The sequence below is a fragment of the Plectropomus leopardus genome, chromosome 14 (assembly GCF_026936395.1).
Source record: "Plectropomus leopardus strain MGB_pleo_1.0 chromosome 14, ASM2693639v1, whole genome shotgun sequence".
Classification (NCBI taxonomy): Eukaryota; Metazoa; Chordata; class Actinopteri; order Perciformes; family Serranidae; genus Plectropomus; species Plectropomus leopardus.
In genome coordinates, this window is record NC_142189.1 from 15,935,282 (window position 1) to 16,186,679 (window position 251,398).

Genomic DNA, 251,398 nt, shown 5'->3' on the forward strand with positions numbered 1-251,398 from the left:
CCCAATGATACAATAATAATAATAATAATAATAATAATAATGACAACCTCTAAAACTAAAAAGTCACCTTCCCATTGATCCTCTGGCATCTAGAGAAGAGCAATAAAGATAGAAAAAGATGTATGATTATTTATGTTGACTCTCACCTCTGCCATGACTGTGAGAACGCTGATGACATGACTCAGCACAGATCATGTCTTCTTGGCACCAGGAACAGATGTGAACATTATGTGCGTGAGCAGGAAACTTCACTCCAAGAATAGCCGACTGGTATGTTGAGTCTCCTCCAGTAACTGCGAACCAACCAGAAAGAAAGAAAAATGTGGAGTTTGGCATATGCAAGTGTGACAAAGCTTGAGGGGGGATTTCATAACCTTACAAGACACAATGAGCGGAAGTGGCATGGATGGATCAAGCTGTTGCATGTTTACAAGAAAAAAGCAACCTCTTCTAACCTGCATGTTGTGGTTTGATTAGAAGGATAAGTTCAGCACACAGAAATGAACCACAAGTCAGAGTTCACTTCAGCATTGTAAAAATTGGGTTTTAAACAGCTTAAAAGTTTGGAATTATAAATCATATTCACCATTATAATTCAACAACAAACTTCCTCACTTACTACAACTATCATCCATCTGTCTGTTTTTCCTAAAATATACTACAGCTTCATATTGAGGGTAGGTCATTTGTTTCCATCCACTTAGAATGCGGTGTGTTTTACGATGATAAAAGTATAGTGTTTTTTTTTAAAAATGGAGTCTGGTGTGTTTGGTGATAGAGATTTTGGAGCTATTACTGGTCAAAAAGAAAGAAAGAAAGATATTGCTCTTTAACAAAAAGGTTTTCTTCTGTCTGTAAGGATCCTTTCCATAATGTTGTTAGACATTTATAAAAACAATCTGAGCCTGTCAGTGGGAAAAACAAGAACTTTTAAAGGATTTATTGACGCTACAAGCATGCCCCAAGGGGTTAGATTGCAGCCTGTTTTGCGACTGCCAGCTGCAGCCCCCTCATTTAGTATTGGACCATTAAAAGAAAAAATTAGTCACTTGGACACAAAAGTATGGGATGGTAGGGTCCAGGCTAAAAAATACAAAAGTTACTCTTTAATAGTCTGACTGTCTTTTCGGTTAGATGGTGTGACACTTTAGTCCAGACTGTAATTTCTCAACAACTTTTAGATAAATTGTGATGAAATGTTGAACAGACATTCATGATTCCTAGAGGACAAATCCTAATGACTTCAGTGATTCTCTCACTCTTTCCTCTTTTTGCCACTATCGGGTCAAAATGTTCACATGTCCTGTACTTTGGTTTATGATTAAATACCTTCAAATTGTCCTTCCTATTAGCCTTTAATGTTAGAATGCTAAAATATTAAACTAATACGTTAGTATTTGTAACACTTGTAATCCATAAAATTGCATGCATTTTTAGACTGTGCAACTTAAAGTCATTAAGTTCATCCAGCAACAACTTTGCTAGAGATCTCTCTGATCTTCCAAAGATAGAAATTAGATGCAGTAACATTTTTTTACCTATGCAACACATCAAAGTGTGAAATTATTACAAATGCAGTGACGTACTTGAACAATCAGCCATTTACAACTCCATGGAGGCAATCTGCAAACAGCTTGTGAAGCACAGATACTGCAGAGCATTATTCACACAGAGACATTTCAGCACATCCTAAAATACACATCCTCATCAACACATGTAAATCCAAGTGTGACCCTGATAAAGTCAAGTTTTAATGCACACATAGATGCTGTGTTGTACTTTTGTATTTGTACGGTGTTACTTGTGTACATTACTACATTATTGTTATCAGCATAATCAACTTCATCTTCTACATAAATTAGAAACAAAAACATGTTTCAGATGAATAAATCTATAAGACAGGCCTATATTCCACTGATGAAAAGTCCAGTTGTTAGTCTAGTCTGGTTGGCGTGGCATTTCAGTGACAATAATACATTAGACCAGACGTGCAGGTTTTTACAAGTTGAATCCTCATATTCCCTGTATGAGAAAGTGAATTGATGTCTAAAAAATGCATGAAAACGACCAGAGCAGGTTAGAAAAACAAAACTCAAAGCTATTTCTGGAAAGTTTGACCACAGTCCTCCAAACGGAAACGTCTGCTTGGATGGAATGTACCTTTTGATATAAACTGCTAAACAATTCAAATATATATTTTATAGGCTGCCTCATCTGGTGGCAGGTAAACAAGAGGAAATGCCTCAAGGTAAGAACAAATGGAAGAGCTGGTGTCTTTAAAAATACATAGACAGTATTAGATTCTGTTAAACAGAAGAGCTCTAATATTGTTTATAAACAGGAATAATTGTTAGAAAGAAAAAAGAAAGGAAGAAAGAAAGAAAGAAAAAGAAATTCTTAAAAATCAGCAACTGTGAGCCATTAAATTGCACAAGTTCACAATGTCTTACTTAAACCTCTCATTTGGAATAATTAACCCCTATGGCTCCGATCCTCTGTCCTATCCTCCTCCTTTGCTCCGTCTTCCTCTCTCATCTTTTCACGCCCTCCCTCTACTGCCACAGTCCAGCAGCTGAGAAAGGAAATTATTATGTTCTCTATCTGTCTCGTTCCCTCTTTCACACTTACTGTAGCTCCCCTGGCTTCCTGGCACAACTGTCATGCATTTGGCTTTTTCTGCTGACATGATTCACAGTAACCACACACACCACATGGGCATACATGCACAAATGCAACACTGACTCATATTCTGGTTGTCTGACTCTCTGACTAATTCGGGGGATTGTCTTGTGCACCCTCCTGGTGGTGAGTTATCGTGTGAAAGCGTACAACTTCAGATTGTTTGTGGTTTCAAATGAGCTACAGTTTATTCTTTACAGCATCCTTACTACACCAAGACAGCTCAAAAGGTACCCTGCACACCTCCATTAGAGCCATTTGCTTATGAAGACTGTGTGACAGGGTTACTCTGCAACATGTTTTCAGTCGCTTTCTTGTGCCTTTAGCATGTAATACCAACACTGAAGACACTCTTAGGTGTCTCTATGGGACTCACATTTTATGTCTGTATGTGACACATAGCTGTCTCCTGGGTGAAACTTGTTGCAATAAGTGGGTAAAGTTGACAAATGGTTAGGTTAGGATAATTTAAAAAATAAATGTTTTAGGTTAAAATATGATGGATGGAAGTTGTGTAACGTTGAGTTCAAACAGCATTGACTTTTGGCTTCACACGGCGGGGCACACACAGCAGTCTCTCGAAGGTCTGTTTGTCTGACCAAACTACCACCCCTCCTGCCCAATATGCACGGCTCTTTTCGCCCTGAGTGTCAAAAATTGCTGTGGATGGGTTGACATTGGAGTTAGTTGAAAGCCCAGTGCAGTTTATTGAGGCGCAAAGGGTGCCTCCAGGGTTGGTATCACACACTAAGGACGGTAAAAAGTGCCAATATTTGACAATCTGGGAATACAAATGGGCAGGAAGTGAGTACTTGACCTTGAACTGGGACTGTCCAACTGTAACACATTTTTGTAAATTCAAGTTCTACCTGTCTGAGATTATTCTATGAGATTATGAAATTAGTCAGAGATTCACATTTTTTTGACTCTTACTCCTTCTTTGGCAGTGATACCCAAAGTCTGTCACCTGTAAACTTGGGGTCTCTACAGCTTAAGGCAAGTTAGATTTAAGAGTAAGAGTAATTTTATGATAACCAAAATTGAAGGAGAAAAAAAAAAACATGAACTGACACAAATTTCTCAGGGATAGGGACAATGTTACCCATATGTTTCGCATTAAGCATGACCATTTTGGCCAAGTTAAAAAAAAGATGATCTACCTTAAATGCTATGGCAAAAAAATCTTATATACTGATCTGTGTGCGTTACTGCATGACACATTCAGTAAATTATTTAAAAAATAGATATTATCTTTTTTTATTTTAGATTTTACAATGCAACATATTTTAACATAAATTAAATAAATTAACATAATAACATACATTCTATGTCCTATGTCTTGGCATTTTTAGGACTTTTGATAAATTTATTGAAGACACTTTAATGCCAATCAATGCCTTATTTGCTTTATTTTAAAGCCTAATTTAATGCCTTTTAAGACTTTTAAAGGATTTGCGGGAACCCCCGAACTGTTGACACCTTCTATACTAACTAAGCACAGGATAAACAACCTATAGCTTTACCTCCATAACAGATTTACCATTGAAATATATAAACACGCCATCACCCAGACAGTAATTACCAGTCATACATCTCTGCCTTTCATTCATTCTGCAGCACTTTGTCTGATGCATGGCTCTTTAATGCAAAATGCATCATCAGCCCCTGAATACGCGTCATTCAGATAATGGTTTTTGATGATGCTGTAAGTTGTACAATGCTTGTTTATCATCTGTGCCTAAAAAACAGAAGTGTCAAAATAACTCATTTACAGTTTTTTTTTGTAACCTGATAAAACGATAATTAGCCTGTAAATGAAAAAAGCTCAAGCGGTTATTCTTAACACTTTAACAGTGAAATTTTCAGAGGATGTAGCTGCGTTTTTGGGGTAGGGAATCCCTCCTGATCTAGCATAAACTAAGCTCGATGTGTAGACTCACTCACTCCTTGGGACTGTGTTGGTGTTTGCATTCCTGTCAGAGTGAGGAGGCTGCAGTCTGGCGCCTGCTTCCTTCGTCCTGCAATATAACTTCAAGGACATCACATCACAGGGGAGCCTGGAGGGAGGCAGCGTGATGTATCACTACAGCGGGCATCACACCTATCCCATCTGAGGCCGGTGAGATGCCTCATATTTCACTGCAAAAGCTTAAGTGTCATAATGTTGTTTATTTCCTAAAGAATGGCTTATCTATGTGTTAATATAGATGACAGTGTCACTGCTTTCTTGGCTGACTCGAGTGTACTGTCTCAGGAAAGTGAATTTCAACAGGTATACCTCCCAGGATATTTATCATTTAAATAATTGTTTGACATTTTGGAAGATAGGATAGCTGATTCATTTTCTTGCAGAGAAATAACTAAGAGAGATGATTTATATCACTCTTATTGTTTGCCAGATACTAGACAGCAGGTTAGCTTGGCTTTTAAGTTTCTGTAGGCTTTGAAAGGAGAAAAGAAATGCAAAATATGACTGACAGAAAATGTTAAGTTCTAGGAGTTAAAGTAAGGTTACGGAAGCGTAGAACAGCCAGGTCAGAAATAATCAGTATCAGGTGAAAACATGAAATGTGTCTAGTTATAACAATTTGTTTTTCATTTTATAACACAATGTTTTCACGCTTTAAGAAACTTTTCTTGTTATAGGCTAACAATTTACATATTTGTCTTGTTATAATGTGAAATGTGTCATGTAATATTGTGATTCTGTATCAAGCAATAATGTGAAACTTTTCACGCTGTAAGAAGATAAATAAGTAGGCTATATTGATATAACAAGAAAAGTTTCTTTTTATACCATAAAAATTTCTTGTTATAACAAGAAAAACATATTGTTAAAAAATGAAAATATCTTGTAAAAATATGAAAATTATCTTGTTACAACAAGAAGCCTAGCAATAGTATGTATGTAAGTAAGTATTAAAAAAGATTTGTTTTTTTTTTACCTCAGAGTTTGTTTTCTGCCATAATCCAAAAACCAGTGGAAAAACCCCACAGGCTTTTTTGACGAGGAACCAGGGCAAAGTTATCTTCTGGAGTGGCCTACAGAAAAACATCATCCCCGGTTAGCTAAAGGCAGCACAATTGCTGCCAGCGAGCCTAGCTCTGGCCAAAGGAAACAAAATCCACCTACCATCACGGTAAAGCTGATTTAATAACGCTTGTTCGATTTGTACAAACATTGCAGAGTAAAAACAACAATTTGCAGCATTTCGGGAGTTTATGTTGGCTACCGACTATTTCCTGGACTAGGAGCGGGAATATCCTGGAGTCTCAGATTTCTGCCCAGCAACAGGTCCCTCCAGGAAAACAGTCCGACACCTAACACTATGAAAGGTACACTTTTCGTTTTTGTATTAATGTCCTTTTTAAATTCACGTTATTATCGTCATTATTAAACATTGAGTAGTGAGCTGTACAGCTGATGGAAGGTGATTTAGTTAATGTTAGTTTTGGACAGAGTCAGCAACTAGCTACCAGTTTCTCCTTGTTTACCTTACCTGGTAGCCTCGCGTTTGTTAGCTTGTTAGCTAACAGTCGAAAATGCTCAGTCTCAAACAGTGAGTATTTCCCGTCGTTTTGTATTATTCCTTTAACTATTCCGTTTTATTGTGCCTGTAACAACTTTTTTCTACTCTTAATAGTATTTGTTTAAACCCTTGTTATCCAAACCATTACTTTCTATCCGGAAAATCCTCTCAGTCCATGTCCATTAACTCTTCGAAACCTGAGCAAATTGGCTTGGTTCCTTTTGAAAGCATTGGGGAAAAGGCAATGAGCAACTCAACAAGAAATGTTCCACAGATGGCAAGAAATTAGTAACGTGACAAGATTTTTTTTGAGACAGTGGGATTATTAGAAAATGATCCAAGAAAGAAAATTTCTGCAAAACTATAAGTAATAAGTACATATTTAAAGTTGTGTTACAGATAAAATAGGATAAAATGAATACATATATGTTTAGGTCGTTTTCTTGTTTGTTTTTGTTTGTTATTTATTTATTTGTTTGTCCTGTTTTCAGGTATTTTTCTTTTAACCTTTTTACTAATTTTCTTATCATTTATGGGCCATGGTTTGTACAGTTGCTTGTTGCCTCTCCCTGATGTTTTTGAAAGAAATCGAACCAATTTGTTCAGGTTTCAAAGGGTTAAACTTTACAAGGAAAATCTATAAAATAAGTGGATTTGTCTTGGAAATACGAAAGACATTACATAGCCTGATGTAATCACACCGTTAAACATCTTTTTTACTTAACAGTGATTCAATTTGACCATATGGGTGTTTTTCTCTGAGTGTGTATTCTATCTAAAATTTGGCAGGATAGAGTCGTTGTGTCATATTTCTCCTCCTTCCTCATCCTTCCCTCCCTTGGTTGCTTACAGCTCTCCGCCCATCAGAGAGTATTGGCAGTGTGTGGTGCACGGCGCGCAGCGTGGACTTGGAGATGTCTTGGAAGCATTACGCACGACAACACGATAAATGCGAAACCGTCTTTTAGAAGGACAGGACACTTTCAGTCTGAACTGGACTCAATTCCAACTTTTGGTTTGGCAAGCACCTCTTTCGCAGCCTCCTCAAGACGCTTTTCTCATTTTCTCCTGACGGCGGATGAAACTCAAATCTCCCCTTTCGCAGCAGCAGCAGCGAGTCTGGAGGACTTCCCCTCCTCTAGTCCTCGGGTCACGGTGACTATAGAGAAATGGAAATGATGTAAATAGCTTGGAGGGGGGACACAAACTCTGCAGAGCAACAGTTTTTTTTAGATATCTCAAAAAAGAGAGGATGATACCACCGGCCAACATGATTCAGGACGAAAGTGGGGGCAAAGAGGACGAACGGGACCAGGATGAGACACCCAAATCCCCAACGGCGAACGCCAGCCAGCAGGAAACCAAGGTAGGACTGTCCTGTTATTATTTATTATTTACTTTCCCCCAGATAGACGCATTTACTGTGGGACCCGCTCTGTGCATCACTCCAACTCTTATTAATAGAGCAGGGCGAACAAACTTCTGTCAACACGACAATAAAATCGACTCAAGGGGGACCAGCTCCCAAAAAAGAACAACATGCATGCAGCTATGTCACTTTTTATCACCGACTCACAGCATTTTAAAACAGCTTCAGCTTCCGAAAATGAATAAATTTAAGGGGGATACCATACCAATGACAGGGGAGGACTTCAAAAATGTCATCAGCTGTATTTATAGGAGAGAAAACACGTTTAAAGTGCCGGAAAGAGTCACCAGACTCATTCTTATTACAACAACGTGTAGGGATACCATTATATTAACATCATAATAAGAAAACAACCTTTTGATACAAAAGAGATCAGTTAAAACTCACTTTTGAGCAACATGCTCACTCTCTGTATGACTTACTGTTACAAAAATAGAAATGAATTGTTTTTTTTTCTTAAACCTAGAACTAATAGGGACTTTTGGTATTTAAATTTATTGTTGATAGATTAGTGTTGATGTGAGGCAATTTAAAGATCTCAGTCAGCATCATAACAGTTTCACAGTGTGATGTAGAGGTAAAAAGCGTGATGAGGTGTTAATATTATGTGTATAAAATAATAAATAAGTGCCATATGGGTTTGTACTTTCCACTTGTGGCTGATGTAGGAAAGTAGGCTGTGTGATAGAGATACAGCACTGCCTCAGGCATTTTGCCATCTATGTGGGTCACATGTTGCCCAGACTACTACAATTAGCAGTAGAATATTGGACTAGTCATCATGCAAGTGGATGGCTGCATCAGCTCTCTGCTCCTGTCCCCAAAGCGCTTGCACAACACAGATGACACTCATACTTTCTCTTTATTATCTTCTAAATGACGGTTTGTGCACTTCAGAAAAACACTTCAAGCTTTTTCTGGAATCATAGAGATGTCCTCGTTGTATTGTGTCTTTTACAGCTTGTGCATGTGAGCTCTTACTTTGGCACATCTGGTCAGTGGATATTTCAAAAGAGTCCTGGCTGACATTTCACATAAAGCCGCTGCCAAACAACTATACTCCCGTCCAATATCTCATGTTATTAGTTGCAGGACACCTCAGAAAGACAAAAAAGTGATTAAGGAAACTGTTTAATCATCCTAACAGACAGTACAAGTAGCTCCACAGTAGGCTGAACAAGTTTTCTACCATTAAGTGAAGCTGTGTTTGTGTTTTTATTCTTCCTTTAAGAATACTGTGAGGCCTGAACATCAGAAGCGCAAGGTGAGCCTCCACTCTTGTGTAAACTGTAGCGTATTGCCGATTTTAGTCCATCATAACATAACAGCATACCTGCATGTATATGGAGGTAAAAGTTGTTTTGCGTTACAACTTTTACTGCTTTCAAAGATAGATTACTTAGTAACGTCAGTACCACGTAAGGTTTCATCCACAATCACCCATATTTCTAGAGGGCACCCTGAGCTGCATCTGTAAAAGTTTTTATTTACAATGATTTGATATTGTTATAATAACTGTTGTTGCTTTTTTTTGCATTACCCCTTCCAGCCCCCATTAACCTCCCCTTCTTCCTGCTCCTCGTTGCATGCACACATCCTCTCACTTTGCTGATTTTTAGAGATTTTTTTTTAATGTACAAAACCACCTAACGGGAGAGATGTGCAGTGTCCTTTACCATTACAGCCTTTGTAAATAAGATAATACATGCAGAATGTCCAGAAAAACATATTATTTAAAATATTGCTTATCTAATTTAGTTATTTAAGTGAATTGAGTTAACTGTTTTACCATTGTTTTTTGGTTTTGGGTGTGTAAAAGCCATGCAATCTTAAAAACTAGAAGAGATTGCAGTAGGATAAATGTGTTCTGTATGTTCATGTCTCTGGTGCATTCCTGTGTGTGGGCAGTAATGGTAGAGAGAGGGTCCAAATTGATTGTTTCCAGAGTGACCCGTAGAACTGATTGATCTTCACCATACCAAAGCTGCAATGATAAGCTCTCGAAACAATTTGTTCAGGACCCAGCACTGTCAGCAGCTGAAAATGTATGTATGTATGTTTATTCACAAAATGTTATTGTAGTTTAAGTCTGGGATATCATACAAGTATTTCAGCTCAGACTTAGTTGATGTACACTGGAACAAACTTTGAAGAGGATGAATCGACCTTTCTCCACCCAGCTGAAAAACAGTAAATCCCCACAGGTGTATACCGGTATACAGTTAATACATTTAAGCCTTCACTGTGTGCTGGGATTTAATGAATCATTAGGGATCCCTCCCTAACCATCCATCACTTAAAACATAATCTATTTCTTCAATCAGAGACCTGCAGCAGCACACTTGCAAAAAAAACCCAGAGTCTTAAATCACATTACAGTAGCTTAGAAATTCTTTATTGCCTGTTTGAGCCCAGAATTAAGTGGGTTTCACAGAAGAGGAAGTACATACTGAGAGGTTAAATGAGGAGTTGTCAGTGTGGAGTGTTATGAATGGCGTTACTGTAAAAGAGGAGCCTAAGGAGATTGATAGAGGCTGCAGCCAGAAGTGACGGCACAGCGTGTGAGAAATAGTGTTGATGCGATGCATTGCTCTAACCAGGAAATCGCATTACCCTCCAGGTAGGGAACCTCGAAGGTTTTCCACTGAGCAGTGATAACTTGCCCCTCGCAGTGGTCTTTTATCGACCATCGGACACTGAGACATTTCCCTGAAGGTTTTAGAGACTAAGTTTGTAATTTATTTAGGTTATTACAGGAATTGATTTACTTTACTCCGTTGCTCTCAAATTTCCCTTATCATTTTCTCTCCTCATTTATTCTCTCATGCAGTCTCTCTTTCTCTCCCCCTTGCTCCATTTTTCTTCAACTTTTTCTCTCTCTTTTTCAGCTGCAGAAACTCAAACGCTCCTTGTCCTTCAAGACCAAGAGCATCCGCAGCAAGAGCGCAGACAACTTCTTCCGAACCAGCAGCGACAACAAGACGGAGCTGCTGTCAGACGTGAGCAGCAGCACGGGCCATCTCTGCAACATAGGGATGGCCCCACCGCACACTACCAACATCCCCATCCCTCCGGTCCCTCCTGCCATCCCCTGTGCTCCTCCTCCTACATCGCGCTCCCAGTCACGCAACCCACTGCAAGTCGACTCAGCAGGACACTGTTTCATGGAGCACATCTTTAAGAAGCCCACGTTCTGTGACGTCTGCAACCACATGATCGTAGGTATGGTTACACTGCCTTCCTTCTTTACAAGTGTGTTCAGAATATCAAAAAAAGTACAGTGACAAGATCATCTAATGAACTTTGCAATTACAGCATTGAGAATAACCTTTTCATAATGAGCTTCATCAGATAACCTGATGAAGCTACAAGTAAAACCTTTCGGTCAAAATAAGCGAGTAATGAATATGCAATAAATGCACATATGGTATGAACACAGCAGGATGTAAGAGGTTATAGTCTCCTAAAGCACCTACCTCTGTGAAATACCCTGTTTCACCCAGTAAGAAAAAAAAAAAACACCAGTCAAGTGTATCGAAACACACTCCAACAGTGAAGCACCTGACACTGAGCCTCCAACTCGACCTGCTGACATGTGCCCAAAGTATCTCTGTCCTCCTTTTTTCCCACACTGAGCCAGGTTCCTCCATCTGTCTGCAGCAGTGTCAGATAGCCAACAACAGCGCCAGCTCTTCTACCTGTTCTCCCCTCGCCAGATGATGCGGATTCTCTGACTGCTCCCCTCCTTTTTAACCATCAGTACTGAGGGACCACTGAGTCTTTATATCTCAGGGCCTCTGCCGCATGATAATGACAAGGGCTGCTCGTACCATCTGCCCCACAAGCCCCTGATATCACGTTTGGTAGCGGATAAAAGACCAGTGGCTATGTCTGCAGGTTCAAAAACATGCTTGTAGTATTTATGCACTATACTGTAAACTGGAGTTACACCAATACTTTATCAGTTTGCCAGCATTCTTTGATTTTTTTTTTATTATTGAGAGAATTTAGTTTTCTCTTCTGTGCAGTTGTCTGAGCTTCAGATTTCTCTCTTTAACCTTACAAAAGCAAAATCACCCATTCCCTTAAAATGGCTTTAAATGAATGAATGACAACTTTAGTAAAACTAAAATTCAGACCACCAGGAAATACAAGTGTACATGTGTACAACCCTTGTTGTTAACACTGGTCTGTTTTATGTGGTGTGGCCAGTGAGGCGCATCCAGAGGCTGTAGCCTCGAATGGGTCTCTGGTGGTCTGTTGATAATGAAAGTATGATGTCAGGAATGCCTGGCCCTGTGATAGGTGCAGAGCCCAATGGTTCACTCATGACAAAAGATGCTGCCCTCTTGTTCATTTGTCCTGTTTTAATGAGAGCACAGTGTGGTCAGCAGCAGAGGGAGTGGAGGGTAGTTTTCTCTGTTTGCGTTTGTGTGCGTGCTCGTGTGTGTGCGTGTGTGTGTGTGTGTGTGCGTGTGTGCACTTAGTGAGCTGCGATGGTGCTGACAAAGTCTGACTCTGTGTCCCAAAGTCAAAGAGCAGCCTATTTGTTAGAAATTGCAACAAGTGTATGGAGTTGAAACAGTGCAGTGATTGTTTACAAGTGTTTCATAACAATGATGAGGATGGGTAAGGCTCTGTGAAGGGAAAAATACTTGTAATTGAATGAAAATTAGTGCACAGCAAATTATATATACTAATTTCTATGTAAACAAAACCACAGTGTTAGTTCTCTCTCAAGTGCAATTAAGTGTTTTAAGAACAGATTTTCATTTGTGCATTTGTCAGTCTTATCCTAATACGCAGATTAATACCAATATGCTAATATTTCAAAAGGCATAAACATTAAACACCCACCTTTGTCCTAAAGGAGGATCCTTTATTATATACAAGCCTGTACAAATTAGACATGTCATCCATAATAGAAATGGCTGAATTATATTATAGTGCTCACTGACTCATTCATAATAGGTTTACCAGATGAGGGTAGAGCAAAACTAGATTAGTAAATATTTAATAGAGCAATAAATATATTATCCCTTTTCTGTAGGCGTTAATTTTTGTTTTAAAACCTCCTGTATATAAGAGACATGCTCTGTGTTCAGTTGAACAATTATAATTCAATATAAGGGAAATAAAAACAGTCAATATATTTTAAGTGACATCACAAAATACAAACATGAAAGTCAACACTTTGCTTATTTCTTATTTATTTTTGTCTTTAAATTAATCAAACAGTGTTTTGTCTTACTAATGACAATAATCTTATTATGCCTGACAGGGAAAACATTCATACCCAGGAATGATTGCACATTTATTTTAACAGTCAGCAAATAAGAACACTTTATCTTCTTGACTGATTTGTCACAAAAGACATATAAGAGGAAATTTGTTTTAGGATTAAAAAAAAAAACACTTTAAACTCTCATGGTTGAATTAAAAAAAGATTGTGCTGTGTTTGCATCCACTAGAGCTGTACAAATAAGACAAATGGAAGCCATGTAATTCTCAAAGCACCTGCAAAGAAGTGTTGTGTCTGTGCTCCTGTGCTATTTGCACGTATTTAAATTAGGTAATATGCATACATTTTGTGCAAAGTGGCCCCTTCTTATGCAAATAAGCCCCATTGCCAAAACAGTCCAATTCACAAAGATCAACTCTGGTGGAGTTATTAATGTCTTCAGACAGTTGGTGGTAACGAAAGCACAGTAATATACTGGGATATTAAAACCCAAACACTGTGTCTCTCTGCTGTGTTTTTAGGAATGCCTCTGCACCTCATCAGTAAGGACCTGTAGCTCGCAATCTGAAAATGTCAGTTTTCTTTGCCTCTGTGCCATTGTTCTGCATATTGTGTCCTTACAGCAAAGGCAACATTTGTACTTTGCCACAAGGATGATATTAGATGCAAAAACATGGCAAATTGCACTTGGCTGCAACTTCATGGGTGTGTTTACACTGTAATGTCTTGAGTGTTTTTTTGAGACAGGGCAGATAGTGTTTGTAAGTGATGTGCAACTCATAGTGCCATCAGTGGCTGCAGTTCTTTCAGGCTGACAGAAGAAAAGTAAAGCTGTTCAGCACACAAGTGTTTTCACTTATATTGCCTGAGATCTTTACTTTTGGTTACTTTGGTCTACTGTGTGAGCGAATTTTGACATCTCCCTCACTCGCCTGTTTGTTGCACCTGTAGGTGCGGGACCTCCAAACTGTTATTACTGTTATTAGTTAACAGAGTTAAGCACAGCTGCGCCCATCTTTGGCCTGACCAGAAGTCTCATCAGTCAGTAACTAAAAACACTTGTGTGGATGGGCAGGGACTTTATGAAGAAATTAAGAGCATTGCGACTTAACTAAGAAGTACTCAGTGTGCACATTTTCCTATATTTATTCCAAGGATACTCTCACTCCTGTTGTGTTTCAGCCATGTTTTTTTTTCTTATTCATTACACAAGCTATGTGCAGTGTGCTGCTTTGACCATAAAAGCAGGTGTCCTTGTTGTGAGACTCACAGTGAATTAGTTTCACTGGAACATAAAAATTCCCTGATCGAATCCAGGCTGATGCTGAGATATTGATTGCAGGTCCTCACAGCAAATGGCTTATTAAATAAACGTCTAGATGAGTGAATGGGAGGGTTATTTGTGGCTGACAGAGGGTGAAATATAATTTACAGAGTATATAGGAAAAAAATAAAATATTCACTTCTTAGTTTGTGAACTTCTGTAACAAATTCCACACAAAGAGCTTGAAGAATTGTGTGTGTGTGTGTGGTACACTTCTTTAATAGTACATACTGTATGACACATGCAGATGGCAAATGCAGGAATGTAATCTACTATCACAAAATATCACTGTCACTCAATAATCACTGATATCCTGCATTAAATTTTAAGGGTTAAACAGTAATTTGCTCGCAAGGTCTCCTAAATGTCTCAAATCAACGCATCTAAATATTAGATTAAATTATAAGACAAGTTGATATTCAGCATGAATGACAGAGTAATCTGACTTGATTTACACCGACTAATCTGTGTTATAAAACCCCAGAGATGTATGTGACAGGCTTGCTTGGCCACAGAGAGAAATTAATCTGGGGGTCAGAGGTCAGTTAGTAGACAGATATGGCTGTTATGCTAACTGAGACTTTACTGCTCCTCCCTCCGTATACACACACTCTCAGTGTTTTTTTCTTTTCCGTGTTGTGAGGACCTTGTACTACACTACATTGATTCATTTTAGTGTTACAGCTGACAGCTGAAGTTGTCTGCCATGTTTTGGAAATGTCTGTTACACCAGGGCAGCATGAAAAAGTGCATTAAAGAATGTCAAACTTTATGGGTGCCAGCAGAGTAAATGTCAGCGCATGAAAAGAAACTGACATGATAGCAGCAAGGCTTTAGTGATGGTAATCCTGGTCTGTCTTATAGATGGATTGCCATACATTTTTTTTACTTTTACTGTCCCCAGAATGAAGCCTAAAATGGCAATCCCCTGACATTTTATGTAGCGCTATCACATCTCAAAATTGTATTTTGACCAGTTATTTGAGAGTCATTTCCATCAGCCTAAATTGTAATTTGTATTTATTTCTAAGTACTGCATGATATCAGACTAAGGCTGCCTGACTAAGGGAGTGCTAAAAAAAGACAACTGACAGGAGCCGTGCAGCAAAAAGTTAAAACACGATCAACTTCTGGTGAAACACACTATTTACCCATGGAGGTATGATATTTGTAAATCTTTTTTTTACATATATATAAATCTGTGATGCCAACACAATATAACGTCTATGAGCCAAGCGGGAACTCGTGGGCGGGGCCAGCAGGAGAAACACCACTGTGTGTATTCAGTGGGCCGCATACTGCAGAAATGAAGCTAAAAACTTTTTTGATGCAACTCAAAAGGACTGAATAGGCGCCCTCCTGGTATGCAGTATCTGGATATTTTTATGCATCTAAGGTGTGCAGTTATTAGAGGGATTGAAATCAAATCCTGCACATTTGATTGGACTGCTAAAAAGTCTGAATAAAGAGTCTGCTGCTGAGTGCACTGCTGGCTTCACATGCGCCTCCTTGACTGTTAGATCAGGAGGGTGAGAGAGATGAATATAACAGACCTCAGCCACATTGTTTTGGAAAAGAAAACAGAGGTTAGTCCCACTGATATCCAAACACACATCTCATCCTGTCTTTCTCCATATTGCTCTGTTAGCTCACGATGGGTGACATGTGGTTTAAATGACCAGTGTGGATAACTAGTTGTGACCCAAAGTCTCATTTGATTTTTTTTTTTACATATATTTTTATATGTTTATATGTATTTAAATGTCCATTAACATAGGGACACAAGATTCAAACTGGTAAAAATTATTTTTTCTTTTCATTGGGACCTTAAAGCCAACATAAACACACTTAACGAAATGAGAAGGGGGGACTGGCCTTCGATGGGTGGTCTCCACCCACCTCTCCCTGACAAATGTGCCATGTAGGTGACACTTCCACACTGCTTAACAAACCTGTAGCCACAATGCCTGATTTGGTGTGAATGCAGCCTAAGATTGTGAACATGAAACATTATATCTGCAAAACATCAGCTTTTTGTGAAAATGTTAGCGTGCATTTCAGCCTGTTTTTAGTCTAATTTCTAAAAAACAGTTAATGTACTTAAAAGGCAGCTATACTCCACCTAAAGCAATCCATTCAGCATTCTAGGCCCTTTTCCTTAATTCTTCAAATGGAGAATAAGTTTTTTATTGGTAAAAAAAAAAAAAAATCAGATGGCTGTGGGAGAAACTAATTTACGTCTGCAAATAAACCAAACAATGCTGATCAGGTCAATGTTTTTGAGGAGCTTAAGAAGGAGAGGAGGTGGAGGAGTTATTGTCACGATGAAGGTTATTTGCACAGGAAATCAGGAGGCGTGAAGTGAGAACGGTGGCTTAATATGGATCAATGTGAGGCTATTGTAAGGAGAGTGTGCAGCGTGAGAGAGATGCTGTCGAGAGGAAGAGTGGGAAATTGAGGCAGTGAGACTGTGGGAACAAAAATCAGAGGCAAGATGAAGAAGGTATGGAAAATCTGGCAGGAGTTCTGTACTTTACTGTTGAGCAAATGAAGAATGGACTTTAAACGCAGAGTAGCCAAGAAACTGCAAATGCCAGAGAGAGCAGCACTGTCACTCACTTTCCCCACAGCTGTAATGCCTTAAGGCTCTGGACTCTGAGCCTTGGGGGAAAAAACACCTAAACACACGCTAATGTCATTACTCAGCCATTGCTGAAGGAAGATGACATGGACAGTTTCTTGTATGTTTCTTTCCTTCTTGGCTGTTTTGAGGCGTCTCATTATTCATCCATGTTGGAATGAATCAGCTAAAACAAGCCAGTCAAGAGCTTTTGCTTTCTGCCCCTGAGCATTTAGAGATGGACAAAAACTCGAGTCAGGGTGTCTTAAAAATGCTGTAGAGACAATGTTTGCTGACCTGAAGGAGAATTAAACAACATCATCAGTTGACCTGATTTAGAGTAGCCTAAAAATTTGTGCAGGTTGCTGCTGTTGTCGTTGTAGCAATCTTTGGCTGACCAATGAGGCCGGGATCACATTTCACCCAGTTTCCATCTCAGGTTAACTAACTCCGCCAACTCTGTGGCAATGACGCTCAGCCAAACAACACAAAAGCTTTAAATGGGAAATGCAGATCCAGTTTTCCACCCATTACTGCTGCCCAGTTCCAGATATCTGTGACACCAGTTTACGTTACAGCACATAAGGAGCAAGTAGGGTTTTTTTTCCACTTGTTGGCTCAGTAAACGACACATGAGGGGCTTTGTCCCTTAAGTATCTTGTGTTTGCTGTCATGTTTGAGGATCATGTGTTCTGCTTGGTTTCATATTTACAGTTCAGTGTTTCCTCTGCTCACTGAGCCTCTTCACCCCTGCTCATCAAAATGATTACGCTGCATTTTTGAGGATAATCTGAACTGAAATGCTGGCAGTATTTACTTGCCACAATGCACAAAATACCACACACAACTTAATGTGAATTAAGTTGTCTACTCTCAGTGATGAAACTTATCGTCATCCTGCGCTCCCAACGCCCACAGATGTAGATCGATGAATCCTTTGTATGTTCATATTTTCACACACACAAACACAGAGTGTAGGCCAGAGCAGAGCACATGCTCATTGATTAATCAATAAAGAGCTGAAGGTGCATAGCTGCCAGACTACAACTAATAACACCACTCGGACTTGGTAACACAGTCCTCTCTTGTTAATGTGGAATGACTGTCAAATGATACACCGCTGCTGGCTGCAAGTGGTGTTTTTTGTCATGCAAAGTGTGTTGTGCATAATGGTTTCGAGATATTTTCTCTTCTTTGAAACCTCTCATTCCTTTTCTCATTGGTGAGGATGCATCATTTGACAGATTCTCCACACAAAAACAATTTCACATTTATTTGTCACATGAAATCACACAACTCCAGTGAAATGCAATCCTGTCAGCTCCTCTACCTTGTGCTTTGTAATCTAGTCCCTTTTTGCCTCTTCTTACATAGAAGGCTGCTGCTTTATAATTGTCCATGTTTCCAGACTGGATGCTGTGCACGTGTTAATGGTGTCCTGTATGGTGCTGGCAGCCCATGGCTTCTGGTTGTGAAATGATCTAACCATATTTTTAAGTATAGTTGCTTCTGTTGTTTTACAAACTAAATCCACCACAAACACAATTAATGACTTCATGTCATCAGTAATGTGAAGGTGGGGTCCTGGAACATGCTCCAGACTCTGGCTTCATCTTTCGTGTCATTGGGGGTATGTGTCATAGTCATTGACCTCAACAAGATGGCTGCATGGTCACTCCTTTTGAACTCAGGCAGCAACTCCACTCTGCACCAAACTCTGAACATTTAACAGTGATCCAGAGTGTTAATGCCCCTTGTAGAAAATGGTCATGCAGAATAAGGAATTGATAAGTCCTTTATAATAAGTAATATAGAACTGATATATTACTAATATGCATGCTCTAATAAGCAACTAGTTAATGGTGAATATGTCTCTCTTAATATATAGTGTTACCATTGGTCTCATATCGCATGCTTCCATAGTCCAGCAATAGCTTGTTCTAAGCTTAACTTCTAAGTCAAAGCCAGCCAGTCAGCTCAGTCAGTCAAACTTGTAATATTTGAACGCTATTTATTAATATTTGGTGTTCAAGCTTTGGCCATGTCACTCCCTCCAAGCATACAGGGTCTCAGCAGAGCAAGGATTGGAAAGGGATGATAACTTCCTCCCTGGGGAACTTGGTCTCAAACCCTTAGGAAATGTATGTACATTTTTTTTTACAGCTGACAGTTTTCAACATTTTTTTCTGCCTCAGGCAGGAATATTGCCTGTGATACCTCAGTGTCTAGACAGTAATATTAATATGTGTGAACATTAAGAAGCCTAAACTTTTAAATAGGTGAGCTTCTATTTGCATGTTAAAACTACTGAAATTGAGCTCATTAAGTCTGTAAAATGACCGTTGAGGGTTGGATACCCCCTGCAGTATTACCCACTTAATGCATGCATGCATACTTTCCTGTTTATTTCCTTCAGTCTCACAAACACACACAATGACAGAGCCAAAACTCAGTGATCCTCATTAAAGACTGCATTGATACAATCTGTTGTTGTTGCCATGTGAGCTTCATTTTCTGCCAGCACCCTTCTCTTTATAATCTCCCATCTCCACCCTGAACAAGACTATCTTTCTCATTTTTGTTCCTCATCTATCTCTCTGCTCATGTTCATTTGTTACTCATCCACACACCTCTATGCACAAATGCACACATGCTGAATCTTCGCTGTTGCAATGTTGCATAACTTGGGTTCACAAATAAGTCAGATTAATCTTCATTTATTCCAGCAACTGTGAGTCACATATTAACAAGTGAGGGTGAGCCACACACAGACAGCAGTTTGAAATGGCTTCACATGGTGGACAAGGGACTGGCTCAGTTACAGTCAGTTTGGTTAAAATGGTTTTGCAGAAGTGCAAGTCATGGTTAACATTTGCCAAATTTTGTCCTTGTTAAAATGTTCCACATGTCACTTCACAGGTTTTCCCCAGTGCATGCTGGGAATGACTCCAGAAACTCTAGGCTAGGAATAAGTGTGTAAAGACAATGAATAAACAGAAGACGGCATTCTGAATAATTTTTTCCGTTTCCTCTGCCTTTTCATTTGTAATTTGCTGTTCATTTAGGAACAGCCTTCCAGTCCAGTTCCTGACATGACAGATCTGAATTTGTTGCCTCTTTTCTGTGTGTGTATCAGGTACAACAGCCAAGCATGTGGTGTTCCTGGCGGGAAACACGGCAAAGCACGGCCTCCGCTGCAAAGCCTGCAAAATGAGCCTCCACCACAAGTGTGAGAACGGAGTGGGACAGCAACGCTGCATGGGCAAACTGGTAAGATGCATGACACACAATAGTATGTAAGATATGATGTAGACAGTACATTTGTCTCTTTGCTGTCAATAGTTTAGGAGATTCTGAGCTTATAATTACTGATGTCATTATGATAGAAATCAAATAGACATATTAGAATTGGCTGTCTGACCAATTCCCACCAGAATGTGCTTATTCAGAAATCACACTTAATGTGTGAGTGTGTGCTGGTACATCTGTGACCACCATCTATCCTCGTCATCGTCCCCATCATCGTTATATCATCACTCTGTCTGTCTGTGTGTTAGATAATAGTAATGCATCTCAGTATTTACAAAAATGCTGACCTCCTCATCACCTCCGTTAAGTTCTGTCATTCAGCTGTCAGCATGAACCATTAAATCAGGATCAATACAGTCACCCTGAAGCAGCTTCATAACCACTATTGAAGATGTCACACGTAACACTGTTATGATGTGTTTGGCATTTAGCAGTCTCTTTTTTGATATTTAAGTTGAGTCTTGTGAAAAAGGGGGTGTTAAATAATATTTGGAATAATTATCACATAATTTATTATTTCCAGCTTTTATATCTGGCAGAGGCAATGAGACTATGAAATGAGATTGTGAAAACTTTTCAGTGTCACAAAAATGAGAAAGTTGGCAATACTGATCAGTGATAATTATACTAAATAAATAATACTTTGGCTAAAATAAGCTGCTGTTGATACCTAATTTAGCTGCTTTACGACAGCCATTAACAAATATTTAACCATTAAAAGTTAAGAAAATATTTCACCTCTGTACATTTATTAACTCTTTACAAAACCTCACTAGAAAACCTCTGTCATGTTAAAAGACGCAGATTTTCATGGTGTGGGAAATGTTGGAAAGAAAAGGTTTATGTAACAATATGAAAGATCACAGAGATTACAGTCCTGGTTGATTTGACAGTATCCGTAGTTACTGTTGTAATAATTGCAGTTTGATTGTCACAGAGTTCTGGCAGCAGGGAAACAAACTGCTGTCGCTTTTATAAGAAGTCAGGCAATCTTTCAGCAGCAGTTTGTGTTGCAGGGTGGATAGTTGATCTGTGAGTCTGGTCAGAGACGATCAAATCAGATCAGATCAGATCGATGGATCAGAGGAGAAGCTGCTGCAGAGACGAGTGAATGCAAACTATTAGACCCAGCGCAATTAATGATTGACTTTCATTTTTAATGTGCCTGGCATTCTGCTGCTCTCTTTTTGCGTGTACTCTGCGCTCCAAGAGTATGGTGCAATTTATAATTGAACTGTAAATATATTTTCTGTATATTTTTTTCAACAGTATACATATTTTCTAGTAGTGCTCCTAATGAAAAGTCCAGCTCAAAAAAATTAAAATCAATACATGGCGACAGATGTTTTGATTGTGGTGGGCCGACACAAATAAATGAATGTGTGGGAAACTCTGAGACATTTACTTAAATGAAATGCTTTGAAGTGACATAATTTGCTTTTCTAACATGCAATTCTATATAATTGTCCAAAGTCTATGAAATGCATCTGCAAATTCTTCTATCAGCAAATATATCCAGAAGATGCTTTACTTTAACCAATTCCTGCCTCTCTGTTAATGAGCTCTACATGGGAGCCATGGTAGCAGCAAAAAGGTGACCTTGAGCTTATAGGTCAATTTCAAATGTGCTTATGTGTTGATGTAAAAAACTAAAGCAAAACTGTCTAATTGGGTAGAATTTATTAAATAATTGTTCATGTCAATAAGTCAGCTTATAAGAGTTATTACCTCATAAATCAGAGGTAATGACCTTGTACTGTAATAATCTCCTAATTTATATTGAATAGACTGAGAGATAAAGCCTTGTTACTGTCATTGTGTGTCTTCTCCCTCCCAGCAACACACTTTCTGGTGGCCTGTTCTCATTTTTGGGTGATGATAATAGAGATTGTGAGCTATTATGTGATTCACAATCATCATCGCCCCTCGTCATCTGTGAACCTGCGTTATAACGAGACCATTTGGTTCTGGAGTTGGTCCACTGAGGGGGGACTGAATGTTTTTACTGGGGAGGGTTCAGTTACACCAGTGCCAAGAATCGTTCAGCGCTTTTACTTCCATAGCAGTCCAGCAAACTGGCAGTCAGGACTGAACTGGGACTTTTTAGTCATTCGCACACATCCCACACTAAAGAGAGAGGGACTGTAACACTGTCAGGTCATTTTATGTGTGATTTCCTACCTTTTCTTACTTTATTCCCCACAGTATTTGGCTACACCTTGCTTGAGAAGTTTTGGCTGGAGTTAATTAGGAAATTTGGAATACGTTGAGTTTGTGTTAATCAGCAAGAATAAAGTGCATAAATGTCATATGGAAATGATATGGAAGAGACAGTGTAGGCAGTCGTTCTCCTTTCCCGTTGTGACATCTTTCCATTAGATGCCTGAGGGATGAGGCCTGAAGATATGATCAGCTCTCAGGAGTGGAAAATGAGGTTGAGAGGTCAAGCATAAAAAGGGAAGTTTCCCCAGTGGAATACAGCTCTAAATTTGACTTATTCTAAACTTGGACACTTCTAGCCATGCTTGTTTCTCTTGGCTTGAGAACCCTTTAGCAGAAAAATTAAGTTACCTCATGCTCTGTATCTTTATAAACCATGAAACCAATGTATCATCATTTCATCATTAGGTTTCTGTACTTACTGAAACAGCGACAATGAATTCATAACAAATGTAGATTTTAAAAAATTGTGGTATTTAACACACAGGCCTTTGTGGTTCAGCTGTTTGGTTATATAACATTACTTCACCTTCAGATTTGGCAACAGTCAGCTAAAAATGTTAGATTTTTTAGTGACTGTAAAGCAGTGACATTCAACTTACAGGGCCAAATCTGGCTCCCAATAGTGTGCCAGGTGTCTAATTCACAGTTAAAATAAAGTGAGTCATACAGGGAATTGCTTTTGTACTATTAGTATACTTAAGGTGCCAGAGTGCATAAAACAGCATCAAAATAGAGCTTGTTTCTCAAAAAAAGTGCCAGTGGAGGATCCCCTGTACCCCCTGACAAAGGTCCTTATGTCCTAAAACCCTAGAAACATCATAAAATCCTTAAAACATCCCTAAAATCCTATACCCCTTTCCCACCAAAATTAGCATGTGGATGCAGGTTTTTCAAACACTTGCTAAGTTTAGGACTGCATTCCCACTGTGTGTGAACACACTGCTGGAGCACACAAGTCTGCTTTTCTGTCAGCTTTTGTGTGTGTGGTAGAGTTGTTTTGTTGGTGTGTCCATGCGACGACACAGACAGGTAGGAGAACGGGTAAACAGTAGACTCCAGAAGGAACAGATGTCTTTGAAAACTTGTTTGTGGTTTCTTCTCCTACTATATCTCTTCTTTATTCAGTCTCTGTCAAACTCGGTGCAGATGTATTTTGATCAGTGTTTTAGCACTGCTTAGGAGGACACGGACGGTAATTAGTGGTGGCATGTCATTGCATCTTACCAGTTAAGGAGCTAAAATTTCCGCAGTTACCTGGGTGTTGTATTCTCATCAATGCGGACTGGAGCCAGAGGTGATAAAAACCTGTGTCTACTGCAGATTCATATGACCCAGATGTGAATGATGATAATACCCATTCCACTTGCATTAAAAAACAGTTGTTAGCCGGTGGTAACAGGTTTTTGTGCAGTGGCAATGAGGCTCTACAAATGCCCTAAACTCCTAGAAAAATCCTAAGATCCTAGAAATGTCCTAAAATCCAACAAATGTCCTAAAATTCTAGAAATGTCCTAAAATCCTAGAAACATGTATTGGGCTGCTACGACTGGCCCCGGCCTCCTGCCATTTTGCAAAAGTGGCCCCCAAGCAAAGAAATTTTCCGTGCTGTAAAGGAATAATTTAGCCTTCAATAAAGTTTTGTTAATCACCCATAGTCTAACACACATTAGACCTAATGCAGCATTTTATTAAATTTCTCTTATATTTTCCTCCAATTTTCTGTTAGGTAGCCAATTGTTTGTTATTAGCATATGTAATGCCCCTAAACACCATTTAAAGGCAGGTGTTGTTTACTGTGCAAATACTTTGGATCTTGACTAAGGATTGGAGATATCATAAAAAAGTCTGTAAGAAGAACTTCTGCAGTAGTAAAATCAATGTACTGTTAAATAAAACTTAAAGTAAACTTGATTTTCGGCGTCAGTACTTTGTGTTACATGACAATCAAAAACTCAGTAATAAAAAATAATTCTGATGCTGTAAATGCCGTGTCAGCAGAAGGATGCACAGTAATTGAAATTAATAGAAAATGGTTTTGACATAAAATTAAAAGAAATAAAAAAGGCAATGCCTTAGCCAAGCGCTCCATGATGACAACTGGAGGAGGACGACAGGAGTAGGTGGCAGTCTCATAAGTAGCTGAGACTTAAGAATTCAAGAAATAATTGGCAGCCTGCATTTGAGAGCCGTATGTAAGCCAGGGGTGTCCAACCTTTTTTGAATGGAGGCCAGATTATATAATGTGAATACACTTGGGGGCCAACTGCTTCTCGCATTAAATAGGTTATTTTAAAAAAATCACAAAAAACAAGACAAACAGCTGTTTCATCTTTTAGTAAAATGTACTCAACTATCCTCTGCACCTGAAAGCAGTGGTCCTTACTGTCCACTTTCCTATCCTTTGCTGTGGCCATGTAACTATTCCATTTACTTTTTCACTTTTTTACTTTTTACTGTTTATAAAAACACCTTAGTTCCAGCCCGATGCACGTGTACAAGTTGTATTATAGCATTGCCATTGTGAGGTGAAGGGGAAAAAATGCAAAGCGATCATGCTTAATCAGCCAGTATTGTGTGGCGGCTCATAATATATTTTGAAATTTAAGCTGAAGGCCATTTAAAATTGTTGCGAGGGCCACGAATGCCCCCCAGGCCAGACTTTGGACATACCTGAAGTAAGCAATTCAGAAGCTGAACGCACACAATATCATCCAAGGGTCTTTATGCCTCCACACCAGCGATAGCCGTGGCTGGAGTCAGTATGCCGTCAGGTTGTCCATCTGTCTGTATGTCTGTCCTTAAATCAGTCTATACGTATATCCATACGTCTGTATGTATGTCTGTACATTCATATTTCCATCCCATTCTTGTTAATGCCATGTCTCATTAACTCGTTAAGGGAATTTATTAAAATTAGGCACAAACGTCCACTTTGACTTCATGATGAACTGTTTAGAGGGTCCTCAAATTCAAATTCAATTCAATCATGAAGAGGACAGCTCCTCAATGAAATTATTTAATCATGCACATATGTTTCAGGAAGACGTGCTTGGTTGTAACATTGTTCTCCGCTGTCTGAAACATCTGTGCATGAATAAATACTTCAGTTGAAGTTCTGTCCTCATCTTGTCTTTTGTTCAATAGGAATATGCATACTGTGAATTACAGCACATCAGAAAGACTTTCTCCTCAGATTTCCCAAAAATCTAATGTAACAATCACTGCTGTCACAACATCAGCAGAGTGAATGAAGTCACTGACAGCAACATTGAGTGGTGTCTTTTGTTTGTAGCCAATAGGCTCACAACAAGTGTTCCTCTTTTAACCTTTTCCTTAATGAGTTTGAACCTGAAAGGCTGACATCTCAGTTCTAGAGATGGGTCTGAAGAGCTAAAGGGTTACTTATTTTAGCTTTCTCATCATGACAAGTGTCAAATGAAGAATTAATCACGACTGATTAGCGTTGCAGATTTCACCACCTGCCACTTGAATACATGAAATGTAAACAAACAGGGAAAAAGGCAGTCATCCAACACCGATCCTCACATCCTATAAAGAACCGAAAGGGATGAATGTTTATTTAGGACTACTTCAGAAATGAAAACGAGAGAAAGAAATGGTGAAAATCTGGAAATGTATACATCAATCATTCATCATCAGCCAAGTGTGCTGCAGTTTACTTAGTGGCCGAGGAGAATTTCAATCTTCTGTCCTTCATCTTTACTTAAGAAAGATCTAAAATTGATGGGGAGGTATCGATTGGATAGGACACAGGTGGGTAATGGATATATAAATGATAAATGTTTGAGCACCTTGGGAGATTGGAGGAGGACATGACAGGCAAATGAATTAAGACTCGGACTCCAAGACTATTTTTTTGCAGTCAGGTGCATGGCAGTGGACCTCCTGACATATTTTCTACTCCTGCATGTTTAACTCTGTATGTAACAAATCAGTTATTCATTAATGATGATCATGCAGAATTTAAAAGGGTAGTCTGTAATACTGTTATGCCTCCGTCTGTGACAGCTGATGCTGAAGTCCCATTCTTGCAAACACAGTATCTCAGGAACACCTTCAGGGAATTTCTTCAAAATTGGCATAAACGTTTACTTGGGCTCAAGGATAAACTGATTAGACTTTGGTGGACAAAGGTAACAGTCACCTCACGTCCATCCCATTTTCTTGGACACAGTATCTCAGGATTGCCTTGAGGGAATTTCTTTAACTTTGGCATAAACATCCACTTTGACTCAGGGATGAACATTTATATCTTAATTCATACTTACGTGTAAAATGTCATGCAGAGCTCCGGCTGGGTTGTAGACATGGTTTTCTGGAATCACAGAAAACCACAGAGACCATGCATCTCCTGAAAAATGGGACTTTGCATCAAGCACCGCAGAAGCTTGAATGGACATCAGGAAGTCAGATTTCCTGTCAGGCTTCACATCTTTTACAATAACAAAAACAACAAGCATGGACCAATTTGAAGAAAGTGTAGCTGAGCTGAAAAGCTTGAGTGTGATGTCAGAGAGTGTACCCAAAAATGTAAGCTTCTGAGAGGCAAATTTGTAAAATTGGGGACAAAAAGTTAGCAAAAAGGAGCATGAATGCAGGGGAGAGAAGATAATCACCATTTATTTATGCTGTCCTGGCTTCTCCCTTTCACCAAGAATATAGGGAGACCAAGTGTACCACAGTACTATATACAGTATGCACTTGGCGTGCGTGGAAGGTGCTGACACCAGCCTGCCCAGAGCGCACCAAGCTGCAGAAGAATGAATTAGACTTAATGACTTTGTGTCAGTGGTCAGAGTTGAAGGTCACTGTGACCTCAAAATCTTTTATTGTTTTTGTCCAAGTCTTCACCACATAAGAGTCTGGACAAACATGGATATAAACTGCAACTTGACTGGTTGGTGAAGGCGGTAATTGTAGTTTTGTTTGGATAGTAACGTGCTGAAAGTTATTTAAACTGAGTGGAACAAATGTTGCGCCTCAGCTGCGGGGTAGTGCAGTACTGGGTCTGATGACTTTTTGTAAACAACAACAGCCGCCTCAGCATCTGTGTTCCATTCCACCCTCATTCTGTCTCTGTTAACTCCGGAGCTATGCACCAGTCTCATCATTGTTTTTCTTGCTGACGTCTTTTTGGGGCTATTAGTCAGTGTGTATTTCATTAAATTTTGTGCCATTACCAGATTCTGTAGGTAACAATAATTGTAGCCAACTACAGTGGCTGAGTATATAAAGTTTACAATCCTAAGTTGTTTTATAGCAATTTGCAGAAACAGTTTTTAAAGTAGTAATATCTTTTAGTCACTCAATTAGTGACACTATAAAAACTAAAAGATATTTTTATACACAGTAAATATTTGTTCATCCTACAGTCTGCTCCATCTTAAAGTGGCATATTCCTAACTGGCCTTAAATTGCCAAATAAAATGTCAATTCAATTACAAAATGTGCTCACAAACTGAACAGTGCAAATGTAAAGAAATTATTATTTCAGTTACCTATTACTAACGGGCAACAGGTTTGTGATACATTCATTAAAATGCTTGTTTATTTCCTTGTATTTTATAAGTAGTTACAGAATGTGTTGTTGCGTATTTCCTATTATTTATTGTTTTTTGTACATAGCCTGTTGTCTTTTTTATCTGATATGCTTATGGACTTTTCTCTGTGTCTTTAAAGTCATCATTTTCCTAATTATAATCATTATAAATTTATATGGATTCTAAATCATGAGTTCATCATTAAAAAATAACGTAATAATAAAAAAATAATACAACTCTTTTTTTTCCCTTTTCTAGCATCAAATTGATTTTTTTAATTTCAGCCATATTAATCAGCAGTTAATGAGGATTAATGGCTAAGTTACTTTTCTGACTTCCAGCACAAATTATTTATTTGTTTTTCATTCGTACAGATCATTCAACCCTAAAAATGACGCCTGTGCACATTTGTACACAGCACAATATTGCACACTAGACTGTTTGACTGCCATTGTGTAATTTATTTTTAAATTTATGCATGATTATGTTTTATGTATTTATCGGACACTGTTTAGTCTTCTCAGTCTGCAGCGTGAAATATAGGTGTTGTGATTCATCCATACAGTGATGTCCGACATCCAGTGTGGCAGAACTTTGTCTCTGTCAGTTGCGTTCAGAAACGTCTGACTGAACAGAGTTATGTGCAGTATTTCAGTGTCAGGCTGCTGTTCTGCCTGTGGTGCTGCATATTGATTTGTCTCTAATGTGTGTGTTGCTTCTCTTTCTTTTCCCCTCTCTGTCTTTTAGCCAAAAGGCTTTCGGCGGTATTACAGTTCTCCATTACTGATCCAGGAACAGTATGGCTGCATCAAAGAAGTCATGCCCATCGGTGAGCAGCTTAAATCTCCCTGATAATTCCATTTCTGTGTGCGATGGCATGCTCTAAAGCGAAAATTTCACTCCACTCTTCCAGAACTACTTTTCCACTTGAGCTTTTTTATAAGATTACCTGGTTTTAAAGTACTCAAGGGTATCCTAAAAGCTTAACATTTGTTTGCCATCAGCTTTTATCGTGTCTTCATTCTTTTCTAAAGCCTGTGGAAACAAGGTGGACCCTGTGTATGAGGCCTTGAGGTTTGGGACGTCGCTGGCACAAAAGGCCAAGAGGGCCAGTGGGTCTGAGTCTCCACACAGAAACTCGGTAAGAAAAGGATCATTTCTCAACTCAAATTCCAGTCACTAAAACCTTATTTTCTATCTCAAGTCCTCTCTTCCTTATGCTATAATGTACATACAGGTTATCACAGTTCAATCCATGTATTATACTTGTTATATTTTATCCCACTGCAACAGACGCACTGTAGCTGATGGTCTAAATAGATACTGCCACTGCAGGGCTGTAAACACTACCAATAAAGGCAGTCTGGTCCAGGCAGTCATGAAGGGAGATGTCCATGCAAACGCTCATGTTACAGCTCTGAAGATGGACTCGACCGATTGTACTGTACACTCTCCAGCCTCCTCTCCATCGCTGTGTGTAATGCGCAAGGAAATCTGTTTTTCATAGCTTATCATCTATTATTACCTATTTTAATGTAAGCTAAACAGTTTATGCAGTCTGGATATGTGCCTCCGTATGATGACATCTGAAAGCTGTTGGATTTGGGCCTTCCTGCCCTGTCCTGTGCAGCTGTTAATGAATGGGCGTGTGTGTCGGTGGAGACTCACAGAGACAATGTGATCTCAACAGGGGTTATGATAATAGTTTCCAAATGCAGACTTACAAACAGCATGTTTGCTACACTACGGTTCTCTTTAGAATAGCTGGTTAGGCTGTGAAAGAGAAAGAATGTATCTATCCATCTTTCTATCTATCTATCTATCTATCTGTTCTTACTCAGAGATCATGCTGCAGGGCTGCACGCTTTATTCCTTTGTTGCATTTTTCACAGAACCACACAACAGTTTACCTCTCCAGTGTGTGATAATAGACTGCATACCGGCGTGGCAGAGTCAAAAGACGCGTGACGGCCGTGACATGTAACACAATAGCGTCGACTTCGAGTGTGACATGTGCAAGTGCAACATACACATCAGCACCGGTTTCTAAATAATAACATGGCACAACATGGCAGTAACAGTCATTTTCTAAAGTTATCCCTGTATGCCTCAAGTAACTCTTGCCTATATAGTGTTCTGATGTTTCTATGTGTGTAATTGCGTATGTGTGTAAGTTTGTGTTTTTGAATTCTGTAAGATTTAGATTTTAGACTGATTTGCACAAAACAAAACAACAGACATACAACAACAAAAGATAAAGACAGATGTCATGTGATCGAGAAAAGCAAACAAACATGCTAACAAAGTCAGCGAGCAAACATAAAGAAAACAAAGTAAAACAATTAAAAAATATATACATATTCTGCCTCTCTATCTCTACCTCTCTCTGTCTATCTCCCTCTCTGCTATCTCTCTATCTCCACCTCCATCCCTCTATCCCTCTAACTTTATCTACTTCTCTCTAACTTTACCTATCTTTTATCTCTCTCATGTGTTTTGTCTCTTCTCGTTGACCTCTGCAGACCAGTGACTTGGACAAGGTTCCAGAGGAAGTGGTGGCTCACAGCAGTAGGCAGGAGCTGTCGAGAAAACACAGCGATGACGGTGAGTATCCGTTGCGGTACACTGTGTGCATCTGGATTACAGCCATGTAGTGACAAAGGGAAAAACACACAGTTATTGCTCTCGCCACAAGGGAAGGTTGCAACATCGAATTCTCCTCCTGTGAACCATCAAATTAGGTTTTTTCACTGTTTTCCACTAAAGTGAACTTGTTCTTCTTGCTGTTTTCTCACTCTGTCCCTGCTATAGAATGTCCTATAGACCCAAACAAACATTTGGACCTCGCTTTTTTTATCTGTATTGTGTGTAGCTCTTGATTTAGTGGTGGATGGGTTATTTCAGCTGCACAATAGTGAAGGGCAAAGCACTGACCCTTTACAATCTGAAGTATTCACTCTGAGCAGTGAAGGCAAAACTACAGGGAAATTGGTGGCTACCACTAAGGTAGTCCCTGGTATTGAAAAATGCTATTTGGAGCGTGGCTACGATGCTGCCGAGCAATTTCCTTCAGAGAATACAATCTGACCCAACAGAGGAAGAAAGTAATATGTTATTAGCCTGGGCCACATGTCAGCCATGACAATGCTCTAGTTTATTGATAGTGCCTGGGTTAATGGAAAAAAGACTGTGCTCAATGAAAAACTATCTTCAAATAAAAGGTTTAGACTTTTATCTTCTTTATAATAATGACTGATGATATAATTAAATTCTTTTTTTGTTTTATTTTTTTCTTTTGCAGTTTTCACAGTCATTGAAAATGGAACAGAGCATTACCTCCAGGCAGAGAGAAAAGCTGACGATTTGCAGGTAATCAACAAATACATTTGTTTTTTGTTTATTTTGGTTTTTTTTTTACATAAAACATATGTCATAATTACAAGTGCGAATGAGTACACTACAGATGAGCACTATGGTTTTTCCTGCAAACACCATTCTACAGATGTCAAAAAATCTGATAGAAATGAATTTCAGAGGAAATAAGAAAGATTCAGAGTTTCTTTCTGCTCTATTGCAATATTTAGGACATTATTAATTCCTATTTTAATATTTTTTTTATTGGTTAACAAGTACTGTAACAAGCAGATACAGTAAGGCTGGCGTTGTCATGTTATGTTCTTAACATAAGGTTACATACTAAATGTAAAGTTACATAGGTTATGTTTAGAAAAAGAAAAATGGTGGCAATTTACCTTAAAATAACTCAGTGTTTACCTCGTTTCACATGCTCCTGAACAGTGGTCTCCCATCCACCAGTCCCAAAATGATTCTTTACGCAGACTTTCGCTCTTTATACTTCTTCCATCAGCATATTGGTGATGTGATCCCAGCCTCTCTGATTACCACAGCCTAATTCTAGTAAACACCCTCTTCATAAGTTGGCTTCTTAACAAAAATCTAATTCCAGTAAATCTTTAACAGCATGGATACACAGTAATTGACAGTTGTTAGATAAAAATGTCCTTTTGTCTGTTTTTAGGTTTTTCAGTTGTTAAATCAAACAAAGGTCACACTATTAATTTGCTCCATAAAACTACATACGAGCCTTCAATTTATGTCAAATACAAACATCAACAAATCATGAGCAAAAAAATTTAACAGAGAAAGACAATTTTCTCCAACTCAGCAATAAGGATTGCCTGATTGCCCGGGGCAAGAAGAATGCCAGGTTGGGCTAGTAAATCTAGCAACTAAAAAAGAATTAAACACATTATTTCATCTGGAGCTGATGACAGAAGCAGCTCAGCAGTGAACTATCTCGCTTCCTTATCATCTTTTTTTTTTAATTGCACAGAGTTTATAAGCTGAAGTGTAATCCACTATTTAATTTTCATGGAAAAAGAAGTTTAGTTGGGTAGCGTTAGAGGATGTGGTTGAAACCCCAACTATGTATTGTGCAGTTTGCTGCAGTTTTAGAGCAAAGCAGATAAAAAGCAGGTTTTTCGTGTTAATTATGGTAATCTTTGTAAACACTAACAAATAAAAAAATGGCTTTAGGCAAGTTTATTTCTCACCCACTTGCCCAACAAAACTTTGAGGTTATATAAGAAGGAAAAGCAAACTGAATGCATTCAATGTGCTATTTTAGAGGAATATGGCAAACTTCAACTGTCCTGTCAGAAACTTTTTAGTTTTACTTTCCTTGGTGATTGTTATTCTGCAGCTCAGTTACAGTAACGTGTATTACTAGTGCAGTCTGAAGACCTCTGAGAACAGACTTTGTCCACTGACCAGCGCCTGAACTCTTCGTGGTTGCTCTGAAAACTGATACTCGGCCAGTCTGTTCTGGGCCCATTAAGCATGCTGCACTTTGCCCCTCGCCTCCATCGTCACTGCTGAATTTCCCAGGACTCTGAGGGAAAACTTTTCTTCCTGCTGTAACATATCATACCCAAGCTAACACGACCACTGGCCTGCACTGATAGAGAGAGGCCTTGACCTTACGTAATGTTTGGATCTGCAGCTCTGGGGTCCGTGCTTCTGTTTTTTATTCTCTACAGTACAGATGCAGTGCTGATGGTGCCAAATTCATGCTCGTGAGGGAAAAAGATTAAACCTCTGTGAATATCTTGGCACCTCCTGCAGAGTATGATGAATATTTCATTGGGAGATTTCAGAACTGCTCCATTCCTTTCTATCTTCCATGATGGGATTTGTGGGAGACGTGCTCTCGGTATCAATGTTCTTTGTACATATTTTCTATGTGCAGCCATCTTTCCTGTTTACTTTTATAGTTTAACATGTTTATCTCCATTGTCAACAGTGGAAAAAGACCACAGATACTTGGACAAACACAAAAATGAACAAATAACCATACAAGGAGAAAAATACAGACACACACACACACACCTATCCACTGCAATACAATCTAGCAGTCCAGCCGGTCATTTCGGGGAAGAGACTTGAAGTGCATTGTGCTGTGTTATCAGGCTGGACCGAGCACAGCTGGCAGGGGGCTGTTTGTCTGTCAGCCGACAGGTCCATTAGCTCAGGCTGGCGGACAGACAGATGGAGGCTCTGCAGGGTAATGAGCAGAGAAAAACGCTTCGAAAAATCTGGTTCTTTTTCGCCAGAGAAGAAGCCTCCAATTCGAGATGAGAGGCTCACACGCACAAACGGAGCATCACACTCACAAGTTCCCCATCTGTTCACACTCTCCAGGTTTAGTGTTAAACTACCCGAAATCAATTGACAGTAAAATAGTCTGGCTCATGCTGTGATCTCTTTTTGGGTGGATTCTCCGTTTGGGAAGTTTGACTTTGGTATAGGTGGTGCTCTTTTTGTATCCATTCATTAGACGCAGCTTCTGTTATTTCAATGTAACTTATGCTGCTTTTGTTGTTGCAGGAAGTTTAAAGTGTGTTACCTTCTTCAATAGCCAAACAAGTGTTATTGGAATAAAGATTTTTGCTATGCATTAGCTCCTAAAGCTGCACGTGTCGTGAGTAGTTAGTGTACATTATAAGGTTGTTAAAATTGGTTTCATGGATCAGTTGAAAGACTGAACTTTGGATAAATAATTAGTGGAGGCTCTCATAGGTCCTTCTTACCCCTTGAAAGCACAAAATGGTTTAGTCCAGCCCTGCACTAGGATGTCTCCAAGCACACTGTCATGTCTTTACCCAAGAAAGGAAATCAGATTTCCAAAATAGAAAAGAAAGACAGAAAAGCCAACTGGATTTTTTAAAAAAAATTATTGGCAAGGGGCCCACAGAGACTGCTTATGCATAGGGCCCAGTGCAGGTTGTCAATAAAAAAGAGAAAGAGAAAAAATTATCCAGTTTCTGCCCAGGACTTTTTTTTCTCCCTTTTGCTGCAATATCGAAAAGTATCATTTGTTTTTATACTAATATTGTACTGAAGTTTAAAATGTCATGATGATAGATGGAACATTTAACTGCTTTTTTAGCAAGACATTTTCTTCTCCGGAGTTGGTGGACCAAAAAGGTGCTGGTGTGAAAGAGTGACTTGCAATGGCCTGTTGGCCAGACACATGACTCCAAATTAAAGCTAATATTCCTCTGTGTTTGCTAGACATGTAAATAGGACACTGTTGACTAACAGGTTCACAATAAAAAGTTTATAAGGTGATAATATGTCACGGTTGTGTTCTCAGGTTGTTTTACTCCGCTATGTGGTCAGGAATGCACATCTCCCCTCCATTTCCTTTTTTTCTCTAATTTTTCCTTCACTACAGTATCCTTCACTTCAAATACTGCCTTCTTTTCCGATAACTCAGTTACAGAACAGGCTCTTATCTCGACCTGCTCGACCTCTCATTCAGTGTTTCAGGCTCCCAAAGCATCAAGAGTCTCTCAAGGCCAGTGAGCAGCTCTTAGTTAACTGTAACGGATTGCCACCACTTAATGTTGTTTTCACCCAGAGGCCACAGAGGCAGTTTGCCTTGTGGCTGCAGCTAACTCAACTCATCAATCAGCAACATTGCTCGTTCATGTGGATGACGCTCGGGGAGCCACAAAGAACAAAAACACTTCTTTTCATTAACTATACAGCGCCACAAAGATGGCAAATTCTCCTGCTGTTTTTTAAAAACAGTCTTGAGAGCGCCTAAAAAAAGTTATCTATTAGGACAAGTTATCATTTGGAGGGATTTCAGGGACACAATAGGCATCATTCAGACTCAAGGTATTGGTGATGAAACAAGAAAACGCCCACCAGCATTCTGAGCAGGTGTGAAGAGCGTCAGAATGGCGGCCCATCTCCCTGCTAATTGTGCTAACACTTCTCCAACAACTTCCTCTCCACCCACAGCCCTGTCCTGTTTAAACTTCCTGAACGTTCATGAAAACCCGATCCCGCTTCTCCCACTCATGTTGACGGTGGATTAAAAGGAACAGATTGCAGGACAACTTAAGCAGCTCCCCGGTCTATCAGTGTTCTGTAAACATGGGCTTCTCCTGCCTATGTGGATGCCAAAAGACTATTTCAAGATACGAGTGCGATAAAAGTGACAATAGAGAATATGGTGTTGTATTATGTTTGTGTGGCTATGAGCTTTGTTTAACTTGTTTTTTACTGAGATTTCTTGAAAACCAAATCTGTGTGTTTATGTGTTTCTGTGTGTGTCTGTTGTCTAGTTGGAGCAGAGCCAGCTACAGAAAGACGTCCTCAAGCTCAACACCTATGTGGCCTTGTTCAGCTTCACGCCCCAAGATAGCCATGACCTGGAGATGAAGTTAGTGTATACATACACAGGTCACTCTAATCAAGAAATCCCGCTCTAACACTCACCGTCATTACTAAGGCTACATCCACACTAATGCGTTTCAACTGCAATTGTTTGAACATTGCTTTAACTCCAAGCAAAGTCTGGAGAATCAGGTTAGGCAATTATTTTGATAATAGAATCATAGTTTTAGTAGTTTTTAAGCAAAAAAGCCAAACATTTGCTGGTTTTTGTGCTTCTTAAATGTGAACATTTGATGCTTTTCTTTGACATATATGATAATAACCACAATATCTTTCAATATTTGGACTGATGGTAGGATAAAACACACCATTTGAAGATGTCAGCTTGGGCCCTCTGGAATTACACAGGATGTTTCACTATTTTCTGTCATTTAATTGACAGAACTTTTAATTGAGAAAATAATGGTCAGATTAATCAGTGATGAAGATAACACATACTGGCATGTGAGTGTGCAAAAAACAAAACAAAATAAAAACAGCAAGATGCAATCAGACTGTACTTTATGTTGTATACAGTCATATAATGCAAGACCCAATCACGAACACACAAGGCACATGTGCATAAGGTATTTAATTAACGTTGGGAAATAAGACGACATGCTGCTGAAGAACTGTCTTCATATCTCCTTGCCTGTATTCGTCTGTTTTTGAGTGCCAGGAAAGTCTGTTAATTAGTGTTTCTTTCTTTTATCTTATATAATCACTGTATTCAGAGCACCAGAAGTCAAAATATACAATAATACATTTACAAAAGGAACTAATTAGCTTCCTCTTTGTAGGTAATGGTCCTCAAAGATTTATTTCTCTAGGCTGGTCTCATTAATAATACCTGTGTGGGTGTCATGATGGTCTATTAATATCAGTCAGTCTCATGTCATCTTGAATTATCCCGAGAGAAACGCACAGTCTTTGGAAAATCCATTTAGTCCATTTATAGCTCCCATGAGGCAACACTGTACCAGTGGCCAAGATGGGATATATTATTTTTGAATGCTGGTAAAAACATATTTTGTCTTGGTTAAAAGGATGAGATGTTCAGTTTGTACTGGCCAATATGTAAAACACCAGGAATCACTTGTAGCTTTTCAGAACAAACAAATGAAAGAAAGCTCTTCATGAAAAAAACAAAACAGTCTTCACTAGCCTCCCAGTTGCAATTACGGGTCAGGCTTATTGGGAATTTCTTACAGCAGTGACGCCTCCTACTTTTTAAAATAACTACAGAAATGTCAACAGACAATGGCTTCAACCCCACCATCACTGGAGGTTACATCTGAATAACGTAAACACTAGCATCATACTAATTTACTTTACTAAACAACTTAAGTAATAGTCTTGAAGTTTTTTATTTAAATAAATGTATGTTCGAGTCATTATCTATCCCCTAATGACAATATGGGCCATTGATGAAAGCGGTTTTATTTGCAGTATTATGAACTGAGTGTCTGTGTCAACAAGCTGCACAATAAGAGATGCATTTTTCATCACCCCGCCAATGTATCCTCATACAACATTTCGTATGATATTCTGTGAATTAGCACCCTATGAATGACATTACTTACTTCACCAGGGTTCCCACGGATCCTTAATAAGTCTTACAAGGCATTAAATTCATTTATCTAAAAAAAAAATGGTTTAATTAGCATTAACATGCCTTAAATCAATCTTTCGACACTGCATTTTAAAATCTCAAAATAATTGTTAATATCTATTCTTTTAATAATTTAATTTACTGAATGCCTCAAGAAGATAGTTTTAATTATTATTTTTGTTAACATTTTAAGTAGATCGACTGTTTTTTTAAACTGACCAAAAAGGTCATACATTTGGACAAAATTGTCCCTAATCCTGAATAATTTTTTTTTTTCAGTTCATGTTTTTTTCCCACAGTTTTGGTCAAAAAATATATATTCATTGTGGTATAAAAAACGTCTTAAAAATTCTTAAATCTGACTTGCCTCAAGCATGGTTTAGGTTAAGATTTAAGAAAAGTACCATGGATTATCCCGTTTATATAAAAGGAACTATACATAGTTTATTATCTAGTTTAGTGTCTGGTTTCACTTGTTAACTAATCACTACAAATACAACACTGCAAAAGAAGCTAATTTAGGCTATTGAGTAAATTTTGTATGACTACAATGCTAGCGGTGGGGCTAACCATGTAGCATACACAAACATGACTCCATAATGTGCATTAATAATGTTACTCTCAACTGCTGGATGTGCAAATAAGCAAATTTTCCAACAATATTGTCATAAAAACTTAAAATGTTATGATTTGTGAGTGTTTATAAGGTGTTTCTATTGCCACCAACACTATGGCAAAAAAGCAATTATCATCTCTAAATGTTTGTGTGTTTGTATATATGTGTATGTGTGTGTGTATATATATATATAATATATATATATATATATATATATATATAAAATTGTTAATGCAAGTTTAAAGTCAACATAGCTGAATATGTCTAGTCTATCTTATTATCTCCAATATCTTGTAAAACTCAGGCTACAGATTTATCCCTTTCGTTAACCATGATTGATAGGGCATCATCTGCGACATCATTTGAATGAAATAGGCCCTCAGGAAGAGAGTGTTCATCATGAGCAGTCCTTCAGCATAAGTACCCATTTGCTCCTGGTTCTCACAGAAATCCTGTGAGGTTTTTAAAGATATGAGAGTGCACTTGTTCTCTCCCTCTTTTCCAACACACACACACACACACACACACACACATTTATGGATACTTCATCTCTCTTTGGTTGAGAAAAACTTCAATCGTCAGGCGTAATTTAAAATTCATCAACTTCTTCTCTCGGACTCTACCGATACCTGCCATACGGTACAAAGTTCACCAAGCTTTGTTTCAGATTAATGCTCTTACGTAAGCCCATATCAATGTTTTTCTCCTCGGGGTTTGGCTGCAGACAGTAATCAATACATCAAACGCAAACACATAAATCACAAACGGGAAAAATGGAATCTTTAATGAAAAGGTTCAATTTTCATTTTAAGTGAGAAAATCAGGTTTTTGATTAGTTTCAGTTGCCGCTACATGCTCTGATTACATGATTACCTTTGACTATGTGGTGATTGTAATGGTGATGAGTTCCGAACTTTTCGACGACAGAATCAAAAAGGCCCACTGTTCTCTTTTGTTATAAACCAGGCAATAATTTCACTCAACTTGTTTTCTCGCTTTCATGGCTCATGTTTTCATAATGAACTTGATGGTAAGACGATGTACTCATATGGTACATTTCCTGTATTTGTTTAAACAGCATGTATACACTTCATTTTCATCACTTAGAAGTTTTTACAACGTCGGATGCTGTGCTGTTTGTCACCTACAATAAAGAATGTTTTCTGAGTCATGGTGAGCATTACCAAGCAAAGGACAGCCGGTGTTGTAACTGAACCACAAGAGGAAGAAAAAGGGGGAAATTACGTAAACCAACATTTGGCTCAACTGTGCTGGTCCTTTTGATTTTTATTGGTCAGATTTAGCCAACGGCTTTGAACAGATGCTAGTAATTATGGTCGATGCGGCAATGGGGTAAAATGATTCATGCGTTTCCTGGACAAAGAACAATTTCTCAGAACAAACAGCATTAAGGAAAAAACACAAACACCTTCTCATCTGCTTGACGTTACAGCGTGCGTAGGCTGTCTAGCAGAGCCTCTTAAAGAGATCGAGGTGAGAGATAAAGCTCTTCTCATGGTCATCAGTGCTGACAGAAACTTTTAGGTGTTGCATGATTCACCAAGTTCTCAGTGATAGCAGTTGTAGATCTACCTCAAAATCTGCAGTAGCTTAGCTTAGTGAGGCAACAATCCTTTATTTTCTAGCTAATGACTGTTGATTTTGTTAGCTAAAATAACAACTATCTGTCGTTAGTAGATTTTTAGCAGCCATAGCCAGCTGATCAGTGCTAACTGTAAGTTGGCTGAAAACTCCATCTCCAGATCATTCTTTAATCATTCCAGCTGACTCATTTTAAAATGAGAACAATGTCAAGTATCCCATTTGGTGAAAATTAGGTTTTTAACCTTGTTAACATGTCAATGTGGTTTTGTTTATATGCTTCAGTGTGTACTGTGAGCAAAGTAAACAGTCAGTGCACTAGCTGAGCATTTTCTCCCTGTAAAAGCAGTGTTAAAAACACACAATCAGACAATCAGGGATTGTTACAACACAAACCTAGAAGTAAAAATGCCACCCTGTGAAAAATACTCCTGCACTGAAGATGTAACTTAAGTAAAAGTCAGTAAGTATTATCAGGGAATGTTAAAAAGTAAAGTATTAAAAGTACTCAGTGCAGAAAAATCTTTGAAAAACACCCAAAAACTCAAAATCATAGAAAAAAAGACAAAAAATTGTCCAAAACACTCATAAAAAATAGAATAAAACACCACCTAAAACACAAAATAATTATATAAAAAAGATATAGAGAGACTTTTTTCAAAATATTTGGCAATTAATTTTCTATAAATTGACTGACTGATTAAACTAACTGTTGCAGGTGTACTTGTGCAAACTGTTTGGTAATTTATAACAGAACATCATATTTTATGAACTCATCTTCTGTTTTTTTTAATGCAAAAATCTTAATTTGCAAAGTAGCTAAAGCTGTCAGATAAATGTAGTGACGTACAAAGGAGCTCCTGAGCAGCTCGTTCCGCAGCCAGGTGCAGTGCACCTCGTTAGGTGATGCAGCACACCTGAGCAGAGCTGCATGAGAGCAAAGGGACAACATCACAGAACATATACAGCTGTAACATAGACATAATATGTATTTTGCTTAATTTCAAATTTGTTTGTAGACATTTGCCTCTAAATGTCACAGCACACCTTTACTCCTGCTTTGTATAGTGGCTCAAAATTGACATGTATTTATACAACCATACAGATACGAAGATAAAAATGTTACCATTCTGAGTAATTTCTTCTTTGTTTTGCTCTATATTGCAGCGCGGGAGACAGAATCTTATTGGCTGACGACTCCAATGATGACTGGTGGAAGGTAGGTACGAAATGAAAATATTACATCTAAGCAGTGTTATGGCTCATCTAAAACCTCTTTACTGTTTTTAATTATAATAAGCCTCCCAAGATGCAAAACTCTTAATGTTTGTCAGTTTGTTGTCCAGTTTAGATACAATGTGTGTTTTTCACAAAGCCTCAGAAAAAGCCCACCTAAGAAATGGATTGATAAATTACTGGAAGTCCAGCTGTAAATTATAGGAGCGAGGCAACGGGCCGCTGCAGGACACAACTGCATGACAGATAAATTAGGGAGACAAAAGGGCCAAAACGTGACTGTACAGAGGCAGCTGGCTGCCACCAGACCATGAAGAAAGTCATCACACATTTTAACTCTGTTGCTGTTCTCTACAGGCTGTAGACAAACAAAGACATCTGGCCTGTTCGGTTTTTGAACAATGGATATTTTACCTGATTTAACACCTGTATAGAACATATAGTTACACTAAAGTGAAGACATACGTAGTATATCTTCTTTATTTCTATGTGCCAGGAATATAGAAGTCATACCTAAGTGTGATCGAAAATAAAACTGTATACAGGTTTTATGTGCTTAGAGCAGCAGAACCTCTGTTGTTTTTTCAAGGATTTTATCTAATCACTAGGGTTGTAATCCTCTTATGTACTGTGCAGCTCCTCCATGTGTCAGCTGTTTTCATTGTTTTTCAGGGGGTAATTGAGGACAGGATCGGTTTCTTCCCAGCAGCTTATGCTCATGAGGTGCGGTCTGAGGACCAAGTGTTTAGATGTAACAGGACGTTTATCGGCTGCAAGGAACAAGGCCAGATCACCCTGAAGGAGGGACAGGTACTGTATAAACCTTATGAGGAAGACGATGGTGATTATAGCCAGACAACTGATATTTATGTGAAAAGAATTCACTGAAAATGCGGCTGGACAGGATGTTCCCCTTAATATCCTTAATGATCCGGCCCTGTTATTATGGGTCTTCTGCGTCAGTGTGTGCGTCTGCAATGACTGTTTCTTCTGTTTCTTTTTATGCCTCCGTGCCAGCAATAGCCATTGCTGGAGGCATTATGTTTTGGATTGTAGGTTCATTCGTCGGCACGCACATTTGTCCATCCTATTCACATTAACGAGACAACACATCAGATACACCTTGAGGGAATTTTTTCGAATTTAGCAAAAATGTCCATTTGGATTTAGCGACAAAGATTTTGGTGGTCAAAGGTTGAGGTCACTGTGGCCTCATCTGTCTCATTCCTGTGAACGGTATATCTCAAGAAGGTCTTGCAGGAATTTCCGCAAATTTGGCACAAACATCCAACCGGACAGAAAAATTAATTAATTACAATTTGGTGGTTTAAGGTGAAATATCAAGGTCACTGTGACCACACAAAACATTTTTACGGCCATAACTCAGAAATTCATTGGCTTATTATGACAAAATTTCACACAAATGTCTCATAGGATAAAATAATAAAGTGATGACATTTTATATTAAAAAGGTCAAAGATTAACTTCTCTATGACATCATGATAACTGCATGAGTAACTAACTGCCTTTAGGGACTTTTTCTAATGACACCTCTGGCTGTGTCGAGTCAAACCATGCTGCGTTGATTTGCTTTTCATTAGTAGTTTAAACGCGCCAAGTTGTGCTGAGTCATGCCTGAGATGGAACAAAGTGTGCCCGACCCCCTCCAACACATCACATCAAAGAGCTTTGTCATCATTATTCAGTGGCGACTTTTAACGAAGACTTTCATCATTGTGTATGGAAAATGCTATTGGTGTCTGCAGCAGATTTTTGTTATCGTTGTTACTACCACAAGAGAGGTATGTTGTTTATCAGCGACTTTTTGGAAATAAAAAAACTTTCACCAGACAGTAACAAAACGATTGTTGCTTTTTAGCCACAAGGACAAAACTCATGAAGGATTTATTTAGACCAAAGCACTCACAGAGTTGATTACATGAATGTCCTCATCCTCATGGCTCGGAAAAGCAATGACCTTTATCGTGGACATTAAAACTTCCACATTACACCTGTGTCTAATTCATGATCATACCCTAGCCATTAGAGCACATCAGATTCACATTACCCAGCAGCTCTTTAGCCATCTTATTACGCTCCTGCAGCTCCCACAACGCCTCTTACCTCCAGCGACTCGCCCCTCTGCATGCACTTATTCACTGAAAAGCTCGACTGGAGTTGTCTGATAGAGGATGCCTCTGAGGAGTTACCATTGGATTAGCATTTTGGCATAATGGCTTACTTAGATCAGGCCCCCTACTTTTCCCACAATTCTTCCCGGGGCATGTTAGGACACAGAGGAGACTAAAGTAAGCAACCCCCAGTGGAGATGAAACCACCAAAAACAAGATGAGACCATGACCCCTTGCCTTTCTTTTCCACACACAAACCCAGGGGAAGATTTTGGAGAGTACTTAGAGCGAGCATGCAAATACGGTGTGTTCTGGTTCATCATGAGAGTCACTGAGAGAAATTAGGAGCTGGGAAGAAATAAATAAACGTGTGAACACAGTTTTTGCTCATCAGTTTTGGATCTCAGCACAGATCTCACAATCATGGCATATTATTAACAGGCGTAATTGAAACAACAGTATCACACCATGGTCATCACCTTTGAATGTAATGATAATAATAAACAGCAATGCACGATAATATCGGCACGTTATCGGTATTGGCTGATGTTGATGTTGATGATGCTTGATGTTATTACTATTATAATTATTATTATTATTATTAGTGACAAAGTGAACATTTACAAAACATCAGTCCTAAGCTGAAGTATTTTTCTATTTTGTACAATGAGTGAATATAACATACATTTAAAATCATTGTACTGTCTCCATCTGCTCTCACGATAAGATTATGCATAATATGATGTTAATTTCACTACAGACAAGACTTGATGATCACTAAAATTATGTGGGGAAAACAGTGGATTTATGTATCGGTATCAGTTATCGGCCAAATGAGTTGTAATATATCGGCATATTGACATATCGCACATCTGCAGAAAATTCAATATCGTGCGTCCCTAGTATTAAATAAAGCAATTAAGACTCCAGCTGGGCCATACAGTGTACAGATTTTGTGATATGAGACTTTCTAAATAAATCAAACTATGTTTGTATAGCTCCTCTGAGAACTTATCGTGTGACTTATAGGCAGGGGATGATATGAGAACTTAATGTCACGATTATAAGATACAATCAGATAAGACTTTATTAATCCCACACTAGGGAAAATCACACATAACAGCAGAGAGTCAGAAAGAGAGAACATTTTTTAAAAATAATGATTTGAGTACAAAACAAGGATAAAAATATTACAAAATACAATTTAGATTAAATAAAAATTAAGTAATATAAAATATAACATTTATAGACATTATTTACACCTTTTACTTATTCAGATCCTGTATGCTCATGATTGATAGTTGCACAGGATAGGCCAAAAGAATTGAGATTCACAATATTATCCTGATAATCATCAAAATATGCTTAGTAACGTTTCCTTTTTTTCCCTCTCAGATCTGTGTAAGCAGCGAGGGCGAACGCAGCGGCTTCATCAGAGTGGCGAGTGGAAAGAAGAGAGGCTTCGTGCCCTGTGACGTTCTGGAAATCATCTGAGGCAAAAACTCAGAGAGATGAAGAGACAGAAAGAGAGAGGGAGGAAGGATCAGCCGCCTGGAGGTCAGAGGGGGAGGAAACTGAACCTGCAAAATGGCTGCAAGAAACCAGTTAAGGAGTTTGCCTGAAAAGAAATGTGGAGTTTGGACGTAACGGTGATGCTGGATGAGGACTTCACTTTGTCGCAGGTCAGAGTCTCTGTACCTTCTTCACTCTCCTCACACCACAGACACACATGCTGGGACAACAGACGGTTTGTTGTTTGCAGGGAGACAGGAGATCGCTGTTTCACTGGATTTGATTTAATTTATAGAGCCGATATGTGTGTTTTTTTCCCTCTTTAGTTTTATTCTGCTTCGAGCTGTTTATTTTTTGAAAGTGGAACTGCCGTCCGGCTGTTTAAGCCAAAGAAAAAGGAAACAAACACTACAATGATTATTTTTCAAGGTTGCAACACACACAGTACAATTGCATTCCTCTTACAAGTAGTTTAGCGTCTCATGTTTTTGCATTAGGTTTCAAGCTGAAGTTGAGCTTTTCATGCAAAGTAGTTTTCAATAGAATCCAAAATGTCCTTGTTGTCAGATGGAAAAACTGAGTCAAAATAAACAACATATACAATGAAATGAGAAAACTCTGTATTTGAAGCTTCAAATCTCCCTTAAAATCTATCAAATGAAATATCAATAACTTCCTCCGTACAGTTAGGTTTCTGTGACACAACTTAAAAAGGTTTCCATGCATCTCAAGTGGGAAACAGTACATCAGATGCAACATAGAGATGTGTGGGAGTATTTTCAGTGGAGTTTGACACAATCAAAGACTTCAGATATTCTCAATTGTCTTTCAAAATATCGCCCTCAAATTCCCCAGATTTATAATGTCTAACTGCAATCCAGAATTTTACTTATGATGACAGTGATATACATTTTTTATCTTATTTAGAATCAGAAACGATTAAAATCGGTGTTTCTGATCCTGTTTTTACCTGGTATTAACATGTGCTTTGGCGACCAAGCCAAAGCGTTAGTCCCTGCGTCACATGCGCTAGGTCAACAGCCCCACGGCACAGTTATCATGTCCTTGTTAGCTGCTTGCTAGTCCTGTTAGCAGTTGTGTCAGTAGAGGACATACTGCTGTCTTACTCGTCTTACTCTTACTCCTCCTCTCTGCCCCCTTTCATGTCATTCTCAAGCTGTCCTAAAATAAAGGCAAAAAGCCAAAAAGATGAAAAAAATGGGCATGTTAGAGAGCATTGGCATGATATCACCAAAACAACCACCAAGTCCTTTATTGATGACGTAGTAGGACGCATTAGCTTTTACCCGACAAAAGACATGTGGTCAAATGCGTTCCAGACTACCTCGGAGAGGGGTTTGAGTGGTCAGATAACAATGTGTCTCGGTGGCTGTTTACACTTGTATTTAGCGCTGCCCACTTGTGATCTGATCACCCAAGATGCATGTTGATAACAGGTGTAAACAGTCTCTTGGTGAACACTAAACTTGGGAATGGAAACGAGATCTGGATTGTCTGACCCATCAGAATCGTATGTCTCTGAGCTCAGTAATTCCTTTTATCAATGCCAGTTGTTTTTATGTGTTTGCAAAACAATGACATCAAACTCTTGCATCTGCGCTGCTAGAAACAAGAATGAGACATGGAGGAGAGAAAAAAACATTCTGTGGCTTTATCTCTTTACCTTGATAAGAAAGGTGATAACAATGCTGCTTGTAATGTCTGTAAAATAAAATTTAAATTAATTTCAAGTAAGAAACATCAGTGATATGCTGAAACATCTTTCTCATCAACATGAGCTTAAATTCTGCCATATATCTGACACTCTATGCATGACCACTGCTTCCCTAACTAGCAGCACGTCCATTACCGAGTTGTCTGTGTTACAACATTAGTGCCACGCAGGCAGGTTTAGCAGACAAAGAAAACCTCTATGAGAACGATTGCTGATTAGATATTCAAACATCGATAAGGAATCAGTAAGGGAATCCATAAAGAATCAGACTGTCAAGTTGAATTGGTATCAGCCATTGCTAAATGTACCAGATTTAACATTTTTGCATTTTCTCCATGCTGCAGAATCTATCATATGTATCTGTTTTTTTTGTTGTTGATTGATTAATGGATTTAATTTTCTCTCTATAAATCGTTTTCATCAAAAATTTCACAGCTTTATTGCTACAATAGAATCATTAATGATTTAATCATCGTTATCTGCTGTGAGTCCTCTGTGAACATATGAAGGCACCTTTTAGACATCAAAACATGTATAAAAATAATACATTTCTAGTTTCTGTCTTGACTTTAAATGTGATCACTCTCGTGTGGTTTTCCTCTTTTCTCACCACAGACAGTCTTGAACAGCATTTCTCGTTCAGATTCTAGTGAAGTACGTTTACGGAGAGCTGTTTCATCATAGTAGATATAGTATATCTCTTCAAGGTTGTTCTGAACTGAAACTAGGTTTAACTGAATGTCCAAAAACCCTTCATTGTACATACTGTACATAAAAATTAAAATTTCTTCTTTATCACAACACAAAGTGTATTATGCTAATTCTGTGGTGTCACATCTTTTTTTCTGTAACACAGATATTACAATTATTTCTGTAAAAGAATATGCATTATATTTCATGTATCTCATCCTAAATGTTACTGATTCTTTTGTCAGTCAGAATGTTTCTTAAATTTCTCTCACGGTTCTCTGTCCTCACTCACATTAATTCACCATCAATAATAGGCTCATCATTCGCTCAAGTGGGCCCTACAAAAAATGATGCATCATGCAATTATGCATATTATGATGTGATTTAGTTGCCAGTGAAAACAACTGGATTGTGACTCAGTAATTCAGAGTGCGTAAAGAACCAAATACATTTTCCCAGCTCAAAGTCACAGTGATACACAGTGATGCTTTTATTGAGATTTATATTTCACAGTTGCTTTGTCTCAGTCCCAAACTCTTTGTGTTAAATGTTATACTTCAGACGCAAAGCCAAATCACACTAATCATGGAAAATCTAAATGAATTTGCCAATTAAAGAAGTGCAGCTTGCAAAAGTTTCAAGACAGTTTTTACTTAAATGAATCTTCAATCATACAGCCATTGGTACATGACTGTGCAAGGCATTATGAATCTACTAAAGCCAATCCTGATGCAAAAAAAGACTCACAAATGAAGGCTGCATTCGTCCAAAACATAAACCATGAAGAACTTTCTTTTAATGCTATTCGGCTTCAGTCTATTGGGCATTACTTTGCAAATTAAAGAATATTGTAAACCATAACAAGAATCCCTTAAAATGCGCTCATGCAATAAAAACCTTATTTAAAGTTCTAAAACAGTTCACTCCAAACCATCTTAAAATGTAGCTCTATTTGAGATTGACAACTCATTCCTAACTTTTATACCAACATGGATAAAATTCCCTAAAAGTTTTTTACTTTTTACTTTGTATAAATAATTCAGGTTGGAAACAAAACAAAACAGTGACTGTTGTTTCGGGGACACTTTCTCCTCCATCTCACAGTTCAGTAAGCCTTAGTGATTTTCCCCCATTTGATCTACAGGACCATCTGACCACACAATCTGCACACTCTGCAGTCCACCATGAGACAGTCTGCTTCACTGCAGACTTCAGAAGCTTCAACAGCTTCATTAGGCAGCTGCTCACATATTTAAATTGTCTCTGGAGACACAGCCGAACTGGAGAGGTTGAGGCAATCACACACATTTTACTATTTCAGTGTCTGCCCATTTTCTTGTGTGTGGTGTCTGTAGATGACACACACAACAGGGCCCACACTGCAGGACACCAGCCAGTCTCATATACCTGACACTAGCGCCACCTTTCAGCTCAATGGAGTAACAGCAGCATCAAGTTTCTGACAGAGAAGGAGCAACGGAGTTTAAAAATTACACTCTCACTCTTTCACCTCATGAGCTGAAGTTTAAGGTAAGTCAAAATTTCAGTTTGGCTGCAGATAGGAGAATTAAGTCAGTCGTGTGTAAATGACATCAGAGGTGTTCATGCACACTGGACGTACACGATTGGCACACTTATGTGTTGGTCTACCATTCACATTTCAGTTCTTGTCCCAATAGTGGGACGAGAGTAGAAATTACTTCTCTGTGTGAAAGATCAACTATTAGCTGCTCTAATTCATATTTTTTAAAGGAACAGTTCACAAAATGACTGCCTTTAATGTGGAAGGGATTGCTCATATTGAACCCACTTTATGATTAACACCACATATCACGGGCCTCACGGCTTTAGAACGACCTGCATGAGGAGATAAAGCTGGCCAAATCTGTGACTTCTTTTAAACCACTTCCTAAAACCCGTTATTATAGACTTACTTTTATGTGATGTCATCTTTTATTTGATTTTGTCTCGTTTCTTTTATTTCCTTTTATCTGTGGTTTTATTGCTTTTGTTGTTTTTGGTCTATTTGTTTGTACTATTTTATACTGACATTTTGCATCTTCCATTATTTGTCCTCTTGTTTTAATTTGATCCTAACGCTGCCCTAGTTTGGTCTTGCTTGTCTTCAGTAGGCCTGTTTGGCTTTCTGTTGTTGTATTGTCCTCTATGTATCCCATTTCTGCTTTTACCTTGTTTGTCAAAGCACTTTGTAAACTGTGTTTTAAAAGGTACTATATAAATAAAGTTGTATTAATCCATCATCATTTTCATCACCCAGACAACACCACCCTCCTACTGCAGGCGTCAAAGTCTGCTGTGTCCTGATGCCCTCAGGCTTTTTCGGAAAGAGTGGACTAATTTCTATCTGGAAACAAACTATAGAATAATTTAAATTGGCTATGTTATTCTGTCCTTGTTTTCACTCTGTTGGATCATTGATACGTTTTTGTTTTCTGTGTGTTTGGGCTTCAGTTTTTTCCCCCTCCTTTGCTCCTGTACTCCTCTCTCTCATTTGTCCATCTACACACCTGCGCTGCATCGGCCTCGTTAGTCCTTCCCTGCCTCAGTTTCTCCCAGCCAATCAGCTCGCTGCCTGCCTAATCACTTTACTCCCCTCACCTGAGCTTCTCTGCTCTTTTCTCCACCTGCACTTCATCCCCTCATTAGACTAGTCTGTATTTAAGCCCTGGTTTTCTCTTCAGTCTTTGTTTGATCCTTTGATTTTGTTACTTTGGATGTTGTTGTGAAAATTGTTGCTGTGTATTTTGAGATTTTTGTGACATAGTAGAGTTTAAAAAAGCTGCGTAGAACCCCAAAATGCCAGTAAATAACCCATTACGTCCTTAAAGATACTGACTGACTGAACACCAGACTGAATCAGAATGTTTTCCTCAATCAATCACTCAATATAAGAGCAATTTTCACTTCCCTCTCCAGCAAACATAAAACTAAGTCTTAAACATTTAATGTAATTTGATTTGAAGGCTAAAATTGCAAAGCTGGTGGACAAAGATTGCAGTCAAAAGCAAAATGAATTTGTGAGAACCTGCAAGGGATTCAGTAGAGAGAACAAAGACAGGGTGGAGCTGTAGATGATGGCACCCTGCTGAAAAAACCCAGCTAAAAACCAGCTTATGTCGGCAGCTGTTTTTGGTTGATGTTAGCTGGTTTTAGCTGGACGAAGATGGTCTTACTTAGATGGACAGTTGTTGGTAGTGTTTGATGGTTTGACATGCTGGAGTGAGCTGCCTGTCACACTGTGCATATTTATCTTTATGTATAACACATGACAGAAGACTTAACTGATTTATGTCCTTTGCTTTTCATTCTTTCCCCTCATGGCACTGATATTTCTCCACTTTCAAGGACTTTCATTTGATTTCAGTTTTATAAGATCTTCAATGGATAATCCAGCCAGAGTGACCCTCACAAGCTGGTATGACCAGCTAAACCATCAAAAATTATGCAAAAACATCCCTTAAGCTGGTCAGAAAAGTTGGTCATCCAGCTCAATCATCTTAAACTGATCAAACTGTGGCTTATCCAAAGTCTGTGTATGAAAAAGTGAAAAAATAACAAACTTCAGATAGCGTATCTGACAGGTTGAGTCTGTTAGATTTTTCAATTTCTTTCCAATTTACAATGTAACCTGTACCTGTGCGATAAAGTATTTTTTAAGTTGTTTATACGTCATTTCTTTGCATACCCTGATGTAATAACTTTCTGAGACACATTTTTGTTTCAGCTGTTGTTAAGTCGTGGAAGTTTATGCTGGATCAAACTGCTGAGGAGGACAATTTATCCATCTACTTTAAACATGATGCGAGGGAGAGAGAGCAGATCACTGCACAGAGGAGGCGAGAAACTGTGACTCAAACCCATGAGGTGAAGTCTCTCAAAGGTCAGACTACACTGTTTGATGTGAATGCTAAAATTGATCCTTTTTTACTCTGTATTTCCTTTACATACATGTTGAGAGGAGCAGAGGCCCACTTGACGTCCTGCTTGATTCATGTCTTCCTGGCAAGGTGACAAACGCAGCTGTTAAGCAGATTTTATTTTTAAACATGACACAACATTGGTATCTTGAGGTCTACTTACAAGATTTCCTCTGAAGAATAAGACTGGGAAATGTATCTGAAAGCTCTGAGGGGAAATGTGGTAAATGGACCTACAGTTAATCACCTCCATCATTCTCATTATAAAAGTGGCTGGTCCCTCTCTTTGGTAAGAGCCTCATCTGTGTATAATTTTGTCTTTAGTGCTGGTAGGCTGATGAGGCTATTTAATTAATCATTTTTTTATATTATTTTCATTATTTTGTTTTAATACATTAGAAAAATTAACATATCAAACACACAAACAAATGGTACTGTCCAGCTTAAAAGGACTTTGAAAATCAATACAAGTTTACATTTGTCCACTTCTCTCCCTCACAGATTTCAAGCGTCAGAGCGCTTTTATCAAAATAGTCATCACCAATATATCCTATACAAAGGCTCTTTAGTAGGTTAATGTTAGCATGCTAAACATTAGCTCACATCGGTGTGGTTACAACCTCACATGGCTGAACGCTCACAGACAAATACATGGCACAAATACATCAACAATGTTGTTAAAAACTGCAAATACTTGCTCATCAAGTGTATTAAATTAATAATTAATAATGATATACTTTTGTTTTTGCTCCCATTTTTCCTGAGTTAAAGTGGAAGGTCTAAGGTTTCTTCTAGGCAAACAGAGGGTTTAGTTCTCTCCATTTTTGTATAAAAATTTCAATTCATATTATTGAGAACTCTGCCAATAATCCACTCAAAAGGTATGGCACATCAAGATGCTGATTAAACAGCATCATTACTACACAGATGTGCCATGGGATGGTCACTCGAAAATCTCCACCAGAGCTGTTATTCGTGAACTGAATGTTTATTTCACATTGTTATAATAAAATTGCACAGGTTTCAAATCCACTTTGGTTTGTGTATGTGTGGTTTACTGGCCGCAGTGCTGGTTGTACCCGTTTTGCAATACTTCCAGCTGTTCTAATATTCTCAAACCACATGCAACCACATCAGCTCAGGAACTTCACATCCGGCGTCCTCACTTGCAAAATCGACTGAGACCAGCCACTGCGATGAGCTTCCCTGAAGCGTTTTCTGACAGTTTGTGCAGAAAGACAACGCTAAAAGTGAAGGCACTGGAAGTGAAGTTACTGGGTTGGTGTAGTTTCACCTTGTTTGTGGTTCTAAAGATGCCCAAATTCTTTGAAATGGTCTTTTATTTTGACCATCCCATGGCATACCTGTGTGGTCCCTGTCTTGGTATGCTGATTAAATCATGCTGTTTAATCAACATGTTGATATATTACACCTGTCAGGTGGATGGAATAAGTCCTTAGTGACATGGATTTTAACAAATTTGAAGAAAAAAAAAGAGAGAAATAAGTCTTATATGTGAATAGAACGTTTTAGAGTTTTGACTAAAACCTGTGAAAAATGGGAGCAAAAACAATAGTTTTGCATTTATATTTTTTGTGCTGTGTAAACGTCATCATTTTATGTATTGAACCAGTTAGTTTAAAGCTAATTTTCATCTGCAGTCCAGGTTACAACTTTCAATAAATGAAGAAAAAGAAAACACCAAAATACTAAATCATTTCACTTTTTAAGCCCCTTTTTTTCAAACTCAGTATGGCCCTCCACTTTTAAAATTTTGAAATAAAGATTTTGAACTACACACTGATGACAGATTAGATTGTGGTGGTTTTTGCAGCATTTTGATATTCAGATAGTGAAACTTTGTGGTGTAACACTATGACTTCAACCCAATGTTTCCTTTAATACGAGTGTGCATATTAACTGGAAAGATGTTTCTCGATGAGTTCGTGGTGTGAAAAAGTTTTTTTTGATGTTCCTCTGCGCAAAACCGCAGGTGGTTAGAGTTTTTGTCTGCAGGGGCTTGCAGGAGTGTTGTGCAGCCCCTCACCACTGTATAAAAGGTGTGTTATCACCAGACACACACACTCAAGAGATCACCGCTCTCTGACAGCAATGGAAACGTCTTCAGTCCTCCTTGTGTGCATGCTGGTGACATGTTCAGGTGTGCTGATGTTTTTCAATTATTTATTGTGATATTTATCAGATGAACTGTTCTTCATCATGTGTTGTTCTGCGTCCTCACAGTCTGGACAGTCCACGGGAGAAGCTTCGAGGTCAGTATCGATGATCTGGAGCAGATGGAAGTGGAAATCTCCGTGATCCCTGACAAGGAAATCTCTGTGAAGGCCAACGAGGAGATCTCTGTGCAGGCTGGAAAGGTAACATGGCTGCTTTAAACAGTCTGATAATCCAACATTCATCTTCAAATGTCAGATTATTAGATTACAATGTATCAAATAATCAGCTAAACTTTACTTGTCTGTTTGTGGCTCTATTTGAAAGTCATGTGACCACTGTTACTACCTGGATAGTAAGTTTACATACATTGGTCAACACAAACTAACAATATCATCAAATGTTAGACATAATTTCATCATGTTTAGATCGAATTGTGCCGTGGATAATACGTTATAATACCACGGACGTAGTCGGTTGGAATTAGTGTGGCATTAGAAAACAGGGGTAAATGATCAGAATTACTCTGTTTTAAATGATTTCAGTCATGTGCTGAATCAGTGAAGCTGCATTCAAAACGTTGCCGTGCAGACACAGGTCAGGCTCATCTAATAGTATGAAAATGTTGCTAAGCAGGCCTTTATTTCCCTGCAAGCATTTTGGATGCAGCACAAGAAGGGCAACTTTAACAGGCTGGGTTTGGAATATTTCTTGTCTTGCAATGTTCTTATTTAACATATTTTATGACGTTAAGTTTTAATTCTGGGGCTCATCTCTTTGATCAGTGTTAAAAGTATGTGTCACTTTTATCTGCAGCTGCCAGGTGTGTGCTGGGCATGCAAGTGGGCTTTAAACAAGGTGAAGAAAGTCGTCGGGGCAAACGCCACGGTCGAGGTAAAACAAAAATATCTAAGACTGACAGACTGTGGGTGCATTGTGTGAAGAAGCACTGATGATCATTTGTCCTCTTACAGAAACTGACATCAAAGTTGAACTCTGTCTGCAACCAAATTGGCCTCTTAAAAGCTCTGTGCCGCAAGTTTGTGAAGACGCACCTCGCAGAGTTAATCGAGGAGCTCACCACCACTGATGACGTGAGGACCATCTGTGTCAACACCGGAGCCTGCAAGTGAGTTAACAGTCTGACATTTTATCATTTAAGAGATAATATAACCAGAAATAGTAAATATTCACAAATTTCCTCAACAGTATTCGTTATTCAGTGGAAGCAAATTAGAGACAAGTATTTGATTTTAAATAATACTGAATAGCTTTGAAATATTCCTCTTTCAAAACCATGTGTCTTAATTAATTTGCTCTCATTTCACTTCTTTGAAATTTAGATATGACATTTGTTAATGTGCAATTTCAAAAAGCTGATTTTGAGTATATTTTTATTCAACCTTCACAAATTCAGATTGAAAAAAATTCAAGTTGAAAATTTTCAAAGAAATTAGTACAAAGTGTCAATCGAGCCTAAAGGTTTGTGCTGGGCTGATGACTGGTACGTTTTCTTTGATCGCATGACTGACTCATTGGGCTCTGATAGACCAGAAGTCTGTTTCATTGTATTCAGGCTTGGTTTTCTTTTCAAATAATTTGCCTTTATGTCACTGTGACACATGCAATATTGCAGTGCATGTAGGCTGGATCTCCACTCTATGATTTCAAGAAATGCATCATAATGTTTAAAATGAATTTTAATTATTTCAATTTCCCCCCTTTTTGTCTGATGTGCTCTCTTTAGGCCAAAGGAGTTGTTGGACCTGCTGAATTATCCAAGCCATGAGGATCCACACATTAAAATTAATGAATATGCTTGAAATCTGATACACTGATAATAAAACATGAACCTCGTGTTCTTGGCAGTGACTGACCGGCTACACACTCAGTCAGTTTTATGATAAAGGATCTTATGCAGCTTCTTTCTGTCACTTCATATACTTTTTGTATAACTTTGTCTTTTACCTTTGTTGACTTTGCAATGCCTGTAATTTCATTTTCTATTTCTCTGTTTGCGCACAAATTATATGAATAAATGGCTTAATTTCAAATGTTATGAATCTTGAATCTATGAATTTTATTAGCAAACTGTTTAAAGAGAGGTATTTGCACATCCAACTACGCAGGTCTGTTGAGAAAGATCACTTGTATGGGATCTTCTTTTCAAGACCTATTTAATAAGCAAATCAAATAATGATAAAAACTGTGGTAAACTTAAATTGCATCTTGTTACATCCACTTTGTGCATGTATCTTTTAAGTATAGACATAAGGCAAGGAAACAAAGCAAATGCTGCCCACTAACTTTCCTCAAACAGGATGTTGTTGGGTGTTAGTACTGTTCTCACCAAAGACAAAACTGTTAGTTTCATGTGAGAACTTGTGTGCATACATGTCAGGATGGTTCACTGCAGAAAAGGGAAACTGACAGTGACCTCAAACCCTCTAAGATATAAAAACTTTTTCCTTATTGCTTAAATTCAAAAAATGCAATTGAAAATGTAAGGATGTTGCAAACATAATTCATTAAATTAAAAAAATACAGTGAACCAAACTTCTAACGTCGTCACTACAAAGAGGAGATTTAGGCAGAAACCACAAGCAATTGATGCTTAGTATGCTCACATCCTTGAAAAAGATAAATCCTGGGACAAGAGGGTCTGGTGTGTGATAACATTTATTAATATTAGATGTTTGTGCCAGCAGCATCAGGTACAGAAACAGCAGACTAAAATATCTCATTGACAGATTGCTGTGGAATTCTGTGCAGATATTCATGTTCCTCAGAGGATGAATCTCTTGGTCTCTCTTAATCTTAACGGCTGATGCACTGGGCACTTGTGGCCCGAAATTTTAATATAGAAATCCGTCACAGAAAGGGGCTTGACAATGTTGTGGCAGATGCCCTCTCTCATGTATGACACCCATATCGCTGTCATCTTAAGGGAGATGGTGTTACATGTCATTATGTGTTTTACATTCTGCCTGTCATGCTCCACCTGTGTGTGTGTGTGTGTGTGTGTGTGTGTGCGTGTGTGTGTGTGTGTGCGCCTGCTCTCTCTGTTGCGGGTGCAGCAGTGACTGATTGAAAGCTGATAGAGAGCTGCGGTGAAGCTGTGTACTGAGCCCTTATCTGCGGCTGCATGCTCTGCTCACACTAGCTCGGTGTCCATGCACCAAGACCCAGCTTTTTCTGTTTGCAACATTTTCATTTTCATTTTCTATTTTCTATGTCCTTTTTGTAAATAGAGGTCTTATTTTTTAATTCGAGCCAGTCATAACAATAAGTTCAAAATGTTGCTTCGTTCAATAATTACATTACTTTGTGCACAAATCCAGCAAGATTTATATCCAGTGTGATCACTATATTGTCAAAGAAAAGAGAAAGAATAAATAGTTTTGTTGTTCGAGATTTTTATGAACCAGGAAGAATCCCTTTAAAGTGATGAAAAGAAATATTTTACAATACTTTAATTGTTTTTTTCTAAATGTAAAATCATACAATAATTCAGTGGTTGCATCATGACAAACACACTGCTAACATGACAAACGTAAGTACAGTTCCACATAAATAAGGTGACAAAAACACATGAAAACATAAAAGCTACTTCCACAGAGTGTCCCTGGGCGCCATGTGACTGGTCCATTTGGTGACTTAAGCGATCAGCCTCGAGTGATAAAATATTGTGTGTTAATGATTTTACACGGTTCAGAATTCAGTGTCAGTGATGTATGATCTTTCATCGTCTCTGCGGCACGTTAAATGTTTCCCCTCTTCACGAGGGGGCTGCAGCAGAGAGCAGGCACATGCTGTTTCGGTCAATGAAGTGTCCATGTGGCCGACTGGCGTCCCAGCTCTGCTTTAAGGCCTGTCGGTCCAGCTTGTTGAGTCCCTGTGAGCAAAGACGGAGATCCTTGACCAGCTCTGACAAACCATCGAGATCCGCACTGTCCCAGGGGCCGGACACCGCGCAACCTGTGGGAGAGGAAACAAGGAGCAGCCTTGTGTCAGGGATTATATTACAGTTTTTTTTTTTAATGCTTAGGCACAATCTTTGACACCAATGGCTTTCTTTTTTTTTTGCAAGAGATTATTCATCTCTAGCAAAACTTAACAATTGGGTACAATACAGCACACACAATCATTTGAATAAGAACATGAAGCACTGACGTTTTTTGATGAATTCTTATACACTGACTGTTTCTTGAAGCACTTTCTATGAAACTATTATCACTTATAGTGAAAGCATATCCTCTGCTATACTGTTGGTAATTTTACAATTCATTGCTTTATATTCAGCTCTCAATTTAATAACAAACTTAACTTTCAAGTTTATCAGGTTATGTCAGATATCTGATTCAATTCAAAAAATAGCCTGTAATCAATCTAAAGTTAAATACGGTTTCATCAATAAGTTGTCAAACAATGTTTGTCACAACTTTTATGGAAGTGATGAAAAAAGATCTTGTTAAGTAATTATAATGAGAAAAAATATTTCTCAAAATAATTCAGTGTATCAAAAGAGTAAATTTGCAGTATGTCTAATTATTTTGAGATACTAAGTCAATATTTTTGATTAATTCTCTTATTGTAACAACTTATGGCATCTTTTACCCCCATCACACAGGTGAAAAAGGGCCTCCAGACAAACTGTGATATAAAAGGACAGTAAAAATAAAACTGAATTAAGTTTTCCATCTCTTTCCAATTCATAATATTCACATTATTTAATCTTCAACCACCCCTTTGTAGCTCACAGTTTAACTATGTTGCAGCAATATTAGGTACCACAACATACCAGTGTAGCACATCGTACTTTTAGGCAAAATATACTTAACATATTTTTCACATTTATAAGAATAACGTGTCACCAGAGACAAAGAAGATTGCTGGCATTCAGCATGTTTGTTAAGCCACAAGGAAACTTAGAATGTGTTTTCGTAAGAAATGGTGAATGTGCACCTGACACCACAGGCGTATGACCTACACGTACACACACAGACCAATGTACCTTGCAGGTTTAGAAGGGTCAAAGGTCGACCAGCCTCTCTGAGAGACATCAGGATGCTGTGAAGTCCCGCTGAGGTAACAGACGGATTAGCTGAAAGGTTCAGATGAACCAGAGACGGACATGAAGGTAAACACCTGCAGGGAGAAACCAAAAAGTTTGACAGAGACAAATACAGGACGGCAGATAAAACCACAGAAGTCCTTTTTTAAATCTTTTTTAAATTTAACCTTTATTTATACAGGTAACCTCATTGAGACATGGGGTCTTATTCTCAAGAGAGGCCTGTTTCAAACAACTACATATAACACAAAAATAGTTACGACTGACAGATCAGTCAAAACAGTTCATACAATATTTAGGTCAAAGTGCCAAGTAGGAGCAGATCAAATACTAAAAACAGGAACAAGTTTCCAAAGATGCTTTTTCCAGCGCCCTTAAAATAAGTTGAACACGTTTTCCCTCCCCCTCTTGGTTCTGAGTTAATGAACTGGGGATGAAACTAATCTAATCAGCCAAAATTAAGCAAATTAAAATGTCATCACTGATAACAAAATTCTGAACACATGTTCACAGACCTTTAGCTTCAAAGACATCATCGCACCATAATTATGATTTGATGAATTTTCTAATTTGGATTAAATGTATGCATGCTCTCAGGCAGCAGAAGACGCACACTCACCTGGTCAAGGTGGCGACACTGCTGTCCGTCAACCCGTTTGCTGCCAGACTCAAGTGGGTCAGCGAACAGTCTTCCTGCGAAGACAGATGACACGTTTTCATTTGTTGCACTTAAAGCTCTCCACCCACTACATAAATAACTGCACAGCATGGCTGATGTGAGCGCACCTGTGACAGGATTTTGGCGAGGTGTTCTAGCGCTGGGTAATCAGCTGGACCCCTGCGGACGGCAGACAGGTCCAGGTGTGTGAGAGAGTGGAGAGGCAAAGTCTTCAACACCAGCTCAAAGCCAGTAGAGCCCAGTGCATTGTGGGATAGACACACTGATTTCAGGTGGCCTGAACCTGAAAGTTTAAAAGATATTCATTTACTTATCTATAAATAAGCTGAAAGCTGAAATAGATTCTGTTGGATCCTGATTTAAAATATTGGCTTGTAAATGAATATTAATACCATCCTTTCTTTTAATCTATAGCTAATTATAAATAATGACACATCTTTTAAAGCTAAACTTCTCAGAAAAGTACAAGGATTTGATTAACACAGGACACTTGAGTTGAGGGCTTTATTGACTCTGCTCATCACTTGTCACAAGTTTCGATTTTAAAACCCAAATTTAGAGTGTCAGAGCGTCACCTGTCAGAGCGTTGGCTAACAGCAATCGATGCTGCTGAAGAAAGCGAGCGGTGAGGCCACAGGCCTGCAGGGACAGCTTGGCTAACAGAGGGCAGTGGGACAGCAGACAGGACAGGGACTCGGACACACCGTCACCCAGCTGGTTCATGCTGAGGTCGAGTTCCTCCAAACACTACAACCAAAAATCAACCAAAAAACATCAGCGTGCACAAGAGAGAATTCACTGTTGAACTCTTTATATTAATCTGATGAACTATCAGTCTCAGATGTGATGGAAAAGTGTGCTTGGTGTTAAAGATGTTTCACACACTATGGTGTGGGACACTTTGACACATGGTGGGAGGGGTTGTGATTTTGGTGGTTTTCACATGCTTAACAATAGGACCTTGTCAAGCTAACAGCGTGTGAACAACTGGAACATTAACAAGCTGCATTTCATTTAAAATGCATCTTTAGTGAAACTCAGGCATGTGGACAATTTAAAAAAAACACTTAAAGGGTAACTTTAGTGTTTTTCAACCTGTTCCCCGCTTTTTTTATTCGGTCTTTGTGACTAATGTGAGAAACAATTTCTGAAACTGGTCCAGTATTGGGAACAGTGAACATACCTCGAATGGTTACGCTGCAGCCTGTTGCACAGCTGCCAACGGTAACGCTCTTGATTGATACTGAACCAGTTTCACATTTGTCACTTAGACACAAAATATGTAAAAATAGGATCCAGGCTGAAAGTGAGCCTTTAAGTCAGTTTACCCAAATAGCAGCAGCCAAAAAAAAGTTCTCACCCACCCCTTGAGTTAAAATCTGATAAGATAACCCTAAAACAGTCCGCTTGACTGTGAAGCAAACCACAATTTGTTTTGTGGTACTGAACTCAACAGCAGTATGTCTTTCCAGAAACAATGTCCTGTCCTTTCTATGAACCACGTATTTACCAAGAACAGTTTTACAAGGGACGGTGTTTTTAGAAAATATATGTTGTTACATTTTTTAAATTTAAATTTTTCAGTACTTTGGTGGAATACATAAAACAGAAACTATCAGCAGAGCTAAGAGTAAAAAGAGAGATAAATATATTTCACTGTGATTTAGATTGAGCCTATGCTTTAAGGTTACTATATTTTAAATAATATATAATTTAAACTAACTATAATGTCAATTTTCAACACTATCTGCATCCAAACAGTGACACTTATGAGACAAAAGTATCTTCAAAAGTAAACTGATGACAGCTGTTGAAATAAAAACAGACTCTGGATGTTGGGTTTTTTACCGGGAACGCAGGATGACTCTGTCCCTTTAAAGCATTTACGGCTTTCTCCAGCCCGTCCCCCGTGATGCTATTGGCAGAAACATCCAGCAGCCGAAGCCGAGGCATGGTGATTGTTGTGGCAACCAGCTCAGGGAGAAGGTTGTCGTGGAGACGGTTGCCGGACATACGCAGCTCTGTGAGGCTGGCCTGCAGTTTCAGGGCACGAAGGAGCGGGTTGAGGGAGGAGGGCGCCAGGCTGAGGCCGCACACCGACACAGAGGAGCTCCCGTCCTGCACCTCACAGAGCCGGGTCACACGCTTGTTTTCATCTGCGGCGACACAAAGAGATGCTCCAGAACGAGTTATAAAAATGTGTGTGTCTGCATTTGTGTGTGTTAGTGTGTGTTGCTCACCCGCTGCCAGGCTGTGGCAGGCCTTCTTGTAGCGCTCAGGGAGAGGAGGGAGATCCCAGGAGCAAACTTCAGCAAGAACCTGCAACACAACACACCATCCTAATTCTGTACTGGTGAAAATAAGTAAAAGCAACATTTTCTTAACGCCTGTCCTTACCTCTTCATTGGTATGCAGGACAGCCAGCAGCAGGTCCTGCGGGGACAGCAGAGCACCTTCCTTCTGCAGCGAGAGGCGTGGCAGGAGGCCACATTTTTGGTAGTAACGCTGAGCGGCCTGCTCACACAGCCACGACACAGTGCAGGAGTCTGCCTCGCTGAAACACAGCAGCATACGATATGTTTCAAAACAGCACAAAAACACCAGCACTGGCTCCTTGGTGTCAAAATTGTTAAGCCAATGTTAAAAAAAAACTACAACTACAAAATCACATCACTGGTGTCATTCATTCGTATAAAAGAGTAACAGATAAACACCAACCTTTGTGGAACTGGGATGAGGAAAACATCCTCCTGAACTCTGACCCTCATTCTGATTGGTGGAGGTAGTGAAGTAGGCATGGGAGCAACCAAAGTTTGAGCAGGAGGCTGAAATAAAATGACAAATTAAAACAAATAAATACAGGCAAAAACATAATGGCTGCTTGAATAAAAATAATTATGATAATCATTATTTATAGAGTGCTTTTCACAGAAGACATGCAGCTCAGAGTGCTTTGTAATAAAAAAATCAAAATCAAAACCTTAAAAAAGGGCAATGAAATAATAAGTTTAAAAAAAACTGTTAATAATAAAAGTATACAAGAGAAAGTAAAAAACAGAGACCAGTAAAACAAACAAATAAATAAATAGTAGCAATAAACAAATAAAATGCAAAGAATTAGATTTTTTTTTAATACTTAAAAAAATAAGAAGAATAATATGTATTAAAAGCCAAATTAAATAAATAGCTTTTCAGTTTTCCATTTAAAAATGTTCACAGAGACCACATCTCTTATAGCTCTTGGTATAAGTGCATTGCTCATTTATTAGAACAGCAGAGAGTCTGCAGCATGCGACAGTCCCAAACCATTAAGAGCTTTTAAAACAAATTATGGGAGCATAAAATCTAATCTAAAAGATACTGGGAGTCAATAGAATGCAGCTAAACCTGAATTATAGGCTCTCTCTTCCTTTTTGTGGTTAAGGTCGAGCAGCGCAGTTCTGAATAAAGTCTCCTCAACTGACTTTAAAGGGGAACGCCACCGAATCCTGCCATTATTTCACAAATAAAATCTGTAAATGCTGAAACTGAAACTGCAGCGTGACCTCGTGTGAAATTATGACGGAAAATACACACAGTTTAGATCTATGTTTCTCAAAATGGTGCTTCCTTCAACATCGTCCTGCTCTTATTCGTCAGCACATTCATCAGTGTCTGAAGTTAATCAAGAATAAAGACAGACTCCTGATAAATGAAGCTCCACTTACGGTGCAGAAGGATGCTGAAACATTAATAATTGTCTGTCTGCAGTTGATGTTGTCCTGAATAAGTAATGTGAAATCTTTTTTCGGACTTGAATTTTTTTGATTTACTTCATTAAGGACACAGAAAAAGGTCAATAGCATACTACATAAAAAAAAGACAAAAGTCTACATACAAACATAAAATGAATCATTTATAGGAACATTGTCCAACAATAACACTGTTAATGCATTTTTCTAGATTTGATTCCATCTGTAACTCATCAGGATAAAGGCTGTGTTAGATTTTTTCTCACCTGTATGTGTATTTGTAGCGGTGGTGGCGTCTCGGGTCTCACTTCGTCATTGTCTGTAACTGTGGGACTCTGTGACCTGTTGACCTCTCGTCTCCCCAAACGCACCATCCCCGGCATCTGAGTCATTTTGACCTGGTGAGGCTTCTGAGAGCCGTTCTTTTTCAGAGAGAGACTCCTGCTGGAGGACGACGGAGCTGCAGAAGTGAAAGAGGAGAAGAGCTTAATGACGGTGAAAGAGATGTGGAGTAAAAGAAACATGTGACAAAAAAAAGGTCAACTTATTACCTCTGCAGGCGTCAGAGTTCAAGTATCTGCTTTGACTTTTTGCTGCTGAAGGCAAGGCAGCATCCTCCCCTCTCATCCCATCCTGCTCCACCTGTAGTCTCCTCTTCTTCTTCGGCTGGATTTCCCCCAAATCGTCCTCCAGCCACTCATCAGCTAGGTACTCCTCCTCGGGAATAAGAGCTGATTTGTTGCTGGATGAAACAGCTGGCGTGCTGGAGAACTGAGGCTGTGACAGAAGAGTTTTGGCACTGCCTAAGCCTCGGATGACGCTGTGGTACTCCTCTCGTGCAAAGACAGACGGCGCGGGAGCCTCCCTCACACTTTCTCGACCCGAGTTGGGGATCGGGTTTGTGGGGGCTTCCTTGTGACTCGGGGGTGCTGGTAAACTTTGTCTGGTGCGGACGGGACGCAGAGGACTGACGGGGCAATCAGAGTCGCTGTCATCTGAGGAGCTGCTGTTATTCTACAAAAAGCATGAAAAACAAACCACGCACTCTAACTGTAGATCTTAAGAATTCAGTTTCAGTGGCAGAGTTTCTGCAGGTTGAATTCAAGACCTTTTTGATATCAGTTTTATAACTATTTCACTGTTGCAACTTTTAGTTTTTGGGTGTATTAAGTCTCCTGACAGGCCACAAAAAAATACAAAAACATTTTTATAACTGCATAAATGTTTTAAGAAAACTAAATTCAGTGATCTTTATGTCTTTTAAAGACCTACAGAGTTTGCAGATCACAAGGAATCCAAAGCATTTATAGGAAAAGATGTAGGAACAAGTAATTTTATCTTGATCTTGTGTAAATAATAGTCTGGCAGACATTACCCCGTACAGAACGGCAGCCTCCGTCCCTCTGGCTCTGTGCCGCTGCGTTGAGCCATTGCTCTGCCACCGTTTGGGGCTGGCAGGTGCTGCCTTCACCTCTGAGTTCCTGTTGGTCCGGCGCCAGTCTTGGCTGGAGGAACAGCCCCCTCCAGAGGACGACAGCGGCTCCGAGTTCTCAGCATCAAACAGCTGGCTGTCCTGCAGGGCATCGAAAGGCTTGGCTGGGGCCGCAGCAGCCGGCACTGTGTTAGACAGAGATAAGTGGGGAAAAAAACTGTGTCTCAAAGGATGTTTAAAAGGCAAACTGAGGCTAAACTGTTGTGATGATGTAAAGGCCTCACCTCCCCCTGCAAGCGCCTTCCTCAGCAGTCTCTCTGTAGCGATGCACTCCTGCTTTGTCTCCTGGTCCAGCTCTCTGCTGTATGTCCTCTGCCACTGACGGAGGGTGTCCATGGCGGTGTCACCCTGACAGAGGATGATGAAAGCATGGGACACAGATGCAAACATGAACCCCATTTGGACAAATGTAGTTGTCTAGGGGATGTCTTTCAATATCACCAGTCTGTGATTTTACCCTCATACAGGGTGAATATGTCTGTGAGTTTTTACCACTACCTCAACAACTAAAACAGCCCCAAATATCTACTGTTTTTCAGAAGACTGGTTCAAGTTTGTAAAAAACATCTGCAGAAATCCTCTTATTTTTTTGTATAGTTTGTATTAATCGGTATCATTTAGTTTTACATAATCAGCTCCTGTAGTTCACCAAAAATGGCACACACACCTTTGAGTTGCGTTGAGTGACAGAAGCCCCTCGCTCCACCAGGAGTCTCGCAACTTTTAAATTGCCACAAGCGAGGGCGTCGTGGAGAGGAGTCACTCCCTCACATAAGGGACCACCAGGATCATTTACATTAGCGCCGCGCTCCAGCAGCACGGCTACAATGTCTGTGTGAGAGAGACAATTTCTTTTTTTTACCGTTTTTATAAAACAATTTTTAAACAAGGTCATATGAAGTTGATCATAACTCAGTTACCATAGTGACCGTGGTTGCAGGCCTCATGAAGAGGAGTCCAGCCACAATAGTCTCTGGGGTTCACGGGGTGACCCTGACATGCAGACAAGCAGAGTATTATTAATTATAATAAAATCCAGGATGTTTTTACATTATGAACATAACTCCTTAGAAATAATCACAGCAGAGACAGTCTCTGGATTTATTATTGGATTTCTGCTCAGTTTAGTGCAGATATTTTACTGTTCACTGAGGATTTTACCTTCGTCTGTCTGACTGTCATTGCATTTTCTCTTGATTTTGCTTTTTGTGGCCACATTTAAAACAGAAAAAATGTTGTGCTTATTGTTAAACTAAAACAAGTCTTGTTTTTCTCACCTGTTCCACCAGATACTGGGTCTGCTTCAGGTTTCCGTCTATACACGCTCTGTGCAGAGACGTCTCTCCCTTCTCGTTCCTCTTGTTCCACTAAAAAAACGGAAACAAACAGAGCAGAGGGTAAAAACGTAGAAGACACAAAAACAAAGATGAAATGATTGTGGAAAGACTGACATGCGACTCACCCTTCCTGCCTTCCTCCTTCCTGATACCATTTTGTCATAACCCTCCAAATCCTCATCTAAACATGAAAAGTCAAAAACATAAAAATAACTTCAGGTAATATTAGAATTAATCTGTCCGCAGATGTCAGGGGAGCAAAACGCCAGTTCTACCTGAGTCTGAGAGGACGACGTCACTGTCATCCAGAGGCTCACTGTTATCCATCTCCTCCTCTTCATCCTCCTCACCATCGCTCCCATCTGGACTCCAGCCCTCAGCGGCGCACAGCTCCTGCAGCGTCGCCTCAGTGTCATCAGCCCTGGATGAGCCGAGTCGTCTCTGGGACGCCAGCCAGAGCCTCAGCACGCGTTTCTGTAGGAGGGAAAGTAAGCGTTCAAACACTGCATCTGTTTCCCTTCTTAAACATAGTATAGGGATTTGTAGCTACAGATGGTGGGTGACAATTTAAAGGATAAATCGACATAAAGTGTCTTAGTAAGATGTTACATCAGAGTGTGCCGCGAGAACAGCTTTACTCGACTGGAGGGATCGAATACCATTTTTCCAAAAGAAATATGCTCATTTGGTGTTTTGTTGATGGTGGTGGGAGAGCGCTGCTCTCCTCGCTGGTCCAAAATCGCAGAAAAATAACATAAAATCAGAATCAACTGGGCTTGCTCAATATTTTCAAACATGGTCCTGATTGAATCTTATTTGCTTAATTGTATCTTGTACCTGTGTGGAAGCAGCTGCGTTCATTATGTTTCCTCACTCATTTATTCCTTTAATTTGTCACCCATCTGTACATAAAAAGCCTATTATGTATGGGAAATCCATGAAAATTGATTAGCCTTTCAAATAAAGTTTAACCGTTTCTTATCCTATTAATTTTTCCAGCTTCCAGCTCACCTGTAGTCTGGTCTGCCCAGACTTCTGAGCGCAGTGAGAGGCTTTACTGTAGCTGCTCTCTACATCCTCCAGGGCACAGCTGCTCTCCTCCTGAGCAGCTGCGATGTTCAGCCAAGTGCTACACTCCTGACACAGACACACATAAAGTGATTAAATTATATGCGACATCATTTCAAAATACGTTTTAATATTGTAAATTATATTAGTCAGTCTAAACTTACACGAATCGTTTACTAAACAGGTTTACTAAACAATGACCTGGTCCCACGTCTGTTATAGACATGAGTCACCTGTGTCCATAAAACCCAGATAATATAACTATGATCTTAAATATTGCCGTTTAATAAAAGAGAGGACATTTGGGTGAAGATGTATGTCATGTATACCTCAGTCGAGCTGCCCTGTCGTAAAGCCAGCTCCTGTCTGTAGTGCTCCACTGCCTTGCTGTGCCGTCTGAGGTCTGTGTAGGTCGCCGCCAGGGACACGTGGATGACGGCCAGCTCCCTGGCAGGCTTTCCCAACGCCTCAGCGCCCTTTAGCTGCATTACATAGACAACAGAGCTTAATTGATTGTATTAAGTGTCAGTTCAAATTGGATAGGACTTAAAAGGCAGTGAATATTGGGTGCTTGAAATATTTTTACCTGCGCTTGATATGCATCCAGAGCTTTGCTGTAGCACCCAACCTTACAGTACAGGTCCCCAAGCTGCTCTGCCAGCCCAACGGCCTGATGGGGGATTTTGCCGTGATCCTCCCCCAACTCTTCCTCTAATTTACAGCCTTGATCCGCTATGAAATTCAAACAAATCACCACCATCAACTCAGCTTTCTTGGTGAAAAAAATAATTTTAAGTAAATGCAAATAATCAACAAGACTGAGTAGATAAAAAAAAGCTGTCTTTCACCATATTTGAAAGCTTTCTTTACTGCCTGCCGGTCCAATGGCTGCTGGGAACCCAATAAGAGAGCTTTTTTCAGAGATCGTCTGGCAGCTACGAAATCGCCCAGTGACAGCTGCACCTGCGGATAAATGTCATGGAGGCGCACAAATGACAAATGCACTGCCACACTAACAGGAAACGGGTCAGTTGGTTCGATGAGTTGAGTTTATACCTTGCCAATGCAGTGGAAGCACTCGCTCTCACTGAACTTGTCTTTGATCTTCCTCGCGCACTCTTTGGCCTGTTCAAGGCAACGCACTGCGTTAGACTGCTGACCGTGACGGAAGTAGATGTTGCCCAAGTTAAAGTTTGCACGGTAGAGATCCTCCAGCAGCTGACTCTTCCTTTACAGGGTTAGAATAGATAAAGCACCATCAGCAACACTCATCGTCATCTTTTTGCGCTCTCCATATTATTAAGTTTTAACATGAGGATACAGTTTAGTTGAGGATGTTCTTACTCTGCAATAAAGACACTTCGTCTAATAAACTCGCTGCATCGTTTGGGCTCTCCCAGATGATCACAGACCAGACCTAGATTGAGGAAGAGACGTGCCTTCATCTCACTAATCTCTCGCCCTGGCACAGTCCCTTTAGGTAAAAGAAAAAATAAACATGTTAGAAAAAACAGTATTACAAAAACTAGATAATTTAACATATCCCTCAAAAACAAGGGGGTTACAAACTAGCACACAGCGCACACCTTCTAATCGTTCATCCACAATGGCCAGGCTCTGCCTGAAGGCATCCTGAGCTTGCTCTAAACTGTTCTTCGACTGATCTGATTCATATCGAAAAAGGTAGGTTCGTCCAATAGTGGCCAGCGCCCTTTGCTCCTCAGCATGATCTCTGACAGAGCGAGCCAGGTCCAGGTGACGGCGCTGATGCTGAAGGAAAAAACAAACATCTTAACATCCCTGTAGTGTGAGCATGCATGTTGTTCCCTACTTTTGTTATCACAATAATGCTGAGTCAACAGTTTTAAGAATTGCTACAAATGCGTTTCTGCATTTTTTCTCAATTCAGAAAAACAATCTACTCACTTTCAAAGCAGCCTCAATGTTTCCAAGCTCTGCGTAGCACTCTCCTATCTTACGATTGGCCACAGCTCGTCCAATCACATCGTTAAGCACCTCAGAAAGAGACAACTCCTGCTGGTGCTCACTGATGGCAGCCTCATAATCACCTGAGATTCACAAAAAATAGGAGTGGGGACAGATGAATAGATTGACAATAGGACACAGTCGACTAGAAACTGCACTTCACAGTACTGGAAATCATAGGACAGAAAGACAAAAAGAGCAGGGTGTATTTGACTTTTGAAGAGAAACTGACAGTAGTGAAACATGAGTATGTGTGTTACAGTGTGAAAGAGACCATAAAACATCCTCTCAGATGTTTCTTCTGTGAGGAATAAGGACATTTTACTGCAGTATGGAAAAAAGTTAAAAGACGGAAGGAAAACTGCTGTGAGGAGCGCAAAGAAGACAAAGAGGAAGCAAAGTGCCTGCAATGCATTGGAAACCACCATTTGGGGTCAGTCCAGTGTCCAAAGAAAATAAAGGGAGGGGAAAGTGAGTAAGATCAGAGTGGAAAAGGGATCCTCATTAAACTGAAGCTACTAAGAGAACAGAAGGAAAGAAGAAAAGCCCTCAGTAAGTACAGAGCTTGATCTGTCCAGCTTGATCCCACTGTGGGATTTTAAACTTATTCTGAGGGCACTGGAAAAAGGCATCTTTGGAAACGTATTCCTGTTTTTAGTATTTTTAATCTGCTTTCACTCGGTACTTTCACTTAAATGTTGTAAGTACTGTGGTGATAAATGTCTGTCCATAACTAATTGTTACATTGTATGTTGTCCGAAACAGGTCTCTCTTGAGAATGAGACCCCATGTCTCAATGAGATTACCTGTACAAATAAAGATTAAATAAAAAAATAAAAAACAGGCTATCTGCATGGACAAGAATTTTTTTTGGCATTTAGGGTTGATGCCTATTATACCTACCCTTTTTACTAATCATATTCTCATGAGTAACTCATTTACTACAAAGTTATACAACACACACACACACACACACACACACACACACACACACACACACACAAAGAATTAACCAATGACAACTGCACTTGTCTTTTTTTTGCAAAGTGAAGTAAACGTTTTTATTTCCTTGTCACAGCTACTCCATACTCCATTGATGGATACAAATTTGTGAAAATCAATAAACAAAGTCGGTAAAAAAAAGATTCCTCTACACACTTTTTGTTGAACAGAAAATTCAACATTGTGATTGTTATGAATAACTTACCATTTCTGGACAGCAGCTCTCCCAGCTGATTGCAGATGTTTGCTTCCTCTTTGAGGTTGTTGCTGTTCTGCGCTTTGCTCTTTGCTTTCTGCAGCTCTGCGGGGTAATCACACACCAAGCTTTTATTATACCAACAGAGTAAACAATCGAAAAAATACTTAGTAAAAGCGAATCAATACTGACGTTTTATCTCCCGTGAAGAGCTCATCTTGATACCGTCTGCTGAGTTACAGCAGCTATGCTAGCATGACATTACGCAGCGCGCTCACTTTAGCCCAACTACCAAGTTATAAACGACCAAAATAAAGCTATTTTTTCTACTAATTTCCACCGACACGCGTCTCTGCTCGTCCATCCATATCCTCGCAATCACGTATGTATCCGATCGGGTTCGTTGTCTTATCACAAAGCGCTACATATTATTAATCTTAGTAAATGTCTTTTCTGCATTAGCTTTCAGCGCTTAGTAAACTTTACAATGCCGCGCCAGTAGCGCGCGAGCCAATGACTTCACCGTACGTGTGCTGGAAAGTATTAACCCTGGTCTCAGCCTCTCAGGCACAAATCCCGCCTCGCTCTCTGGGATTAAAAGGTCATGTGTCCAACCCTGCCCTCAACCCCGATCATCTGCTGTAACATTGCACTCAAACATAACGTATGTGATTCGTTGGCGTTTGTGTTGACGGTGTACAACATCAGATCAGAGCTTGCCTGTCTGTCTGACAGACGACACTCAGGGAAAAATATCACAATATATATAGCCGCTGCCGCTCATTGGCTAACATCAGCGCGTGACGTAGTCTACATAGAAACAACATGTGGAGCAGAAACAGCTGCCTTTTTCACGTTACTTTGACAACTATAGCGATTATATATGCACTTAAACCCCACACTAAAAGCTACAGTACTAAGGGACACGAGCTTTTTTATATTGTCTTGTGCGCGAAACAACAGATAAAGAGGTAACAAACAGCGCACGAGCTCGAGGTGATTAGGCGCAGATACTGTCACCTGGTGAGACTCTGTATGTGGACCGACTCCAGTCAGTCAGCTGACGGAGGCAGAGGAGGTAAGAGTATCTTCAGTTTCTGAGCTAGTTCTGGAGAAAACTATCAAGTATTTGCACATTTATTTCGTGTTTTTACTGTAGCGAGGAGATAATGATTTCTGTTTTGTCTTTAGAGTCCTATAAATGAACAGGGTTCACGCGGATCCTTAAAAAGTCTTAAAAGGCATTGAATTCATTAATCAAAAAAATAAGGCCTTAATCGGTTTTGCATATTCAAAAGTCTTAAAATGCAAAGATGTTGAAAGTAGGATGTTAACAACTGTGTTTTTCCTGACTTTTCTTTCCTACAATGCAACGCAATGTAAAATCCAAAAATAAGTGGTAACATTTATTATTTATTTTAATAATTTATTGAATTCCTCTTCATAAACTCTTCAAGATGATAATTAAAGCAGTGGAATAATCGCACATATAGAGTAAGGCATACGGAATCAGTAATAAAAATCATTAATAAATTCAAGGTATTTCCCATTGTAACAAGATTTTTTTTTTTTTTTTTTTTTTTTTACTCGACAAGAATGTAATATTTTATGTTACAATAAATATTTGGGCAAAATTGTTCTTAACTGTCAAAATTGTCATGATTTTTCTTTTTTTTAGTTTAGGTTTAAAATTTGTCTTAAATTTCATCCTGAGTGGCATTAAAAAGTCTTTAAAAGCATTACATTTAATTTGCCTTAAGCTGGAAATTACTGAAGGTTAATAGCCTAACTAGGAGGCCATTTATTTTCTGGGGAAGAAAACAAAACAAAAACTCAAAGAGTTTGAATTAATGGGAAAAAATATTTATATCTTGTAATAATGACAGAGTAAGGAGTCAAAACTGACTGATACATGGTCTTTGGCAATATTATTGACTGATCTTAGTTTTAACAGCATTGTCCAGTTTGTCCGCTGGGGAGTACTGACACATTTAGTTTTGTGTGGTGTCACACTCAGTGTACATCTTAGTCACAACTGTGTTGTGTTGTATTTATGTGCCAAGCACGTGACTATGATGGCCTACGCAAAATCATGAAAATCCTAATGGCCCTATTTATTTGTTTGTTTTGGGCTACTTTAGAAACAGCATGGCAGACTCTGTGGAAGAGGACAAAGCCTCAGGAAGTGCGCCAGGCTCTGATGCAAATTTCACATAATTTCACATTCACGTAATAAAAACAGAATGATTCTTGTTTTCAGCTTATTATAAACTAATGAAAACATAGTTATGAATATTATATTAGGCCACACTGGACCTTTAAGGGATCCTCTTCAAAAATCTATGTTTATGTGAATGATTGTAAAGATAGTGAAAGCCTGTTGCACTCCACTCTCTTTTTCCTCTGTGAAATTTCAGGCACAAGTGCTCAAAATTCAAAACATGGAAACATCTGCACTCTGTGTCCTCTGAAGAAATCAAGTGTTATTTTTTATTAGATAATGCAAATGCTTATAAGAAGTAAATAATATTTTGCATTCAATTATTTTATTATCAATAGGTGCAGTTTGCAGATTTTTCAGTTTGTTACATGTCTGTGTTAAAAAATAAGTATCAACTGATGTGTAGTTGTCCGTTTTTTTCACCCTCAGCTGTTGATATCGGCCAAAGAGTAACTGCGACGCGCCTAATAATCTGTTTTTTGGCTGCCAACTAGTGATTGCAACATCCTTTTTCACACTCTCCCTTTAAAGCGGTGCTGCTACATCAAAGCTGGCTGTGGTCACAAGAACCAAAGACTCACCTGTCTGTGACCCAGAAAAACAAACAGATGATCATGTGATGTAGTTTGTTAACTATTTTGTCTGTCAGAATTTCTGTTGTGTGACACACTTATGATACGCAGGAGAACTTTTCTTTTTATTTCTCGCTCTATTTCAGCCTGTCTCTAGCAGGCTCTAATGTGGGCTGAATCTTTAAATGTGTTTAAACACCGCTGTGATTCAGTGCAGTAACTAAAAGATGAATGTTGAAATCATAAATGCTATTGTCTGAAAAAGGACATTCACCTGGTTATTTGTTGTCTGTGTTGGTTTGTGCCTGTGTTTGCTGTTAGATTTGCTCTGTCAGCACGACTACTGTAAAGACGGATCCACAAATCTGAAACACAAACAACACCTAACATTACTTACACCAATTTTCAGATTGACGTCCATGGAGCTAACCCAAATTCATGATCTTATAATCCAACTGTTCAGTCTGCTAAAAAAAAGGGGGACGCATGGCTGGTGACGTGGGCGCTGAGACATCTTTTGATTGGCTTATTCAGACAGACAGCACGCCTTGACAGACAAATAGTGGTGCAGCCTCCAGTGAGTTGCTGAACTGAAAATTACAATCATTATTTTGTTTTTTTTCAAGCAGAGTGTTGAGGGCTGAGATGATCAGACTCTGCTGGGAGCAAGTGTATGTAGTCTGTAATTTTAATCTGGCAAAACAGAGGACCAAATCATTGTTGAAAAATAATGGAACATTAAAGTTTAGCTGCTTTATTGGCTTAATATCCCATATTATATGTCCTCTAAATTTAGTAGATTTCTAGGTCTCCTGTCTATAAAAGCTTGGCCTTATTTCTGCTGGATTTATAGACACTTCAACCTGTGTTATCATTTTTTGGAGCTTCCAAAAATATTCCCAGATCTGAGTCCCCTGAGAAAACACAGTCGACAGAAGAAAATATGAATCAGAAATGATTTATTTCCAAGTAGGTTTGCACACATAAGGAATTTGGTGCATAATAATAAACACAGTGCAAAAGAATAAAGACATAATATAAAATAAAAATAAGAAAGTTTGCAGTAGAATATAAAAAAATAATTAAAATATGTCTTTGATTAAAGTATGTGTTTTTAAAGTGTACAGTTGTGCAAATTATTCTCCAGGGGGTGTAAAAGAAAAAAAAAAACAAAAACGCTGCAATAATAAAACCCTAAATTCAGCATCCAGTTTCGACAGGCATTAATGCATATTTTTCATTTCTTTGCAGAGATTTTTGACATGCCAGACACGAGACTCCCGCATCAGAAGGAGCAGAGCAGCCTTTCACATCAGACACAGAGCTCCCTCTCAGCCTCTGTGAGTCTGCATCTCTAAACCGTTGACCTTACAAATGAGCGTGCCGCATCATTGTGAGAATTGGTGTTTCTGGGCGGTGCAAAGTGGAGTAGAGCACATCAGAGTGCAGGATATCTGAGCACAGCAGAGCACAGAGAGGCAGGCACATCCGCCGCTGGAGGGATCAAATCTGTACCATCTGACGCTCAAGGATTTATGGGTTTAGTCAAAATTGCTTTTCCCACTGTGGAGATTAAGCACCGTAGGATGTTTTCCACTCAGGCCGTAGAATAGCTCAGTGTAGCTGCTGCTGCTGTTGCTGTTTTTCCTTCCCCTTATCGGCTCCGGCGGTGGAGACGGGAATGTCTCAGCAAGGCAGAGTGCTCAGAACCCTTGAGGGGAGAAGATTCTGACTGACAGGAGAGGTCCGTCCTCTGGGGAATGTGAACCATGCAGGTGGACGCTGTTCTTGTGCTCTTCTGTGTCTGGCTCGCGGGTGCAGCCGGGAGGATAGCCCAGTCGAGGGGTCACAAGCTGGAGACCTACAAACAGAGCAGGTAAAGTTGCCACAAATGAATTAAGGCAAACACTGGAAATGCTTGTTTTTTTATTGTCTCACTTGGACAGTTTTAATTTAAGCTTTAAATGCACATTTCAAAGTACTTTTTTCCCATCGGGGCTCTCTTATGTTCTTATAGATGTTTTTTGAGGTTTACACGATGTTGTCCGGTGTTTCCTGTGTCACCTGTGCCGCTCCCTCCCCCTCTGAAAACACATTTATTCAGACAGCAGATTGGAGAGCAAAGAGAGAGACAGAGAGGGAGTGAGAGAGGGAGACCTAAATCCCCACATCTATTTATGCACGACGAGTGAATGCTGTGTTCTCTTGCCCCACAACTGCTGCGGGCCAGTTAATGACTGTTTCCCCCGCTGCCAGCAGTTGTAGCCAATGTCATTTCCAGGTGATTATTTAGGCTAATTGCTGCCTTGTTAATGCATCCAGTGGATTAGACGTTTTTGTCGGGGACTGCACTACATGTGGAAATCGTTAAAGCATCCTCAATTCTACCTCACTAAGTTATTGATTGGTTTGGCTTCAATATTGGACGGGCTTTTAATGGAACAGATTGTATTTGTTTATTTGACTGTTAGAAGTTTTATCGCTGCTAAGTGCACGAAGCAGTGTGTGTGTGTGTGTGTGTGTGTGTGTGTGTGTGTGTGTGTGTGTGTGTGTGTGTGTGTGTGTGTGTGTGTGTGTTTGTGTGGTTGGGGGGGGACAAATCTGTGGGGAAAGAAATGTCACATTTACACTCCAAAACAAGCTGTTAGCATCTTAGTCTTTTTGACGCACGTTAGAAATACTGATAACTTCATGCTGTTCATGCATCATAATTTTAATGATTCAGTTAAATTTGAAGCTACTGAAGAATTGAAACACCTTATGGAATGAATTCTTAATGTATAAATTGGTATTTAAAAAGCAGAATGCTTAAATACATAGCAAAACTGTCATAAATAATCATTTTAATATTATAATATTCAATACTGCTGTGAACAAAGTAGGGCTGCAAGTTACAATTATTTTCACAAGTGATTGATATCCTGATTATTTCCTTGACTAATCATTTGGTTTATAAAATGTGAGACCAAAAAACATGTCCTTCCCAGAGCCAATAGTAACAGCTTACAATGTCTTATCCAAAACCCAACAATATTCAGTTTACTAACATATAAAACAGAAAGAATAAGAAGACTTTTATCCCCAATTTTGCTAAAAGATTACTAAAAACTGTCAAACTAGTCCCAATTTTCTGTCAGCTGACTAATCGTTTAAGCCCTAATAAGGATATTAGATGTTTTATCACTGCTTTTAAGTGCAGTGAGCAGTACAGGGTGGTGCAGCCTGACACACTTGCAGTGGAAGTCTTTGACGTACATTTGAAATGCAAATGTGATCATTATTTCAGTGAGTCAGTTACATTTGGAGCACATTTTTGAAGCATAAAAAACAGCTGTAAGGTATTTAAAAAGATGAATGTTTACATGCACTGCAAAAATTGTCTGAATGAATTTAAATTACACCCTCAGATGGCTTTGAACACCTGTCGAGAGCTGTGAGCGGAGAAATGACTCACAAGGGGCTGCAACTAATGATTATTTTCATTTTCAGTGAATGCACTGAATTTTTGTTTTGTTTGTATGAATGTAAAAAGAAAATGCGGAAAATGTCTTTTATAATTTGCCAGGACCAAAGTTAATATCTTTAAATGTCTTTTTCTGTCCAACCAACAATACAAAACCAAAATACATTCAATTTAGTGTTACAAAAAACACTGGGAAGAAGCAAATCTCATCCAGATACGATATTATCACGATACGTTAGTCTCAATACAATATTATTGCAATTTGAACTGTTTTGCGATATGCTGAGCATTGCAATAACATATTTTATAGATTATTTGACTTAAATTATGTCCCTTAAAGGAAAAAAGCATCAAAATCAGTTTCATCTAATAAGATGAAGTTTTAAAAAACATAACGTTTTTCACTTTAACCATTTTATTGCAGCAAAAAGTATATAGTAGACAAAAAACCAAGGGATTTTACCCTCTAAATGGGCTAACGAAATTTTGTATTTGCAATATGAATAATTTGCATAATAATAAAAAACCTGTATCCATGCTTATATATATATTGCTTATATATATATTTTCCCCCAACCCCTACCCTTTTTCCAGCATTATATTTACAAAGTCAACTATTCTCTAGCCGAAATTTTAGCAAGAAGCTTGACTGTTTCCTGAGGTCCTCAAGTGAGAAACTGTCTTTGCATTAATCTGTGGTGAAGATGATAAGATTTTCCCAAGCAGGCAAACTACAGCAGCGTGTGCCTCACAGTGCTATCAGCGTTGATTTATTTGCATCCACTTAATATATTCAACAAACCCTGTCAAATCATATAATCCCCCTGCCTTTAGATACAGTCTCACTTTTCATGCTGTAACTGCTGTTATTTCTAGATCAGAGGAGACGTCAAACAGCAATCAGCCATCAACGTTCTCATCTGTTTGAGTGAAATAAATGTGTTTGACACGACGCACCTGCCAGTTCTCATGTACGTTATGACAAACTGTCAGAGCGCGTGACAGGGCAAATCTGATCTTACTGAATATGTGTTAAACAGTTCCTTTTAAATCTAAACAATCCTCCGTGAAATTACAGACATTTAACGTGATCATCTCAGCCCTGGGGTGATTACGGCGATTGTATAAGAGGAGCACAATCATAATCATCTGTGGAGAATCTTCAAAAGACGGAAAGCACAAGTGGCTCAAAGCTGCGTTGTAATTTCTAAACACCAGTGTCGCCTCGTTATCAATCAGTTTTTTTTTTCTCCCCAACTAGTTAAAAGTCCTCGCACATCGTGTCCTCTCTCTGCTGACACGCGCAGTCTGAGAATACAAATCAAATGTAAATCTCTCATTCCTCTTCCAGCAGGGGAAAAAAAAAATCATATACTCCTGCAGAAGTTGAACCTTTCTTCCCCCTGTTTCTCATCACTCCACTCCTCCTCTCCTTGACTGTGAAATTGGGAAAGCGGCTGGATGCTGCTGGCGTGTGTTGTGGGAGTTTTCACTGTATTACTTACATTTTCTTTTCACTCGCTGCCTTGAGGAGGGAAGCAGAGAGGGGGATAAGTGTAGGACAGCAGAGTCCCACACAAGAAAACATCTGAGGAGAAAACCCTCATGAGGTTTGGGAGATAATTCGGAGTGGTCGCTCCATGATTATTGGGACAGAAAATCACATTTTCATATAGGAAAAAAAATAAGTGCTGCTTCTTTTTTTTTTTGATTTCCCTCTTACTTTTGCTTTTTCACGCCTCCATATAAACATCTAAAGCATACAAGCAGTAAAGTTGCTCATTATTTAGAGACGTCACCCCTCAGCATCATGGGTGCATGTTGCTGTAACGAGCAAGCTGCATATTCAGTCGAAAATTTAAAACCAGATGTTTATTCAGGGTACCAACGGGCCCCTAAAAAGTCTTAAAAAGCATTGAATTAATTAATCCAAAAATAAGACATTTATTGGTATGAAAATGTCTTTTAAGCATCTTAAAAATGCTCAGACAACGGAAAGATTTTAAGATTTCTTTTTTTCTGATGTTACATTGTAAAATCAAAAAGTAATGAGTAACACCTTTCATTATTATTATTGTTGTTGTTGTTGTAAATATATAAAATATGCCAAATTCTCCTCATAAGAAAATATCCAGTCATGTTTTATTTTACAGTAAGTATTTAGAGAAAGTTGTCCCTAATCGATTGATTGTCAATTATTGGTTTTTGTAAAACTGGTCTTCAATTTCATTCCAAGTGGCATTAAAAAAAAGTCTTAAATGTAATGTGCCTTAAGCTGTAAGAACCCTGTTATTTTGCCGTACTTTTTTATACCACAAATAAATAAATGTTGAATGTGCAGTTAACTCCACCCACAAACGTAGATTTTGAGGTGGATGCAGGGGACACATCCCCCTCGATATTTAGAACTTTAGAAGAGGACTTAAACTTTGACAAAATTAGACATTTACACTATAAATTAATGTAGAAAGGGCACAAATTGATTAATAAAATTGCCAAAAAAAAAGGAAATTAAGTGTATCAAGCAAAAAAAAATTTCTGACGCCCTTGCCCTCACCTGTAGTTAAAAAATATCAAAAGTAAATGTCATGAATTAAAATCTTGGTTATTTAGTGTGTAATAAAAAAATCTAAATTATCCTGATATCATTAACAAGCGAGCGCATTTTCACTCCCTACTCGTGGAATACCAGGCTGCTGCGTCAGTGATTTTGCTGGTTTCAAATTGACGCTGCACCTTTACGCAGCAACAGTGCATCTAACAGGCATTAATTGACATGTTGACGCTAGAGGAGACATATAAAGCATCATACGTATGTGTCAAAGTCCAATGACCAAGCAGTGATGTTTAACGGGAATGTGTTGAACAAGCTTAGCTCAGCAGAGTATGAGTCATTTCAACTTTTGACTCTGAAATCACAATTTAAAGGCCCAGTGTGGAGGATTTAGGGGCATCTAGTGACAGAAATGGAATATAATATTAATGACTATGTTTTCATTGGTTTATAATCACCTGAAAATAAGAATCATTGTTTTTTTATTACCTTAGAATGACCCGTTTATATCCACCTCGGAGCAGATCATCTTCCAGAGTCCACCATGCAGTTTTCTACAGTAGCCCAGAACAGACTTCTGCGAACCGAACACTGGCTCTAGATGTGTTTTCGTGTTGGCCAACGTAGTTCTCCTACACTCTCGGCACACGGGAGAAATTTCAGTTGTGCAACCTCACCACTAGATGCCACTAAATCTTACACACTGCACCTTCAGATGTGTTGAGTTGAGGTCAAATGGTCACTTGTTTGGTTGATATTGTGTTTTTTTTTAACCTAAATATAATTTTTTTGAAAATCCATATGCAGTGGTGGAAGAAGTAGACTACTCAGATCTTACAAAGAGGCAACAATAGAAACTGTGAAGCTGACGTCATGTGTTTTTTTGGAATGGGGGCACCGCCTTGTGCAGGAACGCACTCTGTTACCTTTGGCTACTATGCAGGTCAGGCAGCGGTGTTTGAACAAACTATGACATGTGTTCATATGCACCACCTCCACTCACATACCTGCACACTGTAAACTTTAAGCAGAGATGTAAACATGAACATTATGACAGTGGTTCGTTGGATTATTACCTGAGGCAAAGATATGGTGCTGCACTCAAACCTGATATTCAGGCAGGTTTGCCATAACAAAGCCAGTCAGTGCCACCATGGGAGTGGTTGTTTACATTGAACGCGAGGTAAAACGCTGTACTTCAGATCAGTTAATCTCTCATTTCTGGACTGATGGTGCCAAAAACAGGTCGTGTTTACTGTGTTTTTGAGAAGAGTCCATATAAACCCCCAACCACCCTTTAGTGGTATTTACATTCTTAAAGGTGGAGTTTTTTTTTTTTAAAGCAACGAGTTCATAATGTGTGATGTGTTTGACGTTTTCAGAAACGTCTGAGGCCATGGAAGTTCATTTTTCGGTGGATGACTAATTTTAGTCATATAGAGTTTTTCTTCTTATTTTTATATGTTTGAGGAAAATGTTGATATTCCTAACAGCCTCATCTCTTTCCTCTGTCATTATGCCTTTGTGTTTTTTTTCCTTCCCATTATGGTACCTGTTCGCTACCTTGGCAAATATTAGCCATGGCTGCTTTTATAAATGGGCAGTTGCATCCATGTTGCTGTTGCCTAGCAGTGTTCTCACAGCTTAACCACTTGAACGCCAAGCATTGTTAAGGGACTTCTTCATGTTGTAACCACAAGCTCAGGAGCGTCGTGAAACATCCTTCTAACCAGCCGACACTGTGTGATGTATTTTCACATTCTCAGTGTTGGGAAGGTTACTACTAAAATGTAATAGGTTACAGATTACTAGTCACCCTTTCAAACATGTAACAACTAATTTAACTGTTTCATGATTTATTAAAGTAATGAAACTTCTTACATTTGATTACTTTTTGATTACTTTTCTAAGATTATTTCTTAAATAGGGCAATAAATCTGAAAAATGTCTGGAAACAGGCAACAAGCATTTCTGCACGTTATTATTACATTTATTTGTTGATTTAATTACATGTCAACACTGCATATACTGTATGTCACAATGTAAAAATACTCTGTTACAAGTAAAAGTCCTGCCCTCAAAATGAGGTACCTTAAGTAAAAGTACCTAAGTAAAAGTATTAGGATCAAAACATACTTGAAGTGTCAAAAGGAGAGGTGCTCATTATGCAGAAAGGCACTTTTCAGAATTTTTATCACAAGATTAGAATTAATGATGAATTCAAGTGTCGCTATTGTTGTAGCTGGTATAGGTGGGGATAATATTTTATTTTTTTAATGTCATTTTTAATGTCAATGTCAATGCCAGGGACGTCAAGCCATAATAATACATCATTATTTGTTGATCTATATTCTGTATCAATAATCTGAATATGCAAAGTAACTCAGCAAATGAATGTAGTGGAGTAAAAAGTATAAAGTTAGAATTGTAACACACAAATAAAGTACCTCAGAATTTTTTTTAAGTACAGTACTTGGGTAGCGTTACAGTCCACCACTGTCTATAAGTCAATGATGGTCTAAAAATACACAAAATTTAAACATTACACCCTATTTATGCAACATTAATGCAGTTTGCCCAGTCAGCCTGTACACTTTAATTGCCTTTTTCTCAAATTCACTGGCCGCTCTCTGCATACATGAATGCGTCCAGCATGACCTCTGCAGGAATCCGGCCCATTAACCCCTCTGCAGCCCCTGCAGCGATGCACACATGCAGGTCTGTGGCTGCAGAGCAGAAACAGTGTGTAGACAGGCGGTCTGCTGTGTGGCGTAGGCAGGCAGAGAGGGGGATTGGAGAGGCATTTCTGCCAAGAGGATTAGGAACCAGCTGCTGGATGGACGCAGACAAGTAGCACCCATTGCCCATCACAGCTCTGCAGCTAGCCAGAGAAACCCTTCTTACTGTTTCATTTTGCTCTTGTGTTTTTTATGTTTCAGTCTCTTCCTCTTTCGCCCACTCTCTCTCTCTCTCTCTTGTCCTCTGTGGTATTTCCTAAATGCATGTCTATGGTTGTCACGGGGATTTGTCCCTGTCTGTCACAGCATGCTCTACTCTAATAATCCATTTTAGGGTTTTTGGAAATCTTTTTTTTTTCTCATGCTCTCTCTGTTCGTGGCCTGAAACGGCTGCCTGAAAGACAAGTACACAGACGTAGCTCTCTTGAAAAGTGACACCAGAGAAGAGCTTGCTTCCTCTAAATCGGATGTGATGAGGAAATGCTCTTTTGCCCTTTGTGCGATTTGTGGATAAAATGTGTGTGATGTAACTGGATGTACTACATCTTCTTAGCAAGTGAGAGGCATCAAAACAATACAAAAAAAGACGAAATTATTGTCCCTACTCTTAAACCATGTAGCCTTGAAAATGACATCATGTCTTTCAAAATTAAAGCTGCAGTTAATGCTTGAATTGTTGATTATTATACCTTCTGTGATTTAAACTTTAAACTCAAAGGGATTACTGCATATATTGTATACAACTGAGTTTTGTATCGTATTTTCTCTTGTTTGCGCTCGCCTGTAGTGCCAATAATTACAACACTTTAAATTAAATGTTTGGGTTTTTTTTCCTTTTTTTTATGAATAGGCAGATTTATCTTTGATAGTAATATGCAGCATTCATGTTAATGTGTATCTGCAGTTATTCAACGGGGGGGGGGGGCTTTAATTAAAACTTAGATATTATTACTTAACAATAATTTGCCACCGATGCCGTGATCCTGCTTGACGCGATCTTCTACTGCCATTATTATGAGTCATGCCTCCACTAACAATATACGCATTAGACTTTTATCAACACACACAATATTTGCACATAACATCACAGAGTGCATTTAGTAATTTTACACCTATCGTTATTGTAATATGACACGCGTTTGTTACCATTATTGCTGTGCATCTCCCTCTCTCTCTTTCTCTTTCCTTTTTGTCATTATTGTAATTCAGCTGTTATTTATGACATCTATTGCACGTCTGTCCACCCTGGAAGAGGGATCCCTCATCATCCCCAGTTGCTCCTCCTGAGGTTTCTTCCATTTATTCCCCGTTACAGGGGTTCTTTTTAGGGATGTGAGGGTCTAAAAACAGAGGGATGTTGTACGCTGTAAAGTCCTCTGAGGCAAACCATGTTTTGTGATAATGGGCTTTATAAATAAAATTGACTTGACTTGACCCTGCAGTAACTCTGAGGACCCCCAGGGTTAGTAAAAAAGTCGTAGTAGAAAATTGTGAATGCTAAGTAGTATAATTTCAGAGATGAGGGTCAAATATTTAAACTGCTTATTCAGTTAACCATCAAATATGACTTAGAAAATCATCACATCTGCTTGTTTGAGAAGCTGGCGACAGTAAATGTTTGGCATTTTGCAAAAAAAATTGAAATTACTTAAACATGTAATGATCAGAATGATTAATGAGGATTTTTCAGTTGATCGACTAGACAGATAAAATATTGGTCGTTTTAGGTGGAGTAAAAATATCATATTTTGGGCTGCAATTAAAGGTTATTTTCGACAAATCTGCCGATTGTTTTCTTGATTACTTGATTAATTGTTTGTCAATAAATGTCTGAATACACTGAAAAGTATCATCATAATTTCGCAAAGTCCAAGGTGACATATTTAAGAAGTCTGTTTTGATACTTTGATACTTACTATCACATATGACAAACAAAAGCATCAAATCCCATCATTTGAGAAGCTGGAACCAGCAAATATTTAGCTTTTTTTTTGCTGAAGAAATGACTAAAAGTATCATTTGATTCTCAATTAATTTCATCCAGTCATTGTTACAGCTCTACATACTGTATATTATAACTGAAAATGAAATGCTGCGAAAAGAACACTAAAAAGACAACTCAATTTGACTATAAAATCATAAATCTCAACTACTTAACATAATGTTTTTCTGCTGCTATATGTGACAGATGTTCTTATTTATTTATTTATTTATCACATATCAGGTCGCGAAGAGAGACCAGAATGGATGGAGGTGGAGGCCACAAATCTGGAAGGTGTGTTTTCTGAATATTTATTTAAAACATTATTGCAGTAATATTAGTATCAACATTTTGACATTTAAAAGAATGTACAATGTATCCTTGAAGGCTCATTGTGACTATGTTGTTCTTGTTTTGTTTCACAGCCCAATTTACAAACGAAGTCCAGACATGACAAAATCTCTGATGACAAAATCGGAGCAGCTCCTGAGAATAGACGACCATGATTTCACCATGAGGCCAGCATTTGGAGGTCAGAAAATGAATGTTACTTAAAACGAAAGTGTTATATATGTGATATATTATATATTCTCAGACATGTTGGGCCAGCTGGATAAGATCTGTGCAGAGGACATGGGTTTGGGACAAACAGTCCTGTAAGCATTAAGCTCTTGGAGATCTTAACGACCGTCCCTGCACACTGCGACAGTTTCCAGTTGCAGCTCAGTCCTTTAAATCACAAAAATGTTAATACACGCCTTTTGCTTCGTCGCTGTACATTAGAGGGATTTGATGTCAGAAAGGCACACTGGCTTCTTTTTACAACAAGATAGCAATGAAATATATATTTTTAATCCCTTCAGCTGTCTTTAAAGGCAAAAAAAAAACCACACACGAGAGCTGTATTTAACAAAAAAAACAGCCACGGGGCTTTGAATAGAGAGACATGTGCTGTTTTTTCAAACCACGACTACTTTTAATCACACGACAATCTGCTGCTGAAAACACATCAAGTGACCCTCATCAAACCCTTTTGCTGCTGATTTCAAACATCAAGTGTGTCTCAGCTGCAAGTGGAAAACAGAGCCGGATTTCATCCACCCCTGCATCAACTTTGATCCATTATTGTGACCTAATTGTATTTGTGTACTACAATTGGAGGATGATGATGCAGAGTAGAAAGGCTGAAATAGGTCAAAAGTAGAATTCCAGCCAGACCGACGCAGTTGAGGCGCAAACAGTTGTTCTATTTTTGTGTGATTCATTGTCCTTTTTGGGAATGTGATTTCCAAAACAAAAGGTTCAGACAGTCTCTGTTATGGTGACCTTGACTGTTTTACCTACTGTGTCATCCAAAATCAGCCAGCAATCAACAAGCTTCTGTACAAAAATGTAACATTTCTGCATTTGTCGTGCATTTCTGACATGAGTCCATCCTTTTTTTTCAGGTCCTCCGATTCCGGTTGGCGTGGACGTTCAGGTGGAAAGTCTAGACACCATCTCCGAAGTGGATATGGTACGTATGAAATGTGCTGTTGATATACTTAAAAATGAGGCCCTACAGGTTATAAGATCAAACACTAATGGTGGAAATATATGCTTTAACTACAGCATCAAAATTTCTAAAAACAGCTAGACCTATGTTATAATTTGTTGAGTTGTGTATTCATTATCCCAAATGTTTTCAACTAGAGAAATCTGTAATTTTATTTTTATATTAAGATATATTTGTATTTGATTTAAGGTAACAGTGCATTTCATGTGGTCGCCTGTCAATGGTGACTTATCTTTACCCTCAAGGGTACGATGCTGATAATAAACTAAATGTAGGCCGACAGTAGGTGAGAACTAGAATAAGCAGGTGCCTGTGTGGACGTTTAGCATATTCTGCCTGATCCAACAACTATATCATGTGGTAGACTGAAAAAATATACACGTTAGATAAAACAGTATTGTGGAGCTGAAGATGCAGCTGATAGCAGTTAGTTTGGATTTGTGAAAAGATGATTACCACAGAATGGGATAACTTTGTGTCACTTTGCAGTACATTAACAACGAGGTGAAGCTGATAATTACAGGTAACAGGTGGGTTCAGGTGCTGAGTTTAGTAAGTTTACAAAACTGGGCTGTGCAGGACTTTGCTTTTGGTGAGTTTTTCAAAATCATATTTTTGTGTGTGTGCAGCCAAGGGGTATCAGTCAAGCTAATATTGGTTGTTTCGATAAGATATCTAAAAGTTTTAAAATAATAAATCATGTTTTTTTTTACTGTGCTGTCAAAGGAATATCAAACAAACCAGTAGTTTATTTATTTTAACAATGGATCTGATCTGTTTATGCAAATTAACTCTTCATTTATGACCATCAAACATCCTAACTTTCAAATTATCTCATATTTCACAAAACAGATAAAGATTAAAGTTTCCTCTAAAATAGAAACATCAACGTGTGTGTCAGAACTGTTGTTTTTTTCTTCTTCTTTCCATTAATCATCTCACGACTATACAGGTTTATCTTGAGACCCTTTTTATGGGCTTGACCTCTAATTTAGGAACCTAAACAGCCTATCTGTGTATGAGTAGATACAGTATCTCCACCTCCAGCAGCTGCAGCAGTAAAATGCTGCTTGCACATTGTTGCATCAGTGTTAACAGTCTAATAGTGTCATACACAATAATATATCAGAAACAGGGGCTGATTTACTGCACAGCCACTGCTTTTACTTTGATACTTTAAGTTTATTTAGCTGATAGTACTGTACTTTAATTCCAGTAAGATTTTGAATGCAGAACTTTTTGCTGCATTTGTTGCATTGGTACATTTACTTCAGTAAAGCATTTGAGTATCAGTTTCTTGTCTGCCTGCAGGACTTTACCATGACACTATACCTGCGTCACTACTGGAAGGATGAGCGGCTGTCGTTCCCCAGCACCAACAACCAGAGCATGACCTTTGACAGTCGCCTGGTGAAGAAGATATGGGTCCCTGACATGTTCTTTGTCCATTCCAAGCGCTCTTTTATCCACGACACCACAACCGATAACGTCATGCTGAGGGTTTACCCCGATGGCAACGTCCTCTACAGTCTCAGGTAAACACATACATTTCATAGTACTGAAAACATTGGTGATTCATCACTGAAAAGGAAGACCGTTGTCAGAGGAAGAATCTGTTTTCCAGTACTGTAAAAAAAGACAAAAAAAACATCACAATAAAAAAGCTTTTTACAACGAGCACATTAAAAGAGAGGGAAAAAAAGCAAAAAGCAATACTACATACTCAAAAACAACACCAAAACACGCAACATAAAGAAATGACGTAGCAGCTCTTAGAAATGCTAAAAGTCATCACTGATTTGCGCTGATGATTTTCACAGCAGGAGATGCAATTTATGGAACAAAATTTCTGTGTCATTTCCTAATTTGTAATCAGTGTAGTGGACAAATGAGAACATTTTAAATAATGACAGGAGCGTGCAAACTGCCTGTGACTTTGGTCAATTCACTACAGGGAGTAACTTTTATTTAATCAGGCAGTTGGAAAATGTGGAATTAGGCCATTTGATGTGAAACTGGGGTAAAGGAGGAGAAGAGGGGAAACAACACTGTAGGAGGTGAATACAACAGGAAAAAACTAGAAGAAAAAAACATTTTAAATGACAGATAACTCCAAAATCAAGAACATGTTTTTGTCTTATCTGCAGTGCTGTTTATCAGTCGGATCGTTTTGATGTGGGTTGCAGAGTGTTGGAGATACGTCTTCCTTCCTTTCATTTGAATATAAAGGAACTAGATGGCATTTGACTTGTGGTGTTTAAAGCACCAAAAATATATATATATTTGAAACACTCAGTGGCAATGTCTCTTTCCAGAAATCATGACCCAGTTACTCAAGATAATCCACAGACCTTGATGTGAGCAGTTTCATGTAAGAACTATTTTCATTCTGCTGAACAAGCCAAGCGCCATCTATTTCCATTGTATTCAGGAGAAGGAAGACGTCTCTGCGGCCAATATCTCCAACACTCTGCATCTCACAAAAAAAAACAATCTAGACTGATGCTGTATGTATAGCAGTACAGATAAGAGGAAAAATATGTGTTTTTGATTTTTTTGGGTGAACTACCTTCTATTTTTTTATTTTGGTCATTTAAAATATCACCCTATGCACAAAAATTTGTAAATTTATCTTTTACTTTAGCGGTTATTGGAGGAAGTTGAATCATAGTGTATGTTTTCCCTGCAGAGTCACCGTCACTGCCATGTGCAACATGGACCTCAGCCGCTTCCCTCTGGATACCCAAACCTGCTCGCTGGAGATCGAGAGCTGTGAGTGAATCTATAAAAAAGTATTAACAGATAAATCAGCAAGACAAATGCCTTATTTTCACTCCTAACATGCTGATTCGTCCGGTGGCACCATCATCAGGTCAGGGTTTCCTCTTAATGGCCATTTCAATATCTAAAACATGAATTTCCATAAAATATGCTTTCATATTTATGGTTCCCAGAGTTTAGATTTTAACCTCTCCATCGGCGCCATCAACATGTTTCACTAATTTACAAGAAATACTCACGTTTTCTGTGCACACTCACGCCTCTTTTTCTTTTACATTTCATATACTATATAAGCTGTCCTCTTGAGCTCTCCTCAGGCCAAAGTGTCAGATTCACTCAGCAGATAGCTCATGAAAACTCGGATATATCATGCCAAGACTCTCCTCTAGCATCACCCCGTCAGCTCTTACTCTAGTGTATTTCCAAGAATTAGTAAATCAGAAACATTGCAGTCTCTGCGGGCAGATAGTGGTGCTTTACAATTGCAGTCTCGTCATGTTAAATCCTCTTTATCACATATTTTGTTCAAATTAACATCCAGCATTGTGTGTACTAAATCTCTCCTGAATTGGTTTGTTACAGATGTGCTCTCTTCTCCCTCTTTCCCCTCCAGATGCGTACACAGATGACGACCTGATGCTTTACTGGAAGAAAGGCAACGAGTCCCTGAACACGGACGACAGAATATCTCTGTCCCAGTTCCTCATACAGAAATTTCACACCACCACCAAGCTGGCTTTCTACAGCAGCACAGGTAATCCACAACACAACGAGCACTTGTAATACATACAGTAAACTGCACTGATTATGCAAATGGCGCAAATGTGTGCATCATGCATGTAAAAAGTAGAACACAATTGAATTACAACTTCAATGACTCTCATATTACTTTATAAGCCTTTTCCAACTAAAGGGTCGAGTTTTTCCTTACATGTCCTTTGAATGTCACGCCAAGATGAATGTACTAATATTTAATCCCCACAGTGAAACGAAATGAATCAAACTACTGCCAACCACTTGTGCACTGCTGGAAAGCCACTGTGACAGCCACTGTGACAGCCCTGCAGCCTTCTTCCAACCACATGTCACTTTCTAGTTCTCAAGAGCAACCTGAAGCACAAAAAGGATTTTGCGTCCTATCTCTGCTCGCCACAGTAGCTGGGGAACCTCTGCTCCGAGTGTTTGCACGGTGTATCGGCAGCTAACACATGACGACGTAATGGTGATGTTTCTTCTTCCCAGGCTGGTACAATCGCCTGTACATCCACTTCACCCTGAGGCGCCACATCTTCTTCTTCCTGCTGCAGACCTACTTTCCTGCTACTCTGATGGTCATGCTGTCCTGGGTGTCCTTCTGGATTGACCGCAGGGCCGTCCCCGCCAGGGTGCCACTAGGTAGGATTAGTGGTGGAAGAAGTAATCAGATCCTTTACTAATGTAATAGTACTAATATCACCCTGTGGAATTACCCTGTTACAAGTAAAAGTCCTGCATTGAAAATGGTTAAGTTAAAGTAATAGAAGTAAAATCAGGAAAATGTACTTAAAGTATGAAAAGTAAAAGTACCCAATGCAGAAAAATCTTCAAAAAAAACAAATAAAAAAAAGTATTCACCCAAAAAACTTAGAATAGGTAAGGTAAAAACATTGTACATTTGAAATATTGCATGGTTATATTAATATTATTGCACAAATAATATAAAGGGCTTTAAGTCAGTATTGCATATTGCACAGTTTTCTACTGAAGCAGTAAAAAGCACAGTTGAAAATATAATGAAATAATTTATGGTTTATAGCTGCCACTGTCAGTTAAAATAAGTCCACGAGTGTCTGACACTCTGGAGGAGGAGATGATAAGTTTGATGACCACAAAGATGTATCATTTCCTGTGGCACTCTGTAGTGCATCTTTAAAACAACATTAAGTCATTTTTGCAAAAATGAAACAAGATATAACATGATAATTAATGAGCTTTAAAGGTGCTGGTATGCTAAATGTTTCACCACTGGACAGACACCAGCTAGCTGTTTTCGCCTGTTTCCATTCATGATGCTAAGCTAAGCTAACCATCTCCTGGCAATAAGTAATATCTATCTTGTTACCTAACTCTTGGCGATAAAACGCTGGATCTAGCTTCATATTAACTGAACAGACATGAGGCATGTATGAGCAAGGCAGTGAATAAGCTTATTTCCCAAAATGTGGAACTATTTCTTCAAAATAAAGCAGCGTCAAAGTGAAGCACCTTATCTCAGGTTGTCTGTGAGCGCAGAGCAGTTTATTGAGTGATTTCCCATCCCTGCGTGTATCTTCTGAACATTAATTATTGGGCTGAAAACGTCAATTCTACCCATGATGTTACTAGAATAAAGCAAAGGTCAGAAAAAATAAGGGAAAAAAATCTACTGCAGAAATATGGTATGCTTCCTTTCTCTATCTATTAAACACTTCACGACCCCTCATATTTTTCCCATGACCTTTTTTCGATCTCCCATAATGACTAATATAAGAAGTGTTTGCTGAAATATATAGAGTCATTCAGTAAGTCCATCATGTTTGTGTTTTTGTCAGAGTCTGACCTCTGACCCTCTTGTGGAGCTGGGAAAGCAATAACAGAACGTTTCTACAGCGACTGACAAAATACTGATCAGATTAACAAATGCGTGCACAAATGAAAATGTAAAACAGCAGCGCAAATGAAACAATATTAGCGTCTCATGAGCAGCTCTTTCTATGATATTTAGCATTCAGTTTGAGCTTCCCGCCCTGGTCAGTCAGTAAATAAGCACTTCAGTGTGACTAAACTGTTTGTGTGTTTTACTCCAGGCATCACCACGGTGCTGACCATGTCCACCATCATCACTGGGGTCAACGCCTCCATGCCTCGGGTCTCCTACATAAAGGCAGTGGACATTTACCTCTGGGTCAGTTTTGTCTTTGTCTTCCTCTCTGTGATAGAGTATGCGGCGGTCAACTACCTCTCCACTGTCCAGGAGAGGAAAGAGAGGAAACTGAGGGAGAGAGTAAGTGTTATTTCATGTGACTTTTCTCTGCAACTGCAGTTAAAAACACGTTTAATCTATGAAATGTTGATCTTTTATTGATTCACATGGACACTTCAACATTACCAAACCCCTGTTATAATCTCTCTCTGCTTCACTGCTCTTAAAGAAGAGAGCTTAAAAATCTGTAAATCATAGCCGCTCTTGGAGGCTTGAAAGTATTGATGTCCTGGTTTCTCCTGAGTGTAGATGCAACCTTGCCAAGCTTAATTTTGGTCCAAAATATTCAAAAGACAAGGTAAACAAACTGCTTTATTTTTCATTGAGTGATAAAATCTCATTTCCTTTCATACAGGGTGTAAATAATGAACTATCAACCAACACCTTCTCTTCCTTTTTTTTCTTTTATTTCTTTTTTAGTTTTGTAAGTAAGAAAGCAAATACTATGATGTTTTCATAAATGATTAATTCAGACAGTTGGACGGTGCAACAAACATTTTTATCTTGTTTGATGCTGGTTTTCCCCTGATTTGAAACCTTCCCACAACATAGATTTGGATCTGTGCAGAGGACCACATTTTCTTTACAGGTCTAATAGTCGTAGATGCAGTCCAACACCTTATGTTTGAAGGGTCACTTTGGTAGTTTTCAACTTGCGCCCTGTTTGGACCCTATGTGTCTAAGTGATTCATGCGAACAACATTAATTTTGGTCCAATGTGGAGTGAGAGGGCTCCAGGCGGCAGCTGCAAAACAGGCTGCAATGTAACCATTTGGGGGCATTTTTGCACAGCCAATTTACAATTTTTGACAAGATCCCAAAACCCACCAGACCCCATTTAAATAAACAGTAATATTAGAGTGTGTAGAACCAACATATTTTCACATCTAAGTAGGTGATTAATGGTTCAGTTCAACCAAACCAGAGCTGATGATTGAACAGTGAAAAGATGAAGCCAGATGATCTTACGTCTGAAACAAACAGGACATGGACAGGGTGAGACGTGTCTGCCGCAGCAACCCTGCAGCAGAGCATGTCCATTATAATCAACTGACCACAGAAGCTGCGCTCTCCCATGCTGGCGTCATGCAACTCTTCTCTATTTCTGCATGTCTGGTTGCTCTCAATATTAAACCAATTTCAAAAACTCTTATTCCTATTTGTCATTTTAACACAAACCATGGGGTAATAGGGTCCAGATTGAAAAATATTGGAGATTTTATTTTATATTCTGCTGTGCATTGCAGCTGGATTATTGTTCTTGAGTTTATTTTTCTTTAGGATATTCTTTTAAAACATGACCACTGTGACCAAACATACAACAGTCTAAATGATCAGTTCTTACATGTTTAATGTCCCACAGGTGGACCAGCGAGTGGTTAAGGGTTTAAAGTCAAATACAAGTACATAATAATCAAAAATTCAATTAAACCCAAATTCATCTTAAAGATGGCCACCTAATAAAATTCTCCTTGCACCCTGCAGATTAGGAAGTCTTCTCATTAAAATCAGGAAAAACGAGAGATGAAGTGAAACATTATTGGCTCACTCTAAGTCAACACTGGAAAAAGGCTGACCTGATTTTATACTAAATAATTTTACAAATTAAAATATTTCTAAACATGAATTAATACTTTATGTGCATTTCCAATAAACAGATAAATATTTTCTAAATTGGCTCACTTTAAGCTGCTCTCGGGGCTACCGCAAATTATTTCTGGGACTACAGCTTGTGTACTTTATTGCTATTCTTCATCTGCCAAATGCTGCAGCATATGGAGCCAAAGTGCCCACGTACCCCGAGGAACATTTCCAGCACAAACATCCTTCTATAAATGTTTCATGCCAAAGTTATTTAAAGGCCCTGAGTGTGCAGAAAAATGATAAAGATTTAACAAAGTAATGTATTTATTTTCTTGTTTTAGTCTATGACTTTACAGAAAGTAGAATTTTTAATTAACACATGTATCAAAATGATTTTATGTGAACTTTTTACCTTTCTAGCTGCCGTGTACATGCGGCATAGGCAACCCTGACGAGATGATGATTGACCCCCAAATCACCGGCTACGGTTCCATGGATGTCAACACCACTGGGAATTATGGGATGCCAGAGAATGGCAGCCGCCAGGATCGAATGTTGGCCCAGGTGTCACTGAATGACCCACAGATTGCGAGCCAGGTGAAGCCATCCAGAGGCTACGTGAACATTTGGATAGACACGCACGCCATAGACAAGTACTCACGGGTTGTGTTTCCGGGAGCGTACATCCTCTTTAACATCATCTATTGGTCCATCTACTCGTAACCCGAGATGCAGATGTTGATCCTCTGCAGGAGTCGTCCATGATGAGACTCCAGGAGCGTGGCTCGTTTGTGAAAGAGCAGGAAAATATAATTTTATTTGATGCTTTTCAGACAGAGAATCTGCACTAAAGATGCATGGGGACCATTGACAGATTGGTGACTATTGCCTTCTCGACCCAGCCACTTAAAACTGAAAAGTTTATAAATGAGCTACTGACAAACGGGACAGTCGTCGCCACTGGTTTTGTCACTCCATCAAACCCATGTGGTGTCATGTTGTAACTATAGTTCTGTTGATGGAAAGACGTTGTCACCTGCAAATTCACTGCACAGAAAGACGCACAAACACGGACTTGTGGAACTGCAGTTTAACTCTGTGACATTTCAGGTCTCGATGTAGTGACTTCTTTTTCAAGAGTGAAATGTGAACTGAAAATGAATTTCTAAAATTGCCAGTGTATGGATACATTCCTTCCCCTTTGCATATGAAATGGGCTTGACAATCAATGGCAAACTAAAAATATTTTAAGGAATAGCACCTCATTTGCTTTCTTTTGGAGAGTTAGACAAGATTGACACCGCTCTCTTGTCTGTACAGTAAATATGAAGCTAAATCCAGGAGATGGTTAGCTTAGCTTAGCACAAACACTGTAGCCTGTTTTAAGGTTAAAAAAAGTACCCCTAAAATAATGAAATGTTCATTTCAACAGCAAAACAGAGCTTGGCGTCTAGACTCCAGCCTTATCCCTCTCTGCAGATGCTGTCATGTTTTCTTTTTATTTAGTTGCTCTAAACACTTGTGTATAAACAAGACTTTGTGTATTTATAGCAGACTATGTGTCCAAAATAACATATTATGCACCACATACTCAGTATGTGTACTATAGTTCAACATACTTTTGTCTACTCAAACATCAGTATGTATCTTTCATGTTGCACTGAGCTGTAATAACCACGTCACTTCTTAAAAACCTCCTTGCCAGTTGAAGACGTGTAACCATGGTAACTGTGTGCATATCAACTCTACCGGTAATTAATTATTATTATTAGAACATTATTGACATTACAGAGCTGTCTTGGTTGCTGTCCGTTATGACTGTTGTCAACTACTGCATTGCATAGTGGGATATTTATGCTGCTGTAGTGTCCAGTGTTTGCATACTGTAATATTTCACAGTAAAAATTCATGCACTGTTGCTTTTGAATGTACTAAAAAATTCCTCACACTGTTTATGTGCTAAATAGCATGTTGAATTTTGGATGCAGCTTATTTCTTTGCTGGGACCAGCAAGTTTGGAGTGTGGTCTCCACTGGTTAACTGCCTTGCTCAGAAGCAAGAACTAGTCAGGGACATTAACCCCCACTAAACATTATTTCACTTTTGTGTCTCTAATTTGGTACAGGTTAAACAAACAAAACATTTTAATTAATGAGTTTTAGCGGTGCTGGTAGGCAGATGTTATTTTGGGGCAAAGCCCGGCTTGCTGTTTCCTCCTGTTTCCAGTCTTTGTGCTAAGCTAAGCTAACTGTCTCCTGGCAGCACAAACATGAGAGTTATATCAATCTTCTTATCTTACTTTTGGTGAGAAGACATTTTCAAAGTGTGAAACTATTCACTGATTATACTCAAAGTTTGGTTTTTACTTTGCAGCACGTTGGTATGATTCAGTATGTGTTACATTTTCTTGTGATCTTTGTATCAATGCAATTACTTTGCTGTCGAGCTGTTTACTGCATTGCATTTGTGTGATTTGATAAAATTTAGTCAAAAGGCAAAATAATGCAGTCTTTGAAAATCACAAATGTAAAAATATATGTTTAGTAAATCCCAAACACTGATTATGATGATGACTTTTTTAAATGTCTTTTTTTTCTTCTTTTTTTTTATTACAACTGAAGCTCATTTCCTCTGTTTGTTGTTGTGAGGCTTTGAGGTTCACTGTGACCTGTTAGTTGCTAGTTTTTTGTTTTATTCAGCTTAAAACAACTTTATACTTTGTTAGGCAAAAGATATATTAAAAATATCTTTTGGTGGTTTACTAAAATTTAATGACCAAACATGCAGATATTAAATCAAACTTCAGAAATGTTATATATGAGGAAAAATGTTTAATAAATGTTTTGTTTTCTGAAAATGTGAAATTTGAGCAGAGCTTCAATGATACATGTAACACATTTAGTAAGTACAGTTGTAAATGGGTTGAGATGCATGGCTTGATTTTGCTTTAAAAAAAAAAGAAAACTATTGCTCCTACAGACAATTCAAATCACCTATAAACACAAATAACAGACACAGCATTTGCCGACATTTTTCTGGTACGACCTATGAAGTCTTGGTCCTAAATTTTGATCCTGTTTTTCTGCTCTCTCATACAGAATATTTAAACAGTGCTGGAGGATAAGCTTTCACAGTTATTAGACGTTGGATTGCCACAAGCTCCAGGTCTGATTACTGATGAGCTTTCATACCAAATCATATAAACTGGATATTCTGTAATACCATTAACTGCTCACATGTGATGTAAAGGGATGTACTGTATATATTTATTAGATGAAGCCAATTTTCTGATTTCTTACAGGCAAAAGTGTGGATAATGTTGAATGTTTTACCTTCGTTTTATTCCAGTAATGTCCCAAAGACAAGCTGACAATTTAAACTTTGCGCCCAGTCATCCTTCAAAAAATGTTAACAAAGGCTTCACTGTGGTAGAAACACATAAAAGGATAATCATCAAAAAGATGTTCAGAGCCAGGTTTGCAAACACATCTGTGACCACTCAAGGGAAACCAAGGTTTTGAATCGACCTGTGTGCTGGTGAAAGTGTACCCAGAAATCTCAATGAGTGAATAAGCCAATGGGATTGTGCAGAGATGCAGAACTCAGAGCAGCACAGCTTCTTGGTCAGGTCATGTCAGGAAAAAGCTCGTGGTCATGACAGAAAATCACATTCTGATGCTAGTATTTATAGTAATGGTGGTTAATGGTTGTTCTTGATGTTAAGATAAAGATTTAAAGTGAATGAGCGACATTATACAACCAACACATTTAATACCTACATCATCATCAATGAAACAACTTCAAATCAAACTTCCTAAAACAAAGTCTGCAGCCATGTTTGCAACTCTGTGAGACTGTAGTGTGTCAGTCTCATGTGTCAGTCACCAGAGCCAGGTTTCACAATCGCAGCACCATGAATGTTTGGACCAAGACTGTAATTCTGATCTACATTTGGAAGGGATGCTTCCCCTTAAAATATTCAAATATGCTCAGGATGTGAGCCATTATTAAAAATAGTGGTTGTGATTGTCACATGCCATTTAAAAATGTGTATATGCAAGTTTCAAAAACTGCTTGGAAATCCATCAAGAAGACCCATATTATATTGGGTATTATATTATATTATAATATGTGGATACTGTTGTTAATTCTATAAAGGTAACTGTCTTTTAGGAGGCAGGTTCAGCACCTACATCCAATTGGGGGTGTGGTGAATGATTAGCAGCTAGTTAAAGTCACCTGGGGAAAACAGGTGTGCGCTCTGGAGGCCTGTGAACTGCACAGATGCCACGAGGGAGACGCTGGAGAAGAAATGACTGATGGTTTTTGCCAAATGTTAGCGTACATATACACCTGCGCATGAACGACAACAAGCGTGATCTGGCCAAAGAGAGGACGGAGCAGCATCCATGAGAGATGGTGAGTTATTTCACGCATCCCCCTCAAAATAGGTAGAGACTGTGCTTCACCTAAACACGCTCAGATACACATTCAAGTCTGTTGCAATATAAAAGGAAAGGCACTACGTTACAGCCTCGCTCGCTTTTGTTAAGAGGATTCATGAGGCACAGCAGCGTGACGCTGAAAAAGAAGTATGTGAGCAGGGGTTGTAATGCTAAATATAATAACTTAATCTTTCATTTAGCATTATTTGCATAATCAAAAATTTTTGTTTAGCTGTTAGTTTCTAAAAAAAATATCATGGAGTAAATTCCCCTCAAGCCCCCCTTTCAGGTTGGGTCGCATATTTGAAAATGGTCTTCCCCCGCTGTTAAATAAGCTTCTACAGCCCTGGTTTGTACAGAATGTCATCTTAATTCATCCAATATGTTGAATCATTTATGTCTGGATCAAAGTGGACAAACCAGCCAGCAGACTTTACTATTCCTAGAGCCATGGCTAACAACTGCGAAAAAAAATACACTTAATTATAATTAATATGGCTTAGTTTCAAATAAGAATCAAATATAATTTTTCTTCTATTTAAAATTGTAGTGGTATTTAATTCATTATCACTTGAATATGCAGAGGCACCTTTTTACAATTCATGGTACCCATGTTGATATCAAACTGCAAGCAACAGAATCGGTTCTAATCTGAGCTCGTCCAGTCTAATGAAGGCAGCATAGGCCCTGCTGTCTTAAATATTATATGTCACACTGAGAATAGTTTAACAGCTTTATCTTTCAACTACAACCATACAAACTGTTGGTAGTGCTGTTTAAAAACATGTGCTTTTGAGTTAAAGCCCAACATGACCCTGACGAACTCGTCCGCTGTAAAACATCCTATAACTGCTATTAAGGTCTCAGTATTTATGGAGCTGTCGAAGCCGTATCTACAGATTTCTCCTGCCTCACTTTGGCCAGGCTGAAGTCCTCTCTCACTTGCTGCAGCAGAACAGGGCAGCACACTACATCCACAGCTGTCATCGCCAAAGCTTTGGCTGTCCTCAGGGTGAACAACTGGGCCTCTTCAGCTCCTGGCACAGGAAAAAAAAAAAAAAAAAGAGCGGAGACGGGAAAATAAAGCATCTCAGCAAATAGAAACTTCCACTGACCTGGAAAGACGATGATGACTAAAATCGTCTGAGAATTCAATTTCATCACAGCAAACAACATCTGCTCCCGACAGACACGTGCTGCCGTACCTGCTGCTGCGGTGTATTCCTCCGTGTGATTTAACGCGTCGGTGCAGATGTAGAAGAAAGGATGGATGCCGGGGACTATGAATGATACATTGCCAAAGTCTGTAGAGCCTGCCGGATAATTATAAATACACTGTGATAATGATTCTTTGTTGATTCAGTGAACAACAAAAAAGACAATCTGTGAAAAAATGTTGGCTCGCTGCTCTGCTGTTACAATCTTTTCTGCAGAAATCAAGGAACGAAAGAGATAATAATGTCTTTTTTATGTTCTTTTTTAATTTCACATACCAGTGAATTTGGCTGGCTGCTCTGGAAACTGCATCCCCAAAGATTTTCCATTAGTTTCATACAGATTTGCCAGTGTGGCATTAGGCAGGATGTTATGGTAGCAATGAGATGTGTATATGATCTCCACCTGAGGGACACACAAGCATATCATCATTCATAAAATGCAAGGCCCAAAAACAGAGATTACGATCATATATCAACAGTATAGGGAGCCTTGTGCATGCTCTGTGATGTGAGTGGCCTGAAGCAAGAGCAGTCGTAGGAGAAAAGCAGCCAGAAGATAAAGGTGAATTATGCAACAGCACAACAACACTCAGAGCATAATTACAGGAATATGTTAAAAAGGGCAATGTTATATAACAGCAACGCAAACACTGCAATTCTCAGCTATTATATCAACACACGCTGTTTTTTTCACATCTGTGCCAGAGGGCAGAAAATGTAAGACAACATTTTTAGGTTAAGCTTACTTGGCAGCCAGTGGCGACAGCAGCTGCCCTGAAGCAACTTTCAGCTTTGGCCTTCAGGTCACAAAGATCCTTAACCAGCGGCGTGCGCAGATAAAACTCTAACTCAGTGTAGGCAGGGATAATGTTGGGCTTCACCCCTCCATGTTTGATGATGCCTGTAGTGGAGAAAAGGAACAAGATAGAAGATAAGAAGGAAAGGGGAACACTGAACAACTGCAAAAGTCGCATGTGTTTGCACCCCTCTACGTTTTAAAAGGCAGATGAAAGTTGCCTCACACTGATACCCTCTGGCTGCTATCCACATTGAATGAGTGTGCCACTGTCAGTGTATAACTTCACTGTATTAGTCAATCAGTAATAAAACACATCAGTAAACCGGTAACACAACAGTTACTCAGCAGATGGAGTTTGCCCTGTTGTCACCGAATAGTAGATGCTTTAAGGGACAGTTCACCCGAGAATCAAGAAAACATATTTTTCCTCTGCCTTGTAGTGCTGTTTTTCAATGTTTTGATGTGAGTTGTCGAGTGTTGGAGATATCAGCCTCTCCCGAAAGAAAAAAAAAAGAAAAACTCAACAGCAATGTCTCTTTCCAGAAATCATGATCCAGTTACTCAAGATAATCTACGGATCTTGCTGTGAGCTGTCTCATGTTGGAACTATTTTCTTTCTACCAAACTACACCCACCAATCAAATCACTGCGCAAAAGGAAGCATGCAACTCCTGCAACCTACCTAGCATGACTGCGCTCGCTAAAGTTAGAACTTAGTTCAGGAGGTCGCCATAAATGTTTGCATCTTGTGTTGTCACGAGGATGAACCTCTCATCCATGAGTAGATGCACACTTCCTTCTGCACAGTTATATGATTGGCGAGTGTAGTTTGGTAGAAAGAAAACAGTTCCTATACAGCGTGCCATGAGCAGCCCTGGTCACATACTGTTTATTGTGCTGTTTGTTGTGATTCATTACATTGTTTTTTTTTTTTTTATTATTATTTTATTTTATTTTCTTGACTGTTGTGTGCTAAAATGTATGTATGGTGCTTTGAGCACCACAAGCGAATTACCATCTTGTTCCTTTACATTCTCGAGGAGGCAGACGTCTCTACAGCCGATATCTCCAATACTCCACACCAAAACAATCTAGATTAATAAAGTGCTCTACAAGTAAGTGGAAAAATATGTATTTCTGATTTTGAGGTGAACACATTAAGGACATCTCATGCATGTCGACTTAAACAGTAAATGGACTTTCAAGCCCTGTTGATCACAGTGTCTGCCTGTTGCTCACCGTGAAGCCTCCAGTCTGGTTTGAGTTGCTGTCTGAGTGCAGAGAGGTTGTTATAGGCCAGCACAGCAGCATCCAGGGCATTCACTCCCTCCCAAGGATATGCAGAGGCATGAGAGGCTTTCCCGTGGTACTTCACTAACATTCTGCAACGCACCAACATAGCAGGTTAAGGGTTATCTGAAATATAGAGACTAGAGGATGCAGAACAAATTGTTGTGAACAGGAACTTACTCATCGAGAGCGACACAGGGCAGGAATGAAGCATCTTGCTGAGCCGGGTGAGCCATGAAGACAAGATCGATGTCAGCGAAGGCTCCTGCCTTGATCAGGTCGATCTTTCCTCCTATATCCTCCTCTGCAGGAGTTCCCAGAACTGTTATCTGGTGTAAAAGTGTTTGGTGTAAAAGTGATATCAGAATATCAATTTCAAATATCAAATAACTCTGCTGTTTTCAACTCAGAGGAGTAGTGTAATTATTAGAGGTGCAAATATAGCTTGTTTATGGACTGAATTTCTTAGTATGTCATTGGGAATGATGCAAAAAGATATAAGAAATACAAAATAATCCCAAAATATGATTATCTTCATATCTGAAAACCCCTTTGCAGCCAAGATGCATCAACACAACTTGTTCTCATCTGGTCTTCTTTGTAATAAAATAGAATTATGTCAGTGGCGATGTAGGCCTGGGCGTCCGAGGCTTCAACCCTGAGTATTTTATAAATAGCCCCAGCTCTAAATATAGGCTTTACAAAAACAAGAATAATGAAAAAAAACCTCATTCATACTTATACTTGAATAGGTGCATAGTTATATTTCACCACTGCTAACATTAATACATATATTTAATAATTTTTCAAACTCAAGTCAATGCATTTTTAATGATAGCAGGGGTAAAGTATTCTGATTCTACTTGATATTAATTACTAATGACTATTAATGTTTTTCTCATCAAAATTCATAACTAATCTGGAATGTTAAAAAAAAAAGGTTAAATAAGGTGCCAGAGTGAATAAAAAAGCATAAAAATAGAGCCTGTTCTCAAAAAAAAAAAAGACCCAATGTCCTAAAATCCTAAAAACATCCCTGATTTATATTGAATACAATTACTTTCTAAGATTTAAAACATTTTCTTGGTCTGATATTCGGTGAGTCACATCTTGTCAATAAATGACTCTTCAGAGGAGTTTTTTGACTTACGGCTGTTGTTTGAAACCTGAATCAACATGACTTTTCTTGTGCTACATTCACACATCTTCAAACTGATTTGTTTTCTTATGACAACATGAGAAAAGGGCAATGAACCTGGCAAGAAGTGTTTCAGAAAGGAAAAAAAATCCCCCAAACTAACTATATAACCTTTATACAGGATTATTATTATTACTTAAGCGCCTTTTTCAAGTCATTTCACTGTTTTGTTTTTTGATTGTTTATTTGTATTATTTAAACCTTTTTTCTTCTCATTTTTAGGTAATTTCTTTTACTTTTTTGCTAATTTTTGGATGACTGCCATTTTTAAGTTACTTTTATATTTTCTTTATTTTCAGAAGTGCAACCAATTTTCTCAGGTTGCAAAGGGTTTATGAAGCCTTCGGGTCGTGGTTACCTTCACTGGTTGAGGCAGCTCAGTCTGACTCTCGACAGCAGCTTTCAGCCCCACCGCGGCTGCAGCTCCCACCTCTGCGATCAGATTGTGTCCGCACGCGTGTCCGATACCCGGAAGCGCGTCGTACTCACACAGGAACCCCACGTTCAGCACCTTCAGCGCGGGCTCCCTCTCCCCACCACCGCCACCACCGACCGGACCCCAGCTGGCCCGGAAAGCGGTCGGTAACTTGTAGTGAGTTTCCACCGTCCATGTTTGGTCCTGAGAGAAGAAGCGCACCAGCCTGTCGTGCGCGTGCGTCTCGTTACCAGCGAGTTCAGGTCGGCTCCAAATGTCTCGACTCAAACTGTGCAGCTCGTCTTTCTGTCTGTCTATGCACAGCTGCAAAATGTCTTTCATCAGCTGTGGTGTCTCCATGAGGCCTTAATAAACCTGCTGTCCTGCTGACATTTCGTCCCGTTCAGACCGTTACGCAGTGGGCGGGACAGGAAGTAGTTGTACTTATATGTTGTGGTTTATATTATCGACCGATATTTGGCAATTTGCAGATTATCTGTATCAGTATTTGATTTTAATGACTGCCGATAACATAATTAATTAAAAAGTGCAAAGAAAGTGTCAGCATGGGAAGAACTTTAACTTTGTAAAATCTCAGGGAGCTATTGTTTTCTTTATTCATTTTTAACTTTTCACTTCACTGTCTAAAAAAAAAAAAAAAAAAAAAAAATTTGCTGGGAATTTGTCATATTCCAAATTCTAAATATTGATACAAATATTTTCATTTTTATTGTAAATGCATATTATGCAAAAGCAAATGCAAAATCTGAAATTGGGTTTTTGTCCCAGGACATCAACTATTTCACATAAATACAAAAATACAAAGCACAATATAACCAACCAACAAAACCATACAACAAACACTACAAATCACAATACTTTATTTAACGTCAAACTGTTCAGTAGACTGTTCAGTGGACTCTTAATCTCCTGTGTGATGGCAAAAGCTGATATTCTTCAATCCCTCTCAATCATCACAATTATCAAGAGGGTTTATTCATTTTATCTATTTATTTGTCGCCTGTAGCTACTCAGAGGCCCGAACACACACTGCAAGCAAACAATACTTTTTTTATTTAACTGTAGGCTCATGGTTTGTGATGCTGTTAAACTGTAGGTGTTGCTATTATTTTGCAAATGTTGGAAGTGTTTGGTTGCAAACTCACAGCCACTCCCTGTTTAAGAGGGCCTCTCTTAGTGGCAACACTGTTTACTTGATGAAGGTCAAGTAGCAAACATCGCAATCAGTTTATTTATTTTGCAAGTTAGACAGCGTGTAGGAGTTTGTCTGCGAAATACGGTTGGTCTTTACACCTAATGCGGTCTTATTATCTTATGTTTTGTACATGCAGAGTTCCTGCTCAGAGGGCAAAAATACACAAAGTCTCTTTTGTTTGCACAGCAATTAGTAGCCGCAATTTGAACTCAATGCCTAAGCACTTTATATAATCAACATTCAGCTGTGTTTTGCACCATCTTCCCTCAAAGTGATCTCGCATTTGTTCTGTTTGTTCTTGCTATCTGTCTACATTGTTGCTTTTTGTCATTATGTTTATGATTAATGTGTTTGTATACCTGGCTGCAACCACATTTATCCAAGTTTAACTTAAATCAATAGACTATAGCCTATAACTAAGCAAATATTTTGTGTTTATACAGGCTTGTGTTTCAGATGACACCTTCATCACAGTCCTCTTACAAAAATAAGCATCACAAAATCACTCGTTGTTTGTTCTTTTCTAGAATATTATTTCAACGGATGAAAACCATCCCGATGATTGCAACCACCTCATAGTGACCAAAGAACCGCTGAGAGTGGCGGCCTGCTGCTGCGCTCTCGATTCTACTTCAAACTAAAAGGGAGCCCAGGTAATATATTAACAGATAGCCAGTATAAAGGTCTTGCTACAACACTCCTCTAAACATTTTATGACTTATATGTTGGCTTGTACTTTTCTAAATCTTCACTCAATGCAAAACTTCCTTCTTCCCCTTAAATGCACTAAACTTTGTAGATCAGAGATTGAGTAAATGTATGTGAGCATCCTTCTTCATTAGCATCAGTCTCTGAAAGAGTCTCTTTGAAGCTGGATTGCTATCTGCCAGAATCACACTCAGTCTGTCACTTCTTTTTCTGTTAAACTGTTTTGAAGCAGTAGTCTAAAGAACTGCACAGATTATGTGATTTTGCAGACAACCCAGGAGGTAACATCACCCTGGTTCTCTTGACAAAAAGCCTATGGGAGTTTTTTTTCCACTGGATTTTGGATTATTGCAAAAAATAAGATCTGTGGCGAACAATGTGCAGATTATAAGACACCGGGCCCCCGAGCACAGATATGCACAAGATAAACACACAGACTTTGTGTGGGTTTAGTGTCTCTCTCTGTAGTCATTATGTGTCTTTTGTGTTTCTTTGTGCTTGTTTTGCCACTTTTGTAGTTCTTTTGTGTATCTTTGCTGTTCCTTTGTATGTCTTTGTGGTCTTTTTGAGTCTTTTCCTGGTGTTTAGGTGTTTATTTCAGTGAAATCTTGCAGGTGAAGGCTATGGTGGCCTCTGACACTTCGGGCCCCTGCACCTTATAGACCTGTTTAGTTATCCATCCATGCATTAGGCTCTAAATTAACTACACCATGGTTGCATGACTACAGCGAGGCTGTAAAGGCTGTGTCATGATGTTCTGAAGTCTTACCATTTCTTAGCAACCGCCTTTTTTTAAAAGACACAAATGCTTAAAAATTCATAATTGGTGTATTTACTGACATATTTATGATGTAAAGTCCCTTAAGCCTGTTTTAATCACAGATCTTATTTCGTGCTGCGTTCCAGACAACTTGGGAGTTGAAATATTCCAGTTTACAAGAAAAAGTACAATGGAACGCCACTGAAAGTCGGAGTTCCTACCTGTGAACTCGGCAAATCCATGTATCCCGACTTCAGTGATCCGACGTCACACAACAATGGCAGCATCCACGGAGGCCACGGAGACGCACTTTATAAATGGTAAGAAAATAACTAAAAGGCAATGTAAAGTACAATTGCATGTATTTAATTATAATAATACATTTGCTATCATAAAGTAAAACCTGTTCTGCATGTAAATTAATGTTGAAATATAATGCCAAAGTTATGAGGAAGCTGGTTATGGAAAACATTCTGTGAACCCGATCTTCTCTGCACAAAAGTTAATCTGGAAAGCAGTGAAAAATTTAGAATGAAAAATTTAAAATGCCAAAAATTAAAAGTAAAATGTAATAACATTAGCAAATATACAACATTTACTGACTTTTGCTGATTACCTATTGGTGCAGCTAGACTGGAGGACAGTTAGCGAGTATGCTAATGTGAGCTATACCTATGTTCGCTCATACGTGCAAAGAGGCGGCCCCACTGACGGTGCAATTGTCCATGGATTAGCCAAAGAAACACAAGTTTGTCACTGGTCACCTTGTTTTAAGACTCATTGCTGCAGTTCTCTATAACTACATGGCATCCATTAAACTGCATCTGACAATAAAATGCAGTTAAATTGAAATCTGGAACTTTGCAAAGGGATAGGGCAATCAAATAATATTATCCTTTAACATGTTCAAAAAAAACAAAACAAAAAATAACAAAACACAATTCCAGACAAATACATGCATATTTTTGCTGTATGTAAAAAAAATGCTTCTACACTATGTCTATCTTTGTTAAGATAAATTAAAACCTGTAATGTGCTGTGCTGTATTGAATCACAGTAAATGGAGGTTTGGACTAAAATCCTTCTCCCATCTGTCTGTTACTACACTAGAGGGACCCAGAGTGACATACTTTGGTAGACGGCTCCTTCTGCACACTGCACTGCATTTAATTTGTGGAAATAAATCAGTATTCTGCTGCCTTTTATGTTTTACCTTGAACTTTTGAATGAATAGAGAATGAATATAAAATCTTGACAATTATTTAGAGGGTATTATTAATGAATTTATTTATTGCCTGTAGCACTCAGATGACTGTACTCAGGCAGCGAGCAAACAATGCTCTTCCTTGCCGAGGATGAGCTGAGAGCCCCGTGAAACAAGGTCAATTAGTGCCGAATGAATAAAGACGAAGCTCCACAGCTGTCACACACACAGCGACTGTGTGAGTGTGAGAGAGTAAGAGAGTGAGAGCAGGTGTACTTGTGTATGTTTTCTGTCTGTATTTTGAGTTGGAGGTTAATTGGGGGTGGTTGTCAGTCACAGGAGGAGACATGTTGAACAGCGCACAGCAAGCTGACATCTGACATGGCCTGTCTGTCAGCTTACTTCACGCCCCGCCGATGACGCTGACACTCTCCATTGTGTATCAATTAAGTGACATCGAAGGGAGGCACCCATGTGTCACTCCATTGTCTTATTGAGGGATTTTCCCCAAGAGCATGTTTATTTTCACATGATTACGCATGGTTTTGGCTGCACGTGTTGGCCTGTGATCCCACAAAACTTTACATTTTTTGATGTGAATGTTGATTTTATTTGATTTTTTAAAGATTATTTTTTGGGGCATTTTCCCTTTATTCATAGGACAGTTACAAAGAGACAGGAGAGGTGGGAGAGAGAGGGGAGAATGACACGCAGCAAAAGGGCCACAGACCGGACTCGAACCAGAAGCCTCAGGCATATGGGACGCACACTCTACCTGATGAACCCCATGAATGTTGATTTTAATTTACAACAAGAATCATTTCTGATGATGAAATAGAGGTGCTTCTGATAAAACTCACATCAGCTCAGAGGAGGATGAATACCAGCGGCACCAGAGGCAAAACTAAAAGCATCCACTGCGTGATGCAACAAATAAAACCTCCCATGACACTTTGAGCTCATGATGCATACTGTATGTGAAGAGGCGCTCAATATCCAAATATCAGCGTAGATATTTTAGGTTGAGCCACTAGTCATCACACCCAGGCGGAGTGATGCATGAGTTGTGATGTATGCATGCAGGCGTCACAGCAGCAGGACGCCCCACAGGAAGGCTGGTTTGACAGCCACAGTGAATGGATGTGCTCCTGATGACAGCATGTCTCTGAAATGGGAGATGAAACAAACAACAGACTCTGCTTGGGTGTGTGGTGGCGTGTTTCTGTGGCCACGGTGCAGAGTGTGGTCTACATACTAATGTGTTTGTGCCTTTAATCCAGTCAACATCTATGGACCAGAAAAAGTTAGTCAAGATGAAAATAAAAAAAAGCTAATGGTAAAATAAATATTTTGATTTACCAAATCAGTGTGAGAGAATTGGGGTGAAAAATCTTTTTTTTTTTTGTTGGAGAACAATTGAGGACATTGACTTAAGTGCATGAAGATTATTTTCCTTTCAAGTAGCCTATTGCAGACTTAAGTTTGTTTGCGTTCGCCTCGAGTGCTTTGTGCCCATTTTAGAAATGACAGTGATTAGTGGGAGGAAAGTGACAGGCACCATCTTGCTTGTTTTCATGAGTGAAATGGTAGAAATAGCTTGTTTTCAGCATAATTATCTGATTGTGCTTGTTGTTTGGTGTAAACTTAGACTTAAACGTGATTGGTAGGTTCTCCAAATTGTATCATGTTATATCAAAATTTTGACTTTTTATGTCACTTAGTAATCAAACATTTTGACATGCTGTGCGCATTTGAATTTTGTTAATGACTACCTTGTCATTATTTTTTTTTTCCTTTTTTGGAATAAATGGGCTTCCATATAAGCCTCAACTAAACTAGTTCATTTTCTCTCCAACAGACGAATGCAAACCCTGACAAGTCATTGATGAGCCTGATTTTAAACATGAGGTTCCAGCTGACTGAAAGAAACTGACAACGTGTCAGTCGTGCTTGCTCTGTCCTGTCAGCATCACTATCAAACAAAATGCACCCTTAGAGGAGTCTCCTGAAAATCCAGCCTGCAGTGTTCGATATCACACAGCAAGCTGCTTGGTTGTTGGAAAATATCACCCGCGGGTCTCTGAAATGTGACTGTGCATGCGTGTGTGTGGGTGCATGTGAAACTTGACAGTCCTGTTTCTGTCATTAATGTCACATCAGTGCACACAGTGTGCCTCTCCGTTTTCCGAGCTGGAATACATTAACACCTCGGTTTATCAAGTCGTCCTGCATCTTCAGGCAGTGGAGTGGGGGTGGGATGGCGATGTACGACATTTGTTCATGTTTTTGTGTTGGCTCATGATGGAACAGAGCTTCAGCCTGGTCTGTAAATACTGTAAACCCACAAAAACAACATTTTTTACACATTCAGAGCTCATGCATTTAAATTCTATAAACATAATCCACATTTTACATTTGTGTTTTTGTATCACAGATTTAAATTATACAGTTTATCACTGCTTCAAATAATTTCCATTAAACTGAAGCTTTCACATTTGCTGTTTCTTACACCCTTTTAAGGAAAAAGAATCCTCTGGCACACAAATAGTGACACATTTTCTCATCTTGGGTTGCAGCAGACAGGAAGTGATTTGTTTGTAATGGATAGAAGCAGAACTTGATAGTCTGCACATGCCCCGAAAGCCATTATTGCTTTACAGAAGGAGCACAAAATTGAACAGAAGATACAGGAAACGAGATTGCATAGTGACGCTCACAAAATGCAACAACATCAAAATGAAATGTCTCCAAAATACAAAACCTATATCGTTGTTTGAACACAGTTTTTCCTGTCTTCAGTCTGCATATTTTCTTGTCTGCCCGCGCAGCTGCCCTCGCTGCTTCAGAGGCAGTGCAGCCGTAGCAGTGCCCTTTCTTTGTTTGACACGCTGAAAAGGCTGCTGTCTGCACCCATAACATCATCCTTTGTGGGCAGCGTGTTGAACAGTGGGAGTACGAGTAGTCCCTCCAACCACAGAGGAGCCGCAATCAGCGGGGTGTGTGCAAAGTGGAGGTGAAGTGTAGTTATTAAGTCCCACTGAGTTGTTGTGCTGGATGATCTTTTATGATTACAGCAACAAATAAGTCAGTGTATTGATAAGAAAGGGTAGCTCTGGTGAGAAAGCTGAAATTCTTTATTCCTCACACGTACACAGAGGATAAGAAAGTTAAAAATTAAGAAAGAAGAAGCTTGAAAAGGAGTAGCCTTGTTGAAAACAACTGCTAAGCCCAGCGACAGTTGACACATTGATTGTGGAAAACAGGCCAAAGCTTAGCCTGTTTTTCATACGACCCACATGTATTGCATCTGAAAGGTTGATACTCTCCTTGGTTCACTGTATGCTTAATTTGTAGTTTTCAAAATTCACTCGGTGAGCTCCTGAGGGGGCAGGAGTAATTTCGGTTTTCTGCTCCAAAGGAGAGAAGAAACACCTCCTTGTCCTCAGAGGATCTCCCAGCTCTGATAATTGCTACAAGCTGAAACCGTTTAAATAAAACATAGACTCGGGTGATGTCAGGCGGCTGGGGGGGGCAGAAGTCTGTTAAGAGAACTGAGGGATCAATTAGGGATCAGTTTTTGTTTCTAAAAGCAGAAAAGGTCTGAACAACACAAGAGAAATGTCAGTTCCAAGTCTTTTGAAGAGGCAGGAGGGAAACTGCTGCGTCAGAATGAAACTGCCCACCGTGAGTCCGTTTTTGAAGGCAAAACCACAAGAGGAGCTGCTGTTTATTAGATGAAGCTGCAATTCATTATTCTTATTCTCTTATTGTATCACTTTATGTTACTCACATGATGATGAAAATTACAACCTTGCAATAGACTTTGTTTCTAATATTTGCCACAGAAGTAATTTCACAGCGATTGCCTGTATTTGTTTGCAAGACAGTGTTCATAGTAACAAGACAAAAGTCTACAGCCATGCGAGCAGTGATGCTTTCAGCTAATGCCAACGTGATCACAACAATGCCAACATGCTGATGCTGAATAGGCTTAAAGTCACATATCCACATATTGTTGAACTGTTGTCATGAGGACTTTCAGACAGAAATATTAGCTTATGCTGCGAAAAAGTAACTTAATTTATTTGCAGAACAAGGTAGATTTTTCCGAGCTGTGCACCATGAATAAAGGCATCAGCTGATCATTTTGCACAGAGCAGATGTCACGTCACAGCGTCATGATAATGGTGAACCTGTTGCAACTGTCACATATTTGCATTGCTGCCGGTTTGAATACTTTTGATGCAGATTTGCCTCCAGTATGTAAAGGCTTTTTTTAAAAAAAAATTTTTGTATTGTTGCCTTAATTTAATAGGACAAAGTTACCACAAAAGGGGAGATAGAAGGGATGACATGCAGCAGAGGGCCACAAGTTAGAAACGAACCAGCAGCCACTGCAGCAAGGATATTGCCTCTGAACATGGCGCGCCCGCTTTACATGCTGAGCTACCAGGCACCCCTGTGAAGGCTTTTAAAGTTAAAGAAGTATTGCACTTCTGGAAAGATGGTCTTTTCATAAAACTAGGCCGTTTATGCAATAGAAAGACACAAATATTTTTTTAAATTGGTGCTACATGACTAGAGAAAACAGAGGAAAAGGGCTGTAGCATTCACTTTTGCTGAAGAGGTAAAAAACCTACAACTACCAGAATGCACTTCACCCCAATGGACCAATAAATGCTCCCATTGGTGGGCGACTTAATGTGAGCTTGTCCATTTTTCCACAGGATACAATATGGCAGCTGGCTTGCAACAAAACGATCTTGAATCACAGTTAAACAGTGCACTATGTTTCTGAAAGCCTTAAAGGATTGAATTGGCAATGTAGTAACAGAATCTTGGTTCATATTTGATCAGCGCTGCTTAGTTTTATAGTTTGATCGGCACTGTTTATATCAGCTCTATTTTTTCTTTAAACTGAGTTTGGCCAGCATTTAAAAAAAGCAAGAAGTAGAAGGGCAGCTTTCACTCTTGATCTGCTTTTATACTTTTTGTGTCGGTGGTGGGCGGGCGTATATGAAAATGCTGAAGTACAATCTGAAGTTGAGCAACAGCACCAGAGAGAAAGAGGAGCAGGGAGATCTGGGTGATGGAGGGAAGTTTGCCATAGTTAACTTACACATACTACCCACATTGTTATTATACAGAGCTGATTGAAAATCAGCAAAGCATCCCTTTAATAAATTGTCAAATTTAAAACAAACTACCCTGAGGGGTTATAACATATTCATATGTGTTTATAGAATTTAATGGAACTTGAAACCACAAATGTCAACCTGATGATGGTGCTAGAGGAGCAATCGAGTTAAAAAAAAATGTGCAAATGAATGAATGTACAAAATGTCATGGCAGTCCACCCAATAGTTAAGATATTTTATGGCAGACACTGCCGTCCCTAGAGCCATGCTGCTAGCAAGGCTAAAGAGTGGAGATAAAAAACACCTTGAAAAATAAATAAGTAAAGGTTATTAAATTGAAGTAAATATTCTTATTTATTTCAAAGGAAAGATTAACTCACAGTGTCCTTGGTGCATTCATTTTGCACTTTAGATACCATAACATTCGCATAGTTCATATACTTCACCTTTAGAAATGAATGTTTCCCTCTGTGTGTGTGCCTATCCTTCCATCTCTTCACATCCTTGAGCCTGCCGTCATGTCACGGAGAAAGCTTGAGTGTTAATTGGAAGCTCTCCCACGGGAACTCGTAGGCGTCTTCCTTGTCCTCTGTGTTTATCGGCTAATGTGATTGCCACAGCTCTCTCAGATTCATAGCTACTCCTGAATAATGAACATGCTTAGTATTCCTTTCAGACTCTGGTGACCTGTTGTGTGTGAATGATACTTAAAGCATTCAAAAAATTAAGCCCCAGCTGACACAACTGGATTTATTGTACTACAACAGACACAGTGGTGTGTTGCTGCTCTGATGGTCGATGTGTTGCACCAGCTCTGTGTATCCTTTTCTGACACTCGTTTATTTTTAAAAATTCTTTGGAATGATCTTTTATATAAGGTAGTGGACCTAAGGAGAAAAAAAGACATTTGGGGATGTATTATAAAATACAACATTACACTTATAGTAGTTTGTATTTTGACCCAATTGTCATTTATTAAGCTCCTCTGCTCGGCTCAGTGGTGCATGTGATTTACATTTAAGTACAAGGGCATAGGTCCTATTTCAGTGTTGAAGGGGGAGACTGAAATTTGTAGCACTTAATTTCTGCATTCTGGTGATTTTTTTATGCACCAGTTTGTGCCTTTTCTGCATCAATTCATGATGTAAATGTCTTTTTTGACAAAATAAAAGCCCTCTTCTACTTTAAACCATTCAGAACGCATCATTCATGAATCATTAGCAACTTTTTTTATTAGGATACTTTATTATATGTTTATTTTTCTGCCCATTTCTTTTTTCATGAATGATTAACTCATATCAATTGTTATATTGTTATATTTCTAAAATTGTATTCAAGCTGAGAAAAGCAATTAAAACTATATGATGTCGTCACAATATGAAAGCTGAGCAGGAACGTGCGAGGGGGGCTATCAGGAGAAACACTGCAGTGCATATTCAGTTGGCTGCATCCTGCAGAAAGAAACCCGAAAGCTTAAAAACTTTATTGGCATATGTGCCAGGTGAGCAGCTCCATTGGCATGAATAGGCGCCATCTTTTGTCCAGTATCCAGGCATTATTCAAATCTATGATCTAGACAGCCGATGTTTGTTGGAATGGACGGGGGTTCAAAACAGGTTAAAGTTTTTTTAGGTGGGGGACAAACGTTCTAAATATTGAGCGGTGTGTGTCCCCTGTGTCCTATTTGAAATCTACATCTATGTTTGGATGAGTTCAGTAGTAAAAAAAAAAATTAATTTCACTCTGCAAAGATTTGATTTACCTTTATTTCTAATATATCCTGCCTCTGCCACACAGCCTGCAGGCTTCATTTCTGAAGCTAAGAAATGAAATCTTTGCATGAGTGAGATAATGTGCGCTCATGAAATTACTTTTGTCTAATTTGATTTTGTATAAGATAGTGTCACAAGAAGCTAATCCTTCTTCTCGCAAGGATTTTCCATTTGTTTTGAAGTTATGTTTGATGGAGATTAAACACGGTCTGATATGTCCGATATTGTGTTTCAACTTAGAAATTAATCTCATTATTATTCCCCAGCCTGTTGTGCATCCACAACACAAATCAATAATCAAACAGTGGTTAATATGCACTCCACACACACTGGTATTGAGTCTCGCTTTACATGTATTAACTGAATATGCATACATATACATTTGACCCCTTCAAGAAATTCAGCTATGTAATTATAAAATAGTCAGTATTATAATGACTTTAAGTGTTTAATAATGATGTTTCAGTTGCACCAGATTACCTGCAGCAGTCCGATGAAGATAAATACAATAATAATTCAAATGTGAGTTACTGCAGCTGTAATTTTACACAAAGCTCAACAGCTGTTTGATTACTATCAAAGACTGAGCCTTAAACAATCAGACAGTCATCAGACAGGATGCGAAGACAGGGTTACTCACCGCGGGGTGCCGTTCAAAGCCTGATTAAAATGACAAGCAGCAGTGTCAGATATGGAGCCTATTGTGAAAAATGTTTCCTGCCTTTTGTTAATCACTGATTATCTAAAAAAAAGTTATAACAGCTTGATTAAAAAAATGTGTCCAATGAAGACCCTCAGCTTTGTAACTGTTTTCTTCTTGGCTCATTTATTGTATTATATTTATTTATATCTACTTTGTTCTAGTAGTATTTTTTTCACAGCATTTTCTTTGTAGTCTTCCTGTATTAAATATGGATCTGTGAAAAGTCAGGAAATGATGCGCAACCCTGTCATAATTTTTTGTTGTAAAGCAAACATTATGTTGGTTTGTATGTGTAGACAATTAGTATTTGAACTATTAATATAAAATGTACATAGGTGATAACACTATTGCATATTATAGTTTGAATTCATCCATTTGTCTAACACTGTTGCACACAAGGTTTGGTCATAACGAATTGCATACAATCAGGATACGTAATCATAAAAACAAATAAATTAGCGTAATCAGACAAGAATGAGTTTTTATAATACAAGAATGAAAAAAATGGGGCACCTGGTAACTCACCTGGTAAAGCTGGTTCCCCATGTACAAAGACTTATCCCTGCTGCAGCGCTGCAAGTTCAGTTTCAAACTCAGGCCTTTGCTGCATGTCATCCCCTCTCTCTCCCCCTTTCACACTGTAAGTGTCCTGTCAAATGCAAAAAAATACAAAAATAATCTTTAAAAAAGAAAATATGGACAGAAACCTTATGATTTATTCTTTCTAATGTGTCCACTGCCAAATAATATTGGGGTTGTTTGTGTGTTTTTTTAAATAAAGTGATTGAGATAAAATGTAAAAGTTTTTAAATTAATCAGTCACATCAGAGATGGAGCTCTTGAAGATATCGGCCACAGAGATGCCTGCCTCTCTCAAATATAATGGGACTAGATGGCACTCAGCTTGTGGTTCTAAAAAGCACCAAATAATGCATTGGCATATACAAAGTGTGTTGATTATCTTGAGCGACCAGGTCATGATTTCCGAAAGAGACATTGCTGTTGAGTTTTTCAATTTTTTTTTTTTTTTTTTTTTTCTTGGGGCGCTTTGAGGACCACAAGCTGAGTAGTCTACTTTAATTATATTCAAGGGAAAGCAGACATCTCTACTGCCGCTACCTACGACTCTCAGCAACTCACACCAAAACAATGTAGATTGCAGTTAAATAGCACTACAGGTAAGAGGACAAATATGTATTTTTAAAATAGTGCAGAACTGTCCCTTTAATGATCACAGTCTAACTACCCTTCAAAATGAACCTCTCAATCTGAGCCTGTCGCAGTCTGTATTACAGAAAAATCATGTTCTTTGTAATGTTGAATGAACAGCCTTGTGGGGTTTGTTTTGTCTTGTTTGTTTGTTTTTTTCCCTGACAATTGCTGGCATTTTTTGCATTTTTAGGATGCTGTTTCGCTTTTCTTTTTTGCTTTCAGCTTCAAGGTAAAACAACTTACAAAACAAAAGATACACAAACAGAACAAAATGGTGATGCTTTCAAACTCTATTTAATTCAGCCATTACATCCAACCTCCTGCCACTCTGTTTCCAGCTGCCCATGTATTTATCTTTTTCCAACAACACTGAGGCTGTTTTCCAGGACTGAAAGATAGGTGTCCTCTTTTTGGAGGTCATTCTTTTGTAATCTCTGTTGGTTCATATTTTGCAGACACAAAAAAACTCTGGGAATGACTGAAATGTGATTTTGATACAAATAGAAACATTGATGCAGCATGTATCATGACACACATTTTTTATAAAAATGACAGACAAACCTTTAGCTGTTATTTTGTGAACACTGTTGATGTAAGCCTTTTAGAATAGATCCAGATGGCTGTTTGGGCAGTTATGACACCTTAAAGACAAGACGAAGAACAAATCACTGCTAATACATTTACAGCATGCATTAAGACTTCAAATGAATTCCTTCTTCTAATGATTATAACCAAAACCTGCCGGCTTTAATAATGTAATATTAAGCTGTCTGCCCCAAGCTCCCACAGCTCGTACATCAAAGAAATAATTTAGACACCTTCTCTGACACCACAGACCTCCAAACACTCACTCTCTCTCACTTACTCTCTCACACACACACACACACACACACACACACACACACGCGCGCTTAGAACAGCAAGCTGTGAAATGCACAGAAAGTGACAAATTTCGTAAATCTGACATTGGGAATCAATAGAAAGTGGAGTGGATAAAATGCTGATTTCATCGTTGGAACAGGTGTTGTCGCGTGACACATCATTAATCAATCTGGACTTAACAATGAACTCCCGACTCTGGTGGTCATGACCTTTGACCTCATCCACAAACATGCATTTGAGAGAGACTGATGAGGGTTGAACCTGCATGAACCCCAAACTGGGTGAAACTGCTGAGCCAAAACTGATATAACACATGCATCCTAACATGACTCATATTCTGCAGAGTCTGAAACGACCTGCAGAAACAGGACCACTGTGTATTTATGTTTGAGAGGCAGATTTTGTGAGTTATAACAAAGAAATTAATTAAAGACTGGTGACATATATAACATTTTTTTTATTGTCAGTGAACACCATGATAAACCAACTCAACCAAGTATTGACCGTGTACCCAAAACTAATATATCTCAATACTCTGTGTTGCAGGGCTAAATAAATACTTACTTTTGCATCAAATCTGTGGCTGAAAATACTCAACAAACACACAATTTTACTCATGTTTGCATAATGTTTGCTACATTTCTTAAAACCTTTTTTATGGCCACTTGGTAGCCATATTTGATGTTTTGTCTGACTGGTGACTGTAAGTCCAGTATTAACCCTTTGTTTAGTTCTGTTTTGGTCTTGAGTCAAGAGAAAAATATTTAAGCTGCGAAATGCACTGCTATGTTTACCAGTTAGTCTCTTACTGTGTCTTCCTTGCTGCTGAGCTGGTCATGTGTTGTGCGTTTTAAGAGCCTCCTCAATGAAAAAATTATATTGAGCGATGAGAGTGAACAACCCCCCCCTCCCCTCGCTGCCAGGTGTCACGGCGGGCATTTAGCCAGCAGCAGCGACAGGGCTAACCTGTGGTTTGGGCTGGCTGGATTTAGGTTGCTGTGTCCGCTGACCGGGGGTTTGTCTCTAAGTCTGCTGGCCACTCTCCTCCCCGTGCGGTGCCCTGTATAGTGACAGGGAGTGAGGTGGAGGACACACTGTGATTTGAGGCTCTAGCTAAGCTGCTTTTACACAGAGATGGCGCTACAGTGCCTCAAAGTCCCCCTTTTATACTGCCCCTGCACATTTACACAGAACCAAACCATGGCGGCATCATTCTGCTCCAGTGTGTGATTATACACTGCATCACAGCATCCCGCCATCAAAGGAGGCATGACAGGTGTGATGTTAAACACACAAGCGTCCACCTCTAGCGTGACATATAATATATGTATCAACAGCATTTTAAAAACAGTAACAAAGGCATAACATGTCAATCACAGTCATTTACCTTCTTTGTTATATGGCTACTGATTGTGTCCTCTGCTCGGAGGGTAAGGAGCTCTCGAATCTCATTGTTTTCCTAGTATGCTAGCAGAGGGCTAAACTATTGCAACTTTTTTCCATCCCCAAAAAGCTTCACTGATATTAAGATGTATTGTTTCATTTATTGTCTCTTTTAATAAGTCCGTCTCCCTTTTTTGGGTTGCTTTGCAGTGTAGGCAGGCGTTGCCAATGCAAGAATAGCTTTTGTGTGTGCAGGACGCTCTGCCATTGAATCAGGCTTTCACCATCTAAAGGGACGTGCTCGACCATCTACATTTGAAAAACAGCCAATACTCCCTCTCTGAAATGACCTGTGATTGGCCAAAGTCTCCCTTCACGGTACAGATTTTCTAAAGCCTGAAAATAGTTCCAAGAGGAGGTGCTGAAGTCTAGTTTTCTCTCCGACACACAATACAATATACAAAAGTTTATTTGGTGATTTTTGTCAAAATTGAAGCCCAAATAAGGTTTTTCCAATGCAAGCAGATTTGAACTGCTGATTTCATCTATTGTGAGTTTGAAATCGGTTATAGCATCTTTAAAAATGAAAGTGGGTAGGCTATGAGAGCCAAAGACAAGTTGTAAAGTATTGAGAGAAAAAATGATTGCTTTGTTGATTTTGTTTTGTTTTTCTCAAGAGATTTGTTGACCGTAACAAAAGTAAAATATCACCCGCATTATCTTTTAAATGTAAATGTCATGTGGAAAGAAGAACAATATAAATGCAAACCGCTGCAAGAGATTTATAAGTTTTCCCCTGAGAAGTTTTCACTGACATATTACATTTCTATTCGAGCAAGTTTTTTAAGCACTGTGTCACCATGACCTCTAATAGTGACCCTTTGATGAAACACATATCACACAGCCTGATACAACGGAAAATCATAATAATTTGATCCGTCACTGTTGTGTGTCCCTAAAATGAGTGCTACCAACTGGCACCCTGCATCAATAAGCAAAGAAAAATGTAGCCTGAGGGATCATAACAATCCTGAAGTGATGATAGACCTGAATAATAACAGAACCTGAACATGACACATTCAATATGCCATCATCAAACCAACTGTGGATTACTTCTTTTGTACTGTCTCACAGTCTCTGCAGAGTTAAAGACATACACACACAAAAAGCACACAAACTCGAGTAAGCCAGATGACCTTGTTCAGTTGTGGCGCAGCAGTGTCTCCATGGTGATGCACCTGAAATGCTTACAAAGACACGGTGCAGCTTTTATAATCTTCTCAGCTTGTGAATCAGGAATAAGATTGATAATTGTTCTTGTCAAGATGCAGACAAATAGTTTTCTGCAGGGCTTCACTGTTGTTACTTGAAGGTTGGATATGAAATAAATGCATATCGTGATGCTAGAAACAAATCAATGAAAGAAAAGAAAAATGTTAATTTTGAAACACCCTGAAAGAATATTTATACATTTGCCAAAAGTTACAGCAGTCAAAGTACAGCTGAGAACTAGAGGAGAACATAGACTGTGAATATTATGGGATGTAGCCACCATTACAACACACAATGGTTTGTGGACTGCCGTTTGGGAGCTTAGAGTTCTTGTTCTTTTAGAGCCGAAAGTGACCGTTTTCGGGCCAGAGGCTGGCTCTGTGGACGTGGATCTGACTGAGAAACTGCAGATAATTTCAACAGACAGTCTGCCACTTAAAGCGGCCCACTCTAAAATATTTATTTGCTAATTGGTGTATGGAGTTGCTTGCTTTAACCACCATGATTATGAAATAGAGCATTGATTAAATTAGCTGATGTATTTTGAGGTTAGTAATGTTAGGCTGTAGCGTTAAAGGCTAAGTTTGTAACATTATGGCAAACTTACATAATGGACTTGGGTAAAGACGTGCTCGACTCAGTCCATGGTTGAAACGAGGGTAGCTCTGGTGCAGGAAATAGAGCCGGTCATCCACATCTGCAGCTCCTCCAGTCTACATGTAGAAGTATCTTTGGGCAAGATACCGCACCCCAAATTGCTCCAGATAACTATTAAAACTATTGCCTTTGAGTGTTTCAAAAACTGAGTAGCATGTGGGACCCATGGTAGCCTTGACCAACAGTGTGTGAGTGTGCGAATGTGTGTGTGAAGGAGTGAACGTCACTTGTAGTGTGAAAGCACTTTGAGTGGTCGAACCACTAGCAAAGTGCTAAACAAGTGCCTTTATAATTAGCTGGTATATGTTGCTGGTGGTAACGTTATTAGTGTTTTAAGTTACTATGGCAAATTTACACACTTCGAGTTGCAATCCCCACTTGTGTTCATTGGCAAGAGTTTGGTTGAAACCATAGACTGTGGACTGCTGTTTTGAAGCCTTGAGTTTGGCATTTCCTGCGTTGGCATCTTTTTTTTTTTGGAGCAAGAAGTGACCATATTTGGAGGTTGAAGCTGTGGAGGAGTGATGGCTGGATCTGACTCATTGTTAAGCCATAAGCCATAGCGACACCTCGCAGACAGCCTGTCACTCAAGGGGCCCTGCCCTAGATTAAGGGTAGCGTTAAGCTTCAAAAAATATAATGGGTGAGTTATATGAAAATTATACAGTACAGTACAGTTGACATGATGTTGAAGTTAGCTAGGCTGTAAATATTTTTATTTCTGCTGCAAATTTGAGCATTTTAACATGGTGGTTTTCAGAGATTGACTCACTCTTTGAGCCATCCTCAAGTGGTCATTTAGAAGAACTGCAGCTTAATTTTGTTTTGTTATAAAATCTGTTTAATTATATAGGTTCCCGCTTGGTGGAGACTAGTGAAAAAGTGAAAAGTTAAAAATGAGTTCTACAACATATACAGGAGTTTCTTAACTTCATATTATATGCTGGTACTTGTTCTGTAACACAGTGCTGTCTGGGTGAGTAATATCCGCAGCAGATTCGAAGTTTAGCCCACATACGTGTAAGCCTGAAGTCAATTAGGCCACAAGCTGTGAAGTGATAAGAACTGGGGGGGTTATAGGTATAAAGTGAAGGAATCGTCTCTGCACGCCAAGTTCAGCCTGATGGCTGGTGGCTGGCTGCCAGCAGGCTTGTTTATGCTCTGTAGCCATCAATCTATTTTCCAGCCCAGATGGCTGTGATTGCTGTAGGAGGGGGAGATATGAGCTCTACCTGACAAGGATTATAATCAAATCTGTCTTTATGTGCTGGTACTTCTCAAAATCGACTTCTTCATGCACACTTTGCTAATCACATTTTGGTCATTATCAGCAGCATGTCCAACTGTTGACCCTGTAATACACCAGGATGTGTGAAAATGACAATAACACACAATCCTACAGTTCTGCATGTGTCAGCTGCACCCGTGACACTGTAATAAACTAACGCTCAACAAATCACACACAGCCTGGTTTGTATTCTTGAGTATTAGTTTACTACAAATGTGTTTTTTTATTTCGGAGTTGTACCAAGAGCCTCCCACGATGCTCCTGGTTTATTTGTGAACGTTGATGATTGTGTGGGCAACAACAGAATGGCATAAAAGTTTATTTCAAGGTTCTGTAAACTCCTGATTTCCTATTAATTTACTTGGCAGTGTCCTTGAGAGAACTTGAGAAGGAATTATTCTGATGCTTTATTTGAGTAGAGGTACTAATACCACACTGTACCTCAGATTTGACACTGTACAAACATGTAAATAAGCAGCCCTACTTTTGTATACGCTTTGCATTTATTGGGCCGTGCCTTATTTTTTCTGTTGCTTACTAACTTCTGTCTTGTCTTGTCTTGTCTTGTTCCATCTTAAAAACTCTAAAAGTCTGGAAATTGATAGTTAATTATTATCCGGAAAATGCGTTTAAGTTTTGAAAGGAAATGTCCTCAATGCAGATTTTTTTTAATTCAATCCAGATTATATTAGGGCACAGCCCATGAGTGTACCTAGCACAATAAAATACAATAAAAAAAATCAAATAAAATAAAGTGAAATAAATTAAAGAATAAAAAGAAGTTCACAAAAGAGATCTAGAAAAAAGAAAATGATAATACATTTACATGCAGACTGGAATGCCAAGTGTTTCACATTAATCAATTTAATAAATCGAATAATTAAAATTATTTAGAGGCAAATTCTGATATTTCTGATATTCATGAAATGTTTTTGCATAAAAAATGACATTTGAATAGCGATGAATAAAACATTTTTTCTTGTTTTAACACAAAGCAACCCTTAACTCTGAGTCACATGGCTCTTAGAGCCACATTACAGTTTACTGTTTACTAGGAAATAAAGGAGCCAGAAAATAAAGCATTCCCCAATGTAATGTTTTTTGCTCATAATTACACTTAATTATTCACTTCATGCATTTACAAGAGTTGATTTTAAAATTAGAAAGCTACATAATTCACGTACACTGCTTATAAAATGAGAAAAAAAATAAAAAAGATTTCCTACCGTGGTTTTTCTGTGATGGTGTAGCAGATACTTTCCTGACCTGGTTTGGATGAATTTGTCTTGTCGCGGCAGTTGAATGACATTGGGAGTTGAAATGTCATCTGCCATTAGTGCTCATCTTTGACCTCTGCCTTTTATCATGAAGGTCTTGGCGTACAGTGGATGTGATATCATGACCCTGAGACATTTTCTACATCCTGTGGCTCTGCTGTATTGCCCAAAAGACTGCTTGAATGAAATATTCATAGATTATTAGATCAAAGAGTTTTGTCAAATTGAGTGCACAATCAATCTAAATTTATCTATTTTCCAGACATGCTTTTATCCATGAATGTGGGGAGATGTTAATAGAGAGTTCAAGGGAAAGCAACAATTATTAAAAGGAGAGAGGAAAAACTTTCATTAGCATCAGATGAAGCCCTTTTCCCTTTCATGAGTCAATTTTGGTTTTGTTCTCTTTAACACTGGTGAGTTCACACACAACCCACATCTGACCAACAGTCAAGACTAATGCTTCATGTGCAAGTGAAGGCAAAACACTTGCCAAGAAAGACTGGCTAAGTCAAGCTGCTCTTTACCGCTGACCGCAAATGCATTCAGAGTGATGGACAATGTGCACCAGACTTGAATTTTTTTTTTTTCCTGCAATATGCAAGCAAATGCATGCTTGCATCAGTGCAGAGGTATATTTTGCACTGTTTTTCATTATAAACTTGAACTTTGCATGTGCATTCCTCTCACTGGAAGGAAAATAGTGAGTGAAACTTAAATAAATGCACTGTATAGACTTGTGTAAAAGACAAGACAACAAATTTCATCCAATTTGAAACTCTTTGTTCTTTAATGTCAACTGATTTGTGCTGGAGTCTCTTCATCTTGTGATAAAGCTAAAAGCTGATGCACAAAGTATCTGTGTGATAAGACCCTCTTCTGGGATGGGAGCATGCTCTGAAATTGTTTGCTGGATGTATTTGCCAGTAATGGGTGAATAAATGTGAAGGAGTGAGCAGAATGAGAATGGATGAGTGCTGTGGGGGGTATGAATGCTTTCAAGGACGCGCTAGGTGGGAATCAAGCTCAAACTGTGATTATAATGCAAAATATGAGCGTTAACTAACCACTACACTGCACTCTGTGCTGCCACATAGCTTGGCTTCACTTTCACCTCTTGAAAATATTTTCTCACAGTGTAAAAAGCATGACCCTCCCAAAATAATTCACTATATTTAACAGTGTGTCTGGCCGATAAATGTAGTGATTTTGGAGATTTTTTTAAAGAAAATATGCCTTTCAAACACACCTACGGGTTTTGGGATTCTGAGGGTATTTAAAAATAAATACAAAATATGACCATTTAAAGTTAAATGTCCCTCCCCTAAGGCAAAATAAAACAAAAACACACCTCCCACCCGAGTGCTTAAGAAATCCCTTTTTTCCCCCCACAATATGTTTATTGATTTTTCAAAGTTAAAAAAAGATAGAAATAATTGGTCAATCCAGTGGAGATGAAAGAAAAGCCTAAGTAGTAAATAAAATAGAAACAATACAAAACCAAGTCAGAACTTGACAAATCCTACAAATCAAATCAGTACCCAGACCAAGACAAAAAAAATTGTAATAAAAAACCCCAGAAAAAATGTATATTTATGTGTATAATGATAAAAGTAACATAAAACATTAAAACATGATACAACAGTTGTTGGTCGAACAACCACCTGTCACATTACAATTTAACGTCCCTAAAATACATGTTTAATCATTCAGGTATATCTGGAAAGTCCAGCTCTCGCATATGCCCACATTGTACAAAATTTCCTCAGGGAGCCCTTTATTATGCACCTGATTCTTTATAACTTGACAAAATTAAGGATCTCCCCCCAAAAATATCTGAAGTCCTTCCCCATTTGCACCACCTCCTCACCTCTCATAAATAACAAACAGTCCCTAACCTTCCTCATTCAGTGTTTTGTGAAGAAAGGAAGCCACTGTGTCCATGCTCCCTTTCATATTAATGTATCTCTCCAATTTAACAGGTGTAGGAGCCATTGACTATGTGTGTGTAGTCACGTCTGTTTTTATTTGTTGCCTACATCAAGTTCACCACAGGTGGCTGTGTAGGTTAGTGTGGCAGGAAAATGTATATGGGGCACAGGTGCAACAGATGGTCTCATTATGCATGTCTTTTTTTTCACTTTGCACGCCCAAACTAGAAAGCAAAGCCAGTCAGTATACCACAAAACAGGTTTGATTTACAATAAAAAAATAATGTTGCTGTGAAGTGTATTCTTGAATAAACTGCAACTTAACCCAACAGTAACTACTGCCCTGTCATCATCATTGATCAGGATAGTCGCTACTCAAGAGGGCCTAAAACTCATGCAATCTACCCTTCACTGATGCATAATGCACCTGTGCTCTGTATTCTTTTCACCTGCCACACTAATAAACACTGCCTCCCATGGTAAACTTAATCTAGGCTACAAAAAAACATAAATACTCTGACACAGCTAATAGCTCATGTAATGGGTGCAACACCAGAAATTAAACCAGGTATAGAGCATTTAAAATACTTAATGTAGTTTAGATATAAAGTAGCTGTAATCAATATTTCATATTAGCACTGTATTTTTGATTGTTCCAACGGCCCAAAATACCTCGCCACAGTTCTGGCAAAATGCCCCATTCCCATTTCTCCAACAGCCCATTATCGCAACAAAAACACCTGGATTTAGTGGCTCAAATGCTGCTGAAACTGAAACTAACTGCAGAGAATGTGTATTTTTGGAGAACTGGGCTTTTGGTCCACTGGCATATTTTTCGAAACAAATGGGGCATCAGAATTATGGGCTCTCAGAGCGATGGCATGGCATTGAATTTTATTCCCAAGCCTACAGAGTGTTTTAGCATTTCCCACCTCATTGTTTTGGTTTTGGCAACATTACTGTTGTGCTTCACTCTCAGCAGGCAGCTTTTCTCAGTGAAGAAGCTCTAAAAACCTACATAGCAACATATGACTGACAAAGTTAGAGACAAGCTGGTAAACATAATGGGGCATTTAGCATCTAAAAAGACATTTTTCTCAGGATGTGGTGGAGACCAAAGAGCTAAAAAAAAAAAAAAATGAATTCATCAAGTGGCCAGAAACATGACCCTAAATTAAAGCTAATGTTGCTCTCTATCTATTGGACATCAAAAAAGGCTAATGTCAAACAAGCCATATCAACTTAAAACTGAATAAAAAGTCAGTGTTGTGTTCGCTGCTTGTTTCCGAAGCCCCCAAGTGGCCAATAGTTAAGGGTGAAAATGAACAAACAAATCTTTTTGAATGAATTTCTTGAGTGTCCTTCATGCACCAGGCCAACCTGCTGAATATCCTAGTGCTCATTAATCCCAAACGTGTTGTAACATTATGCAGCAACGACACTGAATAAACTGGAAAGGACCGATTAAATCAGTCTCGAGTGGAGACATCCACCAGCCAAGGCCAAAGGTGCATTCATGTGCTCCTCAGATGGTCATTCTTCCGACCTCAGTGTGTTCATGAAGGATTGAGCTTTCATAGCCAGCCTATGTGTAAGTGGGATGCTGAATTAATGCATTAAAATTTATATTTTATCTTAATGTAAGCTGATACTTGATGACTGAGAATACATTTAAGAGTAGTTTGTGGGGCAGCCAGCACAAGCTGACAAATGTGCATTTACTATAGCTGAGTGTCAAAAAAGCAACTTTTACACTTTCTGGTAAGGGCTGGAATATTGTGCTGCTATGCCGCCTCCCAATTCTGTATACAAGGTCCAAGCACGGTGTGGGACACTGGGCAGTCTTGACTTTTAGCTGCTACAGGAGGTTGTAACTTTGCCAAAACTGTCTCTGTATAAACACAATTGATGGCAGTTTCAAATCATGGGTGGCACAAATGTGATGATATGTTATGAATGTGACCTATCACAAGAGATGTAAAAAGTAACAGTAGCTGTAGCGCCAAACTCCAATAAACAGATCATGTATGCAAAGTTGAAAAACAATAAGGTTTGGGAGCTCCTTAGTCTCTGAGCAGAGGACGAGAGCAAACGCCATATAACAGGGCTGGTAAATGAGTGTTGTTGCCATGTTATGTTATTGTTATTGTTTACAAAGTGCTGCGGACTGGTATGTTAAATGTCACACAAGCGGTTGAAGCTGTTGTGTTAACGTTACACCTGTCACACCGTCTTTGGTTGCAAGATGCCGGACACTATTTAAATTGACTCACTGGAGTGGAATGATGCTGTTTTGGTTAGGAGGCATAAAGAGGGAACTTATAGCAGCCCTATAGTGCGATCCTTTGCTGTTTAAAAAGGGCTAAAGAAACTGACACCATATTTTGCAAAAAGTATTAAAACTCAAAGGTTTCGATAAAGGTATTACCTCGAAATGGACTGCACTTGTATAGCAGTTTTCTAGTCTTCCAACAGCTCAAAGTGCTTCGAAATTACATGTCACGTTCACCCATTCACGCACTGGTGGCCGAGGCTGCCGTACAAGGTGCCCCCTGCTACTCAGTAACCATTCATACGCCCTCACACTCCGATGGCCCAGTATCAGGAGCAATTTGGGGTTCAGTATTTTGCCCAGGACATTTTGACATGTTGGAGGAGCTGGGGATTGAACTGCTTACCTTCTGAGGACAACCTGTTCTACTTCTGTGCCATGAAGGAACCTCACGAAACCCTCAAAGGACCTGATAATGTTAAAAGAATCGGTCCGCCCATCACTACTGGCTAAAAATCAGTTATTGCCACTTTAAATACTATTTAAACTACTGCCGTTAAAGCACTGCAAACACTGAATGTTATCACAAAGTAAGACGTGTGTAAAAAGGTGAACAGCTAAAAATAAATTCAATTTCACAGCTCTTCTTCCTCCTGACAAATGAGAGCCATGTGATTACAGGTGACTGTTGGTCTCATGGCAGACAGGTCCATTTGCGGTTCTTGTCAGTCTCTGCAGCTTCGCAGCTGTGTGTGGGGCACATGAATTATTCTCTGGCTCTGAATCAGCCAATGGCACTGAAAGCCGATTCCAGATCACACTCTTGCTGTTCTGAGTTGCGGTTTCCTGATAGGCCGCAAGCTACTACTGTAGGTACTAAATCACTCTTCATCTTGAAAACCACAAGAAACATCACAAACAGTTCGCCTGAGCTGTGATTTGAAGCTCTGCTGCCTGAGTAATTCATCTGTGCCTGTAGTGTTCATTTGCATAGTGTTTGCACAAGTGAGCACTCACTGAACCACCTGCTAAATCTTTGTGATTACCACTGTGTTCTGCCGAGATAAAAAAGGTCCTTATATGACTAAATGGTGCGTGAAGGGGGTTCTGCCCACTGACCATTATGCTGTTAGTCTGTCTGTTCTGCAGAAACAAAAATAACCACTTTTGCAATGGAAATTCAAATTGTTTACCAGAAATAAAAAGTGCATTGAATAACATTTAGTTTGACAAAAAAAAACTTTTTTGCCTATTTTTTGGTGTTTACAAATTCGGTCACAGAAGGCATTAAGTCACAACTTTCTCATCCTCTCTGTTGTGCTGTTATCCCCTGCGAGGAGGATCTGTCCTGAAAATCTGATGCAGGAGAGAAACATGATGGGGAACTTCCACACTTCACTTTCTCCCTGTTTACCTCTCTGATATCGTTTCCTGTGTGGGGAGTCATTTGCTAAATTAAAAGTCTTTGGAAAAATGCATCAACAAACACCTTTGATTTGTCTAATGAAGCCAGGTTGATACGTATAATTGACGAAATGATTAACGAGGATGCAGACGGCTGATGACAGGTGATGATGCACATGTCTCTTCTGCGCACAAGAGATGCAGAAAACGATGTTGAATAAATTTATTATGTTTGGGGTCTTTTTCTTTTTGCTGAAATGATGTGAATTGAACTCCGTTTCATTCTGCTGTGCCATCATGGCTGCAGCATGAAGTGTCTCCAGCTGGGGAGGAACACAATATAGAAGTGGCAGATTAGGAAACTGTTAAGAGCTGTCAGTGTTCAGCCACAACCTCCTCCCCTTCTCTATTTATGCATCTTTTCCTCCTCACCCAACCTCCCTCTCTCTCTCTGTCTCTCCCCACTCTCTCCCATCTTCCAACCCCTCAACACAAACACATCAGAGACAGACAGCCTGCAGAGTCTTGACTAGTAACATACTGTGTCTGTAAAATGCTTATAAAGAAATAAAGAAAATGTAATTTCACATGTTCTTGTATGTTGCTTGGATGTGTTGGAGGATTCGACCCTGTGTGTAATGATTTCATAACGTGGGCAGCCACTCAAACAACAACTGACTGTAAATGTAGAAGGATCAATATGAAATGAGATGCATTATGGTGCCTTTCGTGAGGAATCCTGCAAAAAAAATCAATCACTGTAAATCTCCAGCAATATCCACCACCAAAGACAGATGGACGTGAAACAATAGCAGCAGCAGCCTCCCATAACTGCACGGCCCACATGGTGGAAAAGGATTTAGAAAAATTGAACTTCCACAAATCGCTGTTACAGTCGTGTTGAAGCCTTTTGTCATCGCAGACAGCTTTGTCTTTGAAAATCTCTCCCTCGCTCGCTGACGCTTTGGTGAGAATGACACTGAAATATTGATGATAATTATTATGATGGATGTGGATTGCAATACCCTCCCCCTCTGCTTTGAGAGATAATAGATGCTGCTTTCAAGCCAAAACCACATTAAAACTTTATCCTGATGAAAAGGAAAACACCAATGAGCGATGAAACACAAGTCGCTTTACATATATCTGAATGAATTATAGATGATTTCCACAATCAACACTCATTAACGAGATGTTTCACTTACACTAAATGTGTAAACTATCTTCATAATGGATATACTGTTCTGCCACAAGTGATCAATAGCTGCTTGAATCTGCTTCAAGCGCAGCATAACAAGTGTTCAGTAATTAGTTGGATGACTCCTCAGCTTCTTCTGTTCTGCCAAAACTGGAAGCACTGGCATCATGTGCACAGTCTTTCATTGTTTTCCCATGATGTTGCATCGCCAAATGTCATGTATTTTCCACAACAAGATACATGTAATTTGGGAGATAGCTCTGCTGGGAGTGCATAGTGGAAATAATTGCGCAGCTGCGCAGGACAGGAAAAGGACTCTTAATAGTGTGTGCATGTGACCCCCAACTGCAGTAAATAAATAGATAAATAGTGGAGGATAATCAGAATGGACTCTCAGGAGGTCTGTGGATGTAAATTGCACTAAAATGATGCTGTATGGTGTCTTTTTCTTAATTTTGCCATCAGCATGAGATTACAATAACATTAATAGTACAAAAGCAGTAAAAGAAGAGGTATTCACATCTTTTATTTAGCCTTATTAAAGGCCCAGTGTGTAGGATTTAGGGGGATATGTTGGCAGATGTTAAATATAATATTCATAGCTATGTTTTCTTTAAAGTATAGCCACCTGAAAATAAATATTGTTGTGTTTTTGGTACCTTACAATTTGCCATTTACCTACACAGGAAGTGGTTCCTCTTCCTATGATTTTGCCATGTTGTTTCTACAGTAGCCCAGAATGGACAAATTACACACCAGCTCAAAATAGGGTCTTTCAAGTGTTCGCATCAGCCACCATAGTCTCAACAAGCTTGGCAGACAGGAAATGTTTCAGCTGGTTGCAATCTGCTACCTCACCATTAGATGCCACTAAATCCACTCTGGATCTGCCCTGCTCTTCTTTTTGAGGTCATGTTTTTTTTTCTTAATTTTTTAAATTTCTGTATAGTAATGCTCAGTCTTTCCTGTCTCACATCTACTCTTGTTTCAGATAACTTCACTTCCTGCATTGTGTTATCCCACCAGTTTTGATTATCTGCCCTGCCCTGATTACATTCACCTGCACCTCACTGGTCCTGCAGTCTACTCAGCTGTTCTCACTTAAGTCTCCCAAATGCCTGACCTGTTTGTTTGGTCTTTGTCAGTGCATCTCCATTTTTGGTTTAGAGGTCTGTTACCTGCTTACCTGTGCCTGCCTGGCTTTACCTGCCTGATTTTGGAGCTGTAAGTTTAAAAAAAAACCCAAAAAAGACGTTAATGAGATTTTCCATTAGATTTGTTATTGTTGCAGAAAATGAGCTCTGTGGCAAACAAACATTTGGATCTTGCATGTTTTGTTCAGCAAGATAATCTTTACATATAAACACTCCTTTTAGGATTTTGAGCCTAAATGCAGTCACCAGGGGGACATAACATAACTGATGTATCTTATGCCATAGAACAAAAGGTGAACGTCTCTTAAGCTTGTGTTAACCTCAGACCTTATTTAAGGCTTCTAACCAAAAGCCCTTTCAAAAAACACATTGACTTTGACACAAGGGATCAGGAGGTGCTGAAATGCCAATGGATTTCTGAGTTTTAGGACTCATTCCTGCACAAACTCTACAGCATTTCACGTAACTGTAGTGGAGTAGTGTCACGAAGCATAAAATGGAAATACTCAAGTTAAGTAAAAAATACCTCAAATTGGACTAAAGGTCCAGTGTGCAAGCAGGATTTAGTGGCATCTAGCAGTGAGTTTGCAGAGCTAAAATTTCTTTCATGTGCCAATACAGGAGAACAGCGGTGGCCAACATGAAAATGGCCTTATCCAGAGCCAGTGTCTGATTCGTCTGTTCAGGGCCACCGTAGAAACAACAAGGCGGACTTCATGGAGGTGGACCTGCTCTGTTCATTAATGGCTTATTCTAAGGTAACGTAAATGATTCTTATTTCCTGCAATTAATTTATTGCTATAAATACTATATTCCATTTCTACCAATACAACCACCTAAATTTTAAACACTGAACTTAAGGACAGCACTTGACTAAATGTACTAATTTACAATCCACCACTGTCCAATAAGCTGGGGTCTAAATATAGACAGTGCAGGCAGTGTGAGTACACCACCTTGGAAATATACCTGTGTTCAAAGAACTCTTTTCCGAAAGTATGAAGACATTTACTTTATATACCCTCAAAAAGGCAAACCCCTCTCTCAAGGTTTTCGTTTTGTTTTTTTTTTGTAAAATAGTCAGTAGAAATCCATAATAAAATATGATTATTCTGCGTACACAATAAAAACAAACAATTTAATTAAACAAATAATTTCTTATTTTCTACGGTACTTTTGTTATACGGACGTGAAATGATGATTGCTGGTTAATATGCATGTTGATGTCCAATGTGATGAACGATATGTGCACAACAGCGTACATTAGGGCACATGGTAATAGCTTGGCTGAGACCCTTCGTAACTACCTTACGCCACTGCGAGAAATGACTGTTTTTTAATTGTGATATTTGTGGAATATATATGAATTTATTTATACATTATTGTAATTTCTTGTTGTACTGCCCCAAAAACATACTCTGTTTTATCACAGACCCCAGGTGTAAAACATAATTAAATACAACAGATTTTTAAATACTCTATATGTAAGTAATGTTGACAACACTTCTTATATCCAAAATAAGTTGTTTAAAAAAATGTTTATCCCTGTTACAGGAGCTTTATAATAGTTTGTTCGTAAGAGATCAAACAGAGAGTTAAACTGTATTTCTTAGTCTGTCACTTTTTCAGAACATCTCACCAAAGCACTGCAGTTGAAAAGGAACCAGCTGGCTAACACTGGCAAACTTACAGAAATGTTGACTCATGTGTGATGTACTTCTAGATGAAAAGAGGAGATGAAACTGACGTCTAACTGACCCGAAACATTAAGAATGTGACTGTGTGGGATAACATACTGTACATCGTTTTGACTGGGAATTACAAGATGAATATATTTTATTCATGCATAGCACGTATCAGAATCAGAATACTTTACTGATACCCAGAGGGAAATTGTGGTATGTTACTCACTCTGATGCATAGCATAATGTGTATATTACATAGTGTAAAAATAAGAAAGAATGAAAGGTAAATAAAAATTTGCATTATTCTTAAATCTTCATGCCAGTACATAAAATATCTAAAAATATAAAATATATATAATATAACTGAGTATGTGAAGTGTGTGAAAAACTATAAAAATGTGTGCCTTATGCTCCATTATAATGTATAAAACCAGTATGTAAAAGCATGCATGTTAGGGCCGGGCAATATATTGATATTATATTGATAGCTGGATATGAGACTATCGTCCGAGATTTTGGATATTGTCATATCATAAGTTTAGTCTTTTCCTGGTTTGAAAGGCTACATTACAGTAAAGTGATGTAATTTTCTATATTTAGGAGATTGATCTGTTATTTGCATTTACTATGACTGCAATTATTGATTGTCAACTATTAAATTAATAGCCAACTAATTTGACAGACGATCAATCATTTTAAGTTATTTTTAAGGAGAAAAAGTAAATATCTGATTCTAGCTTCTTAAATGTAAATATTTCCTGTTTTTTTCTCGATGACAGTAAGCTGAATATCTTTAGGTTGTGTAAAAAAAACATTTTAAGACGTCATGTTGGGCTTTGGGAAACACTGATCAACATTTTTCACTACTTTCTGACTTTTTTCTTTTACCAAACAACCAACTGATACATTATTTTTTTTAAAAATCGCAAATTAATGGGTCAATAAATCATAAGTTGCAGCCCTTTACAAAACCCAAGTTCTCATTGTTTACCTTGCACTCTGACTCTTAGCAATTACAAAGAGTAAAAATAAGAAGTATACTATAAAAATATATGCATTATGCTTAAATCTTCACACCAGAATGTAAAATATCTAAAAAAAAAAATAAAATATGTATAATATGCTGAGCATGTAAAGTGTGTAAAAAATATAAAAATATGTGCTACATGCTCCATTATAATGTATAAAGCCATTATGTAAAAGCATGCATACAAGGGCTGGGCAATATATTGATATGATATTGATTTTGGGAGGAGAGACTAAATATTATCCTAGATTTTGGAAATTGCAATATAAGTGTTGTCTTTTCCACTTTACTGAGGATTATTTATCAGAAATCTTATTGTTTAAATATTTTCTGAAAGCACAGCAAACCTACAGTATTGTCTCATTATAGATATAGAGGTATATGGAAAAAAATACCTTTATTATTTTTCTCCCTATCGCCTAGCCCTACTGCATTACATGAATATGTCCCTATTTAGTGTTAAAACACTGATTCATGATCATTGGGAAAAACTTAAATACTTTTCGACATATTTGGGTGTAATCAGGTCAGAAGACATACAAAAATACATTTTAAAGAGAAAAAAAATGATTATACAACTATTATAATGAGCCTATTATCATTATTTTATTGTGACAGTAAACAATGAAAACACAGGGGTTAAAGCCTTGCTTTCATGTCTTGCCTGCAGCAGCTGTTCTGCTCTTGTATAAATAGGTGTGGATGACGCTCAGGGATGCGCTTCCTCCTGCGCTCAAACACCTCAGACCACGTGACCAGCAGGCGCACAAAAAGGAGCCTTAACACCGCCCGCTCCCGTACACACACACACACCCACTACACACACACGCTCACTCTCTGTCTATCTCTCTCCCCACCGGCTGCCTGCCCAGCTTTACTGTATTTGACATTGACAGTATCTGGGGAGTCAACACACGATAATTCCCCCGGCAAATCAACAAAACAACAACATTGTAAATTCACTCTGGCTTCCTGTTTCTTTGTGGAGTTGCTGCAACTATTGGCGAAGAAAGTGAAGACAACAGACTGGTTTACTCCCAGTTTAGTTAAATTATTATTTTCTGGCGTCATGGATCGGGACAAGATGTTTGTGCTGAGAAAATCAAGGTACGTTTTTTTTTTAACTTATTATTATTATCGTGACAGATTTTAATTTGTGTCATTTTAATTAATTTAGTCGTGCTTTGTTCTTTTATTGCTCATTATATTAGCATTGCTTTGATGAAAACAACATTAAAGATGTTCTTTTAATATATTTAATTCAGGTCATGTTTAATTGGGAACACTGTTTCCAAGAAATGTCTTATTCCAAAACCTGCATGCAAACTTAACTGTTAATAATTAATATCATCATTACTGGCATCAAAACGTAAATGCATCATTGGACAGATCTGTGCACCCTTTATCTTGTTCCTCCCTTGATGCCTAATTAATCCAATGATTATTGAGAAGAAAAAAAACATGCTTAATGCCTAATGACCTGCTTTAATTAATAAGAAAGCCTGTCTGTCCTACATACTTAATGCAATGATTTCCCCTGAGGCTGCACAGGTTTGTCATCAACTGTTCAGTTTCCCACTATTGTCTGGGATGCATCTGCTCTGGAGTCAGCTGGCTGATGCACAAATTCCCCCAATATCTCCCAGCAACAAATTCATTTTTTGCTATTTTAACCAATCGTGTTTCTGCATAAAATATTTTAAGAATTTATTGTTATAAAATGGTAATTTTTCAAATAAATTACTGCATTCTTGTTTGAAAAAAAACCCCATTTTTTTCTTCATAGGTGTCCTTTTGCATGGATCTAATGCGGTCACACCACACTCCTCTCCACTGAGCATCTCCGCAGCCACAAACCAGCCATGAAGTTGGCTCTGCACAGGATAGCAGGCACCACAATGAGCACATTAACCACAGGTGTCCAATATCTCGGCTCCAATGATGCCAGTTATGATGACCCCTCCAGTGACTCAACTCTAATCAAGAACCGATTCCACTTTGAAAAGCCGCTCTCTGCCTCCATCAGTAACTCTCTCCATGGACTCGTCCCTGGAAATAAGGAGGTCATTTACGGCGGCCTCTCTCCCATTTTCCCCACCAATGTATCAGACTTTCTGCTGAATAATGGCACATCTGTGGAGAGCGGCGGTGCGCCGCAGTGTGGGGAGGACTTGGTGGACAACATGGAGTGTTTTATGATCCTCACTCCCGGGCAGCAGCTTGCAGTTGCCATCTTGGCACTCACGCTGGGTACATTTACGGTGCTGGAGAACCTCATGGTGCTGTGTGTGATCCTACACTCCCAGACGCTTCGATCTCGGCCTTCCTACCACTTCATAGGCAGCCTGGCCGTGGCCGATCTAATAGGCAGCATCATTTTTGTCTATAGTTTCCTTGATTTCCATGTCCTGCACCGGAAGGACAGCCCCAATGTTTTCCTCTTCAAGCTGGCCGGGGTCATCGCCTCTTTCACTGCCTCCGTGGGCAGCTTGTTTCTCACTGCGATCGACCGCTACATCTCCATCCACAGGCCCATGGCGTACAAAAGCATCATCACAAAGACGAAAGCAGTCATTGCCTTCAGTTTGATGTGGACCATCTCGATCGTGTTCTCACTGCTGCCGCTGCTGGGGTGGAACTGCAAGCGTCTCAACTCTGTCTGCTCAGACATTTTCCCTCTAATCGACCAGAAGTACCTGATGTTCTGGATCGGGATGACAAGTATCTTGGTCCTGTTCATCATCTACGCCTACATGTTCATCCTCTGGAAGTCCCACCACCATGCTGTCCGCATGCTGAGCCGCAGCTCCCAGAGGAGTGTGATTGTCTACACCGCAGAGGGAACTAAAGTGCAGACGGTGAGGCCCGAGCAGGCCCGGATGGACCTCCGCCTGGCTAAAACCCTGGTTCTGATCTTGGTGGCCCTCATCATCTGCTGGGGCCCGCTCCTCGCCATCATGGTTTATGACCTCTTTGGGAAAGTGAACGACTTCATCAAGACTGTGTTTGCCTTTTGCAGCATGCTCACCCTGCTTAACTCCACCGTGAACCCTGTGATCTACGCCATGAGGAGCAAGGACCTGCGCAGGGCCTTCCTCAACATCTGCCATATGTGCCGGGGAGCGACGCAGACTCTGGACTTCAGCGCTGAGGGTGACTGGAACAGCAGGAGTGTGAGAAGCACAGCAGGCGGGGCGGGGAAAGAAGGAGTCGGCTGTGGAAAGATTCGAGCAAAAGTAGCCCAGGTTACCGTTTCTGGAGTGACTGAGAGTTCTGCTGCAGAGCCGGTTTAACAACCAAGCTTTGGTACAACTGTGAAGTTATTGTAGAATAGCCCCTCCTAGTGCACTGCTCTGTTACTGTGAAGTGTGCCAAAAATGACTTAGATACAGAGCTGAAGAACAAGCTTTTGTCGGTCTCAAGCTGAAATCTGTACTATTTGTATAATATAAAAAGCTGTATTATGGAGTGTGATGAGACTCTAAAAACTGTGCATTCTCTTTACCCTCTCACTGAGCAATGGTTTAACGTCGCACAGGTCTGATTGACAATAGTAATTTTACCTAATTTTATTCAGTAAATGAATACAGTTGCATTTACAAGAACCATTTTTTCTGCAACAAACATTACAAACACTTTGAATGTGCACAAAGTTACAGATTTCAGCTTTAAGGCAGAAAAATATGGCGTTCCCTTTTGTTCTTTCTGTTTTCACATCACATCATAGCAATATTGTGGCCGTAATGCAAGGTGAAACTGTGTCTACCTTCATGCAAAATGTCAGTTTTGAATGACAGCTTGTGAGTAAAAATTAGCATCCCATCAGTGATTTGAAATAAGCTATTGATGATCTTGTAAGACCATGATATTGTGACATTTGGCATTATAATGTTATTTATTTCTTGTAATTTTTATTTTTTAAACCTGTACACTAGAAAACAAAATGGTGAATCATACTTTGAAACATGAACGGCTTTTTGATCAAATCAAAACTTTCGTCTGTAGTGATTTGGGAATGTTGCATAGCTGCTTATTACACATGTGCTTATGGAACAGTTACAGCATTTTGTGAGAAGCTACACTTTGGTAATTCTGTGAAGCATCCATTGTGCCATTGTGTCTCATGATGGTGTGTATAAGCAAGGACATGATTTCAATAAATATATGAAATTTGTCTATTTTTATCATAATTTTGTCATCATACGTGGTGTCTTTTTTTCTCAATAAAAAAAGAAATCTCTGCCAACTATCACATCTGCACCTGTGACTAATGGTGTGTGACTGTGTGTTTATAGATGTGTGCCAAACCTAAATGTCCACTTGTCATGGGTGTATTACTCAATGGGCCTTTGAGATACAGAACCAGGGGCCAAAGGGCTCAGGGGGCCCCTGACAGAGCCTCTGCGTGAAGTTGCTGTTACTTTGCATTTCATGTCAAAGGACTTCACACACACGTCATCACATCAATAACAGACCCTGGACAGTCCTAAAATGGCTTAAATATTCAGCTTGAAGATGCGACAAAAAAACAAACTATCATGAAACATTTTCTACAGGACTTAAAATGTGCTGAGTACTCATGCAATATGGGCCCTGCAACTCTGCGGACATAAAAACAATAACCTACCTGCCCTAGGGGGCTTCTTATGAATCAGGGCCCAGGGGCCGACTGTGTCATAATCCACCTGTGCTACTCGTGAACCCCCATCACAGGCTGTGGTCTTAATGTGGCCGTGAATAATTAGCAGCTCATGCAGAGAGGAATTCTTGAATTGTTTTATTTTAGGACTTTATGGCCTTAATATATTAATATTTCTGACAACCAAAAAAGCATTAACTTGACAAAAGCTACTAGGAAATAAACATGCATTGTGTAACTGAAATATAACCCAGATGTTTAAATCTAACTGCATTAACCCCTGGAAACCTAGAGCGGCATCACTTTCCTTGTGCTGCATTCAGGTGTCTTTCAGAAGTATTTAAACACAATTTCTTTCAAAAATATGGGGAAAAGGCAGTTGGCAACTTGGTAATCAATGCTTCACAAATGAGTAGATTTAAGAATTATTTATTTAAAAAAAAAAAAAGCTAGGGAAAATGTCTTGGGTAAAAAAAAGAAAAAAAAAAGGGGGGAAGGGCTAGGGAAAACTATATAATTTCTATTTTATAGATTTGTCACAAAGTTATAAGTTTCAAGTACATTTTCAAGGTTGTGTTTTTTAAACTCTGTTTTTTAAACTTTACTTTTTAAAACCAATTTTCAGGTAATTTTTTGTACTTTTAACTAATTTCTTGCCAATTTTGGGTTCATTGCCCTTTTCCCATGTTTTTGAAAGAAATCAAGCCAACCAGGTTTCAAAGTGTTGATCATCTTGTGACCCCTAGACGTTTTTGGGAGTCACTGCCCCATAAATTGTAATAAATTGTTAAAGTTTGGTTAAAGTAAAGTAAAGAGATTTTTGTTTTAACACAATATAGGCTACATGTTTTTACAAAATGAAAAACACTGGGAACTTTTTAGTTCTAAATTGTAACCATCAAGGTCTGTCTTTTTTTGTGTAACACTGCCCTCCTGTGTAGATAAAATAAACATCTGTCCATTGTCTTTATTATTTTCATTATTTTCTATGGACTGATATTGATGAACGGAGTTGTAGTTAATCGAATGGTGTAACGAAGTGATAATGTAACCAAATTAAATTCAAAACTTGAATTTTGGACGATGTAGGCTGTTTTAGAGCACCAACATGTCATTCCTTACATTTTACCGTTTCACTACATAACCCAGAATGCATCGCAGCGCAGTTCGCACGTGACGTCAGGAGCCGGAGAAGCCGACAGCCCCATATCAAAAACAAGCAGCTAAGTTGCGCTAGCTAGCTCCCTGTCTAACAGCAGACAGTTGGCCCGCAGCCGGCTGATCGTCACTTCAACTTTTGGGAAGCAACTTTTAGAACAACACGAGTTGTTTGGTCGCAGTTGGACAAATCGACTTTACCCTCAAAAGGTAAGAAATAGTTTTATTCAAATGTACGCCCGAACGCACTGTTCTACCACTGGTAGCCATAGCTAACGTTAGCTTTGTTTTCTTTTTGATTATTAGCTAGCAAGCACAGCTAGCGTTAGCTTGCTAGCAAATATTTAAAGCCTCAGCTGCGCAGTATGCTGAGCATGTATCCCTCAGCGCAGGAAACTGGTTTTAGCAGAACAAGCAACACTGTAATGAGCAAGTAGTGTTGGAGAAAAGCCACGGTTAGCTGTTATCTGAAATAACTGATGTTAACGCTTCATTATTGTCTTGTTTCGGCATTTTTGCACCCCCCCCCCCCCCACCCCCCTGCATTTAACAAACTGAAGTCATGGCGTGTGGAGCCACCCTGAAGAGGACCATGGATTTCGATCCGCTGATGAGCCCTACGTCCCCCAAAAGACGAAGATGCATCCCCGTGTCCCCGTCGTCCTCATCCTCATCCCCTAGGAAGTATCTTAGCATGGAGCCCTCGCCATTTGGGGAATCGTCTTCAAGGCTTAGTGCAGGTAACGTTACTACTGCTGGCCAAGTTGGCCTGCTTGGTGACCAGCCAGGAGCTTGGGAAGCATTAGCAGCACCTTGAACCACACTGTAATAAACCAGAAAACATATATGGTCATGAGTGTTTAAGATTAGTTGTGGACTCATGATATGTCAGCTGTTTTGTCTTCACCTTTTGACCTCTTTCTATTTGCTTTCTTTTGTCCCTCTAGAACAAATCCTCAACAGTATTAAGCAGGAGTACAAACGCATTCAAAAGAGGAAGCATCTAGATGGAGGTTACCAACAGTCAGAGTGCTGCTATTCTCCAGAGTCCCCATCCCAGTCGTCTACTATGAATGTGTCCAGCATGCCAGGTTGGTTGAGTAACACACTGCATACAGCAGAGACTGCTCCAGAATTACACCGACAGGCAACCAGAAATACCTCATGATACTTAAATTTCTGTTTGATGCGTGCAGGAACGTCCTCTGGAGGCGTTTCTCCTACTAGAAAAGAACAGCCATTATTCACTCTCAGACAAGTTGGAATGATCTGTGAACGCCTGCTGACAGAAAGGGAAGAGAAGGTGCGGGAGGAATATGAAGAGACAATGACTTCAAAACTGGCAGGTTGGTACACACAGAGCGAGATGGTTTGACTTAGAATAAGACAAAAAAGTAAAAACCTAACGGTATTCAGTTTTAAATGATCATGTTTGAAAAGCAGAGCACGTCAGATGTTTGGCATTTTGTGTTAAAAGAAGAAACAAAAGAGGGATAGGGAAAAAAAAGGATTGAGTAACAACAAAGGACAAAACAAAAACAAATGGACAAGAGCACAAATGAATGATAAACTATGGTAAATCAGGACTGAATTACTGTCATGATATGAAAAAAAGAAATGGTAGATTCTGATGTTAGGTATTTTTTAATTGTTTGATAAGCAAAATTGCTGTTGGTCCACTGTTATTTGCTTATGCACTTACCTTTGCAGCCCCTTTATAGTTATCATGTTTTATTAAGTGTTCTGACCAAGATAGACAGCAATTAAAATTACAGACAGACAACATATTAAAAAAAAATAAAAACCAATGTCCTTACTTCTCTGGACATGGACATCATGATGAGTATGACCTATGCATGGTTGGACAACCAGGTGAAGTTTGAGAAGTCTCAGGGTTACTGACACCATGATATCCACATTGTGGATACTGAAATGTACCAAAGTTTGATCATAAGGAGGAGACTCACATCCTTATTATTGAGGGCTTTCTGCTTCTGCGACACCTCTGATCAACGTGCTGAACCAGTGTTACTTCATGTCCAACCATATAAAGAATGCAAAAGAGGAGGCGCTCTAGGTAGCAAATACATGGTGCCAGACCGTCCCTGCATGTTAGGAGCCGTATCTGGCTCATCTATTTTAAACATAAGAACATCAGGTGATTGTTTTAATAATTTTATTTGAAAACAAGTTACTAAAGGTCCGGTGTGTAAGATTTAGGGGCATTTATTAGCAGCAATGGAAAATAATATTTATAACTATGTTTTGCCACGGATTTTGTGCTTTTCGTTACCTAATTATGAGCTGTTTTTACCAATATAAAATGAACCAAGAAAACAAATTCTTAAAATTGTGACCCTGTAACAGGCAAATGTTTGGCTTTTTTTTTACCTCTCAAAGCCAGATTTGGATATAGGTATAGATTTCTTCCTGACTGCAGCAAATCATTTTAGTAAGTGTATGATCTGTACCATAGTGAGGTCTCTGTGAAATGATAATATATGACTGATTCAAATAATGCACATAAGGATTCACATTTAGTTGCACAGAAGTAATTCTGATTCCCTGTCCTGTAAATTTCAGAACAATATGACACCTTTGTGAAGTTCACACATGATCAGTTAATGCGACGATTCGGGGAGCAACCTGCAAGCTGTGAGTCACTTCATTTCAACCATATCCACATTCCTGCCTCACTGGCAAATGCTGTATGTGAGAAAGTCCTGGATCTTGGCTTGCGCTCCGCCTTTTGAAGTTTAAAGTAACAAGTCTGGTTTCTGTATTTTGTTTCATCTCTCTCTTCTCCAGATGTTTCCTGAGTGTGGCCCAGAAATCTTTGCAAGACGGCCTTCTCTTGCTGCAAGCTATCATATGATAACTCAAGTAAGAAGAAGAAAACTAAAAAGCTCATCATTGTAAGAGATTCAGTTTAGCGAGTTTAAATGAAACTTTTCTTACTGTGCCATATTTCTGTCTTTGGGCAAAGGTTTATATAAAGCTGTTGTTGGTTGTTGCCACTCTGTTGTAAGCAACTAGGTGCTTCCTTATGTAAATTAATGGACCCTATCTCTACCAGTGGCCTATGTTCCTCCTGCTGTACGTGTATCTACAGTTATCTCACTTTTGTAATGATTCCCAGCATTCCAGCTTTGTCACTTGATTTCTGTTTGTTACATGTAAATACGATAAAGCAACGCAAGAGTTTTACTTTAAGGTTTGCTGGTCAATCTGAGAGAAAGTGGAAGAAACGCAGCAGAACAGAGAGGATATGTTTGCAGTTTGTCCTCTGTTCATAGCTTTTTAAATTGAGCAAAAACTGGGCAGTTTTTTTTTTGTTCTCCCTACCAGTGTTTTATTTATTTTGACTTTTTTTTTTTGTTTTTTTGCTGGTATCATTTTGAAACCAATGTACTTATTGGAAAAAACAATAAAAATCTTTTAAGAGTTAAGAATTCTTTTGATGACGTTTCTTGGTAATTATGCTCTAATTACATTATAACAGGGGTGCCCAGAAGTTTTCCCCTAACAGGGCCAAAACGGATTTCAAAAGCATGCACATATTGCACTGTATTGTATAATTAATAGTACTAGCCTCCAAAGTTTCCTTAACTGGAATGCCTTTTGTCTGTGTGCCACTGTTTCTGCCTTCATTTATTCTTACCTCACTCAAACTAACCTCCTATACACAGTGTCGTATTTTTACCTTACAAAAGAACTCAAACGGAATAGAGTGATTTATATTATGATTTTAAAAAAAATGTAATTCAGATTTTCTTTTGCGAAAAACATCTGGCGGGCTGGATCAAACCACAGTCCCCACTTCAGGCAGCCCAGGCTATTAAAATAGTGGTTTCAGGGAAGTCTGTTGACTAAGAAAGTCTGATTTCTTCATGAACTCGTGAGAAATAGGCATTTTCTTAAAGATAATACGTGAATGATGATTTTACCGCTGTAATCTTTATTCATCAAATTTTAAAAAGAAAAATCCTGATGATTGGTTTATTTATCAATAAACGAGAGTTTTCAGTATAGCAACATTTTAGTGGAAGCATCCTAAGTTAAGTTTGAAGATACTTATTACTGATACAACAAACTACGTTCTCCGGAACATCACCTGTATGTTTGTCTTGTGTCGTGATAAAAGTACCGTACGTGTTTTGCTTAACACACAACTGTGATTAAAAATGAAAAACGGCACCACGATTATCAGACACCAGTCCCATATATTTCAAAATTCAGTACAATATATAAATCCAAGTCGAGGTTTTTAAGATGTTCGTAAAGAAGTGTGTGTGTGTGGTTCCTCTGAGTATTCGGTCAGCAGCCTCCCCAGGTGAGGCGAGCCACGTGGTCCGTCTTCTGCTTGGTGGACTTAATAAAGCCCAGAAATTCAAGTTCGGACACAGCTCGGATGAAACGAGCGCTAGAGAACAAGCTAAGGAACATTTCTCAATCATGGATTATACTCATTGTGATTAAGTGACAATCCCAAATTTAAAATTACATATTTTCCTCTTACCTGTAGTTCTATTAATCAGTCTGATTTTGGTGTGACTTGCCGGGTGTTCGAGATATCGGCCGTAGAGATATCTGTCTTGTCTTGAATATAGAAAAACTAGAAAGCACTCTAGATCAGTATCTCAAACACTCAGCAACTCACGCCAAAATAAAATCTATATTGGTAATAGAACTATGGGTAAAAAGGACAAATTTATATTTTTGACCTCCACCACCTCATCCGTCATGAAATGTCATCCTAAGAACTAACTTGTTACATGTACCTAAAGGGAACTATTATGACAGTTTTCTTGCCAAAAATCACAACACAAAGTACGTCCTAAAATGTTGGGGCAGCATGATGGGATGTTTGCAGATTAAGTGAGAGAAGGATACTGTTTGACTTCATCCACTTTACCGAAGTTGTCAGAATCTGGATTATTACCCTCAGCAGCAGAGACCACAGTGGCATAGGCCTGAAAACAAACAAACACAGATTTCATGTCAGTATCCGGCCTATTGTGGGCTGATTTTCAGTTTTCAGCTCAACAATGTGACACATTGATTCCTTGGGATCAATAAAGCCTCTTCGAGAGAATGAAAAACAAAGCTTCTAAGCATCAAATCTTGTAGGGCAAAGGTGCTGTTATTGTTTCGAGTTGAAACAGAACGCTGTGTAAATATGTCTCGCTTTTTCCTTTGAGACGTTGGCTGGTGTAGTTGAATTACATTATTTGGTAGATTCATTTTAAACTCACTTCCAGCCAGTCGTAGAGATTAATCAGCCTGCCGCACTCCAGGTGGAGTTTGTATGCGATGCAGATATCAGGAGCAGCATTAGAGACAGTCCCATCCTCTGTCTTTAGGCTTTCATTCTGGAGAAGTCAAAGAGGGAAGAAGACACAAGTACTTTTAATGCTTTCAGTTTCTCCTTCACAGTTCCTACGGTTCTGCCTTGTCACACAGTTGTTAAGATGATAAAGAGGCAGATGTACCTGGAGATAATAGTAGGGGCTGCTGAGCGCAGCCTGAATGGAGGTGCGAGGTGTTGCATTGAGGTGGCGTCTCACGGTGGCTGAAGAAGTGTAGTAGCAAACTTCGTAGAGCGTCTGAGACTCTGGAGGGGACAGGTGACTCCTGTGTGGGAGAGAGATGTTAGCCAAAGTAGCATTTCTACCATATTTAAGTGATCCAATTTTAAGAAGTTGTTACACTTTCAGTCGAGCAAGAAGGTCTTACTTCACTAAGCTGTCGATAAACTCAAGAGCTTCGTTTCGCAGAACCTCGAATGGACTCAGCTTCTTGGATCTCCGAGACTCGTTCATCTCCAGCAGTGTCTAGAATAAGTACGAATGACCAGACAATTTATGGATCAAACACTTCAGAATCTGGTTAAAGAAAAATGCAGTGAAAATAACATTTTTTATATAACTATAAAAACCTTTTGCAGCTGGAATAGATCTGTTTTCTTTTGAAGATTTTTCACCGGAGAGGTGAGACTTTCTTCTTCACTGGGAGGATGTTCAGCAGCTACTGCTGTTAGAAACAAGATGAAACAATCTCAAAAACCATAGTGTATTCACTACAGGCAGGAATAATTATTTAAGAAAAGAGACTAAATCAGATTGAATGCAAAATGAGGGAAAGTAAAAATCTATAAAGGGAGAATATGGTTGTGTGTGCTTTACTTCATTTTTACTACTTACTGTCCAACTGCTTAAATTTGGCGAGCATGTCCTCCAGCTGGACAAGAGCAGCCTTCATCTTCTTTGCTTTGGCAGACTGCAGAATCTCCACACACTTCTGTAGCAGAGTGATCAGCTCGTCTTTGGCCAGCATCCTGCAGGGGGAAGCACAGGAGCTTTACAATTGATTGGTACATTGGCACCCCAAGGGGTCTAACTTCAGAGTGGGGTGTTTTTGCACAAACATCTCGTTTCTTCTTAATAAACAGCCAGTGACAAACAACAGCACTGCTTTACTGTATATGAATGGATATTTGGCCACCAGGAGGAGCAAAAATCATCCAAATATCCTTGAATATGTTGCCATCTAGTGGTGGAAGATGTAAATAAGGTTGTCTGGAGGGGAAGAAGTACCGTGTATTACTACAAACAAGACATGTTTCAGACAACACATCAAAGCTGGAGGACTTTAAGAGGGTCTTCTAACAATGGGCACAAATTGAATAAACAGCCTTAAGTGATTATTAATTATTTGTTGATCCCGCTTGTTGACAGTTTTTTTAAAAAGTGATTGACTGTCTTTATTTTCGTGTGCCAAACCCCCATGGCTTAACAAGACCCCAGAAGTACAGTTGCAGTGGTTATTGCAAAATTACACGTTATTTGACAGCTTAGTCTTAAAGGAAATATTTTGCCTTCTCTCCCAAGCTTGGCAAATAAAGTCTGCTATAAAAAGGTTTCCTTCCTGGATCACAACTCAAGTTCTTTTAATAGTCATTCAGCCAAAAGAAACCTAAATGATGATAAATGGATGTTACTTTACAAAAAAAGACATCCCTAACGTCCGTGTAGACAGGACAGTTAAACAAAAAATGTGTCCCAATTTCTTGTGACTCACACAGCAAAAAAAAAATCATTCCTCCTGCCTCTCTTGGGCTAATGGTATGTTCTTCAGTGCATCTGTGCACATTTTATTTTGTTTAAATTATACTTCACATAATGTCCCGCACTGCTCATTTTTATGAGACAGTATGTTTTAATTGTTTGTTTATACCACATAGCAACAGATCATTTTTCTCTATACGTGAAAAACCTTTGACTCCTCACATCCTGAATATCATCATGTAACCTGTTCTGGAAAATGGGTGAAATATTGTTTAAAAAATAAAATAGAGGTTTTAAATCATTAATCCAGTGATGACCATGTGAAATGTCCTGATTAAATATCTTTTTCGGTTACATATCCAGACTTACTTCACAAGTTTCATGGCTGACTGATAATCCTCGTTCTCCCAAACGTTCTTCTCCAGGCATATTAAATGGAGTTCTCTGATCTGTGACACACAGATAATTCATTTTTACACTATTATTTCAACCCTGAACGACCTTTTTTTTCTGCAAAATGATAAAGCTGTGATATCTTGCCTGTTTTCCAAGAGGGTATCGAGGCAATGTTGAGGTCAGAGTGTGGACACACCTCAGGATTGGATAGTAGTTCTTATGGTATTTGTGAAGGTCTTTTATCAGCTTCTGACAAACCTCCTAATTAGAAAAGAAATTTAAAGCATTTATTGTGTCCAGGTGTGTGCTCTCATTGTTGGCTAATGCCTGAGGTTTAGAGATAAAACAGAGAATGTACCTTTAAATGAGCGTCATCTGTGAACAGACTCACTTGTTCCTGAGCTTCCTGCTTCTCTACATACCTGGAAAAACACACAGGTTAGACTTGATTTAAAAAGGAAACCAAATAATACGAGCTACTGAAACACATGAAAAAATGGTGTGTTCAGTGCTTGCAGATAAACTAAATGGTTCACAGTTTAATGATTTGTCTGCGAGTCCACTCAGAGATATTGCACACGTTAAAATCAGATTCTGGGTACCTCTTGAACGACGGCAGCTGCCTGATCGTCTCCAAGTCAGTGTGACTGAGCTGCATCACATTCAGCAGAGCCTCCTTCTTCTTGCAGCACAGTATACTGAGAGGCTGAGTGTGAAAGTGCTCCAGCAGGGCCAGCTGCACCAAGACAGAGCGGGAGGTTTGCTTACAAAATGTGCATACCTGAATTAAGATCCTCAAACAAATAGACAAGCGGTACAAACAGAGGACACACTGATGAGACACAAATTGGACAAAGTATTTCGGAGCTGCTCTGTACCTGAATGCCTTTAATGAAGTTTCTCACTGAGAAATCGTGGTAGAGGAAGATGCTGATCAGCACTTGCATCACTTTACCGTTGAGTTTGAAAGGGAAATGATATGTCAGGATCAACTGGAAACAAAAAAAAGAAATAAAAAATACAATAAACATTCTGGGGTTTCATTTACAAGCCACCACAATAGCCAAGTAACAAAATTTGATTGACATACAGCAAAGCCTTTGTGATCAGTGATACAAACGACAATTCAAACTGACAAACGAGACTTAGATTATACTGCATGAATGTTGTGAGAGTTTCTAAACGGATGTTTTGATATAGTTTTGCTGTTGTAAAAATTAGTCCCCAGTGACTTCAGTTCATCAAGATTTTTTTTTCTGTTTTTGGATTCTTCATTCATTGAAACCATGCTAGAAAAAGGTTTCTTCTAGAATTGAGTGTAACGTGAGGTAATCATTGGATGATGAAGAATACAAACGTGATAACTCAGAGCATGATTTGAATGTTCACCATATTTCCTAAATGCATTTCTTTTCTATGTGAGAGTGACAAACTACCTTGTCTATGACTGTGGCCAGGTGCTGTGTACAGGAGAGGGACTGGAAGAGCTCTATGCACAGCAGCGAGGACACAGAGTGGGGCAGCATGTGTTGGATGGTGCTGGGTGACGTGGCGATCCCAAAGATGAACATCAGCGGAAGATGTTCGATGTACCGGCTGTGGAACGGAGAACATATTCAAGGAGGTACTGCTGCAACATTTCCACGCTAACATGGTGATGGATTAACTTTTTCTTCAGTGGGTCACTTGGTAGAAGTTCAAGTGTGAAGGTGGCTACAAAAGCAGACTTATTTCACATTTACAGATCTTGAACTTTTTTATTATAACTCTGTAATCAGGAAGAGGATAATGGAAAGATAAAATCACTTGGAAACTGTTGAATTTTTCCTCTCAAAGTTTCTAATCACCTGCAGATGTGTATAAAGTCCTGAAGAACTTTTGGGTTGAAAGCTTCTAAGTCTTTGAAAATAATTACAACAGGAGGCTGCTGCAGATCATCTCCAACAGCAGAGCTACGCTTTTTTCCAGGAGTAGCAGATTTCTGAAATACAAGTGAAAAGTCCTGTCAGGTGATTAAAACTCTTCATGCACCTAACTGCAAATGTAAAATAATGCACACTCGTTGTGCTTCATGGTTCCACCCACCTTTGTTTTTGTACTGTACCAGTCACAGAGTGTACTGAGGGAGCAGTGCACGCTCTTGTGGAGCTGAGCACTGCTCTGCTCAGCCTCCTCCTCATCCTCATCATCCACAGTCACAACAGCATCCATTAACCTCTCCAGGACCCTCTTCATCAGATGCTTCAATGCTGAAATGATAAAGACAACAATATTAAAAGCACAAAATGCAATGTTGGGAACATGGCAAAATAAAGCCAATGCTGAGCTCAGAGTTCCTTACCTCCGCACTCTTTGGCCTGTACAGAGGCTACATGAGGAGTGACAGACTGCTGGAGCAGGTCAGACAGACTCTGGAAGGTCATGTCATGGTCCGGGACATTCACGCCTTTAGAGGACATCAGAGGAAAAGAAAAGCAGCCAAAATAAGTGACTCTTTGTTGGAGTGGGCTTCAAGAAATCATCCAAAGGGATACCACAAGACTGGTGAAAATAACAAACACATTAAGAGTGTGGGAATGATTTGTTTCCATTATATTCTAAATTGGCTGTTGTTTTGATAATCAATCAGCAATCAGTCACATATTACTGCCTCATCAGCAGCATACCGAGCACGAGAGCCGCTGTAGGAATCTCACTGGCTCTCATCTGTGAGGCCCAGTCACTGTGTTGGCGAGTGGAGGAGCATTTCCTCGTGAAGTCCAGCAAGCTGTCCAAGATGTTCCTGTTGAGTTCATCCTGTAAAACCTAAGACAGCAGAAAAATATTTGTTTAACTTGTTTTTTGTACCAGTGCACTTCAGCCTCTGGAGGATTTTGATATGAGTGTCACTCTGTTGTCCAAGATGTACCTTTTTCTTCATTTCTTATTGAATTTGGGGTCCATGGTTCATGATGGCTCTGACCTTGGCGTGGCCCTTTGTTCTATTTTATTTTATTTATTGTGAGATGTGTGTGTTTTTTATAGATCTGGGATCTCTGATTTATGATGGCTTCTGCCTGATCTCTCACAAAGTCCCATTTACTATTTGATGAAAATGTTTTGCTACTATTATAACGTACTTCCTGATTCTACATGTTTTTTTGTATTCACTGTGTTACACCCTTTTTTGTATCTTGGCATTTTATAACAAGTATGGATCCATTTGTTTGCCTCACAGGGCTCCATCCAGTACTGAAAAACTACAACTCCCAGACAGTGGAGCTCCTACCATCAGGGTTGCACACAGGTGTGTTACATACTGCCAGTGATTAGACTGAGATTGTCACTTGAACCTGCATGCTCGCTGTTGATCGGTGTATGCTCTGATGAAGGTCTGACAGACTGAAAGCTCAGATTAAACTGAAACTCTGCACGGATGTAAGTATGCGGCATTTTAACTACATGTTTGAACCTAATTCAAATGCAGAATTTATTTATGAAACCCTATTTAAGGCGAATTTTACAAGCACCAGTGGGCAAGTGTGTATAAGCATTGAGCTGAGAGGACTGCAGACTGTAACCAGCTGAAAAGTCTCCCAGGTATAGTTTCTTTAGTGTACATGGAGTTTTTACTTAGAGCCAAATAATCTGCAGAGGTTTCTTCCTCTTCAAAACAAATGGGCAGGTTGATTTAAACCAGTAAAACACTGAATAAAGCAGTTTCAGGTTAAAACTAATTAGTGTTTTTTTGATGCTCAGTGGTCAACAAAAAACTAATTGTATCTGTTTACTGACTGTTGTTTCTTGTTGTTATTGCTGCTCTGCATGTAATGCTTAGCTGTGTGTTGTTGCTTCATGCTGCTTGCATGAGTATTTGTGCTAAAATGTTTGTTACTGTCATTGTTTTGTTCTGATGCTCTGCTGTTTCTTGCTGCTTTGTGTGGCCTGTGTTTTGTCTTAAGAATTCCTGTTAGTTATTGCAATTGCTGTCCTACGGTGTCCTGTTGTCTTTCTTTTATGAACTTTATCGCTTTATAAGTTTCAATTTGCCAAAGGACTACTGTTGAAATTATCCAGTTGGCTAAAAAATATCACATTTACAGAAACGTTGATTAATGTGTGTTGTCCTAATAAATAAACAAAACTAAATTAAATGAAAATGAATGACCCTATCTAGAGCCAATGTTTGGTTTGTCTCTTTGTCTCTACTGTAGAAACTTGGTAGATCTGTGGATGAGGACCTGCTCCTTATGTAAGTCAAATTCTATGGTAATGAAATTATTTTTATATTTTTAATTTACATAGGAGTTATAAATTGCTATAACATGAGGCAAAGTTTAATATTTTACACACTTTACACACTAAGCTGGAATATAGCTAACTCCAGCAAAAAACTTTGTTTAAATAATTAAAAGAAAAGAAAGCTCCCTGATGTTTTACAAAAATTTAAGTTCCCCCCATGCTGACATTTGCTTTGCATTTTTATATTAATTAATTAATTTCATGGGCAATCCTTAAAATATAACGCAGATACAGAATATCAGCAAAAATGCCAAATATCAGCCCCAATAACTGACCAGACCGATAATCTGTTATTATTTAAAACATTTCATCTATGTTCAATTTGATGCTTATAATGCTTTAAAAAAATACCAAAATCATGACAGCAGCATTTTAAATAAAACAGAAAAGATGTTTCCTGGTTAAATGGACACTGTTGTAATGACTTTTCATTGTTGGAGGAGCAACATGTTGCATGTTCTTACCTCTGTGTCTGTTTTAATTTTGTCCCACAGATCCTGACAAAGTTTGAAACGTGTTTCACTGTTCTCACCAGCTTCACAGCCACGGGTGAAATGATCCTCTGTGGGAAAATGGCATCAAGGTGAGTGTATCGTTAAGACACGTCAATTCATCTGACAGCTAAACATCAGCATAACTCACCTAAACTGAGCGTTTTTTTCTTCTTGGCACTTGGCTTGAAAACAAAGCAGCCCTAAAAATAAACATACGTTACTAATCGGGTGAACATGAACATAAACAAAGAAAGTACACATGGATATAACCGTGTTGTGTCTTGACTGCCAAACTATTTTCATGAAGTTTATCGTTACATGCAATAAACGTCATGATTATTACGTTACCTTGGAAACAGATGAAGTAGACATCTTGGCATTAGCTACATCCAAAGACTGTTTAGGATCTTTAGGATAGTTCCCAAAAGTGAAAATATTTGTTAAAAATGCCGGTTGTGCTGTATTTAACAAACTAGCTATTACTTCCCGCCAATATGACGTTTACGGAAAGGGTTGTGTTCAGATAATAAAGTGTTGCGCGCATGTTCATAGCCGAGTCAAGTTTGACGTTATTCGGCACGATCAAAGCTGTCATAACCGCACTAGAATAAGAAAGGTTACCTTAAAGTTATTAATTTTAATATAGTTTTTTTATATTATATCTTACCCGGTTTTAAGTGTGGTGGATTTGTTTTTAAACATTGCTGATCTTGAACACCCCCGACCCTTCCTTTGTCCCCATGTTAGTGCGCTAGAATTGAGCTCTGAAACGGCTCTGCCCCATCCCCTTTCTCTTTTTTACATTGCTGATTTTAAAAGTTTAAAAGTAGTATAAAATATATTTCAAAATATAAAAATAATGTAAAAATAAATTTAATGCACATTAAATAAATTAAATGTTGGGGAAAAGGACACATAAAACAAAATCTTTCATGGTCTGCTAACAGATGGAATAAAACTGAAATGTCGGAATAATCAAATAGTTAATTTTCGATTTTTAAATTTTCACCTAAGTCAAACGTATTAAAATCGGCATCTTTAGTCTTTGTCCTTTCCTTTGTGGCCTTTCTGCAGATCCAACTTTGTTTCCTTTTGCAGTGTTTAATATTCACATTCATTGAAGACACAATTGTAAATGATGCTCCCTAATACTAGTAATACACAAAGTATACAGTAGTATAGTATAGTAGTGGTGTAACCAATAGTAGTAAGTGATAGTTTTACGATATATTTAAATTTGTATGTATATAGTTAATAACAGTGTTGAGAGGGATACTTTTAAAATGTAATAACATAGATTACTGGTAACTTTTCAAAAACTAAAAAATAACTATTTTTTATTACCTCATCAAAATAATGTAGGCCTAACTTATTAAATTTGGCTAATTTTTCATTACTTTTCTCACGTTTTAAACTGGGAAACAAAGATTGAAAGTCCAATAAACATAAATTTAAACCATGCAGCATAAACCTAAAAATAGTACTATACTGACAAACTTTAACTAAAGGTTCTTCAATATAATGAAGAATAAACCTTTTACTATAAAAAACAAACAAACAAACATAAACATTTGATTAGTAACTGTAATTTAATTACACTTTATTTGCTCAGTAACTGTTATGAGTTACAATTACATTTATAATTGTCATTTAATTACACAACTCTGTTAGAAATAGCTAGTTACTCCCCAAAACATGTTTTTTACATGGTATATTTAATGTGTAGCTATATCTGTCACATGTACATGAATATTATACTAGGGTTTCATAAAAACAGGGACCTGATATAAGGGGCCTAATATTTACTGTCTTAAGTTAAATTGTGTTGACATTGTGTCTACTTTATATACTGTTACGTGCTTATATAATGCCTCCTTGAATATTCTTTGGTAAAATAAGGATTGTATTTATTTCTGGTGGTTCCTGTGTAGATGACTTAACTTAACTTTAACTTAAGCTAGACTATAGCTGCATAAAGTTATTTTAAAAAATCATACAAATAAAGCCCAGTAAATGTGTAATTAGTGTGTTGAGAAACTCAGACAAGAGGATTATTTTATGTGATGTTGCTCTTATGTTTTGTCAGAAATTCAGCAACAGTCAACTACATACATGCTGCCTGTTATTTATCAATTCCACAAATCTGAAAAAGTATGCATGAATGTAGGATTTTTTTCTAGAGGACTAAATTTACTGTGAACTGTGTAAACAAATAAGATATCTGAAAAAACAGCAACACAAAAAAGATCTGCAGACACTATTTTACAAAAAGAACCAGTAACATTTTATTGAACACTTTGTGGAAGACATGTAAATATTACAGATAGGTCTACTAGTGTTTAAAAAGGATGAAATAAATACAAACAGAACTTGAAATCCCATAGGGATATATAAAAACATAGTTTTTCTTTAAAAGTCTCCATTTAGCAAAAGAAAAAAAAACATCTTCAGTACTAAGCATAAATACAAACATGTTTCTAAAATCTATGCCCTATGGATTACCTGGTTATTATAACTAACATACATACTTAAAATCATCCAAGACATTTTTTCATTAAGTACAAAATAGGCCATTTTATCGTTAACTGTGACCATTATGTTAACAGTTCAAAATCTGATGCATTAACAAACAAACCATTCTGCAGCATAACTTCTCAAATCCTGAGTGAGGTCGAGTTGAAAACAAAATATCGGGCTATGATCCGCTGTAAAGCCACTTTTTTATAATGACTATGGGCTTCATGTCTTGTAGCTGCTTTAACAAAAGATCAGCACCGTCTGAAAATCTTTTATCCACGACTATCTTGACATTGCTCACTGATTTGATATTAAGCGGATTTCTGAAATCTACTACATTTTCACATCCTCTGATTTCATCTTTTGTTTTACTTTTTGTTGCAGTTTTCTGTCTTTGAGTTTGTTGTCTCTTGGACGGCAGTTCAGAACTAGATTTGTCATTTAATTTGCGTTTGGAAGAGTGGGTTGACTCTGAGGTTTCCAGGAACTTGAGGAAAGAGTCCTCAAGTCCTAAAGGCTTGAAAGACCCTGGCATAACCCCGTCGTCACGTTGTTCTTGGGCTGTAGGGGTACCAGGATTTGAGTTCTCTCTTGAACTGTTAACAGTCGTTCGATTCCTAAGGGTCTGCATCCTCTCCGGACAAGCTGGTGTGGGTTGTGCAGGCTTTCTGGGACGGCCTCTTTTAATTCCTGCTTCTGTCCCAGTGGAAGCTTGGGATTCTGCACTATCGTCGTTGGACAGTTTACTGTCTTCTTGGCCTATTCGATCCACCTGCTCTTCTGTTTTCTGGTCACTGGGCTTCTCACCGTCATCTGGCTCTGTCTCCTCAGAAGATGAGCTTGCTGCGCCCTCTGCTTTGCTTGTATCTTTGAATCTGGAGCGTGAGTACTTTTTGCAGAAAATGAACTGGCTCCTCTGGTCTTCAATGTATCTTTCTGTGAGGCCATGAGTGGTGTAATGCTTAAATATACTTCTTTCAGCCCGCTCCACTGCATCACAGCCTATTATCATGCATGGGTACTGCAGAGCGGACTTCTTGGTGCACATAGCTGAAGCCTCATCGTGGGTTTTTAGTGTAGGCTTTCCAAAACTGGTCCAGTGTTCAATGGACTTCCCATCTTTCTTTTTAGCGTTTTTCTTCTTCACTTTAAGTTTGTTTTCAACATTCTCTTTCCCGTTAATGCCCGGGAAGAGCCCAACTGATTTAGTCCGTCTTCCGTCGCTTGCTTTCGGATCATAAACATAATCATGCTTTTTTATCAGGTGACGGAGGAGGTTTGATTTTGTAGTGTAAACACGGTCGCATCCCTCATACTCGCACCTGAAAGTCGGATCAACTGAGCCGCTCTCAGAGATGGCAATTTCTTTGTGGAAATTCTTGATGTGCTCGATGTACTTCTCCACAGAGTTGAAGGGGAGCGCACACTCCGGCCGGTCGCAGTTAAAAGTCCCCATGGTCATGCTTGCCATCATGGCGGTGGCTTTGTCACGGGTGAACTTGTGAAGTAAGAGGTAATGCTGCACTAACCTTGTGATTCCCATGAACACCCTTGAACAGTTTTTCACTTGACACCTAACCTCATCACCTTTGTCTATCCTCTGATGGCTGTCCATTGGCTGTGCATTTTTGACAGTTGTCTTTTCAGTTTCAGGTTCAGGTTTGCTCGGCGGCAGGGATGCCTGATGCATGGCCCTGTAATGGAGAATCAAGTTCTGCTGGATGGTGAATGCAGCAGTGCATCCTTCATGAACACAGCGATATGGTCTATATGGACTGTAGGCGTTGTCTGTATCACACATTTTGAGACTCAACCTTTTCTCTTTCCTTTCTCGTTTTTCTTTCCTCTGGGGTTCGTCCTTCGTTGGTGTGCTTTTGGAGCTGCTGGGTTTCTCTGGGGAAGATGAAGCAGATGCAGTAGGGCTGGACATTGGCTCCTTTACTTTGCTATTTGATGCATCTGATCGTCCTTGCTGCTCTTTGCTAACCGGACTTAGTTTGTCTTGTAAACTTAATGTATTTTTCACGCCTGGACTCTTGTCATCAACAGCCACTTTAGGTTGCTCCTGGGCTTTTTCGTGAACTGATGGTGCTACCTCACAGATAGACTTATCTGCCATATAGTTTTGAGGGGGTGGTGGTAGTTGTCCGACAATTGATACCTCAGGCATGAAGCCCTGTTTAACTGAATCTCCTGGTGAAGTGATTTCAGGACCTTGTGGATTGCTGTCATTGTCTGTCTGAGGTGCAATTGCAATGTCAAGGGGTTCTTGTTTTATTGCAGTTAATACAGCTGCACATTGTTTCGTGCTATTGGCATCAGTGGACGCACGGCCAATCAAACCTCCATCTTTGTTCAGTCTGAATGCACGCCTGTTTCGAGCACTGATCCTTAGCTTCTGCATTTCTGCCTTTGACAAACGATGTACTTTCTCATAGTGAATTCTCAGACCTGTTGTTCTCGTGAATGTTTTGGGGCAAATCTGACATGGATATGGAGACAGTTTGGATGGGGTTTTTTTTAGTTCTTCTATCATCTCATTAGAGTAATCATGCATTTTACTCAAGTGTTTGAATAACGCCTCCTTTGTCATGAATGAGTACTCACACTCATCCTGGTCACATTTAAAAGGTTTGGGTACCTTTTCGGAGGGCCTGTCCTCACTTTTGCTCATTGGTTTACTATTTTCAACATCATTAGCTGTATCACAATGACTAACATTTTGCTCTAATGACAAAGCACTCCGCATCTTCCCTTGTGCAGCCTCGATTAAATCCAACCTTTGAAAGGCATGTGAAATTTCCATCAAGTGATCCTCTTGATAAGGTACAGTAAGAGCTGGATTAGCCAACTCTCCAGCCTTCTGTTGCTGGTTTTCAGGGGGATAAGGTACAGAGTCTGAGTAGTCCATTATATTTGTATACTGGGGCTCCTGTTTTAACACCATGGGTGACGTCAAAGTGGTCAAGCTACAAGATTCCTGTGAGAAATCACCATTTGACATGTTGTATATTGCTCCATTGGTGTCAGGGACATGGGGGTCATTGAGGAAATCAAGAAAAGATGTTGGCAGATCAGCCGTTAGGTCAATTTCATCTACAGGCCTGCATTGTGAGCGTTTAGATAAGTGACCTCCAAGAGACTTGGTGCTTGTGAACTCTCTAAAGCACCTTCTGCAGATGACTTTGCCATCCTTAATGATGGCTGGCCATTTGGTTCTCTTGCTCAACCTGCTGCGTTTTCCTTTCTGCGAGTCAGGGTCTGAGGGGGTAGCCTCACAGTCAGCATTTGGACAGTCCTCATCGTAAGGGAAATCTGTGTGAATGACACTGTTTGGACTGATCATGCTATCCCCAGAGTTGTCCATATGTTCATAACAAGGAGTGGACACATTCTCTGTTTTAACTATTTCATGTGTATCTTTTAATGCAGATTGGGCCTCTGGGCTCAGACATTTCATGGGGATATTGACTAACGGGCCTTGATTAAGACAAGCATTTTCACTCTGAACATATGGAGTGTGGTAACTTCCTTCAGGGAGGCTATCAATTGTTGAGATACTGTTTCTTTTATCCAACTGGCCTGTCATACTTGCACTGCTTTTTCCCACATCCACACTGTCTCCACTGTCCTCTGGATGCATTAGCCCATACTGGTGCCCTCCGTTATGCATTTGCCCTCCATTATCAAGCATCAGAGAACTAGACACATACTGAGACATCAAACTTGAATCTGAAGGAGCGTGTGACATGGAGGGACCATGTATAGCTGCCACTGAATTATCTCTATCAGATGGGAGAGACGCTGTGGTTTGATAAGGGTCTGCCTGCCATTGAGGGTAGCCCCGAGGGGGGTACTCATTCATGTTGAAGGCATCCGGATAACAGTTATTCATGGGAGGTGAAGACCATGACTGGGACATGTCTGACTGCATCATTCCGCTAGGATTATTTAGGTTTCCCCATGATGGGTACAGCGTGGGGTTCACCATTGGGGTGATGGGCACAGGCTCCATTGATCCAGGATAACACTGGGCAGGTGAGGTTGAAGATCCCATTGGGTAATCCATTTGCTGCATCCCAGGTTTGTTGCATAGTATTCCTGGCTGATATGGCCTGTTCCCCTGGTTCTGAGGCTGATTGGGTGAGGCTGGCCCACTTGGAACCTTTTTTGCTGTAATTTTGGCCACTTTGTTGTATTTCTTTGCCAATTTCCAATCTTCAAATATTTCTGGGTGCTGCTTCTTCACATGCCTTGACAGACTTTTGTTTGTACTATATGCCCTTGTACACTCACTATATGGGCAGCAATGCAGGTTCTCCTCACTGCTAGCAGTAACAGCAGGCGTGCTGGAAGGATATCCTTGCATAGAACAAGGAATTTCGACCTTTATTTGATTTGGGGAAATTATTTGTGGAATTGCTTTTGGTTGTGGATGTTCATTGCCTTGCACATTATTAAGACTCTCTCCCTGCTGACTTGCCACAGGGGTTGTTGCAACTGGTACAGGAATTACTGGAGGGATCTCACCCTGCCCTGCCACATAACGGTGCCCATGATTAGCCTCCGGTGCTGGCTCTGGAGTGGGGTTTGTGAGTGGAGTGTAGCATTTCTCTGGTTCTTTCATTTCAGAATGTGCTGCAGAATTCAGCATGCTTTCAATTGAGTGTTTAACTCTCACAGGAATGGGTTCTTTTGCAAACTCTGGTGATCTGCATGGTGATGCATTTGCCTCTGATGCCTCCTTCATATATACATCTGTATTTATCCTTTCAAGACAGACTTCTTTGCTCAGGGTGGTCTGAGGTGGTGGTTCTACCTTTGGAGTCTCAGGAGGATTTTGATTTGTGACGGGCAAACTGTTTACTGTATCATTTGTGCCGTGATTCTCTTGGTGAGACACAAATTGAGACTGAGAGTAGAATATTTTGCCACAGTTTTCCGTTTGGCAGGTGTAGGTAAGGTAATGCTGAGCCTCGTGATCATACAACAGGTAGGCCTCACTGAAAACTTGGCCACAGTTAGGAAACATGCACTGGGCCTTGAATTCAGGATGTGTTTTTCTATGCATGAGCAGCTCAGAATTGGAGTTAAAGTTGGCCTTGCAATCCAACTGTATGCAGATGTACGGTTTGCTACCACAGTGCATCTGCAAATGATCATTAAGATGTCTAACATTAACAAACTGCCTTCTGCAATACTGGCACACCACTTTCTGTTTCTGTATTTCTAAAAACCTCATGGCCTCTTCATCGTTCTTATGAGATCTGACGTGAGCCATGAGGTTGCGGAAAAACTTGAAAGCCTTGGAACAGTTTTTGACAGGACAAAAACAGTCTTGACTTATATGTGTGTCTGATGTGGTTTGCTCCATCTTAACAGGAGACGCCAACTGGTCGCCAGTTTGAGATTCAATTTTAACAGGACTAATGCTCACCTTGGCAGCAACTTTTAAATTTTTTGAAGGACTCTTAGGGGATTGAGGTGGTTTGGTTACCTTTCTAGATGCTTTCATTGCAGCCAGTCTCTCTTTGCAAGATTGCTTTACATGTGATGCTACATGTGGCTCTAAAACCTCCCTACTTTCAAAACTGTCAGCACAAATAGGACAAAGATACACTCCGTCTTTGAAGTGCTTCTGAGCGTGGCGGACAATTCTGTGACCCAAGAACTCCTTGTCACACAAAACACAATACTGCATGTAGGCTCGCCAATTTCTGAACCGAGCAGACACAAAACCCTGCTCCCGAAGTTTTTTAGCCTCTCTGTTTTTTTCTCTCTCGTCCGTGATTTCATTGAGTTCATTTGTAGTGGTTAACAGAAAATCCTCCAGGTCTCTGTATTCAGGGAGTTTACCAAGTGCACTTTCCACCTCTTGTTCATCTGTGTCGTTGAGTGTGTCAATAGATGACACAATAGCTGCCTCCTCGCCCATCAGTGCCAAGCAGTTGCGTTTCAGTGTTTTCCAGTCCCAGAACTCGGGATCAAAAGGCCACTGTGTCTTGAAGGCCAGCAGTAACTCGCAGCGTAAAGAATTGGGCACCGGTAGACTCCCGTCCTCCTCAGGCTTTTGGTCAGGTTCATTGTACAGTGACTCCACAGCATAATACGAGTCAACAGTTGGCTGGAGGAGGAACTCTGTCAGCTGGCATGCACGCTTAACCTCTAGATCAGTTGGCAAGAGGCAGGAAATAGTCTTGCAGATGGTGGACTTGCTATCTTTATGGTCACTGGATGTCATTTTCAGAGCTTGGATGCACATTTCCACACAAACTGGGAGCCCCACCTCTCCAACCTATGGAAACAAAAAAGTAACATGAATGCCAAGCGTGCTATTTTAACCCCTTTAACAGATGTAGTATCACATGAGTCAGTGTTGGTGTGAATGACTATGTGTAATGTTTTCTGCTATCAGCTACAAATTTGCAGACCATTGTTCTTACCTCGTTTTGGATTACTTTGATTAGAAACAGAATATGACAAACGCTCCTGCAGAGAAGAGCCATCTCCTTGCTGTGTCCGAGAAACGCATCAGCTGACGACTCTAAACGCATGAGTAGCTTACTCCAGAACAGTGTGAGTTCCCTGCAAAACATCACAAACACAACCCGTTGGATTATCTATTTGATTACTCTCATTGAAATTACATATATTTAGATTACAGATGACCACAAATCTAAAAGTATCTGGCATAGTTTTAACTTCAACTGTTGTTTTATCAAAGCAAATAAGTAATTCAGTCAGTCATTCAAGCTATTTAAAGACATGAACCTCCAAAAAAACAGAGGGTTGGTTTGTGCTCATGATTGTTACAGAGATTGTTTCAGGTTGGATGAAAGTCAATTTCAAAATGTATTTGTTTCAAGCCCACTGTATTCCTGGGAGTAATTCTGTAAGTGTTCTAAGAGTATTTATCTGAAACAAACAGTTACCAGGCACAATAAACATCTCCTTGGAGCAGCTGTCGCTTGAGAAAGGCAGAACATAAGCAGAGAGCTCCTTTCTCATCTCCCTCTGACTCCAAGTTGCAGATCATTTCAAGAGCATCTTTACAGTCTATTGACGCAATCTGTTACAAAGAAAGAGAGAAACAATCAAAGATACATTCAGTTTAAATGAAATCAGATGAAGAATCTGTCACATTTGGAAAAACTGTTGGGACATTTTTTTAATGATCTTCTTATACAAAAAAAACCTTAACACTCAATTTTCTGTTTACTGGTTGGGAGATTTGCTGGGTTTAAGATATAAAAATCAATGATCAGCTGTTGAGCACTTTTTACACTTAATACATTTAAGTATTAAGTGTAATGATGCCAGCGCAAAGCAGCATACGGAGCAGCGTAACTGTCATTGGTTGTTTCAGACCAACGAAGCTGTGATTGTTAGGCCAGCGCCCACATTGTGTAAGTAACAAATGTATTTGAGCCTATCTTTGCACCCATGGGTGTGTCGATTTTAAAATGAGGTGTGGTCAGGCACACCGTTGGCGTATTTTGCTATTTTGAGGCAGCAGAAAGCGATTGCACCATCAATGACCTGGTCTAAGATGTGCCTACATACACGGGTTTACAGCACAAGAAAATGTAAAGTACATTTTCTGAAATGTGAATATAGAGCAGAGCTGCTGTCTGACTCCCCATTCTGAGTGACTCTGTGCACACAAGTAGCAGTGTAGCTTGATTGACTATTGCGGGAGCTAAACGTTTACTTCTTTTTTTTGTCTAGTTTATAAATACAGTTTTTAGTTTTACTGCTTAATTGTCCCTCGATATTTGCTGCAGTGACATTACTACCCAGATGGTATTACTCTCAGCAGAAAACCTCTCGTTTCTCCAACTTTACAAACCCGCCATTTAAATAGTGATACTTAAAAAGGGAATGGGAGATGACACTCTATTTGGTAGACTCCATATTATGCTAAAAACACACCTATGATTGACTTAAGGACTAAATGCAACCCCTATGTCCCTTGCACTTTACTTTGCACCCAGATTATGCACTATTTTATAGACAAAACTGGAAGTAGACACACCCTAAATGCATTTGGGTCATGCACTTTAGACCATGCACTATAGTTTGTTTCAGTGAAGGTACTGTGTTGCTGCATGTCATTTCATACCTCTTCCATTAGCTGCTCCTGGCTTTTTGTCATGCAGATGCAAAGCAAGTAGGTTTGTTTGAAGTTTCCTTTTCCTTCATATCCCGGATACTCTGAGCACATCTTTGCAAGGACAGCAGCTTTGTCAACACTGTCCACTTTGATGAGGTGCTTTAATCTCATGTTCAGAAGCGTGGCACCTTCCGACTCTAGAAACTCATGAACTAAGAAACAAAAAGTTGGGAAAAAAAGGAGAAAAAAGAGAAGAGGGGCAAGGAACAGCAGATGACATGCAATTTAGACAATTATAATACACAATGAACAATAATTTCATGCAGTTATAGAAGCACGGTGGGTTTTTAAACCCAGTGAGAACTAACCTTGCTCAGTCTGAGGGATTTGATTGGACAGGATGCTGCTCAGTGTGGTGTTGGACCAGACGCCATCCTGTTGCGCCAGAACTGAGAGCAGGCGAAGCTGTGTGCTCCCACTTTCTTGTAAAAGGCTGTGTGCCAACTGCAACAAGATAAATAAAGATGTAGTATAACCCAATTACTAAAACTCCTGTGAGTCACACTTTAAATGTTAGACAGTCGAGAGTCTAAAATGAGCAATATGACAATGTAACCATTCAGCAGTTTACATTTCTTCAAAAGCTGCAGTGAACAGCGAAGTTCATTGAATGCCGTTCTTGTAGAAAGAACCCATAGACTCGGGCTCATATGTTTCTATTACTGTTCAATGATGAGCCACACCAAATGTATTCTAATTACTAAATAACTTTTCATTGCTTATCTCCAAAAAGATAAGCCTCAGAAAAAGTCCCTGGGAGTACTGACCTTCATGGAGGACTGAAACTCCTCCCATAAGGCACCAGGGACATGCTGGGGCAGTAAGAGCAGCAGCTCCGCACAGCTCCTATGAATCCAACACAGTCATTTGTTAAAGCCACATTTAGGTCAAGGCTGTGCACACACAAATTAAGGGTACAGGAATAAGTGTTCACAAAGAAGGTGCTATAAAGTCAGTGTGGTATTTTGAAAATATAATAAAAATGACAGAGGACAAACGGGGCATGTAAATCAGCTGCGGTGAGACACTTGTTATGTGGATCAATGAAGGTGTGCGTGAAGGTGTTATTAAGTAGTCCCTTTTGTGTTTCATATGGTAGTGATAAAAACAAGAGTAGCTAGATCGGTCATTGCCATCAATAAAAAAGGTACATCCTTGACATTCATAATTTTACCTCGGATTCTCTACATTTTGTTTGTGCACTGCGTCTCCGTGTGCAAAGTAAACTCTGCAGCTCATCCCAAATATGTCGAAGCTCCCCAAGAGGTAGCCTACATTTCTATTCTGATTACAGCCTCAAGGACTTTGCCTTCATAGGTACTTCAAGAGCACATAATAGTTCCTGAATACTGTTTGCAGTGTATTTCAAAACTTTTCATATCTAAATTTCCGTTGGGATTTGGGTGTGTGTTGTTTTATTCCTATTGTCAAATATGCCAGCCAAAGGCAAAAGTACACCAGTGGAGCTGCAAAGTGAAATAATGTTAGGTCTGATGTAGAGCTGCAACAAATATTCTATCGATAGAAGATTAATTAGCAACTACTTTGATAATTAATTGTTTCAGTCATTGTTGATGCAAAAAAAATACTTCCAGGTTCTCAAGTATGACAATTTGCTGCTTTTCTTCGTCTTACATTATTGTAGAATTACTATTTTGGGGTTTGGAAATGTTGATTGGATAAAAAGACATTTGATGAAGTCAATTTAGGTTGTAGGAAATTGTAACAGGCTTTTCTCACTGTTTTCTGATGTTTTGTAGACCAATCAAATAATTGATTATTCAATAATACTATAGACGGATCTTTTTAAAGATATTTTTGGAATTATAAGGCTTTTGTTTTATAGGACAGCTAGAGAGATGACAGGAAATGGGGATTGGAGAAAGTGCAGGTGACATGCAGCAACGGTCCGCCAGTCGGATTCACATCCAAGGTCTCTTCGATGAGGACACATAGCCGCTGAATATGAAGCACACACTCTACCAACTGAGCTAAATTCAATGTGCACATCAAAAACCTGTAACCCATTCTCTGCCAAATTAACTTTACACACTAACAAAAGTTAAGACTTAATGAAGATCCTTTCCCCAACAAACAGTTTTAGAATTATGTGTTATAAATGTGTAGCACATGTTTTGGGTCAAATACCTGAGGAAGATCTTCGAAAGTATAAGAAAAAATAAAACAGGATTTTGAGAAATCATATTTCCGTTCGCACTCATGTCAGAGTTTTTACTCACAGTGCTAACTTTTCAAGTAGAAGTGGCACGTTTTCACATTCGGAGGAGAGACAGGAAGCGGCCTTAGCAAAGTTGAGGATTGCCACAGTGTAGACCTCCAGCAAAGGCAGTGGATCCTCATCCGTTTTCCAACGGCCAGCATGCTCCACTAGGACCTGAAGGACAAAAAAAAAAACCCCAAACAGAATAAAAACACTGATGGAGCGATCATTTTCAAGGCATCCTCAAAATCCAAGTTTGTAAAAACAAACACCATGTGCATAAATCACTAAAATATTACTTTAGAACTCAAACAATTCGCCTACCATCAAGCAAAAAATGCATTCTCTGTTTCTAGCTTCTTTTTCATCTTTTCTCATTTTAAAACATTGTAAATGCTTTTTTTTAAAGATTTTTTGGGGCTTTTATTGCCTTTAATGGATAGGACAGTTCAAGTGTAAAAGGGAGAGGGGGGGTGGCATGCAGCAAAGGGTCAAGGCCAGAATCGAACCTGCGACAGATGCGACGATGACATAACCTCTGTATATGGGGTGCCACTCTATCCACTGAGCCACCAGGCACCCCGTAAATGTTTTTTAACTGCCTGGATAAAAACAAAACTAATTGGAGATATGACCTGTCATTCTGGGAAATTGTGATCAGCATCAGTTTTTTGACATTTTATAAACTCATCAAATGAACCAATTAATTTTGAAACTAAAGTCACTGATAATAACAAAAACCCCAAAGAGGGCTGCATTGGGTCAGGAAACTACATGTTGGTCATAGTGTAAAATCCGGTGCTCTTCGAGGATAGGGCAAGTAGTCAGGGAAAAAAGCAATGTAAGTAAAATCTGTAACTTATACTAAAAAAAAAGTAGAAAAACTTTTTTACTCTGATTACTTTGAAACATCTTGGTCATCCATGTTATAATGACGCATTTTTACCTACAATCAGAGTGCATCTGATGCTTTTCAGGTTCTTAACCTTTACCATGGACCTCTATATTAAGTGAACTGGACTGTTTTATATTCTTAATTGTGAAATTAACTGAAAGATGTATCCATTCATGGAAATAATAGTTATGGTTTCAGCCTTGTTTTATCATTTGTTTTTGTCCTTGTTTAAGATTTATAACTGTTTTAGAAAGTATCACATTTTCACAGTAGGACAGTATTACACTATTATTATTATATAACTGTCTGTTACAAAACACTTAAAATAATTACAACTAAAGGGTTTTCTTTGGTTGAACTAATGCTTTATTACTATAACTGAAACTGGAAGGCTTTTTTTTTTAATGTAAGCATAGAGTAAAGAGTCTCCCTTTTGAAAATAACTGAAATCTAGCTGAGATTCTCTGTCTGATTGTATTTTTTTCAACACTATCGATAAGCAAATGTAGGTAGGATAACCATCAGTTTTCAAACATGGGTATACCCTAAAACCAGTAAACAGCTTCCATCCTAAAAAGACAAAATGTATATTTCATAAACATGACAGTATCAAAATCTGACATGTTTAGTGAGAAAGAAAAACAGATCTTAATCCCCTGTACTAGCGCTGAATATGAGTTGTTATAGCAATTAAAATAGTCAAACGTTTAACTTTGTGGTTTGAGTTGGAGGAAAAAAAAGCTACAGCCAACTTTTAGATAAAGAAAAAAAGTTATTCTCTCACAAACTATCAAAACTAGGATAAAAATACACCTAGATAAGGAAAAGTTACTGTTATTACATTGATCACATAATTCAGTCAAGATGTAGACAGCTAAGACAACAAAGCACCAAAGTTATGTGCGCCTCTGCAAAAGAAAAAAAAAAAACTCCCTCTTTTTTTTCACCCAGCTCCTGTAACTCCAAACCTTCACCAATGAAAACTGCCTTTATTTCTTCCGCACGCAAACGCATCCATGCAGATCAATTTCGTGCGAAAAGACTATTATTTCTGTAGTTTTACTCTTAACAGATAAATCTACATTATGACTTTACTGCAAACAACTTCACTATGCAGCCCGAGGCTCGTCCCCCTTTTACTCAAATAACTTAAAAGTTGAATGAATTCCTCACCGCCGGTTGTTGCGTGATAGTAACAAACCAGTAAACTAAACTAATTTGGTGCGATGACAGTGATCCTTGCAATATCGGGGGGATATCGGCTAAATGGAGACCTCGCATCATATTTTCGTGGTCAGGGCAAATTAATGAGGAGGATGTGTAATGGAGTCAGTGACCACTGCCACACTTTCCCTTTTAAATCACTGTCTGAGCCAGCTGCAGACAGATCGGCTGCTATAACACTGACATCAATCTAACATCTTCATCTGATGCTGCCTATAAGACTGTAATAAACACCGCCGTTGATGTGGTTAGCCGGATTAATTAGTGCAAAAGGCCTGGGCTAGCACCTTGGAAAAAAATCATTGATCTTTCCGTACAATCAAACAGTTCCACAAAAGTAGCCCCTTTTTACACCACGCTAACCAAAACCAGCATGGAGATGCATCGTTATAACGCCTGAATGGTATTTTCTGCCGTGAACACAAACGCATAATTCAGTGCATATCAATGCAATCGCTGTGTAAAATCTCGCTAACGTAGCTACCCATTTTTTGCACAGCATGACCACTGCACAGGACAGGGGGACCCTGCATACCAGCTAGCAACATTCATCTGCTATTAGCTATCTGGCCTGGAAAATACGAGTAATACATGCACGGCGCGCACACGCTGGTGTGACTTCTCGCCGCATGGATGGTCAGACTTTGCATGTAAGTCCACGCCACGGACAAACATCATTGAGAGAATGGCTGAAAACCACGGAGGACTTTTTTTCCCCATCTTGAAATGCCAGGCAGCTAGCTAGGCAGCATAGCTCCTTAGCTACATTGTTGTAGCAAACGTAGACGCGCATCCTCGGCCAGGAAGCCAGAGGGGCTGCAGGCTGCCCGGGATGAGCAGCAGGAGGACGGGCTAACCTGGCAAAACTCCTGGCAGAAATGCAGGGAGGCCTCCAACGGAGACTGCGAGCTCTCTTTCAAAGCTGTGGTCAAACCCTGGAACCGCTCTCGGAGCTCCTCGATAGCTTTTCGTGTGTCATATTCCTTCTCTGTCTCCCCCTCCGCCATCTTCACAACAATCACGACCGCGTACGCACAGATGTTACGCTGCCAGACTCGCACACGCACGCGCACGCAGAGGGGGAAGGGAGAGCACACAGTGTGCTCCACATACACATACCCCTGATGTCAACAAAGCAGTGACACAAAATGACACTCTGCACACAGACTGGACGTGAAATGTTTGCTCATCAGCGAATCTCAGTATGATTGGACTGCTGGATTCCCCTGATGCTATTACCACCCATGCAAAGATACTGCAGGTAAGCTGTGACCTCCAGGCGCTGAGCATCATCAGACAACATCCGACATGAAGAGACATCTATTATATATGTTTTTTAGATGTTTTAATCAATATCTTAAAGACACCATATTCTTAACTTTCTCCAGAGCATGGATGGATACTGAGGGGGCCTACTGCGCACAGGCCCAGGGGCCCAAAGTGTCAGGGGCCACCCTGAGATATCTATTTGAATTCTTGATTTGAATTCTGTTTTGAAGCTCTTTTGGAGTTTTTCATCATGAGCTTCACAAAATCTTAGAGGTTTAAAAAAAACAGAATTTTCCCTTTTTGGAACATTCTTTATCTGTCAAACTTTCATGACCTGACCTGTAAAAGACAAAAAAATGACCACAATGAGATGCAAAGGAGCTGCAAGTGATACAAAATAACAACAAAAATGGCACAAAGAGACTTAAAAGACACAGCAAAGCAACCACAAAACAACCAAATAAGGAACAAAATTACACCAGAGACAAATTAAACTTTGAAGTGACGCATGATGACCAAAAAGACACACAATTCAACAGAGATGCAAAATTATCCCAATGACACTCAAAACAACTACAGAAAGATACTAAACGACCAAAACGACACAAAATTATCTCAAAAATACAAAAAACAACCACAAAGAGACAAAAAATGACCACAAAATCACATGAAATGACTACAAGGAGAATCAAAACCACCGCAAAGTCTGTGTGCTTTTACTCCCATATGCATTTTGCAATTGTCTCATAGTCTTTCCATGCTTCCGAGTAGTCCGAAAGCAAACCAGGGTCAGCTCCAACAACATCCCTGATTAAATGACTTGGTTTAGGACACTTGAGCAGTACTCGTGTTCACTAACAGGTCAGTCAGCCGAAAGACTCTTGGTCAATTACATGGCATGCTACTTTTTAAGTGTCATAAAGCATTATGATTATGTAAAAAATTTATGATGATCAAATAAAACAAAAGAAACTTGAAAGAGTGATGCTGCAACATTACTGATTAATGTATAATACCATGACTTCTTGAAGTTATATTTTGTGCTCAAAATATTGTCAAATTCAGTTCAACAAATAAACTGATGGGTTTGCCCTACTTTTACTTACATAACGGTTTACATTTTTTGAATTCTTGATTTGAATTCAGTTTTGAAGCTCCTCTGGAGTTTTTCATCATGAGCTTCACAAAATCTTAGAGGTTTAAAAAAACTGAATTTTCCCTTTTTGGAACATTCTCTGTTGTTGGCTTCAATTTCAATTCTGTCGTTTATTGGCTTCTTACTTGACATGTATTTTAGCTGCCAGTTTGGGCTGAAGAGTCAGATATGTCATGGCACAAACCATTTACCTCGAAACATGATATCAACTTCAAAGCCTTTCACTTTCAGACAGTAAATCATGCAACTACTCCTTATATTACATAATATATCAAACACATTAATATAGGAGCCTGAACAGCTGTGGCTCAGGAGATGGAGTGGGTCGTCCCCTAGTCGGAAGATCAGCGGTTCAATCCACAGCTCCTGTAGTCTATGTGTAAGTACCCTTGGGCAGGATACTGATTGCAAAATTGCTCCTGTTGGCCCATTGATGTGTGATTGCGAGTGAATGTTTAGGTGAGCAGGTGGCACCTTGTATGGTAGCTAAAGCCAAGTGTGAATGTGTATATGAATGTGGCTGTGAAGACTAAAAAGGCGCTATGCAATTGCATTTGCCATTTACCATATTTATCCAAAGCAACTAAGCAATTTGAAACACACCCAATAATTGCCCTCAACACACACCATAATCCCATGCATTTCACTGTAAGACACATTCATGAGAATGCAACATCTGGGTTATACATTTTAATTGCTTTTCATTCTACAGTGACTCATATACTTCATCTATCTAGTTGTGGGTTAATTACACAGACACAAAACTGCTACAAAAATATTATCTGGCGACATAAATTTTAAAACAGAAATGAGCTCGTGCAAATTAAAAGATGCAAATTTTTTTGCCAAGCCGAGTGCTGCAGAATGGTCTCCAGTTCCCATCTTCATATCTTATGAAAATAGCAGGTGCTGCAATGGCAGTCTGTGTGGTTTCTCACTCTTATGCCGGCCACCTCTGTCTGAAAGAGGCACAGTTGAGAAGGAAGACATTAAAAAGTCACATCAATTTAGAGCAAATATATGTAATCATATGTTTTTTAGATGTGTTCAAAACACCTTTTGGGGCATTGTGAGAAATGTTAAAAAAACAGTGACCTTGTTGAACCTCAAACATTCATTTTAATGAAACCAACTGAGACCTTTGAGGCGAAATGTCTCTTAGCTGCAAACAGCAAAAGATTGCTGAAACATGGCAAGAAACCCTAAGAACACAGTTTAGTAGTATTCTAGTGTTAGTAGTAGCAGTATTTTTTTCAGTCATCATATATAATACAATAAACACAAACTGTATAGTCAATATAAACAAAAACAACACTGTGTATGATGCAGTGACTGAATAGGCTTTGGTAGAAGCAAAAATGCTTATATATACCTCCATACTCATCAATTTAAGCTACTCTTCAAAATGAAAGAAAAACAACATTTTTTTTTAAATTCACACTTGTATTCTTTAAAAATTGCTTTATAAACCATTCTTTTGAAAACCAAAAGTGAATTACACATTTACAATGTATTGTAGTGTGTCTGCTATGTTATACAATATAATCCTCAGAATTGCAGTGGTTTAGAAGTGTAAGGTGGAATAAAATTGAATTAACTGAAGGCAAATTTGACAGATTTCAACCAGGTCTGAATCACTTGATGTAAAATCAGCAAAATATCTATTTAAGTACAGGTACTTCAAAATTGTACTTTACTAAATTGATTTAGTTTATTTCCACTACTGCTGATTTAACATGCCCAAATCCCCTGACCCTTAAACTAATCTTAATGTAAAATCAAATGTAAAATATACAAATCTTTTAAACTGAAAACACACCTTTTCAAGTTGGCATATTCAATCTGATTTTACGGAGACACACACATTATTATTATTATTATTATTATTATTATTATTATTATTATTATTATTATTATTATTATTAATATTTCTATTTATTATTTTTTTAATGAAAGTTAGCCTAACAGGTCTATTGATTGAACCTGTACCTCATAGCTGTGCTTTGCGACACAGCATGTTGCCTCAGAGGTGATGTTCTTTGGGATCGTCATCGTCTTCATGGCCTTGAGAGGTGTTGGGTACGCTCTGGAGAAGCAGCAGCCCATGCACTGGTAGACCGGACGATCCCTCGAGAAAACAGTGTTCTTTCTCAGCGTGCACTCCTCACAGCCCACTGCCGAAAGACAACACTATTGATCATGCACAGCTTGTGATATAGTGCCAGAGACATTTGGAATCTGAGATTAAAAGCACAGTGTAAAATCTTTGTGAATGGGGATAAATACAAGCAGATGGTGCCAAATTACTGAAGTAAATCTTTTGTTTGTGTACTAGATTTGAGAGAAGAGTACTTAGTGTGCAAAAATCTTACTGTTTGATATGTCGATGTTGGGGTAAGAATCAGCTATGTAAATAAAAAAAGACAACAGAAGAAAAGACAGTCCAGCTGATTTCACTGAGCCCATCGTGGTTGCAGCTGTTACCTATAGAGACAAAAGAATATGGTCAGTCAAGAATCTGTTGAATCAAAGCATAAATGAGTTAGAGAGTAATACCACATTAAGAGACAGTTGGACCTTCATTGTGCCTCTGTGTAGGACAGCTTTTTACTGAGGACTTCTGTTCCTTCATGTCATTTTATACCTGTGTCCCTCACTCTGTGGCCTCTTTATCAATGATCTCACTGACTCATGGTCCACGTTGCTACCTTTGTCTTAATCCCTTTAAAGGGAAAATGATTGGAATAAATCCTGGAGAGGAAAAACACATTTAGGGTTTAATCCCTGGGTTTTTGTTACTTGGTAACAGGGGGTTGTTATTATTCATCATGTCCATTAAAGGGAGGGTCATTATTAGTTTGGGTTCATCTTGGTCATTTTGATTTACTGCAGAAAGACCATTTGTAGGCTGTAAGTGGCCTTAAAGTGTTATGTTTTGATTATGGGGAGTCTAAAAGTGTGATAATGAAATATCACTTTTAAAGCAACCTCCACTAGATTCAAGAGAATATTTGGGCATAAGGGAAACATATGAGAGGAAAAAGATTGTTAAATTTAGCATTACAGAAATAAATACGAAATATAGTATTGCATTGTGAGAATTAAGGCAAAAAGGTGAGGATAAAATTGATTTGTTGAGAATGAAATCAAATGGTTGAGAATTAAGTCAAACTGTTGAGAATAAAGTTGACATTTTGAGATTAAGTCAAACTTTTGTAAATAGATCAAACCACTAGCATTATGGATATGGTTGCCTCTACAAAATACCCTCCAAGCTGGCCAACGCCATAATTAGATGGTGATTTGGTGAAGTCAGTTTCTGACTTCGGGTAGCCAAAATGTAACTTCAGGACAATGTCTCTTGTTAACATCAATATGATGCTGAATACTGGCGACAGATGGGGTTGATATTTTGTTGGTTTTAAGTGGTGTTTTTAAGTAACCAAAATGCAACATCTTCTAAATGTCTCGAGCCAGTGTCATCTTGATGTTGAATAACAACATTTAGTCGAGAGGTATGGAGATCAAAACCCAACATTTGCAAAACATCATGATGTTAATTCATGTCCATGTTAACACAATGACAGGACTGTCAACTCTGTCTTTACTCCGACCAAAATATAATGTCTGACTGATGTGAGAGTCCAACATCTCTCTGACGTCATATTGATATCTGGTGTCAGCTGTGTTGTAGATGAATTGGTAAAACTGTACAGAATCACTTTTAATAGCAGTGAAATGATTAGTCTTTTGCTGAATACAGATTGTGGTAATAATGTTAAGACTTTAGAGATTGTGCTGAAAATTTAGTCTGTTTAGAGGGAGAAACAACACAAACTTGAAAGACGTGGCCACACTCGTGCAAACTGCAGTAGTTGGTAATGGACGCAAGGTCATGGTTACACCCAGTGGTGTTGTAGTGGCTGATGAAGTAGGTGTACTACTAGGCAGATGGTTAGGTTACTGAGGAGAAAGTGGGTATACTGCCACATATTCCACTGGCTTTTTGGCTGAGGTGGTTTTACTGTTAACGGACAGAAAAAAGGGGGAAGATGTAGCCCCAACACCTGCGTATACCCTCCACTGCACCACTGGTTACACCTGCATAGAATATTTAGAAGATATGTTGAATTACAAGACTCAATTTGATGGACTAGAGAAGTTGAGTTTACTCTCCATAGTTTGAATTCCGTCTTGAAATGATAAATAAAAAATAATTCTCGTCACTCTTTTCTTTATGCCTTCCTGGCCCTCTTAGATAGCCTAATCAATGTGTTGCAGGCTTCTTGAAAATGTTTTTGGATCCTTTTATCTCCCCAGCGTTCCAAAGAATAGCGTCACAAATTTCCTTAACTCTTTATATTTTTTTAACCTTTTACCATGTAGACATAAGATGTTTTCCTTGGCTGTGTATTCCCTCGAAAATCAAAACAAAAACAAGTTTTTTTTTGGCGTTAAATCTAAGTCTAAAATTGGTGTGAAATTTCCACTGACTTCCCCAATTGTGAAGGTTCTAGTCTTCCTAATTATTCTGACTATTGATAAATCATTTTTTAAATCTTTTAAGTAAAAGAAATGTAAAACCCTCTGTGGTCCCAGCTTCTCAAATATAACCTTTCACGGATTATCTATATAATGTAAATTCAATATAATATTTTTATAGGCCAATCAAATAATTGTAAAACATAATATGCACCGTAATAATAATAATAAAGTTATTAGTAATTAGTTAACTATTTTTATGTTACACAAGTAGGAACTTAAGCATATTGATGCCCTGTATGAGACTATATTGTTTTTTTAAGTCTATACTGGAATGCTGCCATACTGTATGTCTTGGCTTTAAAGATAACAATTTTCATTCAAAACTTCCTGTCAATAAACATTGCCGCAAATGTTTTGGATGTATTCTTTTCACTTGGAATTTTAAAGTAGCTATAGCCTTTATTGAGGCAAAACTCATTTTAGTGCCAGGGCATCTTCAGAACCAATTGATGGATGGAAGAAGGTACAAATAAATAAAGCGATATCTGATCGTATCCATGTGTCCACCTCCGACATCTGAAATGTCAAGGATGAATATGAATTTATTTTGTTTTTCATTTGTCCTTTTACTTAAGCACCCATGCCCTGTGTCCTTGGTTGTGATGGCAATAAATCCCTGGCCTTCGGCTCATATTTCAATAAGTGTGGAAGACGAGACAGTAATCCCCAGTAATGTTTAAAGGCTGTTTTTGACTTCTATCACAACATTTGTAACACGTAAACCCTAAAATAAGTGGCATTATATGTCAGTTCTGCTGATAATATTGGCGTTTATATTGTGTGTTGTTGCTTTGACTGTATGACCCATGCAATACTCTGCTGTGTATTTGTGTTCTCTCATTGACCTGCTTCAAGGCCACCTGATTTATGACACAAAGAGATGTACAGAGTTTCTTATGTTCTGCAGGTAACTCAGAACTACTCAACGCAGAGTGAAGTGTGTCACCTACACAGTCATGCTTGGTGAAACACTAGTCAGATATATTTGGGCTTCAGTGTCGACACCGCCACTGCTGCTATAGAGGAGAGAGCACAGAGAGGTTAGCAGGTCATGTCAGCCAGGCTCGGTTCGAAGCCAAGGTGACAAGTCGGTGACACCATGCAACAAATGAATCAGCTGAGATCATCAGTTTTCTCAGCCATAAAGTGAATGAAAATATTTAGTGTAGCAGTTCAAAGATCGATGATTGAAAGTGAGGATGAAGCCCATCAAGTCTGAGCAGTTTTATGCAGGGTCCAGTGGTGGTCCCAAGACATTTTTCACAGGGGTGGCCAGTGAGACTGACCCTGGGAGCAGTCCAAACAATAAGTCAAGATGCAGAGGCCTCACATAAAGCTAACCCCCAAATGTAGGTATTTATTCACAATTATTTACAGTGCAAGACACAGCATAAAAAGTCAGCAGCAGCCCAAAACAGGGGTGCAGGAGTGACCTATTTTACCTACAATATTCACACACAGTGAAACATAACTGGGGTGCGGATAGCAAACCCATCAATAAAGCCTCTGGAGGTGAAGGCCATGATGTCAGGCCGCTCTGATGGAGCCTTCAGACATCTGGGCTGAGACTTCCTCTTTAATGTGCCAGTCATTTCGGCTAATCTCTATAAACACATATCTACATATTAATTTATATCAAAATACATAATAATTTAAAAAAAACAACTAAAATAAAGCTAGCTTGTTGCCAGACTATAGCCAATGGGTTCTGAGATTGCATTTCGGTTAAAGATTCTGCCTCTTCACACAAACTGTTTTACTATGCAGTACAAATACGATTTTGGTCAATCCTGTTCATACTACAAACAGACTACACTGGAAATAAGAACACTTCCGGTATCATAATCTTGTCCTGTTGCCTACAGCTTCTTCATGTTGTTTACAAAGACTAGTATCAAGCCCTTTGTGTCACCACTACCTGGCTCATTCCCAAAACTAAGAACTAAAATATTCATTAAATGAAAGTGTTTAACCACCTGACATCTCACAGCTGGCTGATTTTGGTTTGTTTAACATACATTTGGTATAATAAACTAACTAGATCATTGGTTCCCAACTGGTGGGTTGTGGTCCAAAAGTGGGTTGTGGGTCCATTCTGAATGGACCACAAAGGATTTGTGGACATGTTAAATTTATTTTGAAGTACAGTGAATTTCAAGCACAGAGCTTTTATTTTGAAGTACAGTTTCTGTTTACTCTTGCAGTCTGTTTTTTTTCTTTTCCTTTTTGCACTAAGCTGACGTGTTTGTGAAATAAAACTGAATATGTGGTTATTTATCTAATGTGTGGACATTGAATGAATGACTCCATGGCTGGACCAGTTGGGAACCACTAAACTGGGTGATTCTTTTATCTTTATCATTTATCTTATTTGCTGTACTGATAAAAACATTATTGTGAAATATTTCATATTTCCCCTAAAAGCAAAGCATCACTTTGATGGGATATAACTATAACACTGTGTAAGTAATTTCACACATACAGGCACTTATCATAAATGAATATAAAAAACTGAAAGGGATGAGGTTTGCTTAATTGTTCATGACAGATGCTTTAACCTAAATTAAATCCTGGATCTCTTTTTTACCTAATAATCTTTGTGATACCTCTATGAACATGATGTTGAACTGGAATTTAATTTGACTATTATGGAAAAACAAAAGTTTTATATACAGTTCTGGCAGTTTGGGATCACAAATTCTGCAGACAAAATTTTGGCTAATACCTAAAAACTTACAGATGACCTCTACAGTCTTGGCACTCACTGCCTATTATAAAGCTGAATGCAAAACTTTCTAAACCAACTGTTTTGTAGAAGATCTGTCTGAGTCATATTAAAGGTTTGTTCTCTGAGGAGCCTTCACAGACACGAGCAATAAACTTATTGTAGTCCCATAAATTCAAAACAGACATTATTATGAACTCCACCTGTAGAATTTTCCAGGGCTGCAACAGTCTGGGGATGATTAGACGAGGAAGACAAAGCTTATTAGCAAAGCTTTTACTAAGCTAGAAGTATTTGTTTACAAAATTTTAGTTTTGATAATATTTACCTTCATTTTTTTTGTACTCAGTCCTTGTATTACACTTTCCCATTGTTTGTTTTTGTCTTGTGCCATTCAGTATGTTTGTGTTTGTTACATTTCTTTGTGAAACATTATTAGCAATTGGGAAAATGCACCAGGAAATCATCCTGCTGCTCTATTCCTTAACAGCTGTGTAAGTTATTCCTCAAAATCTTCCATCCATCATCATCCAGCTGTTAATGCTCTATACCTGTGGGGATTGTTGGAGTCAGTTACCTGCTAAAGTTTTATTATTCCTACCATGAGCCAAACATTAAGCCCATCATTCACTCTGGCTGTGATGAAAAAAGCAGAAAGCCCAATACCAAATTCATATCCTGCATTATGTCACTGCAATATCTGTATTTTGGAGTATTGCCAAGGGTTACCACTGACACAAGTAGTTTTCAATTTTGGCTGTCCGAATATGTGAACCTAGAAATTGTCATTAAAAAAACACCAACATGTTTTGGTGTAGTTTTTTGACTTGCAATTTTGCATTTGACTCTCAGTGAGCTGTTAAGAACAAATTCATTTTAATTTGGCTTCATTTAACCAAGAGAAAAAGCAAGGCCGTGGCCATGGCGTTCACACTATGCACTCTACTTTACTGTACAAATATGCAGTAAATAAAAGCAACTGACCTGCTGTCTACATAAATTACACATGTAGTGCAACATACTCTGACTTCACAAAAATAACGTGACAGAGACATTAAAGTTTGTTGAATGAACCTGTGAGCACCATTGTTGGTCACTGAGTTAATGTGTGGCATATTAACTGATGGTCATTTAGCTGTGACAGTTAAGATTTATGATTATTGATTGATTAGTTTTCCCCTAAAAACATTTGTCTCCACAACATACAATTACTGACACTTTTTTAGCAAAATAATATATATATTTTTTCTTTATCAATATATTGGATGGGACATTTTTAGCATACCTGAATACTAGGCATACACATACATAAGAGACAGCTATATATTATTATGTTATTATTGTGAAACATCATATACAGATATAGTTCTACTTTTTTAATTGTCTGCATTTATTTTATTCAGCTGTTTACTGTGAGCACAGATGTAAATAAACTCAAACTCATATATTGTCCCCCCAAGATATTTACGACCTTCAGAAAATACTAATTGAACAAACAAGATAACAACAAATAATCTGATAAAATAAACCGGATTTTGTGGAACAGACATAGACACAGGTAACACGTTTTTAAATCCAGTTTGTAATGAATATATGATGTTGCAGAGAATCTTTTACAAAATCTGTAAAAACTGTTATGCAGTTTTGCATGACATAAAAGAACTTTTCAGTAGTGCAAAACCTTGCACCTCATGTTGCTGTATCGAACAAATAATTCTTTTAATATATTATATTATATTATATTATATTATATTATATTATATTATATTATATTATATTATATTAATTTTCCATACACACACTCTGACCTGTTCTTTTGTTCATGTAACAGTGTTAAATCAATGTGAAGAGTGACACCGTGTGGTGACAAATGGGACCCACAATACTACTTAAAGTCAAGCTGATTCCAGTCAAACACTGCTGATATACTGTGAAGTATACAGAACAAGTGATGTTCTGTTAATAAGGCTCCAGATACAGTATCTAGTTTTAGATTGAAATATATATGAACTGGCATGAATGAAAAAAAAATATATAATACTGACCATCTTTAGAGTTAATGTTAGTATTGGTGGTGGTAGATTACGAGTACATTATTAATACTAAGCTAATTTATTTCATTGTTATGCTTCCTTGTTTTGTTTCATTATTTTTTACTTTATATTTGAGTTCAGTTTTGACTTTTTCGCTCATTGATTAGTTTCTGTGTCTAAACGTTCAACAGTTTTATTAGCCAGCGCTTGTTTCCGACACATAAACTGTGCTTTTGTTGTGAAATTACTCATCGATAGTAATTATGATGGATGCTTTGAATGACCTGCTGCTCCTCTGTAAAATGCATACAAGGCAAGCCCGTGCAGCGCTGTCCAAGAAACCCCATCGACGAGACAAAACTCGAGGCGTGAACGTGGCAGCCATTTTACATCATCAAGAGTGAATGACTGAAGCCGGATCAGTGCCGGGAGTTTTACACTTTTTCTGTCTTTTAAATATCACATTTATCTTCCTAAATAATCAACACCATACACGTTGGTGATCCAGCGGCAGGTAGGGCGAATGCTACTGTTTGGTCACGTGATTGTTGCTTTATTGCTTGCTGAAAAGTCTGAATCGTGCGGTGCTGTTTCAAACAATGTGGAAACTGGTGGTGGTTGGGAACGAGTTCTCCAGACCGGCTTTTTGAAAATGGACTCTTCCTATATGGCGGCACGTTGACAAACCACGCATCTAGCGAGCTAAACGTTTAGCCTCCAAGGCCTCGTTGAATGTGATAGGTTTTAAAAGGCGATTCTTTGTCAAATGGTTAAGTCTTTACCGACAGATGACGTTGTAACAATGGCCTCACTGAAATTCCGTCCGAATTAGCATGCTAGCTCAAGCTAGCCTATTTTGACAGATCATGGAATTGACATGCTCATTGTCATCGTATGCTAACAGCAGCTAGCTGGTAAAAGAAAGCTATTTTAGCGAGAACTCGTGATCCTCCCTTACTATTGTACAAAATACCATGCCCTTTGCTTACTATAAATCCAAGTGCAGACGCTTTCATAGAAAATGCATATTAGCGCGTCTTGTTATTGTCCCAATGAAGGTCCCAAGTTGCTTGCTGTAACATTAGCTGAGCAAACTAGCCCGCTAGCTAGCTAGCCTCAACGTGTGCGAGTCTCCCCGCTTAAATCTAACGTTCACATTAACATCGGCAAAAAATAATTTATTGACCAAGATTTCCAAACGTTACACAATGAAAACTCAAAATTGATTTGCACGATCTCTACACAGTTACTTTCAAAGAAATGTTTTTAACCACAGAAAGCACGTGCTTACCGATATAATGGCATTAATTAACAGACACTCAAAGATATCGGTCGCGTGATATATTTAAGCCACTTGTAGCTTAAAGGCAACGTTAGGTAAGTTAAGGTTAGGCCAGAACAGGAGATTGCTGTCCACGTTTTGCTCAGTCCAGTTGCCGGATACAGTAATGTGATCAGAGAGCAGTTTGCACAAGTTCATGCCTCAGTGTCTGTCTACAAAAACTAATGTGAAGTATTATTTTGGGTGGTCATTAACGTGACGATTTGGAGTATTTTCCTTAGTGTCACAATGTGTTGCTAAAGTGTCAAGAATCAAAATGCAATAGGGTGCACACTTGTTCATTGGTCAGCTACCGGAAACAGAGGCTCACTCTCTGATGGAACACGTGTATCGGCTATCTAGCCTGTGCTGAAGTCAGCAGTGAGAAGGTAAGTTAACATGTAATTTAGAGACCAGAGCGGACAAGGCGTCTACAACAGCAGCCACCAAGAGGGCTGTGATACAGCCGTTAGCAAGTGAACTTGGCACTGATTGCAAAAAACTTTTCAACCCAGAATGGAAAATACTGCCACATGGACACCAACCCTGTAGGTTTTATAAGATTTCACTCAATCTGTTTCTATGGGGAATTAGCTATGTGCATTATCTGTCTTGCGTGCAATGTTCAAACGTCTGTCAACTGCCTATGCACAGGTTTCTGAGCATCTACCTCATGCAAGCTGAAAGCTGCAAGTGTTATGTCAGGATAGTGAAAAGTCTCCAGACTGTGCCGGGGCCACACAACAAAGATAACTTGTTTTGCTCACAGCCACACCCACTGTTTATTGATAATTTGTTCTCATTAATACAAAAGTCACTCTTTATCCAAGATTGTAAATGGTCAAACCATAAAAAAAATAAAAAAAAATAAAAATCTGACAAGTCTGAGACTTTGCACTCTTCTGAACACAACCCAAGTCTTGCCCTTGACCCAGGATTAATTTGGCTCATTGCATTTACACAGATTTCTGGAGACATGGCCACAGAACATATTAATGGAAATGGTCCAGAAGAACCAATGGACACCTCTGCTGCAGTTACCCATTCTGAGCACTTCCAGACTTTATTAGAAGCTGGTTTACCACAGAAAGTTGCTGAAAAACTAGATGAAATTTACATAGCAGGTAAGGCACAATGACTATACTTGCATATTCAAATATGCAATTTTTTTATGTTTATCAATATTCTTGCATGTACTGTCATTTTATCACCTTTTTGAATGGGGGAATTGGGATCATGAAGCAACTTTTTGTGGTTTCCTACCAAAATGGGTACTGCAGTGCTACAAAATATAAAATTACACATTACCAATGTGAAAATGTGTAAATGATTGCAGCATTTGCATTCCCAACATGGTTGCATGATCACTGGTGTCAGGGCGAATGAATTATCCTCTCCCTGGGAGTCTCTTGGTGAGCCTGTCCAGTCTTTCCCATTCATTTCCATAAAGTTTATTCTCATAAAATTATTGCAAATAGATGAACTGGTCTTAAGTATGATATTAGTTCCCAGTTTAGATATCTGTTGCTTTGGTCAGATCTCTACCCGTTTGTATTGGCTGAGCTGCAGTGACAAAATTTGGGGGTCATTTTAGGACTTGTTTGGTAGGTCAGATCTTAAAAAGTACTGGTCTGGCCTTTCAGCCAGATGGGGCCGAGACAGAAACAATGGCAGCAGCTGTCTGGTGTGTGGCTGCCTGGGACAGGTGACGGCCCCTCCATAGAGGCGAATGCAGACCGGCTCATTAGAAGCTCCCAGCCACAGTATAGAGGGGCACTGGCATATCGAGTTGCACTGTCACATCTGTTGTGATTAGTTCTGCAAAAACTCAGTGGTTGGAGAGTAAAGTGCAGCCTGACCACTCAATACAGCTCCATTAGATTAGGCTGGTCCCGCTCCTCCCTCCTAATTGTAGTACTCATTATATACCCATAACACAACGTAAAATATATTTGTCATGCAAAATGACTGGTATGCAAATGTCTCAGTTGTACCTAAATGTTTGCGCTTGAATGATGAGTTAGAGATGAGAACTATCTCTTTTTTTTGTTAGGAGCTCATTGTTTCTCTGTCTTGTCACCTCCTGCTCCAGGTTTGGTGTCACACAGTGACTTAGATGACCGAGCGATTGAGGCTTTGAAAGAATTCAACGAGGAAGGTGCTCTGCAAGTCCTTTTGCAATTTAAGGACAGCGACCTCTCACATGTTCAGGTATGGTTATGGCACTGTCAGTGTATTATCTAGATAACTTGAGCCTTTCTCATACCTTAATACAAAGTGGACAATTGTCTACTGTGACGTGTGATGTGAAATGGCATGATGTAGTTGTATTGTAGTTGCACAATAGCCCTTAGCTGTCCTTGATTTTATCTGCAAGACAGAGTTTTTTGCTGTCTTGTGTAATAGTTTAGGCATTTAGTGTGTAACCAAGAATTAGAAGTTGCCCTAATGATGATTTACATAATTATTGTCTGATAGTACTAAATTGTTGTCCTTTTTCTTTCAGAACAAAAGTGCCTTTCTTTGTGGCGTGATGAAGACGTACAGACAGAGAGAGAAACAAGGGACCAAAGTGTCAGACACCAATAAAGGACCAGATGAAGCCAAAATCAAAGTGAGAACTAATCTTACATCCAGAAAGTTGTATCGGATTTCATGCATGGGACAAAATGTGTGAATGCTCATGCAATTCTTTTTGAGTGTGAAAATATTTTATTTCTATATCCAGGATGCTGTTTTAAAGTTAGACCCATTCAAACAAGATTTTTTTGTTCTTTTTTTACACGGTGTTATTGTGCTTTCCTACAAGTTAACTTTTTGAAATGGTATGTATCCCTTTTTAAACAGACATTCTGCAGTACTGCCGTAAAGAAGATATGCCATTATGCCAGCTTTGCCTTTTTTTTTTTTTTTTTTTTACACTGAACTTTTCACTGTCAGAATCAGAATCAAAAATACTCAATTGATCCCCAGGAAGGAATTGATTTGTTGCTGATATAAAAGATAGAGAGTAGTTGAAATAAGAGTATTAAAATCAGTAATAAATTAAATTATACATTAGAAATCTGAGTATTATGTTTCAAATTCACACCAGTTTGCAAAATATGTATAAAAAAGGGCTTGATACTGTCAATTAAACAGTATATTTTCTGCTATGTTTTCGTAGGCTTTGCTGGAGAGGACTGGCTACACACTTGATGTGACAACAGGCCAGAGGAAGTATGGAGGTCCGCCGCCAGAGTCTGCTCACTCAGGGGCACAGCCCACCATCGGTACAGAGGTACAGAACACGTCACCTTTAAGTTGTACCATTTGTTAAGCATAAAGATGCAAGAATGTTGCACTTCTATTTACTCACTCCAAGTTGTTTGTTCTTGGCCAAGTGCATCAGGTTTCAAACGGTGTCCAAATGATGACATTTTTTTGTCTGCTGTAGTAACCATGGTTACACTGATAGTTTACCGCTAAGAGCTGATTGGATACCTCTTTCCTAAATGCCACCTATCACTTGTTTTCTATCTTAGTTGTCAAGTTAAAGAATTGCTCTCATGCACCATATTTTGCTGTCCTCTCAACCTGCCAGATATTTGTAGGCAAAATCCCCAGAGACCTCTTTGAGGATGAGCTTGTTCCGCTGTTTGAGAAAGCCGGCCCCATCTGGGACCTGCGTCTGATGATGGATCCTCTCAGTGGCCTGAACAGAGGCTACGCCTTTGTCACTTTCTGCACTAAAGAAGCTGCACAGCAGGCTGTCAAATTGGTACGTTTACAGCAAATATGACCAGACAGAGAGAGGGTTTTGCTGCAAGAATTAAGTCAACAAGAAAGCAAAGGGGGTTTCTCTTCATCTTTTACTTACAATCTCCAACATCCTTCTGCAGTGCAACAACAATGAAATTCGACCGGGTAAACACATCGGTGTGTGCATCTCTGTGGCCAATAATAGACTGTTTGTTGGCTCCATCCCCAAGAGTAAAACAAAAGAGCAGATTGTTGAAGAATTTGCAAAAGTCACAGGTGAGTCAGCAACATTCTTTTCTCCTTTCTTTTTTTAATAATCATCAGTGTAGTATTTATTCAGCAGCTTCATTCTTACATTTTAATATTTGCTTTTTGGACAGTTTTATTGAGATGGGCTCTGCCCGTAAGATGTGTAAAGAAATAATCAGTGTGTGAAGCTTTGACAGTCTGTCTGTGTCCAAATGATGACTACATTACTATGCTGGAGTGACTCACGTTACCATGATGGCTTACCGCTAAGATCTGATTGGGCACTAAATGTAGCTAATATCCTTTTTTGGCATAAGACATTTTCTCCACTCGATAAGAGTAAGAGAAAAAAGTTTGTTATAACAGTATCATCAATAAAAAGACAATTTTCCTAATTTGTTTTGAAATCAAGCTTTTAAATGATAGAAATGTATTTTATTTCTAAAGGCAGATTTGATGTCACGGGTTTGTTGGTATGTCATGGATTTAACAGTGAATACCTCTTGAATACATCTAGTTAACCCCCTGCTGTCTTCTCTCCCCCTCTCTCTCCCGTGTCCTGTCTCTACAGAGGGTCTAAATGATGTCATATTGTACCACCAGCCAGACGACAAGAAGAAGAACCGGGGCTTTTGCTTCCTGGAGTATGAAGACCACAAGACGGCAGCTCAAGCCCGCCGCCGGCTGATGAGCGGCAAGGTGAAGGTGTGGGGGAACGTCGTCACTGTGGAGTGGGCTGATCCCATTGAGGACCCGGACCCAGAGGTCATGGCCAAGGTAAGGCACAGGGCCAGAGGTCATTGGTAGCATACTGTCAAGTGGATGTGTCACCAAAATTAATTTTCTTTCTGCCTGTCCTCTGCTGTTGTAGTTTTTTCTGCAAAAAAAAAGCTGAATCTCATGTTTCCATCACTAGGTCAAGGTGCTGTTTGTGAGGAACTTGGCGAGCACTGTCACAGAAGAGATACTTGAAAAGGCCTTCAGTCAGTTTGGCAAGCTGGAGCGGGTGAAAAAATTGAAAGACTATGCCTTCATCCACTTCGAGGAAAGAGATGGTGCTGTGAAGGTATGGACAAAAAGCAATCTTTGTCACTGGACTGACAAACAAGACATTTATCAACTTATGGTTTGTTGTCTTTCAAGTAAAAACATAATTTTATTTTCTTGATCAATTTTGCAGGCTTTGGCTGATCTCAACGGCAAAGACCTCGAGGGAGAGCACATTGAAATCGTCTTCGCCAAACCCCCTGACCAGAAGAGGAAAGAGCGCAAAGCACAGAGACAAGCCGCTAAAACACAGATGTAAGAAGTAACAGTGCAGCTCAAACATGTGACCTTTTTAATCGTGCAGTTAACACATTTTGATATAAATAAGGATGTTTTTGCTGAGTCTGTGTATCATCTTTCAGGTATGATGAATACTATTATTACGGGCCTCCCCACATGCCACCACCGACAAGAGGCAGAGGCAGGGGCGGCCGAGGAGGTTATTCGTACCCTCCTGACTATTACGGCTATGAAGACTATTACGATTACTATGGATACGACTACCACAACTACCGGGGCGGCTACGATGACCCATACTACGGTTATGATGACTTCCAAGGGTCCGGGCGAGTACGAGGAGCGAGGGGAGGAGTCCGCGGCGGTGCTAGTCAGACCAGGGGCCGCGGTGGTGTCACACCAAGGGGCCGAGTGGGCTTCTCCCAGCGAGGGGGCCCTGGAACAAGCAGAGGTAAGTTTAGGTTAGATTAGCATTCATCGTCTCCTTTTAGGAGAAATTTGTCTTGGGACATTCGAGAAAACACAGGCGACACGGCTGCACACGTGTACAGTCAGACTACATGTAACATTCAGTATCACCCAAAGAGTATTGCACAGTGCTCCAGACCCAAGTGTTGCACAGAAGACTTGCATAAAGTAATTGCAGAAAAGTCCTATACAAAAATAGCAAGTGCACTACATTAAATCATTACACAGATGCCCTACACCAAAATTTACTTTTCTTTGTGATACTGTCAGTTTCATAGTTGTTAAAATCGCAGTGCTTTCATTTGTTCCATGTAATTACTGCAAAAGAACTTGTTGCATGGCTCAATTTATTTTGAGTCGGTGCTTTTTAAAACGTGAATATCACAGGAAATACAGCTAGTGAGCTCAGTCTTTTAGTCATATTTTCTGTCTGTGAATCAGTTATTGAAATACTCATTTCAGAAAAAAGGACTTGGGTGGAAGGGGCATACAGATAAATAAATGAACACAGCTGTAGAGAGGGAAAACTGAGTGAAGGTATTGATGATCTTGAAATGATGTTGATTATGATAAAGCTGCACTTTAACTTAAGTCAGACCTGCTTTTTGGCCTCCTGACTAATCCTTGACAGGTGTCAACTTTCAGAGCCGCAAGTCAGTTTGTTTTGCCAGCAGACAAAGGGCACTTACAACATACTTTATTTATTAGAAGGCAGTCTTTTCGGGAAAAAAACGTCATCTTTCTAAATTTTGTGCCATGTTTTTAATCTGTCAGTGAAGGAGAATGTGTTCGAAATACTAATGTTATCTTTCCTGTCGTTGGTCCAGCAGGGAAACGCGGCCGAGGGCGGTCCTGACCTGTCACAGTGGATACTGACTTGATGTGTGGGGTTACACCGTAAGCTGCAATGGATGTTGAAACAAAAAAAAGAGCACGACAAAAAGGTCCAATGATATTCCAGCCTTACAGAAGAAGCACCCCCCCTCCCCCTACCTACCCATGTTTTTTTATTTTTATTTGTTTCTGAAACTGCCACCTTAAAAAAAAAAAGAAAGGAAAAAAAAAGACGATTGAGGATGACGATTCTAAATACTCGCAACAGCCTCTTTGCCCCGAGCCCCTTGTTACAGCCCTGAATGACAGGGATCTATGTATTGCCCTTACAATCTCCCCCTTCCCTGTCCCTGAACATGCCATTTTTAAATAATTATTGAAGAAATTGCACTTTTTAAGTTCTTGGGTTTGAAGTGGCTCAAAGGAGCTTGATGCTATTGTATATTTTTGTGCTAATCGCAATTTTTATTGTCGGAATATCCATGTTCTTAATCGTTTGATCTGGATGTTTGACAGAGAACATTTGCAGGTTTTTAGGGTGTACCCACCTGGCATGGATAAGTCAGGCATTCCAGGAAAGTGGTTCTTTTCAGAACTTGTCTTTAAAGGGTTGGTTGACTACCTCAGTACAGAGGACTAAACTACCCGGCCTGTACTGTAAATAGGGAAACTATATTGATGAAAGCAGGGCTTGTTTTCATACAAAATATGCACAAGAGCTGCAGCGCAAAAACAATGTACTTAATGTAATATAGTCTTTTTAGCTGCAGCTCTGACACTGCAAACAGTCAAACTGGGCATGCAAAACAATCTCATATGATGAGTCTGAACAAGCCCTGCTTTTATCCTATTTTGAACTGAATTAGCCGCCTTGCTTCTTCAGAGTATGTAGTTACTGGTTGTATAGTTTTTCGGATAAAATGTTACTTTTGTAAAGGCTTCAACATCAGAGGCATCCAATTGCCTTTGACTAAAAAAAAAAAAAAAGAATAAAAACAAAAATAAAGCCCTGCAGTGTCCCTTTTGTGCCACTGAATTATTCCAGTGGGTTTGTTTTTATATTGATACAATACATTTTCAAACATCAGAATCATGTAAAACAACCTAATTCAATCCTTCATCATGTAAGATCATGTTAATCATGAATGATCCCTTCCCAGTTCCCAAGACAGCAACTATGAAAAAGATTTTTTGAGTTAATCTTGACAGATGACTGAATTGCCATATTGCCCAGCCAGTGAGCATGTGTGCCTAATGTTAGCTGCTATGATTTGGTGAGGGATCATAGTCACATAGTGGTAGAAGGGATACTGCAGTGAAGGATTTCTATTTCCGGGTATAGCAAAAAGGAAACTGCTCTTCAATCCCAGTTTTCTATACAGTTAACTCCCTCAATAAAATCATAACAACCACCTTTTGAAAAAAAGATGTTAGCAGTTTTAAACTATTGTTGGTGGCCAACAACGTTTTTTGCATTCCTGCAAATAAATTGTTTTATACTGTAAAATGGAGGTGAGTGTAACTTATTTTTGTAATAAAGTTTTTGATTTCTATCTGTGTCTTAGTCTTTGGATAAAATCTTTATGCGGTGCAAATGCTCTGCTGTTAATTGGCTGGTGTTTGATTTAGTTTGACAACAGATCGGTCTCTGAAACTAGTCTTTGTATTTATCAGTGGTTTGAATTTCCCTTTGTGTGATGATAATATTATAGTCATCAGTTAAAATAATGCACTTTGACTATTATAACAGATGAAGTCAGATGAAATAAAACCATCACTGAGAAATTTAGAGAACAAAATATAAAGGGTAATGATCGGGCATAGGATCAGTATATTGAACAATGTTGAAGACTTCAGAGCTGACATTTCTAGATCAAAGCAGAGAAAACACTAGTGCAACTTTTATATCATTTAATGGTTCAGCTCTATTAGAAGTTTCCCCGGCAAAGGTGTAGCTTTAGTTTCAACATTGTGGGGGACACATAAAATGGTTTTTTTGGGGTCCTCTGCCAGGTAATTTTGTTCATATCAACAATTTATGCAACAATTTGAGCATTTTCTGCATTAATAAATGATTAACTTGTCTACAGTTTTGCTAAAATAAATGCTCTCCGCTATTTTCATATTTTTATTGGGAGAGATATTTGCATGATCAAACTAAGGGGGGTGTGCATATAAAACAGTCTTACCCCAGCCACCTGCTACCCTGACAAATAAACCACATTCATTTAAATAGCCTTAAATTTAGCTTGATTTATACCCATGAACACTATTCTTTCTCCTGTTAAATTGTTGTATGTTTTTCAGTGTTGGAATATAACAAAGTAAATTTACTCAAGCACTGCAACTAAGTACACCTTTCAGCTACTTGAATATTTTCTTTTATATTATATATTTTTCTTTTTCCGCTACATTTAAGAGGGGGATATTGTACTTTTAACTTCATGACATTTATCTGACAGCTTTAGTTACATATTAAGATATTTGCATAAAAACATGAGACAAAATTGTCAAATACGTTTTGTTATAAATTACCGCAGTTTATGCAGCTACATCTGAAATGAATTGTTAATTACAAAGTTAACTGAGAAAACGTGTTGCCAACTATTTCGATAGTCTTTCCTTTTATTTATTTTTTATTTTTTAAAAATATTTTTTGTTTGTTTTTAAATAAATATAATTACTATTATTTATTTTTAAATAATTTACAAATAATTACTTAATTAATTGTCGCTAAAATTGTTTATCTGGACAATTCTAACTGCACGAGCGCACTAGCAACACTGGTAACCATAGCAACAGCGCTGCTGCAGCTGCTACAGCGGAACTAATCAGCTAAGAGTTAGCAAACGCTAGCTAATTGGCGGTTAACCACGACTGTGTACACGTGGAATTCAGCTTTTTGTAGTTTTTTTGAGGGTGAGTTGTCATGGTAAGTTATTAATCATTCCGTTATATTAACGCTGACCCACTTATTTAAGAAAATGTTTCATAAAAATCAACATAATAGAGGTACACCACTCCCACCTCGACCTCGCCTCTAAAATTGGGACACCTCGTTGTATATCTGTGTATTTATTTAGGTAATATGTAGCTTTTATACTTGTTTTTGTCTGAAAACTACAGTGGCCAGTGTACTAGGAGCAGCTGCTGTGAGCGCAGCGGAGGTGACATCACGGCGCTGACAACACAGGCAGCACCAACCCGCTGCTCCTCAATGGCCAGAAATGACAGCCCGAGCACCGCAGCCATTAGCCAAACAGCATCGGAGTTTAAGGACAGCCTATACACAGATCATGCTGTGTAATTACCTCTAATCCTGCTGTGGTTTACAGCTGTGCACGACTGTCTCGCCTTTCCTACGCTGATCCCATAAACAGACAACCTGCGCAATTATTCTGCAAATTCATGATGGTGTCGCAGATGGACTACACTGAAAAATGGCCCTTAACATCCACCGTACACTTGCAGTAAGTGCTTGAGTCATAAATTAAATCACAACAACGTGCTTGATATGTAAAGAAACAGCATAAATTACACAATTTTAAGCGAAGCTGTTATTTGTCGCCGCTGCACGCCCTTGTTTATTCTTTGACTGTCGCTCCTCCTTTATTTTACAGTAATATTCAATAGCCTGCATGTAAACAAGTTCCCTAAAGCGACCAAGATGGGATGCATCAGGGTTTGTCTGCAGAAAATAAGACGCACAGTTAAGTTAGGGCGCTTCAGAGAGCTGGGCCGGCAGTATCCAGTATTCTGCTTTCTGCTGCTGGTCCTGCTGCTGTCCACTGTGCTTTTAAACAGGTAAGTACTACATCAGTGCCACTCCATATATGACATCGATTCTGTTTTTATGCTAGGATATTTTACTCAGTTAATGGCCATATATTTCTTCTATTCTGACAGATACATTCACATTATGATGGTGTTTTGGTCGTTCCTGGCTGGAGTTGTCACTTTTTACTGCTCTTTGGGGCCTGAATCTCTGCTGCCTAATGTCCTAGTCTCCATCAAACCAAAAACCAAGGTACCTCAGACAGACAGATTTACTGAATAGAGATGTCTGATGATGACAGAAGACCATTTCACAGTATTGTGACACTGTGCTTTGGTCATACCAATTATTGTTGTGTCCTTTGATGCTTTTTCCATTAAAAAAAAACAAGGTTTATTAATTTTAAAATGGCTGCATGGATTGATATTTAATTGACTAGACAGAAAATCCCTTATGATAAAGGAATATAATGAAGGCACCTCTGCAGCTGCTGTGAATGATGGGTAGAAGTTGTTTATCCACCATATGTTAACTTTCTCTTGCAGTCATACCAACAGGAGCTGTTTCCACTGGGACACAGCTGTGCAGTTTGTGGAAAAATCAAATGCAAAAGGCACAGGTGAGAAACCTGGTTATGCTGTGGTGTAGTGGTTGCTGAGGACATGAATGTAGTGTATTGTGTCATGACCTTATCATATATGTGTTTACAGTAGTTATGCTGATAAGGTAAACTAGACACAAGAGGGCACTCCATAGACGTAGATATTTCCATGACTGTGTATTACCATGCTACTGCATATTCTGGGTTTATTTAGCTAGTCAAAGACAGGTTAAAAATCAAACTAAGTGATGCATTTGGCAGCACACAATAAGTTAAACTGGAGAAAAGAGTCATCTGGATTAACTGAAGAGAAACTATATTTAATACTGCCTTAATCTTAGTGTTCTGGGTTTGTCAGTATGCATTCAATGTGCTCAGTGATTCACTGTTGTGTATCAAGTTATCGAAGATGTTACACTGCCCTCTAGTGGTCAGAAAGGATTCTTATGGTGTTTTCTCTGTGATATGATGTGTATATATAATCTTTTTTTTATATTATTATTAAATGATAGACCGACTTTATTACTGGAAAACTATCAACCATGGCTTGATCTGAAAGTTCCCTCTAAGGTGGATGCTTCCCTCTCAGAGGTAAAATGTGCATGGATTAAATATACTGTATTTTAAACGTTATATAGATAGACCAAATGATCTCATAGCCCAGTTCTGTTTTATTTATTTTTGTCTAGATTCTGGAGCTGGTCCTGGAAAATTTTGTGTATCCCTGGTATAGGTAAGCCATTTTCTGTAATTTTTTTTTTTGCGTTTTATAATACAGCTCTGATTACAAAAATGTTTGGGACACCGTGTGAAACCTAAATCCAATACAAAGACAAGATATCTAATGTTCAAACTGAAAAACTTTATTTTCTTTTTTGTAAATCTACACTCATTCTAAATTTGATGCCTTTAAAACACACATTAAAAAAAATTAGGGTCAGTGGGAATGCATCACCATTTTTTAAAAATGCTCAATAAGTGTTTGGGAACTGAGGACACTAATAACTGAAGTTTTGAAAGTGAAATTTCTTTCTCAAGATTAACAAGCAACCCCCCCAAATCGTCAAGATTTTAAGAACCTCTGTGTGGAAGAATCTTATTTTAACACTGTGAGTGTTAGCTAAATATTAAATAAATTTAGCACATTCAGTACTTTTTTCCTATGTCATTCCACATCATTGCACATAATTTTTATGTTTGAAATGTTACGATGTCTTCATCAGTGAAGTTTTGTTGAATTAATCCAATGTCTGGTCTAAACGTCATGTGAAAAACTATATCGGGAATGAGTTTATTTAAAAAATGTTGATGTTTTGAATGCCCATTTTCCCCCACTGTATCTTGAAACGTATTTGCAAATTGCTTCATTCAGTTTGTATGTACATTTTACATGATGTCTCACCTCTTTTGGAATTGAGGTTGTACAAAGTGAGGTCATATAATATGTTATATGTGGTAAGAGATGTGACTGTATGGTGTTTCTTTTCAGAGACATCACGGACGATGAGGCGTTTGTTGATGAGCTGAGAGTGACTTTGCGCTTCTTTGCAGCTGTGTTGGTCCGCCGAACCCAGAAGGTAATAAATAAGTAAATAACTGTATGGAAATGTTGGCATGCTGATTGACTGCACATGAATTAGTTTTAATCAAATTTTTTCCCCTCAGGTGGACGTGGCATCCCTCATCACTCAAAAGCTTCTGAAAGTTTCCATGAAGCACATTGAAATAATAAGCAAAGCAAGACAGAAAGGTATTGCTGATATGCATCACCCACTGTGCATCGTCTTTTCTTTGTGCGCACTATATAAAGCAAACAGCAAACACTTTTTCTCTAATCTGTAGTAAAGAATGCAGAGTTTCTTCAACAAGCTGCCCTGGATGAATACGGTCCTGACCTCCATGTAGCCCTTCGCAGTCGCAGAGATGAGCTCCTTTATCTCAGGAAGCTGACTGAGATGCTCTTCCCCTACATCCTTCCACCCAAGGCTATGGACTGCAGGTAACTCAGCGCTGTGGCAATAACGGCAGTGCCTCTATATATTCGACAAAGTGCAGCATCATATCACAGATCATCACAGAATCACTTTATTGTCCCCCAAGGAGAAAGTCTGACAGCACTGACACCATACAAAAGTAGATAAGGATCTTTCTTCACTCACTCTTATTTCTTATTTCCTGCTGCCTTATCTCGTCACTCCTCTCAGATCTCTTACTCTCCTGATAAGAGAAGTCTTGGCTGGTTCTGTCTTCCTTCCTTCAATGGACTACTTGGCTGATCCTGTGAGTGTAGACACATTAAGGGACAATTTTCTGAATCCAAAACACTTGTCACAAAAGCTGCTACAGTTTATCAGATGTGTCTCTTTAAGAACATCTTACAGTGTTCGACATGAGTTTTATGAACTTGCGTGGTTCTGTTTTCTTTTATTTCAGGACACAGTCAATCATTTACTATTAATATTCATCGACAACTCCCCTGTAAGTATATGCTGAACTTTGATCATATGTGCTTGTGCATAGGCAGTTCCATTTGCATTCTGTGTATTTAAGAATAAAGCTGCAGAGTGCATATTATTTATGGGCGATTAAGATAAACATGTTTTCCATCTGCTTTTGCCCTTCCAGCCCGAAGAAGCCACAGAGCCCACTTCAAATTTGGTTCCTTTCCTGCAAAAGTACTCGGATGTTCGCAACAAAAAACCCTCTGTGAGTGTTTCCTTAAATAAAAACGAGTACCACCTTCCCAACAAGCCACCAGATGCTGTATGTAATAATATCTAGTGTATGCTTTTATCACAATATGCAGAGTCAGTGTGTTTTAGCTCAGGGTATTAAGTGTCACCGCGCTTAACAAGAAGTTGGAAGAACCTAATTTTGAACTGTTAAATGCATGCTACCTTTGTTAACTATGATTTCTGTTCGTTCTTTCACTTCTGTTCTCTCTCCGCAGGTGCTGAAGCTGGAGTTGAAGGAAATCAGAGAACAGCAAGACCTTCTCTTCCGTTTCATGAACTTCCTGAAGCAAGAAGGAGCCGTCCATGTTCTCCAGTTCTGCCTTGCGGTCGGTAAGCATGTCCCAAACCTTTCAGGTGGTTTCAAAAGATACTCCTCCTTGCATGGAGTAACCTAGCTAGCCTATCAGACAGTCAAGCCACCACCACTGGTACAGAAATAACTTGAAATTCAGGTTTTAAATTCTAAATTTTAGACTCTAAATAAGGTATATGATTTGGGTACTGTAAATATTCTGTTTCTCCTTTTTGGTTTAATAACTTGCGATTTGTAGTAATTGTAATGTCAACAATCAACTGTATAGCAAAGAACTTTAAAGAGACAGCTGGGACTTTCTGGGGTGGTGTTTTACGAGGTACTTGTGCACAGTCAGTGTATTACCTACAGTAGATGGCGGTCGGTATGCTTAGAGTTTGGAGAAGCAGGCAGGAGTATTGCAATGGAAGCTAATGTACTAATGTAGATGAAGGCAGCAGGAAAATGTATTTTAGATCACTGCATTTTTACTATTTTTACCATTACTTTACTATTTTTTACCATTTACGGACATAATACGGAGCGGCTGGACTACCTCTGCCATGACCACTTAGTTTGTTTGTGTCATTGTGCGACCTTGGAGAATCCAAAATCCCTTTAAGACACCAAAGTTACCCAAAGAACACAAACAAACTAACCAATCCAGGCAGCAGTTGACCAGCAACTCCCCTGTTCCTCGAGGTAAAATCACTGTTTTTGTCAAAGGAGTCTGGTGGCTTTGAAGAGAGAATAGACTGATGTAATGGCTTTAGTTCCCCTTCGGAAATCACCGTCTGACGGCAAGGCAAAGCAGTGAAAATATTCTAAATACAGCTTATGCTTAAACTGATGCTATTTTCTTCACTTGGCTAAAATACGATTTGATGCTGCCCTCCTCCACAGCAGTACATTGTTAAGCCTCCGTGGTGGTACTCCTGTCTGTCTCTCCATACTGGGGCTGTGTTGACTACCATCAAATGTAGGTTATACACTGACTACAGATAAACATCTCATACAACCCCACGTCAAAAATCTCATCTCTCCCTTTAATAGAGGTAACTCTACTCTAGCCCTTCTGCCACCTTATGGCCACACAGAGTCTGTCTGAAAGCATCAGCAAAACTCCCTAAAGACTGTCCCTAATCTTGACGCTCTTGGATGCCACAGTGATGCATTCTTAAACGTCCTTACACAATGAGGCTGAGCTGTCTGACTCTTTTAACTTCTCAGAGGAATTCAACGACAAGATACTGTGCCCAGAGCTGTCTGACACAGAAAAGATGATGCTGCATGAGGAGGTAAAGAAGATCTATGAGACGTACTGTTTGGACGAGAGCGTCGACAAGATCCGCTTCGACCCCTTTATAGTGGAAGAAATACGAAACAGTATGTCAATCACTGGAATTGCAGTTTCTTACAGAAGGGCTTATTGGTCAAGTTTGTACCCGTTTAATTTTAAAATGTGTGTATTTTTTGTTAAATGTCCCAGTTGCAGAGGGTCCGTATGCAGAGGTGGTGAAACTGCAGACCATGAGGTGTTTGTTTGAAGCCTATGAGCACGTCCTGTCCTTGCTGGAGAATGTTTTCACCCCCATGTTCTGTCACAGTGATGAGGTTAGCGTCTACACAACAAAATAAATCACTCAACTCACTGTCACCCAACTTGACAACACATGCCTAAGGCCCAACACAATTAATGAATTCCCTCCTTCATAGCTGTATTGCATCTGTCTGTCACCCTCTGATCTCTAAATATGGTTGTTTAAGCCCAGATTGAATGTTAATATCTTCTACCATTTGAATTCTGTTTGTGTCGGATTAAACAAAACTATATCTGCCAAATGCTAGAATTAGAGTTGATTTGGAATCCACTGACTCTCTTGCACTACCCTCTTCCGATCTCTCGGCCACCAACCACTATCGGCCGTGTCATCAATACCAGACGCGCAACTGGCCAATGAGCCGTCACTGGAATTATGCCAAGCTGCCAAGCCGAATTTCACCCCTCAGAGGCTGTTTCATTGAATACAGCTGGGCGGACCAGAGCTCAGCCATTGTCCACAGCAGGCCACTGCCCTGCATGAATAGTGTGTCTGGAAAAATAAAATTATTATTTGATGTTTTTGGCCACTCCTGTTCCTGCTCCAAAATAAATAGTGTAGTCATGATTTTTATCAAGGCACAAAGAGATCACTCGATACATACAGCAGCACATTTCTTAAATGTTGCCTGTATACTGTCACAGAATTTGCATATACCATGTTTGATTGAGGTGAAATTTACAAACCTTCATTTGCTCTTTTCATGTTGTTTTCCAGTACTTTCGCCAGCTTCTCAGAGGGGCAGAGTCCCCTGCCAGGAACTCCAGGATGAGCAGGTAGGTTGCCCTTAACCTTTTTTTGTGTTTATGTATAAGCTTGACAATAATGATGACAGGTAAATGGATTAATCCGTTAGTATTTGACAAAATGGAAAAGTCGCTTAAAACACAGTGCCGAATTTATTTTTTAGGCAGAAAATTGACCAAAACTCGTTAAATGCATCTGAATTTCAGTGATAATTTATCAAACTTTTTTTAATCTTAACAACTTTCTGTATCCCAGTAGCCACTGCACCATGAAGGCAGGGTATACTATGTGCCAACTGCATCAAATATGAATGTGAATTCATTTTAAGTTTTGTCTTTTGATCAGAAATGCTTCGGTTTATGAACCAGGACGGCCCCTCAGATCCTCTGATTCTTCTCTTTGAGCTGTTCCACAAAGCAGAACAAAAACATTTGGCAATGCTGCTCTCAGCCATTACGCCCCAAGCCACTGTAACAGCCTGCCAGAGGATCTGAGAGGAGCTGAAAATATTGACATTTTTAGTAAAAACCCATCTTTTTAGTCAAGCGTTTATGTAGTGCTTTTTAATTTTTGTGGTTTTATTATTTATTCTATTGCTATCAGTATGATTTATCCTACTTTTTTGCTGTTTCTAACATTCTATATTTTTTCTTCAATTGCTTGAGAAACATCCTGAAGTGCATTTGATTTGGTTAAAAGGTGCTATATAAGTAAAGTTTGATTTATGATGCAGCCTAAAATAAGCTACAAATCAGCAATAAAAATAGTTTTTTACTTTGCAGTATAATAAATCTTTAAGTGACCTGAGCTCAGGGATCCATTTTCATGTTTCTATCATGGGGTGTGGTGTGTATGTGGCCACGGGGCCCTGCCACTAACTCCTTGTGCATATTGTTCCAGAAATAGCCTCAGTTTGGATGACATTCGGTGAGTATAAGGCATTAATGTGCTGATCAAAACAGTGGCTGGCTGAGCAGTGCTGCTGCACGCAAGATACAAATGACACTTCATTTTTGCCTGACTGGTCTACAGTGAAACATGTGCTGCCTTTTTAACAAATTCACTGCGGTCTGGGCCCACTGCAATCAGGGCTTCAGTTCAATGAGCACTAGACGATAATACGATAATGATATATAATTTTATTGGTAATCTAATTTCACCCATAAATAAGTGTTTTATTTGGCGTCTGTGCTGTTAAATGCAAAAGAGAGAAGATTGAGAAAAGTGACCATAATCAGCTAATCATGTTAATCATAGCATGAGTCATCATAATCATATGTTAATCAACCCAATCAAAAATTATGCTGCTGAACACATGCAATATAAAATCTAAGATGCGGAAGTTGTAGGCTTTATTTGTAGGGATTTGCTTGCTAAAGTTTTCAAACATAGGTTTGCTCACTTCCAAAATGATATAATTAATAGCCCAGTTACCAGAATAAAATGTTGGCATTGTGCAATTCTGTAAACCACGGATATGTTACATTTTTAGGTTTCAGATTACATATATATGAGCTAAGTTCCTCAACACGAGAATAAAAGGATGGTGGATGGCGTGGCGTCCATGGTTTGCAGAAACATTCAGTAACAACATTCATTCTGGCTACTGGGTTGAAACTAAATATTAGGGGAACTTCAAAAGGGATGCTGGTTGATTTTATGTTTCAGTCTTGTTATGAAGGCAGTTTATTAAGCAGCATGAATTATGCCACTTAGAGGAGATAGATGAGATAGCAGATAATGGCTCTCAGTGGCACTCCATTTGTCAACGCTGACCAACTACGAGCCTCAACTCCCTCCATGTCTGCAGTTCAGTAACCCCCCTTCCACTCTGCCCGTCTGTCTGCCTGTTACTCCATATTATGTATTGCCACCACCGTGCTGTGTCTGTGACTGTATGTCCACTCTGATTCTGTAACCACAACACTGCCTGCCCCGGTATGATCCACGGCCCTGTCCCTCCTCTTGCCCGCGGGGACGTGACCCTGTTCTGCTTATAGTTCCTGGGACTGGAGCCCCGAGTCCCCATCCTCACTGTTCACCGCCTCTGGCAGCTCTTCACCTGCATCTTTTAACTCCCTCCATGCCCAGTCCACGTTCACAACTTTCCCATACGGCTCTCTATCCCACCGCCACTCATCACCCAAGTAAGTCAGGGTCCATCTGTGTGTCACAGGTCGCTCAGTGTGATGTCATGCTGTCCACTTTCCCCTACGTGACCCCAGTCCCAGCCAGACGCCTGCATGGTGGGACCGATGCATGGGATCCTGTTTTTATTTGTCATGTGTCTTTCCTCTAACTGTGTTGTGTTGTTTAGGCTGAAGACTCGTCTGTTGTTTTTGCAGTGACTTTTCAATGTTCAGTTACTCGTGTATTGGGTATATCACCATGTGTCATATGGTGAGTTTTATTTCACTTAATCTAACAGGTACTCAAACAGAGCACCTGAGATGCGGTTTGCCCTTTCTGGTTGACTTGTAACTGATCAAACTATATTTTTGCGATTATTAAAATCTGTTGACATCTGTTCATGAAATCACTGCTGTGTGTTGTGCTTGCTTTTGGCCCCGCAGCGCTTTAGCAACAAACCAGGCATTTCATTGTGAGATGGCTGTGAAGCGACATTTTGGCTTTGGATTTGGCTACCTTAGCTTTTTTTCTCCCCATTGTACAGTCACGATACCGATGCAGTACGCTGCTCTTTGCTCCCCCCTCCTGTCCTCTGCGGTTCCTTCCCTGTCACTTCTCTCAAGCTGCATGCGCTTTGCTGAAGCCATGCGCATCTCCTCCAGTGTGCATTCTTTAATAACCTCCCTGTTTGGCCTGCAGGAACACGTCAAAGAGGGGCGAGTCCTTTGGGATCAGCCGCATTGGCAGTAAGATCAAAGGCGTGTTCAAGAGCACAACCATGGAGGGAGCCATGCTGCCATCCTACGGGCTGGTGGAGGGAGAGGACGATATGGTGAGGCTGAGCTAAAAATATCACAAATACTAATTTTTAGATGATTTAAAGTGTTTGTTATAATGCAAATAGGATGATAGTGCTCTTTGTTTGACAAGTATTTTATTTCTCAATTTTTTAGCTTTACCAAACGTAAACAAAACCAGCAGGTTCATACAAACAGCAAACATATAAAGGAAAACAAGTAATAAACAAACCAAGGGCAATAGTTTTCCTTAGAGCTATGATACTCAATATATGCGTGCAGTCTTAATCTTGCCCTCGAAAACATGGCTTACCGTTCCAATTTCTAATTCATAATGACAATAAATTGATTCACAATGGGATTTTTTTGTACTTTGAATGTAAATAAGGTGCCACATGGCATTAAAAAAAATCAACAATAGAGCTTCATAGAAACATAAAAATAGTTCATAAAAAAAGTGCCAGAGGAGGACCCTAAACAGAGGTCCAGCCTAAGCCCAGAATGTCCTAAAATCCTTGAAATGCGCTAGTTTTCACTTGACCTGTGTGAGGCTGCTGCAACTGGATTTTCCTCTTGGCAAAGAGTATTGAGAGCAGCCAATGTTGAGGGCAAAAAATATTTTTCAATTGGCCCCTGTCCTGTCATTTTTCAAAAGGGGCCCTACAGTGTCCCTACTGTAGAGTCTAGATTTAAACACAAATCAAACTGTGGTGGGTGTGTTCCTTAGTCTTACTGACGTCTTAGACTCATGTTAATATTAAATTAAAACTTCAAAATAACAGTTACGAAAAGTAAAAAAAAGTCAAATTCAAACTGAAGCACTCTTTTGCATTATCATTGTAGTTGCCACTTGGTGGCACTAGCAAGCAAAGAAAGGAAAACCAAACTGTTCACCAAATGTGCTTCCCATGTGTTAACTCAAGAGTTTTCCGTTTTGATAATATCACAGGATTTGGTCTTACATCAATGCTGTCTGGATTGAAGATGTTTGCATGATTATGGAAAGTGGTTCTGCTGTTCTGAAGAACTGCTCTCTGACTATGTGTAGCCCCCCCCCCCAAAAAAAACAGGTTTTGCTCTATTTTAGGAATGCTCTGGCGTTTCTGTTTAAAATTGATCGGGACTATTTTATAAATATTGTCTCAAGGAAAATCAGCCATATGTTCAGATATAATGACCTCTGTTTCTTTAATTTCTCCTACTTCCTTGTATTCAGTGTAAAGGCATATACTTTGTTTGACAATGACTTTTTTTTGGAAGACGGATGCTTAACCTTAACGTCTCTCACTTCCCTCCATTCAAGGTGGAGGAAGCCATGATGGTGCTGGAGGATGACTCCCCCATGGAGGCAGCCTCCACCCCCAGCACCCCCCGAAACCTCTCAGCCTGGAACATCACCATCCCCTACATTGATTTCTATGACGATGATGTGAAGAGGGAGAGGATTCCTGTGTTTTGTATTGATGTAGAGCGCAACGACCGGAAAGCAGGTGAGGCTTTGCAGCCTGGTCTTTCTGTTTTACTTAGTGTCACCTGAGAGGACTCACTCTGCTCTGCTGCATGATGTCTTAGGGTGAGCTGTGGCATCCTCTTCTGTAGGACACAGTTTTGCATTCAGAGTAAGAATGTGTGGTTTTTAACATAAATGTCTAAAGCAAATATTCATGTATTACTAAGATACAAAAGTGATTTACTGAGTTTTAAAGTCAAGTTTGGAAGGGGGGGCAGGGGGGTAGAGAGTTCATCCCATATAGGGTGAGTCCTTTGCAGCGGCCTGGGTTCATTTTAAGCCTGCAGCCCTTTGCTGCATGTCAAACCCTCCACACATGCACACACACAAATGAATAAAAAATCAGTTGAAAAAAACTTTCTTGATGATTTTATATAACTCTGAATATCATATATATGCTACCTTTTATTTTTGTATTATTATTATTATTTTTATTTTAAGGAGGAGTACAAACAGCAGTAAAAGTTGCTTGTTGTTGCTTATTAGAGAGCTTTAGAGGTTCTGGAAGCTAGGGTTTTTTGTTTTGTTTTGTTTTTTTGGACAGTGCCAGGCTAACTTTTTCCCTCTATTTCCTGTCTGTATGATAACCTACGCCACCACTCTGCCAGCTAGAACTTCATATTTAATGTACAGACATAAGAGTGGTATCAATCCTGTCTTCAGTCACCAAGATATCAAATGGACATGCTTTCCAAAATATCTAACTATTCTCTTAATGGAAAATGTAGGGATATAACAGACAAGAGCAATTCATTGCCAATAAATGAATTCAGATTAATTCTTCATTTGCTTTGGCAGTCTGTACACAATGAAACATTTAAAATAAAAAACACTCAGAAATGGGTATCAGCAAAGAACATCACAACAACACAACAACAAGAAGTAGATCTGCCCCACGTGACATTCAGGTGCTAAATACAGTCAATTTTTGCTCAAACAAATCGACAAAAATCAACATATAACTGTGAAATATGAGTAACAACAGCATTTACCTCTCACTGCTTGTCTGACTTATTAATCTTACTGCATGTTTTCCCTGTTTGTGTTTGTGTGCAGTGGGACATGAGACTGAGCACTGGTCTGTGTACAGAAGATATCTGGAGTTCTACGTCCTTGAATCAAAGCTCACTGAGTTTCATGGTAAGGTTTCTATTTGCGTCACATGCCCTGTGCACGGTCCTTTTTTCATTCATTGTCATATGGAAAGAATTTCCCACCAAAATGGTCTCACGGATTCCAGAGGTTTACAGAACGTTACTTTCAAGTGACCCTTAATTTCAGGGACCATGTCATAAGTTTAATGGCCCTGTTGCATAATTTTCGAAGTTGTGTTGGAAACTGTACAACTGTTAGTTTCCTGTTCATCGAAAATAAGTGATGTTCTTATAATTATTTTATTTTTATGTATATTTTTGTAGGCTCATTTCCAGATGCACAGTTGCCTTCAAAGAGAATCATCGGTCCCAAGAACTACGAGTTTCTCACATCGAAGCGGGAGGAGTTCCAGGAATACCTTCAGGTAAATATCTGAGAACATGTGACACTTAAGTGTTTGCCACAGAATTTTTTTAGATGTGCATACTCAAAACAAATTGTTGGATTTGGCGATTAGCCAGAATTTCACAACAAACCTCTGATTATGTGCAGAGAGATGCAGAGAGATTCTACAATTCTACAATTTAATTTAGCAGACGCTTTTATCCAAAGCGACGTACAACACAAAGATACGACTGAAATCTCTGTTTGATGAAGGTATAATTGTCAAGTAAATACATGAGTCATATCTGCACATGTGCCACTTTCCCCCTAAATACTGGTCAATTTATATGTGAAAAAAGGCCCAAGTCTTCTGTATATATAAATAGAAGCTGTTAATGTTCTCTAAAGTCCACATAGAAAGTCGCACCATAAGTCAAGTATTTTGATCAGAATGAAATTTTGCTGTTACAGTACTTGGTGTCTGAAATGACACTGAAACAGTAGAGGTTAAATGTGGATTCACCTCTGTAATTTTTCCTATTTTCACTTTTTACACAGTGCACATACACACACACACATACTCACATGCACAGACACACACAGACACAGAGACACACACACACACACACACACACACACACACACACACACACACACACACACACACACACACACACACACACACACACACACACAGTGCTCCAGACAGATCTTTTCACTCAATGCATCTGGCTGTAACAGGCTGCACTTGAACGATCTTAGTTTGGGAGCTTTTGTTCCATCAGCACACCAGATCAAGTTTCGGACAATAACCTTTTTAAAATGATCATGATTACATTGTGAAGAACAAATGTCAGGACAGATTAAATCACTGTATGGAGAAAAATGATCTGTCTTATTTATTTATTGATTTGGCTGTCATGATAGCTTTTGAAAAAAACAGTGTAGACTTGATTGTAAGGTGTCCTGTGATAAAAAAAAATTGTGCTGCCAAAGTAATTATACATCATCCTGAGGGGACATGAATGTCTGTACAAAATTTTATGTCAATTCATCCAGTAGTTGTTGAAACTGACTGATCCACATTGCTGTTGCCAGAGCCATGCTGCTAGCACGGCTAAAAAGCAGTCAAACAATCAACTCTGATGGATTACCGATCCCAGATGAGACTCTGCATGTTGATTTTTACAACCTGATAATATCAATGGGCAGAAAATGTTACTTTAAAGGAGGGAAATGAATTTAAAAGTCACAATTTTTGCGGAAAATGATCAGCACTGTTGATAAGCTACAAAACAGACAAAACCACATGTATGGTCTACAGTTGGTTTCTTTACAAAATGAGTAAAACATCTGTAATTCAGTGAATCAACATGGCAACCTGAGTAACATACTGTAGCTGCTTTTACTCAGTGTTGCTCCTAATGTCTAATCTATTTACAAGACACAGCACTAATTCAAGGCCACCACTTCTTCCATGGGAAGAACACAAATTACAACAGAACCTTTTTAAAATTTGTTTAATTTTTTAAATTATAATGCCTTACAGTAGTTACTTTGTAGAAAGGAAGAACCCCATAATCCCAACATAAAAAAAAAGAAAAATGAATAAAATAACATAATAAATTTCATTTAGACATTTCTTAAATTGAAAATGATTATTTAAATAAAAAATAAGTGATGTAAAAATAATAATAACCATGATGATGATAATGATAATGATCATCAATTTGCTTAAGACATTTAATCAATTTAAAAAATAAAAAATTGAATAAGAAAACAAACACAAATTTTATAATAATAATAAAATTCTAATTGAAATAATACAATGATATAACAAAATGAAATCATACGAAAAACAATAAAAGTGAAATTTAAAAAGAAATAACAGTAAAGAGAAAAAAAGTGTTTTTTATTATTGTTTCTTTACAGTTTTTTCTCTAACTTTTATTTTTTATATGCAGAGTATAATTACGTGTGTTTTCTTTACAGAGACTCCTGCAGCATCCAGAGCTGAGCAACAGTCAGCTCCTCGCTGACTTCCTGTCCCCTCATAGTATGGAGTCCCAGTTCCTGGACAAGATGTTACCTGACGTGAACCTGGGTACAGTATGACTGTGACAAGACCAGCGAGATGGATTATGTTTGAAAAGCAGAGCATGCCAAACACAGTGTGAAAATGTTTGAACAGCCTGACCTTGGCTTGCAGTGAAAAGATTTTTGTGTTTCAGAGGCAAAAATGTGACAGACCCATAAATCACTGAGATAAAGTATTTATGTTTCACAGGGAAAATCATTAAGTCTGTTCCCAGCAAACTGATAAAAGAGGTAAGACATGCAGTCTTAATGATGTCTGTGTGTGTGTCACATCACAGCAAATTTAAGTTTGTGTATTTCTTAAGTCCTTACCAGTCCTTCAAACAATTTTATATGACAAATAAATCTTTGAGAGAAATCATACTGTCATTGTGACTTATGCACATTGTGTCCTGTGCTTTTTCTGTCAGAAAGGGCAACATTTGGAGCCTTTCATCCAGTCGTTCTTCAACTCTTGTGAATCTCCCAAACCCAAACCCAGCCGCCCTGAGCTCACTATCCTGAGTCCCACCTCAGAAAATGATAAAAAGGTTGGGGATTTAAATTTTACATCTTCCAAAGTTCATGCCTTCTCTTTCTCTGTTTCAGAAAACCAACAAGTGTTAAGAGTACAGTTAGAGTCCTCCTTGATGCTCAAATTTCTTTTAATAGTTGCTCACGCTGAAGAGTTGCCAGAAGCAGCTTTCTGATCCAAAAACCCAACAACCAACCAAGCTTTACACTTTAATGTTTCAGTGTGGTCTCCAGAGCAAAGTGATGATTTGCATCTGCAGAGAGATGTTGTCATAATAAGATCAGTTTGCACTTGTTGTGAAATGTATTAAAATTGTCCAGCTGTCTCTTGAAATAAAAGACTGGACCTTAAAAAAGTAAAGAGAGACATTTCTATGTCCCAGCCAGTTGTTGCTTGAGACATCTTGCACTTGGTATTCTGTCCTATTTATACATTGTGGGGGAAAATCATGTCAATACATACAGTTTCTAGGTCAACCAATTTTGACCTATCTATTTAAAATAGTTCACAAAAAGTGTTATCTGCTCTGACATGCAGTGATATTTTTACCTATTCTGGCCCCAAAAAATGATTTGAGCATTTAATGTGAAAATTTGCCAAAGGCTGAATAGGTGAGATCATAAAATGTTTCATAAGTCCTAACCTGTTTGAACACAATTTAGCCCACTTTTGGCTGATTTAATAAAATGTCCACCTAACTAAGGCTTTGGAACAAATGTGTCATTGCCTCCAAATGTAGAAATGAATGCAATTAACCTCCTGTCATACACTTTTAGATTGAAGAAAATTGCATATTTACTCGAGCAGAGTTCTGTCGGTCACTCAGATTAGAAAAGGCTGTTGAAACAGAATAGTGGTGTTATGATTTGAAATAGGCTTCAGTCTGATGTAAGTCCCTCTCTTCTAGCTTTTCAACGACCTCTTCAAAAACAACGCCAACCGATCAGAGATGATGGAGAAGAGACACAATCAGAATTACTTCATGGAGATGATCAATGTTGAAGGGCTGTATGACTACTTAATGTATGTGGGTAAGTCAGTTCTTTTGGAGTTTGTTTATTGTGATTTGTTCATCACAACCTATTATTTTTCATATTCATTATAATTTGTTGGCCATTGAAGTTGTGTATTTGGATTATTAAAGTGAGGAAAAGCTGTTTTTATGGCTGTAGGTCAGGAGATAGTGGTAACAGCTCTGATGGTTTGATTCTCTTATTTTAAATGTCCTTGGGCAAAAAAACAAAAAGCGTCATCCATTCTAAACCATCAGTTAAAATGTATCATTATTATTTGTTGTTATTATGGTGGCTGCATACTTCTGGAGTCGGTAGAGTCACATTTGAAGTTACAGCAAATTATCATGCATGCAAAAGATAAAAGGGACTTCATGGTTGTCAGGCCGAGTTGTTTTCCACATCCCCGACTGGCTGCACCACCTGCTGATGGGTGGCAGAATCCTGTTCAAGAACACACTGGAAGCCTACACAGATTACTACCTTCAGTGCAAACTGAATCAGGTGGTCCAGGAGCACCGGCTAGTCTCGCTCATCACCCTGCTCCGAGGTAAATATGGGGGAAAAATTAAGACTGTATTTCTCAGAATGATTAACTATTCCTTTAAACATGCTAATTTAACAAGATTAATTGATTTAAATATTATTTTCCTTTCCAGATACAGTTTTCTGTGAGAGCAGTGCGCCCCGCTCAGCTCAAGACAAGCAGAAGAGGGCGAAGAAGACATTTGAGGAGATGATGACATACATTCCAGGTATTGCATTCAGTTCTTCCAGGCAGTGTTTGTATTTTCTACATCATATCACTGCTGACATTTCCACTTAAGAAGACAAATGCAATGCAGATGTCACAGCAAGTGGATTCACAAGAAAATCATAAGCTGCTCATCTTTAGAATTTCTGGGGAAATGTATCGGAGAAGAGGCGAAGTATGAGGGCGTGCGACTCCTCTTCAATGGACTGCAACAGCCAGTTCTCAACAAACAGGTCCACACACGCACACACACAATGAGTATATTGGTTCTTAACTACTGTTGTACTGTTGCTTGTTAAGACACAAGCAATTGTGTCCCGGGTGATTTAAAGCTTTGTGACACTAACCACAAACCACAATATACTTTGCTCGCAAAGTCAAATTTTCAGCATTTGCGTATTGTTCCCTCTTCCAAGGAGGTTATGTTTTCTGTTTGGTTTGTTTGTCTGCAAGATTATGGAGATTACTGGCACAATTTTCAGAGTTTGGAAATATATCAAAACATAAAGTATGTAGTGGTTGCGCTTGCTGGACTTTTGCCTTTGCTTAAGTCTCTTCGAGTACCCTCCTAGTTTTAATGTGTTTGCTGTTTGCGTATCAAGATCACTGGTGTTCATCCTTTTCCTCCTCACTCCTCTTTTGCCCTTCCTCAGTTGACATATGTGCTGCTGGACATCGCCATTCAAGAGCTTTTCCCTGAGCTAAACAAGGTAAACAGATTCCTGGTTTCTAAAGAAATATAAAGTCTCAACATATATCAACATATATAAAACAACATATAAAGTCTCAACATATATTTTTGGGCACTGAGCCATAACATATAGAATCTGATATATAATATAATAATTATGTATTATATGACAGTATGGTGATGAAGTATTACAGATCACTAAAAGGAGATGCATTACTATCATATCATAGCATGAAGTTTACATTTTGTATGTAACTATGAGAGATACTTTAAGTACTGCACATATATAATTAGACACATCTGTCAACAAAGAATGTCTGTTAAAGTGCTGACACTGTGTTTTTGTTTCCTCAGCAGGCACAGAAGGAGACCTCTGTGATGGCTCCATGGATGTAAAATGAACACTTAAATGAAAGTGAGCTGACATGCTTTCCAGATACGAAACACCTGCAGGGGTGGTTTGATTAAATAAAACCTAAATGAAAATCACATCACATTTCTGATCTAGAAACATGCCACAGCAAGAAAAACCACAAGGCTCCTCCTGCTGTATGTCATGTTCTTTTCAAAACAAGTTATGTAAATGAATGATATAACTGTGATCCTTGTATAGTTTGCTTTAACTATAAAAGCCAACATTGTGCATCTGTTCAAGAGCTGCAGTTGATTCTATTAAAAGTTTTGAATTATTTGCTTCACACAGTGACATTGTTTGCAGGCTGTGGTGTTACTGCTGTAAAAGTATCACCTCGCATTAACACCTCTAGCTTGAATTGTGGTCACTATGGGATCAGTTTTACAGAATCAAAACAGGAAAACTAATTTTTAACTAAAGCAATAGTACAGTCAGAATGTTTGTTTTAATTTTTACTGATTTTAATTTTTGAAAAGAAGCAAGATCATATAAAGCAGGTCATCTATATATTAAGCCTCCGATGGCAAACTGATGGTGTTACATTTCTGGATAAGGTGGGGCACTGATGAGTGATATATATTTGGCAGATTGTGAACGTCTAAATCACACTTCTTTTGCGATTTAGAGCAGTCAGTTTTTATCCTTATTTTAAAATTGGAAGCTGAAAACGTCTCCCTTCCTCCAAGCAGCTGTTTGATGTGTAGCTACACATTTGCAAGACAGAAATTACTCATGTATAAGTAAATAAACTTCCCTTCAGGTTTAGTAACTTGAGAATGTTTTATTAACTAAAAAAGTACTGCAGGACAATTAAACATATAACAGAGGGAGAATTATATAAGTTGTTATGAATTGTTGTTTGAAATAATAAAAAACACAACTTAATACATAATTAAAACAATTATTTAAAAACAACTATTCGTCAACTATGATTTAATGAGTTTTTATTCTTTTAAATATATATATATGACTCATATATATATATATATATATATATATCATATATATATATATATATATATATATATATATATATATAAAGAATACCTGACAAAGTGCCCCCTAATTTCCATTTCATTATATCAAGCCTATAAAACTACTTTAAAAAGACGATAGGAGAAAACAAATGATACAATCAGATGAGATGACAAAAAACAGAAGAACTGCAGTGTTCATTTATTCTATCAGCTCTGGATAAATATGTGAAATAGTGCATACAGGGGGAGGCTCAAAAAGTAAGTGCCATGGGAACAAAGGTTTATTTACAGATCATATTTTTTTTCTGTAGCAATACATTTGTTTTTGTAACTTCAACTCAACTCAAATGTCGATAATAATTAATAAAAATTAGATTCAATAAGCAGTCACACTGCTTCTTTTTTTCTGCATAAGTGGCATCAAATGAAATTAACCTGAGTTTCAGATGGAAGGCATCTACACGACTGCAACAGAGCAAAACAACACCTTCAGGTATATTCAGGTGTATAAATACTCTTTTTTTACATGTCTATTAAATAACAAAAAAACAAAGACATAGCTGCCAGGCAGCTTTCTCTCTGTTCATTATGTCACTGCCTTGCAGTCTTTGGGCTCTTTTATATTATACAGTAAAGCACTGTCTTGGTTTTTAGATATTCATAACATCTCAGTTCCTTTAGATTGACAATAAAAAATAGATTCAATGCACTTTTAAGTCTACCAAAACAATCATATCTAATACATTTTTACCATTTTCATATTTAAATTGTTCATTTTGCACATGTAAAAGATGTTGAAATATTGTTAAAAATGTATATTGTTCTTTAAACTGTTTAAAACACTGACTGACTGACTGACTACCCTGACACTGAACCTGCAATCCTGTTGTCAGCTAGTTATCCCTGAAGGCAGCGGGTTGGAAAGGCAGTTAACTAAGTCCCAGAGGAGTTCACAAGCAGCCAAATGTGCCCCTCAGTCTATCACTGTTTCACAGAGTGTACAAAGCCAATCAGAGGGTCAGGGACACACATAAACCCAGCAGCAATAAGCCAAGGTTGTGCGCTGTTAAGACCGCCAAGTTCCTGAACGTGATCCGTCCTTCCACTGCAGGGTACACACGCTTCATGTCCGAGATGTATTTGGAAAAAACAGAAATGTCCATGTCACCTGCAAGAGGCGGGAAATTGACAGCTTGATTAGCATTTGGTTAGTATTTTGTTTAATTTTCCTCATAAAATGTATGTCCTTGCTGCGCCATGCTTGTAAAACCACCTGTTCTTGATTTTTACAGTGCTGTAAGATCTGCGAGAGTCAGCTGCAAAGCAGTGTTAAAAAATATGCATCTGCTTTGGATAGAATGTAAGTTCACCAAGAGGGAACTTTGAAATGCTTTCCAAAGACATGTCAGCACTGATCGGTAAATGTTACCATGCAGTGTCTTCCTTATAGGACAGCTGCAGTCATTATGTCCATACGTGTCAGCTGAGTTATTGCAGTGGGGCATTTAAATGTGTAGATGGATGAGGAAAAGCCAATGCAAAAACTATTAGAATTAATTATTGCACAGAAAGAAAATATACACAAGATCGAGACTAATGCTGCATCTAGAATCCCATATTAACATGCTATTTAGTGCGCTAAAACAGTATGTGAGAATTCTTAGTAAGTCTGCAACCTTAACCCTGCTACTCCAAGGAAATACTTAAGTATGCAAACTCTGGACAACATTCATAACATGCAGCAACCAAGGCAGCTCTGTAACCTCAATAACACCTCAATACCTGTATAATAAAGTAAGCCAATATATACTGTACATACTGTTCAGATCAGTCATGTTACTTGCTATGCTATGTTGTTCTCTTCATTAATGTCTAACTCCAACATGAGTTACAGCTTCTAGATTTAAGACCTTCTCACATCAGCAGACGTGCTGAATATCATCTGTTAGTGCAGAATAAAACTCATGCACTTCAGCACCAATTTATTAATAAAAAATTGCATTCCTGTAGCATCCTAAAACTGTTGAGACTTTTCCATCAGGACCAAAGTAGTGGGCCAACTGATCGGCCAACAAATTGCAAACCCCCGTCGTAATCCACATAGTCATGCTTGGAGTGGAAATTGCTTGGGTGAAACATAGTTCAAGCTTAGCACTCCTCCCAAAGCAACATCCTGCCTTTCATAAATTTTCTGTACTAAGTGCTTCCTTTCTTTTCTCTCTTTCCTCTGTTTGCTGATGTTAATCTGATTTTGAAACCGACTTTTCAAGTGTTTTTCACAGGCATCTGAATGAAACATGAGATGCCAAGTTTGAAAAATCCAAGCCCGAGAGGCAGCTTATTGCAGTAAAACAGTGAAAGACCAGAGGTGAAACAGGCCTGTCAGGTCTCATTCACACACTGCTAGAATCAGTTTTTCAAACGAAACTAACTCTGATCCACATCAACCAGATTAATTTTAAAATAAATGCTCATCCCCACCTGTGTTATGCTTAAGTATCTCCTCTTTGATCATGGTAAAGCCATCACCTCCGTCCACCATGTACGAAGGCATGACCACAGTGTACTTCTTCTTCAGGTCTAACGGTTCATACTTAGGCACACGGCACTCAGTGCAGAGCATGGATATGGACACTACACGCTGGTTTGCTGGTTTGGAGAGGTCGTATTGAACCCGAATGCCTAAAAGTGTCAGTGAAGAAATGACAAAAACATTATGCTTATGTAAAGAAATACTTCAACCCCCAAATGATCATTTGTCTATCAATTTTTAACCCTGTGTCACATTGAATTTATGAAGCAAACATTGTTTTTCTCGCTTGCCTTTATGGTGAACAAAGACTCCAACAATGCAGAAAATTCTTGCTGAATTGAAGTCATAGGGCTCTGCATTTAATGACAGCAAAGCTAAGTCAAAATATTCATCTACAAACTCTTGTAGCATGCTCAGTGCTTCCCAAACAGACAGTCCTTTCCCGCAGGGAACCGAACTAAACTTATCAATCTCATCTTCAAGGTCAGACTCCATTGAAAAAACAGTAACTTAACCTCACTGTCTATCACTGCCCCAATTGGTAGATTTTGTTATTGTGTGACTTTGGTGTTCTAAAGGGTAAGTTCGGATTCATCATAGTCACATTACAAGACAAAAAGACTACAGATCGAGGCTTGGTCGACTAGCAGCTCCAACGTGGCTCACCTATTCAGCAAGGTAAAATGACTGTTTATGTCGATGGAGTCTGGCTTTGAAGAAAGCAGAGATGAGTTGCACTTTACTTTCAGTTCCTTGCCAGAAGGAGCCGTCTGTTTGTGAGGAAATGACCCTACGATTGTGAACATCTTTATATATTGATCACAACACAGGGTGAGTAATTGACACACAAATAATCATTTGGGGCTTAAGTATACCTTTAAGTAGGTACTGCCCCCCTGTAAACACCAGTAACAAGTAAAACACTTCAAGGAATAGTGTGAAATTTTGAGAAATGTATTTTCTTGTTAGAGACAAAGACACAAGGGTGGTGTTGATCTTCTCATCCATCTTTTGGCCGGAAAACAAATATGCATATTTACCAGATGTCCGTGTACATTTAATATGAAACCTGAGCACAGAGTGTAACAGTTAATATAATTGTAGGAGACTCTGGATGAAACGGATGTTAGTGGAGGTGTACAGTGGCCCGAAAACCGACCTGAGACTTGAAGAAATTCTCCAGACATGTCTCCATATCTGTGTATTGAGTATTCAAATGCCTTTAATACTGTTGATCCCTTAATCTGGACCAAGTCAAAGGTTCCTCCAAATGGTAAGACATTGAGGACCTCCTCCATAGTTATGGAACCTAAAAGTCAGAGCAAATACTTGTACATTAGAAAATGAAACTACAGCTGCAGCCAGCGCAAAGTGGCTTTTGTAATGAAGCATTTCTGTATAGAAACTACCATTTTTGTAGCGCTCGTCTATAGCTGCGCGTATGGCCCCACTGTTCAGCATACATATGCCCACATGATTCCATTTCAGCTCGCTTGAATACTTTATATTGTGATAAATCTGGAAAAGCAAAAAGTTTTCTTTTTTTTTATTAAACAGCTTTAATAAACTAAACAACCGAAAAACTAAGGCTGTTTGAAAAATAATAAGAATGATTACCATGGCATCACAGATCAGGTTTCCAAGGTTACACTCCCGATATCGACATTCTTCAAACGTCCCATTGAGGTAGACTAATGTCTGTCCGATATAATGCGAGGAGTACTGAGCCAAGTTTTTCTGCCACTCCTCAATGTCAGCAAGGACCTCTTGGTCTGTTACAAAACAAGTAAAGCTTGTATAAAGATAGGATTTATGAGAACATGAGACAGGATTATTTTATTAAACTCTTGGGAAAAGAACATAGATTAATTATGCATTCATACATGACCAGACGTAATCTAGATCCATTCAGATGAATAATCTACAAGTAGTAGTCCAAGTTTTTGGTTTAACAGCTGTCTAAACATCACAGCCATTACCTAAATTATTCCAAGATGTTCACTAATTATTGATTTACGTGCACACAGACTGACATGGTGAATCAAGTCACTTCAGGTCCTTTTAAATTCTCAAATCTCATTTAGTTCGATTAATTGTTTCAACCTTTTCGTCAAGATACCACGAGATTTCATTGATACCAGTTCCATTATCGATTCTGCTTACCGGTCCAGTTCTTTGTTGATTCGCCAACTGATTTCTGATGAATTTTCTGTGTAAAAAAATAGTTGGCCAACACAGGTTTTCAGCATAAATGCATCTGTTTTATTATCTCTGAGTCTAAATATAACGTTAAAACAGAGATCCTCAAGAATGCAGGTGCTGCTCGGTTGGGAAGCAGTGGCACTCACACGTTGAGTGTCATGGCATTCCTGGCGGTTTAGCTGATGTTGCATAGAGAGATGTTCAGCATACTGCTTGTGTTGCCACCCTTACTTGAAATTATTATTTTCCAAACATTACAAGCAGCACTGTTGTCATCTTTCTTTGTAAAATTAAGCCACAAAACATTTCTTACTCTCAAGTGTCCAGCAGTGTAGACTCATGAGTTTGACGTCATTGTTTTACCATAACTGTCAGAAAAATATGCCGGCTTCATAAAAGATTAGTTTAGAGGCATACAATTCCAAGGGATTAGAAACTGCGAATTGGTTGTCAACTGGAATCGGTTCTCGATTCACATCCCTAGTGATACTCTATCTTGAAATTTCAGCAGATGTGCCGCATGTCTGTCTGCCAAAGTTCTTACTTTGTTTATCATATCTTGTTTTGGTTTCATTTCCTGTTTTATTTTGTTGCTCATCTCTCCTCTCGTTTCAGATCCTCACTTCCTTTCTCTGATTGTCTGCCCCGCCCTGATGTGTTTCACCTGTACCGAATTATCCCCTCCTACCTTGTGTATGTAGTGTGTGTGCTCCCTGTGTCAGTTCGTCTCAGTCCCTCGTGTCTGTTATTCCAGGATTCCCTATTTTGTAAGTTTTCCTGATTATTCAGATCCTGCTTGTTTTTCCTTTACCTTTGTGCCTAGCCCTCGTTGGATTGTTTGCCTGTCTGATTGCGTACTAAAGTATTTTGAAAGAAAAGATTTTTATCTTCAGTAATACTTTTGAGTTCTTTGCTCTGTGAACCAGGCTTGTCACTGCAGCGTGTTTCAGAAGCTAATAAAAACACACACCTTGTCTACTTTTGACAGAGCCGTGGTGCATTGCACAGAGTTTTGACTGCTTACAGTCACTGCATGTAAAATCTAGATACAATATAATTATAAGGATGATTGTTCTTTAATGATTTAACAACCAAAACCTCCCAAAAATGGAAGAAACAATCTTGTCGCAGCTGGGCCCAGTAGAAATGTCCCTCCCAGCTCTTTTGCGGTCAAGACAGATGTGAAGATAACTAAAATATGGACTTATTCATCTCCAATTGGATCAACAGTATGCAAACACATCAGATAGATCAACATATCATATATGGAGTTGATCTGAAGATGATCCAGTTCAAAATGAAACCAAACTTTTCTATTGATGTCAGTTTTCATGCCATGACAAAGGTCAGAATGTGGCCTGTAACAGATGGTAAGACCTGTTGTTTTGGCTGATTTCTGGGTAACTTGTGGCTCCTATCGACCGATTAAGAAGAGTGAGGAGTCAGCAGTTGACGACGGTATAAAACAGTAAATGAAATAGATTTTTCAACTATTGTGAATCAACCATGAGAGGTCCTTGAGAATACAGTCATTCATGTGCACACAAAATATGAGGCTGATTGGTCCAGTAGTTTGTGAGATTAGCTGCAGACAGATGGATACACACATGCACATGCACGCACTCATGCACACAACATCAAAAGTCAAACATGGGCCCTTTGTAATTTCTGATTTGTGTTACTGCAGTCTACCTTGAGGTATGCTGCTGTCCATCAGGATGGGGTTTCCAACAGCTTTCTTCACATTTCCAGCCTCGTCAAAGGTAACTTTCAAGTATCCAAGGTACTTCCCAAAGGCAAAGGCCTGGACCACTGGCACGTCTCTCCCATCGTCAGACCTCACCATGAATGGGTAAGGACCGGCAGGTACTTCAGTGGATGGGGGGTTTCCTGTTCAGAAAGTTTGCAGTACACCGTTTCTCACATCCTGTTAGGTAAACCCACACTTCTTGCTCTTTCACTTTTCACCTGATTTGTTTCATCTATGAAGCACAGTTTAAATATCTGAGCACAGTGGAAATGATAAAAAAAAACAAATGATTTAAAAAAAAGTTTAAAGATACACGATAATTTATCTTTTATGCACTTTAATAGAGCTGAATGTAATAAAATAGGATTAAAATACCAGTGTAGAGGAATGTGTTTGTATGTCCTCCAATAACAACATCAACTCCTCTCACACGCTTGGCAATTTCTTTATCCATGTCAAAGCCAGAGTGACCCAGGGCGATGATCTTATTATAACCGATGGTTTGCAGCTTATTGACCTCAATCTGAAGTGCCTCCACCTCATCCTCAAACGTTAGGTGTGGGCCTACCACAAAGGGGGAAGACAAGAACAGAGACCGAAAGTAAATGAAACATCTGTGGTGCATAGAAAACAGTGGAGACACAGTGTTTATCACACTGTAAAAAGCTCATTGGGTGACTGGTCTGAGTTGCATCCACGTAGTAGACTCACAAAACTTTAACTCACTCTACACATGAACTGCTGCTGCATGCAACATTAATGTTTACTTAAAGGGAGTCTTGTGGGTTTGGTGCTGGTGATTTCAGGGCTGTTTCTGGTTAGACTAAAAGGATCTTACTCTTCAGCAAAAAGGCCTGTCTCTGTAGGGATCCTTTCCGTAATGTTGTCAGACACTTATATTAAGAATCTGAGCCTGTTGCAGCCTGCTTTTCAACGTCAGCCCTCTCTCTCTGTATGGGACCCGTGTAAAAAAATCCAATGACTCCATGAGTCACTTGCCAGAAAAACATTGGAAAATAGGTTCCAGGTTGGAAAATACTTCAGTTACCCTTTAACCACTTTAATCAAACAGGTTATGCTTTTACCTGGCTGGGATAAGAAGGGGGTCTCCACAGTGGTGTAGCCGACCACAGCAACTTTCTCTGAGCCAACGTCTAAGATTTTGTAGGGCGTGTAGCTGACACCGAAAGTTGCAGCCAGAGTCTTGTCAGTCTTTATGTTGGCACTCACCACAGGGCAACTTAAGTTTTGGAGGAAAGGGGACATAAGACCCTCCACTCCATTGTCAAACTCATGGTTTCCAAAAGCCTAAAATACAAAAGAACACAGATTTTTATCAACCATGTGATGCCTGAGCAAATTGGTTTGATTTTTCTCAAAAACATGGTAGGAGGGCGATATGAGTAACAGGTTACAAGAAAATAAGCATTAAAAAAAACAGCAAACAAGAAAATTACCTCAAGAAAGTACTGAAAAAAAAAATTAAATTCATAGTTTTTCTTTGACATAATTTTGAAGTGATTCATAAATATAGTTTTCTGGACATTTTTTCCTCATTTTGGATCATACCTTATGATCCCATCCAGCTAATATTCAGATACATTTCTTGTCAAGCTGGTCATTATGTTTTTCCGGTGTTTTTGAAAGAAATCAAACCAATTTTCTCAGGTTTCAGAGGTTTAAATGCTAGTGAAAGGCATCTGACTGCAGAATGAGAAAGTGATGTTAATCTAAGAGTTAAAGGGTTGACATAAAATCTCAGTTGAGTTTATCTAATCACAAATGAACTCTACACTTCTGCTGTTAAAGCAAACTGTATTTGGGAAATGCAAAATAAGTGTTACGAAAACAAACAAACAAAAAAACAACAACAAACATTTGAAAGAGTATTAACCATAACGTCATAGCCGAGTTTGTTCATAAAGTGTGCAGCTTCTGCTCCTTTGTAGTAATTAAACCAGACCGTTCCCTGAAACTGGTCTCCAGCATCCAGAAGCAGCACGTTGTTCTCCTTTTTGCGGATCTCCGACACTTTAGTGAACCTCCTGGCGACCCCAGCGAAGCAAGGACCCGTGTCTGGACACTTCCCCGAGTCCTCGCTAGTCTCCTCGATCCGTGCATGGTTGTCGTTGGTGTGAAGCAGCGTTACCTCGAAATCCGACGCTGCGCCCGAGCAGTCTGATAAAAGCAGAAAGAGGCAGAGGGAGGTCAGGAGAGCGCGCGGAGATGTCCAGACACTCATCGTGTGGCTGTGCGTAAAAGCGCGACAGTGACACGGAATGTAATGTAGTTTAAGAAAAAGGCGTGGGCATTTCCAGTGAAGTAGAGTGTGTTTCGATAAAGCGGAGGAGATACCCACAAAAAAAGTGGTTACAAAGAGTTACAACTGTTATGACGTAACAAATGAGCTTTTAAATAGTAAATAATATAGGCTTTCTAGATTTACGAATGCTTTATAGAAAATCTATTAATGATTACAAACATTTTATTTTTTTAGAAAGATACCAGCCTCAACTTCATGTTGACCCCCCACCCAGGAGAAAAAAAAAAGTTTTTGCACTGTCCGTCTGTGACTTATATCTTATCTATAAATACAAGGACGTACATTGTCAGATTTGGTGCACTTTGGATACACAACATGTACAATATTAATAAACTTTGATTTAAAAAAGCAGACAGCAGTCTGTGACTCTGTGAAGCAGCGAGATTTCAGCCTTGAGTAGATCAGGAAAGGGGGACAGGAAAAAGTTACACGTACCAAACAAAAACACCTCAAGCATCAGATATGTAACTTTCGGAATAAAAGCTTTGTTCCTGCATGGGAGGGTAGCCTCAGATGTGACGTTTGGATGAGCACTTCTGGAGAAAGCTGGAAACTAATCATTGGCACTCACTTTTGCCTGCAGGTGGTAAGAGAAGAGAGGGATGGACAGGCCCTAACAGACACAAGCTACATGACTCTTTGTTACATACTGAAGAGATACATTTACTGCTACAGACATGTTTAGGATCGGTTTTCAGATGTCAATTCTCTTCTTACACACTAGACCTTTAATGTGTATCTTGCATTTCACTGCTGTAGATGTTTTCAGTTGTGTTAAATTTAACCCCTTTATATACTTTTGGGTATTTTTCTCTACAGCGATGCATCATAATCTGTAAAATCATTAAGTTTGAAGTGATAATGTCCAGTGAAAACAATGCATCTCTAAAAGTCGACTTTTTATTGTGTCAGAAAAGCAGCACTGTCTTCAGCTTTGTGACGATGCATTTTCAAGTACCTCAGACTTGAGGTACTTGAAAATGCTCTGTGGGCGGCAGATCCCATCCCAAAGTTAATCACTAACAAGAAAAATAAGTTTTTGACTTGTATTGGCTTAGTATCTAATATGTTTTCAGTGATAAAAAGCACTCTCTAAGTAGACTAACCAGCCTTCTCAGTGTCAGTTTAAGATTTTTATACATCTGCATAAGATACCTTGAGATGGGATGGGAATATTGGAAAGAAATATGGTAGTCATTATAAATCACAGTTAGAAGGTTATTTATTTTAGAAAAAAATATACATAGATACTGTAATGATACGCATGATAGTAATAGGTCACACACACAATATATTAACTTTTTAAAACTCCAGAATCTGAATTTCTATGTGTGTTGTCTTTTCCGAGGCAACTCTACCTCTGTTGTAGAGTTTCTTCTTTTCCATGAATACAGAGAAGTCAGCTCTCATTTTTACAAAGCAAATGGAGCTGCACTGATCTGTCTGTTCTTTTGAATACGTGAACCTCACCCTGCAGCACCACTTAGTGGAGAGACTGAAACTTAAACACTAAAAGGTAATCAAAGCTTGTTCAAAGAGGAACACTGTGGCTCCCAAATATTATTTCCTTATTAATTTAACACCTATAAAGATATATAGCTTAATTTAATCAAACCACTTATTCAGTAAGAACTGAAATATCCTCATCAGTACTGGGTGGGACTGCTGGGCACAGACATGAAGCGGGGCCGCCACCTCTCCCATATAGGAGCAAAGGGCCTGAGACTGGCCTTTGCAGACTCTTTTTATTTGTGACAGCCTTAAGAAAATAAACAAAGAAAATAAAAAACAATTTCTCAAGCAAGAACGAGAATATAAATAACAATAATAATTTCTGTCACGTTTACATTTCCCTTAAACTGCTATACAAGTGCAAACCATTTGGGCCGTGAGCATCTATCCACAGAAGTGTCTGGTAAATGAGATGCTGCTGAAAATGTCTTATGTATGAGAGACAAAGTGAAAAACAAAAAGAGAAAGTTCTCAGTGATCAGGGGGAGAAATCAACATCAACCAAACTTGACACAACAATATGAAAGAACCCAGTGAGCCATGAAAATGGAAAACATCTTCAAACTAGAAACACCCAAGCATGATTGAAAGTGGCGTGCATCATTGCACAAAGGTTTGTGCCTTAATCTCATTGGCCTTTGCAGGAATGCTGAGTTTCTCTCATGTTACCATCCTACACTGTTCACTTAGAAGCAGCAGATCAGGAAGAACAGCTACTACCAGGTTTATGCATGAAGTTTTACAGCAGCAGAGATCTTGTAAATGACGTAACCACGTTTAAGTTCATGCATATATGATTTAAGGATGCACATTAAATCGTGTGTTCTTGAGAATGAGAAAACATGCTGAATGTGTTTGCAGCCATCAGTGACTGGAATACACTGATGACAATCACTTGCAACAATCAACAGTCAAAAATGTACATATGAGAAATATGTACATACATATCTCATACATATTTGTTTTGACTGGGATATCAGATACAGAGACAGACAGACAGACAGACAGACAGATAGATAGATAGATAGATAGGGAATTTGTCTTTGGCTTTGCTCCGACACAGCAAAAATACGTACAAACATATAAAAAATATAAAATAAAAAATGCACACATGTACTAAATACAAGATAGAGTAGTGCAAACAAGCAGATGGGGTAATAAATTATATAAGAAGACCACATATTACAAAATAGTAATTATTTTAATTTTTCTAGTTTTCTTTTGTAGTTATTATTTCCTCTGTTATTTTGTTACTCGTCGGTGTCACTCAATTCAGATAACTCACTTCCTGTTCTCATGTGTTTCTCGCCTGTGTGATTATCCCTGATTGGTTTCACCTGCCCCTCACCACCCTGCCTCCCCTGTGTATTTAGTCTGTGTGCTCTCTTTTGTGTGTGACAGTTGGTCTTCACTGATTTCTTGGGAGCGTTTCAACAGTTTTTCTTGTGTATTCCTACTTTTACTCGACCTGTCTCGTGTATTTTGACTTAGTTTTGTGCCCATTTTTGGAAACATTCGCCTCTGTTTTCTGGACTGACTCCTGTGTACCAAACTCTGATTCCTTTAAAGACTTTCACTTTTTATTGTGTTTTTTGAGTCGCGCATTTGAGTTCCTCCTTTATTGCTTACCAGTACTAATAACTTAACAATATTAGTAACTTTCACTTTTAAATATAGTTAAGTTAAATTGCATAAAATGGAAGTATTCAAGCTAAAAGGCCTTTGCAACAGGTTGCTGCATGCTGGCTGGCCTCAATCATGGTAGACATTTTTTTTCACAGTAGGAAAAGCACAGCTGTGAATAATGAAATTAATGATGCCTGAATTCCATTTAGCAGTTTGATTTTAGGTTCCTGGTATCGTGCATGCTTAATCACTGTCACTAGAACACTTCAATAGAGCAGAGCCATCATTCATTTTTATTAAAACGCCTGCGCCTGTCCTGCTACGAAAAGTCAAATGTCTGCTGTGAGAAAAGCCTTTTAAAGTACTTCAAATTTATACTTAAATGAGCTGTATGCGACATTCACAGCATATCTAAGATTCAGAATCTGGAGCAGGATTGTCTGCACACAGTTCTCAAACTTTCTGGGCCTGTGAGAACTCATTTTTTAGCTTTGAAAAATATTTTCAGCGTTCAGCGAAGGAGTATCCAACTGGATTATAAAAAGGACTTGACCAAGAAATACAAGGATGAGTTGAAGGACCATGTGTTGAGGAGATTCAATTTTACGGGAAAATTACGTCTCCTGCTTTGTTAACATCAACAAGGAGTGGAGCAGCACTGACTGTAGGGTGAGTCTAATGTTTTCATGCTTATCTCTCTGCTGTCCATTGCTGTATATTATAGTGGTGTTTCTCTGTGTCGTGTGTATCTGGTTGCCCATGGTCAGCTGGTTGGGCCTGTATGGGGCCTAAGCAAAGCTGCTATTGTGGTGTTTTTTGGTGTGCATTTTATGTGGCTTTATGAAATGGTTTTGGCCGTGCTGCTGTTTAGTTGTGCATCGTTATGCAGTGCTACTGGTCATGCTGTTAAGTTGTTGTTTATTTGGGTGTATTTCTGTCCCTTTACACTACTGGTCCTGCTGTTGTGTTGATTTGTGCATATTTGCAGATGGTATGCATCATCATTCAGTGTTGTTGACTGTTGGCCATGCTCAGCTGTTATTTACTGGTATTTGCTACATGCGTTGTGTTTTATGTTGTGCCCCCCCTCTCCATCTAAACCACATGAAAATTTCTCACCATGTTACTCATTTAGTCTTTTGCCTTTGTGTGTTTTAAGAAAAGGCACTAATTTGCTATAGGTTCAAAGGTTAACTTGTGAAAGACGTCTCAAAGCAGCACAACAGCAAAGTGATGTCACTCCAAGTTGCAAAGGGTTAAGTAGCCTATAGTAAATGTTATGTAGTTACTTCACACCACTAAGTGCAGGTCAGTTAGATCAAACAGCACACTGAATCCCCTTTGCAGTCTTTTATGTGCGTACATGCAGGAATCTCCACATTTCTAAGCGCAGTTTTGCTTGTGCCACCAGCAGCTCACTAAGTGTGTAGCTTTGATGTGTAATAGCTCGCACTGTTGGGCGTATATAACAGTCTATGAAACTGCCAAAGGTTACATCTGTGTGCAGTTTGACACAGGACTTGACACAATCAGACAGATGGCATCGTACTTGTGAGCTAAAACTAAAGTGTAAACACATACCCTCTCACACACACACACACACACACACACACACACACACACACACACACACACCAACACACAGAGTAATATTGGGTTTCGCCAGCCTTGGAGGAACGTTCAATCCCCCTGTCCCCCTCTTTCCCCTTTTTATTGCTCCTCTGGGGGCTAAAAGCACTTTATTGCACAAAAAATAGAATCTTTTCTGTGGAATAAACTTTGAGCAAATGCAGGTGTAATAAATTGGGTAAACCTTCTTATATCCTTGATAGAAGTCTTCATGGGTAGTGAGGTGTGAAGTGTTTACCCAGTAAATCATCTGTTCTTGCACTCTCCTGCCTGCCATCCTTTAAATGAGGCAGCAGCTGCAACCACAACCCTGCGTTTCTAACATTTACATGTACGTTACATACATTACAATATATAATCTTTCTCCAGGGTTATCCACGGCCCTGGCTTTCGTATGTTGCTGACAGGGTGATGAATTTCACTGATACTTGTTCTTGACTTCCGCCTCGTGCCTGTCCTGCTAACCTCTCCTTTTCACGCTCCATAAGCCGTCACCCACACCAGCACTGATGTGTGCTATTAGCACTTGTCTGCTCACTCCGGGTTACGCTGGTCGCCTCCTCGCTATCACCCTCTGTCTCTGTCTGCACACAAACATCACGTAAACAAACACACACACAATCTGACAGTTTATACCTCCAGGAGGCAGCAAATCAATCTCATGCCCACAGAATCAAGTCCTCATATGTCAGACCAGCATGTCAATTACTGTGTTCAGAATCTATACCGCCGGGTAATCTTTCTTTAATTGTTGAAATGAGGCCATCTGTGATACCGTAGCTGCATGCGGTGAATGTTTAGAGAGAGAATGATTTGCATTATGCAACAAAACCTCAGTGACTGACATAATGGTATCACTGCAGCTTCATTGCCAGAGCTTAATAAATCAATTCTACGCTTCCTTTTCTCCTCCTTAAAGTGTGGTTCCAGCTCTTAAAAATGCTGATAAAACTCAGAACTTTTTTTTTCTTCATATTTTCAATTTCTATTTTTAAATAGACAATGAAAGAACATGACAACAACATAATCCACAACAGAGTTATAAAAAAATATAACAACAAAGATATCGGTAACATGCACATTAAGACAAAAAAAAAAAAAAACAGGGCCTCACTCTGCTCTAAAAATAAAAAAAAACAAACAGATAAAATAATCTAAACAAAGAATAAGAGGTAAATGAAATAATTACAGCACAAAATAAAATAATAAATAAATAATTAAAAATAATAAAATGATATACCGAGTAGTAAAACAGACTAAAATGTAAAAATAATATAGTCAATAGATAAAGTTCAGTTAAAGCCAAACTCCTCATATAGGATTGCTTGCAAGACCGAGTCAATTGGTAAAAGTGAATTCCTGAATATAAAACTTTTGGGGTCAAGCATGTATTGTGTTTCTAATATTTCAAGTTTAGTCATTTGTATCCTTTTATCTAACGTTTTCTTTCTTTTTTTTTGCATGTGGCTGTAAAAGCTTCCGATAAGACTGACTGCAGGCTGTTATGATAAAACTCATAACTGCTTGCAGTCAGTTTCCCATCTGACCGCGCACTCTCCAAATGGACTTGGCCACTTACCATCAGGCCAAAATGAAACTGACCGCAGTAAAACAGGCCTGTTATCAATCCGTCAGTCATCACCACCACTTAGCTCATTTCCTGTCACATGTTTTCCCCCAAGGAGTTAAATTCTGTCCTATATAGTGCATTTAAGGCTACACTTTCTCCCCTCTCATTCCTGGTAGCTGTGTGCTGAAATGCTTCACGGGCAAGCAGCCCTTTACTTAAATGAACCACACAATATTCACAGCGAGGGTCTTCCAAAAAAATTTGGGGCACATGCCCTCCAAAAAAGTGGCACAGTGCCCTACATGGTGGCACCAGCTCCTTGTTATGATCATCAGATTTGGAAAGTTAGAACCAAAAAGCCTCCAGTTGTAAATAGAGGCCCACATCTCTCTCGATGCGTTATTAGCAGGGGGCCTTCGAGGGCTGATTGGCGGAGCTGAAGGCACCATATGCCATCAGACGAGGCTGCGGCACACTGCAACTCAACATGCGTCCTATATTCGATTCTGACATTGTACTCAGCCTTCAGATTATACACAGTGGTGGAGGAAGCTGTCAGATCTTGTACTGAAGTAATAGATGCTCCATAATGGGTAAAAGGCCTGAATTAAAATTTCACTCAAGTAGCACAGAAGCAAAATGTATTCAAGTAAAGAATTTGAACCTTTTTGGCTTAATCTGAGGCAGCTTAAGTTCATTGTTATCTTACAGTGACGCACTATTGTATGAGGAAGTTTAGTCTAAATTACTTGAGAAATGTTGCACTTCTATTAATTAATTGATTGATGAAGCCTTCACGTCAGTTTGTTATGTGACAAACGTGAAACTGATTCTGTATATACAGACTTAATGCTTTTTAAAATGCAGACTTTCTATAGCTACACAGCTGTACATACAAGATACATCCAGGGCCTAAACATGGCTGACACAGCTGCTCAGCTCGGTCGTTTCTCCCATTTCTCATCTTGTAAACACTTGGATAAGAAGGAGTCGTTCCCTACAGCGCTAGTTTGGGTGGGTGGAGAGGGAGGGTTGAATCCCATAACAACAAGGGATCTGCCCTGATTTGGGTTTGTCCTATTTGGTCTCAGTCTCTACAGCTGTCAGTTAAGGATAGAAATAGATGACCACAATAACTAAAAGGTCACCCCCAAAGATGTGTTAAAAGTGCTCTAAATTGAACTTCAGTCGAAGAAAGTGTGACAGTGTATAGGTGTAAAAAGTGTCTGAAGTGTTTCTAGAAATACAGTCTGCTTTTAAAGGGATCGTTCAGATTTTTTTAAAGTGGGGTTGTAAGAGGTACTCACCCATTGCCAGTGTATAACACACAGTAGATGTTGATCTGCGTGCCCTGAGTTTGGAGAAACAGGCAGGAGTACTGCCACAGAAGCTAGGCTACGTACTGCAGTGGATGGGGGCAGCAGTAAAATGTATTTAAGCTACCTAAAAAAAATTCATATGCTGTATTTTGAATAATTTCACTGCTTCATGTTGCCATCAGACAGTCTTTTCTGACATGAAACTTAACTGAAAGTGAAACTTATCTAACCTCAGAGACATGGGGGAAAAGGCAATGAGCAACTTTGCAAAAATGTCCCCAAAATTGCAAGAAATTAGTAAAAGGTAACAAGAAATGTCCTTTAAAAAAAGAGGAGAATTTAAAGACAGAATAGGGAAAAACGCCTGGGAAAACTGATTTTCTATTATATGTTACAGAAAAAAGGGTGCACATTTTTTCCCTCAATTTTCAGGACTTTTTTCAAGTAATTCTCTTATTTGTTTTTATCTTTCTTTTTCTTTTCTTTTCTTTTCTTTTCTTTTCTCTTTTGCTTATTTTCTGGAAATTTTCTTGTAACTTCTTAAATGTCTTGCAAAACATTGATCCATATCTTTTTAAGCTTCTCATTTTCCTACTATGTTTTGAAAGAAATCAAATCAATTTGCCCAAACTCTAAGGGGTTAAGATAAAAACAATGTAGCGATATTTAAGTTATAATTAAATTCAAATCAACAAAAGGATGATTTATAAAACAAGTAAAAAATATCTATCCATTAGACTGACTTACTACTCCTACCTATCTATTTTTTCATATTTATTTCAAGTTACTATGACTTTACTGCAAGATTTTGTTGCAAAACATACATTTATTTTTTTCAGTACACTATCTGGTGCACCCTTGTTTGTTTTATTATTTGTAACACGTCACATTGTAAAGAAAAAAAACCCACATCATCCTGTGCTTGTATGTGGTATAATGTATCGACTTTAAGGCTCACTGGATGCCTGATTACCCAACTAAAAATAGGACTTTCAGGGCCAGTGTGAGATTGGATGTTTCCAGCTACTGTGCTGTGCTGCAATGTGTTCAGAGATGAGGGGAGATAACAGAAGCAGAGTCACAGAAATTGCCCCGTGCTGCTGCTGCTGTGCTGCCACTGAACTGGGTCACTCACACTGAAGCCTTTTCACACAGAAAACTCAAACTCGGAAAACAAAACAAAGTGTCACATTAGGATGACAGCAGAGAGCATGTGTTTCTGTGTAAACACTGGTAATGGTGACTGTGCGGTGCCCAGTTCTCGTGCATTAGCGGTGCCATACAGTCGTGGTCAGTCGAGGGGTGAAATCATGAACTCGCAGAAGGGTCTGTTTCACTGAGTACTGCCTCCTGACACTGTCTGCTGAGCTCGGATACAGAGGAATGACAGTTGTTTGTCACTGCCTGCAGGGGAATTTAAGTGCACAGCAACAGTCACAGAAAACACTGAGGACACAGAGTGACTTTACCAACGTATATGTTGACTTCAATAAAAAGTAAACAAATTGTTATGCCCAACGGGAGCAGAATGTACAGTATAATCAAGTTTTACAACAAAGTTATGACAGTTTTCTGCGACAGATGCAGCGTCCCCAGAGAGGATTCATTAAAACCAGAAGCAATTATCTGGGATCGGAAAAAAAAGCACATTGCCAATGTGATTTTCAAAGGTGTCAAAGGTATTTATGTGCACCTTATGGATTGTTTTAATCATTAAAAGAGATATATGAGCACACTCAGATAAGTATTACCAACCAGACATCTCTTGCTCATGAAGTTGTGAAAGGCTTTTTAAAGCTTGGAAATGTCTTTCCATTTGCATGGGAGCTAGTATTAACTGCTTATAAAGTACTTATAAAGTTATCTGCAGAAACTGCAAACCACATGAATGCAGTGATACAGACATTAGTTAAAGACATGCATCCGACAACTTTTTATAGATCTTGCAGGTCTGTTCGCCATTCCCGGCCGTAATTATTCGTTAAAACTCTGGTGATGTCAGATGAATGTTTTGTTAATTTGCACCTCAGCGAAAAACCTTCATGCTACATCAAACTCTAAATGACGCTCAGCTGTTTGATACACATGCTCTTGCCAGTTTTTTTAATGGGTTTGTCTGAAGGCAGTGAGTGTGGAAGGCTTTAAAACATGCAGGAGCCCCACTCAATTGCCAGAAAAAAAATGTTCAAATTAAGCACTTCTGCAAATCACAGATACCTTACAATTGTATGTTCTCTTGTAGTGGATATGTTGAAACTCGGGTGTTGATAGGTTTAGGCATAAATAAACACTTTATTATGGATAGGAAAAGATCGTATTTTGGCTCAGAACACTCATGTTAGGTGGCTCAAACAGCAGCGTGTAATACTGCGGTGTGTTGGTTAAAACCACCTAGGTGTGGTGCCACAGGGCCGAGATGTGCTGCTAAAAACATCCATGTTTGGTGCCATTATCACTTGCGGAAAAGCTGCACATGGTTGTCAAAAGACAACCAGTGCTGTTGTTTGTTGGTTTTGAGCAGCTTGACAGGCGTCCACTGTAACCTCCACCTCCTGATATACAGTCAGCTTAAAACCGCGTAATACGTCACTTTAGAAATATGCAAATGTGACATATTCCTGGTTTGCAGAAATTCAGACATTTTTGACAAGGCTGCCTGGCCAATTAACCAAAACTCAAAAACTAAATAATGTATTTGTTTTAGAGCATTTATTTTTGGTGTCCAGCCAAAGTTTCCTCGGGGTGCGGTGGTGACCTACAACTCGTGATCTCATTATTTGGCTCCGGCCCTGCTAGCAAGGACAAGGAAATGACTGGAATTAATTGCTGGGTTCTTTGGGTGGGGGAAAGAGATCACAAGCTCGTCAGTCTCTATAATATCTTTTATAATTTGCCATCATCATAACAACATAGCAGTCAGAAGTTAGTTTTTAAAGTAGAGGCGAATAACAGTCATCTTGTGGTACTGACTTTGAAGACACACACACACACACACACACACACACACACACACACACAAAGGGTTTTTGTATGATTATCAGTGTGCTGCACATGTGGTGCACTTAAGGTCAAGTGGAAGACCTGAAGAGCATGACCTACTGACCCTAAACCTTTTGTATGTTCCACATGACTGCACAAGACCTATACAACTGTGGCATATGACTGGTCAGGATAAATAGATAGTATGCAAGTCATTTAAGATCCAGAATTAGCTATTATGATCGACAATGAAGGTTTTTTTTATTGAGCTCCATCAGGCATTACATTCTGAGTAAAGGTGAGGAGGAAAAAGCAGGAGCTGTCTGTTGTCCTTATTTAGCAGTTGCTGTTTGCCTTATGACCCTCTGGGACCTGGATCGACTACAGTTTCTGTCACATGCTATTTAACTCTTTAAAACCTGAAGTTGATTTAATTTCTTTCGAAAACATGAGGAAAAAAAGCCGTGACCAACTTGACAAACAAATTGCACAAAACTGGTGAAAAGTGACGAGAAAATGACTTATTAAAATAGTTTTAAAAAAGAGGGGAGGATTATCAGAAAATTATCCAGAAAATAAAGGGAAATGTCCCAGAAAACTATATTTATAATAATCGTGATTTTAAAATCATGTTACAGAGAAAAATACAATGAAAACTCAACCTTTTTTGTGCATATTTTCAGTAATTTTATTTACCTTTTTTGTGTGCTAACTTTTGAGCCATGTCTAATTAGGCTGCTCATTGCCTTCTCCCAATGCTTTTTAAAATTTTTTTTAAAATTTTTTTTAAAGAAATTAAACCAGATTACTTGAAGGGTTAAACTTGATGATGCTGAAAAGTCACTAACTATCAGGAATTTGTGTAAAAACTGTGGTAGTTCAAACACTCAATTATCACTATTACTATTATTGTGGGGTAACGTGCTTTCAAAGGACGATTAATATTTGGACTGAGATTGTGAAGATGCAGCAAATGAGTCTACTTTTGTTTCCTTGTATATTGTTTAGATAAATAAATAAACTCATGGTCATATCCTGTTTTTTTCTCAGACCTCCTGTTCTATTTTAACTAAAGAAATCCTAACTGTAGAGTGTACTGGCAGACTACTCGAGATGGACAAGCCATAATATCAGCAGCTCTCACTTGTAACTGGCTAACTAGCTTGTTATCATGGACAAAAAGGGTGCTCTTTTTTGGCACTTATTTTAAATTTAGGACATGGTGTATGCCGCCCTACCTTTGGATTCCTAACATGAGAAATTCCTCAGTTAAGACGGTACTGTGATAGCTAAATTCTTATGCCAAGGTTGGATTTTTTTCCCTAAATGCTGTTAATGCTGTTTCTGTAATATCAAAAATCCTATACATCATCCTAAACTGAGATAACATAGGATTCAAGGATTTGGAAGTTTCTGAAATGAGGCCCCTGAAGTATATCTTAACTCTTTAAAACCTGAGCAAATTGGCTTGATTTCCTTCAAAACATGGTAAGCAGTCAAAGACAGAAGAAATTAACAAGAAATTAGTCAGAAGTACAAGAAAATTAGTTAAAAATAAAAAGGTATCACAATTTTAAATATGTAATATGTATATGTATTTTTTTATTTCCTCTTAACATTTTTTCCCAGACTTTTAAAAAAAAAACTTAAATAAATATTTTGTAATTCTACTAGTTTTTTGCGACATTTTCTATCAAGTTGCTCATTGCTTTTTTTCTGTTTTTGAAAGAAATTACACCAATTTGCCGTGGGGTAAATGGTTTAAATACTTGTGGAAGGTGTCTGGAAGCAGCACAAGGAAAGTGGTGTTTAAGAACATGTCGTCTTTTAATGACACTCTCGTTCTATTAAATCATGATCACTCATATCCTCTTTATGCATAAAACTGTGATTGATTTTTTTAAAACTGAAATAGTAAACTTTAAGTTGTGGTTTTACAACTGAAAAGTCAAGGCCCTGCAAAAAGTAAAAAGTAAAAAGTGTGTGACTAATGTTTTTTTTTCTAAAATGTTGCCTAAAAACTTCTCAAGCTCCATGTTCCAGCTGTTAACAGTGTGATTCTGAGGAGTGTTGGGCGCAGTGTAAGTGACAAGTCAATTTCAATTAAAAGTTTCTGATGAGGAAATGAATAAAAGCAAAATGGGAGACATGATTGCTGCAGCCGCTTTAGATGAAAAAAGAATATATTTCAGCAGATTCATTACTCCGACTCATTTCAGTGCCTCGGTTTAGAAAATGGACATTGTCCTGGTGTGATTGTGTGTATATGTGTGTGTCTGTGTGATTTTTCTTTTTCAAAGCAGAGTCTGATAGCATTTTTTATATATTTCCTGACAAGACTAGAAATTCATTTCACAAAAATCATCAGGCTATGGAATAGATTATTGGCCCACTGCTGCCTCGGTGACGGCGGTGAGTGAGCTTGAACACTGAATGAGAGTGAGAGGTTCACAGCTTCATGTGTAGCTGGCAGTGGCCCAATGGCAAAATCCATGACAGCCATTTTCACACATCAGAAGTGCCAAAAATGGCAGGATTCAATATGTGTGAACTCCTCATACTGAAACCTCTATCCATGAAATTCCAAAAAAGGCACCCATTATATAACATTTTAAGAATAATGCTATGATGTTAAATGTAATGCATGAACTGGTGGCGCCACTTTCTAATAATGCACTCATTATAGAGGGTCTGGAAGTTGTAACTAATGGCTTTCTTAATCATTTACAAAAGCTTTATCATGTTCTGTGTCCAGACTTAAATTTATGGAAAACTGAAGCATAGAACCAGCTGTGTGAGCTTCAATAAAAATAGGGCAACACTTTAAGTCGTCCTATTTAGCATTCATAATTTATACACTATAATGTAGCTGAAAGCAGATTTAAATGATGGATTGTGAAGGCTGTTGTATAAATGGGTAACAAGTGATAACAGTAACAGTATCAAATACGTCATCATAGGAGCTATTTTAACTTTTGAAAAATACCACACATTTATATACACTAAAAAAAGTTTTAATTGCTGCCTACAATTACACTATAGTGTGTTATAAATAATTTATTAAATTATTTAGAGCTTATACATGCAAGATTGGGGGACTTTAAGTGTTCTTAAAAAGGAATCCAGCACTGTAAATGCAGAAGTTGTGTTTATTATTCTAAAATAATGCCATATTGTCAATCATAAAGAAGATAGAAATGTTTGATGCTTTATTAATGACTTACCAGCCCAGTCTTCAGGAGGAAATTTTGGATTTTGAATTGTATATGTCTGCAAACCACAGACTCGTAAAATGTCAGTGTGTCGTTGGATGTGGAGGGTACGGTGGATGAAGTGTCACCTTAGTTAAATAGACAACCAGCTTTGTTGTTGTGGCAGGCCTCTTCCACAACAACAAAACTGGTTGTCTATTTAACGAGACATCACTGCATTTCCAGCACCTTTTTAGTCATCAAATGTGGGTGTTTTTTGTTGTCCTTTTGCTGTGTTTTTATCAGGATAGTATCACAAATAGTTTTTTATCAAGCCATTGCAATGTTTTCTGCAGGGATAGTGCCTAAAAAAAACATTTGTTTTATACTGAGCCATCACTTGGTTTCATGCCAATGTAGAGCCACAAAAGGCAATGTGTTTTTACTTGAGCCATTGCTGTGTTTTCTGTCAGTATAGTGCCACAATGAGCTGTTGGTTTCTTTCCGAGCTATTGCTGTGTTTTCTGCTGGCACACTGCCACAAAAAGGGATTATTTTTTACTGAGCCATCACTGCTGTTCCTGCTACAATTGTACCCCGAAAGCTGGCAATTTAAGCCAAAACATGATCTTTTCCTAATCATCACCAATTAGTTTGGTTATTCTGCCTAAACCTCGCTTCACATAAACCACAGTGTTGCTAAAACTCAAAGAAGCATAAAGTTTTATCGTATGAGTTACATAATAACACAAATGTAACTTTGTTTGCAGCATTTATGCCAGCATTTATTCTGGTGACTGGGTTAGATTTGACTGTTGATGACCGAATAGCCAGGGAGATTTTTCACTATCTGGCAACTTCAAGTTGGTTTATAATAGATCTATAAAGCATTGGTACCAGTAATGAAGTTATTAGTAACAATTTATAATCCCCTTTATAAATAGTGAGCTGTTATAATTTGGTTCCAGGTTTGATAATAACCAAATTTTCATTCTATAGTATGAAATAAGGTGTTTTTTCCCAGTTCAAATCCAAATGTTTATAGTGCACAATATGTGACAAATGAGACACACTGGGCACTATGACCCAGCAGATAGCCTACTCTTCATAGAGAGAGAGGAAAAACAAGGCTGTGATCAGTGGTGCTTGTTAGATGTCAGACTCTGTATAAAACTGAGACTTTGGGTTGGCTCACCATTCAACCACAGGGGGCCTGAGGAAACACTGCTCTGGAGAACTTCTGCCCAACATGCGGATAATATGTGACATCCTCCCAGATGTTGGGGCATCAGGACGCACTGCTCATCATTTACAAGCACGCAGAAATCTTTTCTGTCTTATTTGTTGAGTACAGAAGTTGAGAAGTTTTCTTTTATGGCTGCAAAACGAGAAAGTTTGAATAGCGGGGAATGGATATTTGTTTTCCACAATTTGGCATCCGCACGTTAAAACCTGATGTAACAAAAGGAAATGAGGAAGAAAGGAATCCGGTTTTATGTCTCAGACTGATTATTCCATTTATGTGACTGGATGTCACGCATAAGGCGACGCGCCTCAAGAGAAAGGGCACCTTAAAAGTCAGACATCTCATAAAATATGAGGAAAAAGTGACCAAAAGTTATGGAGAGCTCCGGTCAAGTCGAGCCAACTCAGACGGTGAACACCACTAACGACAGTTTTATTACAGACTCATTCACTGTGGATGTGAGCGAGGAGAGTCTCGCCTATCAGATCAGTCTCGCTGCGATTCTCTCCGTCATCACACTGGCCACCACTTCATCCAACGCGTTTGTCATCGCCACAATCTCCCAGTCGAAGAAACTGCAAACTCCTGCGAACTTTCTGATCGCCTCTCTGGCCGTCACAGACCTGCTGGTGTCCATCCTGGTGATGCCCATCTGCGTCCTGTACACTGTCACGCACATCTGGACGCTGGGGCAAATCGTGTGCGATATCTGGCTCTCCTCGGACATAACGTGTTGCACGGCGTCTATCCTCCACCTGTGCGTAATCGCTTTGGATAGATACTGGGCCATCACGGACGCTGTGGAGTACTCCAAAAAGCGCACGCCAGGGCGCGCAGCCGGGATGGTGGCCACAGCTTGGGTCATCGCCATCTCCATCTCCCTGCCGCCTCTGTTCTGGAGGCAGGTGAAGGCGGAGGAGCTGACCAGCTGCAGCGTCAACACGGATCATATTTTCTACACCATCTACTCCACCTTTGGGGCTTTCTACATCCCCACCTTGCTTCTTATTGTTCTCTACGGACGGATATATGTCGAGGCTCGGAAGCGGATCTTGAAGCAGTCCCCCAAGAAGGTGGGGAAAAGACTCACCTCCGCGCACCTGGCTACAAACTCCCCAGGATCCGTGGCGTCCACGAGCTCTCTGCAGTGCGGGAGACACGACACCCCGTCCAGCGACACGGGCTCTTCAACCAGCGAGAACCAGGTGAAGGTGACGGTGTCGGACGCGCTTTTGGAGAAAAAGCGCATCTCAGCAGCCAGAGAGAGAAAGGCAACCAAGACTTTGGGGATAATCCTCGGCGCTTATATCGTTTGCTGGCTGCCGTTTTTCATTTACACACTGGTGGTGGCCACGTGCGAGACATGTTTTAACCCCGAGTTATTTGACTTTTTCACCTGGCTGGGATATCTGAACTCCCTCATCAACCCCATCATATACACAATGTCCAATGAGGACTTCAAGAAAGCTTTCCATAAACTTGTGCGCTTCAGATGCTGCAGTTCGTAAACGAATCCGTGTCCAATAGGATCTATTTATGTATTTATTTTTGGATATGAAGTATGAGAATATAGAATAGTAAGAATGCCATAATTTCTGGGACTCATAGACATTATAAGATGTGCATGCAAAAAAATAAAAACAATGAAAATATTCCATCTTTAGATATTTGGTGCAGTATGGAGATTTAAAAGGAAAGTTTTATTACAGAAATGAAATGAGTTTAATTGTTCCAAATTATCCCAGTGGATTTCGGACTAAAGTCACTTTAAGGCAATTTATTTTGATTTAAAAAACAAGATTAATTATTGAGAAATATTAAAGAAATTCAAGTTTACGCACTGCACAAAGTCAATTAAACGTAGTATGTAAGCGCCTCTTGATGCGCAAATTTGCTTTTTTTATAGGATAAATTCAGTGACGGGTTGTTGTTTGGATCGTACACTAAATTAACAACAACGATTGACCCATAAATAAGCAACATAGATTACGAACATCTGACACAATAGTTTAAAAGAATATATTTGGCTACCCATGATCCTGTTTGCATCATGTGTACAAATATGGTAGTTTAATTCTTACAACTACATCAACAATATGTCTATGTATTCTGAGAAATGACAACAGTGGTATATATTTTTATTATGGACTGCTTGCTGCTACCCTGTATGGATATCTTTTGTCATTTAGACAGACATGCCGTTGAAAAAAAGAGAAAAGATTCATATCAGTGTCAAACAAAGAAACTGCAGCTGATATTTACCCAGCAGAGCTGAAAGCTGATCATAAGTTCAATTTTGCTGAACAAACACCACCTTGTTTTACTGTGTGTGCGTGTGTGTGGGTGTGTTTGCTGCTACATTAAATCTGTATACAGTATGCTATGTTCGTGTGTGATATGGTTTCTCCCGGCTATAGAGTGATTTAAATTGTAGGCCTGCAGAGAAATGGACAAAAATAATGCAGAGGATTTGTGAAATAACGGTATGTTGTTCTCGGAATTTATCTGTTCACATTCAGAGATTCTGTGCAATAAAGGCTTTAAAGTAATGTCTAGCACAAGTGTTCAGTGAGTGGGGGTTTTGATTCAGTTTTAAATCAAGACTGGTTCAAATCAGCAATAAAAACGTATCTTTCATTATTGTTGGCATGTTGAAAGCAGCACAGGTTTTCTTAGAGACAACTTATAGTTTCGTTACCTTGAATAGAAATGAGAGATTACTGGTTCTGGCCCAAGCATCTCACCATGATGTCAAAATGACTTCCAACAACCTCTTGAGGCTCTCCCAGAATATGGCAGTGCATTCAATTGTACAGATCAGTTTAGATGAATGTGCGTCACTTCACATCACTTCTTCTTGACGTTTCTCTCCAATGTCACCAAGACAGAGAGTATGTTGTGGCTGAGAATTTCACTAATGTTTGAACTTGCCACCGTCCTCCTGCCCTTTCCCGTCTCTCTGCTGCTGCTGCTGTCCCCCTGCAGCCGAAGGAGGACACGATCTGTCACAGTTCAATAAGTCATGAGAGTGACAGTGGGCTATGCTCTTCTGGTGTACTTCACACACACAGGGAGGGGGGCGCACAGATTGCCAGCACATGCAAACACACACATGCTTTCCATATATGAATTTTCATATGGCTCATCATGCATGAAAGATGAGTGCACCTGAGCAGACATTCGAGGCATTTCTTGGATTTACTGCTGCAGTTAGCAGTATAGTAAAGGACTGACTGCATGTGCATTTTATGATAAACAATATGTCTTTCCTCATTAGTGTTAAACATAAACAAAGAAACCTCTTTTAAATAACGAACAATAGCAAGCCCTTTGGAGTTTAAGTAACAGGTTCAAACTCTTTGCAGATCACTCATGTGTATATAAGCAGAAACTCTTTGAACATAATTATAAGGTTCATGTTGAATTATCAGCCTAAAGAGAGAATAACAGTCACATGAGACTACAGCTGCGGCTGACCTTATTCATAAGAAGGACACAAAAGAAAACAGTTTAAAGTAGGTGGATAGTGCACATATGCAGGACAAAACAAAAGGCAAACAAAGGGAAACGCTAGGTTGTCTTCACACTGGTTAAGACTGGTTAAGCTCCCAAGACCTACAAGGTCAGCAAACATTAATCTGAGTATAAAACAGGCTCCTGGTATATAATACAACATGATAAACAGCACACATGCCAAACAGGCCATTTGTGATGCACATCCTAACTTTATTTTTTGCAAGAGTATAAAAAAAGGGTTCAATGTAGAGTTAAGAAGTGGCCAGTAATTGGTCATCAGTTAGTCTTCATTGTACACATGTTTATCTTTTAAAAAAAATGAATAGTAACACGTCACCTAGGATTTATTGACAAATACATTGATATGCACTTATACCTACTTACAACAACATTATAATGTTGATATAATGATTATGAATATAAAATTAATGGGTATCACAGAATATGTCTTGTCTGGTCGTTTTTTGAGGCCGTTTTGTGTTTTATCTGTACATGGTAAATTGTTTTAGGGTAAAGGCTGTTGTCTTGTATCATGTGGTGTGTTAATTATAGGTGAAGCTGTCAGTTTCTGTTTCAGGTTTTCATTCACATGGATATTTGTCTAAAAAAGACCTTTTGGGTCAAAATGTCCAAAATGTCAAAAATCAGTACATTAGAGACCAAAGTTATAGTCTTTTTTTATTCTGTGCATTTTCTACTTGTCAAACCTGACATGTACATTACCCACATTGCAACTCTTGTGCATACAGTTGGACATTTGGGTGTCTGATGCGAGTAGTGGCTGATGTAGCCTCTAACTACTTCTAATGCCACACCCCAAGATTTTTTTTCCTTTTTTTTTTTTCATTTTCAAACTTGCAGTCTTCAAAACCAATTTATACTGACTCAAGTAACATCACTTTGGAAATTTATCAGACTTCATGTATTTCTCCTGGAGTGACAGAAGCCTTTAAGCAACATTTACTGCATATAGAACTCCCCAAGACATGTAAACAGACTTTTAGTGGTGGAGTTGCCTTTTAAAATTTTGGGAGCTTAAATATTTTACTCGCTGCTATCGCACAGAAAAGACAGCGCAGGTAATCATACTGTAGATGTCACACAGTCCCTCTGAGTGCATGCAGAGGATGATACACAACAGAGTTGATCCATTATGGATCACATAAATCTTTCATGCTGAGAGATTGTTGATGTTTAACAAATACAGTTTATGATTTTGTGTATTCAAAGAAGTCTTGCACGGCTCATGTAGGTAACAGTGCTGTTCTTCCAGCTGCAGAACAGTACACATTATCCTTTTGTTGACACGACATGATTGCATTGTGCAAGCAAATACATTAATTATACAGCCACTTTTTTCCCCTTTAGCTGCATGCGCTGCACTACAGCTTTGCCACATGCCTGCTGTGGAGTGAAGGACGTTGCTGATGTAACAGCTAGTGAGGCTGAACACATGGATAATGAACCTATAAAATATTCTTTCGCTAGGTGTAGTTTTATTTAACAGCTTTATTGTTTCACCCTTTCTGGTCAAAAAAGGTCCGCAGCATTCATCACCTGAAAAATAGAGGCACAGGGGCCCATCTGCTATTAATAAATTACCTTACCAAGGTGATAACAATTGACCTTGACAGGAAGGAAAAGGAGTCAGCAAGTCATCTATTAGGCAACACAGGAAGGTAAGGAGTGGGTGAATAACAACTATGTAGCAGGTTTCAGCCACGCTCATTTTGAAGACAGTGGTTACCATTCTGAAAGAAATCCTGCAGCACACAAAACAGCAGAGGTGGCTTGTAACCATTAGCATCTAGTCTTATATAAAATATACCAGGTTTACTTGTAAAAATGTGCCTTTTGTAAATGTTGATGCTGACGATCTCTCAGGAACAGTCCTGTATGGTTAAATCAACATATTCTCATCCTATGTCATAACATATCGCTGCTTTGTGAGTGGACTTTCAATTGCATTGTATTTGCACACACATAACAGCCTTTACAATGTGGGTATTCACCATATTAAAACAATTGTAATCAATACCTATTGGCAGAACCATAAATCTACACTCTACATTCATCAATACCTGGTGATAGCAAGATGATATGGAGCTGAAATTGGACAGTTGAGCCAAAGGTGGAGCAATACGTCGCCTTATTTATACCCACAAAACACACCTCAGCTCATGTGTGAATGAGGGATTCACTGAGAAATTCACACTACACGTTATTGTGAATACGTGTGTTAAATCGTGGTCTTCAGTCATGCGTGTTCTTTTCATGCTAATCCATTGCCACAAGCTGTCTCAACAAAGTGGGTTAGTTTGAACGCTCACTGCTCTCTGCATTAGAGTCTCCTCCAGCTCACCAACAGTATGAATGTCTGATAATAGGTTTCTCTGATTCATACTGTAAAATGGGAATCCCCTCCAGTCTCAAGTAGAAGGTAGACTAACTTTGTCACTATATACGTCATATTTGGTTTTTTTTTTAGTTACTTAAGTCACTAAATTAATTTATGTGAAACCAGGTTCTCATCCCAAGTCGTCACATATTGCCGCTTTGTCAGTGCACTTCCATGTCTACATATTATGCCCTAGATATTCTTTTGCTGTTGATGTTCCGGTATGCCACTACTGACACTGGGTTGTCAACAAAAGCACATAGGATTAGGGAAAAGAGGCATATGGTTAGGTGTAGAAAAAAATGATCACTTTCAGATGGGAAGCCATCATTGGACTCCAGCATGGAAGTCCAAGGTTTGTTTGATCCACCCAGCACCCCTCCCGTCTGTCCTATAGGGACCTTCGCTCTCCTTTTATGACATTGTCACTGGCATTGTTTCAACTAAACGCTGTCCAGTGGTGTATCATGCAGACACAACAGGTTCTATCCAGTCATGTTCTGTCCGTCCACGTTCTCAGCTGACGTCACCCTGCAGCACATCATACAGCCGTGAAAGGTGGCTTTTGCTGTTGGGATCTTACATCAGATTCACTGCAAAAGTGACAGTAATTGATGGCTTTTGAATAAGAATGGGCGAGTGTTACAGACTAATATTTTAGCAGGATAAATTCCACACTGAGAATTAATCTGTATTATTATATACAGTAACTAGTATTTTACTTATATATTTTTAATTTTTACCTTTAGGTTACTATCTTATGTCTCCTTAGCCTCAAGTGAGAGTAACTATAGTTCCTACCAACAGCAGCTGTCAGTGCAACAGTCTCAAGTTAACATGTGCTGTAGTTGAGTAACAGAGAAGCTGGAGCTCTGCTGTCTTGCTGTATTTTTCTGTCTATTAGAGAAAATAGCATCTAGTCTTATATAAAAAAAACAAGAGAAACTGTAGCCTGCTTATTACCCACAAACCAGAAGGATTGAGAACTCTATCAAACAGAAATGTAGGGTTACTGTAGTAACAAGGAAGAAAGTATGACACAGTATTTTTTTGCTTCCTTTTGCAAGAAAATCCCAATAATTGAGTCAAATAATATCACCATACTGGTGATCCTGTATTGACCGTCTGTGTTTACACCTGTGGGATTGTTACTAGTGGAGCTTGGTGAATCTATCACACTTAACATCCACTCGTGGCCTGACAAGCTATATATCAGCAAATTAAGCAGTCATATGTAAGGGTGGTAGAGGAGGTGTGCATGCTGCTGTTGCTGTATGATCCATTAAATTATACTGCATGTGCATCACCGGTAATGGGCCCCTTAATGAATTACCAGTGAGAGAAGGAAGAGTGTCCTCTGTTTACCAACATATTTTTCATGCAACAACTGCATAATTGAGATTACAGTGCCTGTTTTCTGTTTTCTGTTAATCATTACTTGACAGAGAAAATTGGATCATTTTGATTTATCAAACCCCAAACTGATCTGGTCAATGGCATTTCTTACAGTATTTCCCCCCAAAAGTAAACATTTTAGAGATTTAGTGTTTTCATATGGCAGAGATTAGGGGGTTTAATTTTGGATTATAGTATCACACATAAAAGAAACAGAAATCTGGTGTTGGCTGGTTGCAGTATAGGTCATAAAACCCACACCCTCCATGTTAGTGGATGGGACATGTGCCAAAGTATAAAATCAAAGTTCATGTCAAATAAATTTTCCAAGATGGTCTCTGTTTTTTAATATAGCTCCTATCATGCTGATGTTTGTTCAAGTGTTTGTTTTTCTGATAAGGTTTTATCAGTTATTGGATGTTAAATTAAGGTGTTTTTACGTCATGATTTGAACAGCTTTGTGTGTCTTCATTTTTGTTAAGTCGTCATCAGAAAATATAAAATATAAATATTATACCTATATATTATACACTTACCAATTTCTGTTAAATATACCACTGTAATTGACTAAGTAATAAAATGTGTGAGAATGCTTCAGGGGTGCTGGTAGCAGGATTTATTTTTTTTACCTTTTGATTGAGCCAGGCTGGCCGTTTCCCAGGTTTGCCAAGTCTTTATGCTAAGCTAAGCCAGCTGCTAAAGTTGAAATGACCATTTTGGGTTTGGCTAGCTCCTGTGGTTAACCAGCCCAGTCTCACACTCAGGATGTCAAGAAATGCTACCTGGGCAGTGGTCTTTGATGCAGTGTACCTTTTAGCATCTGTAAGACATGCACCAGGCTTTCAACCAGCTCCAATGTAAACCAATCCATGTAATTATTAGACATTTACAGCAGCAGATGTAGAATAAAGAGCAAAAAAGTCTGGGTGGGAGGGGAAATCGATGGGTTGAACCACCACAGGACTTTGACCCAAGAGACCAGTGTTTGTGTTCCATATGAAATTAAAAGTGAATGTTAGTTCATTTGTAATATGAGTCATAGTCATGAGAGTCAACTAACATGATTAATGTCAACCACAATCTTTTCCTAACTTTATCCAAATTGTTTCATAGCCTAAACCTAATTTCCTGCTCCCTGCGTCAAGTTATAACACAAAAGGCTGCTTGCTGAAGCATCAAAATTTGACAAGGTGGGGTGAGATCAGGTTCGGTTAAGTGCATGGGGATCAACTTCTGGGGTAACTCCCTGGCTTTGAGTCAGTGTCAGAAACTGGTTGAACCCAGGTTTTAAAATACTGAAAATATCTTTTAAGAGACAAATAAATTCCTTAAAGCAGCACAGCATTCAAAAGTTAGGTGTGAAGTGTATAATTTCTCTGTGCATTTTTACGGAGCTTGATTTGCTTCTGTTAATACTGCCACTTCTTGTGCTTTCCTTTATTCAGACTTTGAAGGCACACAAAGTTAAAAGTAAGGTGAGAAAACGATGGTATTGTGGGAGAAGGAGCTAGTGGTAGGCTGGTTGTCTTGTTCTGAGATGACAATTGTGCTGAACTTGAGATGGCCCCACTAAGAGGCCAAGCACACTAAACTTTATTCATTCCTCGTTAAAAGGCAGAGAGCAGAGGCTGCTACAGCAGAGAAGATGGCATTTCAGCACATGAGGTCATTTTATTTCTCTGTATTTCTCCCCTTGTCTCTCCGGCACCTTGTCTGAAATATATTTGCATTTGGTGATACATTAGTTTGGCATGAAAGGAGCTTTCTAAGTGATCGTTGCAAAGATTTAATATCCTGGCATGCAGGCAGGCACAAGTCATTTTTGTGTCATAACTATTTGACCATTTTGTCAAACGCATAATTCCCGCGATAATACAGCAGTTTATTAATGAATAAAACCTCAAACATAGATGGATTTCTGTTTTATCAAGAGCCTTGAAGAATATAAATGAGGCTTTTTTCTTCACCTCAGGGATAATTTACATATTGTCTATTAACCTTATGATATTAAGCATGAGAAGGTGCGTTGAGATGGAAACATGACTAGCATGTTTGTAATTTCCCATTTTCTTGAGCAATAACGACACAAAATGTCACTGAAGCTATTAGCATGAAATTTGCCTGACACAACCTAATTCAGCCCTTTTTCCTCATCTGCAAAGCCCCGAGCTTCTTGTCACTCTAATAAGCAACTTTCTCCTCACAGACCCGCTCCCACTACCTCGCCAAAACAAGCCTCCTGCTCACGTCACACAGTTTAACACCGGTTTGGTTTTTAAGTTCAGGAGCAGGAGCCATTTAACTTTAATATGCTAATGTTAACCTCAACAATTACCTCCAAACTTTTAGCTCTCTATCAGTTTTCACATCAGGCAGCCTGAAGAAAATGTTTGCATTCTATGTTTCTGTAAACCACAGCCACATTGCATTTGTATGTTTCATACATAAATATATCAGTATATCAACATTTCCTAAGTGACATAGTTCTGATAACATACCAGCAACGCTACTAGGATTTGATGGGCATTGGGGGGCTTAGCTCAGACCTCTGTAGGATCATCCCACAGGATTTTTTTTTCGATGAACAAGCTCTTTAACTTTGGTGTGCTTTTAGTTCCTTTTAATTTACACCTGAATATATTTAAATGCAAACGAATAAATGATCAACCTCTTAGCCCTTTGAAGACTGAGCATATTGGCTTAATTTCTTTCAAAAACAAGGGAAGAAAGCAATGAACAACAACAGAAGAAATGAAAGAAAGAAAGAAAGAAAGAAAGAAAGAAAGAAAGAAAGAAAGTAAAATAACAAAAATTACCTGAAAATTAGTATAAATAGATAAATAAATAAATAAGGTAAAGAAAGTTAAAAAAAGGCAAAAAAGACTTGGAAGAAGTGTTAAAAGACAAATCATATGTAACATAATTTTAATATGTGATCGTGATAATTTTAATTACAGTTTCCCACTAGCTTTTTAAAACTATTTTTTCTTAATTTACTAAAGTCATGCAATTTGTGGAACATTTCTTATCAAAGTGCTCATTGCCATTTTCTCCAATGTTTTTGAAAGAAATTGCATCAATTTCCTCAGGGTTCAGGGATTTAAATACTTGTGAAAGGTGTCTGAAAGCAACACAAGAAAAGTGATGTCACTTCAGGTTTCAAAGGGTTAAACTCCTTTTTTCAACTTTAGCTGCTCTGTAGCCACTTCTGTCAGCTTTTGTGCGGCAAAATAACAATACAGTTAATAGTTAAATAAAGCTAACAGTAATAGTTGTTTTTAAAACCACAAACTGTACCTTTCATCAGTGACTCCAACAATAATGTATTTAATGGCATAATCTCTGCTTACTTTTCTAATTATATTGTTAATGAAATAAACTTAAGGCAAACCTAATGTGTTGAAAGAGATCCATGAATAACTGTGACTTATCAAATGGCAAAAATTACAACATGTCATCAGATAAATAAATAGATACTGGATGGCATTACTGAAGATGCAGCTGTATAGGAAGATGCAATATTAACACTTGTCTGAATTAAGTCATGCATTTCTTTCAAACTGAATCAAATCATGGGAATTAATTTAACTGTTTTCCTGCAGCTACTGTGTGCTATAAAAATGAATGGGCTCTTGGGGAATCATTCAATGAAGCATGAATTATATCTGTCATTGTGAGATCATATGGAAAATAATGCATCTATGGAGGCAACTGCATGGAATCACAGCCCCATTAAACCCGGAGTTCAAATTTTTGTGACTATGGCTGAACCAGAGACTCCACAAATCTACCAGTCTCTGAGTTTTCTTTATTCTAATAAAAAAAATAAAGTGTTCTCAATGTCTTTGGAAGAATAAAATGCAATCTGGTTTATTTACCATCTATCTGCGGAGGCACATCCAGGTCAACTTCCTCTCACTCCCGAGGGCCGAAAGTTCATCCTTACCAGATGCCACACCATCTTAAATTGCGTGTGTCACTTTGGAAGTGCAGGTCACCCCATATTAGAGAGAGGCAAGCTAACCCTGCAGAGAAAACTCATTTCAGCCCAATTTACCTGCAGCAATGCTGTCCTGGGGGGTCGGAGGTGTTACCAGTCTTGCTGCAATCTTTGCTGCAAGTCTGATGAAACATATTTTCTGACTATTACTAGTAAGGAGGAAGTTGATTTGTCATTGCCAAAGAAGGAAGGGCTGATGAGAAGTGACCTAGAAGCAGCGTTGCTGTGCCTTAACTGAATTAAAGTTGGCAAAATATATCAGTTGAAAGAGAGAAAAAATTGTGGAAGCTCTCTAAAGACCCTCTCATCCCTTAAGGCCCAAACACACAAAACCAGCATCAAAGAACTAGTGGCGACAAAGTTGACCGTTGTGTCACCTAACGGCATCTGCCAAAAAAACCGCACATGAACACAAAGCAAAGACTACAATTGATGACCAACCATCATGTATGCTCTGGGCCGGTGTGGAAGGAAATAGCCCTCCATACCAGCGAAATCAAAGTATATTTATCGTGTGCCAGTGAGCAATAACACTAACCATCAGGAAACATTTCTACTAAAGAGTTCAATAGATAAAGAAGAAAACGTACTTAATGTTTCGACCTCTCTCCCTTTTGTTGTTTGCCTTTTGTTTACTTTCCTCACTTACATTTCTCCTCTCTTGCGCTGAGCTGAACAGCCAATCAGAGGGATTTCATTCACAGAAGGTCGATGATGGACGCTGATTTAACATGCTGAATCTTTGGCTCTAAACTCAGAGCCAAGTGAGTGACCGCTTATGCTGCTCATATCTTTTCCCAAGAAAGGGAAATCTGAGTTTCAAAGGGAATGAAGGAAGGGAAAAAAAAAAAAAAATCATGAAAAGAGACATGGATGAAGCAAGGAAGGGCAGGGGCCCACAGAGAATGCTTATGCATTGGGCCCAGAATTTGTGCTACGCTCCTGTTAATCTATCACCGGTACTGGTCATAATTCAAACCTCATGACAGCCAGATCAGGGTTGTAGATCTACCAGTAAAACCTTAAAATAACAAAAGCACAGGACCAAGATCAAAAGGTCAACTCGGCCCAAAGGTAATTTTGAAATGGTCTCTTTTTGTCACAAAGCTTGAGGCTCTCTGTGCAAATCAACATCCTGCGATGCAGTGTTAATGTTTAGTGAGAGGTTATGACACAGGGCGCCCTTATTTTAGTTTTCTGACAGGTATGTGTGTTTTCTTACTTATCTGAGAATTTCCATACATGTGGAAGACCACGTTGGCCGTCTCACCATTCAGAATTTAAATGCAGCGAGAAAGCTGAGCATCCTCAGACAAAGCGAAAGATCTCGACTCTCAGTAAAGCTGTGCTGACATGATTAAAAATGTCGGATCCACTTAATCTCAAAGACAAACACACAAACAGAAAAATGCACACATGAACAAGAGAACAGATAACCTTCATGGCATTCTTATTGTCTGCTTTGACTAGGGTTAAAGTACTAGGGCATCACATCAGTAAAGACAGTTATACATGTGTCGGCCTGTGGTTGATGCAGTCCTGAAAGGTTTATATTCTGCGGTGGATTTAGTCATGCCTCTGTCATGCTGTTGTGGGCTGTAAGCAGGTGTGGATTAACCCTCTGAAACCTGGATTGACTTGAGCTGCATTTAGGTTCCTTTCACAAGCTATTCAACCTTTTAAAACATAAGCAAATTGGTTTGATTTCTTTCAAAAACATGGTAACACAGTTTCAAGAAATTAGGTGCAAGAAAATGACCTGAAATAGGTTTTAGAAAATCGTCAATGAAACAAGGGAAAAAAAAAATACTGATATTGTTTCTCATAGGGGCTGGTCCTTTTTCACACGAGTCAAAACAGACTTTGGATCCACTTTTCCTGATTTTTAACCATTCCCTAAAATCATTTGGTCGTGGAACCACTTTAGATGTCCTTGTTTCAGGATGAAGACAATTTGTTAAAGTGACCTAAATTGTGTCATTAACTGACAAGATAGAAAATATAGAGTAGTGTGATAGTGGTATATGTGAAAATATGCAATTAATAATGACATAGCAATACATTTCCACCACAATATATTTATAATTATCATAATAATATAGGCCTATTTAAAATTATTATATAGGGAAAAAACTGCTTACATATAGATTTTTTTAATTTTCAGCATTTTTTGGGGTCATTTTCTTGTTTCCTTTTGTTTTTTACTTTTTTTTAAAGCTTTTTCTGGTCATTTTGATGTAAAATTTCACTCATTTTTGGACCATGTCTTGTGAAGTTACTCAATGCCTTCTCCCCATGTTTTTAAATGAAATCAAAGCAACTTTGCTCAGGTTTCAAGGGATTAATATGACAAGACACAAATGCATCCATGATAGTCCATCATTTGACCTTCCCATCATTTGTTCCCCTGCCATGCAGCACTGTTTCTCCACGTTCATCCCATTACTTCTCCATGTCTCCTCCATCTCTTTTCCCCATCAGCTTCCCGTCCACCCCGCCCTCGAACGTTGTCTTTCCTGCTGCTTTACTCCATTCCACGCTTAGAAAATGAAACCTGCCCATAGGGGACATGATAAACAGGCTGCATTTCACTGAATACCGGGAGTCACTGTTCCATCTTCTTCCTACCAGCATGGGAACGCTGCCTTTTAACTCCCATTCGGCTCGGACAGCTGGAGGAAACCCTCCTGGGCCTCTACACCTCTCCATCTTATTCAGAACAAAGACACAGGCGATTAATCTTTAGACATCTGCCTTTCAAATATAGAGAGCTTTGGATGTAATTTCACACGAGACCATAAGCCTTTTTTTTTTAACTTTGATTGCATGTGACATCTTTAATAGGTAATTTAAAATATAATCTTAAAGCTGCCTCAATCTGATATTTCATCATATGTATGATATGCAGATATCATTTCCAGAGAGAGGCCTGTGATGTATGACTTGATTTCATCAGGGTCTTGTCAGAATTGCACCATCTTTCAATATTTAATCTTATCACTGATTGATATTCTCTACCTGCAAGATTAAAGTGTCTCCCTATATGTTTTGTCCTTGTGCAGCGTAACCATACCTTGTGTTTGGAGGTTTGCTCTGCTCTGTTGTTTTGAACTGTATGTTTCTCAATTAAAGTCTGATGTGATTTTGAGGCCTATAAGTGAGTTTAGGGTCAACCTGTCATATGTTATGTGAGATTCACATAGATACGTTTTGATAGAATAATTGTTTAGTGAGACAAACTCAAACTGACATGACATTTGACCAATAAAATCCATTATTTACTTAACCCTTTTAAACCTAGATTGACATTACTTTTCTTGGGCTGCATTCAGATGTAGTATTTAAAACTTTGAACCCTGAGCAAATTGACATTTTTAAATTTAGAAAATTAAGTAAAAAGCTAGAGAAAAATTTCCAGAGAACTATAATTATCATAATTATGTATTTCAAATTTAAAAAACAATAGAGTTAGAATAATTCAAGTTCCAGTTCAATTCCTTGTTTGCTTTTCTTTATACTCTCCCCTTTTGTTTGTTGTTTGTTTGCTTTTGCTTTTGCTTTTGCTTTTGCTTTTGCTTTTGCTTTTGCTTTTGCTTTTGCTTTCGTGCTTTATTTATTTATTTATTTATGCAAATTTTAAGGCATTTTTTTGTACACAACATAATTTTATGGCCAATTTCTAGGTCATTTTGTCCTAGATTTCTCATTGCCTTCTTGCCATGTTTTTAGTTAAAATCAAACCATGTTGCTCAGGTTTCAAATGGTTAACAGTTTTCTCTGTTTTCTCCTCTCTATGTATTTTGCTGCTCCATAAATGAAGACAATCTTTCTCCTCCTGATTTTGTTTATTTGTCGGGAGTTTGAATTCGCAGTGCTGCAGATCTCTCTGAGGACAACTACAAAATCTGAATAACTGATATTGGTATTTATTAAACGTTGCTTTTTGAATGTTAATTGCTTAGATGCTTTAATGGAAAAACACTGTTTATTACAACTTGGGTTTTATTTTTATGGCTTGTTAGTTCTGCTGGTTATTACCAAAAGAATTTGGATACCAAAAGAATTGAAAGTGCAACAAATGTTCCCAAATGCAGTTGAGCTTGGGACATTGCAATCACATTTTATGCGTCCATACAAGAGCATAGGTTTCGTTTTAACACTGGGTCACAAATGAAACAGGGGGTTGGGGTCCTCCACAAGACAATTTTGAGCATGAAACAATTATCTTCATTGCAGTGAATTTTTATGCACCAATTTGTGTGCCTTTTCTGCATCATTTGTGGTATAAATGTTATTAATTTATAATAATATACAATAAAAGTCCACTGCTACTTTCATGCTTTTATTGAGAGGAACAAATGCACATCTTCTAAATATTGAGGGAGACTTGTCTCCTGTGCCCCCTCTGAAATCTAAACCTACGTGTAGTCTTGTTCTGTTATATTCCTCTTTAAATACAACTCTGTGTGTAACTCAAATTGTAAGTAATTGTAGACTGTTGTAAATGGCATGACCCTCCTAGTTGTCACAATTTGAGGTTATTAGCTCCCCAGAATATGTTTGTGCTCAGAATTTACACTCCGACTGCCTCCACGTAGAGTCATTTTTAGCTACTTTCCATTAACGTCTAAACATTTGGAGTACATTTTAGGAGGGCAGTGACTATCTACTGAGTCAGGAAGTCATTTAAAGGGAAGGCTTAGGAGTGTTTACTACTCTTATGTTGCTGATGCTCATTTTCCAAATCAAAGCAAAGTGTTTTGCAGATTCCAGAGAACGATTGGTTTCCACTGAATTTTGGCATGAAAATCAGCTGTTAGACTCCAAAGTTGCATACTTGGCAAACAATACAAACAAATCATATGGTCAGTGGGTTTAAAGGGACAGTTCAAGCTAAATTAAAAACACACCCTTTTTTTCTTACATGGTTTTATGTATTTATTGATGATTATCTTGAGTAACCATGTCATGATTTCTGGAAAGAGACATCGCTGTTGAGTTTTTCAAACATAATTTTTGCACTTTGAGCACCACAAGCTGAGTGCCATCTAATTCTATGTAACACTGTTAGATTGAGTTCAGACCTGGACCATTGTTGCATGTAATTTCACCTGATCTCTCTTCCCTCATGTTCTATGAAAGGCAAAAGGACAGATCTACTTCATCTTGCACCCACACTCTTATATCCATCATTAACCAGATTTTTATAATCAATCTACTGTACAGTGTGAAGGAAATATTGAAATGCACAGCCAACTTCATCCCCTTAGCGTGTACTTTAAAGTTTTTCACTTCACATAATCAGTCCACTGAAATTCATTTATTCAACAGAAATAATTGATTTCTACATTTTCCAAAAATATGCCCCTTTATCGAGTGTTTAGAAAAGAGAGTGGGTCATGAGTTTTAGTCAAAAGTAGCTTGGGAAATAAGAGGTTTATTTCTGAATGAGTTATTTGTGTATCTGCAGAGCCTGAGCATACTTTCCTTCCTCACTGACTTCAAACAGTATGGTTTTACCTCCTCTGGGGACAGTTTATCGTGCTGCCCTCTGTTGGTGTTTTTTGGCAAAATAGAGCACACTGGTGTGCAAAATCATGAATGGGAAGCAATTAAACCCATGTGATACACTTTAATACTGGATATCTGTAGAGTACAACTGACTTGGCAGGCTTCTGGTTACAGCAGCAGTCTCATTACATGTGCAGGGCTGTAAAGAGACACTAAGGTCACAAATCCCAGTCACCCCAATTCACTTGGCTGTGACTTATGTGGTAGAGTAGTTCATCTGTTAATCAGAAGATTGGCTCCTAATCCACATGTCAAAGTATTCTTTGGCAACATACTGAACCCTATTTTGCTCACAATGGCTGTGCATCAGAGTGTGAATGCACAAATGTTTAACCCTTTAAAACCTGCAGGGACATCAGTTCAGGTGCTTTTCACAAGCAGTTAAACCTCTGAAAATTGGTTTGCCTTCTTTTAAAAACATGGGCGACTTGGCAAGGGGTATCCTGCAAATTGCAAAATAAGGTGACTAGAAAATTAGCTGTGAGAAATAGAAGATATTAACAAAAAAAAAAGAAAAATAAGTAAAAAAAATGTCCATAAAACTACAATACTTATAATTATATATTTAAAAGTATGTTACAGAAAAAAAACAATGTTTTTTATGTTTACCTCTTTCTTTAGGATATTTTTTATCTGTTTGTTTTTGTTTCTTATTTTGAGTCTGAATGTGCATCCTGGGTGAATGTGACATGTAGTGTTAAAGCACTATGAGTGGTTGGAAGACTGGAAAGGCACTTTACAAATGCAAGTCTATTAATTTACCCTCAACCCTTTAATTATTTTTGTGTTTCGTATTAAATTTAGTCCCCTAAATGTAGATTCAATGTATTCCCTTTAAATATTAATTCTTAAATGCCGTTTCAAATCCTCTGAACTACCAGAAATGTGATTCATGTGATTTTGAGGCGTATAAGTGAGTCCCTTTTGGCTTTTATACTGAACCTTAATATTTTTGGAGTACTGGCTTAAATGTGTTCATAGCATGAAAATCTCAAAAAGCTTTTTGTGAAATACTGGTCAGTGAGATGTTTTTATGATTGGGGAGAAAAAGTGTCAAAACCAACATGGTCTCACAGAAATATGCGAAATAACCACAACATCTGGAGTTCTTTGAAATTATTGTGTCAACATTACATGGTGGTGCCACGACTGGGTTTGGGCACCAAACCTGCTTGGTTAGGCTGAGAATAAGATTGAGTTTTCGGTTGAAATAACTCAGTTTGTTATGTACAGGACATAAGAACATCATAAAATGACAGACGTTTCACACGGGAAATGAACAGTAGCCTCTTGGGTAAAAGTCCAGTGTTTCTTTGACCCAAACATCACCACAGACCCCCCTGTTTTGACCTCATTAAATTGCTGCCTGTGGCAATTAGGTGCTGGTCTTTGTGAATTAGATGGTATTTGCAACAAGGCTTATTTACATAGGAAAAGGCAACTTTGCACCAATTTTTTGAATATTCTCTCATTTAAATACATGCAAATAGTACAGGTGCACCCAGGCGCTCAGACGCTGTCTGCTTGACAGTGCAGTTTGTCTGAAGGTTGTGAGCAGTTTGTGTGCATTTCAATATTTGCGGACTCGTGGATCACATGCTATCTTTTCCTCTCATTTGCACTCCCTGCATTTGCTTAAGTGGTGCAAAAGCAGTGCAATCCTTTTGTGGATATGGACCATAATTTTCACTCTTTTCAGCCCTTGGATGCAGAAATAAAGAGTGTCTCACCCACCATAGTTCAAATGTGTTTCTGCCACTGCACACACTGGACATCCTGATGGTTATCCATGACTACATTTTGCCAGAGTTGACCTTTTGCATGTCCAAACAGCACTCACTAAGTGTCTACATGAGCAGGTTTAAAGACGTCACAAATTCAGCTGCATTAATCTCAAGGCTACCACACTTATGAACAGATCTTGATCACAGATTATGGATGACTAAGAACATCCTCACGTATGAACTCCCGTAGCCTACCAGATCACTGAGTTAATGTTGGCACTGGTGATGGCACTTTCACTGCTGCAGGTCCAGTAGAGTGGATCACACTGATAATCAGCCCAGAGTGGATTTGCCCAAAGAGGAGCGCTACGACAAACATGACTAATATTAGACTGTAACCCTGAGGCACTTGTCTTTTTAAACTCTCTGAGGGGGGTTAAATCAGGTTTTTATATGTTATTCTGAAAATGTTTTAGGGGTGTGCATCTTATATAGTCTTCAAGGGTAAAGTCATCTAAAAACAAAATGCAATTTTTCATAAAAAAACAACAATAACAACAACAACTGTTTTTTTGTATTGACAATCATAGTTATAATATAGGCATATAAACTGAATTATCTCTGTAGGCCTACCTGTCTACCAACAATAATTCACAGTATATTGAAATAATTCAGTGAATCTTAATATGTGATTTAAAAGTTATTATTTTATGCTGGCTTTGTAGAGCAGCTCAGATTTTGATATATTTACAGAGCACAATTACAAATGACGACAAAAGTGGTGAATACTCACATTAGAGATTCATGCTTTTTAAATGGGGCTGACCATATGAATAGAAATAGAAAGAGAAATAAACCATGGACAGCAAGGACAATTACTTATAGTGCAAGAGACTTTGCACATGACATTGTTCAACTCATTTAGGGGCTGATTATCTTTAGAGAGTGTCTTTATGTGAGATAAATAGTAGTTGAGTCTATTCTTAAAACTGCTTATAAAGGGCTGGCTGTTGGTTAGTTTCCATTTGCATTTATGAATACGGTATTTACCCAGAATAATTATTACATTTACCATTTTTTAGACTTTCTTTGGGAGACTATCCGTAAAACTTGAGTTAATTCAAATGAGGGATTTTCAGTCCCATTATTCATCCAGCTGTAAATATCTTGCCAAAACTGGTGTATAACTTAGCAAGAGACAAAAAAAATGCTCGGTACATTCTGTCTTTGTCAAACAAAATCCACATGAATCTGCTTCAAAATGGAAAAATGAAACAATGTAATCTGCAGCTGGATAAATATTGTTCATGATTTTAAACTGAATTTCTTTCATCAGACATAGGTACAATTGGTCATTTTAGATTATTACATTGTTTGTGTTTTAATATTTTCTCATTTTTAGTGAATTTTACTTTTGATGGTGTTTTAAAATCAGAAAATAGGTTAGATTTTAAGGTAATTCACATCAATTTGTTGCATTTTTTTAAATCCCCAATGTATACTTCACCAGTCTTCAAATCAGGCAGTTTACTAAATACATTTGAATTCTTGAGAATATTTTGTATCATGAGTAATAAGGTAAATGGAATGACTTTACATAGTTGTTTTTTTTATTCCCTGTAGGGCAGCTTGGATGGTCCCATTTCCCAAGTTTGGCAGTCATTCTTCAATTTAAGCTGTGTTCATGAGCTTGATAACAGCAAAACAACATGAGAGTTACAAAGAAAGGTGTTATATATAACACATTGATAGCAGTTTTGCATACTGACTGTAAATAAAGATTTTCTATATTTACAGTACGGTTTCACCCTCAGACTTGATGCACCAGTTGCACAGTCCCTAAAACTGGGCTACTAAAATATTGCTTTAATACTTGACTAATACTGATAATTAAGTTTTTTTAACTACAACTTACACATACTATGCATTAATTAATCACTACATTAAATGTAAGGAAAAAAAATGCAATATGTGAATTAGATAAAAAAAGGTTATTGTCATCAACCAAAAATGTATTTTCCTATACCTTTTTTGCATTCATGACGTCGACTCTGCAACTTGTGCACAAAATTTTGGGGAATTTCTGAGAAGTTGTTTTGACATGAGGTTCATTAAAGTTTACCCAGTCGGAAACGTATTTTTCCGATTATCCAAACGACACGTAAATGCAACCACAGTATGTGTTTCATCGGTGAAGGTCGTGTGCCACAATTAGCGATGTGTTTTATCATCTACAACAAAAATGTAATAGTCTGCTTTCAAAGAAAAAAAACGACTTTATACGCGTTATGCCCGACCCCGGCGGTACACGGTTTAAAACCAAATCGCTGGTAAAAACATAAAAAATGCACATGGAGTGGTCCTTCAGTAGGCTAAATGGCTAACTGCTAACGGTTAACCTAGCTTGTCAGTAAAGACGCCTTTTTTGGTTTTTGTATGTTTATTTTTATTCGGAAAGGTTAGTACCTGGTCAAAGAAAAACTTCTGGGATCTCAAGCATCTTTCAGCGATGATTACTAAACACGAAAGGAGCAACACATCGCGGTAAAATTGGGCTTTTTTTCAGAGCTAACATAGCTAAACAGGCTAACTGACAAATGGGGAACACAGCAGCACCTCAAGGAGAGCCGGTATGTGCCAAGCTCAGTTATTATAAAGTG

At 38.7% G+C, this 251,398-nt stretch overlaps 14 protein-coding genes and 1 long non-coding RNA gene across 30 annotated transcripts; 9 read left to right on the top strand and 6 right to left on the bottom strand.

Moving 5' to 3' along the window:
• The first annotated feature begins 5,926 nt into the window (after positions 1–5,926).
• On the top strand, positions 5,927–50,832 carry stac (SH3 and cysteine rich domain). Of its 3 annotated transcripts, none has more exons than XM_088087063.1 (14): positions 5,927–6,015; positions 7,062–7,575; positions 8,870–8,902; positions 10,527–10,860; positions 19,961–20,094; positions 28,665–28,746; positions 28,952–29,058; positions 30,440–30,521; positions 31,219–31,286; positions 35,576–35,673; positions 40,664–40,715; positions 41,405–41,542; positions 44,260–50,686; positions 50,787–50,832. In XM_088087063.1, the coding sequence occupies exons 2-13, from the start codon at positions 7,462–7,464 to the stop codon at positions 44,356–44,358; spliced, it is 1,341 nt and encodes a 446-aa protein (XP_087943189.1). In that variant the 5' UTR covers positions 5,927–6,015; positions 7,062–7,461; the 3' UTR covers positions 44,359–50,686; positions 50,787–50,832. The 3 variants fall into 3 exon arrangements, with proteins under 3 accessions (XP_087943189.1, XP_042357122.2, XP_042357123.2); XM_042501188.2 differs by lacking the exon at positions 50,787–50,832 and having other exon boundaries at positions 44,260–49,624; positions 50,168–50,237; XM_042501189.2 differs by lacking the exons at positions 8,870–8,902; positions 50,787–50,832 and having other exon boundaries at positions 44,260–49,401.
• Positions 50,833–52,766: 1,934 nt separating this feature from the next.
• On the top strand, positions 52,767–54,968 carry LOC121953167 (antimicrobial peptide NK-lysin). Of its 2 annotated transcripts, XM_042500088.2 has the most exons (5): positions 52,767–52,900; positions 52,984–53,117; positions 53,731–53,808; positions 53,889–54,043; positions 54,662–54,968. In XM_042500088.2, the coding sequence occupies exons 1-5, from the start codon at positions 52,852–52,854 to the stop codon at positions 54,735–54,737; spliced, it is 492 nt and encodes a 163-aa protein (XP_042356022.1). In that variant the 5' UTR covers positions 52,767–52,851; the 3' UTR covers positions 54,738–54,968. The 2 variants fall into 2 exon arrangements, with proteins under 2 accessions (XP_042356022.1, XP_087943190.1); XM_088087064.1 differs by lacking the exon at positions 54,662–54,968 and having other exon boundaries at positions 53,889–54,047.
• A 1,345-nt stretch (positions 54,969–56,313) lies between these two features.
• tonsl (tonsoku-like, DNA repair protein) lies at positions 56,314–69,987 on the bottom strand. Its single transcript, XM_042500881.2, has 28 exons — positions 69,672–69,987; positions 69,489–69,584; positions 68,222–68,364; positions 67,882–68,065; positions 67,640–67,769; positions 67,352–67,523; positions 67,144–67,258; positions 66,882–67,027; positions 66,625–66,777; positions 66,239–66,364; positions 65,503–65,701; positions 65,353–65,408; positions 65,168–65,257; positions 64,811–64,883; positions 64,558–64,721; positions 64,115–64,238; positions 63,774–64,015; positions 62,950–63,412; positions 62,665–62,858; positions 61,386–61,492; positions 61,065–61,221; positions 60,908–60,986; positions 60,516–60,823; positions 59,243–59,414; positions 58,775–58,950; positions 58,608–58,681; positions 57,929–58,062; positions 56,314–56,892 (listed from the first exon to the last, which is right to left on the bottom strand). The coding sequence occupies exons 1-28, from the start codon at positions 69,694–69,696 to the stop codon at positions 56,693–56,695; spliced, it is 4,302 nt and encodes a 1,433-aa protein (XP_042356815.2). The 5' UTR covers positions 69,697–69,987; the 3' UTR covers positions 56,314–56,692.
• LOC121953650 (gamma-aminobutyric acid receptor subunit rho-1) lies at positions 68,734–94,893 on the top strand. 2 transcript variants are annotated; one of them, XM_088087059.1, is made up of 11 exons: positions 68,734–68,833; positions 73,524–74,148; positions 83,252–83,302; positions 83,434–83,540; positions 84,457–84,524; positions 85,875–86,098; positions 87,253–87,335; positions 87,958–88,098; positions 88,587–88,739; positions 90,170–90,366; positions 92,350–94,893. In XM_088087059.1, exons 2-11 carry the CDS (start codon positions 74,042–74,044, stop codon positions 92,650–92,652), a joined length of 1,434 nt encoding a protein of 477 aa, XP_087943185.1. In that variant the 5' UTR covers positions 68,734–68,833; positions 73,524–74,041; the 3' UTR covers positions 92,653–94,893. The 2 variants fall into 2 exon arrangements, with proteins under 2 accessions (XP_087943185.1, XP_042356772.2); XM_042500838.2 differs by lacking the exon at positions 68,734–68,833 and adding an exon at positions 70,292–70,557.
• On the bottom strand, positions 94,741–101,722 carry LOC121953157 (peptidase M20 domain-containing protein 2-like). Its single transcript, XM_042500069.2, has 7 exons — positions 101,237–101,722; positions 99,861–100,009; positions 99,630–99,772; positions 98,338–98,492; positions 97,868–97,994; positions 97,580–97,687; positions 94,741–97,411 (listed from the first exon to the last, which is right to left on the bottom strand). The coding sequence occupies exons 1-7, from the start codon at positions 101,651–101,653 to the stop codon at positions 97,245–97,247; spliced, it is 1,266 nt and encodes a 421-aa protein (XP_042356003.2). The 5' UTR covers positions 101,654–101,722; the 3' UTR covers positions 94,741–97,244.
• Positions 101,418–135,626, top strand: LOC121953774 (cannabinoid receptor type 1B). Of its 4 annotated transcripts, none has more exons than XM_088087060.1 (6): positions 101,418–101,556; positions 103,037–103,162; positions 104,124–104,297; positions 129,346–129,482; positions 132,133–132,543; positions 133,223–135,626. In XM_088087060.1, the coding sequence occupies exon 6, from the start codon at positions 133,299–133,301 to the stop codon at positions 134,727–134,729; it is 1,431 nt and encodes a 476-aa protein (XP_087943186.1). In that variant the 5' UTR covers positions 101,418–101,556; positions 103,037–103,162; positions 104,124–104,297; positions 129,346–129,482; positions 132,133–132,543; positions 133,223–133,298; the 3' UTR covers positions 134,730–135,626. The 4 variants fall into 4 exon arrangements, with proteins under 4 accessions (XP_087943186.1, XP_042356924.1, XP_087943187.1 ...); XM_042500990.2 differs by having other exon boundaries at positions 132,425–132,543; XM_088087061.1 differs by lacking the exon at positions 132,133–132,543.
• A 1,643-nt stretch (positions 135,627–137,269) lies between these two features.
• LOC121953474 (akirin-2-like) lies at positions 137,270–140,685 on the top strand. Its single transcript, XM_042500607.2, has 6 exons — positions 137,270–137,443; positions 137,794–137,973; positions 138,181–138,324; positions 138,430–138,579; positions 139,817–139,888; positions 140,042–140,685. The coding sequence occupies exons 2-6, from the start codon at positions 137,796–137,798 to the stop codon at positions 140,050–140,052; spliced, it is 555 nt and encodes a 184-aa protein (XP_042356541.1). The 5' UTR covers positions 137,270–137,443; positions 137,794–137,795; the 3' UTR covers positions 140,053–140,685.
• On the bottom strand, positions 140,449–149,964 carry orc3 (origin recognition complex, subunit 3). 2 transcript variants are annotated; one of them, XM_088087058.1, is made up of 20 exons: positions 149,820–149,964; positions 149,620–149,671; positions 149,442–149,539; positions 147,363–147,501; positions 147,038–147,142; positions 146,782–146,945; positions 146,544–146,677; positions 146,133–146,292; positions 145,575–145,688; positions 145,299–145,432; positions 145,055–145,118; positions 144,841–144,957; positions 144,670–144,749; positions 143,437–143,570; positions 143,172–143,263; positions 142,970–143,067; positions 142,726–142,867; positions 142,489–142,605; positions 142,127–142,206; positions 140,449–141,656 (listed from the first exon to the last, which is right to left on the bottom strand). In XM_088087058.1, the coding sequence occupies exons 1-20, from the start codon at positions 149,841–149,843 to the stop codon at positions 141,551–141,553; spliced, it is 2,154 nt and encodes a 717-aa protein (XP_087943184.1). In that variant the 5' UTR covers positions 149,844–149,964; the 3' UTR covers positions 140,449–141,550. The 2 variants fall into 2 exon arrangements, with proteins under 2 accessions (XP_087943184.1, XP_042356988.2); XM_042501054.2 differs by having other exon boundaries at positions 143,172–143,266.
• On the top strand, positions 147,524–165,351 carry LOC148187447 (uncharacterized). Its single transcript, XR_015778586.1, has 4 exons — positions 147,524–148,113; positions 148,890–148,927; positions 149,472–149,560; positions 165,001–165,351. It is a non-coding gene; the product is annotated as an uncharacterized LOC148187447 (long non-coding RNA).
• On the bottom strand, positions 151,732–166,192 carry znf292a (zinc finger protein 292a). The gene is made up of 8 exons (XM_042500763.2): positions 165,359–166,192; positions 162,402–162,556; positions 160,929–161,007; positions 160,470–160,605; positions 160,111–160,313; positions 158,921–159,057; positions 158,432–158,573; positions 151,732–158,283 (listed from the first exon to the last, which is right to left on the bottom strand). Exons 1-8 carry the CDS (start codon positions 165,506–165,508, stop codon positions 152,167–152,169), a joined length of 7,119 nt encoding a protein of 2,372 aa, XP_042356697.2. The 5' UTR covers positions 165,509–166,192; the 3' UTR covers positions 151,732–152,166.
• A 1,483-nt stretch (positions 166,193–167,675) lies between these two features.
• cga (glycoprotein hormones, alpha polypeptide) lies at positions 167,676–169,466 on the bottom strand. The gene is made up of 3 exons (XM_042500588.2): positions 169,299–169,466; positions 168,916–169,100; positions 167,676–167,885 (listed from the first exon to the last, which is right to left on the bottom strand). Exons 1-3 carry the CDS (start codon positions 169,390–169,392, stop codon positions 167,811–167,813), a joined length of 354 nt encoding a protein of 117 aa, XP_042356522.2. The 5' UTR covers positions 169,393–169,466; the 3' UTR covers positions 167,676–167,810.
• Positions 169,467–176,575: 7,109 nt separating this feature from the next.
• On the top strand, positions 176,576–185,679 carry LOC121953428 (heterogeneous nuclear ribonucleoprotein Q). 3 transcript variants are annotated; one of them, XM_042500521.2, is made up of 12 exons: positions 176,576–176,743; positions 178,515–178,674; positions 179,643–179,761; positions 180,057–180,164; positions 180,717–180,830; positions 181,134–181,310; positions 181,432–181,567; positions 182,112–182,317; positions 182,457–182,606; positions 182,721–182,842; positions 182,950–183,275; positions 184,123–185,679. In XM_042500521.2, the coding sequence occupies exons 2-12, from the start codon at positions 178,527–178,529 to the stop codon at positions 184,146–184,148; spliced, it is 1,632 nt and encodes a 543-aa protein (XP_042356455.1). In that variant the 5' UTR covers positions 176,576–176,743; positions 178,515–178,526; the 3' UTR covers positions 184,149–185,679. The 3 variants fall into 3 exon arrangements, with proteins under 3 accessions (XP_042356455.1, XP_042356454.1, XP_042356456.1); XM_042500520.2 differs by having other exon boundaries at positions 176,577–176,743; positions 184,120–185,679; XM_042500522.2 differs by lacking the exon at positions 178,515–178,674 and having other exon boundaries at positions 176,578–176,743; positions 184,120–185,679.
• A 1,241-nt stretch (positions 185,680–186,920) lies between these two features.
• Positions 186,921–205,560, top strand: LOC121953427 (sorting nexin-14-like). Of its 6 annotated transcripts, none has more exons than XM_042500513.2 (32): positions 186,921–187,058; positions 187,253–187,596; positions 187,747–187,930; positions 188,033–188,153; positions 188,447–188,520; positions 189,015–189,093; positions 189,192–189,235; positions 189,992–190,079; positions 190,168–190,252; positions 190,345–190,501; positions 190,707–190,782; positions 190,936–190,980; positions 191,128–191,208; positions 191,453–191,567; positions 192,760–192,915; positions 193,019–193,143; positions 193,848–193,906; positions 194,778–194,804; positions 195,878–196,024; positions 196,707–196,839; positions 198,108–198,294; positions 199,371–199,454; positions 199,733–199,833; positions 201,786–201,897; positions 202,081–202,121; positions 202,301–202,420; positions 203,312–203,435; positions 203,803–203,967; positions 204,077–204,172; positions 204,313–204,404; positions 204,825–204,881; positions 205,217–205,560. In XM_042500513.2, exons 3-32 carry the CDS (start codon positions 187,794–187,796, stop codon positions 205,256–205,258), a joined length of 2,970 nt encoding a protein of 989 aa, XP_042356447.2. In that variant the 5' UTR covers positions 186,921–187,058; positions 187,253–187,596; positions 187,747–187,793; the 3' UTR covers positions 205,259–205,560. The 6 variants fall into 6 exon arrangements, with proteins under 6 accessions (XP_042356447.2, XP_042356448.2, XP_042356450.2 ...); XM_042500514.2 differs by having other exon boundaries at positions 205,220–205,560; XM_042500516.2 differs by lacking the exon at positions 195,878–196,024.
• An 857-nt stretch (positions 205,561–206,417) lies between these two features.
• Positions 206,418–215,079, bottom strand: LOC121954123 (snake venom 5'-nucleotidase-like). The gene is made up of 9 exons (XM_042501460.2): positions 214,634–215,079; positions 213,825–214,047; positions 213,115–213,303; positions 212,682–212,879; positions 210,405–210,559; positions 210,197–210,305; positions 209,947–210,096; positions 208,736–208,936; positions 206,418–207,422 (listed from the first exon to the last, which is right to left on the bottom strand). Exons 1-9 carry the CDS (start codon positions 214,979–214,981, stop codon positions 207,265–207,267), a joined length of 1,731 nt encoding a protein of 576 aa, XP_042357394.1. The 5' UTR covers positions 214,982–215,079; the 3' UTR covers positions 206,418–207,264.
• A 15,017-nt stretch (positions 215,080–230,096) lies between these two features.
• htr1b (5-hydroxytryptamine (serotonin) receptor 1B) lies at positions 230,097–232,684 on the top strand. The gene has a single exon (XM_042501137.2). It carries the CDS (start codon positions 230,509–230,511, stop codon positions 231,640–231,642), a length of 1,134 nt encoding a protein of 377 aa, XP_042357071.1. The 5' UTR covers positions 230,097–230,508; the 3' UTR covers positions 231,643–232,684.
• The last annotated feature ends 18,714 nt before the right edge of the window (positions 232,685–251,398 follow it).

What these genes read in the sequence shown, in the direction of transcription:
- LOC121953157 (XM_042500069.2), bottom strand. Translation starts at nt 101,653, where the DNA reads ATGGAGACACCACAGCTGATGAAAGACATTTTGCAGCTGTGCATAGAC. An exon ending in AGCTGCCTCAACCAGTGAAG is followed by an intron (nt 100,010 to 101,236) that starts GTAACCACGACC and finishes CTTTTACACCAG; the next exon opens with ATAACAGTTCTGGGAACTCC. An exon ending in ACCAGACTGGAGGCTTCACG is followed by an intron (nt 98,493 to 99,629) that starts GTGAGCAACAGG and finishes TCTCCACTACAG; the next exon opens with GCATCATCAAACATGGAGGG.
- LOC121954123 (XM_042501460.2), bottom strand. Translation starts at nt 214,981, where the DNA reads ATGAGTGTCTGGACATCTCCGCGCGCTCTCCTGACCTCCCTCTGCCTC. An exon ending in AGACGAGCGCTACAAAAATG is followed by an intron (nt 210,097 to 210,196) that starts GTAGTTTCTATA and finishes TCTGACTTTTAG; the next exon opens with GTTCCATAACTATGGAGGAG. An exon ending in GATACTTAAGCATAACACAG is followed by an intron (nt 207,423 to 208,735) that starts GTGGGGATGAGC and finishes CGCCTCTTGCAG; the next exon opens with GTGACATGGACATTTCTGTT.
- tonsl (XM_042500881.2), bottom strand. Translation starts at nt 69,696, where the DNA reads ATGAGCTCTTCACGGGAGATAAAAC. An exon ending in GAAGGAGGAAGGCAGGAAGG is followed by an intron (nt 65,258 to 65,352) that starts GTGAGTCGCATG and finishes CCGTTTTTTTAG; the next exon opens with TGGAACAAGAGGAACGAGAA. An exon ending in AGTGTCGCCACCTTGACCAG is followed by an intron (nt 58,063 to 58,607) that starts GTGAGTGTGCGT and finishes TTCTCCCTGCAG; the next exon opens with GTGTTTACCTTCATGTCCGT.
- orc3 (XM_042501054.2), bottom strand. Translation starts at nt 149,843, where the DNA reads ATGTCTACTTCATCTGTTTCCAAG. An exon ending in ATCTATTCCAGCTGCAAAAG is followed by an intron (nt 143,068 to 143,171) that starts GTTTTTATAGTT and finishes TACTTATTCTAG; the next exon opens with ACACTGCTGGAGATGAACGA. An exon ending in ATCTCTACGACTGGCTGGAA is followed by an intron (nt 142,207 to 142,488) that starts GTGAGTTTAAAA and finishes GTTTGTTTTCAG; the next exon opens with GCCTATGCCACTGTGGTCTC.
- cga (XM_042500588.2), bottom strand. Translation starts at nt 169,392, where the DNA reads ATGGGCTCAGTGAAATCAGCTGGACTGTCTTTTCTTCTGTTGTCTTTT. An exon ending in CAACATCGACATATCAAACA is followed by an intron (nt 169,101 to 169,298) that starts GTAAGATTTTTG and finishes GTCTTTCGGCAG; the next exon opens with TGGGCTGTGAGGAGTGCACG. An exon ending in TCGCAAAGCACAGCTATGAG is followed by an intron (nt 167,886 to 168,915) that starts GTACAGGTTCAA and finishes TGCCTCTTTCAG; the next exon opens with ACAGAGGTGGCCGGCATAAG.
- LOC121953774 (XM_088087060.1), top strand. Translation starts at nt 133,299, where the DNA reads ATGAAGTTGGCTCTGCACAGGATAGCAGGCACCACAATGAGCACATTA.
- LOC121953474 (XM_042500607.2), top strand. Translation starts at nt 137,796, where the DNA reads ATGGCGTGTGGAGCCACCCTGAAGAGGACCATGGATTTCGATCCGCTG. An exon ending in GTCTTCAAGGCTTAGTGCAG is followed by an intron (nt 137,974 to 138,180) that starts GTAACGTTACTA and finishes TTGTCCCTCTAG; the next exon opens with AACAAATCCTCAACAGTATT. An exon ending in AATGACTTCAAAACTGGCAG is followed by an intron (nt 138,580 to 139,816) that starts GTTGGTACACAC and finishes TGTAAATTTCAG; the next exon opens with AACAATATGACACCTTTGTG.
- LOC121953428 (XM_042500520.2), top strand. Translation starts at nt 178,527, where the DNA reads ATGGCCACAGAACATATTAATGGAAATGGTCCAGAAGAACCAATGGAC. An exon ending in AGATGAAATTTACATAGCAG is followed by an intron (nt 178,675 to 179,642) that starts GTAAGGCACAAT and finishes CTCCTGCTCCAG; the next exon opens with GTTTGGTGTCACACAGTGAC. An exon ending in GGGCCCTGGAACAAGCAGAG is followed by an intron (nt 183,276 to 184,119) that starts GTAAGTTTAGGT and finishes TCGTTGGTCCAG; the next exon opens with CAGGGAAACGCGGCCGAGGG.
- stac (XM_088087063.1), top strand. Translation starts at nt 7,462, where the DNA reads ATGATACCACCGGCCAACATGATTCAGGACGAAAGTGGGGGCAAAGAG. An exon ending in AACGCTGCATGGGCAAACTG is followed by an intron (nt 20,095 to 28,664) that starts GTAAGATGCATG and finishes TCTGTCTTTTAG; the next exon opens with CCAAAAGGCTTTCGGCGGTA. An exon ending in CCAATGATGACTGGTGGAAG is followed by an intron (nt 40,716 to 41,404) that starts GTAGGTACGAAA and finishes ATTGTTTTTCAG; the next exon opens with GGGGTAATTGAGGACAGGAT.
- znf292a (XM_042500763.2), bottom strand. Translation starts at nt 165,508, where the DNA reads ATGGCGGAGGGGGAGACAGAGAAGGAATATGACACACGAAAAGCTATC. An exon ending in TCTGCCAGGAGTTTTGCCAG is followed by an intron (nt 162,557 to 165,358) that starts GTTAGCCCGTCC and finishes TTTGTCCTTCAG; the next exon opens with GTCCTAGTGGAGCATGCTGG. An exon ending in AATCCCTCAGACTGAGCAAG is followed by an intron (nt 160,314 to 160,469) that starts GTTAGTTCTCAC and finishes TTTGTTTCTTAG; the next exon opens with TTCATGAGTTTCTAGAGTCG.
- LOC121953167 (XM_042500088.2), top strand. Translation starts at nt 52,852, where the DNA reads ATGGAAACGTCTTCAGTCCTCCTTGTGTGCATGCTGGTGACATGTTCA. An exon ending in TCTCTGTGCAGGCTGGAAAG is followed by an intron (nt 53,118 to 53,730) that starts GTAACATGGCTG and finishes TTTTATCTGCAG; the next exon opens with CTGCCAGGTGTGTGCTGGGC. An exon ending in GGGCAAACGCCACGGTCGAG is followed by an intron (nt 53,809 to 53,888) that starts GTAAAACAAAAA and finishes GTCCTCTTACAG; the next exon opens with AAACTGACATCAAAGTTGAA.
- LOC121953650 (XM_088087059.1), top strand. Translation starts at nt 74,042, where the DNA reads ATGCAGGTGGACGCTGTTCTTGTGCTCTTCTGTGTCTGGCTCGCGGGT. An exon ending in CCATCTCCGAAGTGGATATG is followed by an intron (nt 84,525 to 85,874) that starts GTACGTATGAAA and finishes GTCTGCCTGCAG; the next exon opens with GACTTTACCATGACACTATA. An exon ending in AACGTCCTCTACAGTCTCAG is followed by an intron (nt 86,099 to 87,252) that starts GTAAACACATAC and finishes TTTTCCCTGCAG; the next exon opens with AGTCACCGTCACTGCCATGT.
- LOC121953427 (XM_042500513.2), top strand. Translation starts at nt 187,794, where the DNA reads ATGGGATGCATCAGGGTTTGTCTGCAGAAAATAAGACGCACAGTTAAG. An exon ending in TGGACTACTTGGCTGATCCT is followed by an intron (nt 190,783 to 190,935) that starts GTGAGTGTAGAC and finishes CTTTTATTTCAG; the next exon opens with GACACAGTCAATCATTTACT. An exon ending in TTTTCCCTGAGCTAAACAAG is followed by an intron (nt 204,882 to 205,216) that starts GTAAACAGATTC and finishes TTGTTTCCTCAG; the next exon opens with CAGGCACAGAAGGAGACCTC.
- htr1b (XM_042501137.2), top strand. Translation starts at nt 230,509, where the DNA reads ATGGAGAGCTCCGGTCAAGTCGAGCCAACTCAGACGGTGAACACCACT.